This window comes from Haemaphysalis longicornis, unplaced genomic scaffold (genome assembly GCF_048455015.1).
Source record: "Haemaphysalis longicornis isolate Haplotype H1 unplaced genomic scaffold, Haemaphysalis longicornis Haplotype H1 scaffold_41, whole genome shotgun sequence".
In the NCBI taxonomy this organism is placed as follows: domain Eukaryota; kingdom Metazoa; phylum Arthropoda; class Arachnida; order Ixodida; family Ixodidae; genus Haemaphysalis; species Haemaphysalis longicornis.
The window spans coordinates 835,107-1,123,464 of NW_027526365.1; the positions used below are offsets into that span (position 1 = coordinate 835,107).

Genomic DNA, 288,358 nt, shown 5'->3' on the forward strand with positions numbered 1-288,358 from the left:
TGGGATCCGAACGCGCCACTCTGATTTCTCTGGGTGAAGGGGACCTTCTTTTAAGCCCCGCGCCATGAATAGAGTGTCTACGACATGTCGAGAGTGGTCAACCAGCGTTAAACCCTCTTAAGCTCACTATGGCACAAAGACTGCCAGAACAGAGGCCCTCGCTATGCATGTAGCGAATCACAATAGGAAATGAGGGGGTCGTAGAAATAACAGAGAAATAAGGGTTGGCAGCCAAGAAAACCTCGGAAAGCAAAGGGGAGGTTGTGGTAGGTCATTGAAACAGATTAAGAATTTGGAAAGAAAAAAGAAAGCGGAGAAAAAATGCCCGCCAGGTTGGATCCGAACCCACAACCTCCAGAATACCGGTCTGGTGCGATAACCACTACTCTACCGGCGGGGCCATTTTCACCCCCGCTTTCTGGGGTATTTATGTCAATGTAATTTTTCCTGTGCTTGGGGGTGGTAGCCAGCTCCACTCGGACTACTCGGGGTGAAGGGGACCTTCTCTTTAACACCCGGGCAGTGACTCAAATGTCTACATGTCGAGAGTGATCGACCAGCGTTGAACCCTCTTAAGCTACCTTAGGCTCCAAGACTGCCAGAACAGAGGCCCCCGCTATGCATGTAGCGAATCAGAAATGGGAAATGGGGGGCTCAGTGAACCAAGACAGAATAAGGGTTGGCAGTCAAGAAAACCTCGGAAAGCAAAGGGGGGAATGCGATACGTCATAAAAAGAAATGAAGAAGTTTTTGAGTCAGAAAGAAAGTGGTGAAAAAAATGCCCGCAGGGTGAGATTCGAACCCACTACCTCCAGAAGGTCCCCTTCACCACGAATAGTCCGAGTGGCGCTGGCTACCACCCCCAAGTGCAGGAAACAAAATATACATGAACATAAATACCCGATAAAGTGGTGGGGAAACAGCCCCGCCGGTAGCGTAGTGGTTCTTGTACCAGACCGGTATTCTGGAGGTTTTGGGTTGGGATCCCACCTGGCGGTCATTTTTTCACCACTTTCTAACTCCAAAAAATTCTTCATTTCTTTCTACCAGATAACGCATTCCCCCTTTGCTTCCCGAGGTTTTCTTGACTGCCTACCCTTATTATATATATATATATATATATATATATATATATATATATATCTTTATATTTATATATATATATATTTATATATATATATATATTTATATTTATATATATATATCAGGACAGAAAGATACGGGACTCGGGACTCGGTAAGCACACATATCAAGGTTGCAGCCTTCATTACCAGTGCTATTCGGCTGTTTCTGAAATGTTTAATACAGCCGCATCATGTGTTTAGTCATATTTCCCGACTTATATTTTCGCCTATTTATCACTGTATCAAAGAAACATGACAAAACACACGTAATTCGGCACTATTAAATATTTCAGAAACAGCCGAATAGCACTGGCAATGACGACTGCAACCTTGATATGTATATATATATATATATATATATATATATATATATATATATATATATATATATATATATATATATATATATATATATATATATATATATATATATATATATATATATATATATATATATATATATATATATACAAGAGAAGAGAAACTTCGAACAAGGTAAAAGCACGATTGTGGCCTACGTTTCAGCAAAGAGAACTTGCTTTCCTCAGGGCCCTGAGGAAAGCAAGTTCTCTTTGCTGAAACGTAGGCCACAATCGTGCTTTTACCTTGTTCGAAGTTTTTCTTCTCTTGTGTTCTCTACCATCTTCAAAGTTCTACTACTCCCTATATATATATATATATATAATTACATATATATATACATATAAATATATATTGTCGCGAAGACAAGGACGATGCAGTTGTCTTGAATGAGAAACACGTTTATTGTAGCGAACTTGTGCTCCCCTAACAACTCAAAAGAATACAGAGGCGGCGAAGCAGCGGTCAACAAAGTGACTTGCGTCGGCGAGTGTCGTCGAATCGAATGCCCCGGCGTCTGCTCTGCAGGCTTTTTATCTTTCGGCGCGCGTGGTTCTGGAACCGTCGATTCGCATCGAGAACATTGTAGATGCAAGAAGATTATTCCGGGATGTTCACGTTAGATCGGAATGCTCTCCCTATCAGAACAGATAACACATGCGGCACAGAAAGAAAGAATGGAACACGCGCTTCCCTTGGCGCAGAGATAACACAGATCGGCGCAGCCGGGCGGTAAAAGCAAAACACAAATAAACAAACCCAATGTATGGTTCGCGGCATTACCCCCCCTCTAAGGGTGCATCGACCCGATGCTAACATAAGCGACAGTCCAAAAATAAAAATAAAATTCGTTATCGACCGTAGAAAGGTTTTAAGCGAACCACGTGGACGACTTCGGGCCGCGTGCGCCGTCGTGATGTCCCGGAATCACCATCGGGGATCACCTCGTAGGTAAGTTGGCCGACACGTCGTAGAATCTGGTAGGGTCCGAAATACCGTCGCAGGAGCTTCTCACTGAGTCCGCGTCGTCGGATGGGAGTCCAAACCCACACACGATCCCCTGGTTGGTACTCGGCGTCTCAGCGTCGGAGGTTGTAGCCGCCCGCATCCACCAGCTGCTGGTCCGTTATACGAACTCGAGCGAGCTGGCGGGCCTCCTCCAAACGTTGAAGATATCCGTGGACGTCGGCGTTGAGGTCGTCGTCTTCTACATGCGGAAGCATGGCGTCTAGCATCGTAGTCGGCCTTCTACCGTAGACAAGCTCGAACGGCGTCAGCTGCGTCGTCTCCTGGATAGCCGTGTTGTACGCAAACGTGACATACGGGAGAACTTCGTCCCAAGTCTTATGTTCAACGTCAACGTACATTGACAGCATATCTTTGATTGTCTTGTTCAGACGTTCTGTTAGTCCGTTCGTTTGGGGGTGGTACGCCGTCGTTCTTCGGTGATCCGTGTTGCTGTAGCGTAATACTCCTTGCTTCAGCTCCGCAGTAAATGCCGTTCCGCGGTCGGTGATTAGGACTTCCGGGGCTCTATGTCGCAGAACAACTTGGCTTATAAAAAACTTCGCCACTTCTTGTGCAGTCCCCCTCGGAAGAATGGCGGTCTCTGCGTAGCGCGTCATGTAGTCTGTCGCTGCGACAATCCACTTGTTCTGTGATCGTGACGTAGGGAACCGGCCTAAAAGGTCCATTCCAATCTGTGGAAATGGTCTCGAAGGGTCGGCAATCGGTTGCAGAAGTCCGGCGGGTCTTGTCGGCGGCGTTTTTCGTCGCTGGCAGTCACGGCAGCTCCGGACGTAGTGGGTGACGTCAGAGGTAAGGCCGGGCCAGTAGTACCTCGCCTTGATTTTTCCAATAGTGCGGGCTGTGCCAAGATGTCCAGAAGACGGGTCGTCGTGGCACGCTTCCAAAATTTCGTCACGAAGGTCCGCGGGGATGACGAGAAGGTAATTCGCTCTTGTTCCGGGGCTGAAATTCTTCTTCACGAGGACGGAGTTTCTGAGGCTGAATGCTGGTAAGCTGCGTTTGAAGGTCCTAGGAACGGCAACGTTGCATCCCTCGAGGTACTCGATTATGACGCGTAAGTCGGGGTCGGCACGCTGCTGGGCGGCTAGGTCGCTCTCCGTCACGATCCCGAAGAACGCGCTGTCTTCATCAGCGTCTTGTGGTGGTGGGTCGACGGGGGCGCAGGACAGGCAGTCGGCGTCGGAGTGTTTCCTGCCGGGTTTATAAACGACTGTAACGTCGAACTCCTGCAGGCGCAAGCTCCACCGCCCAAGACGGCCGGAGGGGTCCTTCAAATTGGCGAGCCAACACAGCGCATGGTGGTCTGTTACAACCTTTCATGGCCTTCCATACACGTATGGGCGAAATTTTGAAATCGCCCATATAATAGCCAGGCACTCTTTCTCAGAGGCAGAATAGTTTTTCTCCTCCTTCGACAGACCACGGCTGGCATAGGCGATTACCCTTTCGCAGCCGCTTTGCTTTTGGACAAGGACGGCACCCAAGCCTATATCACTGGCGTCCGTGTGCATTTCCGTTTCGGCATTTTCGTCGAAATGAGCGAGCACGGGCGGGTTTTGCAGGCGTTTTTGCAGCTCGTAGAATGCTTTTTTTTGGTCGTTTTCCCAGCTGAAAGGGGTGCTATCTTTCGTCAAGCGCGTGAGTGGCTCTGCAATGCGTGCGAAGTTTGCGACGAAGCGCCGGTAGTATGCGCACAGCCCGAGAAATCTTCGCACGCCCTTCTTGTCTTTCGGCCTTGGGAAGTTCGCAATGGCTGAAGTTTTTGCCGGGTCAAGTAGGACTCCCGCGGCGTTGACGACGTGGCCCAAGAACTTGAGTTCCCCGTAAGCGAAACGGCACTTTTCCGGCTTCAGCGTCAACCCCGACGTACGAATGGCCTCGAGTACAGACTCCAACCTTGCAAGGTGTTCGTCAAAAGTCCGAACGAATACCACTACGTCGTCGAGGTATACAAGGCAGGTGTGCCACTTAAGGCCAGCTAGCACAGTGTCCATGACTCTTTGAAACGTCGCTGGTGCTGTGAACAGCCCAAACGGCATCACCTTGAACTCGTATAGGCCGTCTGGGGTTATAAATGCAGTCTTCTCTCGGTCTCTCTCGTCCACTTCAATTTGCAGTTGCCGGCCTTCAGGTCCATCGATGAGAAGTACTGAGCGTGGCAGAGGTGGTCGAGGGCGTCGTCGATTCGGGGGAGGGGGTACACGTCCTTTTTCGTGATTTTGTTCAGCCGCCGGTAGTCAACACAAAACCTTAATGTGCCGTCTTTTTTCTTTACGAGTACGACGGGCGCAGCCCACGGACTTTTCGATGGCTGTATTATGTCGTCGCTGAGCATGTCGTCGACTTGAGTCCGGATGGCTTCCCGTTCGTGTGAAGAGACGCGGTACGGTGACTGTCGGGTAGGTCGGGTCCATCTTCGGTTATTATTCGGTGCTTCGCTAGAGGGGCGTGACGTAGTTTTGCGCTGGACGAAAAACATTAGCAAAGCCAATAATTTGTTCCGTTGTTCTTGCGGTAGCGCCGGATTCACGTCGAAGGGCTGCGTAAGCTTGAAGGTTTCTACGGGTGTGCGTTCAAAGTCGGCGACCGCGATCACGTCACTTGCTTCTTGCGCTTCTTCGAGGAATGCAATTGCCGCGCCCTTGTTTAAATGCTGGTACCACTCGGTGAAATTAGTAACGAGAATGTGGGATTGGTGTTCCTTGAAGCGCGCAATGCCTCTTGCGACCGACACACCACGGTCGAGAAGCCCTTTGATCAGTGTCTACGATAGCGTCGACGTCAGGAGCAGCATCTTCACAGTAGACTGCGACCATCATGCTTGCGCGGGGTGGCAGGGTGACATGATCATCGGCAATCCTTATAGCAGCCCGTCGTTCGGGGTTCGGTTCCGGCATCATGGAGTGATTGGGGGAAAAAGTTATTGACTTGGTCTGCAGATTGATTATTGCACCGTTGTCCTTCAAAAAGTCCATTCCAAGAAATACGTCGCGGGAGCAGTTAGGCAGAATGACGAACGCCGCAGGGTACGTTGTGCCGTCTTTGGTGACGCGCGATATGCACATTCCACTTGGCGTCACGAGGTGGCCTCCTGCTGTGCATATGATCGGACCGTCCCATCTGGTCGTAACTTTCTTCAGTTTAGACGCAAATGGTCCGCTCATTACCGAATAGTCAGCTCCCGTGTCTACGAGGGCGACTACGTCAAAGCCGACGATGGGCACCTTGACGTCAGATGCAGTCTTCATCGAGTTCCGGGTTCGTCGGGGCGTCGTATCTCTGCTTGTACGTGTTGACGGTCGGGCAGTGTGCATCGTCGTTGTCGTCGTTTTCTCAACGGACGTCTTGGTCAGGTCAGGTACGCGTCGCGCCGTGTAGCTGTCGTGTTCAGGAGTCTCGTTAGGGCTAGGTCGGGTCGTCGGGATGAGGGCATGTCGTGATTGATGGTCTTCAGCGAGTTGCTGCGTCGTTGGAGGGTTTTCATTTTTCCGCCGTTGTGAAACTTTACCTCCCGAAGTTGCTGCTTTTAGTTTCCCCCGCGTGGGCTGGGGGACCTTCCACGCGAGAATTCAGCAGTGCTGCGGCGGTTCGGTGACAGAGACGGGTAGGGCGACGATGAGCCGTTGAAGCGGGCTGGTCCTTGGTTGGTGTTGGAGAGGTATTCTTCGATCTCAGCAGGGCGCTGGCCGTATCGGGGGCGTGGGGCGTCGACGGAGAACCCTCGCAAACCGAGCCTCTTGTAGGGACAGCGACGGTAGATGTGGTCGGCCTCTGCGCAGTGGTAGCACAGCGGGCGATTATCGGGTGTTCGCCACACGTCGGTCTTCCTTGGCGTCTGGTATTGGTCTACAGGGCGTCGGGCGGGCGGCGTTGGACGGCGGTATGGCTCGGCCTCTTGACGACGGGTTGGAGCAGGGCCGTGTTGACGAACAGCCGAGGAGTAGGTCATGGCTTGTGGTTCGCGGGGTGCTTCCGACGACGTAGAAGTTCCCAGTGCGTTTTGGACTTCTTCTCGGATTACGTCGGTCAGGGAAGCCACTTGAGGTGGCGGCGTCGTTGGAAAAGCTTCCGAAGCTTCTCCCTGACCACTGCTCGGATGGTCTCTCGCAATGTATCGGAGCTTCCATTTGCAGCACCGATGGTCTCCGAGAACAGCGCGTTGACAGGGCGGTCGTACTGCCTCGTTCGAATTTCTAGCGTCTTCTCCATCGCGGCCGCCTCAGACGCGAATTCGGCCACTGTCTTCGGAGGGTTACGGACTAGACAAGCAAAAAGCTCTTGCTTCACTCCTCGCATTAGAAACCTGAGCTTCTTTTCCTCGGTCATTTCAGGGTCCGCACGACGAAAAAGTCGCTTCATCTCCTCAACGAAAATCATGACTCCTTCGTTGGGGTTCTGCGTTCGAGTTTCAAGCAAAAGCGCAGCTCGCTCTTTTCTCACCACGGTAGTGAAGGTCTTAAGGAACTCCTTCTTGAATTGAGTCCAGTCGGTCAAAGAGCTCTCATGGTTCTCGAACCAAGTTCGAGCAGCATCTTCTAAGTAAAAGAAGGCCTGCCGGAAAGTTTCGTCATCGTCCCACCTGTTGAAGATGCGCGCTCGCTCCAACTTCTCCAACCATTCTTCGGGGTCTTCAGCGGGGGCTCCCCGGAACGATGGCGGCTCTCGGGGCTTCTGCAGGATGATTGGCGACGTTGTTTCTTGCACCATGGTGTTGGTTGCAGCGTTCCTTCTCTTGGGCCCTTCTGGCAGAAGACCGAACTCGGGTAGCAATCCTTGCAGTCGGGGGCTTTCTCTGGTTGGACTGGCTTGGCGGCTTCGAGATGTCGTAGAGGGCATAAATGCTTAGTACCCAGCACCTCCACCAGATGTCGCGAAGACAAGGACGATGCAGTTGTCTTGAATGAGAAACACGTTTATTGGAGCGAACTTGTGCTCCCCTAAACACTCAAAAGAATACAGAGGCGGCGAAGGAGCGGTCAACAAAGTGACTTGCGTCGGCGAATGTCGTCGAATCGAATGCCCCGGCGTCTGCTCTGCAGGCTTTTTATCTTTCGGCGCGCGTGGTTCTGGAACCGTCGATTCGCATTGAGAACATTGTAGATGCAAGAAGATTATTCCGGGATGTTCACATTAGATCGGAATGCTCTCCCTATCAGAACAGGTAACACATGCGGCACAGAAAGAATGGAACACGCGCTTCCCTTTGCGCAGAGATAACACAGATCGGCGCATCTGGGCGGTAAAAGCAAAACACAAATAAACAAACCCAATGTATGGTTCGTGGCAACATATATATATATATATATACATATTATATATATATATATATATATATATAAATATATATATATATATATGTATGTATATATATATACATATATATATATATATATATAGTATAAGTAAAGAGTCGGATACACAGCAAGAACAATAACAAACAATGTTTACTTACGTAGCGGCAATGGGACTTCTTGCTGTGTATCCGACTCTTTACTTATACTATTTCTGCGCGCTTTGTGAGTTTATCTTTCTCTAGATTTATATATATATATATATATATATATATATATATATATATATATACAAGAGAAGAAAAACTTCGAACAAGGTAAAAGCACGATTGTGGCCTACGTTTCAGCAAAGAGAACTTGCTTTCCTCAGGGCAATCTCTCGCCTGGCAGGCAGGGTTTATATAGGGGTAGGACCCCAGGTGAAAGGAGAGGGAAAGATGGAAGGGAAATTGAGCAAGCTGATTGGTTTCGGAGTGTGTCGGGGGAGAGATTGAGGGGCCAAGAAGGTTGTCTAGTTTAAGCCGCGAAGTAGGTCATACAGAAGTCAGCTGGTGGTTGATATTCGTGGAATTTTTGGACAGAAAGGATGAGAGGGTGCTTATTGACCCGCCGCGGGGTATAGGAAAGGGATCTCAGAACCGCCGGAAGCAGACCAGGCGGTGAGGGTGGGGTCCTTATCAGAAACTATCTCCAAGCCTCAGGTCAAAAGAAAAGATAGAGACGGGGGAAAACTAACTAGGTCAAGGAAAAAATAAAAAAAGGAGAAAAAAAACAGGGAGGGAAACCAGATAAACCCACTCACAAAAGAAAAAGCAATGGCCCGGCAACTGAAATGGCACTTGTCACCCACGGCAACATTCCTGGTACAGGCCTGTCCTGAAACTCAAAAACGGAAAGATAAAGTTAGAGTGACGTACGGGGCACAAGACCACGCGGAGTAAAAAAAAAGAGAGACAGTAAATAAATAAAATTGAATTCCAAAAGCAAAGGCTGGAGGCATGAGGGCGAGTATTAAGCTAGACACTAAGGAATGAAAAAAAAATAAAAATAAAAAGAAATTAGGTAACCAGGTACAGAGCAGAGTGAACGGTCATAGTCTTTGGATGAGGTATATGCAGGAAAATGCCTAATGCTGTATTCCCGGTGAATATCGCAAGGATTCCAAGTTGCCCTTAGACGCATTCATTACAGCAGGTTCCATGGAGTTGAATTTGTGAATTAAGTAGGATTCTCGGTATTTCCTGTCCCTAGGAGACTTAAAATTTGACTGAAGTATATATAACTTAAGGTCATCAAAATTGTGGCCTGGTTGGTTGAAATGCTGCGCTACAGCTATGGAGGATTTGCTAAGAGTATCTGCCCGGTGACCATTAAGTGGTAGGCTCATAGGTTGGCTCGTTTCGCCTATATACTGTTTGCGGTACATTGAGCATGCCAACATATACACAATGTTGGATGAAGTGCACGTAAAACTTGAATTAATCTTGTGGACATAATTACTGGCTGTGCTTTTTACAACGCAGTCTGTTTGCAGGTGCCTACAAGTCTTGCATCTGGGGCGGGAGCAGCTGGGTATGACTGGTTGCTTTGAAGGCCCTGTTTTAGCATGCACTAAAATATCTTTTAGATTCCTGTTTCTCCGGTAGGTAACCCTTGGTGCTTCCGGGAAAGTCTTTTTAAGTCGGTCGTTACTGGCTAAAATGGGGTAGTACTTCCGCAGTATATTGTGTACGTTTGGGAGGGCGTTTGAAAATTTAGGTAATAGGGCAGGTGGCCTGGCGCTTTCGTTTTGCCGCTGTTTCTTGAGAACGTCATCCCTTTTGAGATTAGACACACGTTGGTACGCCTGATCGAACGAGCTTTCGGGGTGGTTCCTGTTCCTAAGGGTGGCCTTTAGTTCGTCTAGGTGCTCTACGTAGTCACTGTCATCACTGCATACTCTTCTAAGCCTGGTGGCTTGTCCTACAAAGATCCCTTGTTTGCAGTGTCTGGGGTGATGGCTTTTATCATCTAGGTACTGCTGCCTGTCTGTTGGCTTTCTAAAAAGCGTGGTTTTAAGTTTACCGTTGTCTAGAATGACGGTAGTATCTAGGAAGTTCACTTCTTTTTCAGAATACTGGCAGGAGAATTTAATAGTCGGATGCGAAGAATTGAGATGGGATAGAAACGTTTCTAGGGTCGCGCGACCGTGTTCCCAAATCACAAAGATGTCGTCTATGTAGCGGAGGTAAACCTGAGGTTTATGCGGAAAAGAGCTTAATAGGGTAGCTTCAAGTTGCCCCATGAAAATGTTGGCATAGGTCAGTGCGAATGGAGTACCCATGCTAGTTCCAAAAACTTGCAAAAAGTAAGAAGAGTCAAATTGAAAATAATTGAGAGTTAGAACTAGTTTTAACAAAGTTATGTACACTTCTGGTGCATGTTGGTGCGGGTTAACTGATAGAGATTTTGAAATCGCTTCAATTCCTTCGGCGAACGGAATGTTTGTATACAATGCAGCAACGTCAAGAGTAACAAGGAGGGTTCCACTGGGTAGGCGCCCGCCCATATTTATCTCTTCTATTATGCGGAGGAAGTGGGGGGTGTCCTGAACGAATGAAGGAAGAAGAGCCGGAATGTCGGATAGGTGATGATTCAGAAACAGAGATAGTGCTTCGGTTGGGGTATTGTTATTCGAAACTATGGGTCTGCCAGGAATGTCGGCAGTGAACAATAAGTCTACGGGGACTTTATGGACTTTTGGGAGGAGGTAAAAACGTCCTGCATGCTTATTATTCGGTTTCATGAAATTTAAGTCAGTGGTCGTTATCAATTCTCTAGATCGTAGATCTGTGAGGGTCTGAAGGATTTTTAGGCTGTATTCCTGGCTCGGATCGTTATCTAAGGGCTTGTAGTGGCAAGGCTTATTGAGCTGCCTATAAGCTTCATCTTCGTATTTTCCCATAGGTAAAACAACTACACTACCACCTTTGTCGGCTGGCTTTATGAGTATGTCGGTTCTGGCTGATAGGCAATTCAGGGTAACTTCTTCCGACGGAGTTAGGTTCTTGCGCTTGTTTGATCGCTTAGTTGTTGCCAAAATTTCTCTTGATACTGATTTTAAGTACAGATCCAATTCTGGAGGTTGATCTAAATCTGGAGTCCAAGTGCTAGGAGGGTGGAGGGTGCGTTCGTTAATGTCAGGTTGGTCCTGCTTCTCCGAAAAAAACTCGCTTAGTCTCATTCTTCGAGAAAATTCACTGAGATCTTTGTGTAACTCGTATTCATTCACACTGTTATTTGTGGGACAGAAAGTTAGACCTCGTTCTAGGATACCTTTTTCGTCGGCCGTTAGTGTTTTGGAAATGTCAATAACGTTGCTGGGGCAGGTAGCGAGAGAGCTCGTTTTTTCTATAGGAATATTGGCTGGGGGAGGAGGTTCTATCAAAGCGATCTCTGTATCGAGGGGGGACATTACGTGACCTAGTACTTCATAGTCGCGGCTATTGAGAGGCTGATCTCTTACAGTACATGCTGCATTTTGCGAGGGAAGTTGGTCACGCTGAAACTTAACCGCTTGCTTATTGGTACGATCATTTTCCTTACGATTTATGAAAATATTGAGATCTAGTTTCTCCTGCTCGGTTAGTGGAAGAGCTTCAATCTGGTCGTTGAAGAGGCTGAGTTGGCTAGTACATTGTTCTCTAAGAATTTCTAGGAGGGAAAGAGAAGCATTATTCAGAATATCTTGCCACCTGGCAGCTAGTTCAGGAGGGAGCTCACCAAGGGCACATCTAACTTTTAGGCGGAGGCCTTTGGGGATCTTTTTGCTTTGGAGATACAAGGAGTATGTTTTTAGATGAAATCTGTAGTTGGTTTGTTTGCCGGCTAGTTTTCGAGCTTTGAGGAAAGAGCGGGATTTAGGGGTTGGAGCATACGGCCTACTCGCTGGTAGTCATTTGTGTTTGTGCCGAGCAGACCTCCGGGCACTTTTTTGCTTGGAGTCAGTAGTTTAGGGGGGCTGCTAGGGGTGAGGTCCACATATATATATATATATATATATATATATATATATATATATATATATATATAGGGAGTAGTAGAACTTTGCAGATGGCAGAGAACACAAGAGACGAAAAACTTCGAACACGGTGAAAGCACGATTGTGGCCTACGTTTCAGCAAAGAGAACTTGAAAGAGAAAAGCAAGTTCTCTTTGCTGAAACGTAGGCCACAATCGTGCTTTTAACTTGTTCGAAGTTTTTCTTCTCTTATATATATATATATATACGTATAACAGTGAAAGAGAAGACTAAAGGGTAACGAACGAAAATGTAATAACGTGTCGGCTTCGGGGAAGCCTTCGTCAGAAATATATATATAGTATAAGTAAAGAGTCAGATACACAGCAAGAACAATAACAAACAATGTTTACTTACGTAGCGGCAACGGGACTTGCCTTCATCAGAGTAAAGTTACATGATTTTGCTGTCGCAAATATTTCGAACACATTTCTTATATAGGTTTGCATAAAGCTGTGAGAAGGAGCGGAAAATGTTTCGGAAATGGAGAGTGTGCATACAGTCAGGCTACGCCTATGTTACAACATCAACAAACAAATAAAAAAAGGGGGGGCGGTGGGGTAGCGAGAGAGAGAAAAAGGGGTCGTGTTAACAATGCAGCGTTCAAGGTTGCACCATGACGGGTCAACGTATGCCGCGCGGGCTGCAAGTTCAGACAATGGGGGAAACTGGACAACCACGGTTTGAAAAGAAAGGGAAGAGTATACAATAAGGTATTGAGTGGCTGGGGAGACTGGTTCTGGGGGAAGCGAAGATGGGTGTGCCCCCCGCAGATGAAGAGAGAACAAAAGAACAGGGGCACAAAAGAGCATTTCACAGAAGCTAGCAATTGAACAGGAAATAGGTAGGGTCACAAAAGGTTAAACATGAATAGATCACAAAGAGTTAAACATTCTTAAGTGGTGGTGGGAACGAGGCCTCCTTCCCCAGGACAAACGGCATTGTTGATCCTGATTAGGCTAATAAAGCTGCTGCATTAGGAGAGTTTCTGCGAATTCTGATGGCAAACTCGAGGGTAGGAATAATGAACATAGTTATAAAAGTGTTGAAGCCGCTAATTTTAATCGAGGGATAAGCACGTTAGTTTTCCGTAACTTTCATTAATTCCAAGTGTGGCTGACCCAAACTCATAAAGGAGATAAGATTCCCGAACCTCGCGGTCGTGGTGCGTTTTGAAGGCGGATTCTAAAATCGTTGCTTTAAGATGTTCAAATGCATGCCCGGGACTGTTCACATGTCTTGACAGGGGCAAATAAGGGCAGCTTTTTGCATGAGAGCGGTGATTATTCAACCGTATTCGGAAGGGCGTTTCAGTTTGGCCGATATATTGTTGCCTACAAACAGTGCACTCTAGAAGATATACGACATTAGCGGAGTCACAGCTAAAGTTACCTTTTATATTTACGTAGTAGTCTGAAGCCGTGCTGTTTAAGAATGTTTAACTCTTTGTGATCTATTCATGTTTAACCTTTTGTGACCCTACCTATTTCCTGTTCAATTGCTAGCTTCTGTGAAATGCTCTTTTGTGCCCCTGTTCTTTTGTTCTCTCTTCATATGCGGGGGGCACACCCATCTTCGCTTCCCCCTGAACCAGTCTCCCCACCCACTAAATATCTTATTGTATACTCTTATCTTTCTTTTCAAACCGTGGTTGTCCAGTTTCCCCCATTGTCTGAACTTGCAGCCCGCGCGGCATACGTTGAACCGTCATGGTGCAACATTGAACGCTGCATTGCTAACACGACCCCTTTTTCTCTCTCTCGCTCTCCCCTCCCCCCCCCTTTTTTTGTTTGTTTGTTGAGGTTGTAACATAGGCGTAGCCTGACTGTATGCACACTCTCCATCTCCGAAACATTTTCCGCTCCTTCTCACAGCTTTATGAAAACCTATGTAAGAAATGTGTTCAAAATATGTGCGACAGCGAAATCATGTAACTTTACTCTGATGAAGGCAAGTCCCGTTGCCGCTACGTAAGTAAACATTGTTTGGTATTGTTCTTGCTGTGTATCCGACTCTTTACTTATACTATTTCGGCGCGCTTTGTGAGTTTATCTTTCTCTAGATTTATATATATATATATATATATATATATATATATAAGGATTGGCCGTCACGAAAACCTCGGAAAGCAAAGGGAAGCATGTGGTAGGTCATTGAAACAGATAAAGAATTTGGAAAGAAAGAAAGAAAGCGGAGAAAAAAATGCCCGCCAGGTGGGATCCGAACCCACGACCTCCAGAATACCGGTCTGGTGCGATAACCACTACGCTACCGGCGGGGCGATTTTCTCCCCCGCTTTCTAGGGTATTTATGTCAATGTAATTTTTTCCTTTGCTTGGGGGGGTAGCCAGCGCCACTCTGACTTCTCGGGGTGAAGGGGACCTTCTTTTTAATCCCCGGGCCGTGACTCGAGTGTCTACGACATGTCGAGAGTGGTCGACCAGCGTTGAACCTCTTAAGCTACTTATGGCACCAAGACTGCCAGAACAGAGGCCCTCGCTATGCATGTAGCGAATCAGAATAGGAAATGAGGGGCTCGTAGAAATAACACAGAAATAAGGGTTGGCAGTCAAGAAAACCTCGAAAAGCAAAGGGGAGGATGTGGTAGGTCATTGAAACAGATAAAGAATTTGGAAAGAAAGAAAGAAAGCGGAGAAAAAATGCCCGCCAGGTGGGATCCGAACCCACGAAAGCGGGGGAGAAAATCGCCCCGCCGGTAGCGTAGTGGTTATCGCACCAGACCGGTATTCTGGACGTCGTGGGTTTGGATTTGCTAGTAGATGCATATCGTAGCAGAGGTCCAGAACCGCAGAGAGAGGGAGCGAGAGAGCCGCCAAACGATCATACCCAAAGCCGCGCAGACCGTGCTTCTTCGTTCACACGTGCGGCTGGTTGTCTGCTAGCAACATGGCGATGTGTGATGGCACATAGCCATTAGAAGGGATGGTCCGCAGTTCCTAATTAATGCAGGCCGCGTTACCCCATTACAATTGCCCCCCGGGAAATATACCGCCATCCTGGCGCCTCTCGGGGCACAGGACACTAGGGAATCATAATACGGCTTCAAACGCTGGACATGAACAGTCTCCCTCCGGCGACGGAAGTCTGAGGAAGGTGTCATGGGCTCTATGACGTAGTTCACCGGTGACGTGCGTTCGAGGACACGGTAGGGTCCGTGAAATTGAGAAGAAAGTTGCTCCACAATCCTGGTGTGGTGGAGGGAATCCAAGCCACGCCATAGATCTAGGAGAATACGTCGGGTGGGTAGCTGTATCATCGTGCCGAGATTTTTGCTGCAACTGATCTTGAGTGGTAAAGGACCGTGCAAGCTGGCGGCATTCTTCCTCGTACTTGGTAGCTTCAGAAGCTGGGGAGCACTCGGAGCTATCCGGTTGGTAGGGGAGAACCGTATCAAGGGTTCTTGACGGCTCGCGACCATACAGGAGGAAAAAGGGCGAGAAATCTGTTGTGGCCTGAATGGCTCTATTGTACGCATCAGTCACGTAGGGCAGCACAAGGTCCCAGTCGTCGTGATTCGTTGAGATCTACATCGACACCATGTCGCCCAGGGTGCGGTTGAAGCGCTTAGTCAGGTCGTTTGTGAGCGGATGGTACGCTGTACTTATGCGATGGACAACACGGCACTCTGTAAGGAGGGCACGAATAACTCCTGACAGAAACACATGTCCCCTGTCACCGAGGAACTCACGAGGCGCCCCATGCCGCAGAATGAAGCGCCGTATGATGAAAGAGGCGACGTCTCGAGCTGTGGCGGCAGGCAGAGCCGCAGTTGCGGCATAGCGCCTCAGGTGATCGACGGCGACGATAAACCACCAGTTGCCGGAGACTGTTGGGCAAAGGTCCATTCAGTTCTATACCAACACGGTCGAATGGTTTGTCCGGGCAAGGAAGCGGCTGCAGTGGACCCACCGAGCTGGAAGGCGGAGACTTGCGACGCTGGCAGGTAGTGCATGACCTAACGTACTTCCGCACAAAGGGGTGCATGCGGCGCCAGTAATAGCGGAGACAGACACGGTGGTACGTTTTTAACAAGCCATCATGGGCACACGTTGAGTCGGCGTGAAGCGACGCGCAATTGACGGTGCGAAGGTGACGAGGAATTACGAGCAGCCACTTTCGCCCTTCGTTGAGGTAATTCCGCCGGTAGTGCAACCCGTCACGAAGCGTGAAGTGCATAGCTTCTCTGCGCAGGGCCCGAGGTCGTTCAGTACGGGAAACGTAAGAGAGCAAGGAGATCACCGAAGCAATCCATGGGTCCTTGCGTTGTTCAGAGGGCATGTCAGTGAAAGAGAGAGAGGACAGAACAGCGTCGTCAGGCAGGATTCAGGCAGTCTCTGATGACACTGGAGAACGGGATAAGGCATCAGCGTCGGAATGTTCGCGGCCAGACCTATGTATGACACGTATGTCGTACTCTTGTAGCTGTAAAGCCCAGCGAGATAGCCGTCTAGACGGATCTTTTAGTGTAGACAACCAGCATAGAGCATGGTGGTCAGTGACGACGTCGAAAGGGCGGCCGTACCAGTAAGGTCGGAACTTATCTAGTGCCCAAACTACTGCCAAACACTTTTTCCGTGACGCAGTAGTTTGCCTCAGCCTTGGTAAGGTTACGGCTGTCGTAGGCGACAACGTACTCGTCAAAGCCCGATTTTCGCTGAGCAAGCAGAGCCCCTAGACCAACGCTTCTGAACCTCTGCGGGGGCGTTTGAGTCAAAATGCCGCAGGATATGTGGCGACGTAAGAAGCTTCCGCAACATCACGAACGCGTTTTCACAAGCAGGGGACCACGTAGTGAGCTCTTTAGGGGTACCAGCGAGAAGCTTCGTCAATGGTGCAACGATGGTCGCAAAGTTGCGGACGAAGCGTCTGAAGTAACAACAGAGTCCGAGGAAGCTGCTGAGGGCCTTCGTAAATGTCGGCTTCGGGAACTCCGCAACTGCCTTAAGCTTAGACGTATCGGGTAGAACTCCATCCTTCGAAACGACTAGGCCCAAAATAGTGAGCTTCGAGAAGCGAGGCGACATTTCATAAGGTTGAGCTGCAGCTTAGCGCCGGCAAGACAAGTCAAAACTTGTTCTAGGCGCCGTAAATTTGTCGCCTTAACGGACATCGACGATCGATGAACTGAAGACGTGCGCGTCGGTGAAGACTACGGACCCGACCGTGGCTAAAGAGGTAGCCATAGCGCTGGCCCTAGCCATGCCGGAGGTCAGCACGGTGGTTACCGACTCCAAGAAAGCGTACGCCAACTATCGGAAAGGGATCGTCTCCTCTGCGGCAGCAACTATACTCCAGAAACATCCCACAACACCGAGACGAGTCACCGAGCTCGTGTGGGTCCCGGCTCACTCGCTCGTGGAAGGCAACGTCACCGCCGACCACTATGCCCGAGAACTAGCCATCCGGGCTGAGGAAGAGCAACCGCACCCCGTCACGAGTTATAAGGAGATCGTCCGCCTATACAAAGAAAATAGAACGAGGCTTCCGAAGCCACACAAGCAACTAAGCAGACGGCAGCAGATGATATTGCGCCGCTTACAGGCAGGGTCCCTTGCACACCCGGCGCTTCTGCACAAAATTTACCCTGCAGAACACGACAACACATGTCCGTTCTGCCGGGGAGACGGCACTCCCGCGCACATTATTATGGAGTGCAAAAAACTCAAGGCACCCCCCTACACCCTTCCCCCTTTCCCATATTCTAACCCGCTCGAGCAATGGGAAACTTTACTTTCCAGCTCTGACCTCGCCATTCAGCAACAGCTGCTGGCTCGAGGAGAAGAATTACTGGACACATATGGGTCCCGCGAATAGGGAACCACCCCATCTGGTGCCTGCGCGCACCATTCTTCATTTGAAGCTCAGTAAAAGTTGTTCACTCAGTCACTCTAAATCCGGAGAAAAAACGATGATGTCGCCGAGGTAGCACAGGCATCTTTTTCATTTTAGTTTGAGAACAGCATCACATTGAACTCATAGAGGCCGTCACGTGTTATGAAAGCCGTCTTTGCGCGATCAGCCTCTGTCATAGGTACCTGCAAGTACCCGGAGTACAGGTCGAGCGACCAGAAGTATTCGGCACCCTGCAAGCAGTCGAGGGCGTCATAAATTCGCAAGAGAGGGTAGACATCCTTTCTTTTTATCTTGTTCAGGCGCCGATAGTCGATGCAAAAGCGTATCGAACCGTCCGTTTTGGTCACAAGGACTACGGGTGACGCCCAGTGACTGTTGGAGGGCCTAATGACGCCTCGCTTAACCATGTCGTCTACGTTTTCATCAATAGTACGGCGTTCTTTGTGAGAAACGCGATAAGGTCGTTGTCGTAGCGGCGGGTGCGAGCCAGTGTCTATCGTGTGTTCGACTGTTGATGTACGACTTACCGGAGCTTTCAAGCAGTCAAAAGACAAGCGAAACCGATGGAGGAGTGCCAGCAGTTCATCTCGCTGTGTGGGCGTCAGATCTCCATCGATAGACTGGTTGAAAACATCGGATGCTAAAACCTCTGCTTCGGATGTAGCACTGAATTATGCGACATGAGTGATAATGGTAGTATCATCAGGCACATCGATAACAGCACTTGGCTCGAAAAACTCAGTCCAGCGTATAGTCCCAACCCGCAGCAGCGAAATTTCTTCCGAGGACCAGTTGCTAACAAGAATGCGGCTCGTACCAGCATGGGTCGTTAACAGAGCGGACGGGAGGGGCGGACGTCTCCGTCGGATGAAGACGTCGGACGGCGTAAAACGCACGGTTGTGTCAGCAGTGCATGCGGAGTGCAGGGGCAGGGAAACAGAGCAGTGCGGCGAAATTTTTGCATCTTCGCTGAAGATCAATTTAGGAGAAGTTGTCTCATTATGGTGCTCGTCGCAATCTGGTGCAAATTCTACTTCCCCACGCGCACAATCGATGACGTCGTGGTGACGAGCGAGAAAATCCCAACCCCATATGAGGTCATGGGAACCAGAAGGAAGCACGATAAACTCTACAATGTACAAAACATCCTGGATAGTAACTCGCGCCCTGCACACTGCAGACGCATAGACTTGCTGTGAGTTTGCGGTACGTAGCGCAAAGCCATCCAACGGCGTCGTCACTTTTCTAAGGACACGGCAAAGGTCGGCATGAATAGCTGAAACAGAAGCGCCCGTGTCGATTAATGCCGATGCACGTCGATTTTTCACAAATACGTCTATAACGTTTGAGGGAGACAATTGAGGCCTTGGATAGTTCGCTGCTAACGCAATTCTTGCCTTCTGAACTGCGTCAACTAGTTTTCCTCTTCGGTAACGGTTGGCCGACGGCGCATGGGAGAGAGAGACCGACGACGAGGGGATAACGAGCGACGGGTAGCGAAAGTGCGGGAATTCGAAGGTGCAGCGGTGAAGTTGGACACGTAAGAGACTTCGCGTAGCGAGCGGCTGCGAGGGCCATAAGTATCGGCTCCGGTATCGTCTTTGGTGGGCGTCAGGCGTCGGTGGCAGCATCGGGCGACATGCCCGGGATAACGACCATTGAAACAGATTGGACGGTTGTCCCACGTTTGCCAGGCACTGATGGATTGTGGCGGAGTCTGAGACAATTGCGGTTGCCTCATCCGTACAGGGTGTTGGTAAGACATGGCGACCCGCTGAGGGGGGACACCCACGGCGTCAGCGTACGTGACGATCGGTACCGGAGTCCTTGCGACAATTTTGGCATAGGGCAGCGGGGTGGTAACACTCAAGTTACGACGAGGAGGCGCCGTGGGAGTCAGCGGAATGACCTCGGCAACTTGCTCTTGAATTACTCTTCGGAGTCTTGGCCCCAAAGTAGACGAAGGCTCTGGGGTGTATAGCAGCAGGCAGAGCTGATGGGTGACTTCTTCCCGCACAATCTGTTTGATCTGCAACAGCAGAGAAGAGTTGTCGGGGTGATGAACCAAGCTCACTATGGTGTCGTCTTGAATAGAGGTGCGCCGTGTGCACACTCGCTGTCGACGAAGCTCGTCGTAATTCTGGCAAAGGTTCACTAGTTCAGCAATCGAGCCCGGGCCTCTCGCCAAGAGCATCTGGAAGGCACCCTCGTCAATCCCTTAAATGGCGTGCTTGATTTTCTCAGACTCTGTCATTGAGAGATTCACACGCTTGCAGCGGTCCAAAACATTCTTGATGTAGCTCGTGAACATCTCGCCTGTCTTCTGGGCACGGATTTGCAAGCGCTGTTCATCGCGCAGTTTCCGCACAGCGGGACGGCCACAAGCTGCAATTAATTCTGTCTTCAAGGCCGGTCACGCAGTTATGCCGGATCCGTGGTTGTTCAACCACACTTCGGCGAGACCGGTGAAAGAAAAGCTGACGTTATTGAGTTTCATGGCGTCCTCGCATCTGTTATGCGTACTCACGCGTTCAAAGGACGCCAACCAGTCCTCAATGTCTTGCTCCTTATTGCCGTTGAAATTGGCAGGTTCACGTTCACGGAGAGCACCAGCGCAGATGATAGCTGGGCTCGGAGGCACACTGGGCGTGTCTTTACCGCCAGGCATGGCCGTTGGTATGGTGCGGCTGCGTAGTTCAAGGGCTTGGTCAAGGACGCCGGCTGACGCAGACCGACGCGATCCTTGAGCCTTGACGTCATTGCTTCAGGAAGCCAGACGGGTGCAGCTGGAGGGCGTAAATGGAGAACCGCAACCTCTACCAAAATGAAGGGGTTTATCAATAGTAGATGCAGATTGTCGCAGAAGTCCAGAACCGCAGAGAGAGAGAGAGAGCCGACAAACAATCACAGCCAAAGCCGTGCAGACCGAGCTTATTCGTTCACACGTGCGGCTGGTTGTCTGCTAGCAACATGGCGATGTCTGATGGCACATAGCCATTAGAAGGGATTGTCCGCAGCTCCCAATAAATGCAGCCCGCGTTACACCATTACAATATATATATATATATATATATATATATATATATATATATATATATATATATATATATATATATATATTTATATATATATGTATATATATATAGGTTTATATATATATAGGTATATATATATATAGGTTTGGAAATGAGGTGCTCGTTAGGAAATACAGAAAAAAATGCCGGCAGTCTAAAACGCCAAAGAAGGCATAGGGGAATGGTTACACAATTTATTACCGTTAGTGACGTAACATTATTTTTTATTATTACGTGAGAAAGAAAGAAAAACACGCGCCCAGATTGGGGACCGAACCCACGCCTTTGATTAGATCTCGAAGGCCTTACCAATTCGGCTATCTGGGCGACTGTGTTCTCCTTCACTTTCTGGGGTATTTATATATACTACAACTGTATCTGACGCTTCAGGGTGGTAGCCAGCGCCACTCAAACTACACGGGGAGAAGGGGACCTTTTCAACCCCCGGGGCGTGACGCCAACGTCTACAGCCTGTCATAAGCGGGTAACTGGCGGGAAACCCTCTTATGCTACCTTGGCATCAAGGCTGCCAGAACCGAGGACCTCACTAAGCTTTCGCACGCTAATGAGGTTTGGAAATGATGGGCTCGTTAGGAAATACAGAAAGAAATGCCGGCAGTCTACAACGCCAAAGAAGGCATAGGGGAATAGTGAGACAATTTATTACCGTTAGTGACGTAACAATATGTTTTTATTAATTACGTGAGAAAGAAAGAAAAACACGCGCCCAGAGTGGGGACCGAACCCACGCCTTTCAATTACATATCGAATGCCTTACGAATTCGGCTATCTGGGCGACTGTGTTCTTCTTCACTTTCTGGGGTATTTATATTTACTACAACTGTATCTGACGCTTGAGGGTGGTAGCCAGTGCCACTCAGACTGCACGGGGAGAAGGGGACCTTCTTTTCAACCCCCGGGGCGTGACGCGAACGTGTACAGCCTGTCATAAGCGGTTAACTGGCGGGAAACCCTCTTATGCTACCTTGGCATCAAGGCTGCCAGAACCGAGGCCCTCACTAAGCTTTCGCACGATAATGAGGTTTGGAAATAAGGGGCTCGTTAGGATATACAGAAAGAAATGCCGGCAGTTTACAACGCCAAAGAACGCATAGGGGAATGGTTAGACAATTTATTACCGTTAGTGAACTAACATTATTTTTTTATTAATTACGTGAGAAAGAAAGAAAAACACGCGCCAAGAGTGGGGTCTGAGCCCAAGCCTTTCGATTAGATCTCGAATGCCTTACCAATTCGGCTATCTGGGCGACTGTGTTCTCCTTCAATTTCAGGGGTATTTATATTTACTACAACTGTATCTGACGCTTGAGCGTGGTAGCCAGCGCGACTCAGACTACACGGGGAGAAGGGGACCTTCTTTTCAACCCCCGGGGCGACTCGGCCCAATAACCTCAACCCTGGCACTGGATGGTATCCACCACTGTCGTCAACACTTAACAACCAGCCGACCAGTCCACGCAATGGCTCCCCCGCTTCGGACAGAAATTTGACTCCACCGCCTCTACGCCAGCGCCACTCTCCATCACCTAGGCGCCATCCAATGTCGCCACCGCCGGGAAACTAGCCGGCGCGGCCGGTGGAGGTGAGGTCGCCGGACAGCCTTTACGAAACATATCTATGCCCGTTTACATGGTTAAAAATTAGATTGAAGTTTTAATTGATGGTGTGCCAACGATGGCTTTGGTCGAGACTGGGGCAACAGTTTCTGTGATGAGTAAGGCTTTTAAGGACAGCCTTGGGACTAAAGTAATGTTCAGCGGGGATCGCAGTGCCACATTTCGAGGCGTTGGTGGTGAACTGTTGTGGCTCCTTGGTACTTGTACAGTGGATGTGCCATTAGGGGTCAAAAGCTTCAAAGCAGAATTTGAGGTACTCCAGAAGTCTACACACGAAGTTATTCTTGGTATTGACTTCTTGCAAGAATGTGGTGCTAAGGTAGATTGTGTGACTGGCGAACTCTGTGTAAGCAGTGTTCTTTACTCTGCACTTGCCGAAGAATCTTCAGGTTCAAGCGAACACGCTTTGGTTGTTTCGGAAGACATGGTTCTACCTCCCCGATCAGCGTCCTTCGTACCTGTCATGGTCTGCGGTGCTGTGGAGCCTTCCTTTTGTGCAATTGTCGAGCCCATTCTGCCGAACTGCGTCAAGAAGGATGTTTTGTTGCCGCAGTGTTTGATTTCCGTACACGGTGGGCGCAGTTCCATATGCGCAGTTAACTGCTCAGCAGCTAGTACCGTTCTGCCGCTAGGGATTGAGCTTGCGCTGTTCGGAAACGATACCAGAGTATCCCTGGCAACAGTGAGTGACGAAACTTGCGATTCCCAAAGTGACTGCGCTACGCGTGGCGCACAGCTTTTGAAGATGATAAACAAAGGTCTTTCTTCTGCCGAGAGGGAGGCGTTAGCCCATGTCCTTTCAAGGCATGCGACAGTCTTTGACTTTTTCACCAGCCCCGGCAACAAGACCGAAATCCCGCCTTCTCGCACGCGCCACAGCATAGACACCGGAACCGCCCGCCCTCACCGGCAAAAACCGTATCGGGTTTCTCCTGGTGAGAGGAAGGTCATCGCAGACCAGGTCAACGAGATGCTACAGAAGGGAGTGGTACAGGAATAAGCTAGCCCTTGGGCAGCGGCGGTAATCCTGGTGAAGAAGAAGGATGGTTCCTGGCGATTCTGTGTTGACTACAGGCGCCTGAACGCAGTTACAAAGAAGGACGTGTTGCCGCTTCCTCGCATAGATGATGTCATTGACTGTCTGCACTCCACCTCCTACTTTTCGTCAGTTGACTTAAGATCTGGTTACTGGCAAATTCCGATGGATCCGGCCCACAAAGAAAAGACGGCTTTTGTGACTCCTGACGGGCTATTGGAGTTTAACGTCATGCCGTTTTGGCCTTCGTAACGCCCCAGCTACATTTAAAAGGTAAATGGACACAATTTTGCGCGGTTTAAAGTGGGAGATTTGTCTGTGCTACCTCGACGACGTAGTAATTTAAGGGCGCACTTTTGAAGAGCACAACACCCGCCTTGACATGGTCCTGAACTGCCTGGAAAAAGCCGGCCTTGTGCTAAATTCAAGAAAATGCCACTTCGGCGAGAACCAGACCTTAGTGTTGGGGATCTAGTCGACAAAGATAGCGTTAGACCTGATCCACAAAAGATTGAAGCCGTGAGTCAGTTTAAGCAGCCAAAGTCTCTGCGTGACCTACGACGTTTCCTGGGGCTATGCTCCTACTTTCTTCGGTTTGTACCAAACTTTGCAGAGCTCGCTTCACCTCTGTCTTCTCTGTTACACAAAAATGCTCCTTTCTACTGGACATCTGAGTACGAAGCCTCCTTTTCTCAACTAAAATTTCATCTCACGTCGGGGCCAATACTACGCCATTTCGATCCGGCTGCTCCTACAGAAGTGCATACGGACGCCAGCGGCATCAAAATCGGAGCAGGCCTTGTGCAGAGACTTCACGGCACTGAGCATGTAATTGCCTACGCCAGCCGCACGCTCAGCAAACCTCAGAAAAATTATACAGTGACTGAGCAAGAATGTTTGGCTGTCATTTTTGCTGTGAATAAGTTTCGCCCTTACATCTATGGATGGCCTTTTACAATTGTTACGGACCACCACTCTTTATGTTAGCTCGTTGGGCTTCGTGATCCATCTGGACGGCTCGCCCGCTGGGCAGACTCCAAGAATATGATATCGTTGTTTCTTAGAAAAGCGGCCGCCGACACACCGACGCTCACTGCCTGTCCCGGCTCCCAGTTTCATCTACCGCTTGCGACGCTGACAATTTCGACGACTATCTTGCAGCAGTCGTTGAGACGTTCCCTGACATAGAAACATAGAAACCTTCCGGCGAGAACAGCAAGATGACCCCATGCTAGCGTCCTTCTTCGCCACTGCTCGTGACTCCACCCCTACCAACCGCTTTTCTCTTCGGGATGGTCTGCTCTACAAAGCTAACTACAATGCGACTGGAGCACGGTTCCTTCTCGTTGTACCCGAGCGGCTTCGCCCTTGCGTGCTTCCAGCTATGCATGATGACTTGACGTCTGGGCACCTTGGCTCCGCTCGCACATTACACCACGCACAAGAACGCTTTTATTGGCCCAACATGCGACGCACGATTGAAAAATACGTCGCCAGTTGTGTGGAGTGTCAGCGCTACAAGGTTCCTGCAACCACACCGCCCGGCCTCCTCTATCCTGTGAATCCACCCACTGCTCCACTTGAGAAAGTCGGGATTGATCTCGTTGGCCCACTTCCACGGACGCCAGCTGGAAACCGCTGGGTTATGGTCTGCGTGGACCACCTGACGCGTTACGTAGAAACTGCGGCTGTATCAACAGCTTCAGCAGCCTTGGTTTCTATGTTCCCGCTGAATTCTATGATTCTGAGGCATGGCGCTCCGCACGTGCTTATTACTGATCGTGGCCGCCAATTTACTGCGGATGTTGTAGAGGAGCTACTTTGCCTTTGCACCTCACAGTTTCGCATGCTACACCATATCATCTGCAGACCAACGGACTTGTTGAACGCACAAATCGAACACTTCTCAACATTATTTCCATATACGTGTCATCAGACCACAAAAACTGGGATGAAGTATTGCCTTCCATAACTTACGCGTACAACACGGCCAAACACGAAACAACCGGCTACAGTCCCTTCTACCTCGTCTACGCACGCAATCCTCGCACTCCTCTGGACACCATCCTGCCATTCCAGTTGCACGACGAGGAGTCAGTTGCCAAGACTCTGTGCCTGGCCGAAGAGTCCCGCCAATTAGCTCGCCTGCGCACCCTTGCATCACAGTCCCCGTCTAAACAGAGATACGACGTTGGCCACCGCAGTGTATCATTCTGTAAAGGTGCTTTGGTGTGGTTATGGACTCCCTTTAGGAAACGCGGACTGTGTAGCAAGTTTTTGTCACGTTACACTGGTCCATTCATTATTCTCGACCGTCTAAGCGACATGACCTACGTCATTTCGCGCCTCACAACACATGGTCGCCGGTCCAGCAAGACCCAACTTGCGCACGTCACCCGGCTACAGAATTATCACCCTCGTGCTGCTTAGTGACTCACCTGCGGGTTTCGTCTGCGGAGGGGGGAAATGTAACGCTACATAACTTGTTGAATGTTGTGCACGGTAGATGGCATTGGCTATGTCACACGCCAATCCCGCCGGCGAAAACGCCGGGGCGACGAACAGAAGAACAAGGTGCTTTTCGGATATCCAGGGCTAGGCCACGACGCTCGGCGACGGTCCTCACCCAGGTTTTTTAAATAAACCTTCAGCGCACCCCTCAATGCCTGAGCGTCATCGTAATAATATATATATATATATATATATATATATATATATATATATATATACATACATATATATATGACTGAGTGGTCACAGGGAAATAAAAACATAATATTGATTGTAACGTTTCGACCGGAGACTTCTCAAAACACCGATCTCTGGTCAAAACGGTAGAATAGCTATGTTTCTCAGTGGGACCACTCAATCGTACAGTTAGCACTATATTTCTGTTAACTGTATATGTAAATAATATATTGCCACGGTATTATTATCATCATTGGCAGACAGACCCAGCGGCCCACACCCAGTATTCGAAGTGAGGACGTTGAAGCCAGCAGCTGAGAAAAAGGCGAAGAGAAAGACGAAGGAGCAGTTTCGGTGGACGCTGTAGCTAGCGGGGATAGCGGACTTACGGGAACAAGTTCGCCCTCTAAATAAAGTGCTTTTCTTTATTGCTCTAAACCCTGTGCGCACTTTCACCGTTACAAGTGGTAGAGGTGCGGGGTACATGATAGCCGGTCCTACCAGGACGCCGACTACAACACCGCCAGGAAGCGGAATTACACCAGTTCACGAGCGGATCAGCCGACGCCTACGCTGATTGCCTGCGGAGTGCGGGCCCTTGGCTGACCGGAATCGGAAGATGACGGGGCGAAACACCGGCGTCGTGGATGCACCTCCTCCACCTGCCACTTCCATTCAGTACGTCGTTCATCAGCCACGCACGCCGAAGATTTTCTATGGGGAGAGCTTTGAAGATGTGGAGGACTGGCTGGACCAGTTCGAGCGCGTCGCCACGTTCAACGAATAGAACGAGGAGCGCAAGCTACATAATGTGTACTACGCTCTGGAGGAAGGCGCACGAACGTGGTTCGAGAACTGCAAGGCCAAGATGACGTCCTGGGAGGAGTTTCGCCGACGCATATTTGCGGCGTACGTGACCGGTGACCGCAAAGAAACGGCGGAGGCTGCGCTTCAAGCCAGGTATCAGCGTCCTAATGAGAGCGTCACGACATACGCCGAAGACATGTCTCGCCTGTTCAGGAGGGCAGACCCCGACATGGTTGAGGACAAAAAGGTGCGGCACCTCATGCTAGGGGTCAAGGAAGAAATCTTTGCCGGTCTTGTACAGAGTCCGCCATTAACCGTTTCCGAATATATTAAGGAGGCTACGGCGATCCATAGGGCACTTCGGCAACGGGTCCGGCAATACCACCGCGAAGGAGCCACCGTGTCAAACGTAGCTCAGCTCGGAATCCCTGGGCTCCGCGAAATCGTGAGGCAAATAGTCAGAGAGGAGCTCCACCGCCTTCAACTGGGAAACGTGTCACCTGCTTCGTCGTTCATCGCCGAAATTGTCAGAGAATAAATCAGCCAAGCTGTGAGGACATCGGAGCAAGCAGACATGGCGCGACAAGAGCAACGCATTTCGTACGCGGCTACTTTGAGGAACCCTGCCTACTGCTGTCCGCCCGCGATCGTCCCCGTCTCACCGCAGCCTAAGGTACATTTGCGACCACACGACGTGCCTTACCAGATGGCTGTAACACCCCGGAAGAGTGACGTATGGCGTGCCCCTGACCGCAGGCCTCTCTGTTTTCACTGTGGGGAAGCAGGGCACGTCTACCGCACGTGTGCATACTGTCGGGCAGGATTACGGGGATTTTCGCCGAACGTACCCCGCCCAAAATACGGAGAACGACCCCGGGAGATCGAGGAGTTCATCGCCGGACGTCAGAACATGTTTCCTCCCATACGCCGTGAGTCCCGGTCACCGTCTCCCACCCGACGCAGATCCCTGAGTCCACGTGTCGCGCCAGGTTCTACCAGCCGTCGCCCTGGTAGCCCCGAGAACCGGGGAAACTGAGGGCATCGACTTCCGGAGGTGACGCCACTGACGTCGCTAACCGCCAACATCCTCCACTGCGAAGACCACGCCGACGACGACAATAAAATGGTCATTTTAGTCCGAGTCGCTGTTACGCCGAACCGGTATCGTGTGACGTACGTGTGGACATCGACGGCCGCAAAACGACTGCCTTAGCTGACACTGGCGCGGACCATTCTGTTATAAGTCAAACTCTTGCCGCTACTTTAAAGAAAGTTCTGACCACCAGGTCTGGCCTTGAAATTCGTACAGCTGGAGGCCACTTGATTACTCCCGTCGGTAGGTGCACTGCGCGAATCAAGATTCACGGCTTCACCCATGTCAATGCATTCATTGTGCTTCCGGAGTGTTCGAGAGACATAATTCTAGGTATGGACTTTCTGTTGACCAACGGGGCAATTATCGACTTGGAGAAATCTAAAATTAGTTTTTCTACCAAAGGAGCTATTGCCAGTCATGTAGAAGACGAGCGTGAGAAGGCGTTGCGCATCGTTGCCGACGATGTCACGCTACCAGCTCGCACTAGCGTGCTCGTGAAGGTTAATAGCGATGCATTCCACGATTGTGCTGCTATTGCTGAAGGTAACATGCGGTTGCTCATAGAGAAAGGCATCTGCATAGCAAGAGGATTAGTGAGGCTACAACGCGGATGTACGCCTGTCTTACTCACTAATTTTGCCAACGAGCGTCGCACCTCGCAAAGGGCACCGCCATCGGGTTCATTGAAGAGATCACTGACGTAACGCACGTGAGCGCTCTGGAAATGACGCGATCTGATCCACTGGCAGCGACTCTGTGCGTACCCGTTGAGATCAACCCCGAACTCTCGACCGCTCAAAAGGAGGCCTTGAAGTCCCTCGTCCAACAATTCTCCGACTGCTTTGCCACGTCATATAAAGTGCGCCGGACATACATCGCGAAGCATCGCATCTTCACGGATGAATCAGTTAGGCCAGTGCGTGGCGCCAAGGGAAAGGGAAATCATCAAGATTCAGTTGAAGCAGACGCTCGATGATGATGTTATTCAACCGTCTAAGACCGCGTGGGCCTCTCCCGTAGTTCTAGTAAAGAAAAAAGATAATACGATTCGGTTTGGCGTTGACTACCGCAAATTGAACAGCTTGATAAAACGAGACGTCTGCCCGCTTCCTCGAATGGACGACACGTTAGACCGCCTCCGTGATGCTAAATTCTTCTCGTTCTTATATTTGAAATCTGGTTATTGGCAAATAGAGGTAGATGAGCGAGATCGCTAAAAGACGGCGTTCGTAACACCTGACGTCCTGTATGTGTTTAAAGCACTCCCGTTTGGCTTGTGTTCCCCCCCTGCAACCTTCCAACGGATGATGGACACTGTAATCGCGCGTGTAAAGTGGCAGACGTGTCTGATTTATTTAGACGACGTGGGCGTTTTTTCCAGTTCAGTAGACGAGCACCTTCTGCGGCTGAGATGCGTTCTGAAAGCTCTCCGCGCTGCAGATCTCACTATCAAGGCTGAAAAATGCCATCTCAGATTCAAAGAACTCAAATTTCTTGGACACGTTGTCCACGCTGAAGGCGTCGGACCCGATCCCGACCAAACAGCTGCTGTGCGCTGCTTTCCACTGCCCACCGACAAGAAGGCGATACGGCGCTTCTTAGGCCTTTGCGCGTATTACAGACGTTTCGTGGAAGGGTTCTCCAAGATAGCCGAACCATTAACGCGCCTTACCAAAAACGATGTGCCATTCATTTGGACAGGGCAGCAGCAAGCGGCATTCGATGAGCTACGTACCCGCCTTCAGAACGTACCCATCTTAACCCATTTCGACGACTCTAGCGAGACAGAAATCAGAACTGATGCCAGCATTGTTGGAGTTGGCGCTATCCTAGTGCAATGGCAGCAAGGGACAGAAAACGTTATCGCATACGCCAGTCGCACGCTTTCAAAAGCCGAGGGAAATTACTCTGCAACGGAAAAGCAATGCCTAGCGGTGATCTGCGCTATAACCAAATTCCGCCCCTACCTCTACGGTCACCCATTCGGGGCGGTAAGCGATCACCACTCCTTATGTGGGCTGGCCAACCTAAAGGACCCATCTGGACGACTCGCTCGTTGGAGCCTACGCCTCCAAGAGTACGACATTACTGTCGTATACAAGTCGGGAAGGAAACATACCGATGCAGACTGTTTATCGCGGGCGCCGATTTCATCCTACACACGTGAATTAGAAGAGGACATCCCGTTTCTCGGAGTTATCCGCACAACTGACATGGCTGACTACCAGATGCAGGACGCCGAGCTACGGCCACTCATCGAGAATCTGCGCGGCAGGAACTCAACCGTGCCGCGTCCCTTCCTTAGGAATGTAGCCGCGTACTGCCTGCGGAACAATGTGCTGTATAAACTGAGCTATTATAGCCAGGAGAAATTTCTTCTTGTCGTGCCAACTGTGGTCCTGGCGGAAATCCTGCAAGCCTGTCACAATGAGCCTTCAGCCGGCCATCTCGGCGTGAGTCGCATACTTGCGCGGATCTACCAGAGGTACTTTTAGCCTAACCTTATTCAATCGGTAAGACATTACGTAAGGACGTGCCGCGATTGCCAGCGCAGGAAGACACCTTCCGTAAAACCACCCGGAATGCCTCACCCTGTTGATACCTCCGACGCGCCATTCAGACAGGTTGGAATGGATCTACTTGGGCTATTTCCAGCATCGTCTCTGGGAAACAAATGAATTATTGTAGCCACTGACTACTTAACACGATATGCCAAAACGAAGGCTCTTTCTCGGGGAACCGCCGTAGAAGTCGCCAAATTGTTTGTTGGGAACATCGTTCTCCGACACGGCGCACCTACCACTGTAATTACGGATCGGCGCACCGCCTTCGCTGCTTCCTTCACGGAAAACTTCCTTAGGCTAACTAACTGCGAGCATCGTAAAAGCACGGCATATCACCCTCAAACTAACGGGGTCACGGAGCGCCTCGGACCATCACCGATATGTTGTCCATGTACGTCGATTTAGAACACAGGAATTGGGACGAACCTAACGTTACCTTCGCTTATAATACGGCTACGCACAAAACAACTCGACTCACCCCGTTTCAGCTTGTTTACGGACGCCGGGTGACCACTACACTGGACGCTATGCTTCCCGTAGATCACACCGACGTTGCCGACATTGCCGTGGAACATATGACGCAGCGCGCTGAAGAAGCTCGTCAGCTTGCCCGACTCCGCATTCTAAGGCAACAAACAGTCGACGCCCAAAGATACAACCAGGGACGACGCAATCCTGAATATCTAGCTGGAGACCTTGTTTAGGTGTGGACACCCGTCCATCACCGTGGGCTTTCGGAAAACCTTCTCCGCCGATACTTCGGCCCTTATCAAGTCCTTCGTCGCGTATCTGATGTAAACTACGAGGTAGAACCCAAGGCAACAGCCGCGTGCTCATCGAGACGGCGGCCTACCCCAGAGATCGTACATTTGGCACGCATGAAGCCCTATTTTTTTCGCTCAGACCAAGTCCAGCCTGACTGAACGTATCTGGTTGCCTTTACATATTTGCACACTGAGACGGCGCTTTTCACATTCTATGTTTTCCAGACTGGTTAGGCTTGAAAAGCAAGGAACAACCATCCGGCATCGGGTCGATGCCGTTTCCGGGAGGGGGATTAATGCAACGGCATTGTTATCATCATTGCCAGACAGACCCAGCGGCCCACACCCAATATGCGACGTGAGGGCGTTGAAGCCAGCAGCTGAGAAAAAGGCGAAGAGAAAGACGAAGGAGCCGTTTCGGTGGACGCTGTAGCTAGCGGTGATAATGAATTTACGGGCACAAATTCACCCTCTAAATAAAGTGCTTTTCTTTATTGCTACAAACCCCAGTGCTCACTTTCCTCGTTACAATATATATATATATATATGTATATATATATTGCAGGAAAATATTTCTTGGACACCGGCAAGTCGTAGCAAAAAAAGAAAGACACACGTCGAACAAAGAAAAGGTTTAACGTTTCGGCCGAGGAACCGGCCTTCGTCAGAATAACAGCAGCGGCTGTAGTCACACAGCATATAAAGGTGATCGTTTCAAGGTCACGTGATGGGATGACAAAGTAAGCAATTCAAATGCAATATACCGAGGCCGCATGCGAGAATCTTTTCGGATGAATACAACATAATAATAAGTCCGGCACGTGCAGTATAAGAAATCAGCACTGTCAAGCACACACGCGCACAAAAAGTAAGGGGAGAGAGAAGAGGATACGGTCACTGATGCAAGCAACTAAGTTTTCCTGAGCTTTCATTTAAACCACGTGCTATTTTCTCGAATTTATATATAAGAAAGGATTCGCGGACTTCGCTGTCATGATGCGTACGGAAGCTAGATTCAAGTATCGTTGCTTTGATATGGTCAAATGAGTGGCCCGCGACATTGGCATGCTTTGATATCGGAAGGTGAGGTAGTGTAGCGATATGAGCCTTGTGGTTGTTGAACCACTGCCGGAAGGGGGTTTTGGTCTCGCCAACATATTGCATTTTACAGATATCGCATTCAAGTAGATAAACCACGTTGCTCGTGTCGCAAGTATAGTTCCCATTTATCTTTAAACTGAAATTAGATGCTGTGCTGCTTGCGCTTATGGATGTAGTCATATGATTGCACACCTTGCAACGCGGTTTGTTGCAAGGGCGGAAGCCAGTAGGCACTTTACGTTTGTTGTTAGATGATGTAAGCAGGTCGCGTAAATTTTGCGATCTTCTGTACGTTACGCATGGTGGTTCTCGGAATATTGATTTCAATCGCTCGCTCTGTAACATTATATTATGGTGCTTTTTTAGAACGGCATTTACATTTTGTGCAGGCGCGGATAATGTGAGAATCAAGTTTGTATTGGAATAAACCGGCTGTCTTGTTTTGCGGCATAAAAGTGCTTTGCGGTCATGGCTATCAGCGCGCTTAATGGCGTCGTCGATGATCTCGGGTAGGTACTTCTGCTTAATTAAAGCACTACGGAGATGGGCACAGTTTGAATTAAAATCAGCCTGTTCGGAACATATTCTTTTAAATCGAAGCGCCTGACTATAGGGTATGCTGGTTTTGCAGTGCTTTACATGATAGCTATTGAAATGTAGGTACTGTTGTTTATCAGTGGGCTTCCTATAAACTTTTGTAGTCAGTTGACCCTCACACAAAGTCAAAGTTACATCCAGAAAGTTGATCGTTTGGTCCGAGTAGGTATGGCTAAAAGAAATTGATGGATGAGCGTTATTAAACTCGTCAATAAAAGATAACAGCTGAGCTTCCCCGTGCTGCCAAATCATGAAGATGTAGTCAATGAACCGCCTGTAGTAGAAAGGTTTCAGTGAACGGCTGGCCAAAAATTCGTTTTCCAGTACACCCATGAAAATATTCGCATAATTAGGGCCGATGGGTGTGCCCATAGAGGTCCCGTTAATTTGAACGTAATGGATGCCATTGGATTCAAAGTTGTTCAATTCTAGTATCAATTTTAAAAGGATGACCAACGTGGAACTGCCAATTACTTTTTCGCAGATCGACGCATTATATGCATGAAGTGTTGCCCGTATACCATCCTCATGCGGGATATTGGTGTAAAGGGATGCTACATCTAAAGTAACCAGTAGTGAATCAGGGGGAACAGAAATACCGACAATATCTGATAAAAAGTGGTTATTATCTTTGACATAAGATGGATAAGAAGGAGGAATGTGGTTAATCACTGTATCTACAAATTGAGAGATTAGTTCTGTAACCGTGCCGATGCCGGAAACGATCGGCCGGCCGTGTATTTTTGGAAGAAGGTAAAAACGACCCGCGGCAGGGCTCAGTGGGATGAGTGATTGCAGGGCGGAAGGCGGAATTTCATGCTTTTCAACCAGGTCTGTTATTTTTCGCGTAATAACGGATTTCAAATTCCCAGTGGGATCCTCATCAAGCCGCTTGTAAAACGAGCTTTCACCAGGTTGTCTGGACGCTTCGTGGTCATAATCAACTTTGTTCAGTAGTACAATTGCGCCACCTTTATCGGGTGGCTTAACAATAATATCGTCACGAGATTTAAGGTCCTGCATTGCCGACATTTCTTTTGCTGAAAGGTTTCTCTTAAAGTGGGCTTGTTTACGATAAATTTCTAGAACATCCCGTTGAACGGCGGTGATATATAGATCCAGGCATTTATCTCTTTGAGTCGGGGGGGGGGTCCAGTGTTTACAAGATGGAAGAATAGCAGTATTGGAATCAGAAGGACCTTTGTCAGCAAAATATTCGCGTAGTCTGAGGTTTCTGGCAAAATTATCCAAGTCCTTCATGAGGTCAAATTCGCTGTAACTACCTGACGCTGGACAAAAATTGAGTCCTCGCGACAACAGTGAGAGTTCGTAATTGGATAGTTTATAACTAGACAAGTTTACTACATTACTAGATGACAGTAGTTCATCCGTCGATGGGGTAATATTTGAGGCATTATTTGAGGTCGGAGGCAGCATGGCGACAGGGATATCAAGGGCTACATGAGGTGCAATAACTTTATCTCTCAAAAGCTTCTTACGTTTGATCGCACCTATTTCAATCGACTTTTTTTGTTGGTATTCCGCTAGCTGTTCCGACTCCTGCGAGCTGAGTTTATGGTGGAAAATCAGTTGGCGTTCTTGATTACAAAGAGATCTTAGAGCAGATTCGTGGTGGCGAATTGCAATGCCGACCAAACCAAAAGACGCATTTAAAAGTACCTCATTCCATGCGGCAATGTCAGAAGGAGACATATTTGTTATGGCAGGCTTTACAGCAATTCGGAGGCCCTTGGGTACTACACCGGCCTTTAAATAGGTCTTTAGCGTAGAAATATGCATTTGGCACCGCAAGCGCTTTTCTACAATTCTTCGTATCCTCATGAGTACTCTAGATACAGAATAATTCGAGCAGTTTTTACCGGAATGTGCAGTTCGTAGTAACTTTGTCCTCGATGCTTTCTTTCCAGGGGAATTGCGTGTTCGGAGGTTGTAGGATGGGCATAGACCATTCGGTGCAGAAGAAGCTGGAGTACTAGTAGTTTCGCCTGAGCTGGTTGGTTGCTGTTGCTGGCACGGTGGACGGGAAGGAGAATCCTTCGTCGTCGATTGAAGTTCGGCCTGGGGCTGTGCGGTAGGCGACTGGTTGGTTGCTGGATCGTTGCACCTGGAGGTTGGGTTGACTGGAACAGGACTTGGTTGGGGTTTATCCTTCGATGTTGGACTCGTTGCGGGCAGTGTAGTTGAACGCTGGTTGCTTGGTCGTTGGCGAGACGTTGAGCCATTTACGCTTGAAGAGTTTGCAGCATGAGCGCCAGAAATACTTCGCACAGAGGGGCAGTTCAATGGAGGCCAAGTGGCCGAGTCATTGCGTGATGAATGCAGGTCAGCAGCTGCGTCATTTTCGGTCTCGCAATTTAGTTCCACAGGAGCGGGGGAATCACTGGGTACGGAGTTGCTCCAAGACGATGTGGTGTCACTGACTCTTGTGAACAGCAGCTGTCGGAGGTGACTTGCTAAGATTGCCGTTCCCTCAAAACTTAGATGAAGACCGTCGGCATAAGGCAGGAAATCTAAAAAATCCATAAGGCAGGAAACCCCGGTCGGCCGATCGTTTCCGGCATCGGCACGGTTACAGAACTAATCTCCCAATTTGTAGATACAGTGATTAACCACATTCCTCCTTCTTATCCATCTTATGTCAAAGATACTAACCACTTTTTATCAGATATTGTCGGTATTTCTGTTCCCCCTGATTCACTACTGGTTACTTTAGATGTAGCATCCCTTTACACCAATATCCCGCATGAGGATGGTATACGGGCAACCCTTCATGCATATAATGCGTCGATCTGCGAAAAAGTAATTGGCAGTTCCACGTTGGTCATCCTTTTAAAATTGATACTAGAATTGAACAACTTTGAATCCAATGGCATCCATTACGTTCAAATTAACGGGACCTCTATGGGCACACCCATCGGCCCTAATTATGCGAATATTTTCATGGGTGTACTGGAAAACGAATTTTTGGCCAGCCGTTCAATGAAACCTTTCTACTACAGGCGGTTCATTGACTACATCTTCGTGATTTGGCAGCACGGGGAAGCTCAGCTGTTATCTTTTATTGACGAGTTTAATAACGCTCATCCATCAATTTCTTTTAGCCATACCTACTCGGACCAAACGATCAACTTTCTGGATGTAACTTTGACTTTGTGTGAGGGTCAACTGACTACAAAAGTTTATAGGAAGCCCACTGATAAACAACAGTACCTACATTTCAATAGCTATCATGTAAAGCACTGCAAAACCAGCATACCCTATAGTCAGGCGCTTCGATTTAAAAGAATATGTTCCGAACAGGCTGATTTTAATTCAAACTGTGCCCATCTCCGTAGTGCTTTAATTAAGCAGAAGTACCTACCCGAGATCATCGACGACGCCATTAAGCGCGCTGATAGCCATGACCGCAAAGCACTTTTATGCCGCAAAACAAGACAGCCGGTTTATTCCAATACAAACTTGATTCTCACATTTTCCGCGCCTGCACAAAATGTAAATGCCGTTCTAAAAAAGCACCATAATATAATGTTACAGAGCGAGCGATTGAAATCAATATTCCGAGAACCACCATGCGTAACGTACAGAAGATCGCAAAATTTACGCGACCTGCTTACATCATCTAACAACAAACGTAAAGTGCCTACTGGCTGCCGCCCTTGCAACAAACCGCGTTGCAAGGTGTGCAATCATATGACTACATCCATAAGCGCAAGCAGCATAGCATCTAATTTCAGTTTAAAGATAAATGGGAACTATACTTGCGACACGAGCAACGTGGTTTATCTACTTGAATGCGATATCTGTAAAATGCAATATGTTGGCGAGACCAAAACCCCCTTCCGGCAGCGGTTCAACAACCACAAGGCTCATATCGCTACACTACCTCACCTTCCGATATCAAAGCATGCCAATGTCGCGGGCCACTCATTTGACCATATCAAAGCAACGATACTTGAATCTAGCTTCCGTACGCATCATGACAGGGAAGTCCGCGAATCCTTTCTTATATATAAATTCGAGACAATAGCACGTGGTTTAAATGAAAGCTCAGGAAAACATAGTTGCTTGCATCAGTGACCGTATCCTCTTCTCTCTCCCCTTACTTTTTGTGCGCGTGTGTGCTTGACAGGGCTGATTTCTTATACTGCACGTGCCGGACTTATTATGTTGTATTCATCCGAAAAGATTGTCGCATGCGGCCTCGGTATATTACATTTGAATTGCTTACTTTGTCATCCCATCACGTGACCTTGCAACGATCACCTTTATATGCTGTGTGACTACAGCCGCTGCTGTTATTCTGACGACGGCCGGTCCCTCGGCCGAAACGTTAAACCTTTGTTTGTTCGACGTGTGTCTTTCTTTTTTTGTATATATATATATATATATATATATATATATATATATATGATGGTAGAGAACACAAGAAAAGAAAACTGTGAAAAAGGTAAAAGCACGATTGTTGCCAACGTTTCAGCAAAGAGACTTGCTTTCGTCAGGGCAATCTCTCGCCTCGCTGGCATGCTTTATGTAGGGGTAGGTCGCCAGGTGAGAGGAGAAAAAGAAAGAAGGAAGTGAAATTGAGAAAGCGGTTTGTTTTGGGAGTATGTCGGGGGAGATATATAAGCACCGGTCACTGCTCAGAGGGCGCGACGAATTAGTACCACTAGCGCCGCCCCGTGGAAGCTTGAGCAAACTCCGGGTCGGTGAAGGCCAGACGACAGGAGCGCGGTAATGCGTTCAAGGCCGCTTTGTCTCTCGTTGAATTATTTCTGCGTTTGCTTTAAAACGTGTCTCGTACTGTCAAACTGTTCTCTAGTGCATCTTGTCTCGATTTCGCCTTGTCCCTATGCCTCAAGTGCTTCTCTGCGGTTTCCGGAGAATTACAGGGCTGGACAATTACTTTCGGCCTCGCGTGCGCGAGAAGGGGCAGAAATTGTACGTTGCGGGGCACGTGTACGCCGTAAAAGAAATTGACGCGACATGCATCGTTTCGAAGTGCCATTCGCAGCAAGGGAAGAGTATCTACAGCGTTTCTCTCCAGGTCAGTACCAATTTTTTTAGTGTATCGCGGCCTAATAAAGTGACTCGGCGGTGCGTGACAGGGGTGTGTTTATGTTGTTACTATCTCTGTTCGCGCAACCACACTACAGTTACCTTTATCCGTGGCCCTACTTCAGCTCGGTTGGTGTTGTCACTAATTAAACAACACATTCGAAACGCTGTTAGCTGATGACAAAGTAAACCCAGTGCCACCCAGTGTGAAATCTGTTGATACAGTGGAGCGGTGGGTTCTGTTTACGAAGATGCCGTTTAGTTTCGGCTTCTTTCTTGTGAGTAATGTTATAGTCGTCTGAGCGGCTCACTGTGATACAATTTGTTTCCGGGTTACCACAGTTACAGCCGCTTACAGCAACTCCCCACGTACGCGGCCATGTATTGTCGCTATGTCACCAGAGGCGGACGTCAACCGCAGCGTTTGAACAACCTTGCTGCTAAATGGCTGCACGGAACAAAATTGCGTGCGTGCTGTTGATAGCGTTCGCATCAAACGGGTAAATTAGAGCGGGCTATGAGTTAGTAGTGAGCCTTCATGCGCACTTCACATTCTGCCAGGATTATCTAGTCTGTGAGAATTATGGAGACTTAAACGTTTCAAAACTGAAGCGGAACCCACGTGTGTTTACGATTACAAATGATTGAGTGTAGAAAACATTAGGTGGTACGCTCTCGCGAACGCTTAACAAATAAATAAAAGCCCCTGCGCGTGGTCGTCCACGCGATAGTCACAATATACAAGTGTAGGTGATGAGCAGCAGGACCACATGGACATAACACAAGGTATGATTTAATTTTTACAGATAAGTAAAGACCGCGCCATACAAGGCGGAAAGTGCAGTTGCCGTTATGGAGCGACTGGCGACTGCAAGCACTGTGCTGCAGTTGCCATACATGTTAACGAGCACGAGGAGAACTCATGTACATCACAGCCACAGCAATGGGGTAGGCCATCGAAGAAGCCTTCAATCAACGACAAAGCCTCCATTGAAGAGTTGTTTGGTGGTAAGTGCCTCAACTGAATGCAAACCGTGAACCCTATGTAGGTTGATTGACTGATTGATTGATTGATTGATTGATTGATTGATTGATTGATTGATTGATTGATTGATTGATTGATTGTATGGTTTAACGCGTCGACAACGCAGGCGATGAGGTGCGCCGTAGTGGAGGGCTCCGGATTAAGTTTGACCACCTGGGGATCTTTAACGTGCGCCGAAATCTCGTACACACGGGCGTTTTTGCTTTTCGCCTCCTTCAGAAAAGCGGCCGCCGCTGCCGGGAATCGAACCCGCGCCTTCGTGCTCAGCAGCGACTTACCTTAGCCTTACCAACCTTAGCCACTGAGCCACCGCGGCGGGTAACCCTATGTAGGGTTGAAGGTTGAAAACGCACTACAGTACCAGCTGCCGAGGCTTCTAGAATGTTCTAGCAGGACATTTTAGTTTTCTACGGAAATAATTAAAGCATGAATATGAGCTATCCATTCTAAGATTGACACTGTATTTTCTTTCAGCCAACAAGCACCGGTATGCCGGGAATAAAGAGCCTACCAAGTTGGAGCCCAACTACGTACTGCAGCATTTCCCTGACATAAAGTGTCCAATGATATCTGTACTAAAAGAGATGAGCCAGAGTGCGGATGAAACCTGTGAAGCATTGGTGGGCAACTCTGTCGAAGATGAACATGTTGCAGAATTGCAACGACTTCTTAGGCCACACCAGAAGGTATACCACGACTTGGAGGTGGAACTAATTCAAAACAAGGTTCTCGTGAGAAAGAAGTGTCACGAAGATCTCCTTGCAAAGGAGTGTGCTGAGTATTACAGCAAAAATGTAAAATGTGGCAACACCTTCAGACTCTCAGCAACTACGAAAGGGCAGTCCAGGAACTTGAGGTTTGTCCCTTCAGCAGTTCGTTTTGTCATTCTAAACGACTTAGTATGTTTCTGCAGCTACCATTTATTACATTGATACCGTTAATACCAACAGTTGGCACATGGCAAGGAGAGTGCGCATCACATGTTCAACGGCACACAGCATCCTGCGAGCAAGAAAGACTCCCGAGGACCTGGTGGATTCACTCCTTCAAGCCAGACCATTTTCTTCAGATGCTACAAGGCATGGTATGGCGTTAATTTGTTTCGATTTGCCAATTTTCTGAGAAAAAAAAAATTTCAGGCACAAGGACGGAGCCGTTGGCACGGAAGCACTTTGAGCAAACACTCTCTTCGCATGTCACAGAGGTAACACATCGACTTTCTATTTTTACCTGAAATCAAGTTGCTTTGCCATTAGGAGCTAGTGGATACCTAACTTACTTTACTTATTTTGCTTATTTTCAGACAGGTCTGGTGGTGCATCCCCTGCAACCGTGGCTGTGTGGCAGTCCGGACGGGCTTTTCATGTATCGAGAGGGGACTTGCCTTTTGGAGATAAAATGTCCATCTAAACAAAGGGACAGTGATGTAGTCGACCATAAAGTGCCGCGCTCATTTGTTCCATATATTAAATACGTCAACGGCGAGCTAACCCTTTCTAAGACTCACAAGTACTACACGCAAGTGCAACTCCTAATGTACGTGTGCAACCTTGAATTGTGCTTCTTTTTTGTTTACACCAGTAAACAAAGTGTCACGATTGTTGTCCCCAGGGATGACAGCTTCTTGTGTTCAGCTGTGCGTGCCCTTGAGGAGTTTTACTTTGTTTGGCTCCTGCCTGCATTGGTGAAATGGCGTCGGGTGTAAATACGAAGCTGCGGTTCCTGTGCAGCTACTTGACAAATCTGGGCTAATTTGTGCCTTTGCGCAACTGAGTGTTAATAAATATACAGCCTAAAGCAATATACGCTTTGTTCTGATCTTGTTTCTTCGTCCAGCTCCTTATTCTCCTTCGATAGTGAATACAGAAAATTGTTAGCAGAGGTAGTGCAGGGAATGCCGTGTTTTTGCTAGAGTAGTTTTCTCTTCTGCACATCACAAGACTATTCAGCCAAATGTAATTGTGCTGCGGAGATTCATGCGAGAGACAAGGGTAGCACTAATGAATTTATTCGGAAGCTATTACAAACTAAAATAAACACATTTTCCCATCAAACATTGTTCAAACGGCAAAAATTATTTACAGGAAAGTTGATGCGCAATGCGTGCCCACTAGAACAAGAAAAATAGTACAGTCGAGGAAGTTGTTTGCTATAAAAAATTCACTTCAATATGCCTCAATTGGGCAAGCATCACAACAGACTACATCCCATTAAAGTGAGGAACCTTCGAAGCTAACTGCTTGGATCTACACTCTCCTCTTCATTTATGATAGGCGGTTGCAAATTTGCCAATATGCAGCACAAATGAAACACATCCGACATTTCGGCTATCAACTCGATTGAAACACGCGTGTTTAAGATGTGGTACGTTTTTATGCGCTGTATAACTCTTTCTACATGGATTCGAACCTGTGCGATGTCATAGGTATCTCGCACTTCAGTCTCAGTAAACTGGTCCTGGCCTTTAAGAAAAGGAGGCATCACAAGGACTGCCTGCGCGCCTTCTAGACCCGCCTTAATGCCGGGAAACCCTTTGTCACTCATGATTACGTCTCCTGGTTGTACGAGATCGAGAAACCCCGAATCAACAGTGACATAGGCGTCAGAACACCTTCCTCCATATGCTTTACTCTTGAAGCAGACTTGACCGCAGGGTGCTATGCCCACCAAAAATTTGACTGTGTAGCCACCTTTATAGTTTGAATACAGCACTCGCTGCTGTGGCACCGTGGGTGGCTTTTCTGTTGCTACTTCAGTGCAGTCTATAATCATGGTGCAGCCAGGATAATGCACCTTGAAACAATCTGGCATTGTTGCTATTAACACATTCGTTGGAGGGCGAAAAATCCACTTCTCTGTCGCTGTGCTGAGTGTGCGCAGAGTGCCATGAAAGTGGCGCGACACTGTTTTTCTGCTAACTGAAAACAAAATGGCCAGCGATGAGTATGTGATTCCTAGTTTAAGCTTCATTAAGAACATCACAAGACGATCACAAACAGGAACATCGCAGCTCCTCTCTGAAGCAGCAGGCAGTAAACTCAGTAGAAGCGCGAATACTTCAAGTGTTACACCACACAGATCCCTCATTGCCACACTGCAGTCTTTGACACTTTCATAGCCGCTAAAAAAACTGGTCCTTTTGTCTGGCCCACTGTGACGAGAAACTGTACGAACGGCGGCCGGGGTGCATTGAACAACTGCATCGCAGACAGGTGTGTGGTCGACCTGGGTGCAGACATCCCCTCCTTGTGCCAAGCATATGAACATTGAAAAGCTGTTTCCTCCGCTGTCGTGAGCTGTAGTCTGGCATGCCTGAAAAAAAGAGAAGCACTGCAAACATGTCTCCGCCAAAAATCCACGAACACCGTGTGACCCGTTCAAAGATGGATAGCTACACAATCTATGTGGAATAGGCAGAATTGCAAGCAGGGGGAGTAAACGTTTGCTCTAAAAATGTGAATAAGAAAGGTACAATGAAGTCGAGAATTTTACACTCAGTACAGTCAAGTACCAATGCAGAGCAATTGAGCTTACATATATGGCAGTTCCTCAATATCTGACATTATCATCTGTGAAACGCGGCGCATGCGTTGAAGATGGAGAGACGTATTTGTTCATGGCAATTTGCTTGACTACCTGATCACACTTTTGTTTCGGCACCTCGATGCCTGGCTGGCTTTCAGTCGGCACCTGGTGTGTGTCAAGTTCTTCAAAGCTAGCAGTGGAATCGTGGTTTGCTGCGTGGCTGCTACCCACTTGTACAGGATGTTGATGGGGCTTGCTAAGGGTACCCCTTCTGCGACACCTGAAAGTGAGCCGAAAAATCGAATACGCCATGAAAAAGCTTTTGTGAAATTAAATTATTGTCAACAGCATTTTGTTGGGCTAGTGGTGTTGCCTTTTAGGAAGAAAAACTAAGTGAAAATTCTTTCTAATTTTCTAATCCCCAACAACCAGCTCCGACCTCTCCTCCCAGCGTCGGCTGATTGAAAGGGCCCGGGGTGACCAGCGCACGACAGGGTATCCCTTACAAGACGAAACCCCCCACCAGGCGGGTCTCCAGACTTCAGCTACTAATTAAGGTTCGCCTAAATAAAGTTTACTCCTTCTCCTCCACCTCCTTCTCATATTCCCCTTAACTAGACGCTATTTTCTTGCTTAAAAATAATAACCTCAGCTTTCAGGGTACGCAAAATACATTAACACTTTCGTGAACAATCGATAGTGTGAGATCGGTGAATGCAAATTTAAATTTTGGCATTCTATGAACGCTTCTGGACCGCTAACGCCATCCAAATGGCAAAGGAGGAAGTATTTTATCAGTTTCGCTTTTGAGTTTCGTTTTCCTGCCGTGGAAGGGGGGGGGGGGGAGAGGTTGTTAAATGTCCTTCGGCGGCGGGGAGACGAGCTCACGTGGTTTCAGTTATGGAGTCACCGCCGCTCGCCGATCCTTCGCGCGAACGGCGAATTTCGACGGATTCCGATGTACCTGAGCTTGAATCTGTGCATGATGGTAGCGGCAGAGACACGGAAGACGACTTCGATTCATCAGACTTTAGTACGAGCTGTGAAAGTGCGTCAAGTCGCCCATGACCATCACCAGATGTGCGCCGCGGTGAGTTTCGCTTTCTTCTCCGGTCGCTCTATCGCGGGCGCGCGTTGTAAACAGAACCGTCCCTTTACTAAAGGCCTCAGCTCCCATCAGAAGGGTGTCCACTTCGTTCGGGCGAGACCATTTCGTGCAGACTGCACAGAGAGAGGGCCGAGTTTTCTCCACGAAGGCGGCCCGGAGTTGACCTTGGCGTAGCGGTCCGGAGCAGCGCGCGGCTGTTCGTGTTTATTTGTGTATGTGAATACCTTTTGTACTTACACCGCTCATATGTGCAGTAATATTCTAGAAGCGCTGTATGTTCAAAGTTTATACTTCAAATTGTTTTTATGTCTACCGTGTGCAATGTAGCACTAAGGTTATCATCAATTTTTTGTTGCTTTTTTTTGGTTTTGATAATATTTTTATAAACTGTGTTATAGACCTGTTGTTTGAAATTATTGCTGTAAAAAGTCCTATTCCTTCTCTCTCATTTCGTATCATACACTTCAGCATCAATCATTTTCTGTGGCAAGAAAAGAAATATATTTCTTGTAACACCCAAAACAACCGATTTTTCCGCAGTCACGAAAATGTTAAAGGCCTCAAATACCGCGTGTGAATGCCACCTTGCCTTTGATATCTTGCCAGGCTCTCGCTTGGAATGCGTGGCCGAACTCTGTAGACCTCGGGGAACAAAGTAGGGCAGTAGGCGGGATGCGTCTTCACATTGCTTTTGGCGCCCCCCGCGAAGTGCTGGGAGCATATTCTTGAGCCGTCTTTTGGCGTCCATTCGGTGCCGTGAATTTCACTGAGAATAAAGAAAAAGGTTACTGATGATAAACCAATAGTGGCGGTAGCCGTAATACTTTGTGTTGTGCAAATACCACGGCATGCGATTCACAAATATCGCAGTCTGCGATGTGTATGAAACACTGAAAGAAAGCGTTTTAGTTTTACGACCCTTGGCGTGTGCGCTACGCATAAACGGTGATCGTACTCACTATTTTACTCCTTCCACTGACAAAAAAGGTCATGGCTTACTTACTTGACTCTTCGTACTGCAGAAATCCATTTCTGGCGACGCTCCTTCTCCCACGGCTGCCCGGGAAACCTGTGCATAACGATGCCAGGCTGCCCTTCGCGATTGTGACAGTCCTTTACGCAGCAGTAGCGGCGCTGCCACGAATTTTTTCCTGTAGGTTTTTTATCCTTTACGACGCTGGAACTTGCCATTATAACGATGTTCCTATAGAAACTTCCGCCACACAACCTCGACCCGCACAAAGCGCGCGTTTTCACGCCGGCTGAACAGCCAGTAGATACATCCACCGACCCGGAGTTGCTAAGCGGCGGCGAGAGGCGGCGCTGCAGTCTCGGGCAAACTGCAGTGTCCGGTGCCTATAGGGGCAAAAAAGGTTATATAGTTTGAGCCGCGCAGTAGGTCACAGGGAAGTCAGCGGGGGGTTGATATTACGGCACTTTTTGGAGAGAAAGGAGGAGAGGGTGTTTGTTGACACTCCGCGGGGCATACCGAAAGGTTCTCAGAACCGCCCGAAGCAGACCAGGCGGTGGGAGTGCGATCCTTATCAGAAACTATCAGCTATCCTCAGGTGAAAAGAGAAGGTAGAGGAGGGCGGAAAATAGCTAGGTCAAGGAAACAAAAATGAGAAAAAAAAATAAAAAAACAGGGAGGGAAACAACACAAACCCACACACAAAAAAAAGCAATGACCCGGCAACCGAAATGGCAGGTGTGACCCATGCAACACTCCTGGAAAAGGCCTGTCCTGAAACTCAAAAACGAAAAGATAAAGTTAGAGTGACGTACGGGGCACAAGACCACGCGAAGTAAAAAAGAGAGCGAGAAATCAAATAAATAAAATGGAATTCCAAAAGCAAAGGTTGGAGGGATGCGGGCGAGAATTAGGCTGGAAGCTAAGGAATGGAAATAAAAGAAATTAGGTGACCAGGTAAAGACCAGAGGGAGGGGTAGTACTCTTTGGATAAGGTATATGCAAGACAGTGCCTATTTCTGTATTCCCGGTGAATATCCCAAGTATTGCAAGTTGCCCCTAGACGCATTAATCCCAGTAGGTTTCATGGAGTTGAATTTGTGAATTAAATAGGATTCTCGGTATTTCCTGTCCCTAGGAGACCTGGGGTTTGACTGCAGTATATACAATTTAAGGTCATCAAAATGGCGGCCTGGTTGGTTGAAATGCTGCGCTACAGCTCAGGAGGATTTGCTAAGAGTATCTGCCCAGTGACAATTAAGACGTAGGCTCTTAGGATGACTCGTTTCGCCAGTATACTGTTTCTGGCACATTGAGCATTCCAACATATACACACTGTTGGATGAAGTGCACGTAATACTTGAAATAATCTTGTGGACATAATTACTGGCTGTGCTTTTTACAATGCAGTCGGTCTGCAGGTGCCTGCAAGTCTTGCATCTGCGGCGGGAGCACCTGGCTATGACTGGTTGCTTTGAAGGCCCTGTTTTAGCATGCACTCAAATATCTTTTAGATTCCTGTTTCTACGGTAGGTAACCCTTGGTTACCTACCAGAGCATTTCACCACTTTCTTTCTGACTCAAAAAATTCTTCATCTGTTTCTATGACCCACCACAACCTCCTCTTTGCTTTCCGAGGTTTTTCTTGACTCCCAACCCTTTTGTCTCTTTTATTTCACCGAGCCCCATATTTCCCACTTTCTGATTCGGTACATGCTTAGTGAGGGCCTCTGTTCTGGCAGTAATGGTGCCAAGGGTAGCTTAAGAGGGTTCAATGCTGGTCGAACACTCTCGACATGTCGTAGACACCCGAGTCACGTACCGGAGGTTAAAGAGAAGGTCCCCTTCACCCCGAGTAGTCCGACTGGCGCTGGCTACCACCTGAAAGTGAAGGAAAGAAAAAATACCTTAGCATAAATAACCGAGAAGGTGGCGGGGAAACAGCCCCACCGGTAGCGCAGTGGTTATCGCACCAGACCGGTATGCTGGATGTCGTGGGTTCGGATCCCACTCTGCGGACATTTTCACCACTTTCTTTCTGACTCAAAATATTCTTCATCTTTTTCTATGACCCAGCACAACCTGCGCCTGCCAACCGTTATATATATATATATATATATATATATATATATATATATATATATATATATATATATATATATATATATATATATATATATATATATATATATATATATATATATATATTTATCTACATGTATATATATTTATTTATATATATATTGTAACAAAGACAGTGAGCTCCCGTCAGAGCATCAGTCTCCCCGAGCGGGTATGTGTTCTGCTAAAGCGGAGGCTGACCTTCTGAGTGGCGTCAATCCCCCAGTGGGTATATGTCCCCGTAGCGACAGAGCGGCAGCTCCATCTACAGTGCTTCGGCGCGAGACCTGCGCGCGGACGCCAGACCTCGTTTTGGACTCTGAAACGGCCAGACCTCGTTGGTGCCTCTTCCAAGACCTGCAATAAACCCTATTATATTTTGGTGGAGGTCCTAGTCTTCACGCGATCCCCAGCCTGGAACTACGAAGCAAGCGAGTGCTCCCACCCCTGCATCGAGAAATCGACGGCGAAATGGCGTCGCCACAGCAGGCACCCATCGTGTGCTCCGGGTGTCTTCGCCAACGCGACACCGCCTTTTTCAATGGCAACGACGATGCCGATGCCGAGGACTGGCCGTCTCCTACGAAAGGGTGATCGCCTACAACCGATGGGATGACGGGATGAGGCTGAACAACGTCGAGTTTTGCCTGACCGAGCTCGCCAACACGTGGTTTCATAACCACAAACCGGGCATTAAAACCTGGCCTGAATTCACGACCGAGTTCATTAAGGCGTTCGGTCGCCCCGCTGTACGCAAGCTTCTCGCTGAACAGCAGCTTCGCGTGCGAGCACAGCGAGACGACGAGGGTTACACCAGTAACATTGAGGACGTCGCGGACCTCTGCAAGCGGGTGGATCCTGCGATACCTGAGTCCGACAAGATCAGGCACATCCTCAAGGGCATCGAGGATTATGCATTTCAGATGCTCCTGGGCAAGAACCCGCAGACTGTTGACGAAGTCCTCAATTGGTGCATCAGCTATGACGAGTTGCGTAAACAGCATGTTGTTACTCGACAACGCACACTGCCCAACGAAGACGTTTCACGAGGGTCACTGTCGTCATTGGCCGTACCTTCCGACCTTTCTCCTCTTCTGCCGCACATCGAGCCGTTCGTGCGTGCAGAAGTTTCGCGGCAGCTGGCCCTGCTTCCTAGCACTCGAGAGCCTGCCTTTCCGCTGCCCTTTGTGTCGCTTTGCTCCTCAGAGGCTTACAATCTTGGGCCACGTTGTTTCTAAAGACGGCATACTTCCGGACCCGGCAAAGCCTCGTGCAGTGGCAGAGTTTCCAAAACCGACCACTCTGAAAGACCTTCGAAGCTTTATTGGTCTCTGCTCCCATTTTCGGCGATTCGTTTGAAACTTTGCCACCATTATCGCCCCTTTGACACAGCTCCTCAACGGAAGCGCAGAAATTACCGACTGGCCTCCTGCTTGTGAAAAGGCATTTGGGGCTATGCAAAGCCTGCTGACGTCGCCACCCATACTACGCCATTTTGATCCGCTGGCACCTACTGAAGTTCACACTGACGCCAGTGCTGTCGGTCTAGGTGCCGTTCTCGCTCAGCGTAAAGCAGGCTTCCATGAATGCGTTGTTGCATACGCCAGTCGCACCCTGACTAAGGCGGAGCGGAACTATTCCGTCACCGAGAAGGAATGTTTGGCTATTGTTTGGGCTATCGCCAAATTTCGTCCCTATCTTTACGGTCGTCCATTCCACGTTGTCACGGATCACCACGCTCTATGCTGGCTGTCCTCACTGAAAGACCCTTCCGGTAGACTCGGACGTTGGGCTCTTCGACTTCAAGAGTACGACATACGAGTCATATACCGGTCCGGACGCAAACACAGTGATGCCGATGCCCTGTCTCGGTCACCCGTCGTGTCCGACACTGGTTGCCTGTCCACAACAGACTGCGAGGTGGCGTCACTAGCTATACAAGATATGGCCTCAGAACAGCGTAAGGATCCGTGGATTGCCGCAATCTTGCAATACCTGTCGAGTCCATCAACAGTTCCAGCATCCCGGGCAACGCGCCGCCAGGCTTCACACTGCGCCATACGTGACGACCTGCTCTACCACCGGAACTACTCATCTGAAGGCAGGAAGTGGCTACTCGTCATTCCTGGCCATTTGCGTTCCGAATTTTTCTCTTACCACCACGCTGACGCACAGTGCGCCCACGCTGGAGTCCTGAAAACGTACCAGCGGCTCCGTTTGCGCTACTACTGGCGGGGGATGTACACATTTGTGATCAAGTACATCCGCACGTGCACAGAGTGTCAGCGTCGTAAGTGTCCCCCTCCACATCCCACTGGAGCATTGCAGACACTACCGTGTCCAGCACGACTTTTTGACCGTGTTGGAATAGATATGTACGGTCCACTTCCCAGCACGGCCGCAGGCAATCGTTGGATTCTTGTCGCAGTTGATCACTTGACACGGTACGCGGAAGCAGCTGCACTGTCCACTGCCACTGCTCGCGATGTCGCATCCTTCCTTCTTCAACGTTTTATTCTGCGGCACGGAGCGCCCAGGGAGCTGTTGAGCGACCGGCGACGAGTCTTCTTGTCCGAAGTCGTGGAGGCGCTGCTCACTGAATGCCGCGTTGTTCACAGGAAGACTACATCCTACCACCCCCAAACCAATGGGATGACAGAACGTTTTAACCGTGCACTGGGCGACATGCTGTCGATGTATGTTTCTCGTGACCATTCGAACTGGGACTTAGTTCTTCCTTTCGTCACGTACTCGTATAATACGGCCACGCAGTCAACCACCGGCTTCTCACCATTCTTTCTCCTGTACGGGCGTGAACCTTCCTGCCTACTTGACACCATTCTTCCTTACCGCCCTGACATCTCGGAATGTATTTCAGTCTCGGAAATCGCCATGCGAGCCGAAGAGTGTCGCCAACTGTCACGCTCCTTCACGGGAGCAGACAAAGGGCGTCAGCAGTATCGCCGCGGCGACAGTAGTGGAACGCCAACTTACGCTGCTGGCTTCCTTGTATGGCTACGGACACCGTCTACGGCACCAGAGCTTTCAAGCAAACTTCAGACAAAATACCAGGATCCCCACCGAGTCGTCGAAAAAACGTCTCCCGTCAATTACATCATCGAGCCGGTCACTCCTAGTACCGACCGTCGCTTCCGTGGCCGCGAGACGGTTCACGTTCAGCGTCTCAAGCCCTATTACGACCAGCTCACCGTCGCATCACCCTGAGTCGCCAAGGATGGCTCCTTCTGTCCTCGGGGATGATTGTAACAAAGATAGTGAGCGACCGTCAGAGCACCAGTCTCCCCGAACAGGTATGTGCTCGGCTAAAGCGGAGGCTGACCTTCTGAGTGGCGTCAATCCCCCAGAGGGTATATGTCCCCGTAGCGACACAGCGGCTGCTCCAACGACAGTGCTTCGGCGCGAGACCTGCGCGCGGACGCCAGACCTCGTTTTGGACTCTGAAACGGCCAGACCTCGTTGGTGCCTCTTGCAAGACCTGCCAATAAACCTCATTATAATATATATATAATTATATATATATATATATATATATTTCCTTTCTTTTCTTTCTTTCTTTCTTCTGTATATTAAAAAAATGTTTACTTCATTAACCGTAGTGAAAAAGAAAAAACAAGAGCCTAACCACACCCCTATGCCTCCTTTGGCGTTGTAGACTGCTGCCCTATCTTTCTGTATTTCCTCAACGAGCCCCTCATTTCCTGACTATATTATTCTGCGTAAGCCTAGTGAGGGTCTCGGTTCTGGCAGCCTTGACGCCTAGGTAGCATAAGAGGGCTTCCCGTCAGTTACCCGCTCATGACAGGCTGTAGACGCTCGAGTCACGCCCCGGGGGTTGAAAAGAAGGTCCCCTTCTCCCCGTGTAGTCAGAGTGGCGCTGGCTACCACCCTCAAGCGTCAGATACACTTCTAGTAAATATAAAAAGCCTAGAAAGTGAGGGAGAACACAGTCGCCCAGATAGCCGAATTGGTAAGGCATTCCACATGTAATCGAAAGGCGTGGGTTCGGTCCCCACTCTGGGCGCGTGTTTTCCTTTCTTTCTTTCTTCTGTATATTAAAAAAATGTTTACTTCATTAACCGTAGTGAAAAAGAAAAAAAAAGAGCCTAACCACACCCCTATGCCTCCTTTGGCGTTGTAGACTGCTGCCCTATCTTTCTGTGTTTCGTCAACGAGCCCCTCATTTCCTGACTATATTATTCTGCGAAAGCCTAGCGAGGGTCTCGGTTCTGGCAGCCTTGATGCCTAGGTAGCATAAGAGGGCTTCCCGCCAGTTACCCGCTCATGACAGACTGTAGACGCTCGAGTCACGCCCCGGGGTTTGAAAAGAAGGTAGCCTTCTCCCCGTGTAGTCAGAGTGGCGCTGGCTACCACCCTCAAGCGTCAGATACACTTCTAGTAATTATAAAAAGCCTAGAAAGTGAGGGAGAACACAGTCGCCCAGATAGCCGAATTGGTAAGGCATTCGACATGTAATCGAAAGGCGTGGGTTCGGTCCCCACTCTGGGCGCGTGTTTTTCTTTCTTTCTTTCTTCTGTATATTAAAAAATGTTTACTTCATTAACCGTAGTGAAAAAAAAGAGCCTAACCACACCCCTATGCCTCATTTGGCGTTGTAGACTGCTGCCCTATCTTTCTGTATTTCCTCAACGAGCCCCTCATTTCCTGACTATATTATTCTGCGAAAGCCTAGCGAGGATCTCGGTTCTGGCAGCCTTGATGCCTAGTTAGCATAAGAGGGCTTCCCGCCAGTTACCCGCTCATGACAGGCTGTAGACGCTCGAGTCACGCCCCGGGCGTTGAAAAGAAGGTCCCCTTCTCCCCGTGTAGTCAGAGTGGCGCTGGCTACCACCCTCAAGTGTCAGATACACTTCTAGTAAATATAAAAAGCCTAGAAAGTGAGGGAGAACACAGTCGCCCAGATAGCCGAATTGGTAAGGCATTCGACATGTAATCGAAATGCGTGGGTTCGGTCCCCACTCTGGGCGCGTGTTTTTCTTTCTTTATTTCTTCTGTATATTAAAAAAATGTTTACTGCATTAACCGTAGTGAAAAAGAAAAAAAAGAGCCTAACCACACCCCTATGCCTCCTTTGGCGTTGTAGACTGCTGCCCTATCTTTCTGTATATATATATATATATATATATATATATATATATATATATATATATATATAGTGTAACAACTGTAGTTCTCTGCGGCACAATATTTCGCCGATTTCAATCTTCTGTGTAATCATCATCACCTGTCATCCTTTTCAGTAATGCTTCATCTTCGTCACCTGTACATGATCATTATCATCCCTGAGGCTAGTGCTGCTTGGCTGCGCGTTCGCCAAATAAACGGCGTCTGTCTCCTCCGCTCTACCAGTGAGCGACGTCTCCTCGGGCTTTGCAGCCGAAGATTTTAGAAGGCTTCCACGATGACCCAGCTGCTGGCCACCTCGGCTTTCAAAAAACGTTTGATAGGATCCGCGCTCGCTTCTTCTGGCCTGGCATGTCAAGGTGCGTCGCTAAGTATGTCAGCTCCTGTGCATTGTGTCAGCATCGCAAACGCCCTACAACTGCGTCTGCTGGACTTCTACAACCCATTCCTTGTCCGGCGGAACCTTTTGACGTGGTGGGTATTGATCTATACGGCCCTTTACCATCCACCTCATCCGGCTAACGTTGGATCGTGACCGCGGTTGACCATTTCACGCGTTATGCAGAGACGGCCCCTGTTCGCTCTGGCTGCTCCCAAGAAGTCGCCGAATTTATCTTGCATAACGTGATCTTACGCCATGGCGCCCCCCGGGTTCTACTAAGTGACCGTGGGAAAACATTTCTTTCAAGCGTCATTGCAGACCTGCTTCGTGCATCGAATACCATCCACAAAGCGACGTCCTCATATCACCCCCAAACAAACGGCCTCACGGAACGCTTCCATCGTACACTTTCGGATATGATCTCCATCTATATCGAACCAAGCCATACTAACTGGGACGCCATCCTTCCATTCGTAACGTTTGCGTATAATACGGCACGCCAACGAACAACTGGGTACGCTCCGTTTTTCCTTGTTTATGGCCGTGATCCCTCCTTCGTCATAGACACGTGTCTGTTCTCGGCACCTGCGACCTGACCTGTCCCCGGGTCTGACGAATTCATCTCTCGCCTTCACCACTGCCGCCGTATTGCCCGTGAAAACACGCAAGCCTGCCAGCAGAACCGCAAGCTCCAGTACAACGCCTCTCACCGGTGTATCCAGTACCACCCAGGGGACCAGGTTCTACTCTGGACTCCCGTTCGTGTACCTGGGCTATGCGAAAAGTTTCTTCGGTGATTCATCGGCCCTTATACCGTTCTGGAGCAGACGTCGCCAGTCAACTATCGGGTCACCCCTGTGTCTCCCAGCACGGACCGTCGCTGTCGGGGAACCGAAATTGTGCATGTCTCCTGTCTCAAAAAGTTCCACTCGCGCACTTCCTAAATGCCAGCGGCCGGGCGGCCGCCTTCCTCGAGGGGGGCCATTAGTGTAACCACTGTAGTTCTCCGCGGCACAATATTTCGCTGATTTCAATCTTCTGTGTAATCATCATCACCTGTCATCCTTTTCAGTAATGCTTAATCTTCGTCACCTGTACATGATCATTATCATCCCTGAGGCTAGTGCTGCTTGGCTGCGCGTTCGCCAAATAAACGGCGCCTGTCTCCTCCGCTCTATCAGTGGGCGACGTTTCCTTGAAGGCCTCTTACAATATATATATATATATTGTGAGCTCTAGCACAATCTACACTCCTGGGAAAATCGCCGTGCTCCGATACGAGGCATAATTGTCATCGCTTCATCATCATCATCTCGGCTTTTCGCATCTTCATCACTGCTTCCTGGGTCCTCGGCTCTCAGAATAAACTGTTCTCCGTAGGAGTTCTCGATTCTCTCAAGTGGGGGGGGGTGCTTTCGATCCTGCCGTCTACCTTTCTTGATCGCACAGCTGGGGCTTCGATCAGGTCGGCGCTTAGCAACTAGCCCCCTGTAGCGCAAGAGCAGCAATCATGGCAGCAACGCTGCAGTTCCCGTCCAGCCCACCCTTACTGTCACCACCCCGAAAGCGAACCGCCTTTGATCCCTGGCCTTCGGGACGAAAACATTGAGGAATGGCTTGACGAGTTTGAGCAAGTGAGTGCGTTCAACCGGCGGGATAGCACATTCAAACTGAAGAATGTTTGCTGCTCTGCTCACTCGAATGAAGCCAAAAAGTAACTTGAAGCCCGTGTGCAACACTCGGAGGAGACGTACGCTTCATACATTGAAGATGTCCTCGCGATTTGCCGCCGGTTCGACAAGGACATGCCTGAAACGGAGAAGATGCCCAACATATTTGAAAGGATCGCTCATTTTCCCTTTAATGCTATGGCGATTCAGAACCCCACTACCATTGCCGATGTGCGAACGATCTGCCAGCGGCTCGACCATCTCGAGTCCATCCGGATTCAACACGACACATTGCCTGCTTGCCCCTCTGGCTATGCCGAACTGCGTACTCTGTTTTGCGACATCATCCGTGAAGAGTTGCATTAGCGTGACACAGCCTGCGTTCAGAACAACCGCGGTCGCGCATCTGGGCTGTGTGACATAATCAGAGAGGAGCTGGTGTCCATGAACGCTTCCTCAGCCATGTCATACTGCTCCTCTTCACATCCCGAACACCTGTGTCCATGGAGCAGATCGTATCCCCGCCCTCGCACGGCCACTTGACCGCCATTTTTGCGCCTTCGGCCGCTCCGCCTTTCCATTCAACTTGGCGAGCACCCCGCCCTATTAGCGACCGGCCCGGCTGCTACTACTGTGGCATCCGAGGGCACATTTCTTGCTTTTCCCGTCGACGACAGCTGGACGAGCGCCACGGGTACTCCCCATACGAGCGAGATAACCGCTTCAACTACACCCCTCGCCAGCGTGTGTACCCGCCACCTTCACCTCGCTCTACACCCCAAATTGATTCGATGACCGGCCCTGTAGTCCACGCTCTCCCGGACGCCGTTCACCTTCGCATTTCCGCCTGTCTTCGTCCCCTCTCCGACCCGCACAACACTTTTTCGACCGACACCCGGAAAACTGAAAGCAGCAGTTTTCTAAGGGGAAACTGGATCACGGCAAAAATCTCAAAGAAAGTCCCCCTGCGTCACCATCGAACACATTAACGGTTTTCATTGAAGGGGTTTTGGTTGAGGCTATAATAAACACTGGGGCCAGCATTTCGGCCATTCACGAGATTTGTGCTCTCGGATACGCAAGGTGACAACGCCATATGACGTTCTCCTCTGCGTGGTGCCAACGGTGGAAGCATTCGACCCTCTGGACTATACACTGTGCGTGTTTTTATTGATGGCATTCGCCACCACATACAGTTAGCGGTATTGCGCTCACGTGTCCATCAAGCCACCTTGGTTTGGGATTTTCTGTCATCAGCATCGGCAATCATCACCTGTAATCAAACCACCATTCCATCACTGACCCCTGCTTTGCCAGTTTTTCGGAAAGAGGCACGCATCGTCTGGCCGCAGCAACTGATTGTGTGCTCTCTCCAGGTGAAGAAAGTTTTCTCCGTGTCGTGCGACAGAGTCACCGACGGCGACGTGTTGATTGCACTAGCTGGAAATTTCATTCTCAAAGGAGTGGTCATACCTACCTGTCTCGTCCGTTTTTCGTCTGGGAAGGTTTTTGTTGCCGCGGTGAATACATCTGCAGAAGCAATTTAGTGCCGCAAGGTACCACTATCGCTTCGGTTTTCAACCATGAAAAAGCCTGTGTTCTTCCGTTGTCAACCATTTCGATAGATGAACACGTTTCCCCATCGCTCGTTCCAGCTTCGGGTTTTGACACCACCTTAAGTTCCGACCTTCCGCCAGAGGAGAGCCAAACATTAGTGCTTCTTCTGACAAAACACCAGGGTTCTTTGACGCGTACTTCTGTTCTGAGGGAGACATCTGCAGCGGCACAACGCAACGACACAGATGGATCTTGTTTCGTTCGTCGCCGCCCATACCGTGTGTGTGCGTCTGAACAGAACATAATACAGGAGAACGTCGGTGACATGTTCAAGAGAAATATTGTTCGCCCTTCATTGAGTACCTGGTCTGCTCCTGTCGTTTTGCTGCAAAAAAGGACGGTTCTGTAAGATTTTGCATTGATAGGACACTGAACAAAATGACGCGCAAGGATGTCTATCTAATAGCTCGCATTGATGATGCCCTAGACACTAGCGCGTTTGAGAATTTGGGTAATAAGGCTAGTGGTCGGGCGCTTTCGTTTCGACGTTGTTGCTTCAGTACTTCGTCCCTTTCCAGCTCGGATGCTCTTTCGTAAGCCATATCCAGCGAGCTGACCGGGTGATTCCTGCTTGCCAGGGTGGACTTCAGTTCATTAAGGTGTTTTGTATAGTCTGTGTCATCACTACATACTCTTCTTAGTCTGGTAGCCTGTCCTACAAAGATACCTTGTTTGCAGTGTCGTGGGTGATGACTAGTGTAGTCTAGGTACTGTTGCCTGTCTGTTGGTTTCCTATAAAGTGTGGCTTTCAGTTTACAATTGTGAAGAACAACAGTGGTGTCTAGGAAGCTCACTTGTTTATCCGAGTACTGGCATGAGAACGTAATGGTCGGATGCGAAGAATTAAGATGAGAAATTAAATTTTCTAGGGCTGTGCGGCCGTGCTCCCAAATTATGAAGATGTCATCTATGTATCGAAGATAAACCTTCGGCTTGAGGGGGAAAGAGTCTAAGAGGGAACGTTCAAATTATCCCATAAAATGTTGGCGTAGATGGGTGCGAAAGGGGTGCCCATGCTGGATCGAAAAACTTGCTAGTAGTAAGATGAGTGAAACTCGAAATAGTTGAGGATTAGAACTAATTCAAGTAAAGTAATTACACTTCGAACGCGTGTTGGTGCCGGTTTTCTGCTTAGGTCTTTGATGTAGCTTCTATTCCTTTGGTGATTGGAATGTTCGTATAGAGGCCGGAGACGTCGAGCGTGACCAGAAGGGCGTCATCGGGTATTTGCCCACCATCGTTTATTGCTTCTAGTATGCGGAGGAACTGTGGGGTGTGATTAACAAATGAAGGAAGAGGAGTCGGAATGTCTGCCAAATGGTGATTCAGAAACACAGACAATGTTTCCGTGGGGGTGGTGTTGTTAGAAACTATGGGCCTTCCCGGAATGTCAGCTGAGAACAGTACTTCTGTGGGGACTTTATGGATTTTGGGGAGCAGGTAGAAACGTCCTGCTTCCTTGTTCGCCGGTCTTATAAATTTTAGTTCTGTTGTGGTGATTAATTCTCTGGCCAGCAGATCTGTGAGAGTGTGAAGGATCGTTTGACTGTATTCGTTGCTGGGATCATGGTCTAAAATCCGATAGTGACCATGGTTGTTAAGCTGCTTATAGGCCTCATCTTTATATTTTTCCATTGGTACGATGTCAGCGCTACCTCCTTTGTCTGCAGGTTTAATGATTATGTCCGTTCTGGCTGCTAGGTTTTTTAGAGTGACTTCTTCTGAGGGGGTCAAGTTCTTGCGTTTATTTGGTTTCTTCGTTGAGAATAATATTTCTTTCGATAGTGATTTTATATACAAATCGAGTTCTGGAGATTCCTCGGCATCTGGCGTCCAAGTGCTTGGCGCATGGAGTGCGTGGTCATTGATTTCACAATTGTCTTGCTTATCGCAAAAGAACTCTCTCAGCCTCACTCTGCTCGAAAATTCGGTGAGATTCTTGTGTAACTCGTATTCATTCACGTGGCTGTTGGTGGGGCAGAAAGTGAGGCCTCGTTCTAGGATAAGTTTTTCGGTTGTCGATAATGTTTGTGAAATATTTAAACATTGCTGTTACACGTGACGGGGGAGGCGGATACAACACTCTGTTCGGGAACAGGTGTCATGTTGCTGTTAATCCTAATGTGGGAGCTAGATTCTACATTATGTTTATATGCGGGAGAGAAAAATTCCACCGTAGCAGATTCTGATGTGTCTGCGAGGGCCGTCAGATGACTTAGTGCCACGTCTTCAGGCTTAGTGACGACAGGAGGTTCAATGGTGCAATGTGCGTCAGGAAAAAGGCGCTGGTCACGTTAAAATTTAAGTCTTTGTTTCTTGCACAGCTCGTGTTCCTTACGGTTTTTAAAGGCATCAAGATCAATTTTCGCTTGCCCAGTGAGTGGAATGATTTCAATCTGCTGATTTAAAACGCTAAGTTTTTTGTCACAGTGTTCTCTGAGAATTTCTAGAAGGGAAAGCGATGCATGCTTCAAAGTGTCCTGCCATTTAGCTTCTAGTTGAGGGGGGAGAACTCCAAAGGAGCAAATAGCTCTAAGGCGGAGGCCTTTGGGGATTTACTGGTTTGGAGGTAAGAGGAATAGGTTTTGAAGTGAAATCTCTAGTGTGTTTGTTTGACGGAGAGTTTTCGAACCCTAAGGAAACCGCGGGATTTGAGGGGCAAGGCGTGCAGTCCACTCGGTGCAGGTCATTTTCGTTTGTTCCGAGTGGACGTACGGGATGGTTCTTTTTTGTTCGGAGTCTGTTATTTAGGGGGGCTGTTGGGGGTGATGTCCACGTTTGACTACTTGCAAGTTTTTTGAACCAGCATGGGAACTCCTTTCGCACCCACCTATGCCAACATTTTTATGAGGCAACTTGAAGCTTCCCTCTTAGACTCTGTCCCCCTCAAGCCGAAGGTTTATCTTCGATATATAGATGACATCTTCATAATTTGGGAGCACGGCCGCACAGCCATAGAAAGTTTCATTTTGCATCTAAATTCTTCACATCCGACCATTAAGTTCTCATGCCAGTACTCGGATAAGCAAGTGAACTTCCTAGACACCACTGTTGTTCTTTACAATGGTAAACTGAAAACCACATTTTATAGGAAACCAACGGACAGGCAACAGTACCTAGACTACACTAGTCATCACCCACAACACTGCAAACAAGGTATCTTTGTAGGACAGGCTACCAGACTAAGAAATGTATGTAGTGATAACGCAGACTATACAAAACACCTTAATGAACTAAAGTCCACCCTGGCAAGCAGGAATCACCCGGTCAGCTCGCTGCATATGGCTTACGAAAGAGCATCCAAGCTAGAAAGGGACGAACTGCTCAAGCAACAACGTCGAAACAAAAGCGCCCGACCACCAGCCTTCATAACCAAATTCTCAAACGCGCTCCCTAACATAAACAGCATCCTGCGGAAATACTACCCACTCTAGCCAATAATGACCGACTTAAAAAGATGTTTCCGGAAGCCCCAAGAGTTACCTACAGAAGAAACAAGAACCTAAAAGACATTTTAGTGCATGCCAAAATTATCGCTTCCCAGGAACCAGTCATCAGCCCTTGCCTCCGCCCTAGATGCAAGACCTGCAAACATCTGCAGACGAATTGCATTGTCAATAGCACTGCCAGCCAATACGTTCACAAGATTAATTCAAGCTTCACTTGCAATTATTCTAACATTGTGTATATGCTAGAATGCTCATTCTGTCAAAAGCAGTACATTGGAGACACGAGTCTCCAATGTGAACTTGCGCCTGAATGAACATCGCCTGAATGAATGAACTTGCGCCTGAATGAACATCGGACCGACACTCATAACAGTGCCTCCATAGCAGTCGCGCAACACTTCAACCAGCCCAACCACGATTTCGATGATCTCAAGCTCTATATTCTGCAGTCAAACTTTGTCTCCAAGGGACCGGAAATGCAGAGAATCGTACTTAATCCATAAATTCAACTGCCTGGAGCCGGGTCGAATCAATGCTTCGAAAGGCAGCTTAGAAACGTTACGGTATCTGAATCGAACAGAAAAAAATTGCTCTTACGAAAAGTGGGCATCTCCATTCGCACTATTGCTGCCTGCCCATCCCCAAAGCTGATACTTGAAAACAATTTCTGCGCTTCCTCTCCCGCCCCCCCCCCCCCATTTTTTTCTCCTGTCTTGCTCCTAGCCGATTTCAGCCTAAAACGGGTACTCGTCTCCCTCGACCTTTCGCATTTCGTCTTACTACCTACTTTACACACACACGCAAAAAAGATAAAGGAAAAAAGAAAGAAAACAGAAAAGTCCTTGAATGTACCGCAAAGCTCCGAGTGAGCTGCACCCGCGCATACCCCTTCTATTCTTCGGCGAACACTGGCCTCCTCAGTCGGAATTCTTCAAACTATAGGGGCTGCTGCTGCTTACGAGTTTTTTCTCTTACACACCGTTCAGTAACCTTGCAACTGCAACCCCAAGACGCCCCTCTCGTACCCGATCTTCCCGGAAGCCTCCTTTGAGGTCGCCCGGGCCCACCGCAGCCCAGCTTAAACCATTCCCCCCAGTTTTCTCCGACCCTCGAGTAGTCTTCCCTCCTTCTATACTGCGGGGTCCGTCATAATAACCACACCTCCCTTTCTCTCTCACTATTTCACTCCTTTCAACCGACCGATGACCCACTCTGCTGTCCTCCTTCCGGCCCCGCTCTTAACAACCTCCCCCCTCTCTATCCACCTCAATCTGTATCTATAAAACAGCGGGCCAGAGATGAACCCTGACGACTTGAAAAAGACTAAGTCTCCTTGTCGAAACGTTGGCAGAGGTCTGATGCCGCTACCTTCTCCAAAAGCTTCCAAGCCCTCTCGTTCCCTATATATATATATATATATATATATATATATATATATATATATGTATATGTATATATATATATATATATACATATATATACATATATATAAATATAAATATATATATATATATATATATATATATATATATATATATATATATATATATATATATATATATATATATATATATATATATATATATATATATATATATATATATATATATATATATATATATATATATATATATATATATATATAGAGCTGTATATATATAGTTGTATATAGTATAGAAACCCTGAGGAAAGCAAGTTCTCTTTGCTGAAACGTAGGCCACAATCGTGCTTTTACCTTGTTCGAAGTTTTTCTTCTCATGTATATATATATATATATATATAAATCTAGAGAAAGATAAACTCACAAAGCGCGCAGAAATAGTATAAGTAAAGAGTCGGATACACAGCAAGAGCAATAACAAACAATGTTTACTTACGTAGCGGCAATGGGACTTGCCTTCATCAGAGTAAAGTTACATGATTGTGGTTACACAATCATAAAGTTACACAATCATGTAACTTTACTCTGAGGAAGGCAAGTCCCATTGCCGCTACGTAAGTAAACATTGTTTGTTATTGCTCTTGCTGTGTATCCGACTCTTTACTTATACTATATATATATATATATATATATATATATACCACAACTCCCCTTTGCTTTCCGAGGTGCCAACCCTTATTTTCTGTCTTATTTCACGGAGCCCCTCATTTCCCATTTTCTGATTCGCTACATGCTTAGCGAGGGCCTCTGTTCTGGCAGTCTTGGTGCCAAAGGGAGCTTAAGAGGGTTTAACGCTGGTCGACCACTCTCGACATGTCGTAGACACTCGAGGCACGGCCCGGGGGTTAAAAAGAAGGTCCCCTTCACCCCGAGTAGTCCGAGTGGCGCTGGCTACCACCCCCAAGTGCAGGAAACAAAAATAACTGAACATAAATACCCGAGAAAGTGCTGGGGAAACAGCCCCGCCGGTAGCGTAGTGGTTATCGCACCAGACCGGTATTCTGGAGGTCGTGGGTTCGGATCCCACCCGGCGGTCATTTTTTCACCACTTTCTTTTCGACTCAAAAAATTCTTCATCTCTTTCTATGACCCACCACAACTACCTTTTGCTTTCCCAGGTTTTCTTGACTGCCAACCCTTATTTTCTGTCTTATTTCACGGAGCCCCTCATTTTGCATTTTCTGATTCGCTACATGTTTAACGAGGGCCTCTGTTCTGGCAGTCTTGGTGCCGAAGGGAGCTTAAGAGGGTTTAACGCTGGTCGACCACTCACTCTCGACATGTCGTAGACACTCGAGTCACGGCCCGGGGGTTAAAAAGAAGGTCCCCTTCACCCCGAGTAGTCCAACTGGCGCTGGCTACCACCCCCAAGTACAGGAAACAAATATAACTGAACATAAATACCCGAGAAAGTGCTGGGGAAACAGCCCCGCCAGTAGCGTAGTGGTTATCGCACGAGACCGGTATTCTGGAGGTACTGGGTTCGGATCCCACCCGGCGGTCATTTTTTCACCACTTTCTTTTCGACTCAAAAAATTCTTCATCTCTTTCTATGACCCACCACAACTACCTTTTGCTTTCCCAGGTTTTCTTGACTGCCAACCCTTATTTTCTGTCTTATTTCACGGAGCCCCTCATTTTGCATTTTCTGATTCGCTACATGCTTAACGAGGGCCTCTGTTCTGGCAGTCTTGGTGCCAAAGGGAGCTTAAGAGGGTTCAACGCTGGTCGACCACTCTCGACATGTCGTAGACACTCGAGTCACGTCCCGGAGGTTAAAAAGAAGGTCCCCTTCACCCCGAGTAGTCCGACTGGCGCTGGCTACCACCCCCAAGTGCAGGAAAGAAAAAATACCTTAGCATAGATAACCGAGAAGGTGGCGGGCAAACAAATGGGAAACACTTAGGAAACAAACGACCACACACAGCATACAGAGCTTATTCTGCCAAAGGCAAGCGAAAAAGAGCTTCAAACAAGAAAAAAGACGAAAGGAAGAGGGGGGAACAAGGTGGCAAAGAGGAGGCAAGAAAGAGGCAAGGAGGAACACACTGCATGAACGCGAGTGGTGGGGACAACAGGAAATGCGACGAGTTCATGGGTGGCGAAAGGCCCAAAAACATACCGTGTCTCCGAGAGGGGAAATCTACAAAGCACACGCCTCCACGAGCAGTGAGCTTACAGGCGCGTCACCGGTAACAAGGATTAACTACCGACCGCCTTCAGCGGCAAGGTCAAGAATGCAAGCCGGGCCCATTAGTGTATCTGACCCTGTCGAGGATAGCACCGCAAGATCGTGCAGCGCTGCACACACTTTCCACGGGGGACAATGAGGACGCTGTTAAACCTCCAGCTCCAAGCTACAACCTTAGGAAATGCCCTGGATCGGCCGCCGAGTGCAGAGTGATTGATGTTGTTGTTGTTGTTGGTCCATTGATGTGCTGGCCTCGAGCCCCAGCCGACTTCCTCTTCCTCAGGTGCCGCAACACTAAAATCCAAAGAATTCTTAAAAGTCAGGAAAATTGTAGACACGCGCGTACGCCATGACCTTCATGTTCATACACTTCAAACATATAAGCTAGAAGGTATTGTACCCAAAGGGCTTCGTATTTCACTGCCTCCTTCCATGAAGAACCTATCTAATGAGAATGTAGAAAATGGATTCGAATACTACAAGCCGCTTCTCTAGAACTACTCCAGGTCACAATAGAGCACTCTCAAAAAATGTTAACGTCACATGTGGGAGAGGAACGTCGAGTCCGGGAAAGTGCCTTACTTTCAGCGTCGGAACTCGAGGAGCTGAATATGTTGGTGGCCAAAAATACCTTCGAGGTTTCAAAAACAAAGTTAAAAAAACTCGCAAGAGATAACGTCCCTGGGCATAGCGGGTCGTATGCGAGGGGCGTCAGACAACAACCGTGTCTGCCTCTTCTGGATGCGGTTGACCGCGAGGGGGGTGTTGACAGCATGCCAGGGGAAACGCTGATAGGGGTTGAATGCGGCGACGGGGGCGGACAATTCATTAATTTATCGAAGATTATATTAGGTGCCACTAAGATATCTGTTCTGTCCCGGGGTCTCACATTTTGCCCGAGCAACGGGAAGTACTCAGAATTAAGGCTCCCGAAAGATTTAGATAATTTTTCCCGTACTCTGCGTTTGCAAAGAGTACTTCTTCGATAGAAGTGATGGGGAGAACGCTAAACCTTCTTTCGTCGCCAAGCACCACTGGACCCCCAGTGCACAAAGGGAGGACAATCTCGACTTGTATATTCGTGCCATCCAAAGAGACGTTTTCCAGGCATACCAATCACGCCGAACCCGTCATCACAACATCACAAAAAACGAACAGGATGCTCTCAATGCATTGAGTAGCTGACAGGACATTGTAATCAAACCAGCTGACAAAGGAGGGGGGATTGTTATTCTCGACCGGAATGATTGCGTCAAAGAAGGGGATCGGCCATTAGGCGACCGGAAATTCTATAGGCCCCTTCTATCAGACCCGACTAAAGAACAGCAAAAAATTCTAAATAACGTGCTGGAGCAACTTGCGGGGGCTCGAGAAATTGATAGGAAACTTGCCACGGCACTAACATCGGCCCACACAGTGGTCGGCTGCTTTTACATGCTTCCAAAATTACACGAAACTAGAAATCCCGGCCTCCCAATTATATCGGGAATAGGCACCATCACAGAGCCAATTTCAAGTTATGTAGATTACCTCATTCGCGATATACCCCCTCAATTTCCATCATACTTATGGGACACAAACCATTTTCTCCAAGAAATCGAGGGCATGGTTCTGCCGGACGGTGCATTTCTCGTAACATTGGACGTGAACTCCCTTTATACCAACATTCCGCACAGCGATGGCATCAATGCCCTCATTCAGTCGTACAACGAACACCGCGAAGAAGACTCTCCCAGCCCGAAGGTTTTTGAGGTATTAACGCGTCTCGTATTAGAACTCAGCAGTTTTGAATTTGAAAACAAATACTTTCACCAAACAAGTGTTACTGCGATGGGAACAAAAATGGCCCCCAATTATGCCACCATACTTATGCACAATATTGAAACCAAATTCCTTTCTACTTCAGACAGTTCACCTGCACTGTACAAGCGATTCCTTGACGACATTTTCATTATCTGGACGGACACTAAGCAACGACTTATTGTCTTTATAAAAGAATTCAACACAGTTCATCCTAATATCACATTCACCTGCGAGTACTCTCGCGCCGAAATTAGTTTCTTGGACGTTCAGGTTCATAGAGACCGCCTAGAGAAACCTAGAGACCGCCAGCAGTACCAGCACTTCAACAGCTGCCACCCACGCCATTGCAGAACGGCTATCCCTTATTCCCAGGCACATAGTTTCAGAAGAATTTGCTCCAGCGATGAAGACTTTCGTTAGAACTCCAGCCGAATGCGGGGCGTCCTCGTCAAACAGCGTTACCCGCCGGCCCTTGTTATATATATATATATATATATATATATATATATATATATATATATATATATATATATATATATATTTATATATATATAATTCAGGGAGTAGTAGAACTTTGAAGATGGTAGAGAACACAAGAGAAGAAAAACTTCGAACAAGGTAAAAGCACGATTGTGGCCTACGTTTTAGCAAAGAGAACTTGCTTTCCTCAGGGCTTGCTTTCCTATATATATATATATATATATATATATATATATATATATATATATATATATATATATATATATATATATATATATATATATATATATATATATATATATATATATATCGTCGGCGTCGGCGGCGAAATTTTGCCCCGTTCTCACGCCTTCTTCTTGACAGATTTCCGGGTGGCCTCGCCGTTCGACCGAGTTCCTGGCTTCTACCTCGCCGAACCTACTCCGGTAGGCGTGAATTTTCTTCGCAACTTCTGGATTTCCTGGATTTGCTGTCCGACCGAGTTTTGGCGTCTTCTGGGGCCTGCTGTACCTGCTGATGCAAAGAGACTCTTGATGCGCTTTTCGTCGACGAAGCTGCGCATCGCCTTTCATCTGGCTGCAGTTCTGCGCATCACCTGACCAGTCCCGCTTCGGCCTGGCTATATCAGCGGGTGTTTCCCATTCCCCCTTCGCAGTCGGCGGCGAAATTTTGCCCCGTTCTCACGCCTTCTTCTTGACAGGTAATAATTGGTGCCTTCTACATTAGGCTTTAATTCATTTTTCTGTTTGCCGCCGACTGCACCCTTGCTGTGTGATTTTTGACTCGTTTGTTCGCAATGACAGGAGATGAAATGTGTATTGCGTGCCAGAATGCTCTGCCCGATGACGGCAGATTCATGAAATGCTCGGACTGTAATTACTTCTATCACCTCGGTCAGAACTGCTCGGGCATTGCACCAAACACGTTCACTACGATGGGTCAAGGAAAAAGGGACGTGTGGGTTTGCAAGACCTGTAGAGCGAGTAAGAAACGCCAGGTTCCCACCTCCCAGTCGGATGGGGTTGCTGAGGTTGAGCGGCCTGAGTCGGAGTCCGCGGTGCTTTCAGAGCTGCGGAGCATAAGAAAGAGCCTAGAAATGTTACCAGCACTCCATGAGAAAGTTGATTCCTTGTTGCCTCTTAAAGGGGAATTCGCTGGTTTATCTGCGAAAGTCCACGACTTGGAAGGTTCAGTTTCTTTCATGTCTTCGCAATATGACACGGTCCTTGCTCAGAGTAAGGGCTGTCATGAACAAGTCTCCCGGTGTTCTAAGGAGGTCGATGACTTGAAAACTGTTGTCCATGAACAAGCAGCCCAGATAGAACGTCTGCACGATCAACTGAACGACACTGAACAATACAGTCGGAGGGCAAACCTAGAGATCCATGGGATGCCGGTTGAGCAGGAAGAGGACTTGCAGCAGAAACTCTCTCATCTCGCTGATAAACTGAACTTATCACATTTTTCCGCTTCTGATATGCTCAGCGTGCACAGGCTTCCCAGCAAACGTGACACAACGCCTACCATTCTTGTTCGGTTTGTGTCCGTCCGCTGCACGGAAATGTGGTTGGGAGCACGCGGCCAACTACGCGTGTTACATCAGTCAGGCGCGTTGCCGAAATTGTTTTTCAATGAAAACTTGACCAAGCGGAACCGTGACTTGTTCTGGTACGCCAGAACGGCAGCTACAGCTAACGACTACAATTTCTGTTGGGTCAAGAGCGGCAAAATCTACGCAAAAAAAACCGAGAACGCGCCCCTCCTCCGAATTGTCAAAATCGCTCACATTGCTAAAATTGCCTAACGGACATGTCAGTTCACTTCCTTGAATTTTCCGACTTGAACGCATTTCGGCACTCCTTAAGTAATAGGTCTGAGCAGGATCTAATAATTGTTAACATTAATATTCGCAGTCTTCGAAAATACTGGGACGAATTCAGCAGTCTTGCAGAATCCGCAGCTGATTTCGTTGATATTTTTGTTCTTACTGAAATAAATATCAACACACCTACTGGTTTTTTTGAATTGCAGGGTTTCAGCTCGCATTTTTTCACTCGTTCATTTCGTCGAGGGGGCGGCATTGCCATTTTCATTCGCCAGCACTTTGTAGTGACACCTCTGGTTGCAACTTTGGCACATGCAGAATTATTAACCGTTAAGGTAGCTTACGGTAGTATTTCAATGGTGCTATTAGCAATTTATCGCCCTCCCTCTAATAGTATTGCCAGATTTTTAATTGAATTAGATACCTTACTTAAACGTTTTGGTGCAGTTGATCAATTGTGCTTAACGGGGGATTTGAATATAAATTTACTACAGCCCGCCCAATCTACAGTGGCAGATTATTTGGGAGTGCTTTGTTCGTCTGGCCTTGAAAGTTTAGTCAATTTCGTCACTCACGAAGAGGTTGTCCGCGGGAAACTGGTTCAATCTTGTTTAGATCATATCGCTTTAAGGGCCGAAAATTGCTCTTTTTCGTCTTGTTTCATCGCTCAAAGGTTGGCGGACCATTACATTGTGGCATGTCGGATATCTGATAGTTCTTCTGCTCCTACTTATCAGCTAGACAGGGTACCGGTTTGTCAAGATATCCGTTTTTCTTTCGTAAATAAAATTATGTTTGACCGCTTGATCTCTAATTTCGACTGGTCGTCTCTCATAGCGGATAAACCGTCTCCTGGAACCGTGTACGCAAGCTTATGCGAGCATCTCAAACGGTTCCAGGTTTCAAGTACTGTTTCCGTGATTAGGAAGCGGCGTAAAGATTACAGTTGGCTAACCGCGGGCGTCATGCAAGCTATTTCGTATAGGGATTGCCTATGGAAGCGTGTAAAGCGCGCACCTAAAGATGAGGCTCTGCGCGCGCAATACAAAAGTGCTCGCAACAGAGTTGTGGCTCTTTTAAGATCTGCCAAGCGTGCACATTTCTTTTAGAAATTCAGCCAGTGCGCAAAAAATCCAGCGAAGACATGGCATTTAATTAACAGCTTGCGTGGAAAGACTAGTAATCCCCCGGTCTTTAAAGCTTTTTCGGATTGTGCGGAAACTGTGGCGGACGCTTTTAACCATGCATTCCGTATCACTCCTGATAATACTTCACCTTTACTTGATTCTTGCTCGCTGGATAAATCTGTTCCTTCTTCGGCGTTTCTGCCTTGCATCTCTAAATCCGAGCTGAGATCCATACTGTTCAGTTTCCGGACTAATAAGCCTCCGGGTTATGATGGAATAAGGGTAGAGACGCTTTGTAGGAACTTCGACGTTTTATCGGACGTTCTTCTTTTCATTCTTAATGGATTTATTTGGCGCAGACATTTCTAACAATTTAAAAACTGCTGTCGTTAAGCCTCTCTATAAAGGAGGTCCCAAGGATAAAGTCGACTCGTACAGGCCCATATCAATACTCCCCATTCTTTCTCAAATTCTGGAAAAATACCTTTTACAAATTATGTCTTCTTTTCTGGAAAAATTTTCGGTTATGTCGCCTCGGCAGTATGGTTTCGTGTCTGGCCGTGGCACAATTGCTCTATTAGAAGAATTTGCTGATGACCTGTTCAATTCTGTTGATAATAACTTATTTGCATGTGCTTTATTTATTGATATTTCTAAAGCTTTCGATTCTGTGTGTCATAATCTATTGCTAAGGAAACTCTACTTATTGGGATTCCGTGGCCCGTTCTTTGCTCTTTTGTATAACTATCTCTCGGAGCGCTCTCAGGTTGTTGCTAGTGATGATAATTTTCATTTCAGTAGACCACTATCTCTATTTGCTGGTGTTCCACAAGGTTCCATTTTGTCGCCCTTGCTTTTTAACATTTACATGAATGATTTTTCTATGTCAATTTCTAAATGTATAGTTTACCAGTACGCTGATGACACAGTCTTGGTTGCTAAACATGTGAATTATGAAAAGGCGATAAACATGCTTCAAAATGACATTTGTAATGCTGTGCATTGGTTCTCCGAAAATTGCCTTAAAATCAATTCCCGTAAAACAAAACTAATCTGTTTCCGTAATCCGTTGAAAACTACTGTGATTAACGCTCCTGTTTATATTCATGATCACCAGTGCACCACCTGCGAGTGTGCAGTTGTAAATTATGTTGATTCTATTAAATATTTAGGCATTACTTTTGATTCCGCTCTCTCTTGGCATGAACATTTAGCGTATATTTGTGGGAAGCTCCGAAGTGTGGCTTGTGTGCTTTACAACATTAAATCGTTCGTTCCCTTTCACATCAAGAAAAGCATTGCGCATGCCCTCGCCTATAGTGTACTAAGGTATGGGATAACCATTTTTTATTTTTGTTCATCCCGTTGGAAAGTTCGCGTGAACAGCCTATTGAAAAATATATTGATGTCTATCACTTATGGATTGCCGTTGACAGATGTGCAGGATATCTTCAAAACTTTTAATTTGCCGTCATTTGATGCTTTATTTATTGATACAGTGGTTGTTAAACATTTTTGGTTGCCTGATTTTAAGCATGAAGTCAAGCCTGCCCGGCCTGTAAGAAATCAGCCCCGCTTTTCAGTCCCCCGCTCCCGTACGTCGTATGGTATGGCACGTAGAAGTGTTTATGTCCCAAAATTATTTAATGATTTACCCCAAGAAGTCCTTGCTGCACAATCAAAACAACAACTTAAAAAAGCCCTGTTGACCTTTTGTTAATTCATGTGCCTGACATTTTGTTTGACATATACAAGTATATATGCGTCTTGTATTTATGGAAGTGCGTACTAATGTGGATTCTGATATCTTTGCTGTGAGGATTTTGTTATGTTCTGCTTACGCTCTGTTTAGTCAATTGATTTCGTAAATATTGTTGTTCGCATGTTGGTATTTCCATGTACTCTATTGCCTTCTTTTTTCGCTTCGCCGGCTTGCCAGGCCTAGTCACACAAGCCTATATTGGCTTCGACAGGCCTGCCATTTTACTTTGTAAAGAGAAGGACAATAAAGAATATTATTAATTATTATTATTATTATTATTATTATTATATATATATATATATATATATATATATATATATATATATATATATATATATATGTATATATATATATATATATATATATATATATATATATAATATATATAAATATATATATATATATATATATATATATATATATATATACTTTGATTGCGAGAAGGGCTGTCTTTGGTTGCCGTAGCAAATAGTAAAAAATCGGTATAGCTTCTAACAAAACTGTTTATTGGTCGACGTTTCGATCGGATGCCGATCTTTCTCACGACCTTGAGAAAGATCGGCATCCGATCGAAACGTCGACCAATAAACAGTTTTGTTAGAAGCTATACCCATTTTTACTATAATATATATATATATATATATATATATATATATATATATATAATATATATATACCTTAAGTAAAGAGTCGGATACACAGCAAGAACAATAACAAACAATGTTTACTTACGTAGCGGCAACGGGACTTGCCTTCATCAGAGTAAAGTTACATGATTTTGCTGTCGCAAACATTTTGAACGCATTTCTTATATAGGTTTGCATAAAACTGTAAGAAGGAGCGGAAAATGTTTCGGAAATGGAAAGTGGGCATACAGTCAGGCTACGCCTATGTCACAACAACAACAAAAAAAAAGTGGGGGGGCGGAGCGGAGAGCGAGAGAGATAAAGGGGTCGTGTTAACAAAGCAGCGTTCAAGGTTGCACCATGACGGAGCAACGTATGGAGCGTTGGTTGCAAGTTCAGAGAATGCGGGAAACTGGACAATCGCGGTTTCAAAAGAAAGGGAAGAGTGTACAGTAAGGTATACAGTGGCTGGGATGACTAGTTGAGGTGGAAGCGAAGATGGGTGTGCATCCCGCGGGTAAAGAGAATAGATACGGGGCACAAAAGAGCATTTCACAGAAGCTAGCAACTGAACACGAAATAGGTAGGGTCTATAGATCACAAAGGGTTAAACATTCTTAAGTGGTAGTGGGAACGAGGTCTCCTTCCCCAGGACAAATGGCATTGTTTAGCCGCATTAGGCTAATAAAGCTGCTGTATTAGGAGAGTTTCTGCGAATTCTGATGGCAAACTCGAGAGTAGGAATAATGAACACAGTTATAAAAATTATGAAGCCGCTAATTTTAATCCAGGGATAAGCACGTTAGTTTTCCATAACTTTCATTAATTCCAAGTGTGGCTGACCCAAACTTATAAATGAGATAAGATTCCCGAACCTCGTGGTCGTGGGGCGTTTTGAAGGCGGATTCTAAAATCGTTGCTTTAAGATGTTCAAATGCATGCCCGGGACTGTTCACATGTCTTGACAGGGGCAGATAAGGGCAGCTTTTTGCATGAGAGCGGTGATTATTGAACCGTATTCGGAAGGGCGTTTCAGTTTGGCCGATATATTGTTGCCTACAACCAGTGCACTCTAGAAGATATACGACATTAGCGGAGTCACAGTTAAAGTTACCTTTTATATTTACGTAGTAGTCTGAAGCCGTGCTGGTGGCGCGCTGTGTAGTGGTCATGTGTGGGCATACTTTACATCAGGGTTTATTGCAGGGCATGCAGCCAGTAGTTGCCGGTCGGTTGATACGCGAGTTAGTAAGAAAGTCACCTAAATTCTTATTACGCCGGTAGACAACGCGTGGTGGTTCGGGGAATATGCTTTTTAAGCGGTCACTTTGCATTAGGATATTGTGATGTTTTTTTTAGCACGGTTGACACTCTTGGAGCGGAGGATGAGTGGGTTAAAACTAAGTTAGTTTGAGGGTTCCCGTTGGGGGCTTTTTTCTTACAGATTTCGTTACGGTCTAATTGGTTGGCTCGCACAATAGCGTCTTCGATAACTTTTTCCGGGTATTTTTCATTCAGGAGGGCGGTCTCGAGTTCTCGACAGTTTGAGTCAAAGTCGGCTTGGTTTGAGCAAATTCTCCTAAATCGGTGGGCTTGGCTGTAAGGTATTGCTGTCTTGCAGTGTCTGACATGGCTACTTCGAAAGTGCAAATACTGCCGCGTGTCTGTCGGTTTTCTATACAGTTTAGTTTGAAGCCGACCTTGCAAGGTTGATGATGATGATGGTTTGATTTTATTGGCGCAAGGCCGACATGGGCAAAGAGCGCCAAACACAAAGTGATTTGGTGAGGAGGGAACAAGAAATAAAATCAGTTAAAAGCTATGAGCATGGCTGGTGTAAAGGGCCAGGGTGAAGAACAAGAGTGGTTAAAAATAAATAAGGTGGCTGGTGTATAGGACCAGGGGTAAAAGCTATGGGTGGTATGAGATGAGTTGTAAAAAGTGAACTTCTGATAGGAACTGAAAGGTGCGTTGAACAGAAAACATGGCATCGTCTCCTAAGAAGTATGACGGGTGTGGTGGAATATGTCGTGTGTGTAGTTGAGGGAAGTGTTTGCGTCGTGTAGTGTCGAGTGCCTTACATTGTATGAGAATGTTCATCACAGATAGGGCCTCTCCGTACCTGCTGCAAAGAGGTCTTGGAGATCCAGTGAGCAGGTGCGAGTGCGTTGCATGAGTGTGCCCTATCCGTAATCTAGCCAAGGCGACTTCTGTGTATCTATTGCGTGTATCGGAGGTGTACGGTCCCAAGTGTGGTTTTATTACGTGTAACTTGTTGTCTGTCTGTTCGCTCCAATGTGTTTGCCATGTTTTGCGAAGTTGTTGTTTGATGTGTGGTTTCACGTCGGTGTAGGGTAATGTGGTGATGTCTACTGCATTCGAGAGTGTAGCAGCAGCGGCCATTCGATCCGCGGCTTCGTTCCCGGCTATACCACAGTGGCCAGGGACCCAGCAAAGGACGAGTTCAAATTTGTGGACATACACCGACATAATACCTTTGATGATAAGATTTACGACGTGATTTTTTGAAGACTTTGTAGAAGACAATGCCCGCACAACACTGAGGGAGTCTGTATAGATAATGGATCGTGGGATGTGACTTTGAAGGACATGATTAACAACAAGAAGTACACCATAAGCCTCTGCCGTAAAGATACTGGTATTACTGTTAAGAATTCTAGTGACACTAAGGCCGGGCCCAAGCGCAGCGCAGGACACAGAGGTGGAAGTCTTAGAGGCATCCGTATAAAATTCAGAATAATGATACTTCTCCTGCAAATACAAGAAGTGCTGCTGAATTGCACATGTGGGAGCTCGGTTTTTATCTACATGTGTGAAAGATGTGTCGCATGACACAGGGCGGAGATGCCATGGTGCTATGAAATCTGTTACGGAACTTTGGATGGTGTCTAAAAAGGAGAGAGCAAGCTCTGACGCTTCCTCTCTAACTCTGTAAGAGAAGGGCGCAGAGAACGATGGTCGGTTTAGGAGTAGTGCAGTCATGGAGGTATCATGAAAAACTGATTTAAAAGGATGGTGAGGCATGGATGAAATTTTAAAAGCATAAAGGAGGTCTGTGTATGCTCGCTGACGTTGTAGGTTCCATTTGTTGCACTCTACATACAGACTTTCGACTGGACTAGTCCGAAAGGCACCGCAGGACAAGCGGAGCCCTAGATGAAGCACAGGGTCCAGCATTCTGAGGGATGTTTTAGTGGCTGACCCATAGACAACGCTACCATAGTCCAGTCGTGAACCTATCAAGCTGGTAAAAACACGTAAAAGAAGTTGTTTGTCAGCACCAAAAGAGATGTGCGACAGAACCTTCAGGATATTCATTGTTTTTAAGCATTTATGTTTTAGTTGTTTTATGTGTGGGATGAATGTGAGCTTTTCGTCAGAGATTATACCTAAAAACTTGTGTTCCTTTTTGACAGGAATAGAGACACCGTGGAGTCGAATGTCTGGATCCGGCCGAATGCCACGCCTCTTGGAAAACAGAACACAAGTGCACTTTCCTGGATTAAATTTAAAACCGTTGCTATCTGCCCAGCCGGCTAGCTTGTTCACACCAAGCTGGACTTGGCGCTCGCAGACAGACAGGTTACAAGACTTAAAGGATAATTGAACGTCGTCTACATAAATGGAGGAGGAAATCGATGGTGGTAGCGCCTTACGAAGAGAATTCATTTGTACAATAAAAAGGGTGCAACTTAAAACTCCACCTTGCGGCACGCCGTTTTCCTGCACATGAACCCTAGAAAGTGCAGTTCCAACTCGCACGCGAAACGTTCTTTCAGACAGGTAACTGGCAAGCGTGTTCATCATGTTACCCGACATGCCAAAGGACGTCAAGTCGCTAAGGATGCCGTACCGCCAAGCAGTATCGTACGCCTTTTCAAGATCAACGAAGACCGTCATGCAGTACTGCTTGTGGAGGAAAGCATCTTTGATATAAGACTCTAACGCAACGAGTTGATCGTTGGTAGATCGCCCCGCCCTGAAGCCCGCCTGGCAGCTCTCGAGAAGACCATTGTACTCTAAGAAGTACACAAGTCTCCTGTTTATCATCTTCTCGAAGAGCTTACACAGGCAGGCTGTCAGGGCAATGGGGCGATAACTGGCAGGAGAGGAAGGGTCCTTCCCTTCCTTTAGGACAGCCACTACTATGGCCTCTTTCCAAGAGCGAGGAATGTGCCCCGAAAGCCATATTTTGTTGTATAGGTGTAGGAGTGTTTCAAGGGTGTCTGAGTGTAAGAATTGTATCATTGTGTAAGTAATCTTATCTGCACCTGGAGCTGAAGGTTTACATGTGGTCAAAGCAGCCTTCAGCTCATAAATTGAAAAAGGAGAGTTGTAAGAAGTGTGCGACTTATTGCTATCACGCAGTGACTTCTTCTCCGCAGATGTTTTGTGTTTCATGAAAGTGTTCGTGTAGTGTGCTGAACTGGACACGTGTTCGAAGCGTTGTGCAAGCGTGTTAGCCTGGTCTTCCAGTGTGTCCCCTGTTGTACTAACCAGGGGCAGGCTGTGTGTCTGTTGTCCTTTGAGCTTGCGTATACGTGTCCAGACTTTGTGTGTGTCCGTGTATGAATTAATGGATGTCAAGAAGGTGTGCCAACTCTCTCGTTTCGCCTCACGGCGCACACGTTTTCCTAACGCCTTGTCCCGTTTGAACAAAATGAGGTTTCCCGACGTGGGGTACCGACGAAGGACACCCCACGCCTTGTTCTGGGCCTCTCGCGCCCGCCTACAGTCCTCATTCCACCACGGCCTCCGCTGGTTGCGCGGGGAACCAGAGGCGTGGGGAATGGACTTTTCGGCGGCGTCGAGGATGTGCGCCGTGAGGAGTTGCGTAGCTTCTTCAACGTGAAGGTGTCCTATGGATGTGTGGTGTAGTTTGGATGTCTCTGTAAATGTGTTCCAGTTAGCTCGTGCTTCATTGAACCTATTATGGGAAGATGGACTGCTCGGGCCTTTACCTATATACGTTAATGAAGTGGGGAAATGGTCACTGCCATAGTTGCACAGGTGAAGGTAGTAGAGTCACAGTTTTCAGAAGGGTGGTCATGTGCGGCGCATTTCGCGCAGGTCGTTTTGCCGCGACAAGAAGTTGTAGCGTGCCCGAATCGCTGGCACTTGTAGCAGCGGCGCGGGTTAGGTATGTACGGACGTACACCACACCTAATGAAGCCAGCATTGATGTGCTCAGGAAGTTTTGATTTGTTGAATGTCAGGATTATATGCTTTGTGGGGATTTCCTTAGTGTCTCGTCTGATGGTGATACGCCTCACTGCAGTTACACCCTGATCTTTCAGGCCTTCCAACAGATCAGCTTCGGTCTCATTCAACAAATCGGTCTCCGAGATCACACCCTGAGAGCTGTTGAGGCTGCGATGGGGAGTGACTCGGATGGCCAGATCTGCCATGCAGGTTTGCGACAGGAGGTTAGTGGCTTGTTGCTGCGTCTTGACATTGACTAGGACTTCACCCGTACGGAGTTTCTTAGCATCGAACGATTTTCCGAGGATGCCTTCAAGGAACTTAGTGATCAGGAATACGGACATTGAAGAAACAGGGTTTGTTTTGTCAACTGCCTCGATAACCAAGAATCGAGGATAGTTGTCAGGTTTCGGACTGTGGATTGTTGGAAGGGATGGAAAAGAAACTTCGGTGCGGCCCCTTTTCGCGGGCCGGTCACGTCTAGGGGGGGGGGGTTTGATTTATCCATATGGCATAGGAAAAAGCAGGGAGACGGGGGTACTTTCTTCTTTCACCTTACCCTGGTAGTCAAAGAGGTCCCGGAGCTCCCTGCCTGGTGAACAGACAGGGAGCCCATCCGCCGGAGCTTGACCTGGGCTCCGACGGCCACCGTTCGTGGTTTCTAACCCTCCACCTATAAACACATCGCCACGGTTGGATCCAGCCTATGTTTGGGGGCTCGGGGTCCGCGGTATCGCCAGTACCGTCCCCAAGATTGGAAGGTAGTAACGGTGACGTCCAGAACGTTTACACTGTGTTCCGAATAGGAATGAGCAAGGGAAATACTAGGATGGGCTAGATTAAATGCCTCAATGAAGGTGAGGAGCTCCGCCTCACCGTGTTGCCAGATCATGAATATGTCATCCATATACCTTTTATAGTACATTGGCTTTAAAGTTTGGGTGTCAAGAAAGTTTGATTCGAGGTGAGCCATAAAGATATTAGCGTAGTTAGGAGTTATTCGAGTTCCCATTGACGTTTCGCTGACTTGCACGTAATGAACTCCGTCGAACTCAAAATTGTTAAGTTCAAGAATAAGCCGAAGGAATGTTTGGAGAGCAGAAGAATCGATAGGTTTCTCGCACGATGACTGCTCATACTTAAGAGATACAGCGGCGATGCCATCTTCATGGGGGATGTTAGTATCAGTGACGCAACATCAAGGGTGACTAGAAGGCAGTTATCAGGACTTTCAATTTTTGAGATGTCTGACAGAAACTCATTGGCATCCTTAATGAAGGAGGGAAAGCTGGGCGGAATGTCGCAAATGAGATTATCCACATAAGCCGAGAGGTTTTCGGTAACAGTGCCAAGACCAGAAACAATGGGGCGCCCTGGGTTGTTCACCTTGTGAATCTATGGGAGAAGATAGAATTTACCGGCTACTGGGCTTAAGGGGATCAGGGAACGAGCCGTGGTTTCATTAATTGTTTTATTTTTAACACGCTCAGCAAGTTTATATTTGACAATTTGCTTATTATCTTGAGTGGGATCATTAGGTAGTGCTTTATAGAACGTCGATACTGATAGTTGCTTATTGGCCTGCAGCCCGCGCGGCATACGTTGACCCGTCATGGTGCAACCTCGAACGCTGCATTGTTAACACGACCCCTTTACTCTCTCTCGCTCCCCCACCCCTTTTTATCTTTTTGTTTTTTTGGTTGTTTGTTGATGTTGTGACATAGGCGTAGCCTGACTGTATGCCCACTCTCCATTTCCGAAACATTTTCCGCTCCTTCTTACAGTTTTATGCAAACCTATATAAGAAATGTGTTCAAAATGTTTGCGACAGCAAAATCACGTAACTTTACTCTGTTGAAGGCAAGTCCCGTTGCCGCTACGTAAGTAAACATTGTTTGTTATTGTTCTTGCTGTGTATCCGACTCTTTACTTATACTATTTCTGCGCGCTTTGTGAGTTTATCTTTCTCTAGATTTGTTTCTACCATGAGCGCTGAAAGGACCACAGCAAAGAGCATCATCTGGAAATTTCCGCAGACCGAAACCACAACAGTTGTGATCGGGGACTCCCAGACCAAGTATCTGTATCATCACTTCGATCCCCTCGGCCCTGAAACCCCCGCTTTTGTTTCTCAGCCTGGCGCATGCATTGCTGACGCACGCTCACTGATCAACTTTATCCCTGCCTCTGCCACTACAGTTTTTCTGCATGTTGGTACTAATGATCTCAGCTCTACTTCCGCTGAACATGCTTTCTCTGACTACCGCTCACTGACTGACCTCATTCTGGAATCTCGACCGAACATTTCCACTATTAACGCCAGTCTCATTCTTCCCCGCTCCGCTAACCGCTGCCGCGACTACCGCATCTCTCGCTTCGCTCGCTGCTGCAACGAAAAGGCACGCCGTTTCAACTCACTTCTCCGCGAATTTTGCCGCCCCCCACGCTTTCTCCGCTTCGTCGATCATGGGTTTGAGCACCTTCCAGCCTGCCGAGTACTCGCTGCGGACGGCTTGCACCCGAGGTTCGAGGGTGTGGCCTTGCTGGCCGGCCACATTCGTGCACTCTGCTTCATGCAACAGCGCTGCAATCCTCTGGGCTGGCGCGACTTCGCATCCACCGCCGACCCAGTTGCAGCCCCGGTTATACTGCCAAATGACAGCGACGTTCCACCACTGCCTCCAATTCTATCCAGTGTAAGGACCCCGGAGCAGCCCACCAGCAGCCCACCGCCACCGCCCCCAAGATCCACCACAACCACGGCGCCCCGGGCGAGCGCCAGCGCCCCAACCCCGAAGTCCACGGACGAGCGTCGTGCCAGCGACATGCCAACCCCTACTGGCAAACCTGCAGCGGCCACAACGTCCCGAGGGAACGCTCGCGGCGACACTAAGAAGCTCCCTGACCGGCGCCGCACCAACAGCATGCCACATCCGCATCTGCAGCGACCGCCGAGCCCACGAAAACCAACAGCAGCGCGTCCGCCGGACCTTCCGGGGTCCAAAATCCAGCCCTCCGTGCCACATGCTCTTACAACCTTCGAATGAATCGGCATAGCAGCAACTGACTACAACACAAAAAAACAGGTAACGCGGCCTCCTTCCCCGTTTCAAGACAGTTTTTAAAGCTAAGAAAAATCAAAGAAAAGCGCATACGTTCCGAATTGCACGTTTCCGCTCTTGCACAGTACTTGACTGCCGCGGTCGCTCCCAGGGGTCTTACGATTAGAATAAAACCTGCTACTACCGAACTCTCCCTGTCCAACATGAATAAGTGGAAACAGGTACTCGATAAAGCATCTTTACAATTAACTGAAATAATCCTCAATCACTACGAAACTACGGCCCATTCTCTCCGAAAGAAAGAGGAACTACTTAGTCAGGAACAAAGCAAAAGAGAGTTGAACCTTTTAAGCAACTACGAATCTAAGACGGCCTCCGCCATATCCCGAACAAAAGACCGAAAGTTTAATCGAGATAAGATTTCTAACACTGGCCACATGCGTAAGAACCTAACAAGCTCCGGCACTAGTAACTGCCCCAACTCTGAGAATACGGCCGATAATGTCACTACGACTGTAATAAATGCTTCGACTACTGCACCCCAAACAGTTCAGTTAAACCCCTGTTCTAATATTTTTCCCTCGCCTGCCGTCACAAAAGAAAACCTTACCGGGAATGTAATGAACCTTTCAAGTATAACCCTCTCCCCAGCTCAGATAAACGTCTTGTCAAAGGGCCTAAACTTTTGCCCGGCTACTGGTGGTTTTGATTAATTTCAACTTTTTAAGGACTTAGATAACTTCGCCAGAAACATGAGGCTACGAGAATACTTCTACGATCACCCCGCGACGGAAGAAGCCCGCAGAACCCTACCTACCTATAAGCACTGGACCCCTCCCAAACAGCGTGATAGTTGCCTCGACATGTACATCAAAGCTGTCCAACGCGATGTGCGAAAAGCATACCAAACACAAATTTCTTTCCACCACAACATGACTACCAACGAAAAGAAAGCACTAGAGGAACTCGCAAGCTGTCCCGACAATTATTAAACCTGCCGACAAGGGAGCCGCAATCGTAATCCTTGACAAAACCGACTATGTTAACGAGGCCAATAAGCAACTATCAGTATCAACGTTCTATAAAGCACTACCCAATGATCCCACTCAAGATAATAAGCAAATTGTCAAAGATAAACTTGCTGAGCTTCTTAAAAATAAAACAATTAATGAAACCACGGCTCGTTCCCTGATCCCCTTAAGCCCAGTAGCCGGTAAAATCTATCTTCTCCCAAAGATTCACAAGGTGAACAACCCAGGGCGCCCCATTGTTTCTGGCATTGGCACTGTTACCGAAAACCTCTCGCGCTATGTGGATAATCTCATTTGCGACATTCCGCCCAGCTTTCGCTCCTTCATTAATGATACCAATGACTTTCTCTCAGACATCTCAAAAATTGAAATTCCTGATAACTGCCTTCTAGTCACCCTTGATGTTGCGTCACTGATACTAACATCCCCCATGAAGATGGCATCGCCGCGGTATCCCTTGCGTATGAGCAGTCATCGTGCGACAAACCTGTCGATTCTTCTGCTCTCCAAACATTCCTTAGGCTTATTCTTGAACTTAACAATTGTGAGTTCGACGGAGTTTATTACGTGCAAGTCAGCGGAGCGTCAATGGGAACTCGAATCACTCCTAACTACGCTAATATCTTTATGGCTCACCTCAAATCAAACTTTCTTGACACCCAAAATTTAAAGCCAATGTACTATAAAAGGTATATAGATGACATATTCATGATCTGGCAACACGGTGAGGTGGAGCTCCTTACCTTCATTGAGGCATTTAACCTAGCCCATCCTAGTATTTCCCTTGCTCATTCCTATTCGGAACACAGTGTAAACTTTCTGGACGTCACCGTTACTACCTTCCAAGGTAGGCTTCAAAGTAAACTGTATAGAAAACCGACAGACACGCGGCAGTATTTGCACTTCCGGAGTAGCCATGTCAGACACTGCAAGACAGCAATACCTTACAGCCAAGCCCACCGATTTAGGAGAACTTGCTCAAACCAAGCCGACTTTGACTCAAACTGCCGAGAACTCAAGACCGCCCTCCTGAATAAAAAATACCCGGAAAAATTTATCGACGACGCTATCGTGCAAGCCAACCAATTAGACCGTAACGAAATCTGTAAGAAAAAAGCCCCGAACGGGAACCCGATAACTAACTTAGTTTTAACCCACTCATCCTCCGCTCCAAGAGTCTCAACCGTGCTAAAAAAACATCACAATATCCTAATGCAAAGTGACCGCTTAAAAAGCATATTCCCCGAACCACCACGCGTTGCCTACCGGCGTAATAAGAATTGAGGTGACTTTCTTACTAACTCTCGTATCAACCGACCGGCAACTACTGGCTGCCTGCCCTGCAATAAACCCCGATGTAAAGTATGCCCACACATGACCACTACACAGCGCGCCACCAGCACGGCTTCCGACTACTACGTAAATATAAAACGTAACTTTAACTGTGACTCCGCTAATGTCGTACATCTTCTAGAGTGCACTGTTTGTAGGCAACAATATATCGGCCAAACTGAAACGCCCTTCCGTATACGGTTCAATAATCACCGCTCTCATGCAAAAAGCTGCCCTTATTTGCCCCTGTCAAGAAATGTGAACAATCCCGGGCATGCATTTGAACATCTGAAAGCAACGATTTTAGAATCCGCCTTCAAAACGCACCACGACCGCGAGGTTCGGGAATCTTATCTCATTTATAAGTTTGGGTCAGCCACACTTGGAATTAATGAAAGTTACGGAAAACTAACGTGCTTATCCCTGGATTAAAATTAGCGGCTTCATAATTTTTATAACTATGTTCATTATTCCTGCCCTCGAGTTTGCCATCAGAATTCGCAGAAACTCTCCTAATACAGCAGCTTTATTAGCCTAATGCGGCTCAACAATGCCATTTGTCCTGGGGAAGGAGGCCTCGTTCCCACCACCACTTAACAATGTTTAACGCTTTCTGATCTATTCATGTTTACCCTTTTGTGACCCTACCTATTTCCTGTTCAATTGCTAGCTTCTGTGAAATGCTCTTTTGTGCCCCCTATCTATTCTCTTCATCCGCGGGGGCACACCCTTCTTCGCTTCCCCCTGAACCAGTCTCCCCAGCCACTGAATACGTTACTGTATACTCTTCCCTTTCTTTTCAAACCGCGGTCGTCCAGTTTCCCCCATTATCTGAACTTGCAGCCCGCGCGGCATACGTTGACCCGTCATGGTGCAACTTTGAACGCTGCATTGTTAACATGACCCCTTTTTCTCTCTCTCGCTCACCCCCTTTTTATTTTTTTATTTTTTGTTTGTTTGTTGATGTTGTGACATAGGCGTAGCCTTACTGTATGCCCACTCTCCATTTCCGAAACATTTTCCGCTCCTTGTCAGAGTTTTATGCAAACCTATATAAGAAATGTGTTCAAAATTTTTGCGACAGCAAAATCATGTAACTTTACTCTGATGAAGGCAAGTCCCGTTGCCGCTACGTAAGTAAACATTGTGTGTTATTGTTCTTGCTGTGTATCCGACTCTTTACTTATACTATTTCTGCGCGCTTTATGAGTTTATCTTTCTCTAGATTTATACTCTTCCCTTTCTTTTCAAACCGCGGTTGTCCAGTTTCCCCCATTGTCTGAACTTGCAGCCCTCACGGCATACGTTGACCCGTCATGGTGCAACCTTGAACGCTGCATTGTTAACACGACCCCTTTTTTTCTCTCTCGCTCCCCCCCCCCCTTTTTATTTTTTGTTTGTTTGTTGATGTTGTAACATAGGCGTAGCCTGACTGTATGCACACTCCCCATTTCCGAAACATTTTCCGCTCTTTCTCACAGTTTTATGCAAACCTATATAAGAAATGTGTTCAAAATGTTTGCGACAGCAAAATCATGTAACTTTACTCTGATGAAGGCAAGTCCCGTTGCCGCTACGTACGTAAACATTGTTTGTTATTGTTCTTGCTGTGTATCCGACTCTTTACTTATATATATATATATATATATATATATAGAAAGATAGTTCAGCAGTCTACAACGCCAAAGGAGGCATAGGGGTGTGGTTAGGCTCTTTGTCTACGGTTAATGAAGTACACATTTTTTTTTAATATACAGAAGAAAGAAAGCAAGAAAAGGAGCCTAACCACACCCCTATGCCTCCTTTGGCGTTGTAGACTGCTGACCTATCTTTCTGTATTTCCTCAATGAGCCCCTCATTTCCTTACTATATATATATATATATATATATATATATATATATATATATATATATATATATATATATGTATTTATATATATATATATATATATATATATATATATATATATATATATATATATATATATATAGTGATGGAGATACTACAAGCAGCAAGGGCACTTCCTTAAATGGGTGTGTGCGTAGTATCGGGACAATTCCCCCAAAGCGGGTATGTGCTCGAACATGGGACAATCCGCCACAAGCGGGTATGTGCCTGGATCTGGGACTGGCAGCCCCACCGAGAGTGCTATGCGCGAGACTGCTTCTGAGACCCGCCGAGAGCTCGCTCTGACCCGTTTGGACTTCACGGCAGTAAGACCTCGCTATAACGCCCTGTCAATAAACCCCACTATATTTTGGTGGAGGTCCTACACTTTACAAGGTCCCCAACCTGGAATTACGCAGCAAGCGAGTGCTTAGGCCCGTACCCAGAGGAATCGACCAGGAGTAAATGGTGTCGCCGCAGCCCGCACCCATCATGTGCTCCGGTGTTCTGCTTCAACGAGAACCCGCCCACTTCACCGGCGAGGATGATACCGACGCAGAGGACTGGCTGACCTCCTACGAAAGGGTGAGCATTCATAATAAATGGGATGACACCATGAAGCTGAACAACGTCGATTTGTATCTGGACAAAGTCGCAAGGTTGTGGTTCCGTAACAATACAACTGATACGCGCACTTGGACGAATTTCAAGGCCCGATTCCTGGCAGCATTCGCTCGACCTGCTGTGCGAAAGCTTCAAGCTGAACAACGCCTACGCAAGCGAGCCCAGGAAGAGAACGAGGCATACACGAGCTATATAGAGGACGTCGTGGACCTATGCAGGCGAGTGAATCCTGCGATGCCCGAGTGTGATTATATCAAACACATTCTAAAGGGCATTGAAGACTATGCATTCCAGATGCTGCTGGAAAAGAACCCGCAGACTGTGAGCGAAGTCACAAATTTGTGCCTGAGCTATGACGAGCTGCGAAAGCAGCGCGTTTTCACACGCCAGCGTCCGTCGCCGAACGACGACTTCTCCCGAGGATCGCTATCATCCTTAACCTTGCCTCCTGACCTTTCGTGCCTCTTGCCCCACATCCAGCAGTTCTTGCGGGAAGAAGTTACGCGGCAGATATCCCTGATCCCCAGTGCTCCTGTGCCTGCGGGTCCACTGCCTCCGACTGTGCGCCGCCTAGTTCGAAACACATTGCCGAGACGCTTCCTTCATTCGACCAACTGCCGCCTCTGCCCGCTCCCGTAACTTCCGCTGTAACTGCACCGTTTGCTTCTCCTTCGACGGTGCCCTTCGCGCAACCCGTAGCGGCACCTCTGGAACCTCAACTGGCAGTTCCCCTTGCGCCACCGGTGGCCACACCTCTCGCCTCTCCTGAAATGCTACCGCTGAGTTACGCTGGAGTCGTCCGACAGCTGCAACCAGGCGCTTTCCAGCCTTACTACCGCGCGCCAGATCTGCGAACGATGGCGTATAACCGGCCGCCAGCCCAAACACCGAATCCCTGGCGCACTCCCGACAACCGCCCGATCTGCTACGCGTGTTGTACTCCAGGACATGTGGCCCGGTTGTGCCGCCGGCGGCCATCGTTTTCTAACGACGCCCCGTATCAAGCGCCCGCCTATGGACCGCAGCAGTACTTCGCTCGTGTTGACACGTGCGCGACACCGAGTTCGTACCCTGCGGACCAGCAACCCTTACCGCGCCGCCGCTCCTCGTCCCCGCGTTCCCGTTCCCTTTCTCCCATGCGTCCTTGCCAGAATCCACCCACCGAGGGAAACTGACGGCTGCAGTTCCCGAGGCAAGAACTGCACTGACGTCTAAATGCCGAAGTCCTCGTTTCTCACCCGCCAATGTTATTGAACTGACCGTTGAAGGTGTAGCCGCATTAGGGCTTGTCGATACTGGTGCCGCTGTGTCCGTCTTAAGTCAACGACTCTGCCGCTCATTGCGAAAAGTGACAACGCCACTCTCCGACCTTACTCTGCGAACCGCAAGCGCGCAAGAGGTTAAACCACTAGCCATGTGCACCGCTCGTGTAGCGATACAAGACATCACATACGTCATCGAGTTCATTGTCCTTCCTTCATGTTCGCACGACATCATCCTCGGGTGGGACTTCTTATCACAGTCATCACGCCATCATTGATTGTGCTCGTGCAGAGGTCGCACTATTTCCGTCATACGAACCGCCATCGACTGACGTGTCCGTGAGGTTAATCGTGATGGACGACACGACTCTCCCGCCCCATTCCTCCGTGCTTGTGCCTGTTTCTTGTGACGTCACCCCTTATTCCCCTGTTGTTTTCACGCCATCGAGTGTATTTTCGTCTTGGAAATGCTTTCCTTTGCCCGCTGCTGTCCTCGACGTTCAATCTGGGTCCAGTGTTATGCTTGTCAGCAATCCATCGTTTTGCCCATCAACATTATATCGTGGGGAATGTCTCGGATACGTGGAAGCTCTCGACCCCATTCTGATCATGGCCGTCCCGGAGGAAACATCTTCGTTTTCGGTGAATGTCCTCAGCCCTCATCCCAAGGAAGACCCCGATGTTTTTCAACGACCCCTTGATGGCGATCTCACCCCAGCACAACGGGGCAAAATCCTCGACATTCTCGATCGCTTCCGTCAATCCTTCGACTGTCATCAGACCGCCTTGGGCCGCACGTCGACAGTTGCCCACGAAATCGATACCGGATCCCACGCCCCACTGCGGCAGCGACCTTATCGTGTTTCACCTGCGGAACGGCGTGTGATTGACGAACACGTCGCTGACATGCTCACGCGCCACGTCATTCGACCCTCTTCAAGCCCCTGGGCATCGCCCGTCGTGCTTGTCACGAAGAAAGATGGGTCCATCCGGTTCTGCATAGATTATAGGCGTCTGAACAAAATCACCCGCAAAGACGTCTACCCGCTACCTTGTATCGATGACGCTCTTGATTGCTTGCAGGGCGCTGAATTCTTCTCGTCTCTCGATCTACGTTCAGGCTACTGGCAAGTTCCCATGGCCGAACCTGATCGCTCAAAAACTGCCTTCGTGACACCTGATGAACTTTACGAATTTAACGTCATGCCTTTCGGACTTTGCAATGCGCCCGCAACATTTGAGAGAATGATGGACAGTGTTCTACGGGGCCTCAAGTGGAAAACATGCCTTTGTTACTTAGACGACATTGTCGTGTTTTCGCCCGATTTTACCACTCACCTTGAGCGCTTAGAACAGGTGTTGACGTGCCTCACGTCTGCTGGATTACAGCTGAACTTGAAGAAATGCCGCTTTGCTGCTCGCAAACTGACCATTTTGGGTCATGTCGTCTCATAAGATGGCATCCTTCCCGACTCGGAGAAGCTTCGCGCCGTCGCCCAATTTCCAAAACCCGCCACGATTAAAGACCTACGAAGTTTCGTCGGATTATGTTCCTATTTTCGCCGCTTTGTCCGGAACTTCGCCACCATCATCGAACCTTTGACGAAGCTTCTCAATGGATACGGTAGAGAAGCTGTCGCCTGGTCGCCTGACTGCGAGGAAGCTTTTGTGTCTTTACGGCGCTTGCTTACATCGCCCCCAATACTACGCCATTTCGAACCCCTACTACCAACTGAGGTACACACTGATGCCAGTGGTGTCGGTCTTGGCGCTGTACTGGCTCAACGAAAAGACGGCGTACAGGAGTATGTAGTTGCCTATGCCAGCCGTACTCTCACAAAGGCGGAGCGAAATTACTCGGTCACCGAAAAAGAATGTTTGGCGATCGTTTGGGCGATTCACAAGTTCCGTCCTTAACTGTATGGACGCCCGTTTAACGTTGTCACGGACCATCACGCGTTGTGTTGGATGTCGTCACTAAAAGACCCATGCGGCCGACTTGGCCGTTGGGCTCTCCGCCTCCAGGAGTACGACATTCGCGTTGTGTATCGGTCCGGCCGCAAGCATACGGACGCCGATGACCTTTCTCGATGTCCCCTGGAGTCAGAAAATGCCTGCATATCCTCGCTCGACTGCGCCCTGGCGTCACTTGACATCCGCGACATGGCTGCAGCGCAGCAGAAAGACCCCTGGATTGTGTCCATACTGCAATACCTGTCGAGTCCGTCCACAGTTTCGGCGTCCCGTGCACTCCGTCGCCAGGCTTCACACTGCGCCGTTCGGGATGAACTCCTATATCGGCGGAACTATTTCGCAGACGGCCACAAATGGTTCCTAGTTATTCCGCGTCATTTGCGTTCCGCTATCTGCTCATCCTACCCCGCTGACGCGCAATGCACCCACGCTGGCGTCCTCAAGACATATCAGCGGCTGCGCATACGCTACTACTCGCCCGGAATGTACACGTTTGTTACAAAGTACATCCGCTCCTGCCTCTAATGCCAGCGCCGCAAGTCTCCGCCGCAACACCCTACCGGACCTCTACAGCCACTACCATGCCCGGCGCGCCCGTTCGACCGCGTTAGGATCGACATCTACAGGCCCCTCCCCTAGCACAACCGCAGGAAACCGTTGGATCATCGTTGCAGTAGATCATCTTACCCGATATGCGGAAACAGCCGCACTCCCCACTTTCACGGCGCGTGATGTGTCCGAATTCCTCCTGCAAAGGTTTATTTTGCGCCACGGCGCGCCCAAGGAGCTCTTGAGCGACAGAGGACGCGTCTTTTTATCCGACGTTGTACAAGCCCTGCTGACCCAGTGCGAAGTCGTTCATAGAAAAACTACAGCGTATCACCCACAAACCAATGGTTTAACCGAAAGATTTAACCGCACGCTTGGCGACATGCTTTCGATGTATGTCTCTTCGGACCATTCAAACTGGGACTTGGTTCTGCCATTTGTCACGTTTGCGTATAATACGGCGACGCAGACTACGACGGGCTTCTCGCCATTCTTTCTACTCTATGGGCGTGAGCCTTCCGGCTCCCTGGACACCATCCTGCCCTACCGCCCCGATGTCTCCGAGTGCAGGCCCGTTTCCGAGATAGCTAGGCATGCCGAAGAGTGCCGTCAACTGGCTCGATCCTTCACCGCTGCGGAACAAGGGCGCCAAAAATCTCGTCGTGACGTTTCAGCCACCGCACCTACCTATGCAACCGGATCCCTCGTGTGGCTGTGGATTCCGTCCAAGACACCCGGTCTTTCACCAAAACTCCAAGCTAAATACCATGGACCCTACCGAGTTATCGAGAAAACGTCCCCCGTGAATAACTTCGTTGAGCCAATCACTGCCACGACCGATCTTCGTCGCCGTGGGCGGGAAACAGTTCACGTACAGCTCATGAAGCCGTACTATGACCCCGTCGTTGTCGCATCGCCTTGAGCCGCCAGGATGGCGTCTCTCTTTGCCGGGGGGTGATTGTAATGAAGATACTACGAGAAGCAAGGGCACTTGCTTAAATGGGTATGTGCGTAGTATCGGGACAATTCCCCCAAAGCGGGTATGTGCTCGAACTTGGGACAATCCGCCACAAGCGGGTATGTGCCTGGATCTGGGACTGGCAGCCCCACCGCGAGTGCTGTGCGCGAGACTGCTTCTGAGACCCACCGAGAGCTCGCTCTGACCCGTTTGGACTTCACGGCAGTAAGACCTCGCTATAACGCCCTGTCAATAAACCCCACTTTTTTATATATATATATATATATATATATATATATATATATATATATATATATATATATTCTTGGTTTTCTTGGCTGCCAAACTTTCTGTGTTATTTCTACGAGCCCCTCATTTCCTATTCCGATTCGCTATAGAAATAACACAGAAACAAGGTTTGGCAGTCAAGAAAACCTCGGAAAGCAAAGGGGAGGTTGTGGTACGTCATTGAAACATATAAAGAATTTGGAAAGAAAGAAAGAAAGCGGAGAAAAATGCCCGCCAGGTGGGATCCGAACCCAGGACCTCCAGAATACCGGTCTGGTGCGATAACCAATACGCTACCGGCGGGCGATTCCCCCCCCCCCTACCCACTTTCTGGGGTATTCATGTCAATGTAATTTTTTTCCTGTGCTTGGGGGTGGCAGCCAGCGCATCTCTGACTTCTCGGGGTGAAGGACACCTTCTTTCTAATCCGCGCGGAGACCTTCTTTGTAATCCCCGGTATCCTGGAGGTCGTGGGTTCGGATCCCACCTGGCGGGCATTTTTTCTCCGCTTTCTTTCTTTCTTTCGAAATTCTTAGCTGATTCAATGACTTACCACAACCTCCCCTTTGCTTTCCGAGGTTTTCTTGACTGCCAAACCTTATTTCTGTATATATATATATATATATACAAATATATATATATATATATATATATATATATATATATATATATATATATATATATATATATATATTACGTGAGAAAGAAAGAAAGAAAAACACGCGCCCAGACTGGGGACCGAACCCACGCCTTTCGAAAGGCCCCACTCTGGGCGAATGATTTTCTTTCTTTCTTTCTTTTTCACGTAATTAAAAAAATAATGTACTTCACTAACTATAAATAACAGTCTAACAATTCCCCTATTCCTTCTTTGTCGTTGTAGACTGCCGGCATTTCTTCCTCTATTTTCTAAAGAGCCCCTCATTTCCAAACCGTATGTATATATATATATATATATATATATATATATATATATATATATATATATATATACCGAAAGATAGGTCGGCAGTGTACAACGCCAAAGGAGGCATAGAGGTGTGGTTATGCTGTTTTTTTACTACGGTTGATGAAGTTAACATATTTTTTACATAGATGGATGACTGGGCGCGTGTTTTTCTTCCTTTCTTTCATCCATCTATGTTAAAAATATGTAACTTCATTAACCTTAGTAAAAAAAGAGCATAACCTATTGTACACTGCTGACCTATCTTTCGGTATTTCCTCAACGAGCCCCACATTTCCTTACTACATATATATATATATATATATATATATATATATATATATATATATATATATATATATATATATATATATATATATATATTATATATATATATATATATATATATATATATATATATATATATATATATATATATATATATAGACATATATATATGTATGTATATATATACAAGAAAAGAAAACTTTCAACAAGGTAAAAGCACGATTGTTGCCAACGTTTCAGCAAAGAGACTTGCTTTCGTCAGGGCATATATATATATATATATATATATATATATATATATATATATATATATATATATATATATATATATATATATATATATATATATGTATATATATATGTATATATATATAGTTAGGAAATGAGGGGCTCGTTAGGAAATACAGAAAGAAATGCGGGCAGTCTACAACGCCAAAGAAGGCATAGGGGAATGGTTGGACTCTATATATATATATATATATATATTTTACCTTTATGAATTTATATATAATTTTTTATAATAATTGAAGCGAGAAAGAAAGAAAGGAAGAAAAACACGCGCCCAGAGTGGGGACCGAACCCACGCCTTTCGATTAGATCTCGAATTCCTTACCAATTCGGCTATCTGGGCGACGGTGTTCTGCTTCACTTTCTGGGGTATTTATATTTTACTACAACTGTATCTGACGCTTGAGGGTGGTAGCCAGCGCCACTCAGACTACACGGGGAGAAGGGGACCTTCTTTTCAACCCCCGGGGCGTGACGCGAACGTCTACAGCCTGTCATAAGCGGGTAACTGGCGGGAAACCCTCTTATGCTACCTTGGCATCAAGGCTGCCACAACCGAGGCCCTCGCTCGCTTTCGCAGGATAATATGATTAGGAAATGAGGGGCTCGTTAGGAAATACAGAAAGAAATGCGGGCAGTCTACAACGCCAAAGAAGGCATAGGGAAATGGTTGGACTATATTTTTTTTACCGTTATGAAATTATATTTTTTTTTTCATATAAATTCATGGGAAGAAATCGAAGAGGCACACCACACTTCTCAAATACAGCGGCCTAAACTAACTCCAACGGGTAGGGCAACGCTCTTGAAACTTCAATACTCTATACCGCCCAACCACGACCGGAAAATTCGCATCCCTCTGGCTTTACGACAAAACATTCGCGTTGCTCCAATCCCAAGAAATATGCACCCCACCTACAACAAAGCACGCCGAGCAGCAAGATCCCGCACCATTTATAATTAATACCACCACCTCCCTGCACCCGATATACAGATGCATCGCCATACCCCCACAAATCTGCACAAGCCGCCAGCGTGGTTAATGCCAGAGGAACTGAGCTCGCTGCAGTGTCTGTTTTCACCAACTCCGCCGAAACAGCTGAAGAGGTTGCCATTGCTCTTGCCGCCACAACAGGCCAAGACTTTTTAATCATTGTTACTGACTGCCAAGCCGCTTGCAGGAACTACATTAAAGGACGCATATCACAACCCGCCTTGAAAATTCTGCAACAAGCGAAACTACTCCCAGAACTGCAAATAATTTGGACTCCAGGTCACGAATCCCTCGGGGGTAACGAAGCGGCACACGCCGCTGCCCGCGCTCACTCACACCGGGCCGTTTCTCACGAGGGCCACGAACCCCCATCGGAAGCAACAGTTAAGCCCACCCCGCTGCAAACATACGCCGAAATACTCGCCCACTACAGGAACGAGCGTCGCAAATACCCATTCCTTCAGCCGAACCTCTCTCGCGATGAAGCTACTACCTTCCGGCGCCCACAGACAAACTCCTACCCACATAACACCCTGCTACATGCCATGTATCCAACCCAATACCCTGCCACATGCAACTCCTGCCCCAACCCAGGCACCCTGTACCACATTGTATGGGAGTGCCAGCAATCCCCTTCCCTCACCCCTAACCCCAACCCTACTTATGAGCAGTGGGTGGAGCTGCTGACCAGCTCCGACCTTCCACACCAGCGACGATTGGTGGAGAGGGCACGGATGGCCAGCATAACCCAAGGCATCCCGGACTAAGGAAGCCTCCCACTGGGCGGGTGCCCTAACATCAGCACCTGGTCTCCAATAAAGTTTATTCATCATCATCATAATAATAATTGAAGCGAGAAAGAAAGAAAGGAAGAAAAACACGCGCCCAGAGTGGGGACCGAACCCACGCCTTTCGATTAGATCTCGAATGCCTTACCAATTCGGTTATCTGGGCGACTGTGTTCTGCTTCACTTTCTGGGGTATTTATATTTTATTACAACTGTATCTGACGCTTGAGGGTGGTAGCCAGCGCCACTCAGACTACACGGGGAGAAGGGGACCTTCTTTTCAACCCCCGGGGCGTGACGCGAACGTCTACAGCCTGTCATAAGCGGGTAACTGGCGGGAAACCTTCTTATGCTACCTTGGCATCAAGGCTGCCACAACCGAGGCCCTCGCTAAGCTTTCGCAGGATAATATGGATAGGAAATGAGGGGCTCGTTAGGAAATACAGAAAGAAATGCGGGCAGTCTACAACGCAAAAGAAGGCGTAGGGGAATGGTTGGACTATATTTTTTTTTACCGTTATGAAATTATTTTTTTTCATATTAATTGAAGCGAGATAGAAAGAAAGGAAGAAAAACACGCGCCTAGAGTGGGGACCGAACCCACGCCTTTCGATCAGATTTCGAATGCCTTACCAATTCGGCTATCTGGGCGACTGTGTTCTGCTTCACTTCCTGGGGTATTTATATTTTACTACAAGTGTATCTGACGCTTGAGGGTCAGAAGAAAAAAATAAAAAATAAAAAGAAAATATAGTCCAACCATTCCCTATGCCTTCTTTGGCGTTGTAGACTGCCCGCATTTGTTTCTGTATATATATATATATATATATATATATATATATATATATATATATATATATATATTTGTGTGTGTGTGTGTGTGTGTGTGTGTGTGTGTGTGTGTGTGTGTGTGATAGTTAAGTAGAGACAGAGACGCGAAAAAATCATTAAAGAAATAAAAGCTTACTGACCTTTGAGGAAGAGGACTTCCTTTCTTTGGAGTAGGGAATAAGTTGGTTTCAGGGTTTTATACAGAGAGAATCTAGGCAGGGCGAGGGCAGGGCAAGGGAAGGGAGCGTTTGTACTATGGGATTGTGGCTGGTCGGCAGCGAAAATGATGGTATAAGTGGAATCGGGCAAGAAAGATCAAAACAAATCACAGTCACGGGGTACGAACGTCAGAAAAAAGAACAAAAAAAGAAATAGAACGAATGAAATTCGAATGAAAACAAATTTAACACAGTAATTCCCCTTTCCTCCCGTGGAAACAGGGGGAAAGGGGGAGGTGTTAGAGCACACGGGTAATTCTCTTTCAATCAGCCCACCAATTAGTTTCCTACATGACTATGTAAAATGACGCACAGGCATCGTCAAGCCCGACATGGTTTTTTTTTCCTATGTCTTGAGCACTACTGTAATGTTATATTAAACTTGGCTGACCTTGACTACGGCTAGGGAAAATGTTGCTCTTTCCTTAAAGGGGTCCTGAAATACCTTCCGCCGATGCATGGGTGTACATGTACTAAAATAAAGCAATGTATTTGCAATCTCCTCCCGCAAGAATTTTGTTAAAGCGATGAGTATTAGCTGAGAAATCGTAAATCAAAAACCGCGCATTATCGTCGCTCCGTGTTTCCTCCTCCTTTCGACTTACTCTCCGCTGTTGACGGCGCGCGAGCTTTGCCTCCCATGATGCTGCGCTCCGCAGCGGTGACGTACTTCCGCTATTGCGCTGCTACTGTCGTCTGCTACGGGCAAGCTTTGTTGACACCATGAATTCCGCACTTCGCTCAAGGCTGGAAAACCGAACGAAAAATCTGGCCGCATATGTGCGGCGGCCTCGCCTTGCCCTTTCGCGGTGTTCGTTAGTGCAGTTGCTATCGGTGGCACGTGACTTTTTATCGGCGGCGAACTCGCAGCCGTAGGGGAAGATCGTGCGCTCGTTCCCTTTGATGCACCGACACTGTTTATCCAAAAAGTGCCGTATCAGATGTGGCCCCACTGGTGCCGGGTCTTATTTTGCGGCGGTCGTAATTCCTGCCGGCGGCATGTGAAAAAGACATTTTAAATCGATACAGAACCCGTGCACAAAACCCTTCAATCATGTGACCAGTTCAGCTTGGGGCGACGCGTGGTGGAGAGCGGCAACGTTGGCAAAGCATGCTCCACCGCGGCTCTGAGCTTTCTAGCGCTGGAGCGAGCGCCACTTCTTTGAGAATCTCAAACATCGGTTGCCTTGACAACAAGGCAGAAACCACTGTAGAACTCAGTTACGGTTGCGTGTTCCCGGTTCAGCTCGGGGCCCCACCTCGCGACATGTGGGCACTGCAGGCGTACCACCCACTCCCATTGGGAAGTGCGAGATGCGTTTGACATTACAGGAGGCGATGGTGTGTGTGTGTTGTGGACGTCTTTGTTTTGCGATGCAATGCGACGTTGTGCTTCTGCGGGTGGATAGTGCTTCCCATGGTCTGGGTTATCTTTCTCGAGCGACGTACGACTCAACTTCGCATGGGGTATGTGCAGTGTGCGTGGCTAAAACCATCTCGGCTTGTGCGTCGGAGTTAAGTGACTTGCTGTTCGTCCCCGCAAACCGCGCGCGAGGTGAGTGCCGAATTTACGACGGGCAGGAGGAGGCAACCCATCGTCTTTCAGTCGCGGTTCAGACTTGCAACGCATGTTGTGACGTTGTGTTCGTTCGAAACCCATCTCTGGATTGTTTTGAAGTAGAATAAAATGTATGCGTCAAACCCGGGCATTCGGCTCAGGGCGTTCTCTGCGATTGCACGAAAGAAGTGCCACGGGGCTTCAACGCTTTCTTTACGGAACGTACTCAGGTAAGGGAATATCCATGTCGTGTTATGGCCGTGCTGCATTTAATACAAACGGTTAAACGTTTGTTTACACTTGTTTCGTTTGTCGTAAAATGTCCAAGCACTCCGGCACTCCGCCGGCAGATCAGCCGGCGAGCCGACGCTGAGCAGACGACTCATCTCTTTGCCGGAAGTGCGTGAAAAAGCCGCCCAATAGCAGGATGTCTAGCTCATGACGAACATCTGGGAATCGATGATGTAGACATGTGAAGATGGCGGCGTCCAAAAACACGAAGGAAAGGGTGAGAAAAAAGCGACAAACTTTGCAACAAAAGTGTGAGCTTTCCGCTGCGCGTAAAAGAGTAATACTTGGCACAGATGACGTTGACGACCCAATCTAACGATTGCGCTAGTTCATTTAGTGTGCTCAAAACGCCTTTCAGGGCCCCTTTAAGTTTTCAATGCGAGCCACGTATAGTGTTTTTTGGAGCAACGGGACTCACCTTCAAACCCACACCCCCGAGCTAAATCCCGATGAGACTGTAAAAAGACGATATGTGCAGGCCTTGTATGGTCCATACCTTGTCCTGCTAGCTTGACAGAAAGTAGGACCTGTGCATTGTTCAAATCTGTATTGAGCGAAGCCTTCTCATAAAATAGCCTTCTGATTCTGAGGTTATTCTTACGCATTTCCACCTGTGCGTAAAAATGTCCTACAGATAGGTCACCGTGTTCAATCGGTATTTTAAGGAACAATCCTCCCTGATTTTCCACAAGTTGTGCATCATATTGCGTCGACTGAAGTCACTGTAATCAATATGTAAGGGGTTGTAAACTTATATTTTTAATTTAATAACCAACAGGTGGTGATGATCCTTTGCACCATATAGACCGCGTCCGCGAATTACTGAGTTATTTAAATGAAGTCGAGCATTTCTTGTTTTTCAAGACGTACAATAGGAAGACAGAGAACTGGACCAGCTTGCTTCACTGTGCTATAGAGTAAAACCCGGCTCCCGCTTCTGGGCCATAGAAATGTTTCTGTGCAAGGAGCAGTTCTACTGGCTCAGGGTGTAGGGCAAGACAATTTTTCGCAGTGAGCAAAAAATGATACCATTTGGCAATGTGAATAGTGCGGGGAACTACCTGTATTACGTGACAGGATCATTGTATGTATATTCCTGCATTGCTGGTGAGCCCTTCTATGCATTGAGAAACATCGAGAAGAGTTGCGCATTGCTGAACACAAAATCAGCGGCAGCAATTATAATACATTACCCAAAAGTGCATATAATTGCCATTTTTATGTATACGAATCAGTGAAATCTTGTATCGAAAGAGGCTACGAAAGCCCGAAATGTTCCACGAACTGCGGCGAAGGTTGTTAAGGGCCCGGAGTGCAAGTGGCCACAAAAAATAAAATATAAATGAGTGGCAATGCCGCGTTTACCAATTGTGTGTCATATTAGCAGAAAGGGTTAACAGAGGAAGCGTAATAACATATTCTCGAAAGTAGAAATTTTCTTATCAGAAAGAGTTGTCGGGCGGCTTGGTTCATGGCTTCAAAAAAATTAAAAAGCGCGCAATTCACAAGGACAGAGAAGCACAGTATACTGGACGAGGGCTCCCCAGCCTACTGTGTTTCTCTCTCCTCGCTCATTGCGCTCTTTTTACTTTTTTGAAAAATTCCTGCATGATTCTACTTATTAAGTGCACAATAAATTAACTACAAAAACATAACGTACCTGAATGAAGATGGAATGATAGAGATCCAGTGGCGCTGATGCTTACAACATAATCAATTGATTCCTTCACTTTTGGTAAAGTGTTCTCAATGTGAGAAAGTTTTACTTTGCACCACACTCTACGACTTTCGCCTCCCTCTTTAACAGTGCAACTTCCTTCTCTTCCAATTGACCCGAGTCCAACAAATTTTCCCAGAGATATAATTGGGATAGGCTCCCCGCCATTGGCATCAATCCGAACAATGTTTTTCAGTACAATGGGCTTTGTGGGTGGTATGCTCTGTTCAACACTTTTGCTGAATTTATCAAATGCTGCATCCACGTAGAAGCTTTCAAGCTGTGCCCAAAACGCATCGTCAGCTGAAAAAAAGAACAACCTCGTAAACGCACAGCAAACCTTCGCAGGTGGCCATTTCAAGGACATACGTCCCACAGTACTGTAATGACGCTGTCCTGTTATTTTGATACCACGATATATATTTCAAATAAAGCGAGATCTTTATTTATTACACATCTGAGCAGCAGGTGGAGGATGAACGGAAAAACCTGTCATATACAGTTTGACAAAGCAGAACCCCCCTTTTTCTGAGCAGTAGCTAACAACCACATTAAAACGATAACCCACTAATTAATAATTCACTTTCTGCACAATATTGTGACGTGGGAACGAAGGGAATGCATTCAAAACTTGTGTTTACAAAAATAAAGGCGAGAGTAGTGGCAGCAAAGGTAGCTGCGATGTCTCAGGGACAGCACGCACACTAACATCACCGAGCATCTTTATCTTCCTTCTCCAGCACTCTAAGAAGACGAGGAGTGCTGGGCACTGGGTCTAGGAGTAAAAACTTTTGTCCCATATTTCACTCCCTTTGGAAGCATTGGGCTACTCTTCATAGGAGTAGCGCGTGGCGGCCAAACGAGAGGTGAAACACTCCTCGTGGGATTTACTTGCTGCTTTCGAAGCGGAGTACTTGAACACTGTGTGGGAATTGCTATGCCATCTCCAAGGCAGCGTTCCGTCACTCCCTTTAGGCGTGAATAATCTCTATTGGCAGCGGCGTTCCCGGATACTGCACAAGGGTACCACTACTCTCTCTTGGAAAGCATCTCGTTACGCCTCAAGAGCGTCCTGCTATTCCCCGCTAGACAGCGTGTTTTCGCTCCGCCTGCTACCAGGACCCCCCCCCCCCCACCCCCTCCCCACGATGGTACTATAGGCAGTTACAAGCAAACAAAAGAGTACAAGGTATTTTGAAACATGGAAAAGAAGGAAAAACAATGTCAGACTTTATTTTTCAAAAAATACAATAATCGGTTCATTCTGCAATTTCACACAAAAAGCAATTTATTTGGAATTAAACTATCACAGCATAAAAATGGTTCCTACTCCACATGCACACACGAGACGTAGCGCCTATGTAAGATACATACAAGAATAATTCACAAATAAAAATGCAGCAAAGCAATTGAAAACACTGAAATTAAAACATTAAATTAAGACAATAAAAATGACATTAACATCCACAAATAAAAAGGTACTGGCATTAGCACGAAAAGCTTCAGTAGAAATGCAGCAGTGGGAGAATAGTTAACAGTATAACATAAAACAAAATGCCCTTGGTACATCACTGAGTGCTTCACATGGACTGGAAAGCCAGCTCTTATTTAGGACACATTAAAAACATCTACAAATAAATTTTGCGAAACAAAAATCTTCGACTAAAACAATTCAGCGTGGATTACTATTCACGCATTAAAAGCTGCAATCAACACAAATACAAAGCCATTGACACAGGAACACTGCAACAAATACATTTCATTTCATTTCATTTATTTACTCTCAATGCACAAGGCGTTACAGAGAGGAGTGGTGAAAAAACAAAATAACAATATGTACAAACAAATGGAGCATGTTTAAAAAGGGTATGCGTTCATGGTACTCTTGAAATTGGCAGGGTCAGTGATGGATGCGATGGAAGCGGGAAGGTGATTCCAGTCTGAGCTTGTTGTGGGCACGAATGAATTAAAATGAAGGTTTGTACGGCTGCTTGGAATTCCAACTTTCAAGTGGTGATCGCTGCGGGATGAAATGTAGGATGGCGGCAAAAAAAGTGAGTTACTCAGTGAGGGTATGGTATGGTACAACTCGTGGAAGAGGCACAGGCGCGAGATTTTGCGGCGAAGTGATAGGCTAGGTAGATTTAAGGTTGACTTCATATGAGTTACGCTGGCTGTACGGGAATAGTTGGACAAAATGAAGCGAGCGGCGCGATTTTGAATTGCTTCGAGGCTACTGATATGAACGTTTACGCGTGGATCCCATACAGATGATGAATATTCGAGCTTAGGTCGCACTAATGTTTTATAGAGAAGAAGTTTCAGTTCCATCGGGGCAAGGGAGAAGTTACGGCGTAAATAACCAAGAGTTCGGTTAGCACTGTTTATAATAACGTCAATGTGAGTTTGCCAGGAAAGGTTCTCAGAAATTGCAACGCCAAGGTACTTGTAAGTGCTAACTTTAGTAAGGGGGGAATTATTAAGTACGTAGTTAGTAGAAATATTACATGTTCGACGTCAAACTCTCATTATCTTGCATTTAGTAACATTAAGGTTCATTAGCCAAATATTTGCACCAGGATGAAACATTGTCTAAGTCACACTGAAGGGCAAGGTGGTCAGAAGGGGTTTTAATTTCGCGGTAAATAACACAATCATCGGCGAAAAGCTTTATGGAAGAAGAGATGTTATGTGGCAAGTCGTTAATGTAAATCAGGAAGAGTAGTGGGCCAAGAACGGATCCTTGTGGGACGCCAGAGGTTACGGGTGAGAGGGGGGAGTTGGATTCATTAGCCGTTACAAATTGGGAGCGGTCTGTTAGAAAGCATTCAATCCATTTTAATATGTTAGCATCAAGATTAAGTTTGCTTAGTTTTAGCAGTAGTAGTTTATGGCATACAGTGTCAAAAGCTTTAGCAAAGTCGAGGAAAATACAGTCAACAAGGGAAGAAGCATCAAGGGCAAGAAATAGGTCATTAGTAAAGCAGAGAAGCTGGGTTTCACACGAGTACTTTTTCCAAAATCCATGCTGGTGATCACTAAGGAAGTAGTTGTTTTCTAAAAAAGTTATTATGTGGGAATAGATGACGTGTTCCATGAGCTTACACGGTAACAGTAATATCGGGGGTTATGAACGTCACCTGATTTGTGAAGAGAAACCACCCTCCCGCTTTCCAGTCGCCCGGAAGGGAATGACATTCCAAAGACTGCGTGAAAATCTTACATAAAATTACAGATGAGTAAACAGAGGTATTATGCAAAAACTTTGCACAGATACCGTCTTCACCTGGAGCGCTGGCCAATTTCATGTTTTCGATCAATTTTCGTATGCCAGAACAGTCAAATATAAGTGGTTCCATTGGAACAAAGTGGTGAGGGGGGGTGTCGGGAAAAGAAAGGGCTGCAGATTTAACAAAGCACGATGAAAACACAGAGCTTTCAATGACACAACACGCTTCTTTTGGTACATGGCTGTTATCATCATGGATTAATTCTATCGCCTTTTTTTCATTTCCGCTAATCGTCTGCCAAAATTTCTGTGGGTTAGTTGCAAGCAGGGAGGGAAGCGTTTGTTGATAATAAGTTTCTTTTGCGAAGGATAATGCGCGAGCGTACTCGTCAGCTGCGTGAAGATAAGCGGACCACCTTTCCGCGTTGTTAGTTAGCTTTGCCCTTCGAAAAATTCGTTTCTTTTTGTTGAGTAGTCGTTTTAGTGTAAGCGTGAACCAAGGGGATTTGCGTTTTGCTTAATTCTGCGGAGTGGAATATAACAATTGGTAAGTTCTGCTACCTTCTGCTTAAACAAATTCCAGTTTTGTTGCACGAATCTTTCCAGAAAATTCGAAAGGTAATCGTTTAGGAAAACCTGAAACTCATTATTAATTAAACCATAGTCAGATCTTTTGTAGTCCCTAAAAACTTTTGAGCTATCACTTCTTTTAGTTGTTTTAGTCATGTTAAAATGAATAGCTAGATGGTCGCTTACGCCCGGAATAACTGATAGGGATTTAATTAAGTCGGGATGCGTGGTCAGCACTAAGTCTAGAACTGTGGAGGTAGACAAGGTAATGCGGGTTGGAGCACTAACCAGCTGGGTAAGGTTAAAGTCTGAACACACGTCAAGAAAGGCAGCACTGTCAGCAGAAGTTTTGGATATTGTTGGAAAAGGGGGAGACCACGAAACATTAGAGAAGTTAAAATCACCTAGGAGAAACATAGGCGCAGCCGGAAACCTTACTCGCAACTTATTTAGGACATCGTGTAAATCATTTGCGAAGCCGGTAGTTAGGTTAGGAGGCCGGTAGCAGCCACAAACAATGATATCTTTGTGGTTAATGCGAACACACGCGACAACAATTTCAAGCGGCGAAACAACAGGCACATTGAACGACCTGATCTCGTCGCTAATAGCAATCAATACGCCGCCCCGCACCTCGTACCCCGGTCACAGCGGTAGAACTTAAACTTTTTTGAACAGTTAAATATTTCTTGATTTTCTATTTTCGCGGACAGCCAGGTTTCAGTTACTATGACGACATCAGCTAGACATGTATCTATTAGTGCAGATAGGGCATCACGTTTCTTAGTAACACTTCGAGAATTACATTGTAAAAAAGAAAATTCATGTGCTCGAAAATGCTTATCTAGCTTTCGTGGTGAAGGAGGAGCGCTGGTCCCTGCGCTTTCTGCGTTTGTTGCTTGGGGGGCAACGTGTACGGGGTTATCATAAATAGGCCCAGCCTCAGTTACACGATCGGTGACCGGACAATAAACGTAGGCTTTCTTGTTAATTACTATCTTGTTATACTTGAGGTAATATGGCTTCCCAGTGGTTTTCGCGAAATTTAAAAGCTTTTTCTGGATGCTGCGCGTGGCCTTGCAGAAATCTTCGCTAACTGACACGTGGGTGCTACGAAGCATAGATTTCTTAGCAAAGACACCTTCTCTTGTTTTGAAAGAACTAAAACGAACAATGACAGGTCGACATTTGTTCTGCACAAAGGTTCCAATCCTGTGTGCACGGGAGATGGCTTCATTAGGAAGTTCCAGTTTAAGGCACGCAGACAGGATTTCACGGACTTTTAGCTCAGACTCAGCCCAGGTTTCTGAGACAGAATCTAATAGCCCATAAAATATTAGGTTATCCCTACGAGAGCGATCCTCGAAGTCATCAAGCCGTGAACTGAGAGCGGCACTTTCGTGTCGCACGGCAGCCGTTACGAGACCTTGCATCTGTGTATCGTCTGGAACGCTCTCGAGGGAAGTAACCTTCTGTTGAAGTACAGTTAGTCGAGCGGTTAAATCTGTTACTTTGGAATCAAGTAGCAACTGGTTTTCTTTAACATCGTCAATAGACTTCTGCAAGTTGTCATGACGCTCATCCAAGTGTGCGGTTAGTTTGCTGATGGCGGCTAATACTTCGCTATTCGGACCAGGGTTCTGTTCTATATCCCCGCAAAAAAGAAGTTCCTTTACAACGAGAAAACAATCTGCGATTATATCAAGCAACACATGTGGGCATGGAAGGAGCAGCAGACAATAGTTACTAGATCGCTTGGCGTTATAATCTTGGGAGGGACCAACCTGGACAAAAAGCAAAAAGTGGTTGGATGAGACCATTGTGGCGGCCACTCCGTTCCACTGGCCACTGAGGTGCGCGGTGCAAGGATGGCTGTATTTGTAGCTTTCTGGGTGGCTTGACGATGTCGATGCAGTTGGCTTGATGGCAGCTTGAGGGGTTACCGGAACGGGAGGTTGAAGTAGCACCGGGCAACAACGGCTCGGTTCGGGCAGGCGAGGGCACGTGCCGTGTGGCGTGCCAGGCGCATGTGGTTCCACGCAGACTGGCGAGCTCGTGCTGATGACTGCGAATAACTGGACAAAAAGCAAAAAGTGGTTGGATGAGACCATTGTGGCGGCCGCTCCGTTCCACTGCCCACTGAGGTGCGCGGTGCAAAGCTGGCTGTATTTGTAGCTTTCTGGGTGGCTTGACGATGTCGATGCGGTTGGCTTGATGGCAGCTTGAGGGGTTACCGGAACGGGAGGTTGAAGTGGCACCGGGCAACAACGGCTCGGTTCGGGCAGGCGAGGGCACGTGCCGTGTGGCGTGCCAGGCGCATGTGGTTCCACGCAGACTGGCGAGCTCGTGCTGATGACTGCGAATAACTGGACAAAAAGCAAAAAGTGGTTGGATGAGACCATTGTGGCGGCCGCTCCGTTCCACTGCCCACTGTTGGTGGGACAACAGGAAACCGCAGGAAACACTCCCACTGGGTTTTTTAGGCGGGTGGTTCTCAAATGAGGATGCGCTAGTAAGATTTAAAAATGACATAAATTGGTATTAAAAACAAACTCGTTCGAGCTGACTGCTTCGTAATGTTGGTGGCGGCCTTCAGAACAGTACCGACCAGGGCACCGTGCTTGAGCCGAAGTAACGTCTACACAAGCAAGAGGGTACGCTTCGCCTTTGAAGCGTATTACGCACGGAACAGCCAAAACACAGACAGCAGCAATGGAAACCTATCCACGATGTCCAAGGATGTGAGAAGTGTCTTGAATGCGACGGCCACTCCTGCTGACGCCTCGGGGATCTCTCTCTCTCTCTCTCTCAAAAAAAAAAATAATAATCTTCGGGCAAGTAGCGTCTTCCCGTGGTTCCTACATAGGCAGAAAGAGCGGGACAGCAACGATAAGTTCTACAATGAAAAAAAAATTAACGAGTTTGACAGTCAAATGAAGATTATTGGGTGATAGATTAGTTTTTGCGCCGAGAGCACGCACTGAACCCGTATTGAAATGCAATACTGCTTGGCGCAGTCACCAGTCTAGATGCGAATGTGCGGTGACCTTCGATGCAGCCACGCTCATTGTGCCACTTGGCCAATGTCATGTCAGATAGCGTGCCCTACAGCTGTCTGCCTACGCAATGCGCCCCAAACCCATTAGTGCTTACGTGTCCGTAGCTTCCATTGTTTACCCCGCTATCGTTCCCGGTATAAAACATTGCACAAAATTTCAGTAAAGATAACTCGTTTTGTAAGGTTATAATCGCTAATGAATTTGCATTGGATTTTGTCCTCAGTCGACTGCAACGTACGGCCCATTATACATTCACAATTCCAGCGTGGAAAAGTTGCTAATGGGTCATATAGCTACTGTTTTCTTCATTCTCGAGTGCGCTTCGTTGCATGCACGCTGCAGATCGCAACATTTTATGAGAACCAATAAACTCGTTATTGAACGATCAGAACGCTCGAAAATTAAAGGGATAACCACATGCAGCGACGGCAACAACCGACGCGAAAAAAGTAATGCAATGTTTACAACAAACAGTGTGGGCGACAGCGACAAACGAAAAAAAGTAATACATTCCTGTCAATGCCCTTCGTCGTCGTAGCTGCCGCTCGCTTGTGGGCTGCTTCTGGCCGGGAATAAGCCGCGAAGGCGACGGCACGTCTGCCGCAGTCGCCGCCGTCAGCGGCCTGTGCAAAAAATTTTCGCTTGTCTGTGTCGCCCACAATACCTGTTTGCCGTAAACACTGAGTGAGGTTTCTCGCTTCGATCATCGCCTTAGACGCATGTAGTTACCCCTTAACAGTGCGGGGCGTACGCCCCGAAAAGTCCCCTTTCCGTCCATCCCGCCCTCAATCCAAACGAAAAAAACCTGTCTGAACAGCATTTCAGTCTGCTGCTGTACGCGCGGTGGTCACTAAAATTATTGTAATTTTAGTGACTGCCACGCGCTTGACGCGCTCCTAACACTCAGCCTATTGTACGCAATTCTTTGGAGCCGCCCAGGCAGCCAGAGCTACTGCACGGCAGCCACTCTAACCCTAGCCGCCGAGCTAAGAGTACAGGGTAGAGCTGCGACTACTCACGCGACCGTGCTTCTTACCTGCGAAAACATTCAGCTAGGATACCAACACTTCACGAATCAAAGGGATTGAAACGGTGCAAGAATCGACGCTGCTTGCATACGGGTACAAAATCCGCCCTTCAAATCTAAGAAACGGTCAAAATGAGTCACGAAAACGTTAGGACAAACCGCTTCCGCGTACCGAAGGTAGAGAGCACCTCTGCTTCGCTAAATACATAAGATAAGAATACCACGTTAACTAATGGCTTACCTCCACTTCCCGCCAGCGTTTCTTCGTCCGGTAGATAAATCCAAGGTCGTCATCCCAAAATTAGCCTCCAAAGGCAGCGACTGCACTCCGGTTGCCCCGGCCAATTGCGCGCGCATTGCTACACAGTGGACATAGTTCCGGTATCGGCCTCTGCGCCGCCGCAGCTGTGATGTCCGTCCGAAATAAAAACTAGTTCCACGAACGCACGCACGCACGCACGCACGAACAAACTAATATACTGCTTGCTTACGTGTTCGTGATATAACGCTGACGCACAGGCATGCAAGCAGTTAGCGAGCACGCGTCGCACTGCGTTCAAGCAAGTATGACGATAAGGGCAGGTCAAACTTCCCATGTTGTGCAAGCCGTCTCCGAAGCTTCGGATAATTCTCGCGAGGAGAATGCCGGCGCCGAGAGGCGAAAACGAAAACACCAGCGGCCTGCCGAGGGGCCGAGCCCTGAGCACGAAACACGTGAAACCGCCACCGTCGCACCGAACGCGGTCGGATGTTTATACCAACGAGTTAGAGCTTTGGACTCTTGCGTGGGGCGTGTGTGTGCTGTTCGCCGAGGAGAGTCGCCCCACGCCTGCGCACCGCGTGAGACGTTTTCTCCCCGTGCTCTTCTCTCCTCATCCACTGTAACCTCAGTTTTCTCAATAATTACACCTTTAATTCTCAAAACCTAGTTTCTCCAAATTCGATGCGAGCACGCGTCGTAGTGTGTTCAAGGAAGTATGACGATAAGGGCAGGTCTAACTTCCCATGTTGGATAAAGCGTCTGTTTGGAAGTCCACTTCGTGCGTAGCCCATTGTTTACAAAGCGCAGCCCTGTGTTCCGCGCTGGCGGGACATCACGGTCTGGCGCGATTAGTCGTCGCTCGCCCGGTCCTTGCGGGTGCACCGCCTGTGTCGGTTTTCATCGTCGACGCGAGATCCCGTGGCGGAAAATCCGCCGTGGTAGTGCGCCGTATCTTCATCGGGCTGAACTACGGAGTCGCAGCGTGCACCGCCGCGCCGCCGCTGGGATGCCCTCAGTGTAATCGGCGTAATCGGTAAAATCGGCGCGCAGTATTCGTTCCTCCGTGGCGCGCACCTCTTATGATGCATAGTCTGCCAACTTTTTAAATGTCGATAATTCAGCCATGATAGAGGAAAAAACAAAACAAATAAACAAAACCAAATCGAGAGATGCGTTTTTTGAGTTTTGTTAAGCTTGATCCATTCATGTCACTGAACGCTGCGAGCAATCGTTACACGAATTCATATTCTTGCACGTCTAGAATGCGCAGCTGAAGTACTCGGGTGCTTTTTACACAACTGCTTTATATAATATCATCACCAGCCTATCTATGCCCACTGCAGGGCAAAGGCCTCTCCTATATATAATATATACGTAGGCAAATAAAACATTGCCGACGAGTTGGTGTGCGTAAATGGTAGGAGTGCATCTCTATGCTTACTCCCGCACTGGACAAGAATGAAATTGCAATTTTACTCTTCGTACTGGAGAGAGAAGACGATGTGCAGCTTTACTCTTCACTGGTGCGGGAGCGCAACTGGGGCTGCACTCCGCCGCGCACGAGAAGAGTACGCTGTCAGTTTCGCTCTTCCTCATCATGGGAGCGAACATAGCATCCAACCCCCGCAGCTTTCGAGGGGAGCGCGCCAACGCTTGCAGGAGTACAATGACTGTTGGACTCTTCAACTACTCCCCCGATTTCTCAGAGTGAGCCTTTGGGTCCGCTTATCCCAGAGGGCGCGTACCAGCAGAGAGGGGTTGACCACCGGTGCAGTTTATAGTTAAAGTAGCAAGGAGCCAAGGGAACGAGCCCGTGACAATATGGAAATCAAACTTTGACATTGAACAAAGGAAATGTCACATACTAAGTTTATTTATTTGACACAATTCAAGAGAAGGACGTGGGACACAATAAACGTAGCCTCCAGATAGGCATCAAGAGAGAAGAAAGAAGATAGTGGAATTGCTATTTTCACGGGTTTAACAAGGCGTAGACATCGCCCAAATCTCCCAACCTGTTACAGAAAACTAGATACGCGTTCTCCTGAGTTAACATTTCTTTTTATCTGCAGTGTAAAACTAAATCTCACTAGAAAACCTTGAACTCGACGTGCCCTAATCCGCATTTTATATAAGCGCAACTATTTAGTCCATCAACCTGTTTCAAGATGACTGCGATGATTTACCTTACAGTAGCTGGCAATTACATATATTGCAGGTATTATGAAGTCTTAAAGGAGTTCTTGTACTTAATAGGTTTTTATTTTGGACGATCTATATTACCCGAATTTTGAGCGAGCTTCGTGAAAGAGAGCTCACATTGCTTTCCAATGGCAAAATCGCTGACAATACTATACTGAGGCATACAAAAAAATCCCTCGGGGACATGAGTCTTCGCACGTGCTTTTAACGTCCTTGAAAGCAAAGTCTGATAACGCCAGCGCTTATAAGACTCTCCACTGATGTGTCGTGCTTGCGTCTTTTTCTGCACGTTGTTTTCTTTGTCTTTTGACGTGCATTACTCCAACAGGCACACGGACCGCAATTCATGCTCCAGCTTCGTCCATACCTACCGTATGTAAGACGGCTGAGGCCCATTTCATTCTATTACAAAGCAACTTTCCACACATCGAGAATTTTCGACCTATTTCCCGTACATTACGTGTTGTTAAGATTTGTATGCATTATACTAAAAAGACTGCAGCAACATCGAGAAGATATACGCGAACTCCCGAACACAATATTCGGCAGTTTGCAAAACCTCAGCACCCCAAAACATTCCCCTATAAAAATAGGAAGTAATTATTGCACCTGCCTCGTGTTAGTCCCCACGGATCATTCTCGCGCTCCACCTAACGAAGGGTTTGGTGAACGCAGCTATTCTCAGCAATCTCAACAAAAGCGTGTGTAGAAAATGCGCAAAAAAACTGTATCACTGACGTTCTCACGGGCCGACAATCAGTCATGTCGTACTCGGTATAGTACTCGGTATAAAACTGCAGCGGTGGCGTAGAGATGCAGCATCCACCTCGCGTGCAGAAGTACCGTGGCTCAAATCACGGTGCCGCACAATGCCAACCGGATAAGAAAACCACGTGTGGAGGGTATTACTATAGGAGACTTGGAGTGCGGATTGATACCGGTGACCATTGTCGGCAACGCACTCCCTAACCAGAGCAGGATTGGCCACCCTGGTGTAGTAATGGCCATAACCTCTCATGAATACGATGCATTCGCAGATAATAAATGGTAGTCTACCATTGTCCCTGAAGAAGAAACTGTATAAACGTATGACGGTACTCACCTAGTGGGCAGAAACTTCAGGGCTCACTAAAAAGGCTCAACTTAAATTGAGCATGACTCAGCGAGCAATGGAACGTAAAAAGATAGGTGTATCAATAAAGGACAAGAACAAAGCAGAGTGGGTCAGGGAACAAAGATATGCACACGGCAGAAGAGAAGAGAACTAGGCACACACGAGCGCTCGTGTGTAAATAGTTCTCCCTTCTGTCCATGTGCAAGCTGCGCTGTAGTCCCCTAATAATGTCCAACCAACAAGACCAAATGGCCACTTTGTTGCATTACAGGGAACAAACGCGTGTTAAGGACACATTAGAAATTAAGAAGAAATGGACGTGTGCACGGCATGTAATGCGAAGGCAAGATAGCTATTGGTCATTAAGGGTAACAGAGTGGTTCCCAGAGAAGGTAAGCGTGGCAGGGGGTGCCCGAACGTTCGTTGGGCCGATGAGATCAAGAAGTTTGCTGGGATAAATTGGCCGCAGTTAGCACAGGATGGGGATAATCTGAGATTTATGGGAGAGGGCGTTGCCCTGCAGTGGACGTATACAGGCTGAAGGTGATGATGATGGTAATAAGACTCGATATGGTGTTGGTGTGGACAAAGGTAAATAGCAATAAAGTCTTTCAAGAAGCAAAATATTGGCCGTTGAAGAGAAGTTGCAATGAATAAAATATGCAGAGGAGGGTCCCAAAGTCCTGTGACTGTCACGGGACCCTCGATGAGACACTCCAAATAAGGCGCACATATAGCAAACACAAAAGAAACTTTTACGCAATGTTTCAAATTACTATTTATCACATTAAAATTACACAGTGCATTCAAAGCTTGTACATAGATACAATAAATATGAATGTACACACAGAAACACGCGCATACTAAACACTAACAAGTCCACGATACATAACAATTTTGACAATACTGACAGCACTTGTTCCAGAAAACCTAACTAATCTTAGCGAATTGATATTTTTAAAAGACACTGGGATGAGACACATTAAAATGCACTTCCACATAGTGCGAAATGCCACTGCAAAGGAAAAAACTAGTTCTGTAAACAAAAATCGGCTGGCGCTTTTTCTAGCTCTAGTAATGATAAGCCGGATTTGAGGTGCTGAGGCAAAGTTTTCCACATAAAAATTCACGCAAGAATGAGAACTTCTTTTTCTGTAGGCAGTATGAACTGTTCCCAATAGGAAATTCTGTCGACAAGAAAATCTTGTGCAGTTTGGCTTACGCAAATATTGGCCATCGATATATTCAAAAGAAAGTTGTTCGTTAATTATTTTAAAGAATACCACAGAAATGTTGTTATCAAACAAATGAATGATTGTCAGTATATTAAACTTGCGTTGCAGTAACTTCGAGCTATCCTACACACAACACTTTGAAATGATGGGTAATGCTTAGTTTTGGATGTGTTGGACAGAGTGCAAATTATATTTCTAAGTGTTTCCCCATGCATATATGCCATAATTCAAGTGGCTGTGAATAAGTGAAAAATAAGGCGAAACCATAGTGCGAGTAGAGAAGTAATTTCTAGTCTTCATTAACCCTCCAGTGCCGAACGTTGCGACTATTTTAAGGTGGCTTATGTGATAATTAAACTTAACTCCTTCGCTACCGCCAAAAAATTGACCAATTTTAGGGGCCCAAGAAAACACTTTTTTCCTGCTAAAATTTGGTTAGGCACTAATTTCAGGAACACAAAATGCAGTATATTTAACGGGCTTTCCAATAATCCCAGTTTTTTTAAAGGTTTTCATATACCATAGTTGTGAAAAAAAATACCAAAATCAAAAATTTTGTCAAGTCGTCGAAAAAAATGATAAAAAAGGACTTGTGTATATCAAACAACTGGTAGTAGAAAAAATTAGAATATACATTTTGTAGGGAAACATTTTAAAAACACGCTCTAGAAAAAATGTTACTTGCGCGGGACAGTTTGTCAGATATAAAAAAAAATGTTAGCATGCATGGTGCTCCGGTCATGCGGTGAAGCCCAACCTCCAAGTCAAAATGTGCAATTTCGCGTGGTTCCCTGGAATAAATCTGGCGGTTTTACATTATCAGAGGCACCAATTTGCCCCCACATAACGGGAAAACATCTTGTCAATGGCTGACTTTGCATTTACAGCGAGCACAATATTTGGGACAAGCACGCGATGCGGAAAAAAACACTCATGAAGTTGAAAACGGGACGCCGTGGCTGACGTTTGTTGTCTTGCACGGCCAGTTATCTCTCAAAACATAAAGCTGAGCTTTATTATCATCTTCTTACTCGCAATTGTAGCTTTCCTCGCAAAATTGAGGTACGATGAGCTAGAATCGTGCCCTGCGATCTTTGGCCGAGTAGCAGTGGCGCGATGAAAAAGATCAGCACAACGAGCCTTCTCTATTGCAGCGCCATCTATCATTCTTCAAATGAAACACTACAAAAACTTATCGGAGACTCTGTAAGAATAGACAGTTCTACTAAGCAGCAAGATTAGACACCCGATTATACCCTCGCATGGAAACGAAACTGGAAGGCGAACAGCTGGCAGTGTAAGGCCGGTTTGAAGCGCTGTCCTCGGCGGAACTGATATCTGGCGACTGGGTGGGACCTTTTGACTTGCATCTGAAGTTCTTATAGGAGAAATCGGGTTATGGTGGGGGGAAATCAGGAGCGGCGTGCTTTGTTCGAGGATCAGTTTTGGACGCTCCAGGCGCCATGGAAGGTAGCCTTGAAGTTGGGTAACTGCGTAGTAACGCTAAATATAAATTTCGCGATGCGGAAACGAAACCGAAACTGTTGTAAAAAGTTTGAGAATGGTCCTGGGGTAAGTAGAACTACCACATAACTTAGAACAACAGGCGCAAAGGCAATAAAACTGCCTAAAATCATAAAGCAGCTTTGCAACCAGGCACTGCTTGACATTTTGAGCCGATTCCTGGGATTATTACTGTCATAGCGCGAACCTGACGATTGAAAATCGTTTGCTAGTTCCTCATTCACGCCCTGATAGCAAAAAACAAGCGCAGGTGCGGAGTAATTACGAGTTGCACGCATTCTTCGTTGGTAACAGTGACGCGCGATGCCCACGCCCCTTTTCCACACCCAGGTGATTCAAAAGCGTGTCAAAAATTACGTAGCCGTTGCAAAAATAAAAACCAAACTGATTTTGAAAGGCCATTTTCTGATCTAACTCCGAACAGTTTTACTTGTTTGAGAAACGCTTGGAACGCTATGAAAAGGCGCTCCCAAAGTATTGTTCAAATTGATCGATTTTGACAAGCGCGGGAGCGAAAGAGTTTATTAAGGTGACAATCCAGGAGAATACCTAGGAATTTAGTGCAGTCAGAATGGCAAATTGAAGTACTACCTAGCGCCAAGAAGGAACCCGCGGTAACAGTCTGTGGCTTGAATTAGAAATGATATATTTAGCTTAGTACGAATAATAAATAAATGGTTCTTACGGCACCAATCCAAAATATTTTTGAGGACAGAATTTAATATATTTGTCACTGAACTTAAGCATTTGTCAGACATCGAAATGGTTGTGCCGTCTTCATATAAGACGCAAAGAGAGGCATCGACAATATTACGCTGAATGAGTGATATAAATTATTAAAACAATAAACTACACTGTACCACAGCGGGACACCTTCCTTAGATATTTTGGCCTACGAGAAAGCATCCGCTGCATATACGACATATTGCCGGTCAAGTAAATAGTTTTTGTGAAGGGTAAATAGTGGGAGAGGGGGGGGGGGCTGGAACGGATAAACCATACGATCGTAACTTGCTCAATGGAATATCATGATTAATTGTATGGAATGCTTTTGTAAAGTCTATAAACATTGAGCCAACAAATAGTGATTTATCTAATGAATATTTCACGAAAGCGAGTAAAGAAATCAAGGCAAGGATTTTAGAGCTGCGCGAGCTAAATTCGAATTGGCACGGATTTATTAAATTATCCTTGTTAAATAGGTACTAAGCCAATACTAAAGTATTTCTCTTGTAACTTACTGAAAGAAGACAGAATTGAGATCTGTCGGTAATTATATACGAGGTCTTTGTTGCCTTTTTTCAGTACAAGAGTGATTTAGACCGTCTCAAGATTTCAGGGAATGCACCTGACTGGGATTATTATCTGGAATTAATTGTCTGGCACATAGGGTTGGAAACCAGATGGCAGCTAATTTTAAATGACACAAAAATCTTTGTGTAGGCATGGACTCGCAATTTTAAGCTGAGTAATTCTTTGCTGCTGAGCTCCAGGGCGCCGTTGGGATTCCCGGCCGCGGTGGCTGCTTCTAGATGCGACTGCATCTCATTCACTCGCCTTGTCCCTCCATACGGCGTTGTTGTCCGTCCACACCTCTCCCCCTACACTATCAAAAAATAATAGTTAGCGGCGCCCGGTTTCGATCCCACGACCCTGTGGGCGGAACGCGACGTACATGGTGCTCTTCCCACTGCGCCACAAAACTTTTTTTTTGCCGGTCTTCGATATTACATAACAAAGGGAACACAAAAGGTGTACAGAATCACACGTTCAGCTACCAGCGTGACTTCCGCTGGCATTGTCGCTTAAAATTCTTTCAGTGCCATCAGGGGTTCTACCCTTGACAGCCACTCAGGAAGGCACTCCTTAGCCTTTTGCACCTCCACAAATTGCGTGACACTCTCTATAAAATACTGTCTTGTCGGCCTCGCGTCCACGTCCCCGTGGAGCCACGCCATGCGCGAACACCAAATGCTGTGGAGGCTTAGCAACATGACCAGATCGTATGGAACGCCCTCTTCGTTGTCCACACTCAAAAACCGAATGCCGTGGGGATGCAGTGGAAAGTCATTGTGGATGGTCCTCTGAGGGACATCCCACAAGAAGACGGCCACCCAACAATGCAGAAAAACGTGCTCGATATTCTCCGGTTCCTTGCAAATAGAGCAGTTGACTCATCAGGGCACAAACAGTCCTCTATCTTGCATCCAGGTTTTCACTGAAAGTGTACCCGTATGCAATTTAAAGAAAAAGGACTTGACTCTCGGATTAACTTCCATTCGCCTTACACGTTCGAAAACGTCTTGTCCTGGGCCTCCACAGTACAGAGCTCTGTACAACGGTATTGGAAGCACAGAATCGCAGACATCCTTATACAGTTTTCTACGTGCAATCGAACTCAAATATTCAAGGGAAAAACGGGCAGGTACAAACTCAAACGACATAACAACCTCTTTCAAATAACCGTGGATGCCACCCGTCATGCTTCCTGAGGATACGACAAATGCAGGTAATGCACGCGCCAGTCGAACTTGAATAACCGTGCGCAGAAGAGGATGCCTAGTATCTCGTAAAAACAGGAAGCGATTAACTAGCTGCCTTACGTACAGGTGGGCAAGCACCAAGCCACCCTCGCGGACCCGCCTGAACAAATTGGTACGACTGCATCTTTCCCACGTTGAGGACCACACAAAAACGGCAAAGACCCTGTGCAATTTCTGTACATTAACCATTGAGCAATGTAGTGTTTGCATCACAAACCAGATCTTTGCTACAAGAAATAAATTACATACAGTGGCCTTCCCGAATACAGACAGCCACGCCCCTTTCCATTTCTCTGCCCTTTCCTTCAAATCGTTTACCTGTCTTCGCCAGGAGGGCTCGCTATCTCGATAATGCTCAAGGGGCGTACCCAGGTACTTCACTGGTGTTGTCGCCCAACTCACGTTTTCGAAAGTGCTTGGTGTCGATAACCAAGCTCCATACCAAAAGCCGACACACTTTCCCCAATTAGCCCGACTTCCTGTGAGATCCCCGAAGCGCTTGACCGTCTGCACCACCAACGAAATGCTCTATTTGTCGGTGCAAAACACCGCCACATCATCCGCGCTGCGCCACGAAACCGAGACAGAATCAAATGCTACGAACGCGCCTTGTATCCTTGACTCATTTAAACTACGTCAAGAAGCTACTGATACAGCGCATGATGGGGCAATGATTAACACTTGCAATAAAAGAAAAGAAGCGCCCACTTACAGCAACAATGATGGAGTAAAGGTCGATGCGACAGCGAAGCCCCAAGCATACCACTTAGAGAGATTGGCCAAGATTGGCCAACAAAACATAATAATAATCATAAAACATAATAATCATACGCGTTCCCGGCACGTTTCACGCGATTTCAGAATTAATCTAACGGAACCACCAAGTGAACCCCACGATGCGTCGCATCTACACAGGGTTCCCCTCGCGGGGAGGTGGGCGCAATTTTCTGATGGTGGGGAAAAGCAAAAATGCCCGCGTTATTGCGATTTCGCTGCCCGTAAATACCTCCAGTTGGTCGAAATTAATCCGAAGCCCTCCAATACGGCTTGCCTAATCGCCTGTGTAGGGTCGGCGCGTTAAGCCCTACAATGAATCAATCAGTTATCTATGCTTAATGTATACTTTCTTGGAAGAAGCGGGGCGAAGGAAGAATAACTGATGTGCACGACGTGCGTTGGAAAGCACCGCGAAGGGTAGATGCGTTTGGGGCAAGGAAAAGTAATCGCGAAACGCGTTGGCATTCTTAGAGGGTTTGTGATAGACCGTGTCGTCGTGGCTCACGGTCGATATCGGAGATCTTCGTGGTCGTGGATTTAAAACGTAATTTAAGAGGTACTCCTGCTCTTACCCTTGGACTCAGTTTAGGAAAGTGCTTTTTCGTAGTAGCGCTTTTGCCTTTCTTAAGTCGCCTGTAAAGAATATTGAGATATTTTAAAACGTAGTTCAAATGAATTGATAAATGGTGTTTTTTTAAGATAACCTATGTAAAATCATCGGTTATCTTTCTCCCTATTAAAGATGAATAGGCTTTTGTTTAGTTAGTCAAGGGTTTCGGGGTTATTTACCTTTCCTTTTACATTTCACAGTCGTGGCGCCTAAAGTGAGTGCTTTCGAAGATATCGAATTAAAAGAATTAACCTCCTTCCCAGGATCGAACATTGCTTTGATAAAGCACCAGTTGCTGTCACTAATTGGTTCAACAAGTTTTGCTTCACTCAACACTGCCGCGAAGTAAGAAGGATCCCAACATGGGGCGTACGCTTAAGGGGACAACGATGTAACCTTGATTCCTTAATCAGTTTCAACGACACTAGATATTGGTGGTATCTCTAGGTTGCACAGCGCATTCTTGATTATCGGGGGAGATCCCTTGGCAGTTAATTAAACATTCAAAGCCCTAGCCTGTAAAACAGACAGTATATTCTCTGTAAATGTAAGAATCACTATCAGTAAATTTATGTTTTTGTCCCACATAACGATCAAGTGTTCATCGTGGGGCGACAGATTATGAAGAAGGATAACAGGAGAACGAAGGCGATCTTCAGCTGGTAATGATGGAGACCGGTACATTCTGCCTAAAACAAATTTTCAACTGCCGAGCGCTAGGAATAGCGAATTCGGGTAAACCCAGACTTACTCGCACTTTGCTATGTCGAGTGATGAATCAAACCTTCGAGTGTATGCGATGTAAGCGATGTCTTTCCACCATGTCTTTCCATTAGGGCGATGTCACAGTTTGGCATTGTACGAGTGGATGCAATATAAATTTCAGTCGCCGGGAGTGAGCCAATTCTCAAACATAAAAATAACAGAAACGAAAACTATCGACACAGGAGAGAAAATTCGTAATCCGGCTGTGGTTTTGCAAATAACTTAGAGTGGAATAGAGATGGGGTTGTTCTTAGAAAGATGTTTTAATTCAGCTGAGAAAAAGAGAGGCATGGACGATCAGGATTTCTGTCTCCAACCAAAAAATGCGGCGATGAGATTCCGAGGGTGTGCGGAGCTGGTGGTTGTCGCTAGGCTGCCCGGCTTTTATCGGGCAATTTTCTGCCAAGAGGTACTACCACCGGCGTGCCTTTTTGAGTGCGAGAGCTGTCGAGAATAAGGCTGTGTTTTAATAGTTAGGCGGTCATTCACGTAAATGGCGAAATCGGCGCTTTCAGAAAAGTCAACCTGGTTGGTCCGTAACATTGCTTCGCCTACTTTCCTCACAAAATCGTCTTGCATGCCCCCGCCGACAAACCCAGATATAATAGCCCTATCGCCATACTTTCAGGGAACGTGGGGTCTATGTCAGCCTTGGAGACTGAACAGCACACGACATCTCCCATACGTTTCAAGATTGAGCAGCGCAAATGGATGTAAAAACGCCCGAAAGTCACTGCCACTAATCGCCGTCCATAATGTATACACCGCGGCCGTAGCCGCCTCAAATTCCACCTCGCCCACTAACTGCGAGTCTCTGTCGATTGAAAGCCACTTGGCCCGTTAGGACGCATGCGTGAACACATAATTCACCTTTGCCTTTAAAGCCATTCCGAGGGACATTCTCGCGTCGGGGACCCTCGTTAACCTGCTGATCATGGTTCTTCTGGCGGAAGATAAATAATAGATCTTAGTCTCGCCGCATATAAAATCTTTTTCTCTCCCTTTGCCGGTGTATTTCACTCATTCATGCGCCCATCCGCGGTTGCCGGTTTAGGTGTGCAGGCGTTGGGGTTTGAGGGAGGGGGCATGCACGCACAGCATGGATTATTGCCGCTAAAGATGACATACCTGTTGTGCTGGTGGGAGATTTAAACGTGGGAGTGTCAAAGCTGAATACCCCCTGTGAGCTGTCTCCCTCAATCGGCAGTTTGGGTTTGGGTTGTAAGGCTTACAGTCAGTAAGACGCCTACGGCTGGCTGGGCAGCGAAAGGGACAACAACGTGTGTGTCCACTAGAATAAAGGCGGAGGCCTTGGAGGAGTTAACTCGCGGTGAGACGGACGCATGCCGTTTGCTTGCAGGAAGAAGAGCGGAAACTGAAGAAGCGTTGGCTCGAACCGAAGCGCGAATAAGCGCGAAAACAACGGAAAGCCGCGGCCACCGCCATTGACACCTCAAGTTCGATCTGTTCGAGTAGCTCCGGATTCCTCCCGGGTGAAAGCAACTGGCCCGTTTGGAACGCGGACGTGGGCCAAAATCATTTGTTCAGCTTAATGGACTTTCAGAGCGAAGTGTTCGACAGTGTCTTTCCTTCTGAGCACCCGCTCATGACCGGTTGCTGGTTTATGTTTATGTTTGCGCTGTCATATTCACCGAGTCTACAGCACTTCAGCTTTGGGCTTTGGTTTTTTTTATTACCCCTGACAGCTTACCGTAAAAGGCTGATTCCAGTTCATCTATTCTCTTGTTACGTCTGCATAGGGTGGCATAGCAAAAGCAAGTAGCCTTCAAAAATAGGGACACCACAATAGAGACAAAACTAAGAAAACCCGCTATCAGCAGCAGTTGCAGCAAGGCCCAGCAGAACAAAATTAGCGCCCTTCCTTCCACTCTGTCAATATGGATGACCTGCGAAGCTGGACGCAGTCCATCGAGTGCATGAAACAAAACATGTTTGTTTGTAATGTGCTATAGAACATACTTCCAAGCCAATCAGGTTAACCAAACGTGATAGGACCAGCTTTAATTTAGAAGACAAACACAGAGCTGCCTTCTTCCCTCCCGCGTCGTGGGAATCGTACTACCTGGGAAACACCCGATACCAATCCGCTCACAACTGAGGACTCCGGTCAGGTCGCATTGGCCTATTTGACGCCTACATTTAAACCTTGCGCCAGCACAACGGACATATGTCATCAGTAAAGGCATGAAACCTATAGCTATATGAAACCTATACGAAATCAAAGTGGTTTAATAAGACAGAACATGCGAGAAACGTGAAAACGGGAACGACGCCACGTACGCTTTTGGGTACTACGGGTTCTGACGTCACAAACGTGGTGAACGGCGAGAGCTCATTGGAGAAGCATAAAAGATTTTTTCCTGAAATAAAGAGCTCTACAGTGCTTGAGAACGTGAAACAATCGTAACTCAAAGCTTTCCGTGAGTTAATCGCACCTAAAAAACACAGACGACAGATTTTATACACTCGGAGGCAGGCTGCTTCTCTCAATATTCCGTTAGGTATCACGCTTTCTGTTTTGTTTTTGAAAAGCTTTGCTCCTCAACTAGCCCAGTCAATAACCTACGACGGGGAGCGCCCGAGCTTGTGTGAGCCATATACCTAGTACGAATAAGCCAATTTCTCCAGATTAAAATCGGAAAAAAAGGAACAGGATGCAGTGCAGGTGGCTCACCAAGCCACCCGAGCGAACAATCTCTAGTTTTCAGTCTGTCGTGCAGAAGGAGTAGAAGGAGAAGTAAAACTTTATTTTAAATGTTCTCATCGGTAATCCATGGCTTTACCGATGCGCAAACAAACGAGGTTCGCTCGCACAATACGTAAATATTGCTCCACTCCACGGGCAACGACGACTACTGAACACAGCTGCTGTGAAGAGGGTTTATTTCCAGATAGGCTCGCGGTGCCCGCGAGAAGATAAGATGGCTGTGATCACTAGAAGAGGTGATGTAAAGGCGCCAGCCTGAACAGCGCCAGCCGGGAGCACGGGACTCTGCGCTTGATATTTGAAACGGCGCTTGTTGCTTCAACACCGGCTTCGCCGCAGACCTCCATGCTCGCAGCCGGCTCGATGGAATCTGGGACACTGGAGTATGCGGGCACACCGGCTGCTCTAGCATCTAACCGTGTTTCGCATTACTCCGGTGAAAATGTAATGTCCAAGCCAGCCTCCTTTGCCGTATTAGACCTGTGCGCCGCAGCACTGTGCCCCCGCCGCAAGCTCTTATTCTTGCGCTGCTTTGCGCCGCCGTTCAAGCCCCAGAGTGACCACGCCGCCTGGTATTCGCTGATATTTTGTGATGCAATCACTACGTCACGAAAAAACGAAAGGGAAGCAGGTAAGAGAAACGTCAGCTTTATTTACTTATTTCTCAGCAAATAACCCATCCTTTATCGTCGAACAAAGAGCCGAGAAAGATACGAAAAGTATAATCTTTCAGATAACACAAACTTTTATTCAGCCTTTATTGTCCCACTTAATCAACTATGATTCACTGCACTTTGGCGCACTGCCGACGACACCACGCAGAAAATTTGGCCGCATCTCCAATCATAAAACGCATCGACATCATCATCATCAATTTTGAAAAGAGGCCTCCCTACCAGAATAGTCGCAATGCCCCAGCTTTCAAGCTGACGACTAAGGCTTCAGTAATCAGTAAACGCGAACATCATCCTAATCCATAAGAAAGGCGACATGAAGGACTTGAAAAATTACAGGCCGATCAGCTTACTGTCACGTCTACAAGGTATTTACCAAGGTAATCGCTAACCGAATCTCTGCAACCTTAGATTTCAGTCAACCCAAAGAACAAGCAGGGTTCCGTAAAAGTTATTCAACAATGGACCATATTCACACGATCAATCAGGTGATAGAGAAGTGCGCTGAGTATACTGAACCCCTATATATAGCCTTCATAGATTATGAGAAAGCATTTGACTCGGTCGAAACCCTAGCAGTCATTCAGGCATTACGGAACCAGGGGGTAGATCAGCATTATGTAAGAATACTAGAGGATATCTACAGTGGGTCTACAACTACCATCATCCTCCATAGGGAGAGAAGTAAAATACCTATAAGGAAGGGTGTCAGACAAGGAGACACAATATCTCCAATGTTATTCACAGCATGCTTACAAGAAGTATTCAGAACGTTGGATTGGGAACAGGTGGGAGTAATGGTTAATGGAGAATACCTCAGTAACCTCAGATTTGCTGATGACGTTGCCTTGCTAAGTAACTCGGGGGGCGAATTGCAAAGCATGCTTTCCGCATTGGGCGAACAGAGTAGAACCGTGGGCCTGAAAATTAATATGCAGAAAACTAAAGTAATGATCAATAACCTCGGGACAGCGCAGCAGTTTGAGATAGGTGGCGAGGCAGTGGAAGTGGTAAGCGAATATATCTACTTAGGCCAAGTTGTGACCCCAGATCCCAACCATGAGGTTAAGATAATTAGAAGGATCAGAATGGGGTGGGCTGCATATGGCAGACATTCTCAGATAATGAATAGCAGCCTACCATTGTCGCTGAAGAAGAAAGTGTATGACAGCTGCATCTTACCAGTACTCACCTACGGGGCAGAAACATGGAGGCTCACTAAGAGGGTTCAACGTAAATTGAGAACGACTCAGCGGGCAATGGAGCGGAAAATGATAGGTGTAACATTCAGGGACAAGAAGAGAGCGGAGTGGGTCAGAGAGCAAACTGGTGTTAAAGACATATTAGTAGAAATTAAGAAGAAGAAATGGACTTGGGCAGAGCATGTAATGCGAAGGCAAGATAACCGCTGGTCATTAAGGGTAACAGAGTGGATCCCTAGAGAAGGCAAGCGTTGCAGGGGGCGGCAGAAAGTCAGATGGGCAGATGAGATAAAGAAGTTTGCGGGGATAAATTGGTCACAGTTGGCACAGGACCGAGGTAATTGGAGAATAATGGGAGAGGCCTTTGCCCTGCAGTGGGCGTAGATAGGCTGGTAATGATGAATGATGAATGATGAATCAGGCGCAAAGGTCACGTGCACAGAAACACAGCAACAAACCACAAACACGTTTGGCGCAACTGGTGGAGAGGGCTGAACATTCGGATCGAAGCAAAGCACAAGTGTTCTCAAAGCACCCGTAAACAAGGGCGCCGCTTGAGCGGGAACGGTGAGAAAAAAAACGCCCTTTGGCAGCTGAGTCGTCTACATTGTCGTATACGATATATAAAATATTATCCTACATCCGAGATTCCCATTACCGTAGCACAGCCTAGAGGTAGGAAGCTCAGTAACGCATCCGAAGCTCGCCTTCTACGTTTATGCCGGGTGCCGGACACGCGGGGTCCTCACCCACAATTTTGTTTTTGCTGCTTTGCTTTCGGTTTTACTCTATCATGGTCTATAGGGGGTAGCAGGCAAGCGGGGAGCATCGGCGTCGTTAACATATGAACATTATGGGACGATGCCGCTGCTGGAGCCTCGGGGCCCCTCTGCAACATACAGACAGGTCGACAGGTTGGATTACCAGGTCGGCTTACACGTTACAGGGCTCTCCATTGCACGCCGGGTATGGAAGGTGCGAGGAGAACGCCAATCAGACTCGCTTGAGGTTTCATGCGGCGACGCTTTATATTTGCCTGTGCACAACGAGCCGGCCACTGAGACTCCCGCCCCCTTCGCTGCCACGGAGAGTTGTACAGAGAAAGCTCTGCCTCAAAAAACTCCTGCCAAAACGCGTAGACCTGACCTAACGGCGCCATCGGCCAGGCGCGGTGATTCACACCAAAGAGACAAACGCTGTGCACAATCGTTCGAGGAATTTCATCGTGGCCAGCCGGAGGTCCATGGCATGGCCGGAATTCGCCCCAGCGACTGAGAGATCTCAGTTGCACCACCAATCGCTACTGCAACCTGAAAAGGTAAAGAAACTCGTTTTAAAACTACATGTGCAGCTGCATTCGCTCCCGAGGTATCAAGATCTTTCTTCGCAGGCCAATTGGTGTAGGTCCAGTGAGTGCACGGTTTTTTTTAGTTACCGAAGCTTAATAATAAACAATGGGCTGTTGCACAATGTGCTTAGGCAGAAAATAGGTCAAAAATGAAAACTCAGTCATTCTGACGCATCATATCCGTTTCATGCAGTATACACTTCAGAAGAGGGATCAATGCGCCGTCAGCGTTGTACAAAAATGCCGAAGCAGCGAGAAGAATAAAGCAAGAACTATGAAATAACTGGTGTTTCAGAAACCACTAAATTTGAATTTAGGTTTTCTGGTCTAGCTTCAGCACATCTTGCAAAACCCCTGTTCCTCTTGAGGCCAAATAAATGAATGCGTGGGAGCCACTGTGAGCAAAAAAACACTTTTTTGTACAGTACAAAGTGATAACACGCATGAAAAAAACGGTTTATTGGGGCTGAGGAAAACCCTGTAAAACACTGTTGAGACTTAGAAGTACGAACAAGCTTCTAAAACAAAACCATAGACTGCTTAATTAGCAGAAGGCGCCAGCGACAACGACACCGCAGTCTGAAAATCACCATTTTATTCTCATTCCCTTCCGGTTGAAAGGCGCCTGATTCCATTCCCATTCCATTCCTCAAAGTGTTTTCTCATACCATTCCCATTCCCTTTTGGCATCTCGAAAAGATGGACTGGATCCGGATACATCCCATACCGGAATGGTTTTCCGCAACACTCCTTCGAAATGGTATGAAGTAGAGAAATGTGGAGCACCACAGCAGCTCAGGAATGTGCAAAAAATCTAAACTGAGCCGGAGGTACTCGAGATTCGTTTTTCAGAAGAAATCATTACATCAACGTACAATTTTTTAAATTGTGACAGTCTTCCAGAGTTGCCGTGGCCCGAAGCCCTTTTAAAGCAAAGCTTTCTAGCTCTACCAGCCAACGATTCTTTCGTGGCGTGCGCGACAACAAACTCCCAGCGCGTCGGAAGCGGAGGCGGGGGGAGGTAGCGGGGGCACCAAGTTTCCCTCGCGGAGCACACTACAGATGGCACGTCGAATGGTTACCCAGCCTTCCCCGCGCACAAGTGCCTCTTGGCGTCGCCGACGGCGTCGACGGTGCGGCTTTGTGGACTGCTTTAGCGACGGTTGTTCTGGACCTGTTGTAGTGCAGCTTCGGTCCATTCCGTTCTTCCTTCGCACGGCTTGAATAACTTGTTCGGCAGCACCTCCAGGGTAACCCGTACCCGACGGAATTAAGTGGTCGTACGGCAAACATACGTTAAGGACTGGTTTGCAGGGCGGGAAAACAAAATGTAACAACCCCATACTGACCTCTGGCCGCTAGAGAGACGCTACCTTTCGCGCACTGCTTGCCACGAATGGGACACCGTTTTCCTGAATTTGGTGATTACCAATTCGGTTGTGTTTTAGGAGGCATTGCAAAAGACGAATGGAGTAACTGGTTCTGACAAATAGCGATTATAAAAGTTCCCTCAACTTTTTCGCAAATCTCAAACTTACGAAACAAACTAGTTTAAATCGGTGTAAATAGAACCACAAAGCTCACATGCCGAATTGTGTCGGTGTCTGCGCTAGTGTCACGCGGCGGTGTAGCCCGAAGCTAGGACATCAGGATGACTAGTTTCCGCTGTCTAACCCTGCGAAAGCCGCTCCTCTTCGTTTTCGTTCTCCCGATACACGGCCTGGGTACAGCGGCGGTGTCCGACGGTCTAGCCCTGCAGCAGCCGAGGCTGTTGCTGCGTTCGGGACACCACCACTGCGAATTCCACGTAATGGCTGGCATAATCTCTGGTTCCACTCTGTGTAGAGCCACGTGTGTGAATGCAAGTGACGTCGGATAGAAAATAGTTTTGGGTGTCTTTTAAAGCTTTGCTTTCCAACCACCTTCACAGCGTGGATTAGAGGCAAATTTTACAGCGAAGCTGCTAGCATCTCGTTGGGCGGAACATTTCGTGTCGTAAACAAAAAACCAAGGCAGGCCTCATCAGTTCTCCCGAGCGCATGCATGAGGCTAACCAGGGGTGCAGCATAGAGCTCGGTATTCGTGTAAAGAAAAAAACACAGAAAATATGCATCGAAACCGCATGATGGATGGTAGGGCCCAGATGAACAACTACAACTTGTTGACGCTCCCCCCCCCCCTCCGTGTTCTGCTAAAGATTAGATATGCAGCTGCTTTCAAAAAATAAGGAGGTTGAGGACATTTGAGGGATAGCGCATGCGTCTTGCAAGACAGGACCCAGCATTTTGTGCCAGCGACGCCGAACGCAAGTGACAAGCCCCCCTAAACAACGAGGAATTTCACACCTCCCCTATAAACACGTGCAGTGGTTTACAACAGCAGCGCTGGGCATCCACATTCGCACAGCTGGATGGCATCCATTTTTTTAGTCATTTCATTGTATTTGCCCTCTCCATATTGGTAATGTTTTCATTTTGTTCTCTCTGGTAGCTAAGAAGATTATTCTACCACTGCCAACATAAATGAACAATACTGTAGCTAAACAACGTTTTTTTTTGTTTTTTTTTCATATAAGTTTTTATAGCCTTTTGCTTTTTAAAGTAATGACACTATACCCTGTAGCACGAGGCACTTGCGTTCAAAACGACACTTAAAAAAACGTTTAGCTCTAAAAATATCCCCGATTCAATAAGTTATATTTATGACACTCTGCTCAGACACACGCTTTGAACCCAAGCTGAGACTAGTAAGAATACCTTAAAAAATGACTGTTTTTATGGGTTTTCGCTTCGAAAAATAATGACACTCTTCCTTGAAAGATAAGGCAAACTTTTTTCTTTCACACAGTGAAAAAATATTCAGCTTTAAAAATATCCCTGCTTAAACAAGATAGATTCATTACACTCTCCTCCGATATGCACGCACTGAACCTGTGACTTCACTAGGTAGCGTCTTGAATGGTGATGTGGTAGCTCTCCCTCCCCCTCCCCAATAATATGGTATATGGCGAGACTTTCAAAGAAAATACTTTTAATTTATGTTGAATTTATCTCAAATATCTCGTTCTGCCCAGTCGGCCGCAAACTTCACACGAATGACGAAAAGCTTGGCCAGAGCTTCACTAGCACCATGATGCAATAGTCATCGTGTGCGGCATAATGTCTGAGTATGCTTACGCATAGCTAGAAACAGCTTGCACACATTACCTTGTCTGCCTCGCGAGTGGCCGATCTCCTTAAGGAGGTGCTTCTACGCTTTTTCCTCACGAGTATGGCCTTGCACCAGCCCAGGTTTTCTGTAACATAAACCCTCAAGCATTCCGAACATTTTACCCTCAGAGTACCCCATTTTTACACCGCTTGAAGTTCATCACAGCTGCAGCAGCATGATGCGCCAATTGACGTTTTGGCAATAAAACCATCAACGCATTGCTGGGGCGCGCGACACCTTACTTCCGAGCAAAACAAAGAAATATTTCCTTTACGATGACGGTTTCTACGCAGATATCAACCACTTGCGAAGAATAAAAAATATTCTGTGGACGAGCTATCTCTAGCACCAGCCACTGCAAGCTTACCGACAGAGTATCTAGACGCGATGACAAACACTTCGCGATACTGGCGGCATTTGTGTTACGCCGTTACACAACTGTACAGGTCGAACCATGCCGATTATCTCACACATTGTATTAAAATATTTGCTAGTCCTAATTTAAGAATTACGGATCGCGTAGAATGTGTATAACATTAAGTTATTTTAGACGAACGACTGGTAGGGTATAAGTTCCACATTACAAAAAAAAGAATAAAACAGCATATTGTTCAAACCACACAAATAAATTTAAGTAGCCTATTGTTGCATTTTAGAAGCTTGTACGTACTTCTTATTCTCAACAGTGTTTTACAGGGTTTTCCTTAGCCCCCATAAACCGTTTTTTCCATCCGTGTTAGCACTTTGTACTGTACAAAAAAGTGTTTTTTTGCTCACAGTGGCTCCCACGCATTCATTTATTTGGCCTCAAGAGGAACAGGGGTTTTGCAAGATGTGCTGAAGCTAGACCAGAAAACCTAAATTCAAATTTAGTGGTTTCTGAAACACCAGTTATTTCATAGTTCTTGCTTTATTCTTCTCGCTGCTTCGGCATTTTTGTACAACGCTGACGGCGCATTGATCCCTCTTCTGAAGTGCATACTGCATGAAACGGATGTGATGCGTCAGACTGACTGAGTTCTCATTTTTTACCTATTTTCTGCCTGCGCACATTGTGCAACAGCCCATTGTTTATTATTAAGCTTCGGTAACTGAAAAAAAACCGTGCACTCACTGGACCTACACCAATTGGCCTGCGAAGAAAGATCTTGATACCTCTGGAGCAAATTCAGCTGCACATGTAGTTTTAAAACGAGTTTCTTTATCTTTTCAGGTTGCAGTAGCGATTGGTGGTGCAACTGAGGTCTCTCAGTCGCTGGGGCGAATTCCGGCCATGCCATGGACCTCCGGCTGGCCACGATGAAATTCCTCGAACGATTGTGTACAGCGTTTGTCCATTTGGTGTGAATCACCGCGCCTGGCCGATGGCGCCGTTAGGTCAGGTCTACGCGCTTTGGCAGGAGTTTTTTGTGGCAGAGCTTTCTCTGTACAACTCTCTGTGGCAGCGAAGGGGGCGGGAGTCTCAGTGGCCGGCGCGTTGTGCACAGGCAAATATAAAGCGTCGCCGCATGAAACCTCAAGCGAGTCTGATTGGCGTTCTCCTCGCACCTTCCATACCCGGCGTGCAATGGAGAGCCCTGTAACGTGTAAACCGACCTGGTAATCCAACCTGTCGACCTGTCTGTATGTTGCAGAGGGGCCCCGAGGCTCCAGCAGCGGCATCGTCTCATAATGTTCATATGTTAACGACGCCGATGCTCCCGCTTGCCTGCTACCCCCTATAGACAATGATAGTGTAAAACCGAAAGCAAAGCAGCAAAAACAAAATTGTGGGTGAGGACCCCGCGTGTCCGGCACCCGGCATAAACGTAGAAGGCGAGCTTCGGATGCGTTAGTGAGCTTTCTACCTCTAGGCTGTGCTACGGTAATGGGAATCTGGGATGTGCGCCCTTGTTTGCGGGTGCGTTGACAACCCTCGTGCTTTGCTTCGATCCGAATGTGCGGCCCTCTCTACCAGTTGTGCCAAACTTGTTCGTGGTTTGTTGCTGTGTTTGTATGCACGTGACCTTTGCGCCTAATTACTGAAGCCTTGACGCTCAATCACATGCACGCGCAAAACCGGCGTACTCGTGCAACGACGTGAACTGGCGTAAGCACGTAAGGAACACGCGTACTCCGGGGTACGACGAAAACATTGCTACGTGGTTGTTACGCACAATTCAGTGCTAGCCAGACAATGACGCAAACTTGCAGGCGCACTGTGTTGACGTCGACCTCTGGCGGTAATCTTATCCACCGGTCAGGTCGTTTAACAAGAAAGCTAATTGATAAATAAGCTGACTTCAGTATAAATTATAACTAAGTAATTTGTGAAATACGGAGAAAAGGCAACGGTAGAACACACGCGATACAACGAGCAACTCTGGAGCAAGGGAGTCTACTCCAAATGTAGAGGAGGGTCTTATGCCTGCCAAGTAAGCATACTCACTCTTAACGTTTTTCAATGTCCCAAGAAATGCTTTAGTTGTTTTTGTATTGAATATACGTACTTTTGTGAGAATAAGGATTGTTTGTTTTCTTTTAGTTAAAACTGCAGCTGTACTGGTCGCCACAAAGCTGAGTCCGGGGTAGTCTGGTTTACGGGCGAGTTGCGCGCCTATGTGGTTACTCGCCCTTTCCGGTGTCGTTTCTCGGGGACAGCGCATGATTTCGCCGCAGGCGTACGTTGTTGATCGAGTACGTCGATTTTACGCGTGCATGTGGTTGGGCCTTTAGTCGTAAAAGCGAAAGTGTGGGTATCGCCACAATTCCGGTAGTGATGCGTCATTTCGAAATTTTGATAAGGTCCTTATGTGTATAGGGTGCTCCTTCCTGTGAACAAACTGTGTGACCATAATTATTTATTTTTCTTGGCTGGCCGTCACAATATAGTTGTGTTAGTGTAAACGTTATGGCACGTAAGCGATCTTTACAACAACTGACGCAAGTGCTTTGAGCCGAACAAATAAAGCAGCCCCAGGTTTCCTATCCGCAAACCCGACTCTGCGCTTGTTTAATTTGTTCCATGTGGGAAAAAAAGCGTAGTGTTTAAGTCGGGTCGGCAAACATCCACTAAAGGCTCCGGGCATACCTTTACATGCGCAAATAACTAGGGGGTCATGAATAATGTCTTCTATTTAAGGGATTGAGACGAGGTAATGCCCAGGCAATAAACAAGCGATATGAAGGTTAACGTGGAACCGATGGTGACTTTCCTATGGTTAATACAATGTTGTTGACGGTGTTCCCTGACACAGCCCTGCCGCTCTTGCGTTGGTACAGAACATTACTGCTAAATACTGTAAATTTACTTGAAAATATTCAAGTCAGCATTTTAGGTGCATGTAGATGTGAGCCCGGTGCGCGTTACATGCCTGTGAGTTAGCTACAGCGAAATATAGGCGCTGGCCTGTCGGCACGCGAAGCAGCCAGAAAGACAGTACGCCACAGGCTGTGCAACGAAACGGAAAAATCAGACAAGAACGTAATAGCTGATTCATATCGTGTCGCGCAAGCACAAAGCATTATAACAAGATAATGTGCAAAAACTATAATAAATTCCGCGCCTCCCGCTCCACATTATGAAAAAAGTAACAGTGTGATACTACCATTGTTGCATCAGAAGGACGGTGGTTCGGCACGAGATAAGTCACCATGTTACCACCTCCCTACTTAGGGGACAAGTGACCCGCTTCACATCGTTTTGTAGTGTACAACGGGTATGATAACGTCAGATTCATGTTGCGTTTATCGGTAACACGGTTCAGCACCAGGCAGAATAACTTTGTTAGTCCGAGGTTTGTCATTCTGTTGGGACACGTAAAGTAGGCCGCAATCTTAATACACGGGCGTTTTTTGTTCCTCGCCTTTATTAGAAACAAGGACACCACCGCTGGGATGAAAGTCACGTCCTTAGTCTTAGCAGCACAACGCCTTAGCAACTGCACCCTCTGCGCGGGTTTTTTCTTAATCAAATTATCATCAGAACGTCACGGCTGAGGGACCGTTTTGTAACCTCAAGACACACCGATGGCGCCAGGAACGGCTGCTATGCAACACCCGAGAAAAAAAGCGTGAAATGCTCTCACAGAGCATCAGCTTCTGTAATATGCTCCAAATTTGAGGCAAAATTCTCCAATGTTCATTCCGTAAACTTTACTTAAATATGTCGGTCAGACATGTGTCGGTCATGAAAAAAATATGAAAGCCGGCTCGCACAACAGCCGGTGAACGCCTGATGTCTCAGCCCAGCTGATTTCTTCTCAGTAAGGCAAACTCCACGAGCGCCATATATAGGTCCCTGATATCGATAGACCCTGTGTGCCGTGTATATAGATATATTTATATATAGAAATATAAATATAAATATATATATATATATATATATATTTATATAAATATATATATATATATATGTATATATATATATTGTAATGTGGTAACTTGTAATGTGGTATATATATATATATACTGGGTGTTCCAGCTATCTGATTGTAGGGTTTAACGCGCCGACGCAACGCAGGCGATGAGGCGCGCCGTAGTGGAGGGCTCCGGATTAATTTTGACCACCTGGGGATCTTTAACGTGCGCCGAAATCTCGAACACACGGGCGTTTTTGCTTTTCGCCTCCATCAGAAAAGCGGCCGCCGCAGCCGGGAATCGAACCCGCGACCTCGTGCTCAGCAGCGCGTGTCCCAGCTATCATGCACCAAGATTTAAAAAAAGAGAAATTCCGTAACTAGAAGAAAACGTAATGCATAATGTTTGCAGTACTGTGAAGAAACGGAGACTAATTTTTTCGTTAATGAGACTTAATTAATTAATTGTAATTAATTATATAACTCGAGAAATACTGTCCTAACCACTAAAGTGTCAATGAGGCACTTGTAGGTAACCACGAGGGGCATCTAACTGCGGCATTTTCAGCGACGAACTAATTGCGTACTAATTTATTCTGACTGATAAAGGAAGCCCGCGAAATATGAAAAATACCACGTGACGACGCTTACGCGCGCATTGTAAAGCTGCGTCCCCAAACAAAGCTGATTGAAAGCAACTGCTTCGCGTGTTACCCGCCCGAAGAGACAGCGCATCACCTTGATAATAGCATGCATGGAAGGAGCAGCAGCAGCAAGATTCGCGGGACGCGTGTGCAGATAAGGGACAAACTCGGTCGCGATTTCTTCTTTCTTTTTTTTGTCTATTTCATTCTGGCTAACTCAGAGGCAGCCTGTTTGAGGGCATTGCTTTACGGTGCGCAAGGAGGCGCCGTCACGTGGTATTTTTCATATTTCGCGGGTTTACTTTATCAGTCAGAATAAATGTGTACGCAATTAGTTCATCGCTGAAAATGCCGCAGTTAGACGCCCCTCGTGGTTACCTACAAGTCCCTCATTGACACTTTAGTGATTAGGACAGTATTTCTCGAATTAGACAATTAATTACAATTAGTTAATTAAGTCTCATTAAAGAAAAAAATACTGACCGCTTCTTCACAGTACTGCAAACAATATGCACCTGGTTTCCTTCGAGTTACGCCTTTACTCTTTTTTAAAATCTTGGTGCATGATAGCTGGGACACCCTGTATACACATATAAAGAAGGTTAAAAAGAAGGTCCCCTTCACCCCGAGTAGTCCGACTGGTGCTTGCTACCACCCCCAAATGCAGGCCACAAAACATGACTTAACATAAATACCCAAGAAATTGTCAGGGGAACAGCCCCGCCGGTAGCGTAGTGGTTGTCGCACCAGACCTGTATTCTGGAGGTCGTGGGTTCGGATCCCACCCGGCGGGCATTTTTACACCACTTCCTTTCGGACAAACAATTCTTCATCTGTTTCTATGACCTACCGCATTCCCTCCTTTCTTTTCCGAGGTTTCTGGACCGCCAACCCTTATTCTGTGCTCAGCGGGAATGCCAGCGGGCTCCCCCTTCTCCGGAGGTCTCTCCCACCACAGCTGTGACCCCGAAGACTTCGCCACCCCGGCCCAACGGGACATGCCAGACCCCCCCTGAGACGACTGACGCGGGTGTTCGCAACGACTGACTCCGCCCAAGTAAAGGTACGGCCCGAACGACACGACCCTGGTCGCGCGCCTTCCTCTCTCTTAGCAAAAGCATAGATAAGCGAGTGCGCTACAACTTGCACAGTGCTACTTTAAAATCATATGCAACAGCACGTAAAATACCTAAAGGACTGCGGCTAAGGCTGACACCGGCAATGACCGATCTTAATGCGGATGAAATGGCGCGGTGGAACAATATTCTTGAGGACGCATCCTTGCAGCTAATGCAGGTAATAATAGGACACGGAGAAAGAAAGACATTAGAATTAGAGAAGTTGGAAAATTCCCTTCAGAGCAGCCCGGAGATATCCGAAACGGAAAGAATGGAACTCAAGAGATACGAATCCCAAAAAGAAGGAGGTGTAATGAACCAAAAATATAAAAAGATGCGGAGAGACAATATCCCCATTCCAGATCACTCCTTTAGGGAGCAGGGAGTTGGATGCTCAGGAAGCCAAACCAGAACTGAGAATTCTTCCATTCCGGATAATCCGGCTGCTGTACCCTCGGGTGAGGAGAAAAGCATATGTCCTGTGAGTCAAACCCCATCTGAAAGTTCGGCGCATCCAGAATCCAACGCTGTCAACCTATCGGACGTACCGCTCATAGAATCTGAACTTAAACTGCTGTCAAAAGGTCTCACATTCTGTCCCTCTACGGGTAAATTTAATGAATTTCAGCTGTACCAGGACTTAGACAATTTTGCGAGGAACTTGCGCCTTCGTGAATACTTCTACGACCGGGAAACGAACCCAGACAAAAAAATTCAGGGAGCATCAGACAAATGTTGGACACCGAGCGATGGTCGGGACAAACATCTCGATATGTACATTTCGGCCGTTCAAAAAGACGTGTTGAATGCATTAAAGAAAACAAACCCTGTCCGCAACAACCTATCAACTGATGAGCGCAAGGCCCTTTTTTCCCTCCGCCAACGGGATGACATTGTTATAAAGCCGGCGGACAAGGGCGGACCAATGGTCGTAATTAACAAAACCGACTACATTAGGGAAGGACTCCGACAACTGAGTGAGGAGAATTTTTATGAGGAACTTCCTGCGGACCCAACACAACAGTTCGGATCGAAAATCACCCTTGAACTCACAAGGCTTCTTGAAAATGGCGATATAACTAAGGACATGTTTAAAGCAATGACGCCCACCCAATCAGCACCGGGACGCTTCTACCTACTCCCCAAAATTCACAAACCTGGCAATCCAGGCCGCCCTATTGTATCTTGCAATGGTACTCCAACAGAATCAATTTCCAGCTTTCTTGATTTTATTTTGAAAAACGCAGTTCCCACAATTCCGGCCTATATCAAGGACACAAACCATTTTTTGAGAGAGATGTCTGGACTGGTAATCCCCCCAGGCAGTTTCCTGGTTACAATGGATGTCTCATCGCTTTACACAAATATCCCCCATTCAGACGGCATCAGGTATACCGTGGAGGAATGTCAAAACGCTGATATGGCACTAGAGATCAGTGAGCACGCCCTTACTGCCCTACTTGACCTGGTGCTTCGTTACAATTATTTCCAATTCGAAAACAAACATTACCTTCAAATTAGCGGCACAGCTATGGGCACAAAAATGGCACCAAATTACGCGAACTTGTTCATGGCGGCACTCGAGGGACCCTTCTTGGAAGCTCAACCCGTTCGCCCGCTCATATACAAGCGATTCCTGGATGACATCTTTTTTGTCTGGCCGCATGACGAGGCAAGCTTGCATAAGTTCATTTCGGATTTCAACGCGGTCCACCATTCTATATCTTTTACGCATAATATCTCAAGGACATCGGTAAGCTTTCTCGACGTCACAATTCAGGTAGAGGGCACGACCACGATCACAGCCCTATATAGAAAACCCACAGATCGCCAGCAGTATCTGCACTTTGAAAGTGACCATCCACGGCATTGCAAGATGAGCATTCCCTATTCCCAGGCCCACAGATACCGCAGAATTTGCTCTGACAACGCTGACTTTGACCACAATTCCCAACAACTAAAAAATGCCCTCATTCGTCAAAAGTACCCAGCAGCAGTGGTCGATGACTCCATCAACAGACCTCGTAACCTAAACCTCGAGGAAATTCTACATGGAGGGAATCCCAGGAATGAAGGAAGCCAGACAAATCTTCTCCTCACCCACTCATCTGCGTTGCCTAAACTTAATAACATTATTTCGAGACATTTTAATATACTGCAACAAAGTAGCCGGCTATCTTCAATTTTCCAAAAGCCCCCCCGAGTTGTTTATCGCCGCGGAAAAAACCTGAAAGATATGTTAGTCAGAGCCAAGACGACTAACATTGAGGGCACTGAACGGCGATGCCAGCAGTTAAATTTCGCCTCTCCATCTTCTTGGCAAACTGATGGAGGCGAAATAGTGATGTTCTTTTGATGCGCGAGCCGAGAGGACGATCTCGACTCGCTCCGATGACCGACGACCGATGCTTGGAGCGGGTGAGGGACGAGGACTGCCTTCCTTGCTGGATATTAGGTTTATTTACATTATTTACATGACTCCAAGTTTACATCACGTCAGAGTGACGGTTACATTGTCACTCTGACTGCAGCAGCCTGTTGGGCCGAGATCTATGCTAAACTAGATCCCCTCTCGGCCGACCCCCGACAAAACCCAACACTCCGGTTTTGATAGCAAAAACCCCGCCTCCAAAAAGGGGGCGTTCAAGAAAGAGAGAAAAACCTTTTAAACAATTAATAGAAACCCATTGATTGGCCACAGGAACCAGCCAATCACACATGTGTCCCCACCTGCGGTCATGTGACCCAACCCTCTCTCTCTTATGCACTCAAAGTGCGTTTCCTACGCACGCTGTTACACCCGGCCAGAAAATACAGAACATCTGCGGCCTAAAGTGAACCATCCATTACGTTCAGCGGGCGGCATCTGCACAAACAACAGCCAAGCCGAGGGCCCGGAGCGGTCCCCGCGCGGCTGACCTCCCTCCACGCGGCGCCTCCCACGACGCCCCCGTTGTCCCGCGACGCGCAGGACAATGAGGGTTGCTAATTCCCTCACAGACGAAGGGCGCCGCGGCCTGCCGCCAGTCGCACCGGAAGACGCGCTTCAGGCCCACTCGGTGGTCTCCGAGGCGATTGACCCGTCAACGACCCACGCCGCCGCCGGAGTCGAAGATTTCCAAACTTACACCGCGCGCGCTTTCAACACGAAGAGATACAATAACCTGGCTTCCCGTCAGCCTGTTATGCCGGAGGACCCAGCCACCCGCGACGCAGGCTAATCGCCCCCGTCCTTTGACACACAAAAGGACGGGCATAACACACGCTCTCCGCGTCTCCGAACTTGGCGTCCGTGCGGCTACATGAAAGGGCCACGGGAAAGCAGCCACCAGCGGAGGCGACGCCAATACATGGGCCACCGGCGGCCTTTATTAATTACATGCGGAGCCCGAACTTAACACCTCCGCACGTACAACATTAACTCTCACTATTTGTTATGTCTTGCTGCAGAGCAAGAACTAAACAAAACGCGCTCAAGCCGTTACGCGAGTACACTACAAAATACAATACAATACAACAATAAAAAAAATTAACCCGGTACACACCAACCCAACCAGCACAACGCGCCGGCCAACTGCACAAAAAAAAACGGATGCAACACGGCATACTCAGTGCCTTGGCCTAGCCATGGCTTGCGCAACATCAAATAATAAACAAAAGTGCTCAACTACAGGGCCCGTGAGAACAAACTCGTGGCACCCTCTACCATTAAAGGCAACCAACCCAACGAAGGGTGTAAATTTTCAAACTTTACCACAAAATGAATAAAATCATCCACTCTTAAACGTTAAGCGCATGCAGGGACATTCTTTCCCTCTAAGGAAAGAAACATACACCCAAACAAACCCAAACACAAAAAAATGAGGGTAGTCCTGTACCGATAACAAAACGTTTAAGTAAGTTCAGCGTTTCTTCACGCACTCGCGGACGCCGGTTCTTTCGGAATGCGACACAGATTGTTCGTCCCGGTTGCGGTTCACTCGCTGTCCAGATGCGATGTACTGAAAGTTCACTTTTCAGTACTTCAAACACTAGTTCGCACACAAGCGCCACAAGGGGGCCCTACTAGCACATTCCATGGCCCACCATGACCACATGCCAACGGGCGCAAATAAAGGAATGCACTCGCCATTGTACCCAGAGGTAAACTCCCTACCGTGCTGTAACAGCGGCTCTACTCCTCAAGAAGACAGCGTTAAAACCGCCAAGCTGCGCTACTCGCAAATCACACGACTTACGACAGCTGAACGCAACCAACACATGTACACAGAAACAAATAACAACAAGGGGGAGACCGACAGTAGAGGTAAAACTAACAATAATCCTCATCTCGGTGAACCCTACCCATAAAAAAAACAAAAAAAAAAACGCAAAACGCTAACAACTAAGTGTGCGGCAAACACCGCTGAACCGTCCCTGTCTCGCACTGCATACTATTCAGCGCGTACACCTCCTTCCACGGTGGCACACACCGACCGTCGCACGGAAGCGGATTCCGTTTTGTGCGCCACCAGCTGATTCTACACGAACCTTGGTTTGGCTCGCGGTATCCTCTGCTCCCGGGAGAGAAGGAACACCCTACCCGGCGGTAACGCGTACGACGATGTCGCACCTGCGCCGCCACACCTGCCCCCGCGTCCCGCGTTCTTGGGCCCGTCTGAATCGCCCTACGCGCGAGACACCGCGGGCCACCTGCTCTTTCATGCTTTGCGCACGGAAGCTCAACAATTAGGCGCGCTGTTCCGCTGCCCTCGCATGCCCCTTGTGCTGCCCCGGCGACAGACGGCTGCTCATTGTCCGCCTCCACAGAAAGAAGTTCGGCAGCTAAGACATCTGCCTCGCGAGATTCCACGATCTCATCGGTAGCAGTGGAAATGCAAAGGGGTTGCTGAACAACTGGAATGGCTTCAGCCCCCTCAACTGCAATCCCACTCTCCTTCTCCCGTGGCGCTCGAAGCGCCCACGAGGGAACGAACACTGTGAAGACATTGGTGTCCTCTTCGAGTTCACCAATCCTGCGGAGCTTGGCTTTTTCGTAAGCGATCTCCGCTCTCCCTTGGGCTAATTGAGCGCTAAGCTCCTCAGCCGTCCACACGGACGGGCTACCCGCGCCCCGGCTACCCGCTAGCCTTGCTTTTTCTAAAGCGTGCTGGGCATTTTTGAGAGCTATCTCCGCTCTCAACTCCTCAATCTCCAGCACAATGGCACTAACCTTTCGGTCGGTGCCGCGACATCCCGTTAGCATAGTGGCCATGGTGAACCCGGAGAAAGTAAGTCAGGGCCCACCTGTGCCCGCTCCGGGTTCGGCCGGGTCGCAGTGTCGCTGGTGCCGCAGCTCGTGGACCCGATGCGCCGCTCTCGCCGCTGGGATGGGGCCGTGCTCCCTGGGCCAGAGCCCACGAGGCCTCCCGCTGAGGTGTCGCCCCGTTGAACCGCGGCTTACGCCGCCCTGGGCCGAAGCCCCCAGAGGCCTCCCGCTGAGGTGTCGCCCCGTTGAACCGCGGCTTACGCCGCCCTGGGCCGAAGCCCCCGAGGCCTCCCGCTGAGGTGTCGCCCCGTTGAACCGCGGCTTTCGCCGCCCTGGGCCGAAGCCCACGAGGCCTCCCGTTGAGGTGTCGCCTCGTTGAACCGCGGCTTACGCCGCCCTGCGCCAGAGCCCCCGAGGCCTCCCGCTGAGCTGTCGCCCCGTTGAACCGCGGCTTACGCCGCCCTGGGCCAGAGCCCACGAGGCCTCCCGCTGAGGTGTCGCTTCGTTGAACCGCGGCTTACGCCGCCCTGGGCCAGAGCCCACGAGGCCTCCCGCTGAGGTGTCGCCCCGTTCAACCGCGGCTTACGCCGCCCTGGGCCGAAGCCCACGAGGCCTCCCGCTGAGGTGTCGCCCCGTTGCCGTTGAATCGCGGCTGCTGCCGCACTGAGCCGAAACTCCCGAGGCCTCCCGCTGAGGTGTCGCCCCGTCGATGCTTGGAGTCTGGATCGTTGTTGGTCGGAGCCGAACCTTGCGTTGAAGGAGTCTCTCCGCAATGCCCCACCAGCTCCAGCCCATGGTCGTGGTCATCCTGCCGACTGCGCCAGTTAAATTTCGCCTCTCCATCTTCTTGGCGAACTGATGGAGGCGAAATAGTGATGTTCTTTTGATGCGCGAGCCGAGAGGACGATCTCGACTCGCTCCGATGACCGACGACCGATGCTTGGAGCGGGTGAGGGACGAGGACTGCCTTCCTTGCTGGATATTAGGTTTATTTACATTATTTACATGACTCCAAGTTTACATCACGTCAGAGTGACGGTTACATTGTCACTCTGACTGCAGCAGCCTGTTCGGCCGAGATCTATGCTAAACTAGATCCCCTCTCGGCCGACCCCCGACAAAACCCAACACTCCGGTTTTGATAGCAAAAACCCCGCCTCCAAAAAGGGGGTGTTCAAGAAAGAGAGAAAAACCTTTTAAACAATTAATAGAAACCCATTGATTGGCCACAGGAACCAGCCAATCACACATGTGTCCCCACCTGCGGTCATGTGACCCAACCCTCTCTCTCTTATGCACTCAAAGTGCGTTTCCTACGCACGCTGTTACACCCGGCCAGAAAATACAGAACATCTGCGGCCTAAAGTGAACCATCCATTACGTTCAGCGGGCGGCATCTGCACAAACAACAGCCAAGCCGAGGGCCCGGAGCGGTCCCCGCGCGGCTGACCTCCCTCCACGCGGCGCCTCCCACGACGCCCCCGTTGTCCCGCGACGCGCAGGACAATGAGGGTTGCTAATTCCCTCACAGACGAAGGGCGCCGCGGCCTGCCGCCAGTCGCACCGGAAGACGCGCTTCAGGCCCACTCGGTGGTCTCCGAGGCGATTGACCCGTCAACGACCCACGCCGCCGCCGGAGTCGAAGATTTCCAAACTTACACCGCGCGCGCTTTCAACACGAAGAGATACGATAACCTGGCTTCCCGTCAGCCTGTTATGCCGGAGGACCCAGCCACCCGCGACGCAGGCTAATCGCCCCCGTCCTTTGACACACAAACGGACGGGCATAACACACGCTCTCCGCGTCTCCGAACTTGGCGTCCGTGCGGCTACATGAAAGGGACACGGTAAAGCAGCCACCAGCGGAGGCGACGCCAATACATGGGCCACCGGCGGCCTTCATTAATTACATGCGGAGCCCGAACTTAACACCAGCCATGCAAGAAAACACGTTGTAAGGTCTGTTCACACATGACAACCACCACTACTGCTAAAGCCAGCTCCTCAGATTACGTATTCAAAATAAATGCGCATCTAAACTGTGACAGCCAAAATGTCGTCTACATGCTTCACTGTGACATCTGTGGAATGCAGTACATCGGCCAAACAGAAACCGCCTTCCGTAAACGCTTTAACAACCACCGTTCTCACGCTAAAACACAACCGAACTTGCCCATTTCAAGACATGTCAGCCTCCCAGGACATTCATTCGACCAAATTAAAGTCACTCTGCTAGAGACCGGTTTTCACTCTAAACGGGAGCGCGAATAGAAGGAATCGTACCTTATTTATAAGTTCAAAACGCTGACTCATGGTATCAACGAGAGCGCTGGCAGCATGTCGTGCCTCCGGAGGACCACGGACGTTGATTGACAACAGGAAGTGGATGCACATTGTTCTACCCCCTTTCTCCTAGCATAAAAGTTTTTTTTTTTACTTATTCAGGACCACCCACTATTAGCTCATCAGAAAACCGGCGCCTACCGAGAGGGAGCGCCGCCCAAAAAAGACGCCTAAGCCCCGCACTGCACGTGCTGCGCGATAAATGCTGTCCACGTTGGGACAACTAAGAAGAGTAAGAAGAGAGAGGGAGGTGACGTTGAACGGCAGTGCCGGTCGGGCCGTACCGTGAGATTGTCGTGTTCTGTTGAGACATAGCGGTGGCGTAGTTCGGTGGTTTTCTGTGTCGGCCCTCCATTGAACTTCACCCTTGTCGCGTCGTATGTGTGCCTTTACATTACTCTACGCTGCGGCCAAGGACGGACGGCGCACTCGCCGCGTCCCTGTGTAACTTGACCCCTGTCTTCCGCGCGGTCCGACCGCTGTGTGGCTCGCCGCTGGCGGCCGCAAGTGCCTCTCTCTGTCGCCATGTCGCGGCCTTCAAAGGGCAAACAAAGTAGACTTATCACCGGTTTCTCGGTAAAAGCAATGCCTCTCCGTTTAACGGTCTGTTCTGGGTGAACCCACGAAACAAATGCCGGGCCAAGACCGCGTCCTTAGTTACTACACCACCGCCCCGCTCTTCCCATCTGTGCTCACGCGTTGTCTGTAGTTTGTTTGTCAGTTCTCTTTCATCCCAGCCGCAGCGGGCCGATAGAAACATTTGGTCCCACTCCCTTCCCCCACCCGTGCCGTTTTCTCACTAAAACCACCGCCTTTCCTTTTTTTTCCACTCAGCAAGTGCCGTGTTGTTACCGGATGTTTTACGTTCTCTGGCATATTCCCCTCCTTGATGAAGGAGAGGAAGAGAGACTCCCTCGCATGCAGTGTGCATAAGGATTCGGTGTTCATTGTGGGATTGTCCCTGAGGAAGGAAGTTCCACTTCCGAAACTGTCGGACTAATTTATAATAAAGAAGTTAACCGCAAAGTTGTTCTTATCTTTTACCTGACCGTTTCTTCTGGTCCGTTGCAAAACTCATCGAAATCATATATATATATATATATATATATATATATAAATATATATATATATATATATATATTTATATATATATATATATATATACATATCAAGGTTGCAGTCGTCATTGCCAGTGCTATTCGGCTTTTTTCGAAATATTTAATAGGGCCGAATGACGTGTGCTTGTCACGTTTCTTTGATTCATTGATAAATAAGCGAAAATATAAGTCGAGAAAAAATCCGCCGTTTTTCCGGGAGCGGGACTCGAACCCACATCTCCGCATAACCGGTGCGGTGCGTTGGCCATTACGCTATCCCACAGCGGCTTCTCTCTCGACTTTAAAGCGGGGGTTTATATTTACAAGAGCTCTGAGGCCGGTCAACTAGCGCCGCCCCTCGACTACCGCGGGAGACGTAGAACGTCTTCTTTCCCAGCGGCCGCCACGTAGTACGTGGTCGGAGGTCGGGGTTAGCAATTGGCATATCCGAACTGCTGGAGCCAGTGCCTCGTAATGCATGTAGAAGAACAGAGAGATACGGGACGAGGGACTCGGTAAAGATACATATCAAGGTTGCAGTCGTCATTGCCAGTGCTATTCGGCTTTTTTCGAAATATTTAATAGGGCCGAATGACGTGTGCTTGTCACGTGTCTTTGATTCATTGATAAATAAGCGAAAATATAAGTCGAGAAAAAATCCGCCGTTTTTCCGGGAGCGGAACTCGAACCCACATCTCCGCATAACCGATGCGGTGCGTTCGCCATTACGCTACCCCACAGCGGCTTCTCTCTCGACTTTAAAGCGGGGGTTTATATTTACAAGAGCTCTGAGGCCGGTCAACTAGCGCCGCCCCTCGACTACCGCGGGAGACGTAGAACGTCTTCTTTCCCAGCGGCCGCCACGTAGTACGTGGTCGGAGGTCGGGGTTAGCAATTGGCATATCCGAACTGCTGGAGCCAGTGCCTCGTAATGCATGTAGCAGAACAGAGAGATACGGGACGAGGGACTCGGTAAAGATACATATCAAGGTTGCAGTCGTCATTGCCAGTGCTATTCGGCTTTTTTCGAAATATTTAATGGGGCCGAATGACGTGTGCTTGTCACGTTTCTTTGATTCATTGATAAATAAGCGAAAATATAAGTCGAGAAAAAATCCGCCGTTTTTCCGGGAGCGAGACTCGAACCCACATCTCCGCATAACCGGTGCGGTGCGTTCGCCATTACGCTATCCCACAGCGGCTTCTCTCTCGACTTTAAAGCGGGGGTTTATATTTACAAGAGCTCTGAGGTCGGTCAACTAGCGCCGCCCCTCGACTACCGCGGGAGACGTAGAACGTCTTCTTTCCCAGCGGCCGCCACGTAGTACACTCTTGGAGTGGAGGATGACTGAATTAAATCTAAGTTAGTTTGCGGGATACCGTTCGGGGCTTTTTTCTTACAGATTTCGTTACGGTCTAATTGGTTGGCTCGCACAATAGCGTCGTCGATAACTTTTTCGGGTAGTTTTTATTCTTGAGGGCGGTCTTGAGTTCTCGACAGTTTGAGTCAATGTCGGCTTGGTTTGAGCAAATTCCCCTAAATCGGTGGTCTTGGCTGTAAGGCATCGCTGTCTTGGAGAGTCTGACATGGCTACTGCCGCGTTTCTGTCGGTTTTCTATACAATTTAGTTTGAAGCCGACCTTGGGAGGTAGTAACGGTGACGTCCAGAACGTTTACGCTGTGTTCCGAATAGGAATGAGCAAGGTAAATACTAGGATGGGCTAGGTTAAATGCCTCAATGAAGGTTAGGAGCTCCGCCTCACCGTGCTGCCAGATCATGAATATGTCATCAATATACCTTTTATACTACATTGGCTTTAAATTTTGTTTGTCAAGAAAGTTTGATTCGAGGTGGGCCAAGTGGAAACATGTACTCGATAAAGCATCTTTACAATTAACTGAAATAATCCTAAATCACTACGAAACTACGGCCCATTCTCTCCGAAAGAAAGAGGAACTACTTAGTCAGAAACTAAGCAAAAGAGAGTTGAACCTTTTAAGCAACTACGAATCCAAGACGGCCTCCGCCATATCTCGAACAAAAGACCGAAAGTTTAACCGAGATAACATTACTAATACTGGCCACACGCGTAAAAACCTAACAAGCTCCGACACTAGTTACTGCCCCCACTCTGACAATACGACCGATAATATCATTACGACTGTAATAAATGCTTCGACTACTGCACCCCAACCAGTTCAGTTAAACCCCTGTACTAATTATTTTCCCTCGTCTGCGGTCACAAAAGAAAATCTTACCGGGAATGTAATGAGCCTTTTAAGTATAACCCTCTCCCCCGCTCAGATGAACGTCTTGTCAAAGGGCCTAAACTTTTGCCCGGCTACTGGTGGTTTTTGATGAATTTCAACTTTTTAAGGACTTAGATAACTTCGCCAGAAACAAGAGGCTACGAGAATACTTCTACGATCACCCCGCGAAGAAAGAAGCCCGCAGAATCCAACCTAGCTATAAGCACTGGACCCCTCCCACACAGCCTGATAGTTGCCTCGACAAGTCCATAAAGCTGTCCAACACGATGTGCGAAAAGCATACCAAACACAAATTTCTTTCCACCACAACATGACTACCAACGAAAAGAAAGCCCTGGAGGAACTCGCAAGCTGTCCCGACATAATTATTAAATTTGCCGACAAGGGAGGCTCAATCGTAATCCTTGACAAAACCGACTCAATCGTAAAGCACTACCCAATGATCCCACTCAAGACTATAAGCAACTTGTCAAAGATAAACTTGCTGAGCTTGTTAAAAGTAAAACAATAAATGAAACCACGGCTCGTTCCCTGATCCCCTTAAGCGCAGTAGCCGATAAATTCTATTTTTTCCCAAAGATTCACAAGGTGAACAACCCAGGGCGCCCCATTGTTTGTGGCGTTGGCACTGTTACCGAAACCCTCTCGCGCTATGTGGATAATCTCAGTTGCGACATTGCGCCCAGCTTTCCCTCCTTCATTAAGGATGCCAATAAGTTTCTCTCAGACATCTCAAAAATTGAAATTCCTGATAACTACATTCTAGTCACCCTCGATGTTGCGTCACTGTATACTAACATCCCCCATGAAGATGGCATCGCCCCTGTATCCCTTGTGTATGAGCAGTCATCGTGCGACAAACCAATCCATTCTTCTGCTCTCCAAACCTTCCTTAGGCTTACTCTTGAACTTAACAATTTTGAGTTCGACGGAGTTCATTACCTGCAAGTCAGCGGAACGTCAACGGGAACTCGAATCGGACCTAACTACGCAAATATCTTAATGGCTCACCTCGAATCAAGCTTTCTTGACACCCAAAATGTAAAGCCATTGTACTATACAAGGTATATTAATGACATATTCATGATCTGGCAACACGGTGAGGCGGAGCTCCTCACCTTCATTGAGGCATTTAACCTAGCCCATCCTACACTTTGCCTTGCCGATTCCTATCCGAAACATAGTGTACACTTTCTGGACGTCACCGTTACTGTCTCCCAAGGTCGGTTTCAAACTAAACTCTATATAAAACCGACAGACACGCGGCAGTATTTGCACTTCCGAAGTAGCCATGTCAGGCACTGCAAGACAGCAATACCTTACAGCCAAGCCCATCGATTTAAGAGAATTTGCTCAAACCAAGCCGACTTTGCCTCGAACTGTCGAGAACTCAAGACCGCCCTCCTGAATAAAAATACCCGGAAAAAGTTATCGACGACCCTATTGTGCGAGCCAACCAATTAGACCGTAATGAAATCTGTAAGAAAATAGCCCCGAACGGTAACCCACAAACTAACTTAGTTTTAAACCACTCATCCTCCGCTCTAAGAGTGTCACCCATGCTGAAAAAACATCACAATATCCTAATGCAAAGTGACCGCTTAAAAAGCATATTCCCCGAACCAAAACGCGTTGTCTACCGGCGTAATAACAATTTTGGTGACTAACGCTCGTATAAACCGACCGGAAAATACTGGCTGCATGCCCTGTAATAAACCCCGATGTAAAGTATGCCCACACATGACCACTACACAGCGCGCCACCAGCGCGGCTTCAGACTACTACGTAAATATAAAAGGTAACTTTAAATGTGACTCCGCTAATGTCGTATACCTTATAGACCACTGTTTTTAGGCAACAATATATCGGCCAAACCGAAACGCCCTTCCCAATACGGTTCAATAATCACCGCTCTCATGCAAAACGCTGCCCTTATTTGCTCCTGTCAAGACATGTGAACAGTCCCGGACATGCATTTGAAAATCTTAAAGCAACGATTTTAGAATCCGCCTTCAAAACGCACCACGACCGCGAGGTTCGGGATTCTTATCTCATTTATGAGTTTGTGTCAGCCAAACCTGGGAATAACGAAAGTTACGGAAAACTAACGTGCTTATCCCTCGAATAAAATTGCGGGCCTCATAATTTTTATAACTATGTTCATTAATCCTACCCTTTCGTTTCCCATTAGAATTCGCAGAAACACCCCAAATACAGCGGCTTTATTAGCCTAATGCGGCTCAACAATGCCATTTGTCCTGGGGAAGGAGACCTCGTTCCCACCACGACTTAAGACTGTTTAACCCTTCGTGATCTATAGACCCTACCTATATCGTGTTCAGTTGGTAGCTTCTGTGAAATGCTCTTTTGTGCCCCGTATCTATTCTCTTCACCCTCGGGGGGCACACCCATCTTCGCTTCCGCCTCAACCAGTCACCCCAGCCACTGTATACCTTACTGTATACTCTTCCCTTTGTTTTGAAACCGCAATTGTCAAGTTTCCCGCATTGTCTGAACTTGCAACCTACGCCCCATACGTTGCTCCGTCATGGTGCAACCATGAACGCTGCTTTGTTAACACGACCCCTTTCTCTCTCTCGCTCTCCGCCCCCCCTTTTTTTTGTTGTTGTTGTAACATAGGCGTAGCCCGACTGCATACATACTCCCGTTTCCGAAGCATCTTCCGCTCCTTCTCACAGTTTTCTGCAAAGCTATATAAGAAATGTGTTCCAAATGTTTGTGACATCAAAATCATGTAACTGTACTCGTATGAAGGCACGTACCGTTGCCCCTACGTTAGTAAACCTTGTGTGTTATTGTTCTTGCTGTGTATCCGACTCTTTACTTATAGTATTTCTTCGCGCTTTGTGTGTTTTATCTTTCTCTAGACGTATATATATATACACACAAAGTAGAAGTACGCTCTTCGGAGACTTTATTTCCAACGTTTCGACCTGAGACAGGTCTTCCTCAGGAATGAAGGTAAAATCGTACCGACTCAGAGTGGGGGCGGCGCCCCGAAACACAAGCCACATGGGAAACAAACACACAAACGACCACACACAGCATACAGAGCTTATTCTGCCAAAGGCAGGCAAAAAAGAGCCTTCAAAAAAAAAAAAGGCGAAAGGAAGAGGGAGGAACAAGGTGGCAAGAAGGAGGCAAGAAAGAGGCAAGGAGGAACACACTGCATGAACGCGAGTTGTGGGGATAACAGAAAATGCGACGAATTCACGGGTGGCGAAAGGCCCAAAAACATCCGGTGTCTCGGAGAGGGAAAAACTACAAAGCACACGCCGCCACGAGCAGTGAGTTTACATGTGCGTCACCGGTAACAAGGATTAACTACCGACCGTCTTCAGCGGCATGGTCAAAAATGCAAGCGGGGCCCATTACTGTATCTGAAGCGCAGGCAGCCTCCGCGACTTTGGAGGGTCCCACAAAAGCCAATGGGGGAGCCCATTTGAGGCGTCCCCTTCTCCGCCTAAGCCTCCATTTGTACACGGCGTCGCGTCGTGTCGCTCCAGGTCAATGTACGGCCTGTTAACTGTTAGTACTCGGCTGTCGCCGGCACGCGTGGAGCCCTGGGCCCAATTCACGAAAATATGTCGGAGCGCGGCAATTTAAAAAAAAATGAAAACAAGAAGAGAGAGGCGACCGTCGGTATGTGCCCTGCCTCTGGGGCAACCAAAAAAAAGAAAAAAAAAGAAAAAAGAAAAAAGAAAAAGAGGGAAACAATGAAAAAGAGAAACAAAGCAAAACATGAGTGGAAAGACAGGAAGGACGCGTGCACTCCGTGAACACCAGCATTGGGGATCACAATGTGATTACAAAACACCCGAGGCATAAGCCACAACAGGCATCAAAATAAAATACTTCTTACACGCTCGGTTGGAACTAAAAGTTTCAACATTCCGTTTCACATTTCTCAAGGATAAAATGGGTATGACATATGGTGACATAAACAGGCAATGGGTACCATCTGGTTATTAATGAGGCATGTTATGCTTGCTGAGCGTTGAGACAAGGAAATGAGAGAAAAAATTATAAAAATAAAAAAATAAAAATAGCGGGGACGGGAAGGGAAGTGTTGGTAGGGGGTCGGGAGCGGACGAGATAATTGTAGTGACTGCGGAACATAATGGTAGGTTGTTGGTGTTACAATGTACAACCTCACACCTGGAGCAACAGGCTGCCCGTAAACATCAGACCGTGCAATGCCCTGCGCGGGAAGGGCCGGTAGCAAAAGGACAACAAAACTACAAGGTCTCGTATGTCCCGGGGTCACTATGCTTCAATGGTCATGCAGCGTACGAATTACAGTCATAGTCCCAGGACTCTCATTAAGGCCCCCCTTCAGGGTATTAAATTTGTAGATTAAGTAAGACTCACATTGTTCTCGCTCCCTACAGCTAGAAAAACTGCTCTGTAGAAGCGTGACTTTAATGTCATCGAAAGAGTTATTTTGCATCGCTAGGTGTCTGGACAAGGGAAGGTTTGGGAGTGCCTTGGTGTGATAGCGGTGATTGTTAAACCGCATTCGAAAAGGTCCATCCGTCTGTCCTATGTACTGCATATTACATCCGCCACACTCCAATAGGTAAACCAAATTTGACGAGTCACAATCGAATGACCCACGTATAGAATATCGGAAGTCCGAATGTGTGCTAATTGCCACCCTCGCGGTCTGCACGTGTTTACACACCAAACATCTGTTTTTGCCACATGGTCGGCAGCCTAATTGCTGGGCGTCCCTGTCTTTGGCGTGGACAAGATAGTCCCCTATGCTTTTTGCGCGCCTGTATATTACACGCGGAGGATCACTGAAAATTTGGGAAAGTCGTTCGCTCTGCTGAAGAATGTTGAAGTGCTTTTTTTAAATTTTATTCACGTTCGGTGGGCTACTAGTAAAAGTTAAGACCAAATTAGCGCGGGAATTTTTCTCATCATTCACGTGCGACCCCTGTAGCAGTGTGTTACGATTTAAACTTGCCGCCCTAGAAATGGCATCGTCAACAAGGGCCGGCGGGTAACGCTGTTTGACGAGGACGCCCCGCATTCGGCTGGCGTTCGAACGAAAGTCTTCATCCCTGGAGCAAATTCTTCTAAATCTCAGTGCCTGGGAATAAGGGATAGCCGTTCTGCAATGGCGTGGGTGGCAGCTGTTGAAGTGCAGGTACTGTTGGCGGTCTGTAGGTTTCCTGTACACACTCGTCTCCAGTGACCCCGCCCGCACATGAACCTGAACGTCCAAGAAACTAATTTCGGTGCGAGAGTACTCGTATGTGAATGAGATATTAGGATGAACTGTGTTGAATTCTTCTATAAAGGCAATAAGTCGTTGCTCAGTGTCTGTCCAGATCATGAAAATGTCGTCAAGGAATCGCTTGTACAGTGCAGGTGAACTGTCTGAAGTAGAGAGGAATTTGGTTTCAATATTGTGCATGAATATGGTGGCATAATTAGGGGCCATTTTTGTTCCCATCGCAGTACCACTTGTTTGGAGAAAGTATTTGTTTTCAAATTCAAAACTGTTGAGTTCTAATACGAGACGCGTTAATTCCTCAACAACCCTCGGGCTGGGAGAGTCTTCTTCGCGGTGTTCGTTGTACGACTGAATGAGGGCACTGATGCCATCGCTGTGCGGAATGTTGGTATAAAGGGAGGTCACGTCCAATGTTACGAGAAATGCACCGTCCGGCAGAACCATTCCCTCGATTTCTTGGAGAAAATGGTTAGTGTCCCGTAAGTATGATGGAAATTGAGGGGGTATATCGCGAATGAGGTAATCTATATAACCTGAAATTGGCTCTGTGATGGTGCCTATTCCCGATATAATTGGGCGGCCGGGATTTCCAATTTTGTGTAATTTTGGAAGCATGTAAAAGCGGCCAACCACTGGGTGGGCCGATGTTAGTGCCCTGGCAAGTTTTCTATCAATTTCTCGGGCCCCCACAAGTTGCTCCAGCACGTTATTTACAATTTTTTGGTGTTCTTTAGTAGGGTCTGATAGAAGGGGCTTATAGAATTTCCGGTCGCCTAATTGCCGACGGTCGCCTCTCTCTTCTTGTTTTCATTTTTTTTTAAATTGCCGCGCTCCGACATATTTTCGTGAATTGGGCCCAGGGCTCCACGCGTGCCGGCGACAGCCGAGTACTAGCAGTTAACAGGCCGTACATTGACCTGGCGCGACACGACGCGACGCCGTGTACAAATGGAGGCTTAGGCGGAGAAGGGGACGCCTCAAATGGGCTCCCCCATTGGCTTTTGTGGGACCCCCCAAAGTCGTGGAGGCTGCCTGCGCTTCAGATGCAGTAATTGGCCCCGCTTGCATTCTTGACCATGCCGCTGAAGACGGTCAGTAGTTAATCCTTGTTACCGGTGACGCGCATGTAAACTCACTGCTCGTGGCGGCGTGTGCTTTGTAGTTTTTCCCTCCCGGAGACACCGGATGTTTTTGGGCCTTTCGCCACCCGTGAACTCGTCGCATTTTCTTTTATCCCCACAACCCGCGTTCATGCAGTGTGTTCCTCCTTGCCTCTTTCTTGCCTCCTTCTTACCACCTTGTTCCTCCCTCTTCCTTTCGCCTTTTTTTTTTGAAGGCTCTTTTTTGCCTGCCTTTGGCAGAATAAGCTCTGTATGCTGTGTGTGGTCGTTTGTGTGTTTGTTTCCCATGTGGCTTGTGTTTCGGGGCGCCTCCCCCACTCTGAGTCCGTACGATTTTACCTTCATTCCTGAGGAAGACCTGTCTCAGGTCGAAACGTTGGAAATAAAGTCTCCGAAGAGCGTACTTCTACTTTGTGGGTATTCCTGCAGCAACTAAGGACTCCACTTCACGACTATATATATATATATATATATATATATATATATATATATATATATATATTGTGAGCACAAGGAGAATCTACAGTCTTGGGACAATCTACTGTGCTGGGACAATCGCCGTGCTCCGATAGGATGCCTTATCGTCATCGCTTCATCTTCATCATCTCGGCCTCTGGCATCATCATGACCGCTTCCTGACGGGGTCCTCCTCGGTTATCGGCCCTCGGAATAAACCGCTCTCCTTCACGAGTCCTCGACTCTCTCAATATATATTGTGATGTTATGGCAGGAACAGGGCAGTAGTGGGATCGGCTCACAAGTGACGAGGCAGGTGACCATATTGCAAACAACGGAAATATTTATCAAAAAAAAACATAAAAGACAGAAAAGGAAGGAGCAAAAAATGAATAAAGATGCCGCGAAGTCCGGCGTAGCACGCGAACACACTGTCGCTGCCAGAAGGGTCCGAGTCCAAGCCGCGCGAAATTGCACAAGGGCCTCACAGTTTTTGGCGGTGGTGGGAGCGGCGCCGAGTAGAAGCTCCCGTCGAAAGCGGCTACCACTGGCGGTTGTTGTCGTTGACGCGGCGTGGCCCCGATATCCGAGCGCAGTCACGGCGCCATGACGACGTTAACGTTGGTCTGCTCGAAGAAGCTGGTCGGCGGGAACACGAGCAGTGCTTGGGGTAGCGCTCACGCAGTCTGGGCGACTGCCGCTGGAGCGCAGGGTCTTCTCAGGATCGGCGTACCCGCAGTCCGGTCGACTGCCGCTGGTCCGCCAGGCTACCTCGCGGTAGAAGCTCCGCTGGTTGCCTTCGATCGCTTCTCAATCTTTCTCGAACCCCGAGCCTCGTTCCTCTTCTTTCTCGCCTCCCTTGTCTCGAGCCTCCTTGTTGTTGTTGTTGTTGTTGTTGTTGATCCTGATAATTAATGGCGCATACCCAATCAGGGGATCGGCCAAACAACAGAGGATTGTAAAAATGAATAGTACTCTTATCAATTCACGACACGCCTAGGAAGGATAATTTAGATCAGTTGGTTTTGAGAAGAAAAAAAAACTGGAAAATTAAAGCGAGGATGACCAATCTCAATCATAAAGAGAATCGTTTAGAATTTTCAATGTAGCGCAGGAGAGCAGAGCATACATCCCGGCGGCTCGAGCCTCCTTCCGATCTCCGCTTCTTTCTCTTCACTCCGCCACTCGCACGCTTGCTGCGCCTTTTCCCCGCGGTTCCTTCTTGTATTTCCCGCGCTCAGGGCACTTCATGACAATATATATAGAATCAGAAATTGGAAATGAGGGGCTCGGTAAATTAAGACAGAATAAGCGTTGGCAGTGAAGAAAACCTCGGACAGCAAAGGAGATAATGCGGTAGGTCATAGAAACAGATGCAGAATTTTTTGAGTCGGAAAGAAAGTGGTGAAGAAATGTCCGCCGGGTGGATCCGAACCCACGACTTCCAGAATAGTGGTCTGGTGCGATAACCACTACGCTACCGGTGAGGCGGCTTCCCCGCCACTTTCTCGGGTACTTACGTTAAGGTATTTTTTGTTTCCTGTACTTGGCGGTGGGAGCTAGTGCCACTCGGACTACTCGGGGTGAAGGGGACCTTCTTTTTTACCTCCCGGGCCGTAACTCCACTGTCTACGACATGTCGAGAGTGGTTGACCAGCGTTTAATCCTATGAAGCTACCTTTGATACCAAGACTGCCAGAACAGAAGCCCTCGCGAATCATATAGCGAATCAAAAATGGGAAATGAGGGGCTCGGTGAATTAAGACGGAATAAGCGTTGGCAGTCAACAAAACTACGGAAAGCAAAGGAGATAATGCGGAAGGTCATAGAAACAGACGAAGAATTTTTTGAGTCAGAAAGATAGTGGTGAAAGATTGCCCGCCGGGTGGGATTCTAGCCTACGACCTCCAGAATGCCGGTCGGGTGCGATAACTACTACGCTACCAGCGGGGCGGTTTCCCCACCCACTTTCTAAGGTGTTTATGTCAAGGTACTTTTTGTTTCCTGTACTTGGAGGTGGTAGCCAGTGCTAATCGGACTACTCGGGGTGAAGGGAACCTTTGTTACGAAAAGGGAAAGCCGATCTTCAGCGTTTATTCGCGCCGTGAAGACAGCGACGCAAGGCCGTGCACACTCGTCCAAGCGCAGCGTTCCGAACCTAACCCCGAGTGAACGTGCCCGCACGCATCGCCAGGCGCGTGAACATGCCACTTTCCCCTCGGCGCCTCAATCATCATCACTTTGTTGGCGGTAAATTACAAATCCGCAACATCCCCCGCGCCCACCAAATGCTCACTCGCATAAATATGAAATCAGTCAACATTTGCACTGTTCAAGCACATTCTCTACCGCATACTAGCTGCATTTGCCCGGTCCTAGTGTTACCTTTATTAGATGCGACGCTGAGAGGAGGATCTTTTGCCGGCGGCCCGGTCCTTCCTGCGTCGTCGTTGTCCGCGTCCGCACAGCTGCGTCTCTCCTCCGCTCACCCCCTCTCCTCTCTCCGATAACGAACACTCTCGCCCAACATCTGCGGGTGCGTGGCGCAGCCCACTCTCACTCCGCCGGTGGGCGGCGCTGCGCGCTGTGCGCGTGTGCAGTAATATCTCTCTCCGCGGTCTCCTCTCCTTCCGGTGCGCTCCGCATATAAGCGGAGTGCCGCGCTCCGGCCGGTCTCTCAGTCGACGGTCGCCCGCACTTGCGCGTGTGCCGCATCCCCTCGCGTGGAACCCAACGATGTGATTGAAACGCAATTCTCGTTCACTACGTGTTTCACGCAATTCGACTAATCGGCCCAACGGAAACACCCAACGGAACCCCTTTCAGCGTCGCATCACACCAGGGTTCCCGCGATGGGAAGTGGGCGTAATTTTTTTTCCTACACACTTCGCCGATTATCCAAACATATTGCTGACTCCGTCCCTCTGTAACGGTGAAACTGGTTGTTGTCGCAGGTTGCAGGCTTTGCAGCATTTGAGAACTCTCTTCACGCTTTGTCGGGCTGTCGCCTCCCCGTCACTCTCGCGTAAACCAGCGAGAGCGTTGCTGACCCCACTGTGAAGAAATCTCCTACTAGCGTTGTCAATGGAGTGGTTACAACTGTCATCTCCAGGTGCCAGTAACGGGTATTTCTTTTCTTGTTAGGTCCAGTTCAGATTCGTTCTTTTTTCAAGGTGGCCCTTCAAGAAATGGGCCCCAACAGCATGTGCGGATGCGTCACAAACGACACGAAAACGATGGGCTCTTGACACCTCTCGGAGAAACTCACGGTCCGGCATGTAGTAGGCATGATCTGAACCACACGTTCCCTTCAGAAGTTTTTCTGCGTGGTCATCTCTCTGGCACTGCCTGATAGCCTTGTCGTAAGCCCTCATCGCTTCTTCGTTTGAAGAAAGACGTCGAACTAACCCATGTAGCCTCAAGAGCGCAACCTTGCGATCGTCGGTCATGGCGACTGGTGTGGACTTCCATGGGAGCGCTACTTCATAGCGCCCATTTTGAAACTCAATTGATTCGTTGAACTTGCACAAGACGTCTTCATCGTGATGAAAGCTCGCACAGTTCATAATGCCGATGGCATCAAGTTCCCAAAACCGCTGAAAAGTGGAAGAGAAGTCTTCATTCGCGTGCGCGTCCGTGCGGAGAACGCACACAAGTCTGCTGCCTCTGCATCTATCGCTATCTTCCAGCGATAACGGTCCTTGTAAAGTCCGTCCCATGCGTGTATTCACAGCGACCAAAGCAGGATTCGCTTCTTCCCTCTGTACCTGGCTTGTTTCTGGAATCAACTTCCTGATCTGGTCGGATCCAACGAGAAGGCGTACTCCTTGCTTGAACTCCAGTCCTGGGAAAGCAATTGTGCCAGCCAGTGGCTTCCCCTCGGCGACCAGGCTTTGCAGAAGCGTGCTGCGCTTCGGTGCTTCATCGATGTCTTCACAAATGAAAGGCACGGCGATGGCTTCGACCTCAGCAGACGTGCTGTCATGTTGACTGCGAAGGGTCGCTCTGACGACTTTAAACTTCTTCGGACCTCCAGATCGGCCGAAAGAACTGATGGCCAGATCGACTTCGCCAATCGCATTTAACTTCAGCTTAGCGACGACGTCTGCTCTGATTAATGTCCGCTGGCTACCATTATCAAACACTCCGCGGACGTAGCACCAATGCGACCAAGTCATCATTCATGCCCGGAACGTCTGTACTAGGATGTCGCTGGAGAGTCGCGGTATAGCTGATTTGCGCGTGTTCACGTGCATCGCTGCATGTCGCGTTTCTGCAGCCGATTCCGATGGTATTTGAGCGGGGTCAGTGGTGCACATCGTGCTATCATGGCGGCGCTTACATGTCCAACACCGGACCTTCTTTCGGCAACTCCGTGCCAGATGTCCCTTGGCCGTACATCTGAAGCATCTGCCGTCACTTGCTAGGCGGGTTCGCTTATCGGCCAAAGGGATGTCCCTTGGACATTCTTCTGTGCTGTGATCTATGGGGGAACAGAAGAAGCAAGACGAAGTCTGTGCCTTGTTGTGCAGGACGGCATCGGTCGGAATAGACTGCTTCTTCTTGGGCCGTCGGTCAGCCTCCTCACTTCCTTGAGGTTTACAGATCTGGAAGTTTCTTTCCCTGCACTCGACTTCCGCTCTCAGGAAAGACAGCAGATGTTCTACGTCCTGGGCAGAACTCTGACTGCTCGTGGAAGCGGTGCTGGCAGCAAGGCTCTGCTGTTTGAAGTAATCGACAATAATGTCGCCAGGTATCACCTTTAAAAGCACTTCATTAAACATAGCCGCGTAAGAAGAAATTCCAACGCCCAAGCATTCCAGTCCTCGCCGGTTCATTTGCACGTGGTCGTAAAGCTTCCTCAAAGCGGCCACGTTGCTGGCTGAGTCGACAGGTCGGAGCTTCCGCAGGTTTTCAAAATGCTTCTGCTCTATCACTTTGGAATTTCCAGAACGATTCTTCAAAATATTAAGAGCATCTTTATAGCAGGACTCTGTGACTTGCAGGCCAGCAACGGCTTCAGCAGCAGCTCCGTCAAGAAGCGAAAACAAGTCATGAAAGCGGTCAATATCGGACAGCCAGAAATTCTCGTGGACGGAATGTCGAAACATGTCCCAAAAAGGTTGCCACCGCGTTATCGCTCCGTCGAAGCGCAACAGTTCTAGCTTCGGGAGACGGGCTCCAAACTCACGAGTAGTTGGCATGGGTTGTCCGGTAGACGTCGCAGCCCGGCGGTCTCCGCTGGCGTCTTCCAATGGAGGAGCAGTCTGGAGCGTCGAAGATGACCTCAACACCTCCATGTGATGCTCGAGTAAAGCCAGTGCGCTGGTCGCTGCGTCGTCATACTCCAACCCAGAAGCGTATTCTTCCGCTGCCTGGTCGTCGGTCAGGTGGGCTTCAAGCTCGGCGTTAAGTGCGGACCACGCCGCATTGCTCGCTCGAAGACACCCGTGAAAGACACGAAGGACGGAAAGGTCCAACTGCTGGGACTGTAGCACCTGGTCCACCTCGCCTATAATCTTTGTGTTCATAGCCCGCCGTGACGCCCGCTTGTTCTGGATACGTTCCATGCCGGTCGTAGCTGAAGAACGGCGTACCCAGCTCACCAGGAGAAGGCTCGCCGCAAAGCTGGCTTGCTTCCCGGGTTTCGGCACCAATGTTGCGAATAGGGAAAGCCGATCTTCAGTGTTTATTTGCACCGTGACGACAGCGACGCCAGGCCGTGCACAGTCGTCCAAGCGTAGCGTTCCGCACCCAATCCCGAGCGAACGTGCCCGCATGGATCGCCAGGCGAGTGAACGTGCCACTTTCCTCTCGGTGCCTCAATCATCATCACCTTGTTGGTGGTAAATTATAAATCCGCAACAACCTTCTTTTTAACCCCTGGGCCGTGGCTTTAGTGTCTACGACATGTCGAGAGTGGTCTACCAGCGTTTAATCCTCTTCGGCTACCTTTGACACCAAGACTTCCAGAACAGAGGCCCTCGCTATGCATGTAGCGAATCAGAAATGGTAAATGAGGAGCTCGGTGAATTAAGACAGAATAAGCGTTGGCAGCCAAGAAAACCTCGGACAACAAACGGGATAATGCGGTAGGTCATAGAAACAGATGAAGAATTTTTTCATCACTTTCTTTCTGACTCAAAAAATTCTTCATAAAATAAATAAAAATAAAGAAATAAAAAAATAACATAATTTCGGAAAATGGCAAACCACGTAACGCCCTGCATTTCCACAATATTGCAGATTTTGCGAATGTTCAACTTCTAATCGTTATAATAGCATAAATGCTAGTAATTAGTCAGACAGGACTACGAAAATTAAAAAAAAATGCCTGTAAAGAACTACTCAGGACAAGCGGCATAAAATTATTATGCATTTGTAGATATTTTTTTTTAATTTCTGCAGAATTTAATTTCGCATTTTCTCTGCTTATGAACTGCGCAACCAAGAGCCTAAAGGGGCCATGCAGACAAAACTTAATTTTGGTACATTCGAAAGATTACCTCGTTAGAATCATACTGACACCAGTTTTAACTTAAACGTTCCTCACATAAGCTATATAGTTTGAAAAAAAAGGGAATAGCCATGCTACCCACTTGCCCATTCCCGCAACAGAACCTATGATGTCATATAATCACCTGCGTGATTGGCTCCTGCCGGCACAAGCAAACACAAATTAGGCAGGGCTTCCTAGCCTGCCGAATGAGGGGTTCGCTCTTAAATTTAGGGCACATTTTTTTATAGCAGCCAGAGTTGTGGGGTACGTAATGAAAGTTACGAACAAACGCGTAACGATAAAAGTACCAGTGCGTACTGCTGTTGGCACTGCACGCACTATGCTTGTTACAACTGAACAGCAGTGCGGCGCTTTGGGGTTGTCTTACACGACAGTGGCTGATTGTGTTAAACGACATTGTCTTATGTTGACCTATTTGTCGAACATACCCCATGTTTCACAAAACGATTACAACCTACCGTAACAAAAGCAAGCCAGGTACAAATACGATCAAGTACAAAGAAAAAGCGAATAGCCGTGCGGAGCAGTATGATGGGTTCATGGGGTCATAGTAGGCCTCCCACTATTATAAATGAGCACAGATATGCAGTTACTTTTCCCGCAAATATTCGCGGCAATATTGTGGAAACTTGCATTTTCCATGACTGTTACAATATTTGCCGATATTTTATACTTATGCCATATTGATGTTGTTCCATGTCTTCTAGTGTGTATACCTGTCTTTTTGTGTTCATCTATGCCAATTGGGAAGTTTGAAAGGGCAATTCTTGTATAACGTTCTGACTTCAGACCATTTTTTGTATAATTACGTACCAAGGATGTACTCTGATTTTCATTTGTTATGAGTGATGTTTTTTTTTCTTGAACCCTGCCAAGTCAGGATCTCCGCGCTATCTTGAGTAGCGCTTAGCCCAGAAGACCTTCCAGTTTCTTCCTTAGGAAATAACAATTATCTTATCTAATCTTACTAATGATAAACAAGCATTCGAAGTATCAACACAGCGCACATCCGCTTAGCCCGGCCATGCCGCAGTCCGCTGCAGGCTGGAAAGCGCACTTGAATTTCGTTTGAATACCTTTCCTTGTGACGTCATGGCTGACGTCAGAAAAAAAAACCTTGGCGGAGAATCATCTGTTAACAAAAACGACTATTTTTTCTGTGAATAAAGCATCACTTGAGATGAAAAAGTGCTGGGGACAAACACCAAATCTTTCGAATAAAACATACCTGTATTTTGTCTGCATGACCCCTTTAAACAGCTCCGCTGTTATTATGGCCTAAAAAAACGATTGGCCGCGGATCCGGCCACTTCGCTGCTAATGTCGTCGAAAGACAATAGTCGTATGGTACCCCCGCCACGTAAATGCCCTTCTTCTTTTTCCTGCGTACCTCTAACGATTTCCCCCTTCTGTGTGGCTACTGCCAGGATAAAAAGTTGAAGGTTCGCTCAAGACTATTCAATTTTTCTGCGTTACACAGTTCGTGCGTCACCTACTCGAACGTTTCATTACGGGTGGGCCTATTGGAACACTACCACAAAAGCTAGGTTCGCGCGCAAGCGTTTTTATTTCTGGGTCAAAACATTCTTCTCCAGGTGTATTTCATTTATTTGCGCTTGCAAAAATCACGCGTCAATGAATTTGTATTGTAAAGACACCTTTTATGCATTCCTGTTATGCCCCAAACATGACTAATTTTATTTGCTGAATGATGTTGATATTATGAAGTGCGTTTCTATATTTATTTCTTTGGACAGGTTTTGCCTGTAACATAAATTGATCCTTTAATAATTTATTTTAACTTCAGGCAGGTTAGTTGAATCGAGGGACAGACCTGCAGATGGCGAGACAGACATAGAAATAGACGAACATTCTGGCATTCAAGTAGTCCAAGAAAGACTATAATATTTAATCGCTGAGATACGGCACACAACCATGACCGACTGCTCAAAGGCTTGCTGTTGTCTTTTTCTTCAAGGGTTCCTCCAGAGACTACTTAAAGCCACTTGCCTGCGACTAAATTTTAAGACACATTCCATTGACTCGTGGCATAGCAAGAATAATGAGCATTCTGTTTTATATCAACGCCAGAAGCTCACATATTACTCAAAACACTGCAGCGAACGTGCGGCATGCTACTGCCTGTTACCTTGGATGACGATAGTAGAGAGCGTCAAGGCCAGCAGGGTTTCTGTCAGCATCTTTGTCCTCCTCAATTTGTTATTCCCATGAAATCTCTGGAAAAGTTAGTTAAAAGCCAGGGGCTCTGTAAACCAAAATAAGCAGCCAAAAACATTTTAAAAGGGTGATGGGCAAGAGATATGTGAAAGCGCACACATCGCTTGTTAAAATTTATTTCCGAGTAAAACCGGTCAGTAGTTGTGTTTTCCACTGTTCAAGAGAGTATACAACAAACGGGTAAATAGAGCATTTAAGTTTGCGCCAGACAAGGTGATCAAGTCTCCCATGTAGTCCGAAGTCATCGGGAAATGTATGTACACACGGATATGTAGAATAGTGGGGGTCATTTTACATGTGTGCGAAGGACGGTGAAGCGACATCTCACAATTTTACACATAGAGTTCCTCGTGGTGTCATTTTAAGCACAAATTTGTGTAACCTCAGACCTATGTAACCGAAAAATGCCTGAAACAGACTATGCCGACGTTTCGTTGCATGCCGACGCCGTCGGCTTCTGGAGTTCCGGCTGTAACAGTCGTGTATTACGCCGCCGTCTTCAGAAAACCATACCCTCAAGAGCAAATTTCCTGACATGAAGTGGTCTCAATATCTGGGATGTAAAATGTACACCAATAACATTCACAAGGCATGATGTCTCCCGCTATGTGCTTTCTACAGCGAATGTGTCCATACGCTTTGTTAACTATAAATTTCTTGGCTTAAAGGGGCACCGAAGTAACAATGCCTAACTTCTGTTTTGGTTTGCATTCTATATACAGGCTCAAATAAACATACTTTTTATCATTCCTTGGGGGTTTTTAAAGCGAGATTATCTATCTAAAGCCTGAAAGAAGAAAGAAAATACCATAAAACGTCTGCGGCAGCCACTACTACTACAGAAGTGCCAGTGTTGCGAGACGAATCGAACACTTCTTGCGCTGTGATTGGACAATGTGCAAGCTTTTAAAGTTTGCGATTCGGCGTTTCCGTTTCTGTCGCTCTTTTTTTTACTTCAGGAAAAAGTCTGTTCGAATATAAAAGAATATAAATATCCCAACAAGGATATTCATTTATTTTTGTTTTTGTTTATTTGTTTTTCTTTTTATTTATTTATTTATTTATTTATTTATTTATTTATTTTTTCATTAGTTGGTTAGTTTGGGAGTCTGTTAGTTTAGTTAGGTAGGCAGGTAAATCATTAGTCAGTTCGTTAGTTGCTTCGTTGGTTAGTTAGTTGGTTTGGTAAATAGCTAGCTAGCTAATAAATAATTGATTTATGCAGTTGTTAATTTATTTATTTATGATTGGTGTATTTATTTTTACCTATTCATTTATTTATTTGTATATTTATGTTTATTTATTTAATATTTTGTTACTAAAATACACCCCCCCCCCACGAATAGCCTTATAGAAGGGAGTGGTTATATTATTGGGTATAACAACAAAAATCTGCAAAGGTAATACAAATAAAACCTATACTTTTACACAATATTGTGAAAAACAAAAAAAATGAAGCATGGCGTGAAAAATGCAACAAAATAAGGCACAGTTTACACAATTTCGACTATGGCATTTTCAATATCGTGTTATCTACGATTGCTGCTGCAGGTGGGGGAAGGTGATTCTTATACTCGTCTTATTTCTACCTGAACAAATAGCCCGGGAAACACACTTTCTGCACACTCAGCCTACTAGCATACACGATGACGTTATGTTAGCGTAGCTAACAAAACAATGCTGACACTGTGCGGTGCTTAAAAATGCGGGGGCTGACCTTACAGTTTACGCGGGCCATTACCAGCCTAGCGTTATTATCCCCATTGCGTTTGCTCCATGTGATGCCACCACCATTTAACGATACCACAAGCAAATTACAGTTAAAACTGGATATAACGAAGTTGACAAAAATTCGCCATTTTTTGTTACATCCAGGTTATCGTTAAATGCAGGCTTCAGGTTAAGGCTCGCGTGAATGAAGCAGAAACGAAATCATAATGCTGGACATCAGTAATGGTGAACTCACCCTTAAATGATTTGTTTACCTATGAAAAACTGTGTGATTTGGCACCTCCTGCTTTTCCACGAGCTTAGTCACTACACGGTACTCCAAAGAAGCAAGGTCACTTACCTCCGCATTGACAAACGTAACTTAAGAATCACTTTTGCCTTTTGACACTTTTCGACGCCTTAATATAATCTGTCGAGCAAAATGTAAGGAGAAAAATTATGCTAAAAGGGCGTCCTTTTGCGATATTGATGCTCTGTTCCGCAACCGAAGTTGTTGACAGGGTGCTAGCTCGGATACTGTACCGGGCAGCGATGTTCTTCTTTCTCGCCGGCGGAGACGGTATTTACAATTGCAAGCTTTTTTTCAAAGGACAAAATTTTCGTTTTCTCGCAGCAGAAGTCTTCACGGACCAAAAGACACCTCAGGTGGCAGTGGAAACGCGCAACTTCACGCCGACAGGCAGGCCTTCCACCTAACCGACACCACACGCACACTAGACCCGCGCGGTAGTGTGCAGTGCGGGCGAAGGTCGTGAAATAAGTGAATTTCTCCAGCCAATTTTTCACAAAAAAGGGAGCAAATAATACCTCATCAGCGTAGCAAATTTGTTACATCCAGGTTAACCATCGCAATGCCTTCATTACATAGAGGTCGCAAATACATGGGCTTCAATGCGGCTGGAAATCCAGGAATTCGTTACATAGAGTTTCCTTACGTCCAGGTTTAACTGTACCAAGAACCGTGCAAAATTGATCCGACCTGCATTTTACGCAAGGCGTACTGCCTAGGCTACCGTAATAAAGCAATCGTGCCCCCCCCCCCCCCCATACGCGGTCAAGCCTCTTCTAACAACGATAACCTGAACAAAACGCACCGAGCTACTTCCGCACGCAGTGAGACATCTACTTTCCATAACGACATCCATCATTACCTCTGTCCTCGCTTGTACACCACAGCGCACTATGGAGAATGGTCATTCCAGGCGAAACGTCTCAGCCTGTCGATCATAGCCCATCGCCAATTTTTTCGCAAAACTTTTTGCTTGTTGCGAATAAAGTATAGAAGTTCAGTACAGAGTATTTTCATCAACAAAAATATTTTTGCGGTGGTGTTGGCGTCGTGTCAAGTTTTTGCAAACAAACTAAATGTGGTGGGGTAGAAGAATTTTAAAAAAAGAGTTAAAATATAAAGAATGACAACTATTATTTTAGAACATTTCGCTTGCGTTGTTCTTTGATGAGGCATAATGTTGCCAAACGGTGTAAGAATTTTTGCTCTTGCATTAGCGAATTGAAACGCAAGAAATGGCGCATTTTCTTGCTCAGCTACATTAAAAGCTTCAGCCGTAATATTTCCAATGTGCGTTTATGTGTTCCTTCAGTGTTCACAAAAGCAATTTAAGTCGATTAGAGTGTGTACTGTTTAGGCAAATTGCTTACAATGATGCCAAAAAAATACGTTTTCGCCAAATTTTACACCTAATAAAGTACTAAAGCTTTTCAGATAAAACTGCATCAGACGCCTCATTTATACGCACCAACACAGGTTTTGTTCATGTACGCATCCACACATGTACTTACCAACACCGTGCCATGTACATGTACGCGAAGTACCTTGTTCATGTACACACCAACACGGGTATTGTCCAACAGGTTTTGTCCATTCTAGCTTTTTATTTAGAAAATATCCTTCCAGTATATTTAATTCATGGCGAGAAAAAACTTTAAAGTTTATTAACAGCCGCACTGGTGTCCACTACGGAACTGTGTCCCCAACCTCGGAACGCGTACATGCCGCCGGGCTTGTTTTTTGTGGTTGCCATGTGGACACCTGCCTCCCTGCTAAATGAACATTATTTGTGTCACTGGAAAGCACATAAAATATAGCGTAAACGGCATACTTCAGTCAGTTCACCACGTTTTTCGTACAGTCGCACAGTCACTTTGGGGAACACAGTTTTTGTGCTACCAGTTAGCAGCGAACTTAACCAGACCCTCACTGATGCGGAGAAATAAGGACCACGGAGTTACTTTTTCCTGCAAACCGCACTAGACCTGGCCCACGATAACTCATCCCTGAATCTCTTTTGCTGGAAACATGAAATTTTCTGTTAGTTATGCCGTTTGTATTCCATTTTCTGTGCACATGTTTTCATCTCTTCACCAGTTGAATATTCAGCGTCCAAGAATGCTGTCTAGTTAGTATTTTCGTGGGTTTACCTAAATTTCTTTGTAGCTTAAATAGGATGTAATTTCAATACCATTTGTAGAAAACATAGGTGGTCTGAAGTGAAGGAATTGTCATGTTCCTTTGATTGGAATTGAAGTGGCGAATGTTGAATCAAGTTTAGCGCTTGCTTCGTGTGTTTTAAAATTTGGAACCCAGATTACTGTTTTTCCTTTTGTATTATTTTTTATCCCATGAATACAGGTCATTTATGGCCTGAATCGGAACTTGAATAGGTATCTAAACACTTTCTCTTGCTGCCAGACGCTTAGGGGGGATGCAGGGCATAATGGCCTAAAAATTTGATTTTTTTATTATAGTGACAAAATATTCTAACATCCTTCGAGAACATTCCCAAGAAGGGGCAACTTCGGATGCGCACCGGACGGCATTTAGAAATGGTGCCAAAGTCGCCGTCATCTGGCCCCGCCTAGTTACTGCAAGTTTCGTGTGACGCGCAGAGCTATTTATATTGTCAAATTTCCTTTAAAATAGGTAAAAGTGTCTATTTTACAATTATTTACAAATATAGGCCATAGTTGGTCGAATTTTTTGGTAGTTTAGTGCATCCATAAAGGCACTTGGTTAGTTGAAACTGCATCGCGCATGCATTGCGAAATGCTTGTTGATGTCTGTTAGGTCGTTTATCATTCCGTTTACCCGCGAATAATTGGTTTCTTTTGCGACAGCATAGAGGGAGTTTTCATGACTGAAGTACCCTGTGGTATTGGCATTGCCTCGCTATTTTCAGAATCCAAGCAAGAAGTGACAATTTTTAAAATGTAAAAACGTTTGAAGCTAGATTTCTAATGTCAGCCACACAGCCATACTCAAACAGCTAAACGGCCTAAACTGCGGGAAACGTATCTACACCTACGTTCGAGACTTCCTTGACGGCCGAAAAGCTATTCTCAAGGTGGGTGACCTGAACTTAGATCCCGTTTCCCTCGGCAACAAGGGCACACCCCAGGGTGCCGTCCTGTCGCCCTTGCTATTTAACGTAGCCCTCACTGGCCTCCCTCCCCTCCTGGCTGCCGTACCAGGCATATGCAATGGATTTATGCGGACGATATTACCATATGGGCCATTCAAGGATGAGTAGGGGACATGGAGAACAATCGACAACACGCGGTTGACATAGCCACTCAATATGCAAGCCAGTGTGGCCCCTGAATTCTCGCCGTAGAAATCGGAGCTGCTGATCGTCTCAGAAAGGAAGAAACTCTCTCCTGGGTCGCCAACCATCTCCCTATACATTGACAGCCATTTAATTGTTCCGACTCCAGGAGTCAGAATTGCGGGCATGCTTTTTCAAGCGGATCGCTCGACCATCAAACTACTCAACAAGCTTAATAACACCACAGATCAAGTATCCCACATGATCCGCAGGATTACAGTAAAGCCCGCTTATGTCAAACACGGATATATCGAAATATTGCCTATATCGAACCCTTGTATTATTCTGGTAAAAATTACTTGCATTTAAAACTTTCTATGTGGAACGCGATTTTGCTCACAATGGATATATCGAACTCTCCCGCGCGGGATTTTTCGCTATCCTTTGGCATGCGGCAGGCTTTACCGAAATACATCGGTGCGCAGTGGCGGTGCGGGTGTTGCTTGCGACTTCCGCGCGAGCTCGGGAACGTCCAAACTGGCAGAGACTGACCAGCTCCACGCATTCACGCCGTTGGAGCCGAAAGTGCCAGATTGGGCGCTGCGGGCTACGGTGTCACCGAACCTCAAGTCCGCGCCACTCGCTGCCCGCACTTGCTCGGTTCGCTGGCTTCACCGTTATTCGCTTGTATCTATGCTTGCCTCCGTTCCGTCGAAGAAGCCGAGGACTTCGTATTGCTTCCGAGCACCAGCGAAGCCGTCGCTGCCGTGGCCCGACCACCGCGATACTGCAGTGCCATTGAGGGCAGCGGTCTTGTGCTTGTCGACTGTTTAGATACTGTATAGCAAGCAGTCACCAGCAACGCGTTGCGCTCCAAGAAGCACGCTACACTGACGCACTTCTTCCGCCCAATAAATGATTGTTTTATTTCCCAGAAAGTGTTGTATCAATAGTGAACTGCAGGGTGGTAAGAGCTCAGCGTTAGCTCGTGACTGCGTCAGCAAGATTGCTCTCATATTAGCTTTTCTTGGTTCACTTTGTATGTCGAATTTTTGTTGTATCAAACTATTTTACGATCCTCGCGCTGTTCGATATCAGTGGGCTTTACTGTAGTACCAAGGCGAGGGGTATGGGAGAGGAGGATGATCTGAGGCTGGTTCAAGCCTTCGTCGTAGCTAGGGTCACTTACTCCCTCCCCTACGCCATCCTCTCCAAGACCGAAAAGGACAAAGTGGAAGCCCTAACGCGCAAGGCGTACAACCTGGCATTAGGACTACCTGTTACCACCTCAACGCAGAACCTCTTGCAGTTTGGAGTCCACAATACCTCAGATGAACTATTTTAAGCCGAGCATTTGAGCCAAGTCTTACGCCTCAGCTCTACCCCTACCGGTAGAGCCATTCTGCCTCAACTGCACCTGCGCTCTCCTCTGTAACATCCGCAGGCGGATGCGACTCAGCTTCCCCATGAGGTTCGCAAGTTCATTGATGTGGCCCCACTACCGCGCAACATGCATCCGACACATCATGAGGTTCGTAGGGAAGCCAGAGCGAAAGCTATTCCCTGTCAATACGGCCGAAACTCTGCCACAGTCTATACAGACGCCGCTTCATATCTCGGGCGAAGAGCTATGACCACTGTGGTTTCTACTACGGAAGACCTCACTACATGCCCACCATCGACTCTCTGCAGTCGGAGGAAGCGGCGATCTCCCTAGCGATTGGACAAACTTCTGCAGAAATAAAAATCACAGACAGCCAACAAGCATGTAGAACCTTCTCCAGCGGTTGGATATCATGACCTGCCAGAACAATTCTTCTCCAGCATCTTCCTCGACATCCCGTAAGGATCATTTGTACTCCAGCCTACTCCGCCGTTTCTGGCGACGAAGCTGCCCACCAGCGTGCCCGAGAGTTGACCCACCGGGCAAGCCAGGAATTCGGCGAGCAGTGGCAGGTCTGCCCCCTCTTGTCATTGCATGAAATAATTCAGCATTACCGTCTCGAACGAAGGATTTATCCTGCTGGGCACAAAAGCCTCACCAAAGAACAAGAGCGCCACCTCCGAGTCATTCAAACAAACACATTTCCCCACCCCACTAGAGCCCCCATTCTGGCCCCAACTCTGTACTCCTCGTAATGCTGCTTCTGCGAGGCTCCGGGCACCTTCTACCATATCATGTGGCGCTGTGATAAGAACCATCACCTACCACCCCTGCCTTTCCCCTACCCTGAGCACTGGGAGAGAGCACTGTCCAGCTCGGACCCTGACGACCAGCTTTGGCTGTTGCAGCGAGCCCAATGAGCCGGATGGACTCAAGGGGTCCTGGAATGAGGACTCTTCCCCAGGGCTGACAACTTTAGATACACGTTTATTCCTCCTCCCGCTTCTCAAATCAGCATTTCCGCTGAAAAAGGAACATTTTCTTTTCAACTATTTACTATGTAGGTTTCTGAGTTGTTTATCAATGCACATACACATACAATATACCTTCTGAACCATAGAGAGTTTGTTCTCACAAAAATTTGTTTTTTATTCCCAGTTTCGTTTGTCGAAAATGATTTAAGTTAGCGTTTGCGTTATCTAAATGTTTTTAAAAAGTAACGGTTGTTGGCACCATTATTATTTTCGTTCAGAAGGAAGCCTCAGAGATCTTAAACATATGGAAAGTGTTTCACACCTGTGTCTGTAAAAACATCCCTGAAAATATTCCTTAGCCAGAGAAAAAAAGCTAACAAATTATATAGTTTTATTTTACGCGCTAATAAATATTCCTGTACAAAATGTTTCACACTGTTCGTAGGTTATAAGTATACATACCCACGAAAAGTTCAGGTTTACTACACAAAAGACATGAAGGTAGCCGCATCTGTAGTTGGACCCCGACGTTCACTATCCGCCTTCTGTTAAGTGTGCTGCCGACGCCATGCCATGCGATTTTCAGTAGGAAGTTGCGAAAAACTTCCATTCATCAGACAGTTTATAGTCCTCGTCATGGTAGCAGACATTCACAAAGTTTATTTTTTGTGCTTGTTTTGCGAAGAAGCCCCATCCGGGAAATAATGAAGTTACTTTTCTTTTTTAGTTGATGCAGATCTTGCGTCTGTATTCAGAGGAGGGCGCTCTGAAATTTATGTGCTTCAACTGTGTCGCGCTCCAAGCAGTCAGAAATAACCGCGAAAGAGCGCACAGAAACGTCTGCAGCGTTGCGTTCCTGTTTGCGAGAATACATAACTACGGTGTGTATCGTGGCCTTTGTGCTGACCGAGTGGTATGACTCTGGTGCATCCTAAACTATAAAGCTGCAATTTTGCGCAACATACATCACCATGACGGCCTCCTGCGGATTTAAGTCGGTCTTAATGAATCCAAAGTAGATGGCTTCCTGCTTTCTGCTTACTGTTACGATTATTCTTCTGCAGAAGACGACAATTCTCATTCGGCAGACAATGATTTACAGACAATGATTTACAGACAATGATCTGCAAGACTTCGTCTGCAGACGAAGTCTTGCAAATGACTATTTCCAAGACGACTTGCAGATGCCAGTCTAAAATTGCAAATGCCAGCAAGGATAATTGACAACATAAAATATTTTAATTTATCCAGCGCTGAAGAATCGTGGGCAAGTGATGTGCGGTGCGCAGGAAAAACTGACTCTGTCATTCTCCTTCCTCCATATCAGTCAGAGTCTGGTTAAGTTCGCGGCTAATTTATAGTACAAAAACTGTGCTCCCTTAAGTTACTGTGCGAAGAACCGAAAATAAAAAAGTGGCGAACTGGCCGAAGTATGCTGGTTACGGTGTATTTATTGGGATTTCAAGTGACCAAAACACAGTTCGTCTAGCGGGCAGCCAGGTGTGCACATGGCTGCCACAAAAGAAGGCCAGCGGCATGTACGCGTTCCGAGGTTGGGGACACAGTTCCGTAGTGGACACACGTTCGGCTATTAATTAACTTTAAAAATTTTTTTCTAGCCTGAAACAAAATTTACTGGAATGATGTTTTCTAAATTCAAATCTCAAGTGTTGGCGCGCATGGTGAGCCATCTCATGTAATTTTACTTCGAAAGCCTTCGTGTTTTGTTACGTGTGAAATTTCGCAAACTCATTTTTTTGGCAATTTTGTAAGCAATGCGCCTAAAACGTATGCTCTGTAATCGACTTAAATTATTTTGTGTAAACACTTTATGAACACGTCAATGCACGATTGAAATATTACTGCTGAAACTTCAAAGATGCCTTTGCGAAAAAGTCCTGAAGGCTTGCTATTCCTTGCGTTTCACTTCGCTAATAAATCAGCAATTCATACACGGCTTTAATCATGAGTCCACGAAAAAGAGTTACATGAGCGGTATGGTGTAAAATATTGTTTGTCATTCAACATAGTTACGGTCGTTATTTAAAATTTTATTGTGTCACATTTGGCTTGTTCGCAGAAACTTTAGGGAGCGCTCACACGACAGAAAAAGTTTGGTCGACGAAAATACTTTCTTCAGACCTCCTACTCTTAATCCGCATCTAGAAGAACTTAATCCGCATCTAGAATAAAATTGGTTATTGGCGATGGCCGGTGGGCTGAGACGTTCGCGTGGAATAACGCAGAAGGCTTTGCAGATGCGTGCCGATCCACGCCTGAAACTTAACAACGTCATCAGACCATGGAACCTGGTCGCTGCTGCAATGCGCGCTACAAGGGCCTCGGTGTTTATTTGCGTGACTTCGTCTTAACCCAAATTTTGACACGGGTTTCCCTAAGAGCACTGTGGTGCTTGTTTTATATGCGACTCTTCATGCGGGAATATATGCCTGCTAGTGCAAGTGCATGTCTTTATGTGGTCTCGTGTTTCACTGAGTGTCGCCTTTTGATACCGATATGGCCAGGCAGGCCCAGAACACTGCAAGGCTCAAAAAGGAAGGATCATTATAGGATTCTTCCTCCTCCTCACAGGGATCATGTCTCTAGAGGGATCAGTTTTCATTTTGCTCTAATGCCGTTTTGAAATGGTAGTGAATGAGGATTGAAACATATTCAAAACATAGAGTTACCAGATGTCGCATTGTACCAAGGGACAAACTAGCCTTACCATGGAGATTTTCTGTAAGTGGTACACCCTTCAGCTCTGCCAAAATGGCACTGTTGCCTCGATAAACAGTTTTGTGGCCAATTATAATGTTCAAACGGGGAGGAGGAATACTAATACACTTTCAGCGACCTTGTTGGCCAGCTGAGCTTCAAACTCGCCATTTATCATATCTATACACTTGAGCACAGCATTGGAATGCTTTTCACACAGCTAGACGCCAGTGGACCTCTCATCAGTAAGCTAGCGCCTCAGCGTACTCCTTCAGAAACGCGCGTATAACAAAAAGGCTCAACCCCGAAACGCTGTTTCAATATCACTGCAGGCGTGCACACCAGCGCCGTCCCCGGAAAACGTCTCTCGTTTTTTTCGTCTTGCTGTTTGCGTACTCATGCAGGTATGGTGTGCTGCCTTCTCGGGAAGTACCCATCGTCCCGAATATCTAAGAGGCTACACTAGAAAAGTTCAACGATGTGAGGAAGGCTCTTAGGGACATAAACAGCATTCCCTCACCTGAGAAGGATCTGGCCAACCTGGTGTAGTATATGCCGGCAACTCCTTTGGCAGACCTACTCAACTCTCGGCCCCCAGTCCCCAGCAGTTGTAGAGCACCTATGCAGGGATGCGGCCAGAACAGCGATACAGCAGAGGGTGCTAGGAATCCCCGGCTCCTGACAGGCCGCATTTACCTTGGCAATGTTCACCGCACCCACCTCGTTTAGTGAGGGAAGCTTAGCTTTACTACTAGAGGAGCTCTCGGACATTAGGTGGGATATTATAGGGTTAAGCGAAGTTAGAAGAACAGGAGAAGGCTTCATGAAGCTCTCCAGCGGGAATGTTGGGTGCTACAGGCGACCCCAAGAGAAGAATGACCACGAGGTAGGATTTTTAATCCACACAGAAATAGCAGGAGACGTGAAGGAATATTTCAGCATTAGCGAGGGGGTAGCGGCTGTCGTGGTCAAGCTAAACAAGCGATACAATGAAAGATAGTACAGCCCTATGCGCCAACAACCAGTTATGACGACGAAGCCGTAGACACCTTCTACGAGGATGTCGAATAAGCTATGAAGAAGGCAACAACACAGTTCACGATTGTGATGGGATACTTTAACGCAAAGGTCAATAACAAGCGAATGCTAGAAAAGTTTGCTGGAAACTTTGAAATAGACAATCGAAACAGTCGAGGAGATACAGTGGTGGGATTTGCAGAGAGAAATAACCTGAGGTTCATGAACACATTCATTTACGAACGCAAAAATTGGAAATGATCATGGAAAAGTCTAGATGTTACAACAAAATACGAAACTGACTTCATTTCAAGTGACAATTGGTATTGTGCAAGATGTAGAGGCGCTAAATAAGATCTAGAGCAACGATCACAGGACGGTTAGATGCGAGCTAAGGCGGACTCTAAGGCGCAAGCTAAGGTCATTTTAGCACAGCTGGACAGCTTGCGCTCTGAAATCCGTCAGCTACGAAAGGAGAACAAGCAACTGAAGGAGGAGATTGCCATGCTCCCTCAAGGCACTCCTCCGCAGTCGCAGTTGCAACGAAAGATTGATTCAGCCAAGTTGCCCCCGAAATCAGCCCGACGTATGCACCGTACCATTTCGGCGACCCAACGCCGCAGTTGCAGTGCTAGCAATAAATGCACCCCGACATCTCAACAGCATCCAAAGTACTGTTTGAATTTTATGCAAAACGTAAAGTTACTTTGCGCGGACCTTCAACAGGAACGGCGGGAACGCCAAACGGATATAGAAAGGCCGCGTACTCTTTCCGACAATTACGCATCGGAAAGAAAAGCCATGGTACAACTGCATTTTACTAGCGAAAAATAGACGCGGACGAAGAAGAAGTACACAGGACACTCGCTAGACTACAACTGAAATTTTACTTAGCGTCCGTGAAACAAAGAAAGATAACATATCACCACGACCTGCCTCTACACATCCCCACACACGCCAACCTATGTGTCACACATGCGCCCTCGTAGGTAGCATATCTCCTTATCTGTAAGAGTGATTGAAGGGGTGCTGGCACAATTAACTCCTTCCCTGTAGATCTGAAATGCCTCGTTAATCTCGCGACTAGTTTGGTCACGTCCAGATCCTACAACACGTGTTTTATCGAACGCCGGCGTACAATCAGGGCACCGCCTGCAATGATCGGCCAGATGGCCTCCCGCCGCAAGTGACGAAACTGCTGCACGGTGCTCTCTCAGCCTGTCGTTTAAACACCGCCCCGTCTGTCCCACGTAGCATTTGCCACAGGACAGCGGAATGCGGTAGATGACACCTTCTTTGCAGGTTACAAACCTGGTGCCATGTTTTTTGGTGCAAGCTTGGCGTGGCTTCTCGTTTAGGGTGGGGCACATCCTCATCAGCTTGCCAGGCGCGGTGGCCAGCACTTCCACGCCGCTTTTTTTCCCAACTTTTTTGAGGCGGTGCGTGAGCTGATGTACGTATGATGTACGTATGATGTACGCACCGCCTCAAAAAAGTGGGAAAAAAATGCGGCGTGGAAGTGCTGGCCACCGCGCCTGGCAAGCTGGTGAGGATGTGCCCCGCCGTAAACGAGAAGCCACGCCAAGCTTGCACCAAAAAACATGGCACCAGGTTTGTAACCTGCAAAGAAGGTGTCATCTACCGCATTCCGCTGTCCTGTGGCAAATGCTACGTGGGACAGACGGGGCGGTGTTTAAACGACAGGCTGAGAGAGCACCGTGCAGCAGTTTCGTCGCTTGCGGCGGGAGGTCATCTGGACGTTCATTGCAGGCGGTGCCCTGATTGTACGCCGGCGTTCGATAAAACACGTGTTGTAGGATCTGGACGTGACCAAACTAGTCGCGAGATTAACGAGGCATTTCAGATCTACAGGGAAGGAGTTAATTGTGTCAGCACCCCTTCAATCACTCTTACAGATAAGGAGATATGCTACCTACGAGGGCGCATGTGTGGCACATAGGTTGGCGTGTGTGGGGATGTGTAGAGGCAGGTCGTGGTGATATGTTATCTTTCTTTGTTTCTCGGACGCTATGTAAAATTTCAGTTGTAGTCTAGCGAGTGTCCTGTGTACTTCTTCTTCGTCCGCGTCTATTTTTCGCTAGTAAAATGCAGTCAGATAACCAACTAGCCCAACTTTATGCCTTAACCATGCTACAACTTATAACCAGTAAACTCCCGGGACTGCCTAACTAGGTTTAACCGCCCCCAAGAAACATTTTGAACCTAGAAACGCCCTGATTCAATGAAGCACTCCCTGAAGATAATACAATGGAACTGCCGTCGTTTTACCCAAACCGGCTCCATACTTTCCAACCGCATTCTTCAAATTTCACCCTTCTTAATTCTGCTCCAGGAAACCCGGGTCACTCCTCAAGTCTATGGCCTAACGACTTTTACAGAACCTTCAATTACGAGAAGGGGCCCAGGCCATAGCCCACACTGCACGCCCTCGATTGTTGAACAAACGGCGGTCTTGGTCAGATCAGATCTGGGTTGTTACAAAATTTCTATCCCTTGTCAAAATTCCGAACATCACGAGGCTGTCATCGTCCACCTTCGCTTCCCGGACGGCAAGTCACTGATTGCAGCCTCGGTTAATTACAGACCAGCCACTGGCTCTCAAAAATCAATTTCGTACAACTGGCTTCGGCACCTGGTATCTAAATATCCCGGAACACCGATCATTATCGACGGGGATTTTAATTCCAAAAGTACCACCTGGAGTTACGCTCAAACCGATGGCTGGGGTGCCCGCCTCGAGGAAACCTCGGAAGAGTGTAACCCCATTATCATCAATGATCCAATGCAACACACACGTATTGGCCTACATCCCAAGTAACAGAACTCCTCCCCGGACCTTACTTTAGCTTCGCCTGGCATTGTCAGGGACTGGAGCGTCTTTACAACAACGTGGGACAGCGACCATTATCCGATTCTCATCACTCTTAATGGAGAGCGCGTCCGAACACGCCAGCGCCTACCCGGAATCGATTGGACGACCTACCGGAGCATGTCCTCTTTGTCCACGCCTCAATTTCTTGAACAAATCATTACTACTCTCCAGAAAGCCAGAGATCTTTCTGGTGAATATATTGAATGTGAGGACAACACCCCGGCTATGGACGCCCACATGGTGAACCTATGGAAGAGAGCTCAAACTCTAACCACCCGGTATCTTGCTAGAGGGAAACGTCACCGTCATCTCCTCAAGATGACAAAACAATACAAGCTAATTAGGGAATATCAGCGCTCGCTCGCCAAAGAACAATGCACAGCCTCTGCGCAAGACTCGGCAAGGAACGCGGCCTCTCCAAGTTATGGCAGGTGTATCGTGGGTAGTCCGCCGAGCGCAATCATCAGTCGACGCCGTTCTCCAAGCTCACTCTAAATGACACCCCCGAAGCTGTGGAACAGTAACTACTTCTTTCTCCACGCTTCCCTCACTCCTGATCCCCCGCTACCCAACATACCAGTATCGGAGCCTGTTGAAGAGCTAGATCTCCCCTTCACCTTTTCGGAGCTCCAAGCTGCCCTCCACCAAGGCAAACCACGTTCGGCTCCGGGCCATGATAGGCTCACTTGACAGCACCTTTGCCACCTGGACAAAGTTACCCACCTAGGGCTTCTGGACGTCATCAATGACCTTTGGGCTACAGGGACTGTTGCGAACAACCTCAAGCTCACGCTCGTCCATCCCATCCCAAAACCTAACAAAGACTCCTTCAACATCTCTAACCTTCGGCCCATTTCCTTGACACCAACAATCTGCAAACTCATCGAGCGTCTCATAAAAAATCCAATGGAACACTATACGGAATACGTCCGGCCATGGCTACACTCATAACATACTGGTTTCCGGCCCCACCTGGGTACGCGCGACTGTTTATGGCTGGTGCGACGGGTCATCAATCACACTTCCACAGCAGGCAACCCCGACTATGTCCTTGCCATCGACATGCGTAAAGCGTTTGTTCGCGTCAGCCAAACTGCAATCCTTAGAGAACTGGTTCAAGCATTTCCAAGTCAGCGAGCCCAAAGCTGGATCCGATCGTTTCTAGACACCCGCCCCATACGTCTAAGCGCCACGCACCCGGGATGGAGCCCCAAGACCTACTACCTGGACAGGGGCGTGCCTCAAGGCTTTATCCTTGGACCTGCGCTTTTCAATTTGGCAATGGCCCGCATTGCACGGCAACCAGAAAAGGATTCTGCTGCACGTCTCGCGATCTATGCAGATAATCTTACTATTTGGACCGAAGCTGCAGACTACACGTCAATTGAAGACATAATAACTCAGTTGCAGGCCGCAGCCCACAGCCTCACGTCGAACCTTCCGACGATAGGGCTAGACCTGGCTCCTGAAAAAACAGAGTTCTTGGTGGTTCACAGACGCCATAAGATACCTCCTGATATGCATCATACCATCTATTTATCTGACACACCAATTAGGTCTATGTGCGGCAAAATTCAATTCAATTCAATTCAACATTTATTTCCAACAAGAAGTTGGGGGTCCCCCAGGCGAGAAGTGGCCGTAAAGACCACTTGAAAGGTGCCTGAGGGCCCGCACCCGCAAGGTAGACAGTTGCAGTGTTCTGTTTCCCTTTTTAGATTGCTGGCTTTCCTTTTGGCCACTCACAGTTGCGCATAGTGCTGGATAAAGCAACTTCGAATTACCTGGAAGCCAATGCTTCATATAATTTCTAGAATGTCAAATAAGTGCGGAGGGGCCCAACAATCGGCTTGCATTACCCGAGCACGAGCAGTGGTTATCCGCCCCGAGCGCGAACACAGTCGGCCCCTGGCGGCGGCGGGACAAACCGCTCCTTGTGTGGATGGCGCTCTCGGGTCGTCTGCTTGTTCACTTTGCGCGCGGCGCAAGACGCGTGCTGCACACGACAAAACAACCAATATGTGTACTCGTTTGGCAGTAAGCAATGACATAGTTACCTCTGCTTGCGCGTTTTCTCTAGAAACGCTATAATCAGTGGCCGTTGCCGGTTAATGCGCTAATTTCTTTCCACGAAACATCTTCGCTGTGGTCACCGCTTGAGTGTGAAACGTGTTGTAAACATTGCTTCCACATATTGCACTTTTCTTACTGTTGAGTGCAGCCGTCTGCCGTTTCGGGAACGTCGAAGGGTGCTTTTCGAAGGTGGCGTGGTGATTATTTGAAGGATAAAAGTTTAGTACGCGAAACGGGTAAGAAGCGACAAAACCTGCGCAAACCGGTGCATTTGCCACACCCTTCTAAAATTGCGCTGTTTTCTTATAGAAAGAAGAAACAAACAAAAGCAATTACACTGCCCACGACCGGTGCGCTATCGCCCATACATTACCGTGGACGTATTTTACACCCGCAAGCGCCTGTGTGATCGTGTTCTTCCCGTACCTCTTCTAGAATAAATACCATTTTTGGACAGTCATTGTTTATACTGAGTTGCTAATTTTACGTATTATTTAAAATACGTTTTATGGATGCGCAAGAGTATTGAGGGGGATTTTTCGGTAAAATTAAGCAGTTGTGAGTTTCCGTGTCACGTGGCATTTCGTGTGTCATTTTTATATATAACATTTTCAAATCCCGACATAAATCACCTTGTTCAGAAATGTGTCTCACTCAGCATAACCAAATGCCTAATATGGTCACGTCTTAACCTCTAAAGGTCACCTAAGTTTACAGAAAGAGGAAAAACCGCGTAATGCACGTTGTTGTCCACATGTGTGAGGGATGTGTGCCATGGCTCGCTGTTTTTTTTTTAATTTTTTCCCCGCAATGATTGATTTCAATAGGTTTTTGAAAAGGGCGAGCCACAATTCCTGGACAATCTCGGACCAAAGCGGGGTTAATCAGTTTTGAAAATACGTGTTCAAGTAATGCTTTTTCACCAGTACAGGACACGACGCCTAGAGTACTTTCGATTGTAAGTAATGCTGATAACCAACGTTTGGCTTTTCGCGTTATATGCGTTCTCTTCTCGCTGCTCTTGCAATGTTGGCAGAACCCCCCCCCCCCTTCCCGAAAAAAAAAACGAAATGCACAGAAAACTTTTATCCTTGCACTTTTTAAGCAATCCTCAAGAATTAAATTCCAAGACAAAGGCGATGTTCAGTTTACAAAACAAAGTAGTTACCGGGAGTCCGTTGCGCTGATTCCCAACGTGAAATTCGAAGGAAACGTTTTACTACAGCGCAACTTCATTTGCCATCTTTAGGGTTCGTAATGATCTCATAATGATCTTATACTTTAGGGTTCGTAATGATCTTAATGATCTTAACAATATGTCTGTCTGGGAGAATTTTCGTCCGAACTTAAACGCATCGGCTCAGGTGTTCCCCAGGGGAGCATTCTAGGACCACTTCTTTTCTGCATATACGTCAACGACCTTCCAAACGCTTTGTGTCACCCAAAAGCTTCGCTTGTCTGCTATGCAGATGACACAACCTTGTTAATAACTGGTACGACAACTGAGGATGTACAGGAAACTAGTAATGACATTCTTCCCCGTCTTGCAACCTGGGCCAGGCAAACATCTCTACTAATAAATACAGACAAAACAAAGGGTATTCTTTTTAGGCAAAAAAACAAAAATGTTTCACCACTAACACTTACTATGGATACAAACAACATAGAATTGGTAACAACTATGAAGGTGTTGGGAGTCCACTTCCATTGCAACTTAACCTGGGATTAACATATCAACGAAGTGCATCGGAAATTGTGCAGAACTGTGGGCGTAATTAATAGAAATCGATATACACTTCCGGAACGCATTAAACTTTTGTTGTATAATTCTCTTATCTTGCCGCACTTCTCCTACTCCCATTTAGTATGGGGTACCACAACACAAACAAATATGACCAGGTTATTGATCCTACAGAAAAAGGCCTTAAGAATTATTGCAAATGTCCCCTATCACTATCACACAAAAGAGCTTTTCACTCAATTCCGTGTCGTTAATGTACTAAGTCTTTACAACTTCAGATTGCTAAACTCCTTTCGTGTAGCTGTTAAAAGCCGCAACTCATTCTTTAGTGACATATCTAACCTAACAAAAAACGCTGTGACGTACCAAACGCGTTTTCCGTCCTTATGGTACACGCCGACACCCCGCAACAATTACAGTCTCCAGTCATTAACGTATAACCTCCCGGTGTTGCTAAATAGATACGACACCATTTCCATTGATATATACCGCCTTTCTCCGAAAAAACTAAAAACACAACACTCTTTGTTTCCTGAAAAAGCCTTGTGTGTCAGTTTTTCTCTTTTTTTTGAGAAATTAGTAATTGTATAAAGTACCTATTGGCCACTGTTTTCCGATGTTTTATGTATACAGCCTTTGTTAAAAAAAATTGATTCAACTTGTTAAAAAAAAGTTATTGTATATAGTGCTTCTTATACCCATATTAGAGCAATTGTATACTTATTACGATTCCCGTTTCCGCTAAGTATATGGCCATGACTGTGATTTGATTTGATTATTATGTCTTCTTTTTATTTCTCGTGTGTGTGTGTGTGTGTGTGTGTGTGTGTGTGTGTGTGTGTGTGTGTGTGTGTGTGTGTGTGTGTGTGTGTGTGTGTGTGTGTGTGTGTGTCTTTTTTTCTTTCTTAATCCACAAGATGTGTAATGAAATAATATCGCATACGGTCGTGATATCTGCTGTTGCCGGAAACCGGGGCAGCCGCCTCGTCAAGCCGCTTGTAACAGTGGCTTTTTGCGGTTGTGCCCTCCTTTTGTAAAAGAAAGGAAAATAAACGATTTGATTTGATTTGAAGAATGCAAACACACCTCGCCGCTGCAGGCACCTGTTAGATTTTAAAAGGAACGCATATGGTTAACAGAGCAGCCATAACAGAACATTTGTGCTCACTGTGAGGTCCCAGAAGCTGGGTTTGCACACTGTAAACCTGCTTGTCACTTTGCGAAAACCTAGCTAAACATGATGTTGCTTTACGAAAGCCGTAAAGAAGTGATCCGATACCGCTATTTATAAAACCCTCCTTCAGGTCGCTAAAATTTCATTTCAAAGACCTGTTAGAGCGGCTACATTTATATCTGAGCGCTGTTCAAAACTCAGTAATTTTATGTTGCCTTTCGAACAAAAAAAAAAATATTGTAATCTCTTAGAAAGAGTGTCGGGGCAGGTAGGTGGTGTTACCATTTCAGGGCATCTCACAAATGCAAGAATGCGTCATGCTACCAGTGAAAGTGATTGAGATTGCCGTTGTAAACGTAATTTCAGAGATCGAGGCTTCATGATATGTTTCTGCTTATGCTTTTAGGTTCAAAGCCATAGTCTGGAAAGATCTAGCTTGCTACGAGCCACGGCGTGCAAGTTCATTGTCACTATTACGGCCATTCTGAGATTTCCGACGGGTCGTCGCATTTTTGGCGTAGTAATGAAGCCTTACTGCCGCTTCCATGCTTTACATTGAATTTTGAAGAACCGAACTACATATACCGCTCTTCTTTGCGCCTTTCGTGCTCACATACGGCGGAAAAAAGGCACGAAGCGCGCCCACACTGTGCATTCTTACGAGCCTCTCAGCGGAGCCTCCACACTAGCAGCGCGACGCTGTCGCCACCTACATGTCGATCTCGCGCCGAATAGACCGCCTTCTTTATTGTGCGCCTGTATATACTTTCTCAAATAGTCGCAAGAAACAATTATCAGTACTGCACAAGGCCACGCTCCGAACAATAACTGGAATGCCGCGACATACCCGTACCGACGCCCTTTAAAAGGCGGCCCCTCTGCCTTCCATGGAAGCCCTGCTTTCTGAAGCTACCCCTCAGCACGAACTACGCCGATCTCTTACGTGTGTGGAACGGCGCTCGCTGTTGCCATGTTGCCGCCACCACTGAGTCAGGCACCACCTGCCCCGTGGGAAAGGCCAATTCTGACATCCGCACATCACCGACCTGGCATTTCCAAAGCAAGGATGTGTCCCCGCCAAAAAGCCCTTCGTCGCATCCTGAACCGGAAGCTCCCAGAGGAAATTGACATGTTTACCGATGCCAGCCTGGACCAACACCGAATGGGCCTCGCGTGGCATTGTACAGCACGTCCCGCATTTGACGGTTCTATTACTAAATATATGATTTCTCCATCTACCACTGAAGCTGAACTGCGTGGAATTCTCCATTGACTGGACCATCTTGCCTACAACGTCTCTGCTCCACTACCTGCCCGCATTCGTGTCCTTGCCGACTCCAAAACTGCTATTGAAGAGTTCAACAAGGCTTTCTCTGACCGTCCTACTGTCCACCAGATACAAGCCATGGTCAACATACTCGGTCAGAACGGCCCTAAAACGCGCCTGTCATGGATACCGGGACACATGATGCCCGGACATGGCAACCAGACCGCGCACTCCGCGGCTAGGGAGAGCCTTCTCGTAACCCCTCCGCTGGATGACCAATCCCCTGCTGCTCTCTCGCCCACCTCGTTTCGCCTGCAACTGCACCACGCTCACCACGCGCGCCGATGCGGCCTAGCATCAAGCACTCCGCTTGGCTACCTACACGGTGTACCGTCTCTACCACGCCCAGCAGAAATTTTCATTAATAAGACTCTTGCCAATGCTGCTCTCACTCCTCGCATCATAGCCAAATGGATTCACCCTGGGAAGTCACCACCCCCACGTTGTCCGCACTGATCAGCGATTTGTATCGCGGACCTAAACCATTATTCTGGCACTGTGCTGCATTCTCAGGCCATCAATATATTCTCTAACGTGCAGTCCCACATGGCTCTTCACCACACAATTCCCCATACCATGACCCCCAATTCCTCGCCCCGCTAGGCACCTTAAGAGCGGTCTGGCTCGAGTAGTGTGAGCCGGGGACTACAACCCACTCGGCCGCTCAAACTGGACAACTGAGAACTCAATTGAAGTTGCCTGCACGGCCCTTGAAGATTAACTAAGTGTTAATCCTCCTTTCTTGCTATTCCCATTTCCCCCTCTGGCCAACCGGTCTTCCCTTCCCAATAAAGGTCTTTACTACTACTCCTATTAGAGAAAGGAAGAAGCTTGTGAAAGCTAAGAAACTCAGCATGGAGTCCCTCAGAGCCAGACTGCAGGTTAAATTAACTTTTCAAAAAAAACTTCGCGCTTCTTAGTCAGCAGAACGCGGTCATTGTAGACAGGCTAAATGGCTACCTAACACCAGCAATCAGTGAATCAGCAGCTGATGTGAGAGAAGCAAAATGTAGGAAACCAACTGAAAAACTAAGAAAACGAAGGAAGGAATTGCCAAACGTAAGAACATGAAAGTGCAAAGTAGGGCAAATCAGGTTGAACTAGCCGAGCGGTCGAAACAGATTAACAAGAGTGAAACAAACGACATTCGTGCTTATAGCTGGCAGTGATCGAGGAAACACTGCATACAGGAGGAATCTTCCAAGCAACTAAGAGAAAGCTAGCCATCGGCAAAAACAGGATGTCCGCACTCATAGACGAGCAGGGTAACATAACGCGCAACTTTGACGGCATAATACAGATAGCAGAACGATTCTGCAACACGAACGTTAGAGCAGGGGAAGCTACTGAGTGTACAAGCTCTGCTTCCAATGTCCTACCAGTAACTAAAGAGGAGGTAGAAAAGGCTATAAAAGGCATGAAAAGAGCAAGAGCGGCAGGTGGCGACGGCATAAACATGGATCTTTTGAAGAAAAAAATATATTGTACTAGGAATGCTTGCTGTACTATTTTCGGAATGCTTCAAAACTCGGGAAGTGGCCTAGCCTGGAAAAACACCAACATTATTCTGATTCATAAGAAGGGAGATCCCAAGGACCTCAAGAATTACAGACCCGCCAGCCTACTCTCGGTTGTGTACAAGCTTTTTTCCAAAGTTATAGTTAGCATTGGTGATAGCTTTGAGTTTCAACAACCCCGTGAGCAGGCTTGGTTTAGGAAGCGGTACTCGATCATATATCACATCCATCGAATCAATCAAGTGATAGCAAATACTCAGATGACACTAAACCCATTTACATCGCAGTTATTGACTACGAGATAGCGTTTGAGTCTGTACTACCCGCCGCCGTTTTAGAAGCACTAAAGAGCGAGGAATAAAGGAGACCTGCATAGGACTCCTAGACGACATATATGAGGAATTCATGGGCAGTATAATCCTCCACAAGCGAAGCGATAAATTTCCAATCCGAAAAGCAGTAATACATTGTAATACCATCTCGCCAAAACTGTTCACAGCATGTCTGGCGGGTTATTTAAAAAGCCTGACCCAGAAAACATGTGGTTAAGGATAAACGGAGAATACTTGAGCCATCTGAGGTTTGCGGACGACATAGCATTGCTCAGTGAGACTGCAGAACACCTGCAAAAAATACTTGAGGAACTCCAAACAGACAGCATACCCGTAGGGCTAAAAATAAATACGAATAAATGTAAAGTAGAGGAATAAGCATGCCAAAAACGTACGCTTTAGCTTTGGAAACGAAAGGATAGATCAAGTAAAAGAATGCAACTACCTCGGACAGGTGGTTAGCGCTGACAGCAACGACGAGAGAGAAATCTGGCGCAGAATACGTATGGGTTGGGAACAACTCGGCAACCACTCCCAATTAATGAAAAGCAAACTACCTGAATCCCTCCGAAGAAAAATCTACAACCAGTGTATACTGCTGGTTCCGACATATGGAGCTGAAACTTGGTACCTTACTAAACAACTACAAAGAAAGCTTAGGTCGGCTCACGCGGCAAAGGAACGGAAAATGTTAGGAGTAACGCTCAGGTATGGAAAAAAAACTACCTTGATTAGATAACAAACTAGAGTAGGAGATATCATATTTGAAATAAAGAAAAAGAATTGGTCTTGGGCTGGTCATGTAGTGAGACTAACCAACAACCGGTGGACAATGAGGTTTACGGAGTGGATACCAAGAGATGGGTCTAGAAAAAAGGGAAGGCCATTAATTCGACGGAGATGAAAGAAGGAAATTCGGGGGTAAACTGTGCATTCGAGCAGTGCAGGACAGGGGCAGTTAGAGGTCAATGAAGAGGCCCTCGTCCTGCAGTGGACGGGGGTAGGTTAATGATGATGATAATAGTACGCCTGATCCTTGCAGATTTGTACCCCTAATGCGCCTTCCCACACCCGCCAATCTTCGGCACCTAATCTGCACAGTCCAAAATTCACGCGCTAGGGAACGTTCAACCCTGCTCCTAATGACTCCTCCTCATACATCGACCATCATACATTAGATAAGATAAGACAATAAGATAATCTTTATATTCTCCAGAAGAAACTGGAGGGTCGTCCTGGCTAAAAGCTGATAAAGACAGCTTGACAGTGGCCCGGAAACCCTCACTTGGCAGGGCTAAAAAAAAAATAACTCATAACGAAAGCAATGAAAGAGTGCGTCCATTGTACGTAGTTATACAGCATAATAAGCTGAATTCGAAAAGATATACAAGAGTTGCGGTTTCAAAATTCACAATTCGCACAAATTAAAACTAAAAGACCGTTCTACACACAGCAAGACACGAAACAACAGCAATAGCGCATACACACAAAACACCAGCAATGACTGTAACGGTGATGGAAACTACAAGTTTGCGGGAAAAGCAACCTGTATGTTTATGTTCATTTATAGCGGTGGTAATGTTGAAGTGCAGAGCTTGATATTTATAATTTGTGCGGAATCTGCGGCACTACTCATTGTTCTGTGCTTCGCGTGCTTGAATCAGCATCCCTTGCTGTCAAGGACGAGAGTGATACTAAAACGCTTTTTAGTGCGCTTGGTGCAGAAACAAACGCACTTAAAATACGAAACCTGTACAAGTGGTTTACTTTGATAATGGCATATTTTGGAAATGCATTTTGTGTTGCTGCCAAATACGGTATATTGGCGATGTTTCGGACCATTCTTTTTTTGCAACCACAGAATTTTTATTTCATTTTTTATTTGTTGTAGCCCACACAAGTCTACAATAGTTAACATTCGATGCAAATAATGCTTGCAAAATTTGCAGTTTGACCTGCGCAGGAAGAAAATTTTGGCATCGAGATAATACTCCGGTGACTGAGGACAGTTTATTACAGAGGTTAACTATGTGTGTGTCTCAACCTAGGTATGCAGAAAATGTAACAACTAGAATCCTCTGTTCGTCTACTATGCCAATAACTTTATCCTCATAAATTATGTTACATTGCATGTTAAGTGCTTTATTTTTACACCTGAAGATAACTACTTTAGTATTGTTGCAATAAATGCTAATTTGATTCGACTGCGACCAAACGAATATCTTCCAAAGCACGTCTTTAAATTTTGCAATTAAATGCTTGACATCAGTACCGGAAATACGTATAGTGCTGTCGTCTGCGTACATAACAAATTCTACAGTTGTTTCTGTTTTTGTGATATCGTTGATATACACGTTAAAGAGCAAGGGCCCCAAAACGCTTCCTTGCGGTACGCCTTTTGCAATAGAAAGAAACGGTGACTTGTGGATGTCTAGGTACACGCATTACTGACGGTTGTGTAAGTATGAGTTTAGCAAGTCCGAAACCTTTTCCGGAATGCCACATGTAGATAACTTTTATTAGGATATCATGGTCCAGGCAATCAAAACCTCGACTGAAGTCAATAAACAGACCTACAGTGTATATTTTTTTCTCTATTTTATCTATTACTTTTTCTTTAAGTGTGAGTAGCGTGGTTTCCATAGACCGACCATTACGAACACCAAATTGTGCATCAGATAGAATATTTTTTGTCAGAAAAAAAATTCTCTATGTGGTGGTAGATTACTTGCTCTAGGCCTTTAAAAAAACTGGAAGAACAGATACTGACCTGTAGTTCCACACTGTTGACTTATTACCCCCTTTATGTATTACAGACACCCTTGCTTTCTTCATCCCAGTGGGAAATACACGTAATTCTAAGGCTAGAATATAAATATGAACAATTGCGGGAGCAATGTGTTTTAGGAGGTATTTAACTGGTTTGATCTGCATGTCATTGATGTCCAAAGCTTTGCTTTGTCGAGGTTCGTAAACGTTCGATAACTTTCATTTACATCTGTCGGACGAACAAAAAGGCTTCAAATAAAATTGTTTTGAACACATTCGGACTCTTGGATGAACGGCCGAACATGTGGATGAACTGTGGTGTTGACAAAATACGTGTTAAATTGGTTAGCAGTGTCACTACCGATTACATCCCGACCATTCACCAGGATTTTGTCGGGTGTGAAATGATTCCGCTCCTGTCCCAAAACGCGGGTTATAGCTTTCCCCGCAGTATCCTTCTGCCTGTTATAAATATCTACGAACAGAAAATGTTAATAAGCAGCCTTTGCTCGCATTAGGTCTATCTTGAGTAGCTTACTCTGCTTCTTGAATTTCTGCAGCGTCGTCGGCGCACTGTTAGCAGGAATGCGTGATTTTAAGTGAGTTTTTTTTTTCGTTTGATCATTTTCGTGTGAGCTGGCGTACTCAAGGCTTTCTCATTTTCTTGGATTGCGTGTAGGTTGTGAACGGAAAGTGCCGATTGTAAATGGCGAGAAATGTTTTCATAAACTCAGACTAGGCGTCATTTGACGAATTTATATCATATAAAAACGACCATTCACAAGCGCTTATGTCGCACTTAAATGATTCTAAAGCTTCCGCAGACACAACCTGAGGCTTGATAGCCTCAATGTTATGCTTCTTGTTTTTTGTTGTGTTATCACATATAATAAAAACTGGTCAATGATCTCTCAGGCTTCATGCGATAGTAGCGGCAGAAATAACTAGTTTCAACGTTTGGAAACAACAGTTTAAGGGCAGACGTACTGGTTGCTGTGAAGCGCCTAGGTGTTTTGATTAGGTTTAGAAATCCAACTGAACTAAGTGTAGTGCAAAAGTCGGTGACTGTTGCACTATCTTCTGAAACGTTTATATTGAAGTCACGGGCACAAACAAGGCGGAAACCATCTTCGGACACATGGTCCTAGATATTTTTAAGGAAATGCAGAAATTGTGAGATATTGCCTTGTGGTGGCCGGTATACAGCAACCATGAAGCCTTTGTCGTATTTGAGTGCCAATGTCTCGTAGTCATTTGTTACTGCTGAAAATTTCGAAACTACTTCACGGTGCATGTCTTTTTCTACGTAAACAGCGACTCCCCCTCCTCACCAATCGTGAGGTTTATAAAGAAGGTATTGTAACCTGGAAGCTGAAGCATTTTACAACCGTCACTATACCACGTATCAGTAATCATGGCAACATTATTGCAAATTTCTTCCTCTTTGTTAGTAGCACAGCGTACATTGAAGTGTATTAAGGAATGTTGTTTTAACTTTTGATGCCCGAAACATTCTGGCAAAACCTACTGTCGGTAAGCCGGCTGATCTATTATTACTGCGGTAAAGCGGTTTCCGATTGACTACTGTATTTTGGCAAGGTCACTTTCGTAGGCTATATAGATCATTGGCGAAGTGTCAGTTTTGTTTGCCCATATCTTGCCCTTGAACGACCACACTGATTTCCACCTGTGTTCGTGCTGTTTCTTGACAGCCACGCCAAGCGAACGCTTCAGGGCAGGACAGAGGTGTTCATTAACATATATAGGCAATGTGCTTTCATATCCCAGGTCTTCGTTTGTCAACCTCATTTTTTGCCTTTTTCAGACCACATTGACGTTGATCACGAGATCTGAATTGTACAACAATGTTCGATTTGTCGGAATTCTGTGTTGGAACGCGGTGGTAGGCCACTATCTCAATATGAGAAATGGGTTCATTGATGACCGTACCAAGCTTAGAGACAATGTCGACAACATTTTCGTTTTCTTGCTTTTCAACACCCTGGATGTCAAAATTGCAATTCCTAGAATATTGCTCGATTTGAGGGACTGTGTTCAGCAGATCAGCGGCCCTGTCTTCAAGAACTTGACATTTCGCCCCGACGGCATCATTTTCCCTCCTTAGTTTTCCATTCTTTGCAAGTTCAAATTCTAGCCTTTTTTTCAAGACGTCAATGTCAGCCTGGGAGTGTTCCAAGCTTTGAACAATGCCTCTTTGTTCGTTTCAAAGGTCGCGTAATTTATTTCGCAACTCCCTCTCAAATGCCCCACGTGATGCCTTTATCTCAGCTGGAAGTTCCTGTACAACTTCCACCCGTATCTCTTCCTTCATTTTTGATACATCTTTATTTCCCACTTTGATATTTATTTCACACTACTCTATAGAAAGCCGTGTATCACGAGCAGTTTAGAGTCACGAGTGTGCTCTCTTCACCTCACACCTCTTTGTTGAACAACTGATCTTGAATATATGTCATGCTTTCCCCACGCCAGATACAGTCACCCTGCCTAAATTAAGATATTTCCCTCCTTTTCTGTTTAATCAAACTTGGTTCCGCAGACATGACTTGTGAAAACTCTGTGCTGTGCCGAATCATACACATACTCTGCGGGCCACAGGAATTTCCCTTTTATTGTTTCACCATCCCGCAGGCAAAATTGTTTCCGCTAGAGTCTGCCAGGGTCACCCTTCTTCATTGTGGTTGCAGCTACGGCTGTTGAGGCCAAGAACGTACGAATGGTTGAGATGGAGGGCGAGAAGAAACAAGGAGTGAAGGGGGGGGGGGATGAAGGCTAATTGAGCTTATCGCGCATTAGCAGCGAACAACCAGAGCCAAGAAGGCACGCTCACTTACTGCTGCAAAATTAGAGGCGCCGCCTTAGTTACTAAAATAAAATACAGATGTTCTCTAGTGAACACAGAAACGCGTGATATAACCATACGCCGTAAAACATTTCAGTCGTTGCTTGGTACGTACCAAAACCTTAAGCAGGGCGTGCAATTGGGTCGATGGGAGCGTACCTTCTCCTGCCGTAGCTGGCCGAATTAAAGGCACGAAATAATTTCTATTTATCTGTGTGCTACTGAACATCTGCCAGCACACACAGCTTGTTAGCGAGGTGATAAATTCAAAAGCTTGCAAAACCACAGGTCTTTATCTACAAAAGCAGTGAATTGGGCTGCTGTAGGGAAAAATTAACTAAATGTTCTCTTTGTGTAAAACTACAAATATTTGATAAATGTATCTCGTGAGGAAATGCGAACTGTGAAAAAATCAACAGGGCTGTTGGAGAAGGCATGGCAAACAATTCAACATATAAGTGAATGCATCAGCGTAGACACTGCAGTGTAGCTTATTAGTTGCCCTTAGCTCTCACTATGCTTGGTCGGGGCTCTTATTTTATGAAAAAATCGTACGGTGAGCTCAAAACGTAAATTTCGAAACAGCCAATACAAAGGTTCCTGATACTTTGTTTTAAAACATTGTAAATATTTATACTCCATCTTCATATAAATATTGATCAAGTGAATTTCATACGTAAAAATGTATTTATTCGGTATACGCAAGAATATACAACCATTTTGAATGTGTGAATAAAAAATCTTATCCGCAGAGAATAACGTCACCAAAGTGAGTACTGCAACAACCTGGTATCTGCAAGCTCAGGGGAAATGACGGACCTCTTGGTTGATTATTAACATTATCTCTATTGGAAATACCAAAAGAAAATAATGTTTTTTTACCTATTAAAGCAACATGGAGAGCTTACAAACCTTTGCACACTTCAAAATAGAGCTGTTAAGAGCACGCACATTGAATCCCAAGACCAGGACATACCCCTCTTACACCCCTCTGCGAGCCGTCACCATTTAAGGTTCGTTTGCTTGCATTATAAAAGCTATAACACAGTTTAAAAATGGTAAAACATGTGAGGTCACCAATGTTGCAAATTAGTAAAGGAATTAAACAAGGAAATTAAAACAATTAAGACTCAAACGTTGGTTTTCGAGGTGCGAGGCAAGTGACTTACCTTTGAACCACGATGACAAAGTTCCCCACTGTCCTTTAAATATCTTACCCTTCAGCAGATATTCACCAGTCTTAAGCTACAGCTCACTGCATTCAAATAAAAGCACTGCCGCTCACAGAACTCCAGCTTATATATAGGAAGGCTCATAAAGCTCAGTGCTGAGCTGAATTCCCTACAGGGCGGGATTCTGACGTATATAGACCTCATAAAAACACGACCTGTCATTCTTCTGGGTTGCTGCGTGCAATAATGGCTCAGCCATTGTTGTACTCACCTACTCAAAATTAATGCTCCTTCTTTCGACTCCGTGTGACATGAAATTCGAAGCATCCTGCGTTGTTTTGTCATCGCTAAATTGGCATTCGTTTTTTGTGTACTTTTAACAATGTGTGCGCCCTCTTGAGTCGAAGCCATTTATTAACTTATCGTAAAAACCTTAGTCATGGTTTCCTTCTAATGTTGCTTGTGAAAGCAATCTGTGTAAAAACCGCGGCACTAATAGGATATTTGCAGAAAATACACCAACTATAAGAAACAACGCGCAGTCAGTGTGAGAGGTTTTGCTTAGAAAGCAGCTGCACACAATACTTCACAGCTGTTTCAGCACTTAAATGAGGAAAACATGCACACATTCATTCCTAGTGCTGCGCAACGAATATAGCAACAAACACGTAAAGGCATGGCTTGGTAATGAAAAACAAATTATTCTTAGAGGAAGCACAATTTTGAGAAAGCACTTTCTAGTTTAAGAATTTCTGAAAACAAGCCCACGTATTGTGCTGACGTCCGTCACAAACGTTAAGAAACATCCTAACACATAAACACTAACGAAATGTTGTTTGCCTTAAAATTTAATTTTAACAACTTAAACTAAGCATGGAGGCCATTGCAATCAGCCGCATACATAATGCACTAAATAACCGCAATCCCAAGCACTTAAAGTGCCGACTACCGGAAGGAGCGTAGTATCGGCCGGGAAGTACAAAGCGAAGTAACTAAGCAGATATTCCTGTTGCTGGGATAAAATATAAAAAAAATGGAGCAACACATCACCTGCAATAACAAGCCTTACGTACTCCGATGAATGATTTCTGCATACTCATGTATCTTTTTCCTAAAAAACAGTATTCTATTACTTAAACTGCTGCTCAGAAGTAAAAGCGTTCTGGTAATGACAAAGACGCATTTGTGTGACCTTTTCTTCTAAGCACGGGAGTATGAATTGTTTTCTGTGAAGCAAAAGCAATTTATCGCTTTTGCAAAACTATATACGACAGATAAAACGGTCTTAATGTTGACATAACAAAGGGACGCACATAAATTTGAACCTCAATCGTTTTATATATGCTGCTCGCTTATCTGTCACCGCCACGCATGAGAAGCCTATGGACCGCTTCTGGGATGCTCCCACCTTATTTTAGTAATTTTCCAAAGCTTCATGTAAGGGAGGAACGGGTTATTTGCGCGTTCGCGGGAACGAGCTTTATATGATGGTTATGCTAATTATCCCAAGTCCGCATCTCCGAAAAATTACTTGTTTTAAGCGACGGATGCATCACATTGTCACGAAGTCAAAGCTGATTCAGTTGGTTTGAAGGAAAAACAAGTTTATTGGAGCGAACTTGCGTTCCCCTAACAACTCAAAAAATACCCATGCGGCAAAGCTGCAGTGAACAAAGTGACGTGCGCGGGGGAGTGTCCGGGAAATCGAATACCGTGGCATCCGCTCTGCGGGCGTTTATCTTTCAACGCGCGAGTGTTTCCCGAACTGTCGAATTACATCCAGAACACCGTAGATCGAAGAAGATTATTCTAGACTGTTGACGCTAGTTGGAAACGTTCTCTCTATCAAAAGAGGTAAGACGCGTGGCACAAAAATAAAGAATGCAACAAGCGCTTCACTTTACACACAGAACACAGACCGGCGCAGCCGGGCGGAAAAACAGAACAAGGCCAATGCAAGGTTCGCGGCAATATTCTAAAGCAAAAAACGGTCTGGCCAAGAATATCTAAATCACTGGCGGAAGGAAGATCGGTAATGAACTTTGTGCAAACGTTTTACTCCTAAGCCGTATTATATTGCCTTTTTGTCTTAGCCACATTGCTTTATGTGGGCAGAGATACATGTGCAGCGCAAATCGTGCTTTGAGCGGAGACCGCACGCTCGGTTTAGTTCGCAAGTACAGCACCTTCCTAAGTACAATGTGTCAGTATGTGTACTTAATTTCATTCACCCATGCAGCATATTCTGTGTACAGTTTTGTAATAAAATGCGAGAAGCAGAATTTAGGCTCCGCAGACAAACTTTGCAGGTCTTCCTCCCAAATACCCCCATTAGAGAAAGTTATAAACCAAATTTTGAGCACGAGGCCGGGGGTTCGATTCGGCCGCGGCGGCCGCTTTTCCGATGGAGGCTAAAAGCAAAAACGCCCGTGTACGAGATTTCGGCGCACATTAAAGATCCCAAGGTGGTCAAAATTATTCCGGACATCTCCACTACCGCGCGCCTCATCGCCTGGGTTGCGTCGGCGCAATAAACACTACAATCAATCAAATCATAAGCCAAATTCATAAAAATTGGAGCCAAAATGCCCCAATTTTATGAGATATTTAGGCTTCAGCCATTACGCCAAAAGCGAACACTAAATGTATATAAGAATCTAACCTTAGAGGAGGAATTTCCTGAAATTTCTACGTGGTGTCAGCAACAAAGGCTAAACGAACACAAAATTCTTATTACATTGCGGAAGTAACGTAAATGTAAAATATGTAAAGTATGTAGAGTATTTAAAAGATCCATGTACTTTAAATGCCATAGGTAAACCTGGCTCTAACGAGCCTGTTTTAACGATTTCCTGGATCTAAGAAATTTTTTCTCTCCCCAATAGTACGTTCATAGAGGAACGCCTTTTTCCAACCTCCATGTTGAGAAAGTGGCGTGATGTTGACCTTGATGTTGACCTTGAGTATTAATGGTGATGGTGTGCAGCGACACCACGGACCCCGAGCTCCCATACATAAGCTGTGTCCAACCGTGGCGAGGTGTTGAAAGGTGAAGGATAGAAACCGCAAACGGTGGCCGTCGGAGCTTTGGTCAAGCTCCGGCCGATGCTCCCTGCCTGTCTACCAGGCAGGCAGCTCCGTGACCTCTTTGACTACCAGGGTAACGTTAAAGGAGAAAGTACCCCTGTTTTCTGCTTATAATATACCGCATGGTATTTTCAAAAACCTCTTTCCAAACTGATCGGGCCCCGAAAAGGGTCCGCACCGAAGCAACTACGTTACTGTTCAACAGCCAAAAAAAATTTCCCCGCATTTCCCCGAGGGGAAGAATGTGAAAGTGCGAATGCAGGAGTTGAATTTGCGCGGTTCGGTAATGTTCGCGAAAGAGAGATCACACACACACACACACAACTACAAAGAAAGAAAGATGCATTTATTCACAGACACCTATTTGTGTTGTCGTTGTACTTGATTGCTAGAGCGGATCTCAGCTTTGAAATTTCGTGTCACTACTCCTTTAAGCGGGTGCATTAGCCCTTCTCACGCCCGATTCCTGGCCAATCCCCCACGTGGGTATGTGCCATGCACAGACACCTATTTGTGTTGTCGTTGTACTTGATTGCTAGAGCGGATCTCAGCTTTGAAATTTCGTGTCAGTACTCCTTTAAGCGGGTGCATTAGCCCTTCTCACACCCGATTCTTGGCCAATCGCCCTAAATGGGTATGTGCTAAAGAAATTAGGGACTCTTCTTGGCCAATCGCCCGAAGAACGGGTATGTGGTGCGGACGGACGGACGGCGGTGGACGCGTGATTCAGATTACTTGGCCAATCGCCCTAAGTGGGTATGTGCTAAAGAAATTAGGAACTCTTCTTGGCCAATCGCCCTAAGTGGGTATGTGGTGCGGACGGACGGACGGCGGTGGACGCTTGATTCAGGGTCGCTTAAGAAGTGCATTCGCACTTAATATTTTGTGCACCACATAATTCTCCCAAAATCCTCGTGATTCACTCTCTTGAAGCTGAAATTGCAATCCCAAGCAAGTCCGTGTTCAAAGTGGCATGATTCCTTGAATCTATTGTTGGTAGCAATTATAGGGCAAAGATACAGTCATCATGTGATGTACTTGTCGAAGTATACACCAAGAACCACTCAGACAAGCTTCTTAACCAGCCTGACATGTGTGACCTCAAAGTAGCTGTCCTCAAAGTAGCCGCACCCTAAATTCTTCGCAGGGGGTAATCTCTGAAATAGAACTTGAATAAAACAGAGCAAGATCTTCTTGAAGGCCTGCGTGATCAAGGTGTAACAGCCGTAAAAAACTCCCACTTCCCCTCGCGGGAACCCCTGTGTAGATGCGACGCATAGGCGGAGCGGTGAAGGGACCGCATTTTATAGCGTGCATAACGTTGAGGGGACTGCGTAAGCCGGTCCCAGTCGATGACGACGTTGGCGTACTTGTAAAGCGGCGTGGACCCTAGGTGTTTGAGCCAAGCGTGTATGTTGCTTCGCCGGAGAACGGCACACCGGTTATATGCGCAGCGCGCCCGAAGGAGAGGAAACCGCGGAAGAGAGAGTACTGCACATGCGCCGGCCTCAGCGCGTCTGCCGCGTCTATGACGCAACGTGCCGCGGCTATGACGCCACACAATCCAACACAGTCCACTTTAATCCAATCCAATCCAAATCCATTCCAATCCAATCCAAGCCAAGCCAAGCCAAGCCAAGCCAATCCAATCCAAGCCAATTCAATCGAATCCAATCCAATGCCCCTCGCGAGAGTGTTCGCTATCGGAGAGGAGAGGGGGTGAGCGGCGGAGAGCGCAGCTGGCACGGCGAGGAAATAGGGGAGGGGCGGACAAAGCCAACGACGACGCCGGAGGGACAAGGCGAGAGAGAGAGAGAGAAAGAAACTTTAATCACAGTTGAAGTGAGGATATTTGTGGTCGGGGTCTTCAGTCCAAGACTCCGTTGGTACGACCGGCTGTCTTCGCCCTTTCCCTTAGCAAAAGCCGCGTTTCAGGAGAAGAGCTGGCCAGCGTACTCTCCCACTGCTCGCGTGAGGGGTTGGGGATGGGGGGAAGGTCTGGGTTCCGTTGACATTCCCAGACAATATGGTACAGCGTGCCTGGTGCTTGGCAGTGGGTACATAGGGGGTCGTAAAGAGTAGGGTGGATGGCATGTAGTCGTGTTGGGTGGGGGTAGGTATTAGTCTGTAGTTGTCTCAGGATGACTTCCTGTTCTTTCGTGGCCTGATCGGTGACTGGGGGATAGAGTTGTCTCGCTAGCCGATAGTGTTGGGTGATGTCGGCGTATGTGAGGAGCGGTTGCCAGGTTCGCTCCGACTCTTCTTGCGGTGCCCGGTGGGCGAGTTCTCGGGCCAGGACGTGTGCCGTCTGGTTGCCGCGAAGAGCAGAGTGGGCCGGGGTCCAAATGATTGTGACCTGCTTCTGCGGTGGCCGTTGAAGCAGAACCCGAAGCGCTTGTCTTGAAACCCTACCTGCTTGGTATGCTCGGCAGGCGGCTTGGCTATCCGTAATAATTACGCTAGCCTTTGTCTGGGAGAGGGCAAGGGCGATAGCCGTCTCTTCAGCCTGCTGGGTGTTTGACGACCGAAGCATCAGACTGGAAAGGAGGTCGGTTGTGGAGGTAACGGCCGCCGATCTTACCCCGTACCTCGCGTATTCCGCCGCGTCTGTATATACGACGTAGTCTTGTCCTCCGTACTGTTTTTCTAGCGCAGTTGCTCTTGCTAGGCGTCTTCCCTCATGATGTTGAGGGGCCATGTTCCGGGGTATTGGACGGACAAGAATTCTGGTCCTTAGTTCAGGCGGGATGTCCACTGCGTTTTCCGTGATGTGCGGCGCCGTGTAACCAAGTGTAGCTAGCGTTTCCCTACCCGTTGGGCTTGCTCCGAGTCTTACTTTCTGCGCCGTTAGGTGGGCCTCCATGAGCTCTTCGATGGTGTTGTGCAGTCCCAAAGCCGTGAGTCGTACCGTAGAGGTGCTTGGAGGAAGTGCCAGGGCTTGTTTATATGCCTTTCTAAGAAGGACGTCTAGCTTTTCGCGCTCCGATGTCCCCAAAACCGCATAAGGAGCCACGTAAACGATTCTGGATACGACGAAGGCCTGCACAAGACGGACCATGTCGTTTTCTTTTAGTCCATGGCTCCTGTTCGCCACCCTACGCAGCATCCGAATAATTTGAGCCGTGGTTTCTTGGAGCCTGTTGAGAAGCAGGGTGTTTTTGCAGTTTTCCTGGTATGTCATCCCTAACATCTTGATTGAGGGTTTCGGTTTGATGAGTATGCCATCGAGCCAAATTGTGATGTCTGAAACGTCCCTGCGGCATTTTTGTACTATTATAAGTTCCGACTTCTGCGGGGCACAAGTTAAACCACATCGGCTGGCGTAGGTGCGGACGACGTCCGCTGCCATTTGTAGGCTGTCTTGCATAACGCCTGGAGAGCCTTTGGCAATCCAGATCGTTATATCGTCCGCATACAGGGCATGCTTAATGTTGGGGATTTTCTCTAATTGTCGGGGAAGGCCTATCAATGCTATGTTGAAAAGTAGAGGCGATAGCACTGCCCCTTGTGGTGTACCACGACTGCCACACTTTATGGGAGACGACTGGATGTCGCCAATCTTAATGATCGCAGTCCTATCAGACAGAAAATTCTTGATAAATGAGTACGTCTTTTCCCCGCAACCCAGGTTGCCAAGATTTGTGAGGATTGCTTCGTGCGTTACATTGTCGAACGCACCCTTCAAGTCTAAAGCCGGGATCGCTTTGGGTGTGGTGCGACTGGCTGCCTCAAATATGTCCTTCTTCAGCTGCAGCAGTACGTCCTGAGCTGAGAGGTGCGGGCGGAAACCGAACATCGAGTGAGGCATTTGGTCCGTCGTTTCAAGAAACGTTTGTACACGGTTAAGAACGACGTGTTCCATAAGCTTTCCGATGCACGAAGTGAGGGAGATGGGGCGAAGATTATCCGTGCAAGGTGTTTTGCCTGGTTTTGGAAGGAGACGAATCTCTGCTTCTTTCCAGGCCGGTGGCACCACCCCCTTCTCCCAACACTCGTTCATGTAGGTAGTCAAAGCCTCCACGGAGCCGTCATCCAGGTTTCTTAGGGCCTTGTTCGACACGCGGTCCATGCCAGGGGACGTGTTCCGGCGGATCTTCAGCAAAGCCGCCCTCACTTCAGCTGATGTTATTGGGCTATCGAGATCTGAATTGGGGCATCCCCCGTACTCTGGCAACTGCACCCTGGGTGTAGGCGGAAAATATCTTGCCTGTAGCTCCCGTAAGAGGTCTTCTTGCGTGCCAGGAAATTGGTGAATGATGGCTTGCATCGTCTTACTTGTTTCACTCCGACTTTTAGTACGGTCGATTAGGTAGCGGAGGATGTTCCACGTCTTGGATGTACTTAGTCTTCCTTGAAGAGCATCGCACATCTGAAGCCAGTTCTGCCTACAGAGCTCGGCCGCGTACGCTGACGCCTCTTTGTTGAGCAAAGATATTCGTTTGCGGAGTCTCTTGTTGTGCCTTTGCACCTTCCATCTGCGAAGAAGGCTGCGCCTTGCCTCCCATAAATGAAGCAGGTGTGGGTCGACCGCTGGAATGTCATCGGAGAGGCTGAGTTTCTTCGTGTAGTGCGTGATTTCTTCCACGAGCGTCTTCGCCCAGTGACTTATGTCTTCTATCTTTTCTTGTGTTTTAGCTCTTCTATGGGAGCGTAGTGCCTGCCAATCAGTAAGTTTTGCTACCCCGATGACCCTACGGAACTGAGGCCCTGGGATTTTCGTCTGTAGTATCATATGATCACTCCCGAGGTTGTCCTCCGTATTGCTCCAGGTGGCATTTGGGGCGTGTGCAACGAGCGTAAGGTCAGGGCTAGTATCCCGGGCTGTGCTCGTGCCTATACGAGTTGGGGCACTTGGCTCCGTGAGGAGAGTGAGGTTCTCCTCATCTATTATTTTCAACAGTTCTTTGCCCCGTTTGTTGACGTACGTGTATCCCCATTAAGAGTGAGCAGCGTTAAAGTCACCCACAACGATGAATGGGTTGGAACCCGCCAGGCACTTTGCTTGTCGGATCATGTCTGCCAATCCCGACGCTTTGTTTTTGGGGCGACAATAAATGTTAAGGATGAACAGACTGCTCGTACATTTGAGTTTCTGCGAAACCAGCTCTGTAAGGACGCAATCATGGGGGTTACTAGAGAGCTGGTGGTGGATGGCAGTAATGTTCTTCTTAATTAAAGTGCACACGTCTCTGCCTTCTTTCGTTGTCTGTGTAATATAGCCCGGGAGCGTGGCAACCACCGTTGATTCTTGGATCGCTATTACGTCGGGGGGTTCTTGTTGATGAGCAATATGCTGTTGAAGGTCACCTTTCTTATTTTTGAATCCCCTGCAATTCCACTGCCAAACGACAGTGGGACAGCACGCATTATATTTTGCACTAGTGGTCATTATGGTTGATGGGGAGGTCAGTAGCCGTGTCATTTAATACCGGGCGATGATATGGCTTCTCTCTGCGCGCAAGACGGCCAGGGAGGGTTGTAGTCTGGGTTTCGAGACTCTCCACTCTATGTTGAGTATTCTGAACCTGCGCCGAAAGCTGATTGAGTTGGGAGGCGATTGCTTGGAGTTGGGTTAGTATCGGGGCTGTAACATCACCAAGGCTGGCATTTAATGTTTCTCTGGTGACATACTGGGGGTTTGTCTCCATGGTGTCTTCTTCTTGGTTCTCTATTTTGCGTTTCTTTTCGATTATTGGCTGTTGGTCTGGCGGGGGAATGCTTGGAGGTGGGGGTGTTTTTTCTTCAGAAGTTGCCTCTCTGACTGCAGAAATGGATTGTGTAAGAGTGTTAATGGTCTTAGTCTGTTCTGCCATGAACTTCTTGAGCGTTTGTATTTCTGTCCTTAGTGTTTGAATTTCTGCCTGGAGCTTGTTACACTCGATACATTGCTGAGAAGGGGATGGGGGGCGAGCAGCGGGAGAGATAACTGAAGCCCAGCTCACCTGGTTGTGCTTCTCTCCTTTCGCTTGCTGCTTGGCCGGTGGCTTGGATTTGGAGCGGGATCGGGACTCTGACCGAGATCGAGACCTCAACTGGGAGCTGCAGCTGGATGAGTTCTTGAAATGAACCGTTGACCGGCGGGAATGGGACCTCGATCGGCCTTCACTTGGAGTTCTGCCGCGGGAGGGCGTCCGCTTCCTCAATGACGTCTTCATCACGGATCCGGAACGACGCTTCGAGATGCTCCTTCTCTGACTGGCATTGCGCCTTGTTGATGAGCGAGATTGGCGGAAGCGCGAACCACCACCACGGAGTTCAGGGGACGGAGAGCGGGCCTGTCGGGAGGACTGCTGCTGATGCAGCGGAGGCTTTCTACGATTGACAGGCGGCAGGTAGCGTTTGGCGCAAGACTTGTCCGCCGTCGGGTGGGTGCCGCCGCACAAGATGCACTGGGGGTGGCAGTCATGCGGGTCCGTTGTTAAAGAGAGCCCACATTTTCCGCACCTCGGTGTTTTAGGGGGTTGTGGGCAAACATCCTCCCTGTGACCAGTCTCGTTGCATTTGCGGCAGTAAGGAACCGTTCTTTTGTAGAGGTAGCAGCGAACCGGGATACCACTGTAGTTGACATAATAGGGAACGCGTTTGCCGCAGAATGTGATAACCATCGTTTCCGTGTTCCCAAGCCTTCTACATGTTAGAACTTCATAACTTGGATCCTCGATGCGTTTAAGGACTGTGTCGGGGGTTGTGTCAAGGTCGATGTTATGAATGACCCCTTTGCAGGAATTGTCTGGAGATGGCGCGTATGACGCAACCTCATAGGAGTTCCCATCAATTGTTAGTTTCTTGATCTCGCTTAGCTTCATGGCTGTAGTTTCACAAGGGGTACTCGCGACAAGGACGTTTTGGTCCCCGTCTACGCGCATCTTGATGTTGACTGCTCCAACTGGCAGCTTTACTTCAGTGGCTATAGCCATTAGCAATTTTTCTGGGCTCACCCTGGCAAGGCGGAGACCATTTCTTGGTCGAAATGCCAGCTTCAGATCTTCAGCAGGAAGTGGAGGCTGTCGGGGCCTACGCGCTGCGGGCCGGCTTTTGCAAAGGGCGGGCTTGTCCGACGTTTGGGCCAACTGCTGTTGACCGGTAAGGAGTCGTTGGTCTCGGCGGCGCTTCGCGCGACGGGCGACGAGAATTCAGGGCGCAGTAGCTGTTGCGTCTTCCTCCGAAGGTGGGGTGGCGTCTTGGTTGTCGCGGGTTTCCATCTCTTCATCCTCCGAGCCGGCGTGTGATGACAGGTGGGCTTCTTCAGAGACGATGCACGATTGCGCACTCGCCATCTGGCACGACGTGACTGTTCAGGTCCGGGATAAGCCACACAGCTAGCGCATCAGGCTTAGCGAGGCGGCCGCCGCTTCGGTAGTTCGAATGGCGGCAAGGTGCAAACCAATGCACTTACGGCATCGGGTTGGGTATCGACGGGCCCCTGGGGACTTAAGGAACACGATAGCAGCGTTGTTTCAGAACAATGAGGTTGATTTCCGCCAGAGTTTGATCCTTAAACCACAGCCGATGCAAAGCACCTTCGATCAGCTCGTCGCCTTCGTCGTCTTCCCCAAGGCGAGTGAATCAGATGCTCTGCATCTACAAGGAATTACTATGAGACCCGACGGCCACGAAATGAAGACTAAACATGTTGTACTAACATTTGATAGAAGCTATCTTCCTCAGGCCATCAATGCTGCTTTCATTCGCTCTTAGGTTCGCCTTTACATTCAAATTCCTCGTAGGTGCTTCAAGTGTCAGCGTTATGGGCATGGTACCACCACATGCAAAGGTAGGCTGACATGCGGAAAATGTCCTCAACATGATCACCCAACGGAAAATTGCCCCAGAAACACATTAAAATGCCCAAACTGCCAAAGTCACCACGCAGCCTATTCCCGGGCTTGTGACGTCTTACAAAACGAAAAGCAAATCATACACTTGAAAGTCACCGAAAATATCGCTTTTGACGACGCGCACAACAAGCACGCTATGTTCTCTTCTAGAGCATATGCCGACGCAGCTTGCCGGGCGGCGGAGCGGCGTCTTGTCTCGGCAGCTACCTAGCACTGCAGTGCAGACGTGGTCCAGCCCCTGCCCCCCTCGGGGTTGCCCCGAGCAGCCCCGGACACTGATCCGCCGGTTGGGGAACCACCGGTGGTAGTGGCGTCCACCACCACTGCCGTGAGAGAGTCTGCACTCCCCAGTCCTGTTCCACTGGCCCCTCAAAGCCTGACGGACAAGGATGTGGGAGTCGCTGGCTCTTCTGCCACGAACGCTGCGCTGCTGCAGCCTCTGTGGCACGCACATCCAGCACTCCTAGGGGTGCGCGGGTGAAGGAGCCTGACCCGTCAGCTACACCTTTGCCATCAGATGAAGAGATGGATGTGACGCAGGCCTCACCGGCTTCACAAACGTACGAAGAAAGGCGTCATTTCCTTGAGCGCCAGAAAAAGCCACCTCCAAGGGTTCAACCACCCAAAACCAAATGATACACCAGAAACACAACACACTAAACTTCCTCTTCTTGTAAATAAAATATGAAAGAAAACCTAATTCAACGGAATTTTGGGGGCCTAATAAAAATCTCGACGACATATATGAAATTCTCACAGGGTACCAGCCAAGCATATGTTTTCAAGAAACACATTTGAATAGTCCACAATCTAACTTTCTTAGGCAATACACTATCTTTCGAAAAGACAGAGCCAGCTGCACTCATTCATCAGGTGGTGTAGCTTTAGTTGTTAAAAAGTCGGTGGCCTGCCAAAAACTAAACCTACAAACTGTAGCGACGAGGGCCATCATTTTTGGTAGGCTAACAACTATATGCTCAACATACATTGCGCCCGTCTATCACCTAACAACAACAGAGTTTGAAAGTTTAATAGATCAACTTCCAGCACCCTTCTTATTAGTACGGGATTTTAATGCTTCCCACCCACTCTGGGGTTCAGCACGGGCCGACCCTCGAGGGTGACTCCTAGAAAAAGTCTTGTCCTCCAGCACTTGTGTTTTCAATAAGAAACAAGCAGCTTTTTTCAGCGCAACACACAATACATTTTCTTCTATTGACCTAGCGGTGTGGTCTGCCACTCTATTCCCTCTAGTTGAATTTAGCGTCGCTCCAAATCCATATGGCGGTTATCACTTTCCTGTCATGCCTAAATTAGCTCGCAATTCTGCAATTCCAACCATCCCAACAAGGTTTAGAGAAGAGGGAGCAAACTGGAAGAAGTTGAAAGAATTATCCGAGTTTTCTTACACATTCATACAGCTTCTAGACATTGACCAAGCCACGGACATTATTACTGCTCATATTATCGATGCCGCATATTCCTCCATCCCTTGAGCTTCAATAAACAGAAAAAACAGGCCCAGACCGTGGTGGAATGAGGAGTGTAGGACTGCTCGCAAAGAACAAAATAAAGCTTGGGGTACCTTCAGAAGATATCTAACAGTTGATAACCTCATTGCATTTCCACAAGCAAAAGCCAAAGGGAGAAGAATTCGACGTGCTGCGAAAACAGAGAGCTGGGGAACATTCCTGACCTCTATAAATTCAATCACTGATACACACAAGGTATGGAAACGAATAAGAGCACTTCCCGGTCAGAACACGAACACTCTCCCACTTATTAGCACAACACGTGACACACTAGAGGATCAGGCCAACGCCCTCGGCAAGTATTTTGAACATATCTCCAGCTCTACCCACTATTCAACAGAATTCCTTCGTCATAAAAAGATTGCAGAACGTAAACCTCTTCACAAGAAGAAAACATCACGCGACGGTTGTAATTCTCCACTCATAAAGCAGGAATTTTTCATTGCTCTTTCATCATTTAAGAAAACAGCTCCAGAGGCAGACAACAAAACATACGAGATGATAAAACAATTACACCAAGACACGCTTGAAGCAATTCTTTCCTTTTTTAACTTGATATGGCAAACACAGCGACTGCCAAAGTCATGGAAAGAGGCAACTGTCATTCCTTTGCTGAAGGAAGGGAGAGACCCAGGTCTACCTAGCAGCTACAGGCCAATAGCCCTTACAAGCTGCTCTTGTAAATTGTTACAAAAGATGATAAACCGGCGTTTACAGTATTTCTCGGGGTTTCATGGTGTGCTGGATAGTCCGCAATCAGTTTTTTGAGTACGTCGTTCCACAAATGACAATCTTGTGACCTTTAAATCTTATGTACGAGACGCTTTTGCTCACAGTCTTGCGTGTCAGTATTCTTTGACTTAGGCAAGGCGTAGGATACCATGCTTCTGAGCTGTCTTAAAATTTCAAGCTGTGTCCAGCACAGCTTGCAATAGACGAGGAGAGAGAGGACAACTTTATTAGGAGCATCGATCAGAAGATAAGACCGTGTGTAACTCTTCTTTTTTCGCTTATTTGCTAGATTCGGTGCTCAGGGTTCCGAGAAAGAGAGAGAGAGAGAGAACCACGTTTGTTGCTGGGGTTAGTAAGAGGGGTGGCGGAGGTCCATAAGGCCTCCTAGACCTCCAGTGCCCGCGAAGTCAGCAATAGTTGATCGGAGAAGTCTATGGGCTTTGGAGGGCCGGTTCCCGGAGGGTGCGGGGGAAGAGGGGGTATGCGGAGGCTGGACCTTCACTAAGAGAGTAGTAGTGGGTGTCCAGAGGCTCACAAGCCTGAGCAATTCCGAATGTGAAAAAATGCGGTGTGTGTGCAACACTTAGAGGCGATGGGGGAACGTGTTTGCTTCAGAATCCACCACATGTGAGCTGCAGCGGGGTGATGGAAGTGAGGTACGATAGAGACAATGTAATGACCACTCCCGCGGTTTTTGGGTAAGACTTGCCTCGTTGCATGACCGGGGAATGGGGAGATTGTAAGGTCGTGAGTGGACTCACACTGAACGCTATTACCAATGCGATAAGTATTTAAAAGGCGTAGACTTTCTTAAGTATTTGCGCTGAAGTGTCGGTGGAAGACAAAGAAGCGGACACCAAGCGTGCAGCCAGGGCGCGCAGAGAATCGAATTCGATCGACGATCAGCGGATTCCTCTAATGCACTGGGCTGGAGAGGTTCGTGGCTGGAGAGGCTCGGGTTCATGCTAGCTTGCGCTATCTACCTGCTTTTTTCTTCTTGCCAATCATGTATCACGCAAAGCTTACCCGCGCATGCATTAGCCACTGACTCGTAATTTTTCCCCCAATCCTGCGCCCATTCATTACAAAAAGTGCAGAGCGTTCCAGGATTCCTTAACATCCGCTGAAAGGAGCCAGTGAGCCACAAGTTCGCCTTTAATGTTAGCTGCAACCCCGTGTATCTCATTAGCCAGTGACTCGGGACTTTTCCGCCAATCCTGGGCCCATTCATTACAAAAAGTGCCGAGCGTTCCAGGGTTCCTTAACATCCGCTGAAAGGACCCAATGAGCCACAAGTGCGCCTGTAACGTTAGCTGCAACCGCGTGTATCTTGAAAAATAATGACAATGGGACTCAGCTCGGATTCTCCGGGCAAGGGCTTGGAGCTTGGATCGAGAGCGAACGTGCTGTGCAACGCGCCGCTAGAGCCGCTGACAGGGAAGCCAGGCGATAAACCGCTGAAAGAGGGAACGAACCGCGGAACAAGGTAAAGAAGCCGCGGAAAGCGCTAACAATTCTGCAGAAAGGGAGGACGAGCTGCTACTGCTAACGATCCGACTCCAAGAGGGTGGTACCATCCGACCGAATGTCGCCGCGTGAAGTGAAGTTGTTGCTACTCGCCTGCGATCAACCCACAGAAATTGCTTCCTCTTTTTGACGAGAAGCGCGATGACTTGTACGCGTACTGGAACGGTTTGAGCGTGCTGGAACCGGACAGCAGTGGCCTCAAGACAAATGGGCCCTAGCTCTAAGCATATGCTTGAGTGGGGAGGTACTTACCATCATAGGCCAAATGACCTCAGAAGACTCCCTAGCTTACGCTCAAGTCAAACGGGCGTTGCTTGAGCGTTTTCGGTTCACAGCTCAAGGGTACAAAGAAAAGTTTAGAAAAGCAAGGGCTTAGAACGGCGAAACAACTAGCAGTGAGGCGTAGGGGGTATTTGGACCATTGGAGAGATGGCGAATGGGCAAATAACAGTCGAGGCTCCTCTTCGCGATCAAATGATAGAACAATTCTACCGCTGCTGCCATCCTAATATCGTCATCTTCTTGAAAGAGCAAGAGTGGACAACGCCGAACGACCTGGCCGATGCTACAGATGGTTTTCTAGAGTCACAAAACCTCTCGAACCTTGCGAAGATTTCCGAATAAATCCGCGATCCAAAAAAAACCACCCCGACTAAAAGAAGAAAGCGCCGCTGAAAAATTGGTTGCTGCTTGTGCTGTCACTGAGCCTCAGTGAGCGCTACAGAAATTCACGGAAGTCGACGGGGACGAATACAGAGGTCCTACTGTCGAGATTCCTCGTAGCATCGCCAAGTAACCATCTGGCTTCCTTGTGAAAGGAATTGATGATGATGATGATTGGATGTTTATGGCGCAAGGCCAACTAGGGCAAAGAGCGCCAAAGCAATGGTTATGTATGACGGTTGAAGATGTAATCCCTAAGACTACTCAATAAGGGCAGAGATTAAAATAGTAAAATCAGTGGGACGATGAGGATGGCTGGTGTAAAAGGCCAGGGTGTGATAGTGCAGGGCATGAAACTACGTGCAAGAATTACGCGTGATAGGAAATAAGCTGTAAAAATTTGATTTCGCTAAGAAACCTAAAAGTACGTTGTAGGGGGACTATGGGATCATCCGCTAAAAACAGTGCTGGATGTAGTGGAATGTGTTGTCTGTATAGTCGTGGGAAATATTTGCGTCTTGTTCTGTGGAGTGCTCTGCATGTAATGAGAATGTGAATTACAGATAGGCCCTCCCCACACCTGCTACACAAGGGTCTTGGAGAACCAGTCAGCAGATGGGAGTGTGTTGCGTGTGTGTGGCCTATCCGCAATCTAGCTAGTGCAACTTCAATGAATCTGTTGTGTGAGTCAGTAGTGTATGGTCCTAGGTGTGGTTTAATTAGGTGTAACTTGTTGTCTGTGTGTGTGCTCCAGTCGGCTTGCCAGGTTCTGCGAAGGTGTTCTCTTACGTATGGCTTGAGGTCGGTGTACGGTACTTTTGTAATGTCCACTGTGTTCGTGTGTGCCGCAGCGGCGGCCATTTGGTCTGCGGTCTCATTTCCCGCAATCCCACAGTGACCCGGTACCCAACATACAATCACTTCGAGATTTTTGACATACGCTGACATTAAAGTCTTAAAAACTAGATTTATGACGTGGTTTTTAGAACGCTTTTGGGATGATAATGCTCGTACAACGGTGAGTGAATCTGTGTAGATGATGGATTTTTGAATGTGATGTTGAACAATATGACCAGCAATAAGAAAAATGCCATACGCTTCCGCCGTGAAGATGCTCGAATTTACATGCATCGATGTAGAGGCCGTAAAGTTGGGTCCGTGCGCAGCACAAGACACCGCAATGGAAGTTTTCGATGCATCACTAAAAAATTCTACAGCCTGGTATTTTTGCTGCAGATACTGAAAATGTTGTGAAATCGCGATTTGTGGTACCCTGCTTTTCTGTAATTGTGTAAAGGACAGGTCACACAATACAGGGCGAAATTGCCAGGGGGCTATAAAGTCAATGGTAGATGTTCTGAATGTGTCCAAAAAGGAGATTGACAGTTCAGAAGCTTCCCTTCTCACCCTAAGTGAGAAAGGTAGAGACAGAGATGGACGATTTAAAAACAGCTGTGACGTGGATGTATCCATAAAAACAGGTTTGAAAGGATGGTTGTCGATTGATGATATTTTACAAGCATATAAAAGATCAACATAAATTCGCTGGTACTCCAGGCACCACTTGTCACACTCCACATACAGGCTTTGGACAGGGCTTGTACGAAAAGCACCACACGAGAGGCGAAGCCCGAGGTGCAGCAGTGGGTCGAGCATTTTTAGCGCTGTTTTTGTGGCCGACCCGTAGACAACACTACCGTAATCCAAACGAGACCCTACCAAAGCGGTATAAAGGCGCAGCAGGAGTTGTTTATCTGCACCGTATGATTGGTGAGACAAGACTTTCAAAATATTCATTGTTTTTAGACATTTTTGTTTGAGTTGTTTGATGTGATATATGAATGTAAGTTTTTCATCCATCACCACACCCAAAAACTTATGTTCCTTTTTAACAGGGATTGGGTCACCATTGAGGTTTATTTCAGGATCGGGCCTTACTCCAAGTCTCCTTGAGAATACGACACAGGTACTTTTTGTGGGATTAAGTTTGAAACCATTTTCGTCTGCCCAGCGAGAGAGTTTCTTTACCCCAAGCTGGACTTGACGTTCACATATGGATATGTTACAAGATTTAAAAGATATTTGTACATCATACACATATACTAAACAGGAGATCGATGGAGGCAATGCTTTCCGAAGCGAATTCATTTTGACGATAAAAAGCGTGCAGCTCAAAACTCCGCCTTGAGGCACGCCATTTTCTTGAATGTGAACTCTGGACAGTGCTGACCCGACTCTCACACGAAATGTTCGTTTGGACAGGTAACTATCAAGAGTGTTCAACATATTACCTGTTACACCATACGATTTTAAGTCTGCAAGGATGCCGTAACGCCATGCCGTATCATATGCTTTTTCGATATCAAAAAATACGGTCATGCAGTACTGTTTGTGTATAAAGGCATCCTTAATGTAAGATTCCAGTGCAACTAATTGATCGTTTGTGGATCGCCCTGCCCGGAAGCCTGCCTGGCAGCTCTCGAGAAGACCATTGTACTCAAGAAAGTACATGAGCCTCCGGTTAATCATCTTCTCGAAGAGCTTGCACAGGCAGCTTGTCAGGGCAATAGGTCTATAGCTTGCGGGAGAAGAAGGGTCCTTCCCTTCTTTCAGAAAAGCCACAACTATGGCCTCCCTCCAAAGCCTTGGAAGGTGCCCCGATAGCCATATTTGGTTGTATAGGTGCAGGAGTGTCTCAAGGGTGTCTGCGTGTAGGTGTTGAATCATAGTGTATGTAATGTTGTCTGCACCTGGAGCAGAAGGTTTACAAGTGGCAAGAGCAATCTTCAGCTCATGGAGTGTAAATTCACAGTTGTATCCAGACTTTGACTTGTTCTTGTCGCGTATAGGCTTCTTTTCGGCAGATGTTTTGTGTTGCATAAAAGTGTTTGTATAGTGCGCAGAACTAGAGACGTGTTGGAAGTGTTGTGCAAGTGTGTTAGCCTGATCTTCCAGAGTGTAACCTGTGGTGCTAACCAGGGGCAGGCTATGTGTGTGTTGTCCTTTTAGTTTACGTATTCGGGTCCATACCTTGTGGGTGTCCGTGTATGAATTTATGGATGTGAGAAAGGCGCGCCAGCTCTCCCGTTTTGCCTCACGGCGCACACGCTTACCTAATGCCTTCGCTCTTTTGAAAGAAATAAGGTTAAAACTTGTGGGGTGTCTACGGAGGATGCCCCACGCCTTGTTCTGGGCCTCCCGCGCACGCTTGCAGTCGTCATTCCACCAGGGCCTTCTCGGGTTGCGCGGGGCCCCAGAGGCCTGGGGTATTGACTTTTTGGCGGCCGCGAGAATGTGCTCCGTGACGAGCTGGGTTGCCTTCTCTACAGGTAAGTGTGCTATGTCTGTGTAGTGCAGTTGAGATGTCTCTGTGAATGTGTTCCAGTTTGCTCTTGCTTCTATAAACTTGCAATGGGAAGGGGAACTCCTAGGGCCCTTATCTATGTATGTTAGTGAGGTAGGGAAGTGGTCACTACCGTATGGGTTAGTGCCAACATCCCATTCAAGTGATGGAAAGAGTACTGCAGAGCCAATGGCCAAGTCGAGGTGTGAATAAGTGTTGTGTGCTATATCATGGTATGTAGGCTTGTTTTTGTTAAATAGGCATGCTCCTGAAGATATTAGAAATTTTTCGATTAGGCGACCTCGGGCATCTGTGCGGTGAGAGCCCCAAAGAGTGTTGTGTGCATTGAGGTCACCTATAAGAATGAAAGGTTCTGGTAGCTGATCTACAAGGCCCTCGAAATCGGAGCTTGAAAGCTGGAAGTCAGGAGGGATGTAGATGGAGCACACTGTTATTAGCCTATTGAAAATTATGGTTCTAATGGCAATAGCCTCGAGGACAGTCTGTAATTGGATAGGGTGGCATGCCAATGATTTTCGGGCAATGATGGCCACACCACCTGAAGATGTACCACCACCAGCCCTGTCCTTCCTAAATACCATGTAACTATTCAAGACATTTGTGTGTTTGGAGTTTAAATGTGTTTCTTGTAAACACATCACACTTGGCTGATTGGAATGCAATATTTCGTAGACATCATCAAGATTGTTAAGGAGGCCTCTACAGTTCCACTGGATGATATTTTCTGTTCCCATTATGTACCTTTAAGAGCTACTGGAATGTGTGTCTGGGTTCATGTTTTGTCTATCGGGGCTTGTATTCTTGGAGCGGGTTTCTTTGGCTTTTCTGTTGGTTTGGACGCCGCAGCCCGTTCCTTGCGGAGTGACGCAGACAGGAACGGTCCGACGTCCATTTCCTCATCAGATGTTCGGGGGGTGTCCGGCGGACCGGGGGCCCCCTGGACTTAACACCCTTACGGGTGCCTTTGGTTCCAGCCGCAAGCGCCGCGGGCGGGGCAGGCGGCGGGGCTAGGATGGGAGCTTCTGTAGGCCCTACCGTGTCCATCTCCTCCGTGCCCTCAGGTGTCCCTAGGGCCTGTGGAGAGGACACAGTGAGAGCGGCAGAGCTCCCAGCGGCGATCGCACTCGCCACATTCGTTGGAGTCGCCACACTGGGCGATTCCTGACTACTCTGGACTACCGAAGGCAGTCCGGCAAGAGACGAGGCCCCCGCAGCCTCTACAGGCGTTGTAGAGGCAGCAGGTGGCTGCTCAGCTGGGGGTTAGGACAACAACACGTCAGCAAGAAGGCTGCACTGTGTTGCCGTGCTGACCAAACGCCGCCCCAACCCCCGGCGGGCGGCGTCTGCGTACGATGTGGCCGAAAGCAGCTTGTGCTTTTGGCGCGCTTCTGGATAGGTGATGTTTTCATTTACTTTTATGTGAATTATTTCCTTTTCGGCCTTGAATTGTGTACACGCACGCGAATACGCAGCGTGCGGTCCGCTGCAATTCGGGCACTTCTGAGTGGTGCTTTCACAAGCTTCTGAGGAGTGACCTGTCTCAGCACAGTTGGCACATGTCAACTTCCCTCTGCATGATTGGGTTCCATGGCCGTATCGTTGGCACTTAAAGCAGCGCCTCGGATTTGGGACATACGGTCGTACGTTGCAGCTAAGAAAACCCACTTTGACCTTTTCTGGAGGCGTTGTGCGATCAAACGTTAGGATTAGATGCTTTGTCGGAATTTCTTGGTTTGCTCTCCGAATCACGATTCGTTTTACTGCAGTTACATGTTGAGGTTGGAGCGCCTCAAGAAGATCTGCTTCCGTCTCAGACTCTAGTTCTTTCTCTGATATGACTCCTTGCGAGGAGTTGAGGGTCCGGTGTGGTGTCACAGTGACAGTCAAGTTGGCCAACGTCGTCTGTTTCAGTAGGTTCTCACTCTGATTTTTCCTTTTTACTTCGACCAGTACATCACCTGAGGCGAGTTTCTTAGCATCATAGTCTGAACCAACAACAGACTCAATGCACTTTGCCAACAGAATGACAGACTTCTTTGCAACAGGAGTGGTTTCTGCAGAGTGAATGACAAGAAATTTGTGGAAATGTTCTGGTTTACCTTTAGCTAGCACTTCGGTGCGGCCCCTTTTAGGGGGCCGATCATTGGATTGGGGGGATAAAGAAAAAGCCATGCGATATTGAAAAAAGCAGGGGACGGGGGTACTTCCTTCTCAAACCTTACCCTGATAGCTGAGAGGTCCCGGAGCTCCCTGCCTGGTAAACAGACAGGGAGCCCATCCGCCGGAGCTTGACCTGGGCTCCGACGGCCACCGTTTGTGGTTTCTGCCCTTCACCTTACAACTCGTAGCCACGGTAGATTACAGCAAGAGTATGGGGGCTCGGGGTCCGCGGTGTCGCCAACACCGTCACCAAGATTACTCAAGGTGCCCCGTGCGGGGTGTGAAAGGAATTCCAGTAGTTGAAGGCCAGCTACTCGAACAACCTGTCACCGTTCTTAGAGACATGGGCAGTAATACCGTTTTCGTTCAACGTGACCTGGTCGCGGAACGACATTTAAGGAGAAAAACCACCCGGATACTGCTCCTTGATGGTATGGTTTACCAGCTAACAAGGCCAGCATCTACGGTGAAGCCCCGTACTTCAAGGGCGATTTTACTGCTGCGTGCATGGAACAGCCGATCCATAACCTCGTGCAGGGGAAAATTCCAGGTGTGAAAGAACCTCACATGTCAGATTACGACTGGCGGCCCTAAGACAGCAATATCCGGAGTGCTAACCCAAACCTTGCCACAAAAGCCACAGAGATACGCTCAGATGTGTTAGTGTCTGCTGTCGCCAAGTCACGTCCGGCGAAGGCGTCACCGTTAAAGGTATTTGCAATCAACTGCGCCGAGATCACAAGACAGCAGCTTTCCAAGAAAAAAACGAGTGGACCCAACTCTACGACGTTGTTTTCGCAAGTTAGAAAAGGATTTCTCATCAAGGAAAGGAAAGAAATATACTTCCGACAAATCAAACTACGTCTTGTAGCGTCATTACAAGCTTTCCAAGGGGAGAGCGTTTAAACAAGTCGTTGTCCCCAAACCACTGTGGCAGCCGATCCTTCCACTGGCCGATGAGAGCATCAAGGCGGGGCACCAAGGTGTAAAAAAGACAGCCTGGGCTTCTTCTCCTTTAAACGTATCTACGGAAGACATGCACGAGGACCCTTAACCGCACTCTAGGAGCTCTGGGCAAACTGTGACATATATTGTGAAGTCCACTCTACCTATGGATACCTCGTGGATATTCGAGACCAATTTGAACAGACGTGCCAAATTACCCATGAGCAGCTCGAGAAGGCTTGAGAAAAACAAAAGATGTACTACGATAGGAAAAGTCGCCTGACGAAGCTTTCCTTCGGAAACGAGGTTTTATGCAGAAATGCATTATAGTCGGGGGTTGTCGTGCGTCCCTTGGCTGGCGTCCGCAGCGCGTCTGATGATGATTGTAGCATGATGCCCCTAGGGATTGGCCAACCAAACAATCCATCACGAGATAGCTTCGCGTTCAACCACCATCGTCATCTTCCCGTAGGGGAACCGCTGGAGAAGAAGAATGAGAAGAAGACAAAGCTGCGAAGAGGAGGGCTGCGTGAGTTTTGGCTACCGTTATCCTCCTCGGCCGGCGCATCTTCCAGATCTGAACCCGGTCGAAGAGCGGCTCATCGCGCCTCGACTCCCCTTCATGAGCATCAGGCGGCTGACTCGAGGCAACGGGCAGTTTGGAATCAAGGGACAGGCGGTGAACGTGCCCATCGACGTATCGAAGGTTGTGCGGTGCCTTCCTCGCATGGTACCCGAGGACGTTGCGTTCGACGTTCGCATTTCTGCATCCTCACAATCCTCCTCGGGGAGGTGCAGGGGAATTTTTTTATCCTGCTTTCAACTGATTCGAACAAACTGCTCATGCAGTGGAAGGGGCCGTTCGATGTTACCGGGAAGAAAAATGACGTCGACTACGACAGCAGCTTGGGCGGCAAGAGGAAGTCTTCCACACAAGCAAGCTAAAGCTGTACAATAAACGGGAGCCCTCACCACCTCCACAAGCATCAGTTGCCGCTACAATTGATGACACTACAGATACAACGGACGATCTTGACGGCGAACCAGTGGTAGACATCTTTCGCACACTTCGGCTTCGTCAGACGCAGTCTTGTAGAGACATCAAGTATTCGCCTGACCTCTATGCATATCAAAGGTCTCAAGTGCAAGACATAATACACGAGTATAGCATGATCTTCTCTGGTCTGCCGGGAAAACCAGACCTTGTAGAGTGCCCGTTGGACTTGACGACTGACAAGCCTGTACACGTTCAACATTACCCGCTCCCGCTCGCACTTCATAAGATGATCGAAAACGAAGTTCAAGAGATGATGGAGATGGGCATCATTGAGAAATCCCAGTCTCCCTATAACGCGCCAATGGCGGCTATATGGAAACCTCACGCCCTCTTCCGGCTTTACATTGGTTTTAGAGAACTCGACAAAGTTCTCTTCTCGGATTGTGACCAAACTCCACGCATAGGTGTCATTCTTTTCCTCGCTGGGAAGAAAAAATCATCCTCCAAGTTCGACTTAACACAAGGCTATTGGCAGGTTCCAATGACTGCTGGCAGCCGCGAGAAGAGCCGCCTTGTCGAGCTTGTCAGGGCTGTACCATTTCCGGTATATGCCGTTTGGCATAAAGGCAGCGCCAGCCGTCTTTTCGCGTCTAATGTGAGCTGTGTTAGGCGGGCGAAAGAACGTCCACCACCTCTACCACTACTAGACAAAATAATAACATATAAGATATATATAATCTATTCTTACCAAAGAAGGTTTTGAGGTATCTTACAGAAGACTGCTTTGAAGAGGCATTATTGCGTCAGTGGAATATTGTCCAGCAAAGCATTAAAAAGTAACAAGAAGGCTGGAACTGGTTAGGTATTTAGGTTTTTTTAGAGATGAGTGCATGTAGGCTGCTCTGAGATTTCTCGCGTCGCGGAGCTGGCCTCTTATTTTCTGGAACTACGGGTGCAATGTAGCGAGTTTTTGTTATTGTGAGCTCAACGTGGCCATCAACCTGCTGTCAAGGTGGCGTGCGGTTTTACTTGCGCGGCTGAACTTGCTCTACCAGAACGGAGAATCTTACAAACGAGTCTTGCGGGGTAAACGAATTCATTCGTCTGCAAAACACACCCAAGGGGAACCGAAACGGAATCTTCGAAATGAACGCACCTTATATAGCTGTGAGTAGGATTGTTCCCAAGGCCGAAGTAAGGGCTGAAGCAAAATGTAGCGTTCAATATAAGAACAGTTCTACCATTAAAATCTTTTTTCCCAGTCTCAACCTTTCCTGTTTGGTACGCTCGCACCCCGTCCTCGTTTGCTGGTGTGTCCATTTTTGATTGATTGTGGGGTTGTGCGCCAAAATCTTGAACACACAGGCGTTTTTGCTTCACGCCTCCGTCAGAAAAGCGGCCGCCGCGGCCGCGAATCGACCCCGCGTCCTTGTGTTCAGCAGCAGAAGTCCAGTTTTCTACCTCTTTGGTTAGGTATGTAGAGTAGAGTGCCCGTCGCCCGACCTGTATAATATAATTTCTTTTTCTGTGCCCAACTCATTATTTTTCTGTACCGTAACAAACGTCTTATTATTAGGTTTTGCGATGTGCTGGAGGCTCCCAAAGTTCATGTGCATATATTCTTCAGGCTGTATTGCATACATTCCCTTCTTCACACATTGGCTATCGTTATGGCTGCGTTTAAGAAAGTGCATATCCGGAGTGTACACTGTTTATTCACATGCAAATAGAACGAAAAGATTTGTGCTACGCCACCGCGAAACGGATGAGACAACGTTGCCAGAGTACTCGAAGGCGGATTCTGTGGCCTGAATTTTTATGGTAACCATCGTTATCATAAGGAACTGACTCTCAACCCGAACGGTTATGACATGTTTACGGTGTTGCAGGACTTATATACTAGCTAACAAATGCAATAAATAGTGTACGTGACGGTTTTCAGTGTTATAAGGACCGATAGCTATTAATATGCCCAAGCAGCTCTCAATTGTTTGCCGTCCGCAGCATTTTCGAATTCATTGTGCTGATGGATAAAGTCGTGTAAACGCGACAAAATTGTCGAAACGTGGCCCAGAAACTCCAGACTACAATTTGCGCTCCTAATCCACAAGGTTTAAAAATCACTTGAGTGTTCCTTTAACATCGGACTACGTCAGCACAACAGCCCTTTGATGGGCAGGCCTTTCACCAATTTGGCAGCGCATAGTGAGAACTGCGAAAAATATGGTCTAGGCCTCTTTTCTAAAGACAGCAGTCGTGTACAAACATAAGTAAACGACACAAACAGGGGCAATTAAAGCCCGCCTTATCAGCCCCAAGGAGCTAATGTGCGTTAGTCAATCATCGCTCACTCTGCAGAATGCTGAATTACAATTTTTGGGACCCCACGTGTAGTTCTCATGCTGGATACTTTGTTTCGTTTTTGTTTTCGTGCGCACGTGCGCTCGTGTCAATGAGTTAGCGTTTCCCACACTAGAAAACCCTGTTTGTTTAAATAAAAGAAATGGCAGCATCTCCACTCCGTGGGTGATGGCGAGGGTGCGGAGTACGGAGACTCAAAACGACATCCAAGTTGCGCCCTGAGTGACATCCGATTTGCGGCCCGACCTTCGTTCGATTTGAGCCGTGAGTTGCACCTTGATTATTCCGTAAATGAAACTGCAACTCACGGCTCAAATCGAATTTCGCTTGATTTTCGCTTGACGGCGGTGTGCGCACGGATGGACGCGGACGGACATTGGGAGGTCCTCAGGTACACCGTACCGCTCCAGGCGAGGGAGTAAGCCGTTTGACTCTCGGGTACTAATTTACGGTCGACAGTAACTATGTCTGGTCTACCAGACAGGCTCGAATCCTGCCGGTGCCTCTGTCATTTTTTGCGATAGTAAATGCTACGCGCACGGACGCGGGCGTACATTGTGTGGTCCTAAGCTACTCCGCACCTAATACCAGTTTCTACTAGCGCGCCGTCCCGTGTGTCTCTTTCTGCGTAGTTCAAATGATGTATCACAAACTCGCTCAACTTTCAATTGTGTTAAAAAATATCGGTGCTCGATTTTGTTCACGATCCAAGAAATTCTAGTTCATTAGCCAAGTACGCAAGGGCAAACATTGCCTCTTCGACCTCTCCACTCGCAACAAACGGCTGTACTCCCGATCTTCGTAGTCTCCGGATTCTCGTGGACTCCTCGCCGCTTGAAAAACCCGGTGTTGCGATCGGCGTACGGCATTGAAAAATACGTCTTCATATTCTCGGAATCGACCACCCAAGACTTCCGTCGTCCGAATGCCGAGCCTCACCGGCGGTAAACGACCGGGCGTATACACAATGACGCGGCGGTGACCCATTCTTCTGCTGAACATATGCCGCTTTCGGCGAATTCGCGGTTACCCAAGCGCCTTCCGGGGAAGGCTGCCTTAAGAGACAAACGCGTTTAGCATATGGGGTGACAAAAGGGTCGCGCGGCCCCTCCCTTTAAGTCACAGGCTCAGCGTTCCTGTGTTCTTATGCGGCATGCCGCTCATCATGGGAACCTTCGTAACTTGTCCGAGACGCCACTGTTCAACGAGCCGCCAAACACCGGATTACCAGAGGCAGTCTGAGGCGCCCTGCTGACGCTTCAGCCTACGGTGTTTGATAGGTTTCGACCTAAGGCAGGTTGCCCTCAGCGTAGTCACCATAATTTACAACTGTGTGAGAGGGAAACCTACCATGTCACTGTGAGTCGGTGGGCATCGATTTCAGCGCCATTAATTTTTGCGATTGGTGTGTTGCTAAACAAAGCGTACAAAAAGGGTGCAAGCGGATGGATCCCACTTGCTTATTTATTTTCGCGCGCGGAGGAGCGCGCTCCCGTGTTCACTCAGACTGAGACTATGTAAATTTCTGTATTAAGTCTCTTTCTCCGGTATACTCGGCCTGAATGTTTGCCCCAATTCAGGTCTAACGAACGCCATCACCGAGCATGCTACCAGATCCCCAACTCCACCCACGCGACCTGATCTCTGGAGCCACTACTAGAGAGATCACTACAGAGCCAGCGATAGCCGTGGTAACATGGCTAACGTAGTAGTCAGAACAAAACTTTTCGATGTGTGATTGCGGCGGCGCCCGGAGGCAAAGAAATTGGCTTGTCAAGCGGAAAAGGCAGCTGCTGGTAAAAAGATATTTGCGTAGTGTTGGAAAGAAGTGGGAAAGCATCAGAGGGTGGATCACCCTGAGGTAGTGGGCGCAGAAAAACTGAATGGATCAGGTAGGCATTTTTGTCTTTATCTCTTATATTGGTTAGAAGGAAGTGAAGGGAATTTTCTTACAATCTTCAGCCGCATGCATTGTGAACTGCCAATCCGAAATATGATTTATTGTCTTGGCAGGTGAAAGTCGTCATTTCTTCGTATAGTTTTTTTTTATAAATGTCTTGTTCAATGGTGGCATGGTTTCTTGACTGATAACATCAGAACTTTACAAGAGACAGCGTATTACCCAAAGTAAACGAATGCCGCTTTGCTTTTTGAAGAGGTTTTGTGTATCGTTCTACCACAAAATCTAACTGGTAATACTTCTGGATGAAATATTTGTTTCTCATTATCCAATGTTTTCGACATCGTAGAGTACTGTTTACAATGCCCCTGCGCAGAGCTAGTCAATACTAGATTTTGTAAAATTTCGTTCACATCGGTCAATATAGCATGCTCGCCTTTTAGGGAGGGAATTGATGTTACAGAAAAGAAATCATATAAGCGTATTTACGCGCATGCTGCAGCCCCGTTCCCTCATACTGACTCTCCGTTCGCGTTAGCTCCAGGCTCGCACCGACGCCGCGGAACCACGTCTCGTGTTACAGCCGTCTACGGTGAAGGCACGCTTGGGTCTTTGCCGACTTTATGTTCCTCTCTCACTGCCTCATCTCGACATCACCTCACTTACAACTTATTCAGTATGCTTTGTAATAATACAAAATTTGGCCTTGGACTCGCCAACACCGGAATGAGCTGGAAATATATCTGCGCGTTTTCTACCAGAGAAACTTTGCTCAACCTCTGGTGGAATTTCATGCAATGGCTGCGTTATTTTATAACGGGTACGCTGGGTTGTGGCAAAAAGATGCCGTAATTGATATAAAAAGCTATGCAGATATCGAACTGTGGGGGAACCTGAGTTTCAGCAAAGCTGTCTTCTAAGTTTCTTCTGATTCTTGCTGCTTCTGTCTTTATCTGTTGACATCGTTCAGGTGCAGGGCAACACTAGTGACGTTTCCGCACCGCCCAGTACCACGGTTGTTCACTACCGCATCGTTTAAACATTTCTTCACTTTGCTATTACGGCCTAGAATGGACTCGCATTCAAAGCTATCCTTCGCAACGTATCGATTCTGTTCCGCTTTATGTTATCATCCCTGTTATATTATTATGTTATGCTGTTCTGCTTTGTAGGCCACAAAGCGGGTGGCAGAAGTTATTAATGCAAAACAAATAAGTTCAAATTTGTTTTGTTGAGAGTCGTTTCCGATTAATATCGGTAGTAAATATTCCCAGATGATAAGCGGCCTTACAGGTTGCTGCCATTGGCGTTCTGAAAAGCATGACGTCAGGATGCAAGGGGCGCCACGCAAGATTTTCAGGGACTTGGGATGTGGCGAGAGAGTGGAATTGATGATTACATTGACTCTATGTGCCATCAAATAAAGACTGCCTCTCATTCACCTTCCGTCTAAAGCAATGCGTCGAGCCTACACGAGTTCTACATCTGCTTCCATCACAACAAGGCAATTTCAGTACCCCTGCGGAAAAACTAAATTAAAGAGAACTATTCAAGGGTTATGTAGAGGGCGCCTACTATAGCTTGGAAAGTGCGTCTTTGTTTTCACGTTTGCAAATGTTTGTTTGTTATTTTTTTCTCATTATGTCCCCCCCACCCTGAAGCAAGATCCCGCGTATGCCACTGCGAATGAAAGAAAAGACTTGTAAAAATCTGCATTACATGGAATACCTTAAACATGGTGTGTTTGTGGAATTCATTCCGGGCGCCGCCATTTCAGGAACACAGTATTCGCTGGTTTAGGGCGATGGCGTATGCATTGTGAGGCGAATACTTACTACTTCACAAATTGGAGCTGCACTTTAGTTAGGCGCCGGCATGATATGAAGCATTGCGTTCCAACTGACGTCAGGTGTTTACTGTTACTTGACTACAAGCATCTTCAGTTATTATCCGCATTTACTGTCTTGATGGCGTCTAGAGTAACATAAAAAAGAACACAAAGAAAAACGCGTGTTGATAGAAAAATTCTTCACTCCAGACTTTTTCCAGCCGAAACAACACATCGAAATGCTGCCGAAAATAAAACAAGCCACTGTGTGTGCCCGCCTCTTCCCGCAGGAAACATTGTATCAGCGCAACTTAAATCAACCCCGCACTTCCGCTACAACAAAAACAAGCAAGGCCACTAGATTAAAAATTTTGCTCAACTTTCGTATCCCTTAGTCTCAAATGCAGTATTCTGGCTTCCCGCCGTGAGGCTGTCATCAAGTTGAGCGTCAACCTTTGCAATAAAAGCCCCTAAATCTTCTACTTCATGCACATTCTCAAATAGGAAGGTATAAAGTGACTCACCCGCCTGGTTCTCCGCCCTCTTCACAAGCAACCCTTGTGCGATGCTACAACACTTAGTAAATTTGCTAGGTTCAAGAAAAAATTGTCGGCAATCGATGGGGAGGGTGGAATGGTGGAAAACTTAACATTTGATCCCTTGCTACGTGGATTTCAAACAATTTTCGAAATTGTAGCAATAGAAAATCTGGAAGCTGATCTATAACGTAAGAAGTATACCAAATCATTCCAAAAGCAAAGGTGAACGTAAAATTAGTGCACTACCTTACCCCTTATATTTTATAACCGCTATTATGTTACCCATGCAGTAGTCTTGCACTTTGAAACGGTACATGCAGCTAAGGCAAGTTTTCAATGATGTAAATTTTTTCCCCACAGAAAAGAAGCCAGTCTCGTATTTTCGGCCTGTAGAGCACGAAATCATTTTAAACTTGCACACAATATGATTACCAACTTTTGCGGACATCTTCTGTGACCTTAAACCAGGCTTGCTAACCTTATTTACTTTGTCCATTTCTTGTTGGCGTTTTTATAGCATACTTAAGCCCATCTACGGCTGAGGTAATAAACCTACCTGGTTTCGAAGACATAAGCAACCCTGGCACCATCGACACTTCTTGCGTACGTCCTCACCTAATCATTAGGGGAGCCTTACCCAGACGTGTTTCAATACTAATTCGCAATTCAATTTCCATCGATGTATCTGCAGAGCAACCGATTTCTAAACTGAAATTATTTGCACAAAAGTGGAAAGGAAATTCCTAAATATTTGTCTTTCTCATCCGTATCATTGAACGATTTACATTTATGGAAAAAGTAACACTCGAGGGAAATAGAGCGATTTAAAATTACACAAAGTTCATTCCCGGAAATCAACTTTCTCCCTGAAAAGCGCCAGCAGCGTAACACTGCACCTTCATAGCTCTCTTTTCAACCATTTAAAATATGCCCTCACTATAGGCACCGGACACTGAATTTTGCGCGCGATTGCAGCGCCGCCTCTCGCCGCTGCTTAGCAACTCTGGGTCGGTGGATGTCGCGAACGGCCTTTCAGCGCCGTAAAAACACGCGCGCTGTGTGGTTCGACGTCGTGTGGCGAAAGTTTTTAAGAAACAGTATAATTCTAAGTTGCAGTGTCTGAAAGGATAAAAATGCTGCAAGAAAGAATTAGTCGCAGCGGCGCTACTGCTGCGTCACGGACTGCCACAATCGCGAAAGGCAGCCTGCCGTCCTTCTGTGCAGGTTCCTAGAGCTGCCGTGTAGAATAAGCGTCACAAGAAATCCATTTCCGCAGTAAGAAAGCCATGATATTTTTTGTCAGTGGAAGGAGTAAAATTATGAGTATGATGACTGTTTATGAGCAGCGCCGACACGAAGGGCCCTAAAACTAACCGTTTGCTTTTAATGTTTCATACACATCGCGCGCTCCGATTAATCACATGCCGTCGTAGTATTTCCATAACACAAGGTATTACTGCTTCCGCCACTATTATTTTATCAGCAGTAACCTTTTTTTAGCGACATTCAAGGCACCGAATGGATGTCAAAAGGCTGCACAAGAATATGTTCACAGCACTTCGCGGGTGAGCCAAAAGCAATGTCAATACGGTCAATACGCATTCCGCTTATTGCCCTTCTTTGTTCGCTGGAGTGTAGAGCTTAACAACGTACTCCAAGCTAGAGCGTGGCAAGGTATTAAAGGCAAGGTTGCATTCACTCGCGCTGACTTCTGCAATGCGTTTTGCGTACCCTGAAAGTTGAGGTTATTATTGTTTGAACGGAGGATAGGGAGTAGGAGGATATACTTTTTTGGAGATTTCTGAACGGCCTGAACAAACTGTATCACAATTAGCCGCTAAGACGACTCTAACATTACTCACAAGATAGAAGCCGAAACTAAAAAAATCTTCGTAAAGACAACCGCAGCTCCGCAGCAGATTTCGAACTGTGTGGAACTGCGTTTGCTTTGTCATTAGCTAATAACTTTTGGAATCCGTTGTTAATTAGTGACAACACCAACCGAGCTGAACAAGGGCAACCAAAAAAGTAACTAGTGTGGCTGCGCGAACAAGAAACAACACAAACACAATTCTGTCGCGGAGCGCCATTTTGTACGCTGGGGCCACTTTATTAGGCTGTGATACATAAAAACATTAATACTGACCTGAATTGGCGCTGTAAATAGGCTTCCCTTGCTGATAATGGGACTTCGCAACGATGTCCGTCCCATCAATTTCTTTCACGGCGTACACGCATGCCGTAACGTACAATCTCTGTAACTGCTCGCGCACACGAGGCCGACAGTAGTAGTTCAGCCCGGTAATTGTCCGGAAATCGCACAGAAGCACTTGAGACATGGGGAAACTATTTGCCAGAACAGTTTTCAAGCACGAGACACCTTTCAAAAACAATCGCAGAATCGCAAAAACAAATAACCGAGATGCCAATACATGAACGCGCGCCCGCCGTCTGGCTCTCACCGACCGAAAGTTAGCTCAAGTTTCCGCGGGCGGCGCTGGGTGTACTTATACGTCGCGCCCTCTGAGCAGTGACCGGGGCCTATAGCGCTATTTGTAACCGCTTTTACTTGTGACTGAATAGTTGTTGGTAAATTCTATAAGCAAAACCATGCTACAGTTTTATGCCCGCAAAGGTCATTTGCCTCCATAAAAGAGAAGAATATCAGAAATAATTCGATTCTGGAAAAACACGTACAAAACATGCGCAGTTAAAGGATGATGTTATCCGACAGAGTGAGCACTGAAGTGTGTGAACAATTCCGCCGTTCCAATACAATATCAGTGCCGTTTATACAAATATCGCACTCGCGGCAGCAGCAGTTCTTTATTGACACTGAAAATTACATACGCGTAACATGGAGTATCACTTACTAAAACTATTTTTCAAACGACTGTTTGTGACGTCTCAAATTGTGACTGCTGAAACGAGTTTCGTGAATATAATTTAAACATTTCTTTGACAATAACAGTGCAGTATAGAAAATGTAGACGTAAACTTTTTGTGCATGGCAAATTTTGTACCACACATTTGTTGAAAGACGTAATTTAAAGTATTCTCTGTTATTACAGTTATGCCTCTGTATTACTTTCTGTGTAAATTTGCTGCTGTTGACGACCGCCCTGTTACAATTTGAAGTTTTTACCCCCCTTACTCAACGCCCTCACTGAGAAATAAGTATTGAACATTATCAGACCCCATTTCCCCATTCCACGAGTTGCAAGCAATGGTGCAGTTTCGCTTTCAAACAAAAAGTATCGCAGCTATCTACAAGAGCAGTCAAATAACTTATAGAGGTCCATACAAGAGCTATAGACAGTTATCGAAGTTGGCGTATGTATACTTCAGACAGCCTCAAAGGTCAGCTAACATTCGCGGGATCGACAAAGCACCAGGCTGGTAGAGAGAACGGGATGAACCTCGGGTTCAGCGGCCAGTTTATGTATGTACTTTTCTATGCACAGGCCTCGTTGGCCCCTTCGGAACCGCTCGTAGGTTGTCGTGCTGACTCAGAGTTCACGGCCAGTTTATGTATGTACTTTTCTATGCACAGGCCTCGTTGGCCCCTTCGGAACCGCTCGTAGGTTGTCGTGCTGACTCAGAGTTCACTGGCGCATCTCGACAATTCTCAGAAGAATGACGGCGCACTTCGTGACAAAACAAATAATGGCGCGAGACAGAAGACAGAAACGCCAGCTTTAAATATTTCTTTCTAAACAAAGAGAGCAGTGCCTGGTAAACGAACCAAAGCCAACACAGCTGGAAACTCTGTGAATGCTCCGCCAAAACCAGAAGTCATGTGATCTTGGTCTAAAAATATAAACTTTATACAAATATAAATTTTATATTATATATAAAAAATATAAATATAAAATATAAATATATATCTTGGTCTAACAGATATAAAAATATTCTGAAGTTTCTTTCAGGGAACTGTGGGAGTAATATACGACTGCAATGACCTACTGTATAAATTTGCAGGTCTAAAATGTATGGTGGGTGTAGCAAGACGACGTGTAAGGGAAACGTAGATGTAATGGCGACGTTTGCATTCAAAAGATCGTAAAATGTCTTTCGAGACATTGCTATGAGTAAGTCTTAGTATGAGTAATCAGACGGAAGCACCTCTTTTTCTCATTCAAGGTCCGTCGTAGCGTCGCAGCTACTTTCAGCCGCAATCTGCGCCTTCCATTCTTATCACTTCACTTGATCAGAACTTCACCGGTGTTGTACCATGTGACTAGACGAAGGCTTAAACGGCTGTCTCGACTACTACTTATTGTCCAGAGATACATGGGCGATTAAGGGCAAAGGAACCAAGATATTGAGTGAGGGTTTGACGACGGACATATGGAAGCACTGCGCTGCCTGTTAACAGGTACTAAGAATAAATCAACACAATATGCAAGCACAAGAAAGCTCTGCTTTGGCGGCTCCTTTCACGGCGCATGGTTGCTTAGTCGCACCGTCGATGGCGCGTCGCCTGGGCGGCCCGTACCCTTTAGGGCCAGCATGGAGATCAATCCAATCATGCAGTAGAGATAACTAGATGGCAGGTTAGGATTCTCAAGCAGCGACAAACTTTCACAAACTTTCATAAAACACAGTGTGCTTAGACTTTGCTTGCGCTCGCGAAAACTATAATTAGAAGCGTGAACCTTGGGACCTTTTATGCGCAGTCACTCTGGCGTCCGGTAATGTAATTTGGTGGTGGCATTGCAACCGAGTGAGAAAAGACACGGAAAAAACGGTGTAGGAAAGTGTGGCGAAAGGGGTGAAGAAGAGGGCAGTATGCTGAGCCCACACGAGATCCTCATCGTAGTTAAAGCACAAATAGACCAGATAACTCGCACCGATAAGCACAGCTCCCTGGCACAGGCTAGAGGGAACTCGCACCAGTGGGCGCTCGGGATTTACAGAGCCTGCGCTGTCGCGCGGGTCCTTCACGCACTCTCCATAGTGAACCTCATGGACGCTGAGTGGAAGACCCTGGGGCTGGATCATCGAAAGGTCCTGCTGCGCTGTGTCGGCCTCCCAAGACACTGCCCAGCGACCAGCACCCTGGCTTAAACCGGAAGCTGGCTCATCCAGCTGCTTACCATGCAGACAGCGCTGCTCCGAATAGAGCCCTGCACCGAGCACCCGGGGGTGACCACCTCCTGGCGAGGCTTCGCTCGAGAGGACGATCTCGCATGGGCATCATGGCCGCTCTATTTCAGGACTATGGTGAAGTCCCTCAGAGGGCTTGCCTTCTGCCCCCCCCCCCCCCAGCTGCACTGTACCCCTTGACGTCACAACCATGCTGCCAGGAGCTACGTCCCGGGCGAGACTTCCAAAGGTAGGGATTTGCCAGAAAGCTGCTACCCTTATAGACCCGGAAACGCCGGGACAACTCGTGGTCTATAGAGATGGCTCCGTTCTCCCAAGTAAGGACCGAGGTGCTTCTGCCTGCACTGCTAAGGGCAGAGGAGCCCACCGGCTATGCCTGCTGCCGTTCCCTATCAGCTCTACAGCAGCCGACCTGGTAGGCGTACAATTGGCCGAGGTCATCCTACTAGATGATCCATCACCAGCGGCCACCATCTTCTGCGACTCTCGGTCGGCGCTAGTTCGCCTCAGGGAGTCATCTATGCCACAGGGGTGAGGTGGCTACCTCGAGCTGTCCCAAGTTGCCTACCTGCTGACCTACAGGGACAACCAAGGCTGCGACCTCCGATTTCAATGACTTCCTGACCGCGTTGTCATACCAGAGAACGAGGCTGCAGATGCACTTGCCAAAGACGCACACGAATCCCCCATGGTCCCCGTCTGTACATCCCTGGTGCGCTTTGATGTGGCTAGGGATGCTATCAGGAGAGAGGTGGCTACACGGTACCCCTGCAAACGAGTGGCCACCGGTGAGGCCCCGCGGCTCCTTCCGACCAGTGGGATAGCCGAAACAGAGTGAACCCTGCTCGTCCGACTCCGCACCGCCTGCTACAGCACAGCAGCAGGCCTCCACAGGCAGGGTCACAAGGACACACCCACCTGTGCCCACTGCCCTGACCCTGAGACATTGGATCACGTCCTCTGTTCCAGCCCTGCGTACGCTGGTGTCCCGGAACAAACTAGTGTCGGGGTACTGGCGGCTAAGGTTACCAACGAGCTCCGCAGAGGACATCATCCACTCTTGTGGCCCCTCATGCTGCACCGAGAGGCCTTCAGGCTGCTCATCTTGTACATAGAGGAGTCATGCCTCAACACCCACCCATAAACTGTCAAAGCAAAATCCCACCCACCATCCACCCACTGTTTCTTTTATTATTTTGTGCCTGTCTGTGTGAGTGAATTTACTAAATAGTCTGTATATGAACTACTTGCGTGTGTATGTCTATATGTCTGTACATAGCCTTTTAATCGACTTATCATATTCCTAACACTCCATTGCGCTGTTACTGGCCTTCCTTTCAATGCTCTTCCCTCCCCCGGCAGGACCTGTGCCCTCTGTTAAGAGACTAATCTGCGCCATGTAAATATGATTCGTTTATTAAACACTTTCTATCTCTCACCGAGGGTGTGAGGGGGAGGGCGGCACGCTCTGCTTTGGCGTAACCGCCCTCGCTGCCTCCCCAGCAAGACGCTACTCCTCCGTGGGTCCTTCGAGCCACGTGACATTTGCGCAGGAGCTCCCAACACCATTTTAAACGCGGTCGGTGGTGTAGGTGGCGCGGTGTGAGATGACAAGACAGAAGCGCGTGCCGTCGTGTCTTTTGTGATCCCGCGATCACTTCCTGAGGCGCAGATGTGAGCCGTGCTCGAGAAGACTGCAGTTCGTGCTGTGTACAATATTTGTACTAAGGAGTCAGCGCATTTTTTCGTCCTATGAGGTTTTGTCGAATATCCTTGCGTTCAAACAACAGAGCTCGCGCCCACGCCAGCAGCTGAAAACCAAGGACAAGCGCGCTGCAACCCTTCAACAAAGTATTCATTACTAACTAAAATAGAACTATTGCTGTTATCACGTGCTTCTGGGCACCGTAAACACCCGTACCTTCACTGGCCGCTACCATACAACATACCTTCCCTCTTCGAATGTAGGACGCAATGAAAGCCTTATACATGACATGGGCAACCAGATCAGCACCCCTTTTGCTGCCCTAGGACAATGCCTCGTCGCCACTGAAGAAACAAAACGCAAAGCCAATAAAAAGCCCAAGCAACAGAGTGTTCCGCAAGACCCTAACAATGCAAATCATTCCCTCCTATCCTATTATGACACCTTTACCTATGCACGACTCAACGCCTCCATCCTCGCTACTTGTATGACAATGGAGCTGCTCTTCGTATGAAAGCTAGAAAACCTCACTTCTCCCACTTACACATCAAAATTCACCCTTCAGCATTGCCGAAACTGGCCGCATTGCATTTAAAGGGCAAACAGCATACAGCACTGACCCGACATCCAGAACGGCCATCCTAGTGCAAGCTTCACAAACGACACAAGCCTATACCCTTCCCACCAAAATAGACTACACATTCATCGAACTGCTCCCCCGCAGCTGTCTGATACCAGCCTCTACATTCTAAATACATACCATTCACCCATTTCATCGCTATCTGTAATTGATCGGCTACTAAAAGCACGTACGCCAGCACACCAAATAACACATACCCGTGGTCCTGGAAGACTTCAATGCTATGCACACAGCTTGGGGCTACCTGAGAAACAACCGGAAAGAAACTCGGCTACAAGAATCCGTGGAACCAAATATTCTTCACCACTTCAATAATTACGGCACCCCCACCCGCATCGGCAACAGGGTCTCGAGAGACACCTCCCCTGACGTAACGTTAACCGGTAACATAAACAATGCCATGTGGGCCTGTGGTCCTGCCTGTAGGAAACCTTAGCCAGCGATCACATCATTTAACTTCAAATCCTACACCACGAAAACAATCATAAGCGAATTGGCACAGCCAAACTAACTGGCTGGAAAACGTTTTGTGGAGACTCTCCCACCAATCACACCGACGATATAGAAAAATGGACTTCTCAGCTCCTCACAGAAGCATTCAAATACACCAAAGGGTTAGAGCTAACTCAAAATAGTCGAGCCATTGATGCCCACTTCTTCCACATCTGGGACGCCAGAAACGAACTGCTTAGGCGACGGAGAAAACGCAAAACAAACTAAGCTCGGGATACGTATCGATAAACTCACGATCAAACCCGAACGCTCGTCAATTAGGCCCCCAAAACTGGTCTGCGTTTTGCAATGTACTCCAGGGAACATTGGGAACCCGTAGCACCTGGTATCTTGCACCTAATATCTAGCACCTGGATCCCAACCATGAGACAGAGATAATTAGAAGGAGAAAAGTGGGGTGGAATGCATTCGGCAGGCATTCTCAGGTAGTCAATCGCAGCCTACCACTGCCCCCTTAGAGGAACCTCTATAGCACCTGCAACTTACAGGTACGCACCTACGGGGCAGAAACTTGGAGGCTCCCTAAAGCGGTCCAAGTCAAATTGAGAACAACTAGCAATGAAACGGGACATGATAGGTGTAACCAGAGTCCTTCATTGCTTTTCTGATCATGAAACTCCGCCGTAACGCTATGGGAGCAGTTTGCTATGTCGCCGAAGCCGCCGCGGGGCGGCGCTGAGTGCATAGTGGGAGACAGACGAAACCTGCGCGCTGCGTCGGCGAAGCTGCACTCCCACGAAATTCGGTAGCATCGGCGCGTTGTTTTCTAAGTTTAAGTTACCAGTTGATGTGACGCCGTTGGCGATATTGTGCGAGGACACTGGGCGGAAATGCCCAAGACTTGTCGCATACCGGGATGCCGCTCCGGCTACAGAGGTACGAGCGAAAAGGTCTCGTTGTTTTGCTTGCCAAGTGACGCCGATAAGCGCGAGCAGTGTAAACGTGAAATACCGCGACAGGAAGCCGGCGGCTTTTCTTTTGACTCGCAGTATGTCCGTGTCTGCGAAAAACATTTTGACACTGCGTACGTTGTTCGGAACGACACTTTTTTTGTTGAAAGGAGACGTCGTCTCTTTGCGACGTGAGAAACCCAAGCTACGGCCCGACGCCGTTCCAAAGCGCTTCGACGGGCTGCCGGCGTATTTGAGCAAGCCGAAGCCGCGATCCCGTTCAACGAGGGTCCAGCCAGCAACAAAGAGACGTCGTTTGTCGTCGCCCGATGCCATCACAGAAGAACTTCTGCCGTGTTCAAGCACGGAAGCATCCCAAACAGCAGTGACGAGCGCTGAAGGCAAGCTAAACAGTTTTTCGTGGCGATTATGCTCGTTTGGACCGAGTTTGAAGCTCCCAGGAGCTTCAAGCGCCATATAATTACGTTTCGTCCTCCTGTAGATGAGGCAGTGGGTATTGGTGTATACGCAGAGACAGCCTGCCAAACAGAAGAGGTCGTTTGCCCCATTTCTGAGTTGCTGGCAGTGAAGGGCCAGCTTCGGAGCACGACGCAGCGACTCCGCCGGAGTCAAATGAAGCTGGCGAAAATGACCGCGTTAGCGATCAGGCATAAAAGGCAGCATACTGATACCCAGAAGCTGTCTGCTCGCGAAAAGCTGATCTTTGATCAGTGCCTGATGAAAGCCAACGCGAAGTCTCCGACTGATGTAAGGTAAGGTACTGACATGTGCGCAAGTGTTCTATTGCTCATAGTGGCCTCCTCTCGTGTATGTGTTCAATAATGATTTTGGAGAACACGGATATGGCGAAAGATAAAAAAACTGGTCCAGTGCATTGGCCCAGTCAGCTTAGGATACTAAAGGGGCATATGCAATATTGTACGTCCTCTTGGCGTACGTGGCTGTCTCAGCTTTTTCTGGGGAATGTGCATGCTTTATTAACAACAAAAGTGCACTTAATTAGGCGTCGTATTGTGTTTGCACTCATTTCAGCATTCTGAAAAGACGTAAAGGAAAAATGTTTCCTATCATGTGAGAATTCCCTGTACTATGTGTTTACATAAGAAACAAACCCTTTAATTAATGCTTCTGTTGATTGCACTGCTTTATTATGTAATTTTTCGGTTGGTGGCCTCTTCCATATCCTGTGGCAAGCGCATGCAGCTAACCATTTGCATGTCGTCAGTAATGTCATCGTATACCTGCACTATGCGTGCATGACATGTACTGTGATTGAGAGTATAAAAATAAAAGTTGCGTGGCAGAAGTTCATTTTTTGTTTATTTTTGGTTGCTTGCGTTTTAAAGCTTAAATTGCGCATGAGTGAGGCCGAATGCTTTTCCGCACCCACATATATATATTTAGTGGTCGAGCTAGCCGTTAGAACTGCACTTGCTCGTTTACCAGCATGTGAATGCACAACACGTGCTCTACTTCTCCCCTAGGTACAAGAAGGAGTGGATATATGACTGTTTGCTTCTTAAGGTAAAGTCTACTGCTGTCTACACTTTCCTACCAGAAAACGGCTACCTTTTCCTTCCCAACCCTCGCACGCTGTATGGCTACCTGAGAAGCCTCAAGGCCGATTTCGGCTTTGATGCAGGTTTATTTGCAGTCTTGCGTGAAAAACTTCAAGGAGTCCCTGAAAGAGCGCGCCGAGGTTAGACTCCTTTGGGAATTAACTTACCCTGGTTCTGTTTTCAAACAAGCCGCATAACTAACCAAAATATTTTCGCAGGTGTACTAATGTTTGATGAAATGAGTGTGCGGAAAATTCTGCACATCAGAGAGTCCGACATGTCCCTTTTGGGGAAAGTGGACTTTTCTGAGCACACGAGACCAGCAGACCGTAAGAAAGATGGTGACCATGTGCTCGTGTTCTTGTTCCGGCCTTTTCTTGGTGGCTGGTTGCAGACGGTGGGAAGATTTTGTGCGTCTGGTGCAGCACCACGCTCAAAAGTGGCGAAACTGCTGCTTCAGTGCATTATGCACCTTGCCAATGCTTGCGTTGTCGTGGATGCCATCCCATGTGGCAATTCCACATCAAATCAGTCTGCTGTGACGTCCCTGGGTAAATATCTAAGTAATGTGCTTGCAGTTCTGAGTTGTATTTTTAATTTATTTATTTCCGTGTAATGGGGCTGACAAGCGTAATTTCTCTCCAGGTATCAGCGGTGACATGAACGCTGTAAAGACCACTTTCCAACACCCATGTGATCCAACGAGATCTGTCCATGTAGTGATAGATCCTCCTCACGTATGTAAATGCGTACGGAACAATCTGCAGAAGTTTGGCAAGTTTCTGGTAAGAAGTGTTTTTATCTGCACTAATTGTGCTCTACATTGTCTTTTTTCGTGACATTTGTTATTGTTACAGCTGCCCGAAAGCCAAGAAGTTTTTCACTGCCACTACTCTGCCTTACTGGAGTATGAAATGAAGCAAGCTGGGCTGCGTGCGGTGCCCAAGCTGACGAAAGCGCACGTTGCTCCAAATGCATTCCAGAAAATGAGTGTCCGACTTGCTGTCCAGGCAGGAAACTCAACTAATTTACACCTTGGATAATGTCTGTACAATTATTTTTGTCACTGAAAAAAGGGAAGCATGGCGGCTTAAAATTATTCTGTGTGTTTTACAGTTGTTTAGCAAAAGCACTGCTTCGGCCATGGAGTTTTACAGTACACAAGAGGCGTGCGAGAAGCTTTGTCACTCGGCAGCCACTTCACGCTTTACAAGACGCATGAACAAGCTATTTGAAAGCCTCAATTCTCGCAGACCAGAGCATGTGATGTACAATGAAGCTGAACACATTGCTGTAAGTGACTGATATTATTATTGTAATAATGGCACTATTTTTACCTCTGCTGATATTATTACTGAATTTCAGAAGTTGAAGGAGAATATAACTTGGCTGGACGAGTGGCAGAAGTATATCGAGTCGTTGTTTTAGAAAACAATGCTGAAACATGGCAACATGAAATATGCATTTCAGGTTGATGCCCTGGCAGTCCACTTCGACGATGTCGTGTTGGAGCCACCAGGGAGCGTACAAGCTGCATCTGCTTCGAGCCAAGTGCTGTCGCCCAAAGAGTGTATACTCGACTTACTCGCGGGCTATGTGACCAAGAAGTTCCTCACCATGAGCTGCCTTAGCTGTGTGGGCACTCTGAAGGGCTCATCTCGGCAAGCAAGCGACTTAATACTTGCAAAGTCAAGAGGTTTCCTGCAGGCGCCGTCAAGCCGACTGCTCAGTCTTCTGCAGATTGTGGAAAGCTACGTCGAAGAACTCACTGTTAGTAGAGTGGCTTGTACGGATGTTTACTTGAACATTGTGGAGAGAGTGTTGCTGGATGAGCGTACTTCAGCAGCTCCTGTGGGTTGTAGGTCCCACTATGTAGGCACCACGGCAGAAGTTGTGCACTTTTTTCTCAGGTGTCGTCTGCACTTCTTTACGAGGGAAAAGAATAAGCTTGCACGGGCGAGTAAGCGTGCAACATGCCCAGCTGGTGGGGGCAAGAAAGTGATTAGCTGAATTGCTTCCTGAATGGATTCAGGCATGCAAATGTGCAGCATTTTACTGTGTTTTTTTTGTGATACATAATTGTATAAATGCATTTTTTTAATTTTTGTTCTCTAGTATCTCAACCATATTATTTTTAGTTCCCCTTCATAACAATTCACATTATGTTCCTGTAGGTGTCTGCTTCCTTGTGCGGGCCTTGTACAGTTTATTTTTCACTCTTTGTAAATTGTCTTTGTAGTTTACTGTTCTTAAGTGTTCCAGCGTATTCATGCACCTTATTTTGTCACCTTGTTTGATTTCGCAAAAAAAATCTTTCCCTGTGTTTATTCACTGATGTGTCAAACACGGCAATTCTCCTTCGTACTTTTTCATTTTGCTTCAAAAGTTTGCCTGGCTCTTTGTAGTTTTGTTACCTTCATGTGTCGGCCTTGCACATAGTTTTTCAGTGCCTTTATATACTTTGATTTTTTACTTCATTTACATTAGGTTTGTTGTGCAATAGTGCCATGTTTGCGAACATTCGCCGCGATGCGTGCCTTGGATTTGTTTGTTTTGTTACTAATGCATGAATGCACCCTAGTGTCTGATCTTGTGTTACGAGCTGAGCGCCAAATTGCTTTTTCTGTCTTAGGCAACGCTCGGAAGTTTTGTTTAATAAGTAAAAGATGTAACCTTGTAGTCACTAACCCAGACTTCCTATCTCATTAGCAATGCTCTCGGTCTGTATAAATGTTTCTCGAAAGAAAAGCATTTCCACACAAAAAAATGCATAGCAAACTTTGAGGCATTCAATTCGCTAACACTCGTATCTGCAAGTCACTTTGCTGACTGTTTCTTCGACGCTTATGCTTTCTAGCTTAGTGCGGAACACAAGTTCGCTCCTTCCTTTCAGAACTATAAGTTGCCCTTGAGTACGTGACATCGCTGCGCTGTCTGTTGTTTATGCTTTTATAGCCTATTGTGAGAAAATGTTTTCTGCTATAAACCGTATTGTTTTAGGAACACTCCATCATCATTGAGGACATGACGATATGTATTGAAATATTCCCTTCGTGGCATTATTGACTCGTTAGCTTGACAACATGAAGTGTATTTTGACCAATGTGAAGTAGTCAGTTGAATAAATCAGTGGTGGAGCAGCACCATCATGCTCATAAACAGGTGTGCTTTTTTTAGAGACTTTAAAACACTGCTTCATTTCAGTAGGTCAAGCATCCCCGGTCAAGTATCTTCATAGCTATGCCTTGCGAGTATAGTCGATCATAGCAAAACGCCCTGTTAAACTGAAGCATGCAACATCGAAGTGGTAGTTGGATTTGGCTCGGAGGGTGGGACATTTCTGGGAAAGCAACTCATTCGGAAATTGAAGCTTCCCGAATGACCTTGAGTGGCTGCACAATATTCCGCGAGATGCACGTTTCCTCGTTCTGTGCCTATGTAACATTACTCTGTTGGATGAACCAACTAGCCCAACAGCAAGTTTTATTACCGTGTTGAAGTTCCACGAAAACGAACACAAGGTAGCTGCGAACTCAAACTTAAACTTGGTTAGAATCCTAGAGATGGGCATGTAATAATGCGAGGAAAGCTTCATCCCTCCCACTTTCAAGCGTTGCTGAAGCTCTATGTAATGAGCGCACAGGAATGAGGTCAACTGCAAGAAACTAAACACACGAAATTTATAGCTTTAGCTTCGGTACCGCAGCCGCGGCGATTATCAGCGGCGTAGACGGTCGGATTGCATAGCGCGATCGGCGTCGCCGCGGGGGCTCACTGCGCGTATCATATTTGCGAATTTCTAAATCTGAGGCTTCGTCATAGTCGCAAGCCCAACTAGATAACCTTCGCTTAAACAAAGCACAATTTTACGCTGCCTTGCACGATATGAAAGAACTGCTGCAACAACACGTAAATTCATAACTGCTGCGGCACGACTGGCTCCATCGAAGCGTTGATATCGTGGAAAGGTAAGCGAAGAAAACTTTCACACGCGAGTGCAGCAGCCACATTGTACGTCAGGCCAAATATGAGTAATACAAGAATATTCTATGCGCTATCATCAACTGAATGATTCTGCTTAAGCTTTAGTTTCGGTACCGCTGCTGCGGCGAACACCGGCGGCGTGGACGGTCGGATTGCATAAAACTCGCGCGATCAGCGTCACCGCGGGTGCTTACTGCGCGTATAATATTTGCGAATTTCTAAATCTGAGGCTTCGCCAGAGTCGCAAAACCAACGAGATAACCTTCGCTTAAACAAAGCACAATTTTACGCTGCCCTGCACGAGATGAAAGAACTGTCGCAACAACAGGTACATTCATAACTGCTGCGGCACGACTGGCTCCATCAAAGCGTTGATATCATTCAAAGGTAAGCGAAGAAAACCTTTTCACACGCGAGTGCAGCAACCACATTGTACGTCAAGCTAAATAGGAATGATAGCAGAATATTTTATGAGCTATCAACAACTGCCTCGAACGGGTACCAGCTTCGGCAGAATGCTTGCGCGCAGGTGGCGCGGGCATGAAATGCCCCCGCGCTGACAGCGGCGACCCTAGCGGCAACTTTTGTCCCTGTATGAAACGGCAGCCGGAGTTTCGTGGCCAGAAAAGCATTAAAGGACTCTGGTGTAACGTAAAGGACAAGAAGAAAGCGGAGTTGGTCAGGCAAAAAACGCGTGTTACGGACATATCCGCATAAATTAAGAAATGGGCGTGGGCCGGGCATGTAAAGCGAAGACAAGATAACCGTTAGTCATTAAGGGCAACAGAGTAGATCCCTAGAGAAGGCAAGTGTGGCAGGGAGCGGCAGAAAGTTAGGTGGGCGGATGAGATCGAGAATTTTGCGGGGATAAATTGGTCGCAGTTAGCTTAGGACCGGGACAAGTGGATATCAATGGGAGAGGCTTTTGCACTGCAGTGGGCGTAGACATGCTGGTGATGATGATAATCATCGTCATCAAGATTATTACACCTGTACTCCCAGTCCAGAATTAGATGAACCATTCTCAGTAGCGGAAATGTAAGCCGTAGTACACAACCACACTACAGACACCACTCCATGAAAATAAAATTCTGAGCATACTACTTTGCAAAATCAACCCAACAGCCCTTTAAAATCTACTGCAGTACACATCAACAATCAATAGACGTCTGTCTCCCTATGCCTGTCGCCCTACGCCTACGCCTCCCTATGCCTATTGGAAACACGAGGATATAACCCTCATAACTAAACCAGAAAAACATCCAAATACATGTGTACGAACCCAACTCCTAACAACCTGTGTTGGAAAACTTCTGGAATACATGGTCCACATCCCACTTTCACACCACATCGTGAACAATGGATGTGTGGATTTTGCTGACATCTCACACTCCAAGGTGTTCTACTTCATCTGAAAGAAGATATCATTGGGAAACTAGGAAATCATCACAAATTCTCAACCCTCGTTTGAGTCATCAAAGTAGAGTTTACAACAGCACTCATCAAGCAATCTTTCAAAGTATCGGCCCTACTAACTGCGACCAAATTTTTTACGAGTACAATGCCTCTTTACAAACCAATCCATTGGCAACAGTAGCTATCGGTCACCTTCCTTCCGACACTTTCCCAACCAAACCTTAAAAAACCACACAAGCATCAGTGATATATGTCAACACTACTGTTCAACATCGGCATGAAAGACCTGCCTCCACTGCTGAAAACTATCCCCATCCTGCGACATGCCCTATACGCTGATGATATTGCACTTCGTATTTCTACCAGATTGATAGGTGACTTACAAGACACCCTCCTATGTGCCACCCAAGTACCAATGAAATAGCTGCAAGCCCTTCGGTTTGAATGTGCACCCAGAAAATCCAACCTACAATGTGCAAACAAACACCGAAGCAGCGCGCCAATTTTATACCAGATCCTGAACTCAGCCACAGTAATCCATCCGTCCCTAACATCCCCAAACCTCCGAAATACGGGTCGGATGCCCAAATAATTCCACCACTCCAACGGATTGTTTTAAAATTACTGCCCCTATTTGCTTCCGTCTCTCATCTGAGATTTCGCCATGAAGAATCAGATACTCCGCTTAATATTAGTCATCCATATTTTCTGGAGTGCATACAGTACTCCATAATTAGCCCTAAAACCCTCCGATCAAGCCAAATCGAACGCTGCGACACAGTGAGCCTACAAAACCCCACTAGGAATCTCCCACCCCCCCAAAAAAAAAACGCAAACAAAGATAACTACAACTTGACATCCCCAACAGGTGGGAAGAAATCGAAGGAGTGCAAGTAATTTCATAATTTAAACGGCTCCAACACCACTCCCTCCCCCACGGGAAGACCCAGACACCACCGGCTAGGGTAATTGGCCCCAAAACAGCAATGTGAGAAGGCACGCATTGCCGTGCCAATTCGACAAAATATCAAAGTAGCGCCATCTGAAGATACATGAAACCGAGTTATAACAAGGCACGACGAGCAGCAAGGGCACGAGAAATTCATGTACAGTACTATCACCTCCCCTTCACTCGCTATGCAGACGCACCTTTATCCCCCTCCCAAATCTGCCCGCACCGGCAGATTTGCCGGCGTCAACAGAAAAGAATTAACAGCAGTCACGACCCTTACAAAATGTATAGAAACGGTGAAGATGTTGCTGATGTAGCCGCCACCCCTTGCGAATAATTATTTATGCTGACAGACCCCCAAACTGCATGCCCAAATTTCCTGATAGGATGAATACCCACACTAGCATTCGGTATTGTAAAACAACTTTAAAAACTTTCAGAAGTCCAGATTGTGTGGTCACCTGATTACAAATCATACGAATGAGTCGGCACGCGCTTCTGCCCCTGCAAGTTCACATCAGGTTGTTTCCCAGGAGGGAGATAACCTACTAGCTGGCGACTCAAAAAACCCTACGCCCCTGCGAAAATACCCCGACACACTCTCCCACTACCGGAACGGGCGCAAACAATACCCAGAACCCCGTCCACATCTATCCAGGACCGAAGCTACAGTATGCAGACGACTACAAACAAAGTCTTGCTCACAATGCCCTACTTCACGCAATGTGCCCGACCCTCTCCCCACCTCTTGCAAATACTGCCCCTCCCCTGGTACCCTATATCATTTATTATTGGCATGTCAACAAACCCCTTCTCTTACTCCTCATCCCTAACCTACATTCGAGTGGTGGGCGGCACGGTTGAGCAGCTCCGCCCTCTCCTCCCAGCGTAGCCTGGTAGAGGGGCCCCGGGTGGCCAGCGCAGACCAGGGTATCACGGACAAGAAGCAACCCCCACCAGGCCAGTGCCCAGGCATGAGCAAATATGGCTCGCCGTATTATGGTTTAAGTCTCTTCCTCCTGTTATGTAATGATAATAAGCCAGATGTTATGTAACCTCGATAGGAAAAACATTCAGTGCTTGGTGTTGTGTTTTCGTTTATTCAATAGCCTCAAGGCTTTGTAGACATTAAACGAGTCCGATCTATATCCAGGAAGCTAGTTTAGCCACCCAGATATATTGCTGCAAGCAACGGCAGGCAGGACCATGAAACCAACGATAGTAATGCGTGTCTTGCGGAAAATTTAGGCCTGCTACCATCCAAAATTTCCTTAGGGTGTCCTTGATTCCAGGGCATGTCCCTAAGAGATGGTGAACGTCTGCCGGAGCTGTTTCATCAGAGCAGGTTGAACATTTCACGTGCCCTCGGTAGTCTCCTTTCCATCCACTCGTGCGGGCAGGAGTAAGAGCCATGCCAAACCGGATCCTTCGTAGGACAACCTCTTAAATCCTAGTAAGATTGAGGAGGAGGGGAAACGAACACTGCGGTCCAAAGGCATGGTTTACGCATCGAGGATTCCTTTTTGCCGCCATTGCTGTGGCCATTGGGTGACTTTGGAGCTGGGCAGGGGATGACGGGGCGGGGCAGGTATGTGACAGGAAGTCAGCCCCTTCATTTGTTGCAATATTGGTTTGACCAGGCACCCATGACAAAAGCACCTTTGGTCCCGATTTGTTGTGGAACTGGTGCACTCATTGGCAGATTATGGGAGTCTGTGCAACCTGTGTGAGATAAGAGATCATTGGCGTAGATTCGGTAAGAAGATTAATGGTGGTCAAGGCTTGGTTGGAGGCGACTGCACAAGGCAGGGCGTGCTGTATCGCCTGCATCGTGTATAGCCTGCATCGGGCTTCCTGTATAGCCTGCAAGTCCAGAAGCATTGGGGTGCGTATGGCACAGCCGTAGGGAATATGGACATCTATGCTAGGTTCATTGGGGCTGGTCCACGCTGTGACTCCAAACGTGCCTGTGCATGCGGCGACGGTGTATAAGAGATTGATCTTCTGTTGTCGTACCCCGTGTTAGTTTGGAGGGAAGAGAGCTGTTCTTGTCGCTCCTTGGTCCGCCTTTTCTGCGTTTGGTTTGTCATGTTGTACGTCATAATCAAATTACCCAAGGGTGGAAGGTCACCCTGACTTTGCGGAAGAGCCAAGGTGTCGAGATTGAAGTTATTGTACAGTGCATGGCTGTTCTGCAGACATGAGCACTTCGAGAGCCGCACAGCTCAGCGTTGAGTTATCAGCTGGTCTATTATATTGAGCTGAGCTTCTTCTTTGAGAACCGGTGACAGAGGCCGGTTCATGGCTCTTACAGCTTCTAGATTAATTGTTCGTAATTTAGCATGTTCAGAAACGGTGAGACGCCGAAACTGGACTTCACACAGCAATCATGGTTGGAGCACAGAACACACCAGCCTCCGGGCGACCTCAATGCATTCACCTGCCGCTTTTGTACAATGCGGCGGAGTAGGCGAATGGCATTTGCCGTGTTTTACCTCACTGCTTTTACGCATCCTATAGCTGTACCAGCCTGGTGATTATGCAGGCCTATAATGCAAGCCCATACTGAGCTCTGCTACTTCAGCACGCTGATGAGTGCCTATGCGTACGAATGGAAGTTGAACGGTGAGCTTCTTGCGGTCAGCTTTGCTCGCGTCTGTAATGTACTTCGTCTTCTCAGCGGAGACAGTGAGACCGACTTTCGGTGCAAATTCCTCAATAACTTCAAGAGCATTCTGCAGCACTCTAAACTGCATCTGGACGTTTTTGTGTGTTGACCATACTGTCACATCATCTGCATAGATGACGAGCGTATGTGCTGCACATAGTCGAGCTGCAGGCCAAGTGAATTAATGCAATGTTAAAAAATTGCTCTGGTTTACCTTTGGTTAACCCTAGTTGATAGGTAAAGCTTCACTGCCCTGTATAACCTCATTGTCGAGGTGTTGTCGAGGTGTGGTTTCGCAATGATATCTAGACATGTTTGCAATAAATGCACTGCTTATTTTTGTTTTTTTTTCACCTCACGGCGTATTTTAAGCCTCGCCGCTGTACGAACGACCACAGCTGGGTGTGCGTTTTCCTCCATCGCACACGGCTCGACGCCGCACGTGTCGTCCTGGCCTTATTTAGTGGCTATCGCTCATTGCTACGGCGGCTTCCTCGCCTTCGTCCGTCAGGTGGCGACACTGGCTCGGCACACGTCTCCGTTCCCTCCTCGCTTATCTTTGATCAGAAGGGTTGCAAGCTGGGCTAGTTGGAAAGACATTTTCTCGGTTGTTACCAGCGCGAACCTAAACAAGGGCAAAACAAGTGAATACAAATGGCATCGACGTGCGTTTGAGAGAGCATTAACTGTCGTTAAAAGGCCCCCATCATCCCATTTTTCTTCACAATGTACTAAGTGCCGCGGATGTAAAACTAACTTTTTTCCACTTACATTTTATTTAGGAACCGTGGGACAGACACCCCGAGAAATTTTTCGTGTTTTACATAACATAAAAAGTACACAAAAGTGTCTAGCCAAGCAAGCAGGCGTCTTCATCCCTGAGCGATTGCTTAGTTGCTAGAGCCTTGACTGTAGCTGGTGTCTATCTAGTTGCCTTACTAACATGGCTTTTGTAAACTTGTTTTGGTAATGAGCAGTATTTTTTGATGTTGAGTGTTGTGTTTATATTCACCCTTCTGTATATTTAACTTCAGTTTTCACTTTAGCGGCTGTCCTTGCGTTCCAATTCCTTTGTCTTTGATTAGGTTCGCGCTGTTTTCATCCATGAATAAGCGTAGCTCTCCCTGCCCCGTATCTCTCCCCGCTGCTCCGCGCTAGGCCCTTGCGGAAGGGGGTGTGGCTTGACCTCTTGCTCTCAAGGGCAAAACTGGTCATCCCGCGAAGAGCGCTCGAGGTAGCTTGGTGTACCTTTCGCTAAAAAAGTATGGGTGGCAGCACAGCTCCCTGGGGTACACCACGCACCTAGTGAACCATACATTCTCGTCGCGTGTAAAGGGCAAGCCAGTCCTACTGGCTTCTACTCTACACGGACCGCGAATGTACTGTTCCTTATAAAGGTGGTGACATATTCAACCACATGATATGACTGGCGGAACTCAAGCATAGCATGAATGAGACCGTCATGGGATAGATTGTCATACACCTTTGAAATATCCGTTGCAGGTATAGTGCAAATGGCGTGGCTGTAGGAGGAGACACTGAGGATATCTTCGACCAACATCGCCAAGCCATCCGCCATGCCGAGACTAGGACGGCACCCGATTTGGGCTTTGTGATATTTGCAATGCTCTTCCAGCCACCAAGGAAAGCGGGTCGTCAGCGTTCAATCTGCTAGAGTACACAGGGTGCATGTCAAGTAGATTGGGCGGAGATCTTCTAATCGATTAGGAGGTTTTCCAGGTTTTTCTAATGGTATAACTATTGAGTTGTTATATTCCGCCTGGATTGTTGAGGTTGTCGAAGTTTCATTACTATATGTACTACAGTATTGAGAATATCTCCCTGCAGGTTTTCGTATACTTCGTACGGTATGCTATCCGGGCCTGGTGTGGTAGGTTTTAGGGGCGAAGATCCTCCGGGGATGTTGCTGTTGGCGTCACCTGGAGTATTTGTCGTCCTCGTAATCGTCGTCGTAATCCTCGTCTTATGTAGTCACGTTACTAAAACAAAGCGACACTCGTTTACGGATCGCTCTATAACGTAACGGGTAGTAAAAAACACGGAGACATTCATTTACGCTTCCCGCCGGAACACTCCGTAACGTGTACTAAAAAAACACCGGGACACTCATTTACGCCTCGCACTAAATTGTTCGGTGCTTCAAAAACACGAGACTTTTACAGCAAAGCTGTATAGCTCTACCCCCCAACCGCTTCATCTTCGTTGGAAAAAACGCTAAGGCGACTACGCACCTGCACAGGTTTCCCGTAAGTTGAGATGGCCCGGGATTTTTTCCTTACAAACACCTGCACACTATACCACGCAGCTGTTTCAAGGTGCATTTGTGGCCAACCGTACATGCATTCATTCCTAGTGCCCCCGGACGAATATAGAAACAAACACATAAACAGAGGACTGAGTAATAGGCAACAAATTAGAGTTTAAGAACAATAATCTTGGGCAAGCACTTTCTAGTTTATGAATATATGAAAAGAAGTTTGCATAGTGTTGTACTGGCGCACGTCATTAGCGTTAAAAAACATCCGAACACATAAACACCGACGAAAGGTTGTTTCCCTCAAAATTAACCAACTTTAACAAAACCTGCAGGCCATTGCCATCAGCCGCATACATTGTGCAATAAACGACGGAAACGCAGAAGCATTGATAGTGCCGACTACCGGAACGTGCGTAGTAACGGCCGTAAAGTACAAAGCAAAGTAACTAAGCAGATATTCGTATTTACAAGACTACAATATAAAAAACAGAGTAACATATCAACTGAAATACCATGCCTTACGTACTCAGGAAACTGTTTTCTGCTTACTTGTCCATCTGTTTCCTAAGAATAAGGATTCTTTGACTTAAACTTCTGCTGAAATGTATAAGCGTTTGTGTAATTCCAAAAAAGCATTTGTTCGAACTTTTCTTCTAAGAATAAGAGTAGGACTTATTTACAACGAAGCAAAAGTACTTCATCTCTTTTCCAAACTATATCCGGAAGGTGAAATGGTCTAAATGTCGACATAACACAGGCAGGCGCATAATTTTGCACCTCATTCGTTTTATATGTACCGTTCGCTTATTTGTTGCCCCAATCATAAGGAGCGCAAGGAGATTTTTACCTAGTAATTTTCCGCGTCGACTTGAAATTTCAGCTTGAACAAAAAACGATAGGACTTAGGACTTTGTTCAAGCTGAAATTTCAAGTCGATATGGAAAACCAAGTCGCCCAAACCCAAGCAATTCTGCAATTTTCCGCGCTTCACGTCAGTGAGCAACGGGTCATTTTTCAGTTCGCGGGCACGAGCTTTATATGACAGTTATGCTGATTATCAGAAGGTACACATCAAAGCGAAATTACTTGTTTCAAGCGATGTATGAAATATATTATAAAACAAAAAAATTACCCCACCTTCCAGCGAGAGGAACCCTGTGGAGATGCGACGCATCTTGGGGGTTCACTTGGTGTTTCCGTTGGGTTGATTCTCTAATTGCGCGAAACGTGTGAGGAACGCGTATGAGGTATTCTTTATTTAACAGGCGGCGTAACGTTAACGATTACGGCCTTCAGCGGTGCTAGCATTCCTTTTATCATAGTGATCGGTGCTTGTTACGGTTGCGCGGGCGATAGCAGAATTGTTAAGCTTCTTTATTTAACACGCGGCGTAACGTGAACGATGACGGCCTTCAGTGGTGCTAGCCTTCCTGTTATCACAGTGATCGGTGCTTGTTACGGTTGCGCGGGCGATAGCAGAATTGTTAGGCTCCATTCAACGCATCGATGGAAATCAGAACGCCGGTGCTGGAACGACCGCGGGTATGACGCAACGTGGCGCGGCTATGACGCAACAAAATCCAACACAATCCACTTTAATCCAATCCAATCCAAATCCAATCCAAGCCAAGCCAACCCAATCGAATCCAATCTAATGCCCCTCGCGAAAGAGTGTTCGCTATCGGAGAGGAGAGGGGGTGAGCGGCGGAGAGCACAGCTCGCGCGGCGAGGAGAATGGGGGAGGGGTGTGGACAGACAACAACAACGCCGTATGGAGGGACAAGGCGAGTGAATGAGATGCAGTCGCATCTAAAAACCGTTTCGCCAAGAACATGTAAATCAGTGGCGAAAGCAAGATCGATAATAAACTTGGGCAAGATTTTAACTCCTAAGCCATGTCATGTGCCTTTTTGTCTCAGCCACATTGCTTTATGTCGACGGGGAAATATGGGCTGCGTAAAACATGGTGTAGGTGAAGACAGCACGTTGGGTTTAGTTCACAGATACAGCACCTTCTTAAGTACAATGACTGAGTACCTGTTTCACTCATCTGATTCACTCAAGCACCATGTTCTGTGTAGTTTTGGGATGGAATATGAGAAGCAGAATTCAGGCGCCGCGGAGAAATAGAGACAAAACTTTATTTGTGATCTTTACTGAGCGCATTCTCCCGAGAGGGACGTTCCGGGGGGTTTTTCGTTAGATGACGGCCAGGAGCCCGGGGTCCTTGGCGGTGTCTTCCCCCATCTGGGTGACCTCAACTTCTACTTCGGAGATGCAACCGAGCAGCACGGCCTCTCCCTGGTCGGAAATACTGATGTAGAATCCGGGCTAGGGGGGCTGGGGTTTGAGATAGCAGGCTGAAACAATGTGTGAGTGAAGCAGCTCACACTCCACGCCATTTACAGCTGTCTATGTACCTTTGTGGACACAGTCAATGGCATAGGGCGGGGGGGAAGTGTATGTCTGCAGCCTATGCCACGATACTGATTGTCCTCTTGTAAGGGATTTGTGAGCTGCCAGAAGTTTAAGACGACTCAACCTGTAGTGCTGTGTAATTGGATTTGTGAGCTGCCAGAAGTTTAAGAAGACTCAACCTATAGTGCTGTGTAATTTCCTGATATGTCCAGAGACTATTCCTGAACCTGTGTCAAATGGCACCTCTTTGGACTTGGGCTCAGCCTGGTTGCAGAATCCTCAGCGCGCCTCGTGTGCCATCTCGTTCCCCGGGAGGGGCGAGTGCGCTGGTGTCCAAATCAGAGTAACTTTTCTTTCTGTACTCTCAGAACTGGTCCGTAGTATACGTACCGCTTCCATACAAATTTCCCTCTTGCGTAGTTGCCCAAGCTGGTTTCAGAACCCGATTTGATTATGCGGGGCCGTGTACCCATGATCGCGAGTGCGATGGCCGCTTTTGCTCCGGTGTCTTGACGGGACGTGTTAACTGAATACGAGGATCCCGCATTACTTCGCTGGTCAACCACCACTGCCGTTACAGCGCTCCGGCATTGGTTGCTTGCCGTGTCGACGTAGCAGACCTCTGGGTTAGATTGGTACTGTTTGTGTAGCGCCATCACCCTTGCTCGTCTGCGCTCCCGGTGATGTGATAGATGCATGTTGCGGGGGATCGGCGCCACATTGATGTGCTCCCGGATTTCCCGATGTCAGTTGGTCTTATATCCATGTTGATGGGCGTGAGGAATGCACAAAGATTCTACGATGGTTTTCCCGGTGATTGTAGCTGCTAACCGATTGTACTTGGCCGAACGTTAGTTTTCAATGAGCTCGTCCAAGGTGTTATAAATGCCCATCTCTAGCAGCCGGTCTGTGGCGGCGTTGATAAGGATGCCGACTGCTGCCTTGGTGGCTTTTCGAATAATTCGATTAATGTTTTTTTCTATTTCTGCTCTACTAAGCTGCGCCACGTACGTAATTCTACTGATGATAAAGGTCTGCGCAAGGTCCAAGAGGTTGGGCTGCTTGAGTTCATGATGTTTGTGATCCTGGTGATTAATCTGCTATCCTGGGTAGCTGCATCGTGCAATGCTTTAATGGTTGCGGTGTTGGTGCCTTTTGCGTGGATCCGCAGACCCAGAATGCGAATGCAGTCACTTTTGGGGATGATGTTTCTTTGGAGGAACAATTGACTGTCCGGAGCATATGGCGGTCGCCTCGATGGCCTTATGTGGTTGCACAGAAGGATCTCTGATTTCTGCGCGACACAGGCCAAACCTTTATAGTGTACGTGTGTATGTATAATATCAGCGGCTACTTGCAGGCGTTCCTGTATCTCCGCATTGATTCCACCTTTTGTCCACACCGTAATGTTATCGGTGTGCAAGCTATGCCCAATGTTAGGGATCTGGTCGAGAAAAGCAGGCAGCCCAATCATAGCCACATTGAAAGGAAGAGAGAGAGCACAGAGCCGTGTGGTGTCCCCCTGCTGCCCAGGCTTCTGGAGTCCAATTTGAGACCCTGGATGTTGAGTTGAGTGGTACGTTGCGAAGGGAATTCCGCAATGTAGGCACTATATGACTTGGTCCCAACATTGAGGTCATTCAGATTAAGTATGGCTGCATGGCTCGCGCAATCAAACGCCTCCCTAATGTCGAGCCCCATGATGACCTGAACGTCGAGAGGGGGGTAAGGGGCTCAGGGTTGTCAATTATCTGTTGTTGCAACTGCAGCATTACATTCTCAGTAGATAAGCCGGGCCTAAGTAGATAAGCCGGGCCTAAAGTTGTCCCCTCGTCAACGCAGGTCACCGGAAAGCAGTCGCACTCTGCGCCAGGGCTAAACCCAGCCCAACGCATCTGCGTTTGCGCGTGAAAAGCCTTTCGTTGCTGCGATATCAGCCGGCGTGGTTGTCGACTGCACCCGTGACCCGTGACCTGCTTCCTCCGTTCCACGTCACTCACCGAAAGCTACAAAAGAGACCACCTTCGTCATCGCTTCCTACATGGCAGCAGCGACGAACGCGTGAAGCACGCTCCTAAAGTTGTCCCCTCGTCAACGCAGGTCACCGGAAAGCAGTCGCACTCTGCGCCAGAGCTAAACCCAGCCCAACGCATTTGCGTTTGCGCGTGAAAAGCCTTTCGTTGCGGCGATATCAGCCGGCGTGGTTTTCGACTGCACCCGTGACCCGTGACCTGCTTCCTCCGTTCCACGTCACTCACCGAAAGCTACAAAAGAGACCACCCTCGTCGTCGCTCCCTACATGGCAGCAGCGACGAACGCGTGAAGCACGCTCCTTAAGTTGTCCCCTCGTCAACGCAGGTTAGTTTCAATTCTGCCCAAACCCATTTCTTGACCCGTTCGTCGCTGCTACCACATTGCTATATTAAATGCAGAACGTTTCTTTAACTCACGATGTCATCCGGCATTGTCGGCGTTGGCATGCCTCGGCGTCCGCAACAGCCGTTCCAGGTGCGCCCTCTCCCCAACTCCTCCTCGCCTGCTCTCCGCTGCTCCTCGCGTGTTCTCTTGCGTTCGTCGGCGGTCGCAGTTGATAAGCGCCCACTCCCCCACTCCTCCTCGCCTGCTCTCCGCTGCTCCTCGCGTTTCTCTTGCGCCCGTCGGCGGTCGCAGTTGATAAGCGATGGAAGCAAGACCTTCAACTAGTACCTCGACGCAATGATTGCGTCGAGGTACTAGTTGAATCCAACATCAGCGCCGAAGCACCAGTTCAAGACGTCGTACCATCGTCTTCGTCGACGGCGGCAGAAGACAAGGCGGCGAGGCGGCGGGCTGCCGACGCCGAGCGTAAACGTAAGCGCGCTGCCGACGCCGAACTTTGTACACGCGAAACCGCGGCGGGCGTCAACGTCGACAAGCGGATCCCGCGCAGCGTGCACGACAAACAGCGGCCAGGCGTCAGCGTCGAGAAGCGGACCCTTCGAGTCGAGAGCAAGACACAGCTTCGAAACGTCAGCGTCGGGCCGCGGACCCGGCCGTACGGCAACGAGAGGCGGCGGCGAGCAAGCGGCGTCGTCTGGAGGCCGCCGCCGTCCCGGAACCCGCCGTCGCGGAAGCCGTCGGGCAACGTCAACGGGACTTTGGGGGTGCCGACGCGCGCTTCAACCCCACTATGCTCTGCATTTACACGTGTCCCTCGCGCGGGGGCATGCGACGGAGGATTTTGTTGTCTTCTTGTGTGTTGTTTGCTTGTGTATGGTATGGGATGGCGAAAGATGTTGCCAAAATCAAAGATGAAATGAGAATCGAGTTTGCCAAATGGAAAGAGGCATACAAACTCGAGTTCAAGGCGTTCCGCGAATCAGTGGAACGGGAAATGCGGAATGAAATTCGAGACCTAAAGAATGAGCAGAAGTCGCTAGGGAATAGTCTCGAGCATGCGCATGGGGACATCAGGGCTCTAGAAGGGAAGCTGGAAACTGAGGCAAAAAAGAATACTAAGCTTGCTGCTGAAAATTAAGCGCTTCAAGCGAAACTCACTTCCTTAGAAAACGGATTGCACGACGTTGAAAACCGCGTTCTGCTCTCTGAACAGTATTCCAGAAAAACCAATCTTGAAATACAAGGTGTCGTGAAGAAGGAAGGAGAGTGTGTGGTTGAAATAGTCACCAAACTTGGCACCGTGATAGGGCAGACTATCACGGCTGCGGACATCGAGACTTACCGCCGTGTTCCAACACGTAATGCTGAAAAGTCAAACATCGTCGTCCAGTTCAAGTCTCGCGCCAAACGTGACTTAGTTTTGCACAAAGCGAAAAAAATGCGCCTCAACAACCAAAATCTCAGCCTGGAAAATCAAGCACCAGTTTACGTTAATGAGCACCTATGCTCCACGCTTAAGAAGCTTCTTGCGATGGCTGTAAGCGGAAGTAAGACAGTAAATGGAAGACGGTATGGACCCGCCGCGGTGGCTCAGTGGCTAAGGCGTTGCGCTGCTGAGCACGAGGTCGCGAGTTCGATTCCCGGCCGCGGCGGCCGCTTTTCTGATGGAGGCGAAAAGCAAAAACGCCCGTGTGTACGAGATTTCGGCGCACGATAAAGATCCCCAGGTGGTCAAAATTAATCCGGAGCCCTCCACTACGGCGCGCCTCATCGCCTGCGTTGCGTCGGCGCGTTAAACCCCACAATCAATCAATCAAGACGGTATGGTCCTACAACGGAAAGATTTTTGCAAAGGAACACGACAACGCGCAAGCCGTACAAATTTCATTCGAGAAAGACCTGAGCAAGATCGTTCCTAGACACGATAGCAGCGTTTCTGTCACGCCCTCAGCCAGCGCTCAGGTTGCAGTTGGTACCCACTAGGAAGCAGAGCGTGTTTCCGGTTGCTGACCGTTCGTAAGCAAGATGGAATATAAAGAACTGGTATCACCAAGAAAACTAAAACTAGAAAATAAATGGTTTCAATCCGCTCTTCACATTAATGCACGCTCACTTTTACGAAAAGAGGATGACATTGGTTTTCTACTAGGCCAATTCTCTTTTGTGTTCAGTACCATAATGGTGACTGAAACTTGGTATTACGATGAAAACAACGCGCTGCATTTACCTGGCTACCGGAGGTTTTTACTGAATCGCACTCGTGGACATGGGGGCGGAGTTACAATTTATACTAAAGGAAAGCAGTACGACGTGGTGCTGAATTCACTTACACCAACTCTGACTATGAACTATTGACTCTGCGTAGCAAAACTGAACTAATCTCGGTCCTGTACCGGCCACCGCATCGAAGTATGACAGAGTTCCTTGACGCGTATGATAAACTTTTAGAATATGTTGCATGAATAACCTACATCTTATTTCTGGTGGTGACTTTAATCTCAATATTTTAAAGAAAAATAGGCATGTTCGTCAGTTCAGTGAAACACTCGATTCGTCGGGTTTTCTAAATCTGATTACGACTCCTACCAGAATTACAAGCGCCACAGCAACGGCTTTGGATCTTTTTGTGACAAATGCGGAGACGCGTATAATTAGTACTGGCACGCTCGTAGCGGACATCACTGACTACTGCCCAGTTTTTGTAATATACACAAATGGTATAGTGCACATTGAAAACGATGAGCCTATTGTTTTCCCAACCTGCGTTAGACTCATTCCAGTATGGCATTATCAACTGCGACTGGTCTTCCGTGTTCAGTTAAACAAATGTGAACGATGCCTACGCCCAATTCATTGAAACTTTTATCCGTTTTTACTGAGCCCACTTTCCACTGAAGTCGCGAACACCTTCTAAGAAAATTCGAAAACCGTGGGTTACGCCAGAACACGTTCGTTGGATAACAAACAAATATCGCCGTTTCCACTTATTCCTTCGCACGCGTTCGGTAAACGTACTGAAAGAATTCAGAAAGCTGAGGAATCAGTTGAATTCGGAACTGCGGCATGCAAAGGTCGCTTACTATCAGCAGTTATTTGAAGATACAGCACGACAACGCCCCGATGCTACATGGAAGGCAATAAACAGGGCTCAATTGGCCGACAAAGAACAACAGATGTTCCAAAAATGATAACAGCTAAAAACGCAGAAATAAAAGGTTCAGAGCTAGCTGAGTACTTCAATAACTACTTGTTGGGCAGTATTTCGGCACACCAAAGCATTCATCAACTGGATTGCGCTGCTATCCTGAAAGCGTTTTCCTTGCCCCGACGGATGAACGTGAGGTATTCCAGACATTTATGTCCTTACGGAATATCAGAGCGCTGGATATTGAAAATGTTCAAGTAAGGCCCGTGAAGTATGGTATAGATTTTATTGTGCCTGTTCCAGTACACATTTTTAACTGGGCAATTGAATCAGGTGTCTTCCCTGACGCAATGAAAATTGCGCGGGTTTCTTTGATTTTTAAAGGCGGAGACCGAAACTTGCCATCCAATTACAGTCCAATATCTCTGTTGCCTGTGTTCTCAATGGGTCTCGAGAAATTATTATCTTCTGAAATAACAACGTTCTTCGGTAAAAATAGTATAATAACAGCTTCCTAATTTCGTTTTAGGGCTGGGCGATCCACTGAAACGGCATTACTAGCGCTCAAAGAACACATTGTCCAGAACATCGAGCAAATTATGTTTACCATTGGAATTTGTATTGATTTTTTAAAAGCATTTGACTGCCTCGATCATAAAATTCTTATTAAAAAACTCCAGTGTTATGGCATCCGCGGAAACCCTCAGGAATTGCTACAGTCATATTTTCAAGGTAGAACGCAATCTGTCCACATTAATAGTGCTAAATCCCCTTCTTTGCCAATATCATGCGGCGTACCGCAGGGTAGTATTCTAGGCCCGCTTCTTTTCAATGCATACATAAACGACATAGTAAATATAGACTCTGCTGTAAAGTTTATCATATATGCTGATGACAGCACTATCCTTGTATCTGGAAAAGATGTAAATGCTGCAGTACCTAAATGTAATGACGTTGTTAATCAGTTATCTACCTGGTGCTATAGAAATAAACTAAAAGTCAATCTAAGTAAAACGAAAGCCATTATATTCCGCTCTAGAAATAAGACTGTTCCACACCATGACGGTATACTTTTTCAGCAGCAGATTATAGAAATAGTACCAGAACGTAAAATATTAGGAGTATACTTCTCTTAGAATTTGAATTGGAATGCCCATGTTGACTACCTTTGCAAAAAGCTCTCCTCAGTCACGGGAATTTTATCGCGCTGCCACTCATTATTGCCTCGAACAATTCAGCTTCAAATATATTATGCCTTATTCACATCCCATGTAAATTACTGCTGCCTCGTTTGGGCAACGACAACCAAAACCAATATAAACCGACTTCTTGCAAAGCAAAAAAAGTTCTTCGTACAATTGGCAACCTAGACCGCATGTGCAGCACAAAGGAAGTATTTTCCGCCTTTAACGTTATCCACCTGGACCATACCTATGACTACGAACTTTTACATACAATGTATTTTTCACCTCCTAGTGTCCCCACATTCATAAAGAAACTTGCTTCACTAAATTGTCGCGAAGTTTCTATACACACCAGACACAGGGACATATGGTTTGTGCCGTATTTACATAACAGTCATAAATTACAGTCCCTTGCTCATAATGCACAGAGCATATTAAACAGATACAATCACACAATCGGATACAGCAAACGTGAGCTTACTGCGGTGTTCTGTAAAATATAAATGCCGCATTTTTGTGCGCGTGTGTGTACACACATCTATTTCATTGCAAAAAAAAACTTTTGCACATCTGAGCATTATGGCAATATATAATGCTGTGATGATATGATGACACCTCGTTGTGTATTTTCACTAGCATTGTGTTAAGATGTGTTGCTATTGCGAATAACGCTGTGTATTATTATTATGCTATTACAGGCGCGCTTATATATGTGTCCATGTGTGTGGTTATGTATGCATGTATATATATGGGTATATATATGTATGTATGTATATATATATATATGTGTACATATATTAAGTCATGGTTAAACTACGTTTACTCGTTGATTTTTGTTTTATTTTTGTTTTTATTATAAAATCTTCCCCTTTTTTTGTTCCTGTGTGTCTCTGCTGGCCCGCTATCAAGCACTGTACACTGGTGTGATTACGCTATTTACGCTGGCTGCTATGTAATGGAACGGTTCCCTGTCCTTCGTCAAGCTGATTCGCAGCTTTTAGTCAGGGAACCGTCCAGAATTCATTCTGGAAATTAAAAAAAATTTGATTTTTGATTTTTGATTAATTCTTACCATGGTTTGAGGAAATAGCGGTCGTTCTTCTATGGGCTGGTACAGTCGTCGGGAAACTACATGCTCAAGTAGCTAGCCAAGGCATGATGTTAGTTAAATGGGCCTGAGATTTTCCAATTTGAGGTCTTTGCCCTTCTTCGGGTTAAGGGTGACCAAGCCATGTTTAGATGCATACGGGAGCTTACGACTATTTCACACCCTGTTCATGTAGTCGGTGAGCGCGGCTTTGGATGGGTCGTCGATGTTTGCGATGAGCTTACTAGCGATGCCATCAGGCCCACGCAGGGATTCTGTGTTCAGCTTGGTGGTGGCCGTATACACCTCAGCTCTACTTATAGGGTTTTCCAGCGCTGAGTTTGCTTCCCCTGTGTAGGGTCGTGGAGTCTCTTCTGCACTCGGGGGTATCTACAGATTCTGAAGTTTTTCCAGCAGTGTTTGCGAATCAGCGTTTTGTGAATGCAGCAATGTTAGCATATTGCTGCGCTGAACGATGCGCTTTCCTCTGGGATTCAGCATTGTGTACTTTGAATTGTGTACCACGTGAGCGGTGTGCTCATTTGTCTGTCCATGAGATCACAGACGGCATTGCGGTGTTAATTGCTCAAGTAGGCCGCATGCTATTCTATATTTTTTTGTATCCTTGTTTAGTCGGGAAGCCTTCGCCGCAGGATGCGGTTGTGTCTGTTTCTCTGAATGCGGTTATGTATGCTTTCCTCTCACATATGAAGCAGGCGCAAATGTATTTGCAGGATATTTGCTTCTTCAGAAACAGTTTTAGTGGCCAAGTCGATGTGCTCGTGTACGATTTTTCCCCCCTCCTCGACATCTTCTGTACTAGAGCAGCTTTGCGTTTGTCGGATTTTCCAGAAGAGGTCCCAGTCAATTACTGCGTGCTTGCGCCCCACTGATTTGGTCGGCCCGGCAACGAGGAGTGTTTTCACAATATATTGATAGCTGCCTAGGTCGATAAGTGCGTTTCTCTATTGTGTGTTTTTGACGTTCCTTGCTATACCCAGATCCGGTGTTGTATTGCGCTGGACGCTGTTGCCCTGTCTGGTTGAGTGCGCCGGATCAATTAATATTCTGAGATTCAGCTGTTTCAGGGTTTGAAATACTTGCTGACCCTTTTTGTAGGTCGGGGGTATCCCCAAGCTGGGTGAGGCGCATTAAAATCGCCAACCAAAACCGAAAAATGGCCATGGGACATCGGGTAAGCCGTCTGGAGCAAGGACCTTAAATTACGGTATAGCCAAGGGGTGCTGTATTCATTGACGACGTACAACTCTAGCTTTTTCTTGGCGGTAGAAAAACATATTCCGGCCACTTGCACTCAAATGATATTTGCTTTCCTGGAATATTTCGATGCACGAGAGGAAACCCTGCTCAAAAAGGTCTACCTTCATCTGTCGGAACGTATTGATAGCCCTTGTATCCCGAAAGTTTAGCTAGGGCTTCTGTCTCGTGTAATGCTGTGATATGTGGCGTAGTCTGACGGTTTTGCATTACTCGGTTGATGGCCCGTTGTAGGAGCCCCCGTTTGGACCTGTATCCTCTACAGTTCCATTGCAATGTGCAGTAAGAATGACCATCGTTGTGTTTGCCCGGTTCTCATACAACCCCTTAAGGTCTTCCTCCCTAATAACCGCCTTGGAAGACCATAAACTAAATTCAGAAAATATAGAGGCACGCTGCCCGAATATTAATTATTGCTTAGGCCTCAGCCGTTACGCCAAAGAGAATACTAAATTCAGATAAAAATATAACCTTGGGGGAGTCATTTCTTAAAATTTCTACGTGGTGTCACCAACAACGACAAAATTTTCCTTGCATTGCAAAAGGATACATGTAAAGTACCTAAACGTTTGTGCAATTTAAATAATACAATTAAACCTGATTGTGACGAACCTGGTTTTAACAAAGTCCTTGATCGAACGAATTTTTTTCACTCTTCATTTCCATCCCTATAAAAGCACGTCTTTTTCCAACCTCCATGTTGCGAAGGTGGCGCGATGTAGTCCGTGAGTTAACTAACTCTAACCACGATTAATAACTATTTTCAGCTGCAGTTGCGTTGAAATTTGTGACAGCGACACGTAAGTTTTTGAAATAATGCGCGCGGTCGCGAGAAGAATGCATGCGATCGCAGCAAGCGGCACGAGAGGTTAGAAAATTCCCCGACACGACGTATCGGCGATAAGATGGTTGAGTAGGGCAGACGGCTCCTATCTTCAGCTTAGAAACTCCTTCCCCTGTCGTCTGCTACACTCGACTTGCGAGGGGTACCAGTGCCTTTGTTGGAAATCGCCCGCATTGGTTCGTTCGTGCATTAAAAAGTGAGCTTCCACCAATTCAGTCATTTTGTCAGATTCTGACCACTCTAAATAGTTTCAAGCTGTGTCCCGCACAAGTTTGCAATGCAGGAGGAGAGAGAGGACAACGTTATTAGGAGCACCAATCTGAAGATCGCGTGTAAATCGTCGTGTCTAGCTTATTTGCGATATCCGGTCGTCACAGTTCCTCAATAATTATTCGAAATGCGTAGGCTTCCTTGAATTACTTTTGAGATGCTCTTATGGAGACGCAACAGTCTAATGATACGCACCAAGCAGCGGGCCCCTAAACGTGCATCGCGCAGCAGGAAATAAAACGGCTGCCTTGTATTTGTCTCGTCGTTGCTGACTAGTATCCCGGGTGAGCAAACGTCCTGATTTGCCTGGGACGGTCCCGGTTTTCAGGTCCGCTTCCATGGTCCCGTTTTTTTGTCCCAGTAAACAATGATGTCCCGTTATCGCAGGACTGCATATTGTCAAAGTTTGCGCAGGCAAGTTGGGTTATTCAACGAGAGAACTAAAATGCGTGTACATGCCCATTTTCTTAAAACATTCAATAGCGGCAATCAGAGCCGGACACGTAAACGAAGTTCCCAAGCCATCCGTGTCTGCTTCAAAAGGAGGAATATTCTGGGGAAGCGTGTGCAAGACGTCCTGCAGAGGGAATAATTGTCGAGGTGCCCCTTTAGAAAGTTCCTCGGGAGTCTCCTGAGCCGCAAGGAAGGAGCTTGCAACCACCCGTTTTTCTTTGCTCGGAAGGTGCTCCAAAGTGCGCTATATGATGTATGGCCATTAATACCGTCACACCACCACAGCCACCTGTCACGTGAAGGTACCTTTTCATATTGTCTTGCTTTGGCTATAAGACGGTTAACCCTGATCCTGTACGGGAAAGAGTACGGACTTCGCCGAGCATGGATATCTGCTCTTTTCCGTTCGGCCCACAAATTGAGGAGGTGTATGTCATGGTTCGGCTTTGTGTCCTCTGCCAACATTTGCGTCGTAGCCTCCTTTAGCTTTTGAGTCCGTGTACTGCATTATGCAGAACCCGGTAGCTCCACCTCCGCAGTAAGTCAGTGGAACTTGACCAGGCGGTAATACAGGCCTTCCGCTTGACCTTGGAGGTAGTGTTCGGGCGTAGATCAATAAGTATGGGGAGGTGATCACTGCCCCAGACCTCGGGATGTACTAGGATTTCCCACCCACCACGTTAGATAGGAAGACTTTGTTGTAGCAGAGCGGGTAGACGTAAAAGCAACGTCGAGAAGCTGACACGCCGGGTCGAAAAAGTCTTGTGAATTTTGTGCCACGCCGCAAGGTCATTGCGCATCTCCATTCCATCTGCGCTGCATCAAAGTCACGCCGACAAGGATTGCGGCGCCACGGTAAGCTCTTGCAAATGAGTAAACCCGCAGGGATGCATGGGGGCCGATGGCACAGGCATACATAGATAGAGACATGTATCACCGCGCCGCGCGGAAGACCTTCATGAACAGCCAAGACCTCCTGGTTAGTGTTACACCTAACATTATGGTCTGTTTGTGTATGTCAGCATTGAGTAGATACATAAACGGCGGCCTTGCCAGGATGGGCATCTGTGGCATTCTTGGGCTTATCTGGTGTGGTAGGGAAAAGACACCAAAAAAATCCAGGTAGTGAGGGTAATGCACACGTTCGTGCAAGACCAGTGCCCATATCCGTAGCTTACCATGTTGTACTCGGAATTCCAGTTCTCCGATTTTGCTTTCAAAGTCCCGCAATTTCACTGTAGGATTCCTGGGTGACTTAGCGTTAAGAGTTTTGCGTTTTGCCGAATTTTCTACTTTTTAGGGACTGCTACTGCCATTGTGAGAAGAAAGGTGATACGAAGTCCAGGAGTGTCAAAACAGCCGCGGCTATTGTAGATAAAATCCGAGTTAGGAGGATGCTCACAGCCTCCACGAGAGAGGACAGTACCGAATACAGGACCCCAGTGTTTCGGTCATCTTTTGGTTCACGCTAATGTTGCAGTAAAGCTCGGCGAGCAGACATCGAACGTCGCGTAAGTGGAGCCGTAGCCGTGGGTATTACAGGCGCCCCTGTAGGTGCAGGTGGTTCTACATGCACTTGAGTGAAATCATAATGAGCTACTGGAGAGAGCTGTGCCAGTGCTGATTCAGCAGGGGGCGAATGCTGTGGCATCTCCTGGAGAACCATTACAGCCGGAAAATCCCCCTCAACGTTCTTGAAGATTGAAACCGCGGTTGGTTGGTCCAAGTTTCCTACCGCCCTGTGCCACGCCCTTGCAGACAAGCCAATTTTGCTCACTTGTAGTCAGTATGCTTTGCACACTTCAGCTAAAAATAGCCTTCTCCTCACGTCACGCTGAGCACTAAGAAGATGCAGATTCGTGCTTTTTGCTGATGTTCGGGCAGCAAACCGTTTCAGCGGAACAGCCTGTGCGATCATGGCTGCCACCGCACTGAGAACATTACAAGGAACGTTTACACACTTCAGATGCTTCAGACACGTGCATAGGGCGCAGGGATTTTTTGTACTGGCTGGGTGTCTCCACGTATTTATACACCCGGTGGCGTGTGTATCCGATGATGACGTGCTTTGGTACTATTTTCGTGCCAAACACAATGTGCACACTCTGATATTTTCCTGAGTCTGCGCAAAATTTTACTGGCACCCCGGAAATATTGCAGGCCTCACTGATTGCATTTCGGAGGGAACAATGTGTGCGCGCGCCATTGATTGCCCTTTTAGAAAGAGAGGTAGCATTATATCAGCCTATCAGAGATATCATATCAACTGGAAAGAGGGGCAGCATATCTATTTAGTAGTATTTACCAATCGGCGAGGCCACCAATATTTCCCGGGAGCGAGCGTCTCGATAGCATTTTAAAATGCTATCGAGACGCTCGCTCCCGGGAAATATTCGCGGGGAACACTGTGTGAGTACGCGATCGATTGCCCTCTTGGACAGAGAGGTAGCATACCTATCAGTCTATCAGAAGTAGCATATCTACTGGAAAGAGGGGTAGCATATTGTCACGTTGCCAAAGACGACACAGTTGCCTTCAAGAAAAATAAGTTTATTGGAGCGAACTTGTGCTTCCCTTTCACAACTCAAAAAATACAAGGCGGCCTTACAGAAATCAACAGCGTGACGTGCGTAAACTCGTATAGGCGATTAGAATGCCATGGCGTCTGCTCTGCAGGCTTTTATTTCTTGGCGCGCGTGTTTCTGGAACCGTCTTCTTACATCCAGAATATTGTAGATCAAAGAAGATCATTCCGCGCTAGTGACGTTAGGGCGAGACAGTCTGCTTATCTGAATGTGATAGCCCGTGCGGCATAAAAGTAAAGAATGGAAGACGCGCTTCGCTTGAGATGCTGATAACATAGCCGGGCATGGCCCCGGGCAGCAAAAACAAACCATACACTTATGCATGGTTCGTGGCATTATCCCACTCTAAGAGTGCATCGACCCCATGCTACAATAAAAGACAGTCCAAACAACAACAAAAAAAGTCCGTCATCTTGCATAGAAAGGTTTCAAGCGAACCACGTGGACGACTTCGGGCCGCGTGCGTCGTCGTGATGTTCTGGAATCACCATCGGGGATCACCTCCTAGGTAAGTTGGCCGACACGTCGTAAATTGTGGTAGGGTCCGAAATACCGTCGCCGAAGCTTCTCACTTAGTCCGCGTCGTCGGATGGGAGTCCAAACCCAAACACGAACCCAGAGTGGTACTCGGCGTCTCGACGTCGGAAGTTGTAGCGCCCGGCATCCACCAGCTGCTAGTCCGTTGTACGAACTCGAGCCAGCTGGCGGGCCTGCTCCGCACGCTGAAGGTATCCTTGGAAGTCGGCGTTGAGTTCGTCGTCTTCTACGTGCGGAAGCATGGCGTCGAGCATCATAGTCGGCCGTCTTCTGTAGACAAGCTCGAACAGCGTCATCTGCGTAGTTTCCTGGATATCCGTGTTGTACGCAAAGATGACATAAGGAAGCACTTCGGCCCACGTCTTGTGTTTAACGTCGACGTACATTGACAGCATATCCGCAATTGTCTTGTTCAGGCGTTCCGTTAGTCCGTTAATTTGAGGGCGGTAGGCCGTCGTTGTTCAGTGACCCATGTTGCTGTAGCGTAAGACCCCTTGCATAAGCTCCGCAGTGAAGGCCATTCCGCGGTCCGTGATGATAACTTCAGGGAATCCATGTCCAAGCACAACTTGGTTTACGAAGAATTGGTGACTTCTTGTGGAGTCCCCCTCGGAAAAGCGGCGGTCTCTGCGCAGCGCGTCAAGTAGTCTGTCGCTAAAACAATCCACTTGTTCTGTGATCGTGATGTAGGGAACGGGCCTAGAAGGCCCATTCCAATCTGCTGAAAGGCCCTAGACGGGACGGCGATCAGTTGCAGAAGTCCGGCGGTTCTTGTCGGCGGCGTTTTTTGTCGCTGGCAGTCACGGCAACGCCGAACGTAGTGGGTGACGTCGGATGCAAGGCGAGGTCAGAAGTACTTCGCCTGTATTTTTGCTATAGTGCGAGCTGTGCCGAGATGACCGGAAGACTGGTCATCGTGGCACGCTTCCAAAATTTGGTCACGGAGGTCTGCGGAGACGACAAGTAGATAATTCGTTCTCGTTCCGGGCCTGAAATTCTTCTTCACGAGGACGGAGCTTTTGAGGCTGAATGCTGGTAAGTTCCTCTTGAACGCCGTAGGCACGGCGACATTGCGTCCTTCAAGGTAGTCTGTCATGACGCGCAAGTCGGGGTCGGCACGCTGCTGGGCGGCTACGTCGCTCTCAGTCACGACTCCGAAGAACGCGCTGTCTTCATCGGAGTCTTGTGGGGATGGGTCGACGGGTACGTGGGGCAGGCAGTCGGCTTCGGAGTTTTTCCTGCTGGATTTGTAGACGATTGTAACGTCGAACTCTTGCAGGTGCAAGATCCACCGCCCAAGTGGGCCAGAGGGGTGCTTCAAATTGGCGATCCAACACAGCGCATGGTGGTCTGTCACAACCTTGAATGGTCTACCATACACGTATGAGCGAAATTTTAAAATGGCCCAGGTTAATCGCGAGGCACTCTTTTTCAGTGGCTGAGTAATTTTACTCCTCCTTCGACAGACCACGGCTGCCAAAGGCGATTACTTTTTCGCAATCGCTTTGCTTTTGGACAAGAACGGCTCCCGAGCCTATATCACTGGCGTCGGTGTGCATTTCCGTTTCGGCTTTTTCGTCGAAATGAGCAAGCACGGGAGGGTTTTGCAGGCGTTGTTGCAGCTCGCAGAATGCTTTTTCTTGGGCGTTTTCCCAGGCGAAAGGGGTGCTATCTTTTGTCAGGCGCGTGAGTGACTCTGCAAAGCGTGCGAAGTTTGCGACGAAGCGCCGGTAGTGTGCGCACAGTCGGTAAAAATCTTCGCACGGCCTTTTTGTCTTTCGGTCTGGGGAAGTTCGCTTAGGTTGAGGTTTTCGCCACGTCAGGCAGGACTTCTGCGGCGCTGACGACGTGTCCAAAAAACTTGAGTTCCTCTTAAGCGAAGCGGAACTTTTCAGGCTTCAGCATTAACCCCGACGTGCGAATAGCCTCGAGTACAGATTCCAATCTTGCGAGGTGTATGTCGAAATTTCGGGCGAATACCACAACGTCGTCGAGGTATACGAGACAGGTGTGCCACTTCAGGCCAGTTAACACAGTGTCCATGACTCTTTGAAACGTTGCTGGCGCTGTGCACAGCCCAAATGGCATCACCTTCAACTCGTATAAACCACCTGGGGTTATAAATGCAGTCTTCTCTCGGTCTCTCTCGTCCACTTCAATTTGCCAGCCGGTCTTTAGATCCATCGATGAGAAGTACTTCGCATGGTAGAGGTGGTCGAGGGCGTCGTCGATTCGTGACAGGGGGTACACCTATTTTTGGTTGTTTTGTTCAGTCGCTGGTAGTCAACGCAGAACCTTAAAGTACCGTCTTTTTTCTTCACGAGTACGACCGGCGCAGCCCGCGGACTTTTCGATGGCTGTATAATGTCGCCGGTGAGCATGTTGTCGACTTCAGTCCGGATGGCTTCGCGCTCGTGTGAAGAGACGTGGAACGGTGACTGTCGAGTAGGTCGGGCTCCATCTTCGGTTATTATCCGGTGCTTCGTCTGAGGTTTCTGACGTAATTTTGAGTTCGATGAAAAACACTCGCTGTAGCGACGCAGCAAATCCAATAATTTCTTTCGTTCTTCTTGCGGTAACGCCGAATTCACGTCGAAGGGATTCGGAAGCTTGAAGGTATCTTCGGGTGAGCGTTCAAAGTCGGCAATCGTGATTACTTCACTTGTTTCTTGCGTATCTTCGACGAACGCTATTGCAGCGCCCCTGTTTATATGCTGGTATTGCTCGCTGAAATTAGTGACCAAAATTTGGGATTGGCGTTGCTTAAAGCGCGCAATGCCTCTTGCGACGGCGACACCGTGGTCGAGGAGCAACCTTTGATCACTCTCTACGATAGCGTCGACGTCACGAACAGCATCTTCACAGTAAACCGTGATCATCAAGCTTGCGCGGGGTGGCAGAATGACATGATCATCGGCTGTATAATGTCGATGGCTGTATAATGTCGTCGGTGAGCATGTTGTCGACTTCAGTCCGGATGGCTTCGCGCTCGTGTGAAGAGACGTGGAATGGTGACTGTCGAGTAGGTCGGGCTCCATCTTCGGTTATTATCCGGTGCTTCGTCTGAGGTGTCTGACGTAATTTTGAGTTCGATGAAAAACACTCGCTGTAGCGACGCAGCAAATCCAATAATTTCTTTCGTTCTTCTTGCGGTAACGCCGAATTCACGTCGAAGGGATTCGGAAGCTTGAAGGTATCTTCGGGTGAGCGTTCAAAGTCGGCAACCGTGATTACTTCACTTGTTTCTTGCGTATCTTCGACGAACGCTATTGCAGCGCCCCTGTTTATATGCTGGTATTGCTCGCTGAAATTAGTGACCAAAATTTGGGATTGGCGTTGCTTAAAGCGCGCAATGCCTCTTGCGACGGCGACACCGTGGTCGAGGAGCAACCTTTGATCACTTTCTACGATAGCGTCGACGTCACGAACAGCATCTTCACAGTAAACCGTGATCATCAAGCTTGCGCGGGGTGGCAGAATGACATGATCATCGGCGATCCTTACAGCAGCACGGTGTTCGGGATTCGGTTCCGGCGTCATGGAGTGATCGGAGGAAAAAATTATGGACTTGGCCTGTAGATCAATTATTGCACCGTTGTCCGTGAAAAAGTCCATTCCAAGGATGACGTCGCGGGAGCAGTTAGGCAAAATGACGAACTCCGCATGGTACGTTGTGCTATCTATAGTGACGCGCGATGTGCATGTTCCATTCGGTGTCACGAGGTGGCTTCCTGCTGTGCGAATGTGCGGACGGTCCCAATTGGTCATAACGTAAATGGTACGCTCATTACTGAGTAGTGGGCTCCCGTGTGCATGGAGGAGACTATACCAAAGCCGTGGATGTACACCTTGACGTCAGATGCCGCCTTCATCGAGTTCCGGGTGCGTCGCGGCGCTGCCTCTCTGCTTGTGCGTGTTCACGGTCGCGCAATGTGCGTCGTCGTTGTCGTCGTCTTCTCACCGGCAGTTTCGGTCCTGTCGGGTACGCGTCACGCCATGTGGCTGTCGTCGTGTTCGGGACTCTCGTCAGGGTTAGGTCGGGTCGTCGGGATGAGGGCATGTCATGAATCACTGTCTTCAGCGAGTCGCTTCGTAGTTTGAGGGTTTTCATTTTTCCGCCGTTGTGCAACTTTACCTCCCTAAGTGTCTGCATTTAGTTTCTACCGCGTGGGCTGGGGGACCTTCCACGTGAGATGTCAGCATTGCTACGGCGTCTCGGCGATTGGTATGGGTAGGGCGACGGCGAACGGTTGAAACGGGCTGTGCCACGGCTGGTTTGAGAAAGGTAGTCGTCGATCTCAAGTGGTCGTTGCCCAGGAAGTGGGTGAGGTGCGTCGACGGAGAAACCACGCAGTCCGAGTCTCTTGTATAGCCAACGACGTTAGATGTGATCGGCCTCACCGCAGTGGTAGCACAGCGGACGATTATTGGCGGTTCGCCAAACATCGGTCTTTCGAGGCGTATGGTTTTGGGCTGTGGACGGCGGTAAGGTGGATGGCGGTGACAGTGGCGACGGCGGCGAGAGTGGACGGCGGTACGGCGGAGCCTATTGTATACGGGCTGGAGCAGGGCGGGGTCGACGAACAGCCATGGAGTAGGTCATCGCCTGTGGCTTGCGGGGTGCCTCGGATGGCATAAAACTGCCCAAAGCATGTTGAACCTCTTTGCGGATGACGTCAGTCAAGAAAGCCACTTGAGGTTGCGGCGTCGTCGGAAAAAGCTTTCGAAGCTCCTCCCTGACCACTGCTCGGATGGTTTCGCGCACTGTGTCGGAGCTTGTAGCCCCGGCACCGATCGCCTCAGAAACGAGTGCGTTGACCGGGTTATCGTACAGCCTCGTTCGAACTTCCAGCATATTCTCCATCGCGTCGCGGCCGCCTCAGACACGAATTCGGTCACCGTCTTAGGAGTGTTACGGACAAGGCAAAAAAAAAGCTCCTGCTTTACCCTCGCATGAGAAACCTTAGTTTCTTCTCTTCTGTCATATTCGGATCCGCACGTCGAAACAACCTCTTCATCTCCTCAACAAAGATCACTACCCCTTCGTTGGAGTGTTGCGTGCGCGTTTCTAGCAAAAGTGCGGCTCGTTCCTTTCGCACGACGGTGGTAATCGTTTTAAGGAGCTCGCTCTTGAAGAGAGTCCAGTCAGTCATAAAGCTTTCATGGTTCTCCAACGAAGTTCAAGCTGCATCCTCCAAATAGCAGAAGACATGCCGAGACGTTTCTTCGTCATCACACCTGTTAAAGATCCGACCACGCTCCGCTTTCTCCAACCAGTCCTCAGGATCTTCCGTGGGTGATCCATGAAACGATGGTGGTTCCCGGGGTTGCTGCAGAACTACAGGTACAGGATGGCTCGTTGTCATCGTGAATGCGTTGTTCATGGCAACGGCTGTGACGTCTTCCTCCTTCAATGTATATGGCAGTAGCCCAAACCCCGGTTCTAGGCCTTGATGTTGGCGGCTGGCACGAGTTGGGCTTGCTTGACGACTTGAGGAGGGTTGAGGGTGCATGTACCCAGCACCTCTACCAGATGTCACGTTGCCAAAGACGACACAGGTTGTCTTCAAGAAAAACACGTTTATTGGAGCGAACTTGTGCTCCCCTAACAACTCAAAGAATACAACGCGGCGATACAGCAATCAACAAAGTGACGTGCGTAAACTGGTGCCAGCGATTCGAATGTCATGGCGTCTGCTCTGCAAGCTTTTATCTTTCGGCGCAAGTGTTTCTGGAACCATCGATTTACACCCAGAACATTGTAGATCAAAGATGATTCTGGGCTAGTGACGTTAGGGTGAGGCAGTCTGCTTACTGAATGTGATAGCCCGCGCGGCATAAAAATAAATAATGGGAGACGCGCTTCGCTTAGGACACAAATAACACAGCCGGGCATGGCAGGGCAGCAAAAACAAACAATAAACCTATACATGGTTCGCGGCAATATCTATCTACCAATCAGCGAGGCCGCCAATATTTTCCGGGAGCGAACGTCTCGATAGCATTTTAAAACGCTATCGAGACGCTCGTTCCCGGGAAATATTCTCTGGGATCAACGTGTGAGCACGCCATCGATTGCCCTTTTGGACAGAGAGGTAGCATATCTATCCAGTTGAACCTCAGGTACTATACTCGGATACAACTACAAAAATACGGCTTTTTCTCATCAAAGGACCCCCAACCAGCCAATGGTGTCACCGTATCAGCGTGACGTCGCAGTAGACCGCCTCCATGATGCGCTCAAGGAAGAAATCGCAGTACATGTCCTTCCGCGCTTACGGTCTTCTACCTAAGTGGCCGCCTCCGGTGTTCGCGTGAAACCATCGGGGTCGTCGGGCGCTCTGAGGGCAATGTTTCGTCGTTCAGTCGTAGTCCTTGTTTCAGTGTTGTGTGCAGCGTTTTTAACATGCTCGGTAACGACAATCGCTATGGTGTTTTTTCTTCTGTTTTGTGAGCGCTCGGCGCTGCCGGTAAACAGCGGCCGCCTCAGTTCCCGCAATCTGTGTACGCTCTCTGATACAAAGCGGTTGTCTTCATCCTGTGTGGGTGTTTGGTCTTGGGCATGAAGTGTTTCTCGCTCTACCGTTTAGTCCCTCTTGTGTATGTGCTACCCACGTTATCGCACCAGTGTCTGCGACAGGGGGCGATAACTCCTCCGTATACGCATCCGTAGTTCACTGCAAGAAGATGCCTGAGTGAACGCCGTCTGCGACTGCGTGTTGGCTTTCTGCGCAAGCTGATCGTCTGCGTCGACAGCGCATCCACGGATCTGCCCCGGCCTACAAAAGGGACGCAACGTGCCTCTAGTTGGGTAGCGGTGCACAAAGAGCCCGTATTAACCCACCCTTGCATTTTTTGCAGGAGACCATAATTCTGTAGAAAATATGTTTGGACTTAGGTGCACTACTGCCGAACAGAGCAAACCTGTTTCTTCGGGTTGTTGACGTTGCTGTTCTTGTTGAACGTTGTTGACTGCAGGAAACTTGGTCATGGATAAAGACTTCAAAGTAGTGGCGAAGCGACTAGATGAATTCCAGAGGGAGCTACGTGCAGAAATGCGCTCTCTTAGGGAGAGCGTAACGTTTTGATCCGCGACTTTTCTTATGGAGGCGAAAAGCAAAAACGCCCGTTTGTACGAAATTTCGCCGCACTTTAAAGATTGATTTGATTGATTGAAGGGTTTAACGCGCCGACGCAACGCAGGCGATGAGGCGCGCCGTAGTGGAGGGCTCCGGATTAATTTTGACCACCTGGGGATCTTTAACGTGCGCCGAAATCTCGTACACACGGGCGTTTTTACTTTTCGCCTCCATCAGAAAAGCGGCCGCCGCGGCCGGGAATCGAACCCGCGACCTCGTGCTCAGCAGCGCAACGCCTTAGCCACTGAGCCACCGCGGCGGGTCGCACTTTAAAGATCCCGAGGTGGTCAAAATTAATCCGGAGACCTCCACTACGGTGCGCCTCATCGCCTGCGTTGGGTTAGCGCGTTAAAGCCCACAAAATCAAATCAAAGTTTTGCTCCGACACAACCGATAGCATCCTGGAGATCCAGAAAGACTTGAAGGAACTGAAGGGGGACATGAAAAAACCGATCGCCAAAAGCGTTGAACTTGAGCGAGAAAGCCAAAGACTACGGACTAGAGTGGACGAGTTGGAGCAGTATCAAAGACTCAACAATCTTGAAAACAAAAGAATGCCCAATGACTGCGATGAGCTGGAGGCTGTTAAGAAAATCGGTAAAAAGCTGAATTAGTTTATTTACGAGTAAGATATCGACATTTGTCATAAGATTGATACAGCGAACTCGACGGTCAAAAATGTGCTTGTACGGTTCACGCGCCGCTCAAAGCGGAGCCAGATTCTTGCCACGGCACGAAAAGCGCGACTCAGTACGAAATTGCTAAGATTCCATGGTACTTCAAAGCCTGTGTTTGTCAATGAACATCCAAGGAAAAAAACCAAACAACTGTTGGGCGCAGCTATCGCACGCAAGAAAGTCGTCAGTGGAAATTCCTCTGGAGCAGTAATGGAAAAATTCTTGCACGCCGACCGGAGTCAACACCCATCATTCGAATAGCTTCGCTCACTGACGTAGATCGAATGACACCTTCAACCTAAGCTGAGTGCCTGACGTCAAGGATTCCTCTTTTTTCATGCCAGTTACAAGTAGCTATAATCACATAAATCCTAATGACGTAAAATCGTACCTATGCTCTCAGTTTCTGTCTTGTACAGGTGGGAAATGCTTCCACATAACTTCTCCGTCATTGTGCTATAAATCTAAGGGGTTCACGCTGTTAATCAATGACTTCTGTTTTGATTTTGACGTCCTCATAATATGAGAAACGTGGTATGTGGACGACAATGTTTTTTAGCTGCCCATGTATGAAACATTTTTTCGTAAATCGTAAAGGCGGGCGTAGAGGGGCAGGTGTGTCCTTACTTGCTCATTCTGCTATCAAGTGCGAGCCGCTTTCGCGTTTTACGTTCACATCTGATTACTGTGAGGTGTTATCTGTTCTTAGTAGCAACACTATAAATTCGGTAATATATCGTCCTCTCAATGGTGATAAACGTGCTTTTTTTGCGTGGTTAGACAGTATTCTTCAGTACATCAACGACAACAATTAAACATTTATCTGTGGCGGTGACTTCATTATTGATATGTCGTACGACACCCCACTACAGCATAGTTTTGACACCATCCTTCTTGCAAATGCATGCTTTAATACAATCGCAGCACCGACTCACATTACAGCGCACTCTGCTACACTTCTTGACCCTTTCATTACTAATTTTGAGCCGTCCCTTGTGAAGTCAGGTGTTGTTTGCTGTGACCTGAGTGATGATTTAGGTATGTTTATATCGCTACTGAAACACAGTAAGAAACGATCTGAAGATCATGATTAGTACTACCAAATAATAACGCAAGGCCATTTGGATAGTTTTCGAAACGGCCTGCAATATGTCGGCTGGGGTGAAGTATTTTGTCCTAATGACACTAACATGGCATACGATGTTTTGAGAGATTTTCCATACTATATAAGAGGCATTTTCCCACTAAAAAAGCAAGCCTACAGAAAAAAATAAGGAAAACATGCATTAGCCCATCATTGTACCGTCGCATCAAGAAAAAAGACAGGCTTTACAAAGCATTCATTTCCTCAAGAGGCCATTCGGATTTTGTAGAATACATGAAGTTTAGGAATAAATTGAATAGTGACATTAGGTCCGCTAAGATTCGCTACCATGCCAAAATGTTAGAGCGCTGCAGTTCTCGTAGCGATGTCTTATGGAAAAAGTTATCACCAGTGATGAATTCATCGTCTCCGACTAGAACTCATAGCATCACTTTGAATGACAAAGAAATTAGCTGCTGGGCACTGGCAGACCTGTTTAATAGATCCTTTCTTGATGTTCCATTTCCACACAGTAGCCCAGACGCACTACAGTATCTTGATTACAATACCTCATCAAGTATTTTTCTTTCCCCCGTTAGTACAGAGGAATTTGTTTTAATATTAGCCAGCTTTAACAACAGTTCCTCTTCTGATCCTAATGGCTTTCAAATCACACCCATCAAATACGCAATTGATTTGATAGCCCCTGTATTAACACATATTTTTAACCTGCCCCTAACATCGGGCACGTTTCCCTCGCGTATGCAAATCGCTAAAGTTGTCCCGGTTTTTAAAAAGGGCAATAAGAACAATGTTCCTAATTGCCGCCCTATATCTTTACTCCGTGTTTTTTCTAAAGGTCTCGAGAAAGTAATTCTAACACACCTAATCAACTTCGCAAATAAACATAAAATTATAACTCCTTTTCAACACTTATTGATAAAAAATCGTTCCACCGAAACAGCTTTGTGTGCCCAAAAAGAATTCATTCTTCGCAAATTTGAAAATAAAATCTTAGTGCTTGCCCTGTTTTTCGAGTTCAGAAAAGCATTTGACTGTATTATACTCAAAGTTCTAGACAAAATGAGCAGGTGCGGGGTAAGGAGTCAAGCATTCGATCTTATACAGTCTTACGTGTCTCATCGCCATCAGTATGTTGAAATTAACGGAAGTACCTCTGAGCTATTACAATTTTGTTGCGGCGTACCCCAGGGCAGCATATTGGGACCGTTTTTGTTTTTCCTATATATGAACGATATTATTAACATTAGCTCACCTGCTGGAATTTGAACCATCTGTATTATATTTCTGTCTTTTTTTTTGCTATAATGATTTCATTACTGCGTTATTACTTTTTTCAAGTTTAATATGCCGATTTATTTGTGTTTGCAGCGTGAACATTCCTGCTTCTTTTTGTTTATTTGTTGCGCTTTACTGCGCTAATACACGTGTGCTATGTACCCCCCTATGTAATACCACCTCACGGGGGCCTTTAGGGGTATTGTGAATAAATAAATAAATAAATAAATAAATAAATAAATAAATTTATTCCGACGATACAACGATATCTCTCAGTTGTAGAGACTGAAACAAAATAATTGATCAGCCGATTCAAACACTCTCTGAACTCGCAAATTGGTCAAACCGGAATGCCTTGCAAATAAAGGTTTCTAAAACTGAAGTCACGTTCTTGCGGCCTAACGGCAAAACCTTTTCTATTTCCACGAATATAAACTATGGCTATGAGCACATTAAAATAACATCATCATAATTATCATCATCATAATCATCAGCCTATCTACGCCCTCTGCAGAGAAAAGGCCTCTCCCATTATTCTCTAATTACCCTGGTCCTGTACCAACTGTGGCCAATTTATCCCTGCAAACTTCTTGATCTAATCCGCCCATCTAACTTTCTGCCATCCCCTGCTACTCTTGCCTTCTCTAGGTATCCGCTCTGTTACTCTTAACGACCAACGGTTATCTTGCCTTCGTTTTACATGCTCTGCCGACGTCCATTTCTTCTTCTTAATTTCTACTACTATGTCCTTAACATGCGTTTGTTCCCTGACCCACTCCGCTCTCTTCTTGTCCCCTAATGTTACACCTATCATTTTCCACTCCATTGCCCTCTGAGTCGTTCTCAATTTAAGTAGAACCCTCTTAGTGAGCCTCCAAGTTTCTGCCCCGTAGGTGAGTACTGGTAAGATGCAGCTGTCATACACTTTCTTCTTGAGCAACAATGGTAGGCTGCTATTCATTATCTGAGAACGTCTGCAATATGCACCCCACCCCATTCTGATCCTTCTAATTATCTCTGCCTCATGGTTGGGATCTGGGGTCACAACTTGGCCTAAGTAGATATACTGGCTTACAAATTCCACTGCCTCGCCACCTATCTCAAACTGTTCTGCTGTCCCTAGGTTACTGATCATTAGCTTAGTTTTTCGCATACTATTTTCAGGCACACGGTTGTACTCTGTTTGTCCAGTGCGGTAAGCATGCTTTGCAATTCGTCCCCCGAGTTACTTAGCAAGGCAACGTCATCAGCAAATCTGAGGTTACTGAGGTATTCTCCATTAACCCTTACTCCCACCTGTTCCCAATCCAACGTTCTGAATACTTCTTGTAAACATGCTGTGAATAACATTGGAGAGATTGTGTCTCCTTATCTGACACCCTTCCTTATAGGTATTTTACTGCTCTCCCTATGGAGGATGATGGTATCTGTGGACCCATTGTAGATATTCTCTAGTATTTTCACATAATGCTCATCTACCCCCTGGTTCCGTAATGCCTGAAGGACTGCTAGGGTTTCGACCGAGTCAAATGCTTTCTCGTAATCTATGAAGGCTATATATATATGAGTTCAGTATACTCAGTGCACTTCTCTATCACCTGATTGATCGTGTGAATATGGTCCGTTGTTGAATAACCTTTACGGAACCCTGCTTGTTCTTTAGGTTGACTGAAAGCTAAGGTTGCAGAAATTCTGTTAGCGATTACCTTGGTAAGTACCTTGTAGATGACTGACAGTAAGCTGAAAAAACACAGCCATTCAGAACACTAGGTGTGTGGTTCACAGACAAATTGCTTTGGGAAACACATGTGGATCAAGTGTGTCTTAAAGCTGCACGTTTTGTTGGCATTTTGTACCGTCACCGTGATCTATATCTAAACGGTATCAAATTGCTTTTGTTTAATTCATTATTTAGGTCGCATCTGAATTACTGTACTCTAGTCTGGGGGATAGCTACAAACACGAATCTCTGGAAGGTGCACATTTTACAGAAAAAGGTATTACGGATAATTTTTAATTTACTGAGGGATCACCGTACAGCAGACCTTTTTCACGTTGTTAACGTACCGAAGATATTTTTTATGTACCAACTGCGAGTGGCATTGCGCTATAAGCACGAAGTAAAAAATAACCTATGTTTTCTCTGTGAGCAAGCTTAGCTGAAAGTTGGGCGAGTTGGAAGGGGTTCATATTCAAAAGTTTAACTGCGCGAAAGACAAATACCAGAAAGGACACAGACGAGCGCAGTCACTTGTGTACGGGCTGCGCTCGTCTTTGTCTTTTCTTGAATTTGTCTTTCGCGCATTTAAACTTTTGAGTATGAGCTGAAAGCGCATGCCCCAAAGTATACCTTGTGCCACAATGAAAAATTGGACATAACAACGCCTAGAACCAATTATGGCATTCAAAGGCTGCGTCATACCCTTCCTTCGCTTTTAGACAGCTTAGCCACAACTGGATTAGATGTTTATTTATGCTCCCTATCACACCTGCGTACTTGTTGCTTAAACATAAAGCCATAACGAAATGTATTCATCTCGTTTTTGTTGCTTTTTGGGAACGCTGTTTCAGTGCATGTATTTCTTTTTTGTGCTTTTATTGTTGCATCTGCTTGAATTGAATTATTGAATTTGAATTGCTAGCATGTGTATTTGAATTGTTGCCTTTTTTCATATTACTCTTCGAAAACGCTGCTGCATTACATGTATTTACGCTATCACGCTTGTCCCCGTTGTGCTCATTTTTGTGCTTTGTATATGTATAAGAGTGTGCAATTTCACAGTGTAATATGTATACCGACCTGTTCTTTTTCTTTAACATTGTATAAATGATTTACTAGTTCGGTTTGCTAGAATTCTGTGTACCATTCTCTTTTTGCAACACCGGGAGGATTGTAATTGCGTTAATGTAAATGCATGCTGCCGTACTCTGCTGGTCTCGGGAACATTGTCATGTTAACTCGAGCTTTATTTCCGAGCCTACTGCTTCTTGGCGTGCAAATAAACAAATTGAAACTCAAATTGAAATTGAAAGCGGGTGCCATCCATCGTCTTGTGGTAGTCGCCGGCCTTCTTACCCCGAAAGATATCTACGCAACCACTGACGAAGCCGTCCTCGCTGCCGCTCTGTGTTACAATCAGGCGCTATCCTTTCCCTGACAGCTGCTTCAAACCTGTCGTCAGACCACGCATGAAGGCGTCGTGGTGAGAAGCAGTCGTCATGTCCGTCCACAGTCGATAGCGTGGGTCCCGCATTCACCCAGGTTTCATCAAGATAGAAGATTTTTCGATCTTCCATCCTGTACATGGCGATGTCGTAGAGGTACTCCTGCTGCCACGCGACAATGTGGTCAAGTTCGATCAGCGGCGAGTTCCGGCCCCTCTTCTCATACCTGAACCCGAATTTATTAAGCAGGCGGTGCACAGTCTATAGCTTGAGAGGAGTGACATCGCCGCAAGCGTTCACATCCGCAGCATACGTCTTCACTTTCGGGATCTCACTGCTGAAAAAAAGCGATGCATGGGCGACCGCCATGCGCACTTCATGAAGTTGTCGTACACTTGTGTGCGTCGTGTCTTTCCGGCACTTCGGGGCACTTTCGGGAAGGCATCGCAACATTTCCATCGTTATTTTTCCTCTTCTTCTTCACGTCCATCACCGAGCCTCACGCTGACTACAGGCTAGTCAGCATCATATGCATCGATATCGTCGTGTTCTTCATGCCAAGCATTACATGCGTGGTAGCGCTTGACGACAGCGCTGCAAGGGTTCTTTCATCGCGAGGCACGCGCTCACAAGCGGTGGGCATTTTATTGTTCTTCGTGGTGTTCGAACTTTTTTTGCTGAAGCCGCTGTCAGTGCCGGGAACTCTCGGCGGTCGCCACAAGGCCCACACTTACGAGCGCTCCGAATTTTCTTGGTGTTTTTTCCCGCAACACTAAACTTATGGCTTCTACAACGGCACAGCTGTTAAAAATGCACCAACGGGCCCACATCTTCACCTTGCTGGAATACCTTACTGTTGCCACACATATTGACAAATCTGTGTAAACATGTATAAGCCCGATTCTATTCGTCTACGCGCGATAATAATAAGATGTGGAAGAATGCCACTATTATTTGTTGGGGTGAGAGGCGGATATAACAACAAATCTTGTAACTTAACGGGATTAAGAGGTATTGCGGGAGTTGTGAGTACCCATTTCCGATAGATGTTGGTATATTGTAGTCAACTTAGGTTTAAAAACATTGCACGGCCGAACCCACCGAAAACAGGGACGCATAAAAGAAGCCCAGAGCAGCGTATTCACGCAAATTAGCAAGTGTTTATTTTGTTTGACAGCGCATCCTGGGGCGGCGTACAAAGGGAACAAAAAAGAAACGCAGAAACAAGGAATGGGTGCGTCGAAGTGAGAACCAACAAAAATATAGACAACGTAAACACCGATAAACTCGGCGGCTGGGTTGCGGAATGCCATTCACCCATATTTTTCGAAGCGCACGCATCTGCAGGACCCGATGCACAGCATTCATAAATTTATTTCGAGCTTGCCGTACAATAATGCCGCGACTTTTTACAACAATCATCAACGCCGCTCTCATGTGGACAGTTTTTCTTCGATACTTGCTTTCGGCCGGCAATGTTTTTTATCACAGCTTCTTTTATGTCAATGTACTGTAATGTTGAGAATATACTTTTTATGAAGCTTTATTAAATTAACTAATTTTCGTTTTGCAGTTCTGGAGACCTATACAAAACCTCAGCTTCCACGAGCAAATCCTGGTATCCACACACTACATAAAGTGCCGCTATATTCCCAGAACCCCTGATCTACGCAAACGTTACACGTTACACGGGGCTCGCTGATACTAGTTATTGCTAAGGAACCTGACTCTCCAACGTAACGCTTCTTGCAGATCTTTCCAACACGTTCTAGACGAAGTTACGAAACAGAGGCATGGCTACCGGTTGTTTCTTTCCAAGCGTTGAAAACCTTGTTATCACTGTACTGGATATAGCGTCCGACCCAGTTGGCGCGTTAAAGCGCAGGGGTTTCTTTAAGATGTTTCCAATGTTGAGAGCTTTTTATGGCGTTGACGCCAAACAAGGAGACAATGCACTAATGATAAAAATTGGTAGGCAGTTAATACCTGCATACCCTAAATCTCGCATTCGCTAAAAAATTTCCGCCCCGAAATTTGAGGGAGCAGTCTTGTCAGCCCAAGTCACGGTGCATAAACAAGGCAGTAGTAGAATCGACGCTTCCTAGGGCAGCCAGATAATGTCACAAGCGGTCAGACTAGGTAACGTTAACGGCATCTGATGCCGCAGCAAAAATTGCGCTGCCACCGTGATCGGCGTTTCAATGCACAGACTCCGAATAAAGTGATGATGATGATGATGGTTTAGGTTTAATGGCGCAAGGCCGACATGGGCAAAGAGCGCCAAACACAAAGTTATTTTATGAAGAGGGAAACCAAATAAAATCAGTAATGACTATGAGCACGGCTGGTGTGAAGGGCCAGGGTGAAAAACATGAGTGGTTAAAAGATAAATAAGGTGGCTGGTGTATAGAACCAGGGGTAAAACTATAGGTGGTATGAGATGAGCTGTACGACATGAACTTCTGATAGGAACTTAAAGGTGCGCTGAACAGAAAACATGGCATCATCTCCTAAGAAGTATGACGGGTGTGGTGGAATATGTCGTGTGTGTAGTTGTGGGAAGTGTTTGCGTCGTGTAATGTCGAGTGCCTTACATTGTATGAGGATGTGGATCACGGATAGGGCCTCCCCGCACCTGCTGCACAGAGGTCTTGAAGATCCAGTGAGCAGGCGCGAGTGCGTTGCATGTGTGTGCCCTATCCGTATCTAGCCAAGGCGACTTTAGTGTATCTATTACGTGCGTCGGTGGTGTATGATCATAAGTGTGGTTTTATTACGTGTAACTTTTCTGTTTGTTCGCTCCAGTGTGTTTGCTATGTTTTGCGAAGTTTTTGTCTGATTTGTGCTTTCACGTCGGTGTAGGGTAATGTGGTTATGTCGACTGTATTCAAGTGTATAGCAGCACCCATTCGATCCGCTGCTTCATTCCCGGCTATACCACAGTGGCCAGGGACCCAGCAAAGGACGAGTTCAAATTTGTGGACATGCACTGACATAATACCTGTGATGATAAGATTAACAACGTCATTTTTTGAAGACTTTGTTGACGACAATGCCCGCACAACACTGAGGGAATCTGTATAGATAATGGACTGTGGGATGTGGCTTTAAAGCATGTGATTAACAACGAGAAGTACACCATAAGCCTCTGCCGTAAAGATACTTGTATTACTGTTAAGAGTTCTCGTGACACTAAGGCCGGGCCCATGCGCCGCGCAGGACACCGAGGTGTAGGTTTAAGAGGCATCCGTATAAAATTCAGGACGCTGATACTCCTGCTGCAAATACAAGAAGTGCTGCAGAATTGCACATGTGGGAGCTCGGTTTTTATCTACATCTGTGAAAGATGTGTCGCATGATACAGGGCGGAGATACCATGGTGCTCTAAAATCGGTTAGAGAACTTTGGATTGTATCTAAAAAGGAGACAGCAAGCTCTGACGCTTCCTCTCTAACTCTCTAAGATAAGGGCGCAGAAAACGATGGTCGATTTAAAAAGAGTTCAGTCATCGATGTATCATGAAAAACGCATTTAAAAGGATGGTGATGCATGGATGAAATTTTAAAAGCATAAAGGAGATCTGTGTATGCTCGCTGACGTTGTAGGTTCCATTTGTTGCAATCTACATACAGGTTTTCCACTGGACTAGTCCGGAAGGCACCACACGCCAATCGGAGCCCCAGATGAAGCACGTGGTCCAGCATTCTGAGGGATGTTTTAGTAGCTGACCCCTAGATAACGCTACCATAGTCCAATCGTGAACCTATCAAGCTGGTAAAAACACGTAAAAGAAGTTGTTTGTCAGCACCAAAAGAGATGTGCGAGAGAACCTTCAGGATATTCATTATTTTTAAGCATTTATGTTTCAGTTGTTTTATGTGTGGGATGAATGTGAGCGTTTCGTCAAACATTATACCTAAAAACTTGTGTTCCTTTCTGAAAGGAAGCGAGACACCATTGAGCTGAATGTTAAGATCCGGCGGGATGCCACGCCTCTTGGAAAACAAAACACAAGTGCACTTCCCTGGATTAAATTTAAAACCGTTGCTATCTGCCACGCCAGCTAGCCTGTTAACACCAAGCTGGACTTGGCGCTCGCAGACAGACAGGTTCCAAGATTTGAAGGATAATTGTACGTCGTCTACATCAATTGAGCAGGAAATCGATGGTGACAATGCCTTCCTAAGGGAATTCATTTTCACAATAAAAAGAGTGCAACTTGCAACTCCATCTTGCGGCACTCCGTTTTCCTGCACATGAACCCTAGAGAGTGCAGCCAACTCGCACGCGAAACGTTCTTTTGGACATGTAACTGGCAAGCGTGTTCATCATGTTACCCGATATGCCAAAGGACTTCAAATCGATGAGGAAACCATACCTCCAAGCAGTATCATACGCCTTTTCTAGATCAAATACTATTGTCATACAGTACTGCTTATGGAGGAAAGCATCCTTTATATACGCCTCTAATGCAACGAGTTGATCGTTGGTAGATCACCCCGCCTGAAGCCTTCCTGGCAGCTCTCGAGAAGACCATTGTACTCTAAGAAGTACACGAGTCTCCTGTTTATCATCTTCTCAAAGAGCTTACACAGGCAGCTTGTCAGGGCAATGGGGCGATAACTGGCAGGAGAGGAAGGGTCCTTCCTTCCCTTTAAGTAAGCCACTGCTATGGCCTCCCTCCAAGAGCGTGGATTGTGCCCCGAAAGTCATATTATGTTGTATAGGTGTAGGAGTGTTTCAAGGGTGTCTGAGTGTAAGTGTTGTATCATTGTGTATGTAATCTTATCTGCACCTGGATCTGAAGGTTTACATGTGGTCAAAGCAGCCTTCAGCTGATGAATTGAAAACGGTGAATTGTAGGGAGTTTGCGAGTTCTTGGTATCACGTAGGGACTTCCTTTCTGCAGATGTTTTGTGTTTCATGAAAGTGTTTGTGTAGTGTGCAGAACTGGACACGTGTTCAAAGTGTTATGCAAGTGTGTTAGCCTGGTGTTCAAGTGTATCCCCTGTTGTGCTAACCAGGGTCAGGCTGTGTGTCTGTTGTCCTTTGAGCCTGCGTATACGTGTCCAGACTTTGTGTGTTTTCGTGTATGAATTAATGGATGTCAAGAAGGTGTGCCAACTCTCGTTTCGCCTCATGACGCACACGTTTTCCGAACGCCTTGGCCCGTTTGGACAAAATGAGGTTACCCGACGTGGGGTCTGACGAAGGATACTCCACGCCTTGTTCTAGGCCTCTCGCGCCCGCCTACAGTCCCCATTCCACCACGGCCTCCTCTGGTTGCACGGGGAACCAGAGGCGTGGGGATGGACTTTTCGGCGGCGTCGAGGATGTGCGCCGAAAGGAGTTGGGTAGCTTCTTCAACTTGTAGGTGTCCTATGGATGTGTGGTGCAGTTTCGATGTCTCTGTAAATGTGTTCCAGTTAGCTCGTGCTTCATTGAACCTATTATGGGAAGATTAACTGCTTGGGCCTTTACATATATATGTTACTGAAGTGGGAAAGTGGACCAAGTTCGACTCTCGGTACTGGGTCCCCGCAGAAACAAGACGCCGCTCCGCCCCCCTGCGAGCTGCGTCGGCGTACCTCCCCAGGGGGAAAGAGGCGAACCTCTTTCGTGCCTCTGGGAAGGTGATGTTTTCGGTTACCTTCACGTTAATGAGTTTTTTTCTCAAGATGAAAATTTTCACAAGTGCGAGAGTATGCTGCGTGTGGACTCTGGCAATTCGGGCGGGTGAACTTGGTTGCGGTGCAGTTGTCGGAGAAATGATCATGCTGGGCGCATTTGGCACATGTTGTTCTGCCGCGACAGGAGTTGGTACCATGCCCGAACCTCTGGCATTTGAAACAGCGAGGCGGGTTCGGGATGTACCGCCGGACAGAACAGCGGATGGAACCTGCGTTGACATGCTCGGGCAGTGTGCAGCGGTCAAATGTAAGTATCAGGTGTTTTGTGGCTATTTCTTTCTTTTCTCTCCTTATGACGATGCGCCTTACGGCTGTCACGCCTTGATCTTTTAGTCCTTCGAGCAGATCGGTCTCGGTCTCGGTTAGGAGGTCTGGCTGAGATATCACACCCTGGGATCTGTTGAGGCTGCGGGGGTGTGACTCTGATATCCAGGTCTGCCATGCGGGTTTGGCTCATGAGAGTTGTGGCTTGCTGCTATGTGTTAACCTCAACTAAAACCTCACCAGTTCTTAATTTTTTAGCATTGTATGTCTTGCCAAGGATAGCTTCAAGAAACTCGGATACAAGGAATACGGATTGTGAGGAAAGGAGCTTGGATTTGTCAACCGATTCAACTATCAAAAAACGTGGGTAGTTTTCAGGTTTCCGGGAGTTGATGGCAGGAAGAGGTGGAAAAGATTCTTCGGTGCGTACCCTTTTCAGGGTCCGATCAGGTTTGGAGGGGGTTTTCGATTTACCATATGGCATAGGAAAGAGCAGGGGCGGGGCTACTTCCTTCCCTCGGGTTACCCTGATACCGAGAGAGGTCTCGGAGCTCCCTGCCTGGTAAACAGGCAGGGAGCCCATCTCCCAGAGCTTGACCTGGGCTCCGACGGCCACCGTTTCAGGTTTCTACCCTTCACCTTAAAACACATCGCCACGGTTGGATCCAGCTTATGTATGGTGGCTCGGGGTCCGCGGTGTCGCCAACACCGTCACCAAGATTGCTCAAGGTACGCCGTGCGGGGACTCCGAATAAAGTGCGGCCGTTTTTATTTCTTCAATCGGGTGCCGCTACCCTCATCTTAGCCAACGCAGCGATGACGTTTTGTAGTCCGAATTGGTATTCACTGTGACATTAAGGGCAGTTTATTCTATTTCTCCGATCTGCTGCAACCGTACGTTGTTGACAAGCGCATCTCTGAATGCTAGGCTCACAGAGCACAGATATCCATGCGCAGGCTAATTTTCTTTGCAACTGCGGCGGATGGCATAGTGTGCGGATGCCAGGCTTTGATTGAAAAGACTAAGGTATGCCCTTCCCAACGAAATAGCAAAAAAGAGATTGAAAAAAAGGAGGTTGATATCACCGCGGTGGCCCAGTGGCTAAGGCGTTGCACTGCTGAGCACGAGGTCGCGGGTTCGATACCCGGCCGCGGCGGCCGCTTTTCTGATGGAGGGGAAAACCAACAGCGTCCGTGTGTACGAAATTTCGGTGCACGTTAGAAATCCCCAGGTGGTCAAAATTAATCCAGAGCCCTCCACTACGGCGCTTCATCGCCTGCGTTGCGTTGGCGGGTTAAAACCTACAATCAATAAAAAAACACATTGAGTACGCATAGCTTGCATGGAACTAGGCTGATGGCGATAGCACTCATTTATTATTGTTAGCCGAGCGCCAAATTGAATTATATGCAGATGCCCCCCGCCACTAAACAGTCGTGAACACCCAAGAATGTCGTGAAAACGTTATTGAGCCGCCCACATGTAAACTTTATCGGCATTTGTGTTGTTCACATTTGTTATTTTAAAGCAAAGCTTTCTACCTCTACCCCCCAAGGGTTCTTTCGCGACCGTTGGTGTCACCAGAAAATTCCAGCGAACAAATAAAAAAATTTACTGGCACCGCCGGGAATCGAACCTGTAACTAATAGACAAACAAAGCGAGAGCCCGTTGTCTTGCCGATTTAGCTACAAGCCCACGCGAACAGGGGAAGACAAATGGTGTACTCATCAAGCACATCTACGGGTTTACCGCCTGCGTTCTCGCGGAATGCCACGTGAAAGCGTCACACGACCACTCACGCCCGTCTAGAGGCCCTGTGCGCACCTTGCTCATGTGCTAAGAGTTACAAAAATTAAAGGAAGCTTACACCAATTCATGGAATCTCACTTTTAGTACGCCAATGTGCTAAAGCCTGTGGCCTCCAGTGTTCACGTAAAATATCACAGCTCCTTGTCGTCCGCCCTCATGCCAAATCAAGGAATACATTCAAATACTCCTGATGACCAGGCCATCACTCCAAGCCCCAGCATCAAGATCCTCGACCTACATCTCGAGGATAACACCAAGAGTGACGTCTCCTTGCAGCGCCTAAAAACCAGCATTATTCAAATCATACACATGATCTGGCGAGTTGCCACCAAGAAGCGAGGCCTAAAGGAATCTGGTAGCTTTCTATTAATTGAAGCTTATGTCCTCTCGAGAGTCACTTACGTCAACCCCCTGTCTTCTTCTCGGCGAAGAAGACATAGAGATGTTTTATATAATGATTAGAAAGGCGGTTGAGCAGGCCATTGGTCTTCTCATGAGTGCGTCCACAGTGAGGCTGCTTAGCACGGGCTCCACAACATGGTGGAAGAGCTGATAGAAGGCCATCTCTCTAATCAGTAGGTCCGACTCAGAACTGCGGTGGGTAACCGCATGCTTCACCAGATTGGCTGGGCAGCCCAGAATGTCACTCCGCTTGACGTACTCCCAGACTCTTGGTGACTAAAACTAAAGATGCTCCCTTTGCTTAGAAATATGAGCCGCTCACATGACGAGAGTCACCGAAAAGCACGGGCTCAAGCGCTAAACACCACCCTCGGTGGGGCTCATGCAGTTATCTACGCAGACTTCTCCAAACATCGAGGGCAGCAACACGCCATCATCGTGGCTACCTCCAGAACCAACCTCCTTGCGTGTACGTCGCTTAGGACCCAACACATTACGGCAGAAGAAGAGGCAGCCATCACCTTGGCTCTCACTCAACCAGGGGTTCGGAGGGCAGTCACCCATTCCCAGCAAGCCTACTGGAATTACCAGTCGGGTTGGGTGTCCTGACCTTAACTGTGCGTGCTAAAAAACCACTCCCCAAACGGTCCCATTCAGCTCATATGGACACCCCCTCACGCTTCAATGGAGGGAAACAAATATGTCCACCCAACAAGCCTGCGCTTTTACCTCCCGTGCCATGGATCTGCACGAGGACAGTCACCCTCTTGCCACGCCCAGGGAGATAATCCATCATTATCGCCTTCTGAGACAGACCGTACCTTCGCCTTACCCTGACCTTTCCAGAGAACAAGAAACTACCCTACGGCTCATACAATCCAGACTCCTTCCCATAGCCTATGCGTCTTCACGTAATGCATCGGAATCGCTACGACGCTGAATGTAAATTTTTCTCAGAAGTAGGAATACTCCGCCCCGTAATCGGGGTTAGCGACGTTAGCCCTGAGCACCCTCCTCTCTTTCCGTCAACTACCCAACAAGAGCAATGCGAGATGCTGCTGACCAGGCCCTCTCTACCTACCCAGCTTCAGCGGGTGGACCGAACACAGGCCGCGCGGACTGCATATGGGCCCCACAGAAGAAGGAATCACTCCCCAGGGCTGCACTCTGGGCCGTTCAGAAATCTTAACAGAAGTATTTCTTCCTCCTCCTTCTCAGGCGCAAGTCTGGTCGCCTCCGCCGCGGTGCAGAGACGGAGAAATGAGATCGTCTAACACCGGGTCGAAGCTTACTTTGATTTTAGAAAAAAACGTTTCCACTCTTGTGCTACACCAATACAACTCAACCAATCACCGTTCATGCATTGATTTAACCTTCCTAAGAATACCTCTTTGAAGTAATAAATGGTGTGGTTAAGTGCATTTCACTTCTCTCTGGTTTTACTATTTGTAGAGCGATGTGAGTGATTTTAAGTGACGTCGCATGAGTAATCGTTATGGGTGCCGTTTACAGCTTTGCTTTCCAACCACATTCACTGGGTGGATTGGCGCGATTTTTTTTGTTTACACTTGAGCGCCGTATTAATTGTCTCACTTTTTGTTCTCTTTTCTGCGGAGCTGCACGTGGCGCTTCATATTGCCACAAATCATGCATGCGATTGTTTATTTATTGTTTGTTTTACTGCCCGGCCATGCCCGGCTCTGTTATGTCGTCTAAAGCGAAGCACGTCTTCCATTCTATATGTTTATGCCGCACGGGCTATCTCATTCAGATAAGCAGGCTGTTTAACGCTAACGCAGTGTTGTACGGAACGGCGTTACAAGGAACGGCGTTCCTGGAACTAGTTCCTTTTTGGAGGAACGGAGGAACGCCACCGTTCCATTAACGGCAGGTGGAACTGTAACGGTAACTCGTTACGTTTTTGAAGGAACGACAGGAATGGCGTTCCTACCGCTACATCGCTAGGATTTGGCTGTTGTTGATGCCAAGGCTCGAGTTTCTCTTCATATAAGCTGGTCAATTTTGCCCGCCCTTCAGCCGTAAGTGCTTCCTCGAAGGTCAAAGGCAGAAGAATAACCACGCAGCAGGCCGCAGTGTTGTATATTTGTCTATTTGGTTTCGGTTCCCCGATCACTGCTGCAGGTGGCGCCAGTGTTGTTTAGGTATATAAGCATGCGCAAGTTGGAATAAAGGGTCTTTTGTTCCGATGGGCACTCAAGTTGTCTAGTCGTTCATTCATCGGCGGCACACGCCGCCACTACATTGGCGACGAGGATGCTCGTTTAGGAGGGGGCGTGATTTACGTCATTTTCGCCGACTGGTTCCCGCGCCATGAGTGTTTCCGTACTGGCAGCACCGCCCCCGTTCCTGCCCACGCCTGGCCGCCCTGCTGTTGCCTGGCCGCAATGGATCCGCATCTTCGCGAATTTTCTGCTCGCATCTGGTGCTTGGGACTGTGCGCGAGACCGTCGCAAGGCTCTCCTACTCCACAGCCTCGGCGTAGAAGGCCAGCGCATATTTCACCCACTACCGCCTCAATCTTCGGCCAACTCTAAGCCCGGTGAGCCAACTACTGATACATATTCTGGAACTGTCAAGGACACTTCTCAGGCAAACCACGAAGCGTCATCGTACGATACCTCTGTCGCAGCGCTGCATGCGCACTTCACGGCAATAACCAGTGTTGTGGTCGAACGGCACCGTTTCGGTAGGCGCGTGCAGCAAGTCGGTGAAGCAATCAATGAGTACATTACCGCGTTACGTGAGCTTTCTGCTACGTGCTCTTTTCCTTCTCAGGAATATTCCTTGCGTGACCAGTTCGTTGCGGGCGTATTATCTCGGAATTTGCGCGAGCGGTTGCTGCTGGAAGGGTCTTCTCTTTCGTTCGCTCGAGCTGTACTAATAGCGACGCAGTTTGAGCAGGCAACCAATGATTGCAAAGAATTTACCACTGCAGATGTTCAGAGCATAAATGCTCGCGGAAACACCCCTCCGTCCGCACCTTCTTCCGGCGACCCCTCGAAGCGGTCGCGCAGCCAACAGGGCCATTGTTCTCGCTGCGGTTCACCTCGGCACAACGCAGCTTCATTCCGCTGCCCTGCGAAAAACAAGCGGTGTCATGGTTGCGGTATTATGGGTCATTTTCGCTCGGTCTGCAACAGAAACGCCGCTCCGGTTCGTGAACTAGACGGCGAAAATTCGATAACTGAAGAAGTATTGAGCATTCTGGCTGTGACGACATCCACTCGTCCCGCAATTTACAAATCAGTAGCAGTTGGTGAAACGAAGTTAACTTTCCTCGTGGATTCAGGGTCGTCAGTTTCGATTTTGACGCATGACATATTTAGGCAGCATTTTGAAGGACAGGCGCTTTCAGCTGCTTGAACTAGACTACTGAATTATTCGAAGAAACCAATTCCAGTGTGTGGTTGCTTCTTTGCTGATGTGACGTACAATAACTGCACAACAGTTCTTTTTTTATGTCGTTGAACAAGGCACCTCGCTTTTGGGTATTGATGCAATCAGGGCGCTCGGTCTGCAGATTGATGGTTCGTCACTACAGTGCCTTGAAACGACAGCGGTGCGTGCCAGCGCTCGAACGGAGCACACCGCAGTCAAGGCAGAGGCGGAGGAGTCCATTCACCTTCCATCAGAATTTGTTGAAGAGTTTGGTGCTATTTTCGATCCCGGACTTGGCATCGCGAAGGGTTTTGTTCACCGCGTCAAAACACGGTCCACAGTTCAGCCAGTTGCTTCAAAACTCAGGCGCCTTCCGCTCTCACTCCGGCCACGAGTCTCGGAAGAACTCCGCCGCTTGAAAAAAATGGACGTGATAGAGCGAATAGAGGCATCCGAGTGGGTATCCCCCATTGTCGTGGTTGAAAAGAAAGATGGAGGTATCCGCATTTGTGTAGATCTTCGACAGGTAAACAAAGCCGTCGTAGCAGATATCTTTCCCCTCCCTCATACAGAAGAGCTATTGCATAGTCTAGTGGGGGCAACCCACTTTTCCAAGCTTGACCTTGCATCAGCTTACCATCAATCATGCTTCACCCTGAGAGCCGCGATTTAACGGCTTTTATAACACACGACGACCTCTTCCGTTTTAAGCGCGTGTGTTTAGGGCTCGCTTCAGCACCATCTGCTTTTCAAAGTGTGATGTCGAAAATTCGGCACGGTTGCAGCGGCGTCCTGTTCGATATCGATGACATCATTGTGTTTGGGAAGGGGAGAGAGGAGCACATGGCGAATCTTACCGCAGTTCTGATGCGCATAAAAGAGGCAGGACTCAAACTGAACACAAAATGCGTCATCAATACGCCGGAGCTTGTGTTCTTGGGCCACAGGATCACCGCAAACGGTATTGTGCCGTTGAAGGAAAAGGTTGTTTTCATCCGAGACACTCCAGCGCCCACTGATCCAGCCAGCCTTCGGTCATTTCTGGGATTGGTCGAATATTATTCTAGGTTTATTCCCAACTTCGCTGACATGGTTGAACCAATGAGTGTCCTGCTAAAAAAGGGGCAGCGATTCGTTCGGTCTGACGAGATAGACGCTAGTTTCAGAAAGACCAAAGACGCGCTGGCATCTAGCACTATACTGAGAATGTTCGATGCATCTCTTCCAGTCTTAGTGTCGACGGACGCATCAGAGTGCGGACTTGGAGCGGTCCTACAGCAGGTGGACGGACAGAAACTCCACACTGTCGCTTTCGCGTCTCGAGTTCTTTTGCCAGCTGAGAGGAAATATTCGGTAGGAGAACGAAAAGCGTTGGCCTGTGTTTGGGCGTGCGAGCGGTGGCACGTGTACTTGTAGGGACGCCACTTCACGTTGCTCACTGATCATCAAGCCTTGGTGGCATTGCTTTCAACACAAGGAAGAGGAAGGCGCCCCTTGCGGGTAGCGCGATGGACAGAACGCCTACTACGGTACAACTATACCGTCGAGTACCGCAAGGGGTCGCAAAACCAAGTGGCGGACGCACTCTCACGCTTGCCCGCGTTGTCTTTCCAGGAAGAAGAAACGCTGTTTGACGAGGTTGTATCAGTTCTCGAAATTCCTTCCTGCATTACCAGAGAACAGTTTGAGCAGTCCCAGTTGCAAGATAGCACACTGCAACAAAGCAAAATCTATGTGCAATCGTCGTGGCTGGCACACAAATCCTTATCGGCCTAGCTTCAGCCTTTCTTCAAAGTACGCGACGAACTTTCTGTGGTATACAATCTGATCTTGCGTGGCGGACGGCTTGTGGTTCCCACGTCACTCACGCAGCAGGTAATCGCTGCAGCACATGAGTCGCATCCCGGAGTGGTGCGAACTAAAGCGCGGCTGCGAGAAAAGTATTGGTGGGCGGGCAATGGACCGCCAAGTCGAGCTAGCTATCCAGATGTGTAGCATACGCCAGGAAGCAGACAAGAGCGTCAAGGTGCGAGCTACACCCTTGCAACCGGTCCCCTTTCCAGAGCAGCCGTGGCTCAAACTAGGCATGGATATTGTAGGCCCATTTGAGAGGGCACCCTAGGATTGCAGGTATGCAATCACGCTTGTCGATTATTATTCCAAATGGCCCGAAGTCCATTTCTGTAGCGAGACAACAACCAGCACAGTAATACGCTTCTTAGTATCCGTGTTCGCGCGCGAAGGCTACCCAAAAGAGGTTATTTGCGATAACGGTCCACAGTTTGTATCTCGGGAGTTTGAGGCATTTCTTCAAGATCGTAGCATCCAGGTCAAACATTCGTCAGTACACTATCCACAAGCGAACGGCCAAGTGGAGCGCTTTAACAGAGTATTTAAAAGCTTCATTCAAGTGGCGTTTCCTAAGCAGCGACCCTTGCGCCAGGCGGTGACAGAGTACCTGGGTGTTTACCGATGCACACCGCATGCTACAACGGCAAGGGCTCCAGCTATTCTGCTACACGGGCGGCTGCCAAGAACTCGGTTGGATGTCGTCGGGCATCCGTCGGTTACCTTCTTTGGTGATACTCACTTGGAACTCCGGCGTTTACGTGAGCGGGTGAAGCAAAAGCAACAGAGCAGCAAACGATACGGACGCTCGGGGGGCTGCAAGAGAAACCAGAGTTAACGTTGGTGACTTCGTCAGAGTGAAGAAACCCACAACTAGATTTAAAGGCGACCTAGAATTCAGCCGCCCAAGAGAACTGATCAGCAGGAAGGGACCATCCTCTTTCCGCCTGGCTGACGGCAAAACGTGGAATGCATCGAAGTTCTCAAAGGTGCCACGAGCCTCTGCCACCCTTTATATGTGGGGGGAAACGGTACAGCTAGGGGAGGAGGATCTCTGCCTACATGTGAGGGCCCCACCCCAGAGATAACTACGACGACTTCAGCTGCTGCTGCTTCGGCTCCGCAGGCGCCCACGTCTCCTGAGCACGCTGCGCAGGCGCCCACGGCTCCTTCGGCTGCGCGGGCACCCACGTCTCCGTCGGCTGCGCAGGCGCACAGGTCGCCTGCTGCGACGCAGTCGGCCAAGTCTCCAAAAGCAGTCACACAGCAACGCAGGGAGCAACCACCAAGAAAGAGACTACCACAAGAGCTTTATGGCTACAACGTGTAGCAAGCGAAGTTGTGAAAGCGAAGACGCCATCGGTATGACCGCGACGCGCGGACGCGAGTAGCCAGCAAACAATAGTGGCCATTGTGTTCTCTGCGGCTTTTTGGGTGGCTTTTTGTGGCACATTAAAGAGGTTTCGTGAGCTCCTGGTGAATGTAAAGCTTTTTTCCTGTATCACTGAGGTGAGGCTTCGGAGACAGTGAACTCCGCCACGCCTGTAGGATTTCCAGGGGAAACCGAAAATAATATGACTGAAAAAGATATCTGGTCGCGATTCGAGCGTGCAGGCGGGGAGGTGGGGGGGCGCTAGGACAAAGAATTGAAATGTAGTGAATGTAGGCATGTAAACATAAAACGATGGTTGGTTTTCCCGAACAGGATGGGTGCAATGTTTATGCACAACCCGTACGCGCTTAATCAACATTTAGGACATTAGAAGCTGCGGCTATATTCAAAAAGGCCCGTTCTTCCTCAACGACAACATCCTAGACCAGTGTTCGCAAATTCATTTTAGCAAGGCAGCCCAGCCAACTAAATACCCTTCATAAGGTTTTCTGCATTCTGGGGGGGCTAGCTAATGTTTGTTATGTTTTAGATATTGAGAGTGTGCATGGAATTTATGTAATTTGAGGTTATGTTTTTTAGAAAAAATACAAAAAAAGCATCGGACCATTGTAAACACCGGTTAATTGTCTTAGCTAAAAAAGAACGAATATAAATTAACAACCTGTCGTAAATGAAAAAAAACGTGTGCTAAAGAATTCAATCGGCTGCATAACAGGTTTCCCCAGCAATAGGTATTCAACAAAAATATATAAATGTAGAATTTCTAAAAAAATCAAAAAATAAATTTCCTGCTCCATATTGTTGTCCATAACCCACGTTAAGCGGAAATAAAAATAAAACTGCTGTCGCAAACAGGCAAGCACCGGATAATTTGGTCGCCGAAAAGTTTGCGAAATGTCCGTACACCGATATGTCCGTACACCGAAATTTTCGCACCGAAACATGCTACACCGAAATGTCCTAGAGCCGTCTGGAGTTTGTCCTGTGCTCCCTGAAAAAATTCGCCTAGGAGATTTTCTTTTGATTATTTTTATCTCCAGATAATCTGCTGCTGGCGGTGTTAATATTCGTATAATATACGTAGTTCGATGTTAGTTTTAAACTTCTAATTAATTTCGCCCCAGAATTTTCCGACACTATATTTACATTTTAAAACCTAATTGTAACGTTAATATAACGACACGTTCCAATTTTCGAAGTGGAACTGGAACGCGTTTCTTTCGCAATAAAGGAACTTGTAACGGGAACTCGTTTCAAAATTGGCAAGGAACGACGAAACAGCTTTCGTTCGTATTTTTAGAGGAACGTGTACAACACTGCGCTAACGTCACTAAGCCCAGAATAATCTTATGTAATCTACAATGCTCTGGAAGAAAATCGACGGTTCCAGAAACACTTGCGTCGAAAGATAAAAACCTGCAGAGCAGACGCCACGTCATTCGATTCGACGACACTCGCCTGCGCAAGTCACTTTGTTCACCGCTGCTTCGCCACCTCTGTACTCTTTTGAGTTGTTAGGGGAGCACAAGTTCGCTCCAATAAACTTGTTTCTCCTTCAAGACAACTGCGTCGTCCTTGCTTCGTGACAATATATAAAAAGAGAGATGCGAGTTTTCACCCATCCGGATATATTGCATTTTAATGTGTAGGCATAATTTCCTGAGTACCCCAAATATCACAATTGCCGACACAAAGATATTTAATCGTTATATTAGTATAAGTGGTGTCTTCCTATAAAAATAAATTGGAGATGATCGAAACAAGAAATTTTACCATCTTCCCGTAGGGGAACCCTGAGTGTATGCGAAGCAGGCATGGGGTGGATTCAAGTGCCCATTAAATTTCAGTTCGTCGTTCCTGTGAGGTTGAGGTACGTAGCTACCGTTATATTTACCGCTTGGCTTCCATGGTAACTGCCACACTTTTCACTTACCGGAACTAGGAAATGGGAAATTGCGTTTACCCCATCGCTGTTTCGAATACTACTCAGGGTTCCCCTACGGGAAGATGGGCTAATTTTATTGGAGGGGGTGGAGGGTGTTAGAGCGAAGAGGCATTAAAGAGAGAGAGAGAGACGTTGTAGGTGGTATGAGTTTGTTTTTATAAAAGGCATTATCATCATCATGTTTAACGTAGGTGACGTCGAGATGTGGTTGGCGTTCGGCTTTGATTATTGCCGTCTTATGGTTTGTGAAATGTAATTCAAGGGCTGTTGTAGTGGATGGACCCTAAAGTTGATGAAGATGAGATCGATGCAGGTTCCCTGGATAGTTGTGGGCTGCTTGTAATCACAACCCGCCGAGACTCGCCGACGCCCGCCGCTGCCGACTACGATGAAATGTCGAAGGCGCCTGAAGCGTGCTCGTCTCGTGCCGGCCCAGGAAGAACCGGCAACACTGTCGCTCCAGGAGCCATAGGAGGGACCGCGCGTTCAGCAAGAGGAGCACGCGCAGTGGGGGTGGAGACGGCGCAACAACGACAACGACAAGGGAGGGGCATAGCCCCAACCATGAGATGCTTCGCATCTCAAAAATTGGCGCAGCTTGCACTACTCGTGAAAGGCTGGAGAAACAGCAGAACTGGCGGCCCCGCCCCCTTCCTCGGGGGCCCGGCTGTTGCTCCTCGCATGGATATCTCAACTTGCTGCGGAACGTTGTTCATGACTGGCAAGCCCAGATTGGTTTGCCCACAAGCTTTTATATCTCCTCCGATGTGGACCGCGTTTGCACGCGGGAAAAGCCACGGCTTCCGGCTTTGTGAACTTACTCTCTGTGCACCCCACTTGAGGCACAAACACACGTGAACTGGCGAGAAGAACAGCACGCGAAATATGACGCCACGAGCGCTGGGAAGAGTGTTCTCGTAGGTAGAGCTGGCCCACGTCGGACGCTTCTAGCCAGGCACCCGCTCACGAGCGCTCGGTATTTTTCTTGGCACTTTTTTCTGGTAACGCTTGAAAGCGGAACTAAAAGCCTAAACTGCTCTCCTGTTACAATTCAGTGGCCTTCCACTCTGTGGAGAAGGATGCCCAGCGAGGCTGGGCGGAGTCCCACGAGTGCACGGAACAATACACGTTTGTATATTGCCATAATAGTTTGTATATTGAGCATACTTCCTTAGATGAGTGCAACTTTAACGGACTAATTTTATTCTAGCCTATTGTTACTGAGCAATGCGACACCTATTCGCCGGCATCCTTACGGAGTCGCATGGAAAGACCGAGATGTAATTTGTCGCCAGGTTAAAGCAATGCTGCAAGATGACGCTATACCATACCCGCGAGCCCGTGGTGCCTCCAGTTAAGGTGGTGGTTAAGGTGGCCATCTTGGGGGAGTTTCGATTTTGCAACTAGCTACGCTGTGGATCCATGACTGAGAAAGCCACCGAGGTGATATTTAGGAGAATACACGTCCGGGTCCCCTTCCTTCCGCTTGCAATGTCCGATGGCGGTTCTTTTGTTGCTGTCTGAACCAATGCAGACAGATTTTTTTCACTCCCGTTCACGGGGGCATGCGCTGCTGGAATGGTTTGTCCCGGGGCGCCTTTTCTGCCCCGATTTGATTGTCCTCCCAAACCGCTTTGAAGTGGGCTGCTTCCCTACACGTGCGTAGCACAAATAAGACCAGGCATTGATCATCAAATAGACTTTCGTGTTTCACCGTTGTTAGGGTGGAAGGTTCGATGATTTGGCGCTATATATGTCGACAAGATTGCCAGCGCACATTACTAAAACTGCAAGACGAGAATCCGGGCGTAACGAAATGAGAATAGTGATATCGTGCCAATTATCTCTGCCTCACGTGTATATTTCCGGTGGTTCCGTCGATGACGCGCAGTTTTAAGCATGTTCCTTGGGTCCTTCCTTCTGTTTTCATCTTTTGCGCTGTGCGATCCGGTCGTCGCTGTTGTGGGATGGAAATTTTAGTCGAAATAGGAACATCACTTCACCCTAGTACGGACTCTAAGCAAGCTCTGGCATGAAAGTTTTTTAATCGTATTAAATATTTCTTCCTGAAATTATAAGAAAGTATGTCTTATGCGAATGTATCAGATGGTCTGTCTTGCCTCCTAGCAGCAAACACGAAAGTTCATCATGCATGTTAAAGATACAAGTCAAGAGATTCCGAAAGCATTTTACCCTGACAGGTGCTGGGAAGGGGCATTCAATGTATCCTGGAGCTGCGGTTTAAAATGATACTTTTTTCTGACATCCTATTCTTTTGTTCCCTCCTCTCTACTTTAATTTTGTCATCGCAAGCGGAAATTGTTTCTGCAAAGATACAGAACAATAAGTGCAACCTCCACAGTCGCACGGAACGCGCCACCATTGCCAAACTGTGAACATGGCGTTAAGACCACAGAAGAACCGCCACAGTTCACGATGGTGTGGCAAGTGTCCCCCCACTTGTATGCTAGGGGAGGGTGGTTTAGGCGCCATCCGGAAAGTAAACAAAAGCCCGTGGTCAGAGCATGTCGCGACCGTACGGAACACGTGGGGCTATGTTCACACTAACGACACAAAAGCCATGTCGTAATCTATAGACGTAAAAAACGGCCCGTCACGCAGTTCGGTTGGCTGAGACGTGAAATTACGTCATTCTTTAAAGGTATTACGACAGTCGCGGAAACGCTCTGAACCCGGCCTGATTCGCTATCAAGGGCTACCGTTCCCACCTGTGTCCCCATCTTCCCCCCCCCCCTCAACCCTTCCCTTCTCCTATTAGCAGTCCTCGGAAGAGATTATATTTTTCACGTTTCCTCCCCACTCCATCTGCTTTGATTTTGCGGCAGTCGTCGGTGCGGGACTAGATGTGTCAGTTGTTGTAAAAACAAAAAGAAATTAGAAAAAAAACAAGTTTGTTTTGTTTTCTAACCAGGATACTATTGAAAAAGTACTTGAACTGTGTTCACCCGGATGCACAAGGTCCATCTGGACCCTGGTCCATCTGGACCCTGACCCTGACATCACGGGCGATACCTTGTGAAGTGCTTGTGTCGTTGGGGGATCGGCATTTCACGGCAAGGTTTTTTTATTTGCACAGAAAAAGCCATGTCGCCAGTAGCCGGCCTTATCGGCCAAAACATTCTCTCAGAGCAGGGAATAGACCTGTTCCAGAACAAGGGTGCTCTAAGCTTAGACGGTGTCAAAATGCCCCTTGTAAATTGGGCTCGTAAGGTCGACAGGGCCAAAAATCCCAGAGATTGGCTCACGACGGAGGGAACCACAATCCGCCTAGAATAGGAAGGCATACTACCGCCGTTAAGCGAGTGCGTGCTGGCAGGCCAGGTCGCTTGTGAACCGGCGAATCAGAACGCCAATACATTGAGTAGGGCAGCCGTCCGGGTAGTCGAGGGTTTCGCGCCGGTAGTTGAAGAGGCCCGTATAAAGTGGGAACAGGACGACGACCCGCCGCTGCAGCCCATACTCCAGTCACTTCAGGCCGGCGGTCGTGATACGCAGTACTATGTGAGTGACGGAGGACTACTCCGGTTCAGAGACAAACCAGACGATACTAAAGGGCGTCTGGTGGTACCGGCCTCCATGAGAGGCGAGCTGTTGTTACTTCACCAAGATGCTCCGTACGCGGGTCACCAAGGGGCCCTTAAGACGTGGCAAAGGATTAGCAGGGCGTATTTTTGGCTCGAGATGCGACGAGACATGTGGAGTACTGTCGCAAATGCCTCTCGTGCGCCGTTCACAAAACCCCCGTCAATCAGAAGCGTGCTCCTTTACAGGTGTTTGAGAGGCTTAGAACACCATTTCCGCGCACGGCGACGGAGATAGTGGGTCCACTGCCGACTACCTCAGCGGAAAGCAAGTACATATTGGTTTTCATGGACCATTTGAGCTGCTACGCGGAAGCTGTTCCTTTACTTGACCAGAAAGCTGAAACGGTTGCGAGAGCATTTGTAGAAAAGGTAGTACTGCGACACGGTGTGCCTGAACAGCTGCTGACCGATCGGGGTACCAACTATGTCTCCCGCGTCATGAAAGAGGTCTACGATCTCTTAGGTATAAAGAAGCTACAAACGACCGCGTATCATCCTGAATGTAACGGCACCGTCGATAGGCTGAACAAAACGGTAGTGGGCATGTTGCCTCATTTTGTCGCTCATGACCAACGACATTGGGACCAGTGGATTCCTTTCGCGATGTTCGCTCATAACACCGTGGTTCATGAGGCCACCAACGAAACCCCCTTTTTCCTCCTCCACGGG

General features: G+C 47.4%; 4 protein-coding genes across 4 annotated transcripts; 2 read left to right on the top strand and 2 right to left on the bottom strand.

Annotated features, from left to right (window-relative positions):
* Positions 1-40,180: 40,180 nt before the first annotated feature.
* Positions 40,181-40,928, top strand: LOC144137579 (uncharacterized). Its single transcript, XM_077669501.1, has 3 exons — positions 40,181-40,307; positions 40,363-40,427; positions 40,527-40,928. The coding sequence occupies exons 1-3, from the start codon at positions 40,181-40,183 to the stop codon at positions 40,926-40,928; spliced, it is 594 nt and encodes a 197-aa protein (XP_077525627.1).
* A 527-nt stretch (positions 40,929-41,455) lies between these two features.
* LOC144137580 (uncharacterized) lies at positions 41,456-43,077 on the bottom strand. The gene is made up of 2 exons (XM_077669502.1): positions 42,860-43,077; positions 41,456-42,535 (listed from the first exon to the last, which is right to left on the bottom strand). The coding sequence occupies exons 1-2, from the start codon at positions 43,058-43,060 to the stop codon at positions 41,456-41,458; spliced, it is 1,281 nt and encodes a 426-aa protein (XP_077525628.1). The 5' UTR covers positions 43,061-43,077.
* Positions 43,078-66,037: 22,960 nt separating this feature from the next.
* LOC144137581 (uncharacterized) lies at positions 66,038-196,944 on the bottom strand. Its single transcript, XM_077669503.1, has 6 exons — positions 196,822-196,944; positions 195,909-196,056; positions 195,610-195,677; positions 101,242-102,758; positions 66,149-66,183; positions 66,038-66,072 (listed from the first exon to the last, which is right to left on the bottom strand). The coding sequence occupies exons 1-6, from the start codon at positions 196,942-196,944 to the stop codon at positions 66,038-66,040; spliced, it is 1,926 nt and encodes a 641-aa protein (XP_077525629.1).
* Positions 196,945-221,850: 24,906 nt separating this feature from the next.
* Positions 221,851-228,643, top strand: LOC144137583 (uncharacterized). The gene is made up of 4 exons (XM_077669504.1): positions 221,851-221,950; positions 222,036-222,137; positions 225,443-225,683; positions 228,161-228,643. The coding sequence occupies exons 1-4, from the start codon at positions 221,851-221,853 to the stop codon at positions 228,498-228,500; spliced, it is 783 nt and encodes a 260-aa protein (XP_077525630.1). The 3' UTR covers positions 228,501-228,643.
* The last annotated feature ends 59,715 nt before the right edge of the window (positions 228,644-288,358 follow it).

Bases quoted from the DNA above. Each gene is read 5' to 3' on its own strand.
- LOC144137579 (XM_077669501.1), top strand. From the start codon at position 40,181: ATGGCAAGGAGAGTGCGCATCACATGTTCAACGGCACACAGCATCCTG. The intron at 40,308-40,362 runs GTATGGCGTTAA...AAAAAATTTCAG, and splicing joins TTCAGATGCTACAAGGCATG to GCACAAGGACGGAGCCGTTG. The intron at 40,428-40,526 runs GTAACACATCGA...GCTTATTTTCAG, and splicing joins TCTCTTCGCATGTCACAGAG to ACAGGTCTGGTGGTGCATCC.
- LOC144137580 (XM_077669502.1), bottom strand. From the start codon at position 43,060: ATGGCGTATTCGATTTTTCGGCTCACTTTCAGGTGTCGCAGAAGGGGT. The intron at 42,536-42,859 runs GTAGTCAAGCAA...TCTTTTTTTCAG, and splicing joins CGAAACAAAAGTGTGATCAG to GCATGCCAGACTACAGCTCA.
- LOC144137581 (XM_077669503.1), bottom strand. From the start codon at position 196,944: ATGGCGAGTGCGCAATCGTGCATCGTCTCTGAAGAAGCCCACCTGTCA. The intron at 102,759-195,609 runs GTGAGCTGGGCT...CTTTTTGTCCAG, and splicing joins AAGGAGAGAAGCACAACCAG to TTATTCGCAGTCATCAGCAC. The intron at 66,184-101,241 runs GCTAGATAAGCA...ACTCCGACTCAG, and splicing joins GCTCCTCCTTCACCACGAAA to GCCGCTCAACCTCAGCAACC.
- LOC144137583 (XM_077669504.1), top strand. From the start codon at position 221,851: ATGGTCCCCGTCTGTACATCCCTGGTGCGCTTTGATGTGGCTAGGGAT. The intron at 222,138-225,442 runs GTACGCTGGTGT...GTGTATACGCAG, and splicing joins GTCCTCTGTTCCAGCCCTGC to AGACAGCCTGCCAAACAGAA. The intron at 225,684-228,160 runs GTAAGGTACTGA...TCGGCAAGCAAG, and splicing joins AAGTCTCCGACTGATGTAAG to CGACTTAATACTTGCAAAGT.